Raw genomic sequence first — 238,709 nt, forward strand, 5'->3', positions numbered from 1 at the left:
GTTCCAGCCATAGGGCATAAGTGCTAAAATGGAAAAGAGTTGTATTTGTTGATTAAGGATATGAAAAATGTGTTCCAGTGATGAGCACACATTATGCCAGAAGCATTGAGGCTATAAGAAGACTTCTGAAAGGCAGTACCGTAAAATTTAAAAAGGGGGAGGTATGCCGGGCGGTGGTGGGACGCGCCTTTAATCCCAGCACTTGGGAGGCAAAGGTAGGTGGATTTCTGAGTTCGAGGCCAGCCTGGTCTACAAAGTTCCAGGACAGCCAGGGCTACACAGAGAAACCCTATCTCGAAAACCAAAAAATTTAAAAAAAAAAATTTTTAAAGGGGGCGGTATTAAGGCACAAATTATGGGATGTGTTCCCAAGATGGAACACAGTAGTAAAGTCACCAGCACAGCCAAATACGGTGACATGCACCTCTAACTTAATTCCAGCACTAGGTCCCTGAGATACTAGAGAAACTCTGTTAACGAGGAGGAGGAGGAGGAGGAAGGCCAAAGGCCGTGTTGGCGCACGCCTTTAATCTCAGCATTTGGGAGGCAGAGGCAGGCGGATTTCTGAGTTCGAGGCCAGCCTGATCTACAGAATGAGTTCCAGGACAGAGAAATCCTATCTTGAAAAACAACAAAAACAAAAGAAATAAAGAAGACAGCCGGGCGGTGTCTTTAATCCCAGAGAAACCCTGTCTCAGAAAAAAAAAAAAAAAAAAAAAAAAACACCAAAAAGAAAAAGAGAGAGAGATTGAGAGAGAGAGATTGAGAGAAAGATTGAGAGAGAGAGAGAGAGATTGAGAGATTGAGAGAGAGAGATTGAGAGAGAGAAATTGAGAGAGAGAGAGAGAGTGAGAGAGAGATTGAGAGAGAGAGAGATTGAGAGAGAGAGATTGAGAGAGAGTGAGAGAGAGTGAGAGAGGGGAGAGAGAGGAGAGAGGGGAGAGACAGGAGAGGAGAGGTGGCAAGTGATAAAAAGGGATAAATCCGCCGGGCGTGGTGGCACACGCCTTTAATCCCAGAGAAACCCTGTCTCGGGGAAAAAAAAAAAAGACCAAAAAGAAAAAGAGAGAGAGAGAGGAGAGAGAGAGAGGAGAGGAGAGAGAGAGGTGGCAAGTGATAAAAAGGGATAAATCCGCCGGGTGTGGTGGCGCACGCCTTTAATCCCAGCACTCCGGAGGCAGAGACAGGCAGATTTCTGAGTTCGAGGCCAGCCTGGTCTACAAAGTGAGTTCCAGGACAGCTAGGACTACACAGAGAAACCCTGTCTCGAAAAACCAAAAAAAAGGGGGGTAAGCCCAAGACTTATCATGCTTGTTTGGTTTTGGTTTTTTGAGTCCTGGAACTCACTCTGTAGACCAGGCTGGCCTCAAACTCAGAAATCTGCCTGACTCTGCTTCCCAAATGCTGGGATTAAAGGCGTGTGCCACCACTGCCCATCTCAGCTAGCATTCTTACATTGAACTAAAACTTCAATTCTTTCCTTTTTTTTTTCTTTCTTTCCAACAGGACTTAAGTGAGGCTGGCCTTGATGCTATCCTTCTATCTCAACCTCTCTTGTTACTAGGATTACAGCCCTCACCATTAGAGCTGATTTAAATTTTCTATTTATTTCAGGATTTTTGTCTTGCTTTATTCATTTTTAACGATTTATTTTTATGTATATTGGTGTTTGTCTACATTTATGTTTGTGTGAGGGTGTCAGGTCCCCTGGAACTGGAGTTACAGATAGTTGTGGGCTGCCATGTCAGTGCTGGGAATTGAATCTGGTCCTCTGGAAGAGCAGTCAGTGCTCTTAACAGAGAGCCATCTTTACAGCCCCCATTTGTAGCCCAGTCTGCCCTTGAACTTGAGCCTCTGCCTCCTTCAGCAAATCCTACTAGCAAGCACCACTATGGACAGCTTATTTTATTTTTGAAGCAGGGTCTCACTACATAAAATGGATGGCCTCAAACTTCCAATGTTCCTCTTGCCTCCTGAAGAAATACAGATATGCCCCCACCACACCTAGCATAGCTAAACATTTTATAAAATTAAATTTTTCACCTGTACAGTCTAAAAAATTATTTTCTGCTACAACACTACAATGAATTAAAAATATAAAGACAGGATTTTCAATTACAATGTTCTTTTCTCCAAAAGTTTTGCATGGGTGGGGGGTTACTTCTACTATTGGGCATCCTTACCCACTTGTATCATCTGCTAAGTACTAACCAGTGTCCCAGTGCCTAAGCCGTTCATCTTTTGCCATCACTTCACTTTGTCATTGTAGCATCTCCAGTCCCCGTAAAGAGGGATAAGAACAAAATAGAAGCCAGATGTGGTGGGACACGCCTTTAATCCCAGCACTTGGGAGGCAGAGGCAGGCAGATTTCTGAGTTTGAAAAAAAACAAACAAACAAAAAGAACAAAACAGCAAGATCTTTTGGAAGTGAGACCACATTCATGTAATTTTGTTACAATTAGTTTCATACTTAATACACTGTGTTATTAGTGGCACTAAACTCTTCCTGTGTTGAATTTATGAACTTTTATCACACCTATAAATAAAAACAAAATATATACAGAATTCCATGCTATGTGCAGTTTTGGACATCTACAGGGGGGTCTCAGAACATACTCCTTGCAGATGAGGAGACATTACTGTATAGTCTTGTTCTAAATTGGTTTCTGGTAGACTGGTCAGAGAAGCCTGCCTTGTGCAACCAACACAAGACCTTTAGTGTTTTGGTTTCAGACAGGGTTTCTCTGTGCAGCTCCAGCTATCTGGAACTCCATCTGTCCACCAGGCTGGCCTTGAACTCAGATATCTACCTGGCTCTGCCTTCCAAGTCCTGGGATTAAAGGTGTGCACCACCAGTACCTTGCTATGGCTTTGAGTCTTAACCTCCAATCACAGATGCATTTTTATTTCCTTGGTTTTGCCAAAAAGCAGATACTGTGAGCTGTATCCTGGATGCCTCAGTAATGGGCCTAGGGACATGGACTTTGCTCTGCTTGTGTGGTACACCTGGTAAAGGATGGTGCTCTAACATGAGGAAGGACCTGGATGGAAAGCATCCCTAGTTAGGAGGAATGTCACAGTTGGAAGGAGGGATCCTAGTAAGGGGCATGTCCCAACTTTGTAGGGAACATTCTGTTTAGGAAAAAAATTTGTCTACAGGTTTGAGAGGGTACACATTCCATTGGGAGGATGATCCAAAGGAAGAAAAGTAATTTCCTGAATAGCATATCTGTGCCCACAAGAGGGGGCTCTTCCAACATGGAGAAATGTCCTAGCTGGCCAGTTCCTCACCACCCTCTTACCCCTATTAATAAGAATACAAACCAACCGGATGCTCTGGATAGGAGAGTTTGTCTGACTGGAATTTGTGCACTGATAAGAAAGCTAACCCTGGGACTGGAGAGGTGGCTCAGTGGTTAAGAACACCAACTGTTCTTCCGAAGGTCCTGAGTTCAAATTTCAGCAACCACATGGTGGCTCACAACCATCTGTAATGAAATCTGACCCCCCTCCTCTGGTGTGTGTAAAGACAGCTACAGTATATTCATATACATAATAAATACATCTTTTTTAAAAATTAAAGAAGTCTTGAGTTTTGACAACCAGTCTAGACTCAGTATCACAAGGAGACAGACCGAAAAATGGCTCTGCTAAGCTAGCCACTATGGGTTCTTAGACACACAGGGGAGGAAATGAACAGCCCCACTGGAGCCAAGGATTTCTTAAGACAACTGAACTGTTATTAAGCTTTATGATGGACGGACAAACAGCCTTTCTGGAGATCATGGGAAATGGCCAAGCAGTCTTCTGCATACCAAGCCCAAACAGAACCATCTTCCCCCAACCCACGTCTCTGCATCTCTTCCCTAAGACCTTTGTTTCAGCTATCTACATAGCTCCTTTCCTAGCCTTTGTGCCCCAGAAAAGCCTTCCACATCCTATCCATCTTCATTCATTATCCTTGATGTCTTTTTCTCTGCTGTCTCTTTAATTTTAGGTGTTTTGGAGTTTTTTTGTTGTTGTTTTTTTTTGTTTGGTTGGTTTTTTGAGACAGGGTTTCTCTGTGTAGCCCTGGCTGTCCTGGAACTCACTCTGTAGACCAGGCTGGCCTCAAACTCAGAAATTTGCCTGCCTCTGCCTCTTGAGTGCTGGGATTAAAGACATGCGCCACCACACCTGTAGTCTTTCATTCTTATTCTGGGGCCCTAGATCATGGTCCCAAGGTCTTGTGTGTACAATGGTAAATAAGGAGAGGCACAATGTTCAGAGCTGACGGTGACCTCATGCCTAAGAGTAGAAGATTCTACTATGTGGGTTCCAAAGAATGCCGAGAACATCCTTAAGCATTCTTCGAAAAGAGGACAGGAGTGGGCAGCGCAGTACTATCCAGGTGGCATTCTCAGGGAATATAGAGGAGCCCAGAGGTGTACCAGTGAAGTGAGGAATAGGTTTGAAGTAGAGTTTGAGGTAGGACTGGGCAAGGCCAGGGGAAAAGCCTAAGGATGCATCCTACTGGATGTGGTAAGGGGAAGAGCTCTAAGGAAGAGGGGCTCTTTCAGAGGTGGGGGTCAAAGCCAGGCGTGGTGGCACATGTCTTTAATCCTAGCACTCGGGAGGCAGAGGCAGGTGGATTTCTGAGTTCGAGGCCAGCCTGGTCTACAAAGTGAGTTCCAGGACAGCCAGGGCTATACAGAGAAACCCTGTCTCAAAAAACAAAAAACAAAGAAAAAAGAGGTGGGGGTTCAAATGAGGAGCTTGCAGGGGTTCAGTCTTCAGGGTGGAGCTTGTACAGTGGGCCACCTTGAGGCTAGACTGTAGGGTGAGAAGGCCAGCCACTCGCCCAGCTCTACAAATAAAGCGCTTTATTTATACAGTCTCTCCAGGCCCAGATCTCTGCCGCCCTACCCCAACCTCTTAAGAGGAGGACTGAGTAATTCCAGAGGAGCCAGGAGTGGCTGGTCCACAAGGGGTCATCCCGACAGCTGCAGGTCCTGAGTAGCTGAGCCAGGTAGAGAGCAAAGGCACGAGGCCCTGGACATTCCATGCCAAGGCAAAGGCCAGAACCACCGAACAAGGTGGTATGGGTTAGCACACCAGGGTCAGCTTCCTGGGATCAGGCCAAGGTCTGTACCAGCAGCACCACAGCTCTGCTCATAGGACGGCGGGGCCTCTGTGGGGAGAAAGAAGGATCTACAAGGGGCTTAGGGCATCCTCATTTTCTCATCCCAGTCCCTGTCAGTTCCACTCACCATAGGGGTAGCCCCATGAACTGTACTCTGGAGGGAGGATCAAGGCGCTGGTGGTGGGTACTGGGCCCGCAGAGCCTTCTGCAAAGTAGGGGACAGTGGCACCTATAGAGATGCACAAGGGAGGGTGCAGAGAATGTCTAGCAGGGCTTCCAACCTGAACCCAGGGCTCAGTGGTGGTGACAGACACAGAACCCAAGGGAGCCGACAGTGGCTGCTGCTGAGAGTGGCTCTTGGTGGAGAGAGAAACTGGGTCTGAGAAGTGAGGGCCACTAGCCACTGCCTCAGCCTCTTCCTGGGGTGGTGCAGAGGGCACCACTAGGGATAGGGTCCCAGGAGAAGACTCTCGGCCTGGACAGGGACTCAGTGGAGTTTGGTTCACAGCAATATTGCCAACAAATAGTGGGAGAGTCACGGTGGCCTCAGGTGCCTTCATGGAGACCTGGAAAAATGTAGGTATTGAGGAGTCAGGCCAAGGCCACCTAGCCTCAGGCCACCCAGCCCTGGGCAACACCAAACCTGAAGGTAATAGTCGATATGGATAAGGCTGCAGCCAGGCAGGGCTGACTGGGGCAGGGCAGGCACCAGGATCTGTTCTTGCCACTGAGCACGCCTCCAGGCCTTGACACCTGTACCCTCCACCTCTGCAATGGTCCGCACATCATAGATCCAGCGCTTGGCCTTATAGGATACCTTCTGAGGAAAGACTTGACTGTGAGCTTGGGCAGGCCAGCACCCACCCCTTCTGTTTCATGGGAAAGGGACAGGCTCAGGAAGCCAGATGGCTCTGACCTGTAGCAAGCTGGCCACCACAGGGCTGGTGTCCTTGCCTGACTGGTTCTCAATGTCAGCCTGCAGCCGCAGCACCTGTCCCACCACATAGCCACGAAGGTCAGTGCTAGCTGTGAGAACCACATTGCCAGTCTTCACCAGCTTATAGGAGAACTTCTTGGTAGTGGAGGCCACATTGGGTTGCTTGAAGAGAAAAGGGGAAAGAGTTTATCAAACGAGCACAGACAAGACTCAGGCTGCTCTAGACAGCAGCAAGCAGCTTAAGACAGGGCTTGGTTGCCTGGTCCAAGAAGGTTGAAGGCAACCGAGGAAGCCTCTCTGTTCCATCCTTACCTCAATATCTGGGATGCTGTTCAGGTTCAAGGGGCTCAGGATGTAGAACACGAGGCTACATTTGTGATCCTTGGAAAAACGTGGAGTGTCGATGGACGCCCTCACCTGGTGTACAATCTTCCCAAAGGGTCCCTCAAAAGATGTGGGTGCTGTGGCTACAGAGATAATAGGGCTTGGCTGTCACCCAGCACCTCCCACCGTGGGTCTCACCATTTCAAGGCTGCTGTCCCCACAAGCTTTCCACTCACCAGGAAGCAGGAACTGAAAAGGGAAGTTGTGCTCTCCAGCCGGCAGACTTCCTACAGAGACAAAAAGGAGGTGGGAGCAAACCAGAGGAAATCCATAGCGGCCACAGTGCCAGACCAGAAGTAAACAGTGCAGCCCACCAGTCCACACTACCTGTCTCCAGCACTATAGCAGCATGACCATAGCAGGAGCTACAGGCTACGTACAAGGGCTTGTTTTAAACGAAAGTGTGGGGCTGGAAATGTAGTTAGTAGAGTGTTTGCTTAGCACACACAAAGATTTAGTTCAATTCCAAGGACTATGCAAACCACATATGGTAGCACACCCCTGGGAGGTGGAAGGAGGAAATCAGAACTTTAAGGGCATCCTCTGTTAAATAGCAAGTTCAAGGCCAGCCTGGCTGCATGAAACCTTGTCTCAAAAGTGAATAAATACAAATTTTAAAATAAAATAAAAAACAGGGATGACAGTCATAACTAAGCATCAGAGTCCACCCAGACCCAGAAAGTGGGAATCCAAGAGACGGTTGCAGGGAGGGGAAAGGACAGGCTGACCCCCTCCAGTCAAGGGCTGCCCCTGTGATCACTGCTGGCTCTCACACTCACCCTTGTCAGCCAGTGACAGGGAGCTGTTGAAGTAGCTCTCCTCCACCACCCATGCCCCATCGTTGGCCTTGGTGGAGACCCCACAGGAACCCATGCAGGTCACCCGGATAGCTGTAAGGGGAAGGGTGCCATAAGCTTATGCCAGCTGATGGCATGGCTCTTCCCTGTCCCCAGCACAGGATCTCATGTAGGTCTGAAAGTGCCCACAGGTCAAGCAGCCTCCATGGCCGAAGGCCAAGCAGCCGGGTCATCTTCCCAAGAGTACCTCCTGGCCATCCCCAGTCTTGGTGTTCTGCCAGGGCACCAGGCTGGTAAGGAAACTGATAGGCAGTGTTTCATCCTCCCTGCAGACACGGTGGGAAGCCTGTATTCTCCTAGATAATCCCTGAGTTACCCTCAAATTGGTTAAATCAGCCTCTAGCCAGACCTATAAAAACCCAGCCACCCTTTTTTCATGATGCAAATCAGTTTGGTCTGGAGATGCCCCTTCAGTCTCTTGAAAGCTAATGCCAGCCCTGTCCCTGCAGGAATGCAGTCAGACCTGTCTGAGTGAGTCAACAATCCAGCCCTGGAAGGCAAATCCTGATTTCCTTCCTGAACAGTAGTGCCTAGGAGGCTGAGGTTCTGCACCATGAGGTAGTTGGTCCTCCCCCATCTGTGGGAGTATCCCAGAGCAGGAACCACTAGAGACAAGAGCTCACTTTCCTGTTTAACAAATACAACCTGGCCCTACTGTGCTCAGGTAGCTGCAGCTGAGTGAGAGAGCACAGCTAAAACTGGTCACAGGCGAGGCAGCTCAAGCAAGATATAGGTGGGAGCCAAGAGCGGCACCCTGAAGTAACACCCTGCTTCCTGCAGAGTTGGGTCATGGTTTCAGCCCTCTTCCCAGACTTACTTGACAGGGTCACAGGAGGGGAGGATTATTCAAACTCTTCATCTTTGTGACAAAGCCGCTAAGCAAGAACAAAGAAATCCAACCACCTAGAAGTTGATCGCACCTGCCTCACGGATAGTCTCCCTCTATTATGGTCCGGGCATCCTGTTGGTCACCCCATAAACTTTATCCTCTAAATCTTTGGCTCATTCTCAAACCCACACAGCTCTCCACAGGTGCACTCTGATATGTTTTGTAAAGTGTGGCAGTATGGTACCGATTGGAGAAGGTGCCTCAGCGGGCCCATACTGAGGCACCCCTCCCCCTGAGGTACCTGCCATGGGATGGGTCTAGTATAGAATAGGGGTTGAGAAGGGAGTAGAGGCAGAGAAGTGGAGGGGGAGGGAGGGAGGGAGGGAGAGGGAGAGAAAGGGGGAGAGAGAGAGAGGGGGGGGACACCAGCTGTAAACAGGTGGAAGAGGAAGGGAGAAAGGGGTCAGAGAGAGAAGAGAGGCCAAACAGTCCTTTTTATAGCAAGCCAGGCCTACCTGGCTGTTGCTAGGTAACTGTTGGGTGGAGCCTAGAGCAAATGCTAACTTGCAAACACACTCCCTCACCTGATGGCTGCCAATGCCTGTTCCTACTCTTGAGACTTCCTGCATTCCTGCTGTGCTACTCTATGTCCTTGGAAGTGCCAATGTCTGTCTGTCACCCTCCATTTCAGCCCAACCTCACAACTCTAACCTCCAACCTGGTTTGAAATACACACACGCCTGCCATGACCTCTGACGACAAATCCTCAAGTTGTCTCACCCTGGAATCTGAACACTAGTGGCACCTATAGGCCAGGAAATAGTTCTTGAGATGACAGGGTAAGCAGAGGTTCAAAGATCTGCTAGAGGGTTCAAGATGCTTCACAATGGAAACATGTCCAAAAGGCTGATCGGCCCCACATTAGATACAAAAAAAGTCTGGGGGTCTCAGTTTAGGCCAGATGCTGCCATAGTGCTATGAGGGTGCCTACAGTGAATGGCACAGTGCTATTCAAATTCTTCATTCTCAATGTAGGAGCAATAGCAAACTGGTTGCTTTCGCTGTTTAGTTCAGGGGCGGTTTGTTATTTGAATGACCTTTTGTAGCACTAGACAACTGGAACCAATACCCAGCCACACTAGAAATCAGGGGAAACCCAGGTGACGTACATGTTTACTACTCAGAATGACAACCGATAAGTGCTTTGATCGGTGTTGGGGAGGGAGATGGAGAAGTCACACAGTGACACAAGGCCAGCTTCTTCTGTTTGCACCTGTACATGCCAGGACACCTATCAGGTCTCCAGTCCTACACTGCTTCATCAGGAGTCTCTCACAGCACTGCTCAGAATAACAATCAAGCACCCAGTCTGGACCTTCTACAGTTCAGGAAAAGAAGTATGAGACCACCAGATTCCAGGAAAACAAGCCGCATCCAAACTGGAAGTAGGGGGATCGCCCTCTGATCTTCCCAATGCCAGGCATTTCCCATACTACATGGCTTTTAGGAACACCCTGCCAGTGTGGCCATCCTCCAGCCCCTGAGCTGAACACATCCTGTGTCACTTACTCTCTAGTGAGAAATGACTGTGGAAAAGGGCTTGCAAACACCAAGTGTTCTGCTTCCCCCAAGAAAACATTTGGGGCTTCTCCTTTGCCTCAGTAGTGTCACAATCCAAGTGTAAAAATTTCTCCAGAAAATTCCTCCAAGAACCATGTACACTGGCCAAGGACAATGCCAGCAGCCAAGTATGTACCTTCTCAAATCACTGGAGCAGGAAAAACAATGTACTACTACATAAGCTACATAAATCGTGGAAATGAGGGAGTTCTGAGCATACTAGATGGGCTCTCTGCTGCTGCTGCTGGCCACTAGACATGGCTCTTTTTAAATAATGTTATGCTGCTTCTCAGTACTATCTCCACTGTCCTACCTCTCCACTCTCATGCAAAGGTATCTGGGAAGCAACCACGGCCCTCTCAGGCTCATACCCTGCAGCATAGCCAGGAAAGCAGGCTAAGTGTATTCTACCAAATCCTCCACTACAGAGCACCACGATACAGCCTACAGAACAACCTATACCTAAAGGTGCCATCTAAGTATAAAAAACGTTTCCTAACAGTGTTCCTAACTATAATAAAAGGCAGTCACCACTCACTGAATTGACTAGGGACCACCGAACTAGCAGGTGTTCACCACTAGAGACTGGAGGCTGCTTTTTTTTTCCTTTTTTTTTTTTTTCTATTTTGTTTTGTTTTGTTTTGTTTTTGAGACAGGGTTTCTCTGTGTAGCACTAGCTATTCTGGAACTCACTCTGTACACCAGGCTGGCCTTGAACTCACAGAGATCCACCTGCCTCTATTCCCCAAAGTGCTGGGAAGGCGTGCTCCATCTCGTAGCAGCTCTGCTTTGCTTTTCTTTTCTTTTCTTTTCTTTTTCTTTTTTTATTTTCTTTGTCTTTAAGGTTTTTTGTTGTTGTTGTTGTTTTTGGTTTTTCTCCCCCCCCCCCTTTTCTTTTTCTTTTGGTTTTTCGAGATAGGGTTTCTCTGTGTAGCCGTGGCTGTCCTGGAACTCACTCTGTAGACCAGGCTGGCCTCGAACTCAGAAATCCACCTGCCTTTGCCTCCCGGGTGCTGGGATTAAAGGCATGCACCACCACGCCCGGCTCTAGCTCTGGTTTTCTAAAGAAAATCATGGTGTGTGTTTTGTTCCACAGAGATGTCTGGCACTTTCTTCCCTCATGGATGCTTCTACCTTCCAGCAGTTCCTTACCATGCACCATGATAATGAAGACATTTCCATTCTTCTTCTGGTTCCAAAGATCTTGAACCTGACCATCCCCACCAGCTAACACACCCTGTCATTAAATCTGTGCTTGTTTTGCTTCCAATTGTACCATAAACCAACAAGGGTTGCTACCTCTGGGGTCCTGTGAAACCACAGCTATTCTATGAAAAACAGAGCCAAACTGGAGAGAGCTTAGGAGTATTTTTGGGGTTGTTTTTAAAGATTATTTGTTGTATGTACATGAGTACACTGTAGCTGTCTTCAAACACCAGAAGAGGGCATCAGATCCATTACAAATGGTTGTGAGCCACCATGTATTTGCTGGGAATTGAACTCGGGACCTCTGGAAGGGCAGACAGTGCCCTTAACCACTGAGCCATCTTCCCAGCCCTGAGAGCTTGGGAGTTAAGTGCACTTGTTCCTCTTGCAGAAAACCCAAATTCCATTCCCAGAACCCAGAACCACCTTTAACTCCAGGTCAAGAGTGTTTGATGCCCTCTTCTGTACTCTAGGGCACATAAGCAAGTAGTGTACAGACACATATGCAGACAAAACATATACACACATAAAATAAAATGAATAAGTCTAAAAAAGAAAAACAGAGCTGGAGAGATGGCTTGGTGGTTAAGAACACTGAGTGCTCTTCCAGAGGTCCTAACTTCAATTCCCAGCAATCACATGGTGGCTCACAACCATCTGTAATGGGATCTGATGCCCTCTTCTGGTGTGTCTGAAGACAGCTCCAAGGTACTCACATACATAAAATAAGGAGACCGAGGATTGGAGGTGCATCCATGCATCGACACTCAGAAGCCTGTGTCAGGATTGCAAGTTTGAGATCAGTCTGGGTAGCATAGAAAGATGCTGTGTAAGCCGGGCAGTGGTGGCACACACCTTTAATCCCAGCACTTGGGAGGCAGAAGCAGGCAGATTTCTGAGCCTGGTCTACAGAATGAGTTCCAGGACAGCCAGAGCTACACAGAGAAACCCTGTCTCGAACCCCCCCCAACCCCTGCAAAAAAAAAAAAAAAAAACAACCCACCCCACCCCCAAAAAAGAAGTACCTTTAGCTGGGCGTAGTGACACACGCCTTTAATCCCAGCACTCGGGAGGCAGAGGCAGGTGGATTTCTGAGTTCGAGGCCAGCCTGGTCTACAAAGTGAGCTCCAGGACAGCCAGAGCTATACAGAGAAACACTGTCTCAAAATAAAAAAGAAAGAAAGAAAGAAAGAAAGAAAGAAAGAAAGAAAGAAAGAAAGAAAGAAAGGAAGGAAGGAAGGGCGGGCGGGCCAAAGTAGTGGTGGTGTATGCCTTTAATCCCAGCACTCGGGAGGCAGAGGCAGGCAGATTTCTGAGTTCAAGACCAGCCTGATCTACAGAATGAGTTCTAGGACAGCCAGAGCTACACAGAGAAACCCTGTCTCAAAAAAAAAAAAAAAAAAAACAAAAAACCAAAAACCGGGCTGGAGAGATGGCTCAGTGGTTAAGAGCACTGATTGCTCTTCCAGAGGTCCTGAGTTCAAATCCCAGCAACCACATGGTGGCTCACAACCATCTGTAATGAGATCTGATGCCCTCTTCTGGTGTGTCTAAAGACAGCTAAGGTGTACTCATATATAATAAATAAATAAATCTTTAAAAAAAAAACCCACAAACAAACAAACAAAAAAGAAAGAAAAGAAGAGGGCTGGGAGTTTAGCTCAGTAGTACACTTATTGAGCATGCTCTAAGTTAAATTCCCAGAACCAAGAGTTAGAAGAAGAAAAGCAAGCAGAAAGCATCTATCCAGAATTGGGGTATGGAGAGCCATAAGGAAAATACAGTAGGCCCTACTGCTGTCCTGGGGCAGCTGCAATCCATAGCACCTCTGAGGCGGCTAGTATCCTCTCAGATGGGACTGAACCATTGTCAGTCCTTAGACAAGTACCCCATGACCAAAACTGAAAATCCTAAGGTAGTGAAGGGGTGGGGAGGTGGGGCTCTTCTACTGGGTCTAGCAGAAGTGCAGCAAGTATCCTTTGAATGAAAGAAAATATAAGAACCATGGTTATCTCCATCCCAAGCAGGACTGAGGGAATTTCCAGAGTGGCCTCTACACATACAATCTCAACTGCCAGCAATATAAATCCACCTTCCAGCCCCAGCCCATGATCCTGGGCACTTTCTGCAGTTGGGACCATCATGGGGGCTCTCTTGGCCCCTATCAGGTCAGCTGTCCATTTACTCTCTAACTGCTACAAGCCAGAAGATATCCTTACACTGTATTTGGCAATAGCCTAACCTGTTCACCCCATGTCTTGTCAGGAGAAAATAACAGAAAAGAAAAACTGCATGGCTAGTTCTAAATAGGACCTCTCTCTGTTGTATCACTCAAGCTCACGAGCCTGTGGCCTGTACCATGTTCCCCTCAGCCAATGTACACTTCTTGTACCTTTCTTAGATCCAGGAGGAGCTGACCTATCATGCTGTATGCCTCTACAAAATCAACAGCAGCTTTCACCCAGACTACATACTCTAAATAAAGATAGGTAATGCGATCATGACCAGAAGCCTCGACAAGATCAGGGCTTGACAGGCACATACAATCCAGATTCCTTCTCGACCTGGACAACAAACACCAAGTCCAGGTCCAGGCAGCTGTTCATCTGAGGCCTAGAATGGCTGAGGAGAATAGCTCTCCGTCCTCAGCAGACACCATTAGTGTGTGTGGACAACTGTGGTTTGGCCATGCAGCCACGCAGTTCTCAAAGAAGACAAAAATAAAAGAGCACCAAGCAAAGACATCCATATAATCTTGCAATCGGTGCCAGGTAGAGGCCACAACAGTGCCCACCTGGTCCCAGGGAGTTCAGTCATCAAATCCCACACAGGGCCCTCTATTCGTGGATCCAGCACCAACGAGGCTGCACCTGAGAGTGCCCTGGCAATAGCAAAGCAGCAACCTGATCCCCATCAGCCCTACAGTCTCAGATCTATGCATCAGCAGAGGACTCAGCTCAGCTCCCACAAGGCCTTAGGAAAGGAGCGCGAGGGGATTGCCCGGTGGAACAGGGCCCCTTGCCAGCAATTACAATCTTTAAGCTGAAAGCAAGAAGGTACCCTGTGGATCCTGGTGGGAACCTGCCCACTTGGACCAGAACTGTCTTTGAAGAAGGTCCTGCATAGGAGTCTGGAGACAAGGAAATGAGAGGTCCTAGAGCACATTAGGTTCCAGGTGGGGGCCCAGCAGGTGCACAGTGCAGCGGACCTTGGACAACTGAACAAGGGAAGACTGAAGGCCCGCATGCTTCTACTGCCAGGGTTGCCTGGGCATAGTGAATGAACAAGCACTTAGGCCCTTGCACAGACTCTGGCCTCTTAGGCGGAGAGCACAGGATGGGGCAGATGCGGAAGAACTGGGCCACCGAGCTGCCCGCCCCGCCCTGCCCTCCGTGAGCCTCCCAGAACTGCCTGTTCCTGGTGCCCGCGGTTCCGTCGTAACCCGGGGCTTCCTGGAGACTAAGAACCCAGTCGCAGAGCCCACTGACCGCACAGTTCCCGAGAGCCCCGCCCCACCGCAGGTAAGAACGCGTCTACCCACTTCCCGGAGGGGACCCCGCGCCCACCTCGGAAGGGCAGTGGCGCTCCCAGGCGCAAGTGCACGGTCCCAGCCAGCGGCTCCCCAGGACCGTAGACGACGCGGCCCTGACTCAGGCGGATCTCGAAGAGCTGCACCCTCCCCATACCGCGGTCTCCCGCGCCGCGGTCTGACGCCTGCTAGAGTAGTGGCTTCGAGGCCCGCCCCTCTTCCCCTCCCCGACAGAGGACACGCCCAGGCCGCAGGACCCGCCTGGACCGGAATACTAGCTGCTGCCCCCCCACCCCCCAAGACCCACCTCATCCCAAAGACCCGCCCCTTTCTGATCCAAGGCCGGCCTTCTCCAGGGCTGGTCTTCGACCAGAGGACACGCCCACGGATGAGGACACGCCTCCACGAGGACACGCCCATTTTTCTAGCTTTGCCTCCCTGAGCACGAGCACAAGCACCTGTTCACAACAGGCCAGTCCTGCCTGCTCCTGCCATAGCCTGAGGGGCCGCCCAGATCAGTGGGGTGGGCTATGAAGTGTGCGGCCACTACGCTTTAGTCTAAGACCCTCACGGAATCCTTGAGACCTCTGGTGCTCAGGGGTTAGGACTGTTCACGTGTAAGCGAAAGCGGGTCCCCGGAGACCCATGTTCAACGCTAGGTGGCCACGAGAGGTGCTCGGCACTCAGGCGGTGTGGATCCCCAGCTATGGCCCGCAGCCATCGTGCTTTGTGCACTGCGACCTCCACCAAGCTTCCTGAGGTGTGGTACGCAGTAGTGGTCCAGAACACCGGTGAACAGCCGGTAGGGGAAGCTCAGGGCAGAAACGAGAGATCCCTGCAAAACTTGGGAGGTGGAGCGAGGAGGCGCGGATAGAGGAGGGACTAAATCTGAATCACATTTTTCCTCAAAACAGGGTGGATCCCTGGAACGCGCTCTGTTGACCAGACTGGCCTCGAACTCAAAGAGCTCTGCCCTACCATCTAAGTGCTGGGATAATTGCTTGTATCACGGCTACCGGCCTGAATCACATTTTTGGGGGGGAGGGGGGTTTGAGACTGGGTTTCTCTGTGTAGCCCTGACTATCCTGAAACTCACACTGTAGATCAGGCTGTCCTCGAACTCAGAAATCCACCTGTCTCTGCCTCCCAAGTGCTGGGACTAAAGGCATATGCCACCACTGCCCGGCTGAATCACATTTTTAAAAAGGTCTTGCAGTCGGGGGCAGAGGCAGGCGGATTTCTGAGTTCGAAGCCAGCCTGGTCTATAAAGTGAGTTCCAGGACAGCCAGGGCTATACAGAGAAACCCTGTCTCGAAACACACACACACAAGGTTTTGGTAAGCCGGGCATGGTGACACACGACTTTAATCCCAGCACTCGGGAGGCAGAGGCAGGCAGATTTCTGAGTTCGAGGCCAACCTGGTCTACAAAGTGAGTGCCAGGACAGCCAGGGCTATACAGAGAAACCCTGTCTTGAAAAACCAAAAAAAAGGTCTTGGTGTTGGTTGTTAACTGGAAGAAAGGTCTTAAATTCTTAAGTTCACAACTTATTGTTCCATATTACTATAGTGTGAAAGCCAATTTAAGCAATCCTGGTTTTTCCCGTTTGGTACTTATATTAAATAAACTATATGAGATATTCAGCACTATTACAAGATGGTCATGGTGGAAGGGGTGTGGCTCAGTGGTACAGCACTCGCCTAGCTCAAGCAAGGCTCTGGTCCCCTAAACTATAAGCATGCATATAGCACTTTGTATTAGATAATAGTTACCCATTGTAAATTGATGTGACTGTCCTGAGGCCTTTTTTTTTGTTTTGGTTTTTGTTTTTATGAGACAGGGTTTCTCTGTGTAGCCCTGGCTGTCCTGGCACTCACTCTGTAGACCAGGCTGGCCTCGAACTCAGAAATTCCCCTGCCTCTGCCTCCCAAGTGCTGGGATTAAAGGCATGCGCCACCACTGCCCGGCCCTGAGGCCATTTTTAACATGGGATCTCAACTTACCAATATTTTCTACTTGTCACTTTGTGACTAAGCCTTCAGAAATCAATGGGAATCTATCCCCATGAAAGCAGAGCAACAACGGTAGGGTCATTTTGTGCTTGTCTGGGACAGAGATGCCTCAGAGGCTCTGTTTACTGGTTAAACATGGAGGAAATAAAGTGGACTGGTAGTTACCAGAACAGTTAGCAAAGAGTTCCTCAATGAAAGATACAAATCATTTTGGGGTAGAAGCCATGACATGCAAAACCTGGGTGCCCCAGATAGCCCATGCATTTAGGGGAGTCAAAGGGCTAAAACAAAAAGTAACCCAACCCGTGTGCAAATAACTGAAGTCTGGGCGAGGTGGTGGAGATATGATCCAGAACTTAATCTGATTCTCGTCAACGAAAGGAGAGGGCTAGGTGTGATGGGCTGGGTGTGGTGGTACCCATTAGGTTTCAAACCCAGGTGTCGTGTCTACTTAACATATTAAGGTGGACCTTGCCGCCAGGTTCTCCCAGCATCCCCCAGTCCCTACCTTTTACAGGGTCCTCCTGGCTGGCATTCCCCAGGATCCCTACCCTGAACTTCTCCAGCTCAGGGGCTGGGCTGCCTTTCCCCAGCCATATTGGTTACCCAACTCTCTTTTGGGCCTCCTGGCTGCTGCACCTGGTTCCTCGATCCTCACATGTCTCAGAGTCATATCCACTCTGGATTCTCCCGGATATCTCTGTCTCCCCCCCCCCTTTTTTGTTTTTGTTTGTTTGTTTGTTTTTTGTTTTTCCAGACAGGGTTTCTCTGAATAGGCCTGGCTGTCCTGGAACTAACTCTGTAGACCAGGCTGGCTTCGAACTCAGAAATCCACCTGCCTCTGCCTCCCGAGTGCTGGGATTAAAGGCATGTGCCACCATGCCCGGCTCTGTCTCTGTAATAAACTTTCTCCACCATACCCAGGCACAGTCACATCCGTACCTTTCATTTTTCATTTATCTGGTGCCAAAACCTGGGACCAATCATGTTCCTTTTCTTTTTGTTTCTGTTTTTCATTCATCTGGTGTCAAAGCTAGAGAATGACATAAATGATATGCTACCCCAACAAACCGGCCACTCTGAACCAAGCTGCTGATCCGAATCTCCTAAGGTATAAACGGATCATACCACTCCTCTACCTTGTCTATGGTTAGTTTTAGGTCTGCCAAGGCTGCTAGTGAGGTCCCATCTCAAAGAAAGAATGGAAGGAAAGAGGAAAGAAGAGGGCATCCTGGGGGCTGGAGAGATGGCTTAGCAGTTAAGAGTACTGCCTGCTCTTCCGAAGGTCCTGAGTTCAAATTCCAGCAACCACATGGTGGCTCACAACCATCTGTAATGAGATCTGACACCCTCTTCTGGTGCATCTGAAGACAGCAACATTGTGTACTTAGATATAATAATAAATAAATCTTTAAAAAGAAGGAGAAGGAGAAGGAGAAGGAGAAGGAGAAGGAGAAGGAGAAGAAGAAGAAGAAAGAAGAAGGCATCCTGAGCTCCGATACTGGCCTCCTTGGAATTCTTGTATTTCAAGAAGAGCTTCTATTAGCCCCAGTACTGCAGTACCTGCACAATTAGGCAAACTGAAAGCCTTCAAAATAAGCATTTGGAGAAATTAGTTGGAATGAGTAGGAGAATGAGCAGCCCCAGGGTGACAAACTGACAAAGATATTAAAGTGTTTCAGTAAAGAGACTGATATGGTTTGAAGACCGCTGAGTTAGAACAGGACAGACCTGAGTGGACTTTATTCTAGGCCTCCCAAGCACTTATAACTATTATTCTGATCCTAGTCAATCCATGTCCTTCTGGGATCCATTTCAGCACAACTGCCTGTGTCCAGTCTGTTTTCTGCTCCCATCAGGAGCCTTTCAAATTTTGATGTTGCATTTATTCAATGGCTATAACAGCTGTAACCCTGGACCTCTGCTCAGGACAGGTCCTGGTTGCCATTGGCAACTCCCTGCTTTAATTTTCATGATTTGGAAATACTCATCCACCATTTCTCATGCTCCCTCTGCTAGGTCCTGGCTAGTCTCCTTTTCCTGGTGATTCTGTCCCTAACTCTCCATCATTCTGTGAGATTTCACTATCTGTGAGGCACTCTGACTTCAGCTGAGAGGTTTCCTCTGATCCCCAGACATTTGTGTTCTAGTTTGGTACCCATGGTTCCTAAGAGGCACTGCAAAGACTTGTCAAGAGCAAGGAAGACGGGGCTGGTGAGCTGGCTCAGTGGTTAGGAGCTCTGACTGATCTTCTAAAGGTCCTATGTTCAAATCCCGGCAATCACATGGTGGCTCACAACCATCATATTGTAACGAAATCTGATGCTGTCTTCTGGAGTGCCTGAAGACACACTACAGTGTACTTACATATAATAAATAAATATTTTTAGAAAAAGAGTGAGGAAGAGTATGACCTTTATTGTTTTCCACATAGACGAGAAAAAAAAAATCTGAGCAGGAGAGGCAATGGACACTTAAAACTCCATGGCTGGCCAGGCAGTGGTGGCCACGCCTTTAATCCCAGCACTTGGGAGGCAGAGGCAGGCAGATTTCTGTGTTCGAGGCCAGCCTGGTCTACAGAGTGAGTTCTAGGACTGCACAGAGAAACCCTGTCTCAAAAACCAAACCAAACAAACAAAAAAGACTCCATGGCTGTGCTCCTTAATCTTGACCGTCAACCTGGCTAGATCTAGAATCAACTAAACTGGCAAACTGTTAGGCACTCCTCTAAGGGCTTTCCTAAATTAGATTTGAAGTGGGAAGACTCAACTTAAACGTGAGTGGCATCTTCTGGAAACAGCCCAGGTAAAAGGAGATGAGGCTCTTTTGCTTGTTTACCTCCACTCTCACAGGAAGTGCATCTGTCATCGCTGTATCACATCAGTGACACACTAAGGCAGCCGCTTTCCAAGACTCATCTTCAGCACCCGACTGGGACTGCTCAGACATCCAGCATTTTGGACTGAGCAAATTATTGCATTTTGGCCTCTCCAGTGTGAGACAGCCATTGTGGGACTACCCAGATTATATTGTATAAACCAATCTAAACCTACACACACATCTTTTTTGGGGGAGAGGGGATAAGTCTTACTACGTAGCCCTCCCTGTCTGGCCTGGAACTTCCTATACAAAACAGAACTGCTACTGCCTGCCAAGTGCTGAGATTAAAGGCATGTGCACCACACACACTTCCATACCTTTCCTGGCTGTCCTGGAACTCACTTTGTAGACCAGGCTGGCCTTGAACTCGAAATCCACCTGCCTGCCTCCCGAGTGCTGGTATTAAAGACGTGTGCCACCACCGCCTGGCTTCTTTCAACATTTTGTTTTTTTAAGACTTTATTTATTTGGGCTGGAGAGATGGCTCAGTGGTTAAGAGCACTGACTGCTCATCTTTAAAAAAAAAAGATTTTATTTATTTATATTATATATATGTCAGTACACTGTTGCTGTCTTCAGACACACCAAAGGAGGGCATCAGATCCCATTACAGATGGTGGTGAGCCACTATGTGGTTACTGGGATTTGAACTCAGGAGCTCTGGAAAGGTAGTCAGTGCTCTTAACAATTGAATATGTCTAGTAGCCTATGTATGTGTTTCTATGTAAGGTATAGGTGGTGTTCATGAAGACCGGGTGTTGGATTCTTTAGAGCTGAAATTACAAACCATTGTGAGTTGCCATGTAGATACTAAGAACTGACTCCAGGACCTCTGAAAAAGGAACAAGTGTTCCTAACCACTGAGCCAGCTCTCTGCCCACCTTCCCTTTTTAAATGTAAGATTTTATTTAAAAAAGAAAAAAAACAAAACAAAACAATAAACCGGGTGTGGTGGCGCATGCCTTTAATCCCAGCACTCAGGAGGCAGAGGCAGGCAGATTTCTGAGTTCGAGGTCAATCTGGTCTACAGAGTGAGTTCCAGGACAGCCAAGGCTATACAGAGAAACCCTGTCTCGAAAAAGCAACCTCCAAACTTAGTGACTTTGAATAACTAGCTAATGATTTTGAAATCTAGGTCAACCCAGCCGGTCAGTTCTACTGTTGGGTGGTTAAGTTGTTTCAAATTATCACTATCATTGGGTCTGGAGGGATGGCTCAGTGGTTTAGAGTACTGGCTGCTCTTCCAGAGTTCCTGAGTTCAATTCCCAGCACCCGCATGGTGGCTCACAACCACTACAAGATCTGATGTCTCATAGGATCTGATATCTTCTTCTGGTGTGCAGATGTAACACCTATATACATAAAATGTATAAATAAGTAAAAAGTTAAAGATCAACTCTCTCCCAGCCTCCTGTATTTGCCATGCCTCATATTGATTCTATGACTACTTTCAGGAAATTAATGTGACTCATGTCAGGTGTGGTGGAGCACACCTTTTTTTTTTTTTTTTTGGTTTTTTCGAGACAGGGTTTCTCTGTGTAGCCCCGGCTGTCCTGAAACTTAACTCTGTAGACCAGGCTGGCCTTGAACTCAGAAATCCCCCTCCCCCTGCCTCCCAAGTGCTGGGATTAAAGGTGTGCGTGCGTCACCACGCCCAGCGAGCACACCTTTAATCCCAGCAGTTTCTGAGGTTAAGTTCAGTCTCATCCAAGACAGCCAGAGCTACACAGAATACACACACACACACACACACACACACACACACACACACACACACACACACATGCACACATGCACGCACGCGCGCGCGCACGCACACACACACACATACACACACAGTGTGGGAGGACTAGAAAATTTGGAATGTAATAAACACAGCCTAGCAATAATCATCTGTATTATGAGACCAATGTTCCATGTAGAACCCCAAGTTAGCCACGAAGATGTAACCAGAACTTAGCACAACTGGAAGTACCATTCAAGCCATAAAACTCAGCACATGGACAGTATCACCTGTCAAAATAAAAACAAAGACCTAATCCATCAGAGTCCATAGTCCTGGGAAAATTTCTAAATGGCTTTGCCTTTGACTTCTCTAGTTCTGCTTCTGGCTAATTGTTCTTGTTAACTCAATTATGTCAGCCCAGAATATTTTTTTTTTGTGCATAAAAGCTCATCCTGAGGAAGACTCAGTGCTACACTGGGATCCTGAATACTCAGTGTATTCAGTCTGAGCAGCCTTCTCTAGTGAGTACCCAACATCAAAATAATAAATAAATAAATAGCCACAAAGGAGACATCTGACCCATTCTTAGCAAATACCAGCCAGTATATAATAGCCTCCTGTCTGAGACTAACCGGGTTTTCCAGCTACACAATAAATTGTCATGGCTTGGCACGTGACAACAAATGCTAAGACACCAAGTTACCGTATCTCTGTGCTCATCTGGGTCTATTTGTGGCTCGTGTCTGAGCATTCTCAAGACCTCTGTATTGGGTAATTAGAGAGTTTTATCTTGTAGCTTAGGGTTTATCAAGCTTAACCTGGCACTAGCATGGCATCCTGTTTGCTGCAGTCCTGTGGAAAGTCACCAGATTTAATGCAAGGGGATAGAGTCTACATCTTTTCTTTTTCATCTGGGGAGGCTGAGGATATTGGTTTTAGGCCACTCTAGGCTACAGAACAAAACCCTGACTCAAAAAAGAGCAAAAAAAATGAGAAAGATGACTCAGTGCTTCAAAGAATTTGCTACTCTTACAAAGGACCCAAAGTTGTTTCCTAGCACCCATGTTAGGAGGCACACAGCTAGCTGCAGGGAATTAGACACCCTCTTCTGTCCCCCACATACATAGTTAAAAATAAAATCCTTTTTTAATCCTTTAATCCTAACACTCCAAGGGGAGGGGAGCAGAGGCAGGCAGGTCTCTCTTAATTTAAAGCCTGCCTTGAATATACAGTGAGTTCCAGGAAAGCCAAGGCTACATAGTGAGCACTGTCTCAAACTCTTCCCCCACAAAAGACCCCCTAATGACCTACTTTCTACAACAAGTCCCACCTCCAAGTACCTCTCAAAATTTTCATCAAGCCGGGGCGGTGGTGGTGAATGCCTTTAATCCCAGTACTTGGGAGGCAGAGGCAGGCAGATTTCTGAGTTTGAGGCCAGCCTGGTCTACACAGTGAGTGCCAGGACAGCCAGAGCTACACAGAGAAACCCTGTCTCGGAAAATTTTTTCATCAAATTGAGAATTTACCAATTAGTTTTTATTTATTTATTTATTTATTTATTTACTTTTTTATTATATGTGTGTACACTGTAGCTGTCTTGAGACACTCCAGAGGAGGACATCAGATTTTTCTTATGGATGGTTGTGAGCCACCATGTGGTTGCTGGGATTTGAACTCAGGACCTTTGGAAGAACAGTCGGTGCTCTTAACCACTGAGCCATCTCTCCAGCCCCTACCAATTGTTTAACTCATTGATAAAACTATGATTCAATCACTTGCCAACAATTCTACTCACCAATGGAACACCAAGTCTTTTTTACATTTGAATCTTTTGACACTGTTAGCAAAAGTAGGAATAAACCAGACACAAATGCTGTCATTTGCAAACACCTAAGGAGTTTTGGCTGGCTGGCTTGCTTGCTTGCTTTCTTTCTTTCTTTCTTTCTTTCTTTCTTTCTTTCTTCCTTTTTTTATTTACTTATTTGTTTGTTTGTTTATTTATTTATGTGAGTACACTGTAGCTGTACAGATGGTTGTGAGCCTTCATGTGGTTGTTGGGAATTGTCAGCCCTGCTCGCTGAGTTCTTGCTTGCTCAGGCCAAAAGATTTATTTATTATTATACATAAGTACACTGTAGCTGACTTCAGGTGCACCAGAAGAGGGCGTGAGGTCTTATTTTCATTACCAGTGGTTGTGAACTACCATGTAGTTGCTGGGATTTGAACTCAGGACCCTCAGAAAAAGCAGTCAGTGTTCTTACCCACTGAGCCATCTTGCCAGCCCTGAGTTTTGGTTTTCATTTAGAGAGCCCCTACTTAGTGGAAGCCAAGATTCTTTCCTTTTCTCTTTATCATTTTAATTGTGTGTGCATCTATCTGTGTGTTCTATATGTTGAATGCAAGTGCCTACAGAGGCATGTCTTCTGCCACGGAAGCCATGATTTTTTTTTTTTTTTTGGTTTTTCAAGACAGGGTTTCTCTGTATAGCCCAGGCTGTCCTGGAACTCACTTTGTAGACTAGGCTGGCCTCGAACTTAGAAATCTGCCTGCCTCTGCCTCCCAAATGCTGGGATTAAAGAGCGTGCGCCACCACCGCCTGGCAGCCATGATTTTTTTTGTTTTGTTTTTTTCGCTGGTCAAGACAAGGTTTCTCTGCATTGCAGTGCTTGAATGTCCTTGAACTCACTCTCACTCTGTAGACCAGGCTGACATTTACACACACACACACACACACACACACACACACACACACACACACACAATAAACCTGAGGTTGGAGACATGGCTTAGCAGTTAAGAGCACTGGCTGCTCTTCCAGAGGACCCAAATTGGATTCAGAACACCTACTTGGTGGCTAGTAAGTCTATAACTCATTCCAGTCCCAAGGGATCTGATGCCCTCTTCTGGCCTTTGTAGGCAGCAAGAGACATACATGCAGGCAAAACACCCATACACATAAAATAATTTTTAAGGCGGGGTGTGGTGGCCCATGCCTTTAATCCCAGCACTTGGGAGGCAGAGGCAGGCGGATTTCTGAGTTCTAGGCCAGCCTGGTCTACAGAGTGAGTTCCAGGAAAGCCAGGGCTACACAGAGAAACCCTGTCTCGAAAAATCAAAAAAAAAAAAAATTTTTTTAAACACACACACACACTTTTTTTTTTCTTGAGAGTGTCTATTAATGTAGCCCTGGCTGTTCCTGTACCTCTTACTATATAGATCAGACTTAGTCTTGAGTTAACAGATCCACCTACCTTTGTCCCCCAAATGTTGGGATTAAAGGCAATTAAAGCTCAGCTACAAAAACGATTTAATTTTTTACATTTTAATTTACTTGTTTTTATACCTACCTACCTGTACCTATCAAGACATGGTCTGTTGTGTTTATAAAAAGATAGATAAAGAGAAAGGGAATATGTTTGGTGGATGTGTAGTCAGGTGTGGGGGAAGGGGGTGCCTCCGAGGGCCCATTCTGAGGCATCCCTTCCCCCCCGAGGGACCAGCCACATGACGGTATAGTATAGAATAGAGTTTATTCAGGGCATGGGGAGGGGAGTTGAGAGGGGAGTAGAGACAGAGGAAGGCAGAGAGAAAGAGAGAGAGAGTAGAGGAGTAGAGAAGTAGCGGCAGGCCATGAGCATGTGGGAAGAGAGGGGAGGGGAATGGGGAAAGAAAGGGGAAGGGACAAGGACAAAGCAGGAGCAAGAAGGGAAGAGCAAGAGAGAGCAGAAGGAGGTGAGCATTTTTTATAGTGAGTCAGGAATACCTGGCCATTTCCAGGTAACTGTAGGGTGGAGCTTAGACAAAATGCTAACATGGTCTGTCTATAGAACTTGCTGTGTAGATGAGGGTGGCTTTGAACTCACAGAGATCCTCCACCTCCTTTACCTGTATTAAAGGCATGTACCACCACACCTGGCTTATTTATTTATTTTTAAAGATTTTATTTATTTTATATATATGACAAGTACACTGCAGCTGTCTTCAGACACACCAGAAGAGGGTATCAGATCCCATTACAGATGGTTGTGAGCCACCATGTGGTTGCTGGGAATTGAACTCAGGACCTCTGGAGAAGCAGTCAGTGCTTTTTTGTTTTTTTGTTTTGTTTTGTTTTGTTTTGGTTTGGTTTTTTGAGACAGGGTTTCTCTGTGTAGTCCTGGCTGTCCTGGAACTCATTCTGTAGACCAGGCTGGCCTCGAACTCAGAAATCCGCCTGCCTCTGCCTCCCAAGTGCTGGGATTAAAGGTGTGGGCCACCACTGCCAGGCCTCAGTCAGTGCTCTTAACCACTGAGCCATCTCTCCAGCCGCAGGCTTATTTATTATTGGGAGAAGCATATGCATGCCCCAGCACTGTTGAAGAAGTCAGAGGATAACCTTCTGGAGTCAAAGAATCAGTTCTTCCCTTCTACCGTTTTAAGTCTCAGGGATCAAACTCGGGTCACAAGGTTTGGCAGCGAGCCCTTTTACCCACGGAGCCTTCTCCTCAACCATCCTTCCATAGGCATGTGATTTTTTGTTTTGTATGGTGTGTGCCTTTATCCATTGAACCATCTTGCTAGCCTCATTCCCAGTGAACAAACATATTTCTCTCCTATTTTATAGTATCTCATGACCATCTTCTTCCTAGCTATGTCTATGTCCCTCAAATCTCAGAAGAGCTGTTTCTCATTGTCTCCAATTCTCTCTCCTTTTTTTTTTTTTTTTTTTCCCTTTCTGAGACAGGGTTTCTCTGTGTAGCTCTGGCTGTCCTGGAACTCACTTTGTAGACCAGGCTGGCCTCGAACTCAGAAATCCGCCTGCCTCTGCCTCCCAAGTGCTGGGATTAAAGGCGTGCGCCACCACTGCCCAGCTCCAACCCCTCTCTTCTTGTTTAAAAGGTATCTCATTGTATAGCCCAGATTAGTTTAGAACTTGCTTCAGATCCCATACAATTTACCACAGTTTAGATGGTTTTGAACCTTCCTACTCCTGCCTCAACGTTTCAGATTTCCAGTATGTGCTTCTGCCCTAACTTTCTATTCCTTCTTAACACACTGACACTTACTCCTCAACCCAAACTGAACATTGGAAGGTAGCCAGTAATCCCAGGATGCTAAGTCTATGTTCACTGCCTGTTGTTACCATTCTTGGTCTGCCAGGAACAGTCCTTTTCTGGCTTCTTGGTCACTGCCCGCTCTCTCTGGGTGTCCTTCCTAGCTGACGTCTTAGTTCTCCTTGCTGAGTTGTGCTCTTTCCAGTTCTTTTCACCCTCGATATAAGCATGCCCAAGGTTCATCCTAGTTCTCTTATCATTTTGTCCACAGTGGGCTTACCCAGTTTTAAGCTTCACTGTGTTTTCAATGTTTCGGGTCCTCCAAAACTCATGTTAAGAAGCATTCAGGAGGCAGAACAGGTGGATCTCTGTGAATCTGAAGCCAGCCTGGTTTACAGAATGAGTTATAAGACAGCCAGCGCTACACACAAAGAGATGGCTCAAGGGTCGAGAACACTTGCTGTTCCTGCAGAGGACCTGAGCACCCACATGACAGTTCATAACCATCTGTGACTCCAATTCCAGGGCATCCAATAGTTTCCTCAGGCCTCTTTGGGGCACTGCATGCATATATATGTGTATGTCTGTGTATATATATTCCTATTCATTCACAAAAATAAATAAGTTAAAATTTCATAATATAAAATATAGTAAAATAATTTAAAATAGAAAGCTAGTGCCAGGATCCAGCAGGTAAATATGCCTGCTGTCAAGTCTGATGACCTGAGCTCAACTTCTGAAAATCAAGATGGCAGACAGAACTGAACATCCACAGTTATCTGACTGCAACATGTGCATGCACACACACGCAAGGACAGTCACACACACAGACACACACACATGAATAACTAATAAAAAAATGAAAAGAACTTGAGTATGTTGGTACACATGATAAATCTCCCAGCATTTAGGACAGAAGACTATTTTGAGATGGCTCAATGGTTAAGAGTGCTTGCTGCCAAACTTGACAATCGAAGATTGATCACCAGAACTCTCATCAGAGGAGGACCAACGCCCAAACGTTGTCTGATACATGCACTCACAAAATAAATATGTATAAAAAATTGTGTTCAGCCAGGCAGTGGTGGCACTTGGGAGGCAGAGGCAGGTGCATTTCTGAGTTCAAGGCCAGCCTGGTCTACAGAGTGAGTTCCAGGACAGCCAGGGCTACACAGAGAAACCCTGTCTCGGAAAAAAAAAAAAATTGTGTTCAAATTTAATCTCCAATGAAACAGTACCAAAGGATGATGAGGTAATCAGAGTTCTTCCCTCAGGAATGGGTTAGAATTTTTGGTTGGTTTCTCTGTATAGCCCTGGCTGTCCTGGAACTCATTCCTTAGACCAGGGTGGCCTTAAACTCAGAGATCGGCCTGCCTTTGCCTCCCAAGTGCTGGGGTTGAGGAGTAGGGGTAGGAGGTGGGGAAGAGACATGGACTCGAAGTGCCACCCCTTCGAAAAACAAAACAACAACAAAAATGAAATTATCCAGTCTTAGATATTTTTGCTTTCCCGTCTCACCTGCAACAGATCCATGTAGCTCTGGCTGTCCTGGAACTCACAAAGACCCACCAGCAGACTCCGACTCCCCAGTGCTGGGATTAAAAGCACGCAATACCATGCCTGGTTTCCGGCTGGTGATCTCACTGATGAAGATTGGGTGGAAAGACTCACTAAAACAGACTGTGGGTGATCAGATCCTTTAACGATGCCAGCTACAGAGTGGACAGTTGACTCAATGGTTAAGAGCATTTGCTCCTGGAGCCAGTTCTCAGCACCCACATGGAGGCTCACAATCGTTAACTCTTGTTCCAGGCGACTTGACAGCTTCTTTTGGCCTCCACAGGCACTGCACCCAGGATACACATTCATACATGCAGGCCAAACACTAATACCCATAACCTAAAAAATAATAGTGAGGGAAGCTGAAATATGGTAGTGATCTAGTAGTAACTGAAGAATTAAAGAAAAGTCTATTTGTATCTATTATGTCTTCTTCCCTTAAAGGGAATAGCTTCTGAGCTCAGGGTGTAGCTATTTTTGAGTTTGGCAGATTAGTGAAGGCTAAATAGTTTGTAAAGCCATAATTTAGAATCTAATCTAACCCTACCTTGTGGCTACCTCATACTCATTCATATCAGCTTAAGAAATGTATACAATAGGGCATGAGGTGTGGTTGATTCCCTCTACAAGGGGGATCTCTTTGATCTAACAGGTCTCTCTTCAAGTCATGGGGATGTGTTGAATTAATGTTTTAGAGGAATATGCAATAAGACAAATGGTTTTATCACCAGGGAACGCACTTTGCATCATCCTAAGCATTCCACCTCTTACTAAAAAGCTTTCTCTTAATCATCACAAATCTGAAGCGGGTAATGGAACAGGTGCGTTTGAGCAGCAAAGCACCTGGGGATAATATTATGCACCAAGGGCTGAGAGAAGTTCTAGCTTCACTCGACAATCCTTTGCTCCTGGTAATTTCAAAATGGAACAATGAGAGGTAGAAACGTATGCAGATCCGTTGATGCCTGGGATCATCTTGAAGCAGGTGGAGCCTAGCCCTGAGTTCGAACTCTAGGCCTTGTCAGCTATGTCAGGATTCCAGACTACCAGGTCTCCCTTTTCCAGAGACCGATATCCACCCCAGTCTCCGGCTTCTTCCGGAAGGTCTTAGGAGACCTAAGGTGCATGGGTTCCAGGAAACACCCTGTAGGTACTCGTCGCTGCCCCGCAGGTTGATTCTGGAGACCTGGACCACTCACTCAGCATCCTGCTAACCGGTAACCACCGGGTAAGGACATACGTTCTACACTGTACACAACTCAGAGGCGCGAACGCAAGCAGCTAGTCTCAGGAAGAAGCTGCGACCTACTGCGCTCACTCCCGCGCCTCAGCGGTCTCTGCAGCGCGCACAAAGCTTCCCGCGAAATTGACGTTGCGCCGGCCGCCGCGCAGGCGCCGCCCCCGGCTCGCCCCTCCCCCCGCACTTGGTTCTTTTTCACTGCGCCTGCGTCTGTTTCCTAGTCCCATTGGTCACTTGGCCGCGGCGCGCCACGACCGGCGAAGGGCGCGTCTCGCGATTGGTCGGCCCCCGCCGGTGGGGGGTGTGTCCCGGTCGTGCCCCGCCCTCTGCTTCGCTCGCTGGGGTGCGCACGGTGGTGGCGGCGGCGCGTGGCAGGTCCGGCGGGCGCGAGGCGGCGGCGGTGGCCCGAGCCCGGCCCAGCCTCGTCCGCCCGCGGCCCGCCCGGCCTGACTCCGGCACCGGCCCGACCCGGAGTGCCGCGGCCTCGCTACGGCCCGGTCCGGTCCGGAGCCTCCCGAGGGAGCGGCTCCGCCTGCCGAGAGCGCAGGCCTGGCCATGACCGACTTTAAATTGGGCATCGTGCGGCTCGGCCGGGTGGCCGGGAAGGTGAGCGGTGTGGAGCGGCGGCGAGGCCTGCACGGGCTGGGGCACTAGGGCGAGCAGCTGCGCGGGCCTGCTTGGTCCGGCGCCGCCTTCCTCGCGGGAATCTTCCCCGCGGCCGGGGGCGCGCCCCTCGGCCTCAGGACTCGTGTGGGACTGGCTGGCGCGGAACAGTTCCTTGGGGTTCATCCTGTGCCTCCCTGGGCACCTGCCGCGGCTCCGGCGGCCGGGCTGCACCTGCGGTTTAAACGCGGCGGCCTCCCGCCGTGACGCTCTCGGCCCGAAGCTCTGAGGCGAGCGGAGCGGCCGGTCCGCAGTCCCCTTTGGCGGAGCGTTTTAACGTTGGCCACGTTCGGTCACTCGAGTCGCAGGCTTCCCTAGAGCACAGACGAGGAGCCAGGGTCCTGATCTTGGTAGGCTCCAAGACTCTCAGGTACTCCTCGCCTGGGCCACCACCCACCTCATGAAGCTGGGCTTCTTGGTGCTGTTCAGGAACTGTGGACCTTAAGTCTGTTCCACCAGTGGCGGCGGCTACTAGTGGGAGAGAGGAACAGACAGAAAGTAGAGGCAGGTAACTGAGATCTTAGAAGAGCTTCCAGGAAAGTAAAAGCAACCTGTCTTGAGCTTAGGAAAGGACTTCTGGAACTTTCTATTTCTAACTAGAGAGGGATGGGAGGCTTATGACTTAGAAATTATTTGCAGGAGCCTTGGGCCATTAAAGCTTTTATTAGGAGTATTTGAAATCAGGTGAAGGACTATCCAGTGAGCACGTGCAATATATCCAGCCTATTGAACAAACATCTCACCTGGAACCTGGATGATCTATCTTAATCCCATTCCCTTCCTCCATTCCACTAGACTTGTGTTTGACCGAGTTTCTGGATACCACTTGTCAGGGTCTATCAGGTGTAGATGGGCTCTGAAGCCTAATTACCCACGCTGGTACATGTGGTCATGTTTTGCTTTAATATACTGGATCTACTTTCTTTTTACTATTTTTCCTTTTGGGGGGGGGGTTCGAGACAGGGTTTCTCTGTAGCCCAGGCTGTCCTGGAACTCACTTCTGTAGACCAGGCTGGCCTCGAACTCAGAAATCTGCCTGCCTCTGCCTCCGAGAGCTGGGATTAAAGGTGTGCGCTACCACTGCCTGGCGTTTCTTTCTTTTTTTGAGGCAGGATCTTACTATGTGGTCCTGGCTGTTCGGGAACTCACAGAGTTCTGTCTGCCACTACCTTTGAGTGTTAGGATTAAAGATGCCACCATGCCCAGCTTGGACTGCACTTTGATGTAGGCTGTGCCAAATGAGCCTGAGCAAGGCCCCACTTAACATGTGGCTCCTTTCTTTCTTATTGGACAGTATTATAGATTCCTGATGTTATTGTTTCATAGGTGAATCTCATATGTAATTTTTGAAACATGATTTCTTTTCAGACCAAATACACACTGATCGATGAGCAAGACATACCACTGGTGGAGAGCTACTCCTTTGAGGTAAGCATTGCTGTTTGTTGCCCAGGAAGAATAAGAAATGAGTTTCCTCCCTTGTTCTGGGAGAACAAGAAGATACCCACTGATATTTATTTTATTTTTTATTTTTTTTTAAATATTTATTTATTTATTCATATGTAAGTACACTTTAGCTGTCTTCAGACACTCCAGAAGAGGGAGTCAGATTTCATTACAGATGGTTGTGAGCCACCATGTGGTTGCTGGGATTTGAACTCAGGACCTTTGGAAGAGCAGTCGGCACTCTTAACCACTGAGCCATCTCACCAGCCCTCCCACTGATATTTATGATCTTTAGCTCCAGAGCAGGTTGTGACAACCTGGACATTGCTGGCTGGTAGAGTCCGTTGTGACCTTCTTCACCCTGATTGCTAGTCTTTGAAAGCACACTGCTTTGCTGTGTTGATGATTGTGTGTCTGTTAAATCAAATGAGCACACTTGGGTGTAGCTATCCTCTCGCCTTTGCACTATAACCATGGAGGCCATCCTGCCCTCATTGTTCTTGGTAAAGAACTACCTACCATCTCTGGATGGTGGCCTGGTGGGGCGTGGGGGCAAGGTTTTGCTCCCCCAAGCCAGCTGTGAATATTTAAATCTCCCTGTCTCCATTACCTGAGTGCTAAGATTACAGATGTGGAGCATCACAGCCAACATGGGCATTTTCCCCCTCAATTATTATTTTCCCATGGGTTTATTTATGTGTATTAATGTTTACCTGAATATCCGTGCATGAATCACATGGTTGTGAGCCACCAGGTGGCTGTAGGGAATCAAGCCCAGGGTCCTCTGAAAGAGCAGCTAGTTGTCTTAACTGCTGAGCTCCCCGTCGTCCGTTCTGGACTTTTTTAAGGGTAGGAAAATTTAGTTGGTGTGCACAGTATTTTGCAAGTTGTTGATCAGGATGTGACCCCTGTACTTTTGGGGTCCTAGGAGCAGGATATCATCTGTACTTCTGGCATTTTTCTGAGCTGGATTTGAAATATGCTGAGAGTTAAAGGCTTTCCAACAGATGCACTCTGCTCTGTGCTTCTTCTCAGGCTCGAATGGAAGTAGATGCTGATGGAAATGGTGCTAAGATATTTGCATATGCCTTTGACAAAAACCGAGGAAGGGGCTCTGGCAGGCTTCTACATGAGCTGCTGTGGTAAGTATTTGTAACTGATAAGTCTCTCCACCTAAGCCCCATGTGAGCTGTGATAAGCATAGTATGCCCAAAAGCTAGAGAGCTTTCTACCCAAAGTAGTCAGACTAACGTTATCTTCTTTAAGTCTGGGAGTTTGTGAGCTTTGCCACTAACCCAAAGGAGTGACTAATGTACATATCACTTTAAACAACTAGTGGGATTTTGATGAGATGAGACCCATGGATCCTTCTGGTGAGTCATAGGTTACATCCTTAGAAACGGGGTCATTGATCATAGATGGGTAAGGTGGTTTGAAATGTTGGTATCCAAATGGGAAACTTAACTCTAGATAATTTTGTTGGTTTGAGGGTTCTCTCTATTGTCCTCTGAGGCAAGTTCCCTGTCTGTGTGGGCCATGATGATGTGCTTGGCTTCCTCCTGGTATGCCACTTCAGAATATGGGCCCAGTTCTGACCAGATAACTGGTATTCCTGTGTGGCTGGGTATTGATGCTTGAATAGAGGTGCTTGAGGCCTCACCCTCAAGAAAAATGTCTTTCCCTAGGGAACGACACAGGGGAGGTGTGGCTCCCGGGTTTCAGGTGGTACATCTCAATGCTGTGACTGTGGACAATCGCCTGGACAACCTGCAGCTGGTACCATGGGGCTGGCGACCCAAAGCTGAAGAGACCTCCAGCAAACAAAGGTGGGTCTTCTCTGGTCAGCACCTGATACTTGAAGGGCTGTCCCATGTTTCTGTGTTCCTGTTTTGTGCTTTTACTATGAGTGCTTCGGTACCTTGATACCCAACCCACCACTGGCCATGTGTGAGAATTCTTCTTCATGGGAAAGGGAAGAATCTTTCATTTATGTAGGTAGCCCTTGCTGTTTAGGACTTGCTATGAATACCAGACTTTGAAATCAGCAGTCCTCCTCCTGCCTCCCCTGTGCTAGGATTAAAGATGCATATATACCTCCATGCTTAGCCAGAAGGATTTTTATGATTAATTTTTGGGATTGACCTTGTAGTAATTGACTCTAAGAATATTTTAGCTGATGTGATGGAATGAGACCATGCCCCAGGACCACACTGAGACAGGGTGGGTCTCCTTTGGTGAATAGCTTTCCCTGAGCAGAGGAAGTAGTAGGACAGTGTAGTTTAGGGATGTGACCTCTTGGCTTCTCAGTTCCCTGTGGTCCTGAAAACAGCATTGTACAAGCTTTTCTATCCTGGAGGCCATGTTCCTACTAACCCTCAAACTCACCACAGTGAATTTCAGGAAGCCCTGGAGAGGTGCTGGAGGGACCAGCAGGAAATGATTAGGGAAATTTGACCTCATAGTCCCAAGCCACACAGGTATCATTGTTCTGCTCATAGGCGTCCCCTGAGGGCGCCTGGAAGTATCTGTACAAATAGCTTTTTTTTTTTTTTTTTTTTTTTTTTATTTTGGTTTTTCGAGACAGGGTTTCTCTGTGTAGCCTTGGCTGTCCAGGAACTCACTCTGTAGACCACGCTGGCCTTGAACTCAGAAATCCACCTGCCTCTGCCTCCCAAGTGCTAGGATTAACAGCATGCACCACCACTGCCTGGCTATATACAAGTTCTTTGTTTGCTTGTTTGGTTTTTTTGAGACAGGGTTTTTCTGTATAGCCCTGGCTGTCCTGGAACTCACTCTGTAGACTACGCTGGCCTCGAACTCAGAAATCCACCTGCCTCTGCCTCCCGAGTGCTGGGATTAAAGGCGTGCGCCACCACGCCCAGCTCAGTCGGTGCTCTTAACCACTGAGCCATCTCGCCAGCCCTGTATACAAGTTCTTAAGTCTTTTTTTTTTTTTTTCCTGAGACAGGGTTTTTCTGTATAGCCCTGGCTGTACTCACTTTGTAGACCAGGCTGGCCTCAAACTCAGAAATCCGTCTGCCTCTGCCTTTCGAGCGCTGGGATTAAAGGTGTGCGCCACCACGCCCGTCTAGTTCTTAAGTCTTTAAGCAACCTTCTTTGGCATTTACCACCTCAACGGATACTAATAGTATTGACAAGGTTGTCATTACAGACAGTGGGTAGATGTTTGTAGTGAATGTCTTCAGGTGATGCTAGTGCCCCATGTACTGTAGGGAGGAGATGTGCGAGTATGTGTCTGTACTTGATAGTGCTGGTCTCCAGGTCTTTAGAAGACAGGTGCCAAGCTGCTTTACTCTGGCAGAATGTGAAGGCAGCCCTAGGAGGGTCTCAGACCTCTCATCTCCTTCCTTTGTTGTCTACCTGATGTCAGAGGTTTTGAGTCTTCAGTTCTGTTTTCACCACTCCTGTCTGTCCATCCTTTCTTCCATCTTTCTTTTGAGATTTGTATATCTTGGGCTGACCTCAACTTGCTGTGTAGCTGAGAAACTGAGACTGATGTTGCCCTTCCTCCTGTGAGGCAGACATCCTATTCAGTAGGGTCCTGTGCTGAATGCTCTATTTAGTCTCCTGAACACACCTTATGATCATGATAGGACCACAGTTAAAGCCTATTCAGAAAGGGGCAGTTACAGTTCTAGGGGTAGAGGGCTGAGGTGTTTGGTCAGGTGGCCTGTTGGACCTTTTCTCAGCCAGTTTTCAGAGATAAGTTTGGTGGAGGCTGTGCCCTTCAGGTAGGTAGTAGTACATACCTTTTACTAGCAGAGGCAGGACCAGATTGGACCAGGATCCATGAGCATGTCTGGTATGCCAATGTAAGGGGAAGTAGAAGATGGGGATAATGAATGTGTGTGTTGGGAGGGAAGTGCTTGGTACTGTGGGCATTTGTGTCAGAGGAGGATGGCCAGTACTTGTGAGGGAGAGTGCGTTATTCATAAGGCTCAATTAAGCAGCTCCTGTGGAGAAATCAGCTATGCCTCTCCAAAGTCCCACACAGTCTGCTGCGCTCACCTGTGAGCAACCAGCAGTCAGTTTAGGGCTGTCCTAGTTAGGTTTCTGTTAGTATGATAAAATACCATGACCAAAAGCAATGTCACAATCTATTGTTGAGAGAATTAAGAGCAGAAATTCAAGCAGGAGTCTGGAAGCAGGAACTAAACCAGAGACCACTTGGGAGCACTGTTTATTGGTGTTCTCTCCATTGCTTGCTCAGTTTGCTTTCTTACACAATCCAGACCAACTTGTCTTAAGAGTGGTACTGCCCACAATGATTTGGTCCCTCCTATATTAATCCAGAAAATGCTCCACAGACATACACACAAGCCAGTCCGATGGGGTTAATTTCTCAGTTGATTTTTTTTTTTTTTTTTGTATTGTTTTGTTTTGTTTTTTTTCGAGACAGAGTTTCTCTGTGTAGCCCTGGCTGTCCTGGAACTCACTTTGTAGACCAGGCTGGCCTTGAACTCAGAAGTCCACCTGCTTCTGCCTCCCAAGTGCTGGGAGGAAAGGTGTGTGCCACCACCACCTGGCTTCTTTCAACATTTTGTTTTTAAGAATTTATTTATGAGCCAGGCATGGAGAGATGGCTCAGTGGTTAAGAGCACTGACTGCTCATCTTAAAAAAAAAAAAGGTTTTATTTATTTATATTATATATATATATGTGTGTGTGTGTGTCAGTACACTGTTGCTGTCTTCAGACACACCAAAAGAGGGCATCAGATCCCATTACATACAGATGGTTGTGAGCCACCATGTGGTTGCTGGGAATGAACTCGGGACCTTTGGAAGAACAGTCAGTGCTCTTAACCACTGAGCCTTCTCTCCAGTCCTCACCACTTTCCCCAGAACAGCCCATTAAGCTTGGAGCAAATGGCTTTTCTAGCCCAAAGTTCCAATCCCCAAAACAACCTGGCCAAATCACAGCAGTGTTCTCTCTGTTACTAATTTCTCTATTAGTTATTTTTCTGTGGTTGTGATAAGACACCATAGCAGAAAGCAACTTAAGGAAGAAAGTTCATTTAGGATATAGCTTGAGATGGACAATAATCTGCAATGACCAGAAAGCATGGAGCAAGCAGGAAGCATGACAGCTAGAGTAAAAAGTTAAGCAGAGAGCACAAAGTCTAAGTACCCCTAGGCTAGCCTGCCCATAGTGATGAGCTCCAGCTAGTCTGTACCTCCTAATCCTGAACCAGTGCTACGAACTGGGGACCAAGTGTTAAGATACCGCAGTCTGGCTGTATTTTTCCTTTAGACTGCGGGTGACAGGCACTTCTTCACTTAGCATGAGTCTCAGACTTGTTACAGCATTCAGTTGCTTCAGCCAGTTGTTTTGGCACATGCCTTTGATCCCAGCATTCTTAGATGTAGAGGCAGATGGATCTCAGGCAGCCTGGTCTACAGAATAAGTTTCAAGACAGCCAGGACTACACAGAAAAACTCTGTTTTGAAAAATAAACCAGCCGGGCGGTGTTGGCGCACGCCTTTAATCCTAGCACTTAAGAGGCAGAGGCAGGTGGATTTCTGAGTTTGAGGCCAGCCTGGTCTACAGTGAGTTCCAGGACAGCCAGGGCTATACAGAGAAACCCTGTCTCGAAAAACAAAACAAAAAAGACAGAAAAGTAAAACCAACTAAAACATTCAGTTACTTCTGACTGACTCATTTGTTTAGGAGGGATTTCAGAAAGGCAGGATAGCTGTAACCTCAAAGGGGAAGTAGTAGGCTAACAGGAGTAGTTAGTACTTAGTACTTCTTAGGGTAAAGGGCAGATTGAAGTCTTACTGGCAGCATCTGGTAGCCAAGCTTACCAAACTTGATGCCATGATGCTATGGTTTTGTTGTTGTTGTTGTTGTTGTTGTTGTTGTTTTTCTGAGACAGGATTTCTCTGTGTAGCCCTGGCTGTCCTGGAATTCACTCTGTAGACCAGGCTGGCCCCGAACTCAAATCCTCCTGCCTCTGCCTCCCGAGTGCTGGGGTTAAAGGCGTGAGCCACCATGCTCGGCACTATCTATGTTCTTTACTGGAAGATAGGATTAAAAAAATGTTGGGAGTTGTTGGGGGAGGGGAGGCATTATGTAGCTCTGGCTGTTCTGGAACAGTGTTGACCAGGCTGGCCTTGAACTCAAAAAGATCTACCTGCCTTTGCCTCCCCAGTGCTGGGATCAAAGGTATGTGCGCTACCACACCTGACTAGGCTTCTAAAAAGTTTTGGTTTTTGTTTTTTTGATTTTTTTTAAAAAAAAACAACTTAATTCTGTGTTTGTTTCACATCCTGCACCTCAATCCTGCTTAACTCTACCCCCTAGGATTTAACATTTTTAATATGGAGTACATGCAGTGGTGATGGGCAATCAAAACACAAGTTCTCAAAACTGGGCGGAACTTACTTGTCCTGGGGTCATGTCCTCTCTCCTTGTGCTGACCTAGTCAGGCCAGCGTGCACTGAGGCCTCTGCTTTCTTTCAGGGAGCAAAGCTTATACTGGCTTGCAATCCAGCAGCTTCCCACAGACCCTATAGAAGAACAATTCCCTGTCTTGAATGTGACCCGGTACTATAATGCCAATGGGGATGTGGTGGAAGAAGAAGAAAATTCCTGTACCTACTATGAGTGTCATTATCCTCCTTGTACGGTGATTGAAAAGCAGGTATAGTATGCTACACTGAGCCCTTGGTGTACACCTGAACACCTCTGCCCAGCAGTCTGGATGTGATATGATAGCTTGTCCCTGTAGACTCCTAGGTAGCATTGGGTGAGTCACTAAGGTGGCTGGCTCCTCCTTTTCTGTTGTTCCATCCAGACAGTATTTAATCCCTTCAGCCACAGAACCTGTATAGTTTTTATGTTTGTGTGTGTGACTTTTGAGACTAGATTTTTTTTTTTTTTTTTTTTTTTTTTTTGGTTTTCTGAGACAAGGTTTCTCTGTGTAGCCCTGGCTGTCCTAGAACTCACTCTGTAGACCAGGCTGGCCTCGACCTCAGAAATCTGCCTGCCTCTGCCTCCCAAGTGCTGGGATAAAAGGCGTGCGCCACCACTGCTTGACTTGAGACAAGATCTTAAATCTGTAAACCAGCCTGCGCTGGAACTCACTATATATATATATATAGATTAGACTGAGTCAGATATCACCACAGTCATCACAATCCTTGTGCAGGGATGACCGGAATGACCATGTCTGGCTTTTCTTAGGGAGAACAAGTGCTGGGGCTTTAATCCAGGGCCTTGCATGTAGACCATACACTGAACTTCATTCCTACATAGGGTTTTATCAGGTTCTTCCAGATACTGAGATAGTAGTTTTCATACATTTCATTAGTGTAATATTGAAGCCACTGTGTACTCTTTCAGCTTCGAGAGTTCAACATCTGTGGGCGTTGCCAGGTGGCTCGATACTGTGGCTCTCAGTGCCAGCAGAAGGACTGGCCTGCCCACAAGAAGCACTGTCGGGAGAGGAAGCGTCCCTTCCAGCATGAGCTTGAGCCAGAGCGATGACGGGCTGAAGAGCTGCCACTGCTGCAGGTTCAAAGTTTCCAGCTCCTCATGAGCACAGCGGAAGACAGACTGTCAGTTGAACCTGGAGGTGCCAAAGAAGCCAGCAATGGATCCAGAGCAGCTGCCATAAGACCTCACAGCAACAAGCAGCCTGTGGGGACAGTGCCCCTCCAGTTTTCACCTCCAGCAGAGACAACAGGGAGGCTCCCTAGGACCTTTCTCATTATTTATATGTTAATATGTTTGTAAACTCATGTACAGTTTTTTTGGGGGGGAGGCAAGGGGAGGGTTAGCAACTTCAAATAGAATCATTTGTTGTATTCCTCAAATGGTAAACAGTCACCACTCAGCTAGAGACTGTCGTGTAGTCAAGCTTCTCTCTTGGACAGTGGGGGGTGGGGGGGTTCCCACTGAGAGGCTTGCACAGAGTCATGTCTAAACAGGCAGAGTAAAGGGGTAGAATCATCCTCGTGGCCAGTCTCTGCTCCTCAAACCCCTGTTGTTCAGCCTATTTCTTTTTTTCTGAGATAGGGTCTCTCCTGGAACTTCATATGTAAACCAGGCTAGCCTCGAACTCACAGATCCACCTGCCTCTGCCTCCTGACATGCCTGGTTCAACAATTTTTGAAAGGAACTAATTATAATGAAACTGGTTTTAATGAATGGACTGGAAAGACCTGCCATTATTCCAGGTTGGCCTGTGAGGAGCAGAGAGTGTTAGCAAGGTGTGCAAAGGAGGCTCTGTTCTCTCTGGTAATAGGTGTTCTGGAGTGTTCCAGTAGGTTGGCTACTTGTCTTAGTTTCTATTGCTGTGATAAAGCATGAGCAAAAGCAACTTGGGAAGGAGGGATTATTTCAGCTTACTGTTTCACATCGCAGTCCTCTGAAGGAAGTCAGGACTAGAGCTGATGCAGAGGCCATGGAGGACTGCTTACTGTTTGCTCTTCATATCTTGCTCAGCCTAACTTCTTGTAGTGCCCAGGATTGCCAGCCCAGGGGTAGCATTGCCCAAAGTGAGCTAGGCTCTCCCAAATCAATACTTATGAAAAATCAGGACAGAGTAGTAGGGCCATTTTCATAATTGTCCTCTCAAAATGACTTGTTTGTATTAAGTTCACATAAAACTAGCCAGCAAAGTACTATATATCCCTATGTTGGTAAATTTCAAGCACACGTTCAAGCACAGAGACCCTTGGAGCCAGTAGTAAGCTGCTGCCCCTGTCCCAATTGTGGGTTGGAATAGATAGTGTGATAGACAGCCAAAATGAGGCTTCATTCACTGCTGAGCTGTGGTTCTCAGGATAACTGTTCTTTGGGGGATTCACATGTCTGAGGGCTGTTTTTCATTTGGCATCTTGATCACTGCAGAAGTGAATTCACCATGGCTGGAATCTTACCTATCTCAGGGTATGGCCTCTCTTGTTCAAGCTTTCTACCTGACTGCTGACCTCGGCAGCTCTCTGGCCTGGTTGGTCTGCAGGTGCCTGTTAAACCTTTCCCTATTGCAGCATATCTATCACAGTCTTGATTTTCTGTGAGTTAAACGCTGTCTGGCTCAGCACAGCCCTTTGGTAGCCTTAGACTTGTAAGTTCAGCTTCTATGGCTGTTTTTGCATTTATGCTACACAGTGGCTTAGAAGGGAAGACAGCTGAAACTCAAGATGGCACCATTCCTTGAGTGTTTAAGCTTGGAGTGTTGCTATGATAGACCTGCATCAAGAAACTTCCTCCTTTCAGTTCTGAAGGTTATGGCTTTTTAGTTGGGATCCCTACTCAGACCCCATGTTGAACATCAATCTGATCATTGGGAAGGGGAGAGATATGTATATATTGTAAAGTATTGCTACAGGCAGCAGCTGACTCATGCCTTCAATGTCTCCACTTGGATAAACTACTTTTAAGAGGCCAGAACGGTTGTTGTAAAGGGTCAAGTTTCTTGGGATGAACCATTTAGACTACAAACTTGTAGTGATACTTGCTTGTATCTGAATGACCAGTGTAGCACTTGATCCTGTCGTCCCCTCACCAGCAGAGGGTGCTTTACTGCCAGCTCTGCATCAGAAAATTCCACCTAGAGACTGACCGCACAGGGATGGACAGCTGACCTCCAGGCATTGCTGGTAAAGGTTCTGGTATACCCTGGGCTTGCCTGTGGGTTTTCCCCATCAAATCTGCACATGCTAGCACAGCTGCTGCTGTGCAGTGAGATGGGCTCCATCAGGCCAATCTGTTGATGCTTACTCCCCATATCTGTTACCATCCCATTCTCCCTTCTGATTATCCCTGCCTCTTGTTCTTTGTAGCTGTTCTATGAATGTTCTGGTGGTTCAACGATGGGACCCTTAGTCTTAAAATAGTATGTTGGGCTACTTGGCCTTGGAACAAGCTACTGCTGGAGGGATTGGGGTTTTTTCAGAATTCCTTAGGTGCCACCGCTGCTTCAGCTGCCAACTGGCCTGCAAGCTAGGCTATATAGCCATATTCCTGCTTCAGTTCCAGGGCTGGATACCCAGGTGTCCTATGAATTTGCTTCCTGGAGCTGCTGTAACGAAGTGCCAAAAACTGGATGGACTAAAACGAAATTGTTGTCTGTTGGGTCTGTCTCATGGTTTAATCAAGACATTTGCTACCGCGGCCACTGCAAGTGCTGGGCAAAAGGGTGCTGCAGGTCTGTCTTGTAGCATTCTGGACTCACTTATGCATTCAGTGTCTTAGACTTCAAAGGTACACATTAAGTCCTCTGCATGTTTCCAAAATTTCCTTTACATGAAGGCTATATTGGATCAGAGCTTACCTGGAGCAGTATTTTGCCTCAGCAAAGACCACACATCTAGGGCTGGAGAGATGGCTCAGCAGTTATGAGCACTGACTGCACTTCTAGAGGTCCTGAGTTCAATTCCCAGCAACCACATGGTGGCTCACAACCATCTGTAATGGGTTCTGATGCACTCTTCTGGTGTGTGTCTGAAGACAGCTACAGTGAACTCATAAATAAAAAGTGATTTTTAAAATTATTTTTAGTTTTTCGAGACAGGGTTTCTCTGTATAGCCCTGACTGTCTTGGAACTCACTCAGTAGATCAGGCTGGCCTTGAACTCAAAAATCTGCCTGCCTCTGCCTCCCAACTGCAATTTTTTTTCTAGAAGACCACATATCCAAGGTCACGAGTTACTGGGGGCTGAGTATTTTAGAGACATAGCTGGAAGGCTTCTACATCTTTTTGAGGTCAGGTTTTTCCACTTTCCCTAAACGATTGATTCTTGCTCCCCGCACTTGGCACGACTGTGTATCGTGTTCCTATGGTCCTCCAGCCTGTAGGCGGCGCAGCGTCTCTGTACCGGGAATCTTCGGAGGGTCGGCAGTGACTGAGGGAAGTGGAGAGAGAGTGTGGCGCATGCATCCTTTGGTTCTGGCTCAATGGCGGGTAGCCACGCAGGGACGTTGCGAGTCCTGCAGGCAGTAGACACTGAGCTTACCGCGGACTCGGTGGAATGGTGCCCAGTAGAAGGTTACCAGCATCTGCTGGCCTGCGGAACCTACCAGCTGCGAGCGCCCAGGGACCAGGTGCATGACCGGGAGGGTGAAGCAACAGGGGCAGGAGAAGAGGGACTGCTAACCTCAGGGGCCTAGACTGTGAAAACTAATGGGAAGGGTAAAGTGTATCTTTCGGGACCGTGCCTACTTCCGGGAGGTTTCCTGAGCATCCAAAACAACCACTTAAGAGTAGAATTGCGGCGGTGTACCTGCAGGTAGGTCAGGACTGTCCTGGCTGTATTGGGTCTGGGAGAACGCCCTTGTTCATTGAACACTTGACAGGAAAAGAGATTTTTCTCAGAAATTGAAAGTACCTACCTTATAAGCTATTTTATGCTTTGGCCCTCCTTTTTGCTCCAGTTAGGTTTCCTATTCTTTGTTACCCCAGCATCTGAAATAATCAGAGAATATTCTGTATATTCTGTAGCCTGCACTGGATGGCAGTGAGCCTCAAGTTCGTTTAGGTCGTCTCTACCTGTTCAGCTTCAGTGAGCACAACACGGCTAAACCTCTGCTTGAGGTCCAAAGAAGGGACTCTTCTGCTGTCCTGGACATGAAATGGTAGGGTTTGGGTAACCCCTCCTGTTCTGAGAGCCTGATGCCCTCCAGTGATACAGTGAATAACTGAACTCTGTGTTCTGTCATTTGTGGTCCTTGGAACTTCCCTGGTCAGTTTCCCAGCCCCAGAGTCACGATTAGTCTGGGAAGCACCCTGAGATCAAGTTTGATAACCTGAAAAGCCTTTGTTTGGAGACAACAGTTGGCTCTAGTTTGGTTTTGGAAATGAAATACAGAAAGTCATTGGGATTCAGGAAGCTCTTCCCAGCTGTGAGTGCATACTTTTATCTGTTCTCCCTCAGGTGCCACATCCCAGTCTCTGGCCATGTGCTTTTAGGCTTGGCAAACGCCAGTGGATCCATAGGGCTGCTCCGCCTGATGGAATGTGAGGTCAGTGATAAAAGATGAAGTTTCAGAGGGAAAAGAACCAAGTGGAGACTGCTGAGGAGGAGGCTGTGCTGAGACAGTCATTTTTGTAGAATGATCTCTTCCATGGTAGACTTTGTTGTAAATATTTTAAGAAATCATGGAGTCAGCTGGGCAGTGGTGGCACCTGCTTTTAATCCCAGTACTCTGGTGGCAGAGGCAAGCAGATCTCTTTGAGTTGTAGGCCAACCTAGACTACACAGCACCTTCCAGGACAGCCAGGGCTACACAGTGAAACCTGTCTCAAAAAACCAAAAAGAAAAAAAAATCATGGAGTCTATTTTAAGTTGTACAGGGTTCTTGTGAGATGAGGACACCTGGAATATCCAATAGAAAGGTGTCAGTAGGTCTGGGTCTCTGTAGGGAATGCATTACAAGTCTGTCTTGGGTTTATACCAAGGCTAAGAATACCAGTAAATTTCCCATGTGCACGTGCCGTGCCCACATAGGCCAGAAGAAGGTTCCCTGGAGCTGGAGTTAGAGGTAGTTGTTAGCTGCCTGATATGGATGCTAGGAACTGAACTCTTTGCTAAGGAAGGGTAGGGAGAGCTTTAACTGCTGATCCATCTTTCTAGCTCAGAAATGATAGATCTTATAGGTTTTGGAAGAGCTGAATTCCTAAGTGATCTTTTGCCCATATGTTTCATGGTGATCCTGATTCATGCTTTAGCAAAATGACTCTACCTGATTATTGTGAGGAGGATCTGTGGGGACAATGGGGTACATCATCAACAAGGTGCACATTGCCCTAGTTGGGGGTTGGCGGGGACACACACCAATGACTATTGCTGTGGTGGGGTCAGGGTAAAGATCTAGAAGGTGCTGACTGGTGGTAACCGAGAAGCTGGGTAGGAAGTCTTGCTTTAGGTCTGTACAGTACAGTCTTGTCCTAGAAATGAGGGAAAGAGGACTGGGCCCAAGAGTCAGATTTCAAAGTAGGAGCACAAAATCCAAGAAAGAACTTTGGTATAGCTGCCTGCTGGGGAAGCCAAACACTACTCAGGTAGTTTAGATAATAAAATTCACATAGACCCTAGACAAGAGACGTAACTTCTCTTTAGGTTTTTGTTGTTGTTTTACTGGGGGAGTTCAAGACAGAGTTTCTCTGTGTAGCTTTGTAGACCAGGTTGGCCTTGAATTCACAGGTCTGCCTGCCTCTGCCTCCTGAGTGCTGTGCTGTGATTAAAGGTGTGTGCCACCACCACCTGGCTGAGAAATGATATTTTAGTGGCTGTCCTGGCTTCTGAAATGGAAGCAGTAGATCACTGCTATTTGCCTTGTCTCTGGGAATAGAATGTGCCAGGAAGGCACAATATAGAGTATGGCCCAGTAGTGGTTTGTGGAACCCACAAAGGAGGTTAATGTATCTAGGAGTACACAGAGGCAACACTGAGAAACCTTGTTCCCAAAGCTTATGGATACGGCAAAGTTCTTAAGGTATTAGTTCCCATGTCCTCAGGTCATGCCTTGTGCTCGATAAGTGGCAGGGGCTCACTGGTAGATGAAACATTCACTAGAGCACAGTGGAGACTGCTTGCCTAATATGCATGAGGCATCAAGCAACATCTAGGTATGAAAGCATAAATAACAACAACCAGGAGGTGGTGGTACACGCCTTTAATCCCAGCACTTGGGAGGCAGAGGCAGGCAGATTTCTGAGTTCAAGGCCAGCCTGGTCTACAAAGTGAGTTCCAGGACAGTCAGGGCTACACAGAGAAACCCTGTCTTGAAAAAAATAAATAAATAAATAAATAAATAAATAACAACAGCAAAAACTCAGGCGAGGCAGAGCCCACCTCTATACCAAGTGCTTGGGGAGCTAAAATGAAAGGACTTGAAAGTCCAAGATGAATCTGAGCAACTTAGAGGAGACCCTGTCTGCAGAAACAAACAGAAGTAACTGATGTCCTTTGCTCACATCCGGAGCACCTTAGGGATTGGAGGCTTGTTACACAAGAGTGTCCCTTTTCTCTCCAGTAGAACAACAGTTACACCCTGCAGCCAATATCCAGCCTCGCCCTGGATGAGAATTGTCTGTCCTTGTCAATGGATTGGTCCACTGGGAAATCTGTCAGGTAAGGGCTAGGTTTGGTTGGGTTCTGAGTCTCCTGAAGAATACTCCCTGTATCTATTCTAGAAAGGATTAAAGCTGCCTTCTGCTAGCTTGGTTCCCCAAATCTGTATATCATTGTCAGTCCTAACCTTAAAAATTGAAACTTGGGGCTGGAAAGATGGCTCAGTGGGTAAGAGCCCCTGACTGCTCTTCCGAAGGTCCGGAGTTCAAATCCCAGCAACCACATGGTGGCTCACAACCATCCTTAACGAGATCTGACTCCCTCTTCTGGAGTGTCTGAAGACAGCTACAGTGTACTTACATATAATAAATAAATAAGTCTTTTTTAAAAAAAGTTGAAACTTGTAGCATTTTGGACTGTTAGTGATGGTGAGAAGATGGGATGTTTAGGAGAAGCCAACCATGGTTTCAGTGATGAACTATGTGATAGTTTCATCCTTGGTGAGGTACCCAACAGGCCGTCTTGAGCCTGGTTACATGGCAGGGTCTCCTGGGACATCTGAGAAGCTGGAAGACGATGGTTGTGATGGTTCTTCCTGTAATGCCAGTATTTGGGAAGCTGAGGCAGGTGGATTTCAAGTCTAAGACCACCTGTCTCGCTGGGCAGTGGTGGCGCACGCCTTTAATCCTAGCACTTGGGAGGCAGAGGCAGGCGGATTTCTGAGTTCAAGGCCAGCCTGGTCTACAAAGTGAGTTCCAGGACAGCCAGGGCTACACAGAGAAACCCTGTTTTGGAAAAAAAAAAAAAAAAAAAAAAGACCCACCTGTCTCAAAAACAATTGAACAAAAAACCAGAAAAGGATGCTAACTAGACTTTAACAGCCTCTCTATTGGCTCCTTGTTTGCAGGGCCAGAGAACAGCCCTTGAAGATCATTAGCAGTGATTCTAAGGGGCAGTTGCACCTCCTGATGGTGAATGAGGGCACAGCTGAACTACAGCTAGTAGCATCTTGGCCAGCCCATCACTTTGAGGCCTGGATTGCTGCTTTCAATTACTGGCAGACAGAACTCGTGTATTCAGGTGAGTAACCTTGCACACTAGTACAGTCATCTCTGATGCTGACTTGTGACAGATAGGAAGACGAGGGTGGGGTGAGGCCAAAGCTATGACTGAGAATATGTGAGGCTTTAGGACTGTTTAGAAGGTACATCCTTGGGCCAGCAGCTGAGGCTGGCATCATGTCCCACTTCTCGGGAAGTGTGCACAGTTGGCCTTTGTTGGCTTTACGTGGAGCAGACACACTGCGCAGCTGCCCTGTTTCATGGTGCTCTTCCTATGAAATCTGCTTCCAGCTGCTGGTCATATTCTTTACTTGTTCTCTGTAGACTTTAGCATGCTGACTTCAGGTTTGTCCTTTTCTTTTATTATTATTATTTGGGGGGGGGGGGTTCGAGACAGGGTTTCTCTGTGTAGCCCTGGCTGTCCTGGATCTCACTCTGTAGACCAGGCTGGCAATGAACTCAGAAATCCACCTGCCTCTGCCTTCCAAGTGCTGGGATTAAAGGCGTGCGCTACCACGCCCGGCTTTGGCTCTCTTTTTATCGAGAGGCCTGCACCAACCCACTCCATGTCTTATTTCTCATGGGCCCCAGCACTCACCATGAGTCTTACTCTATGAGGAGTGCTTATTTTAATTTCCCGAGGGTGGGGGTCCTTCTCTGGGTTGCTTGCTTTCATACTGTTGCACGGTTTTTATGAAGTTGGTTAATTCTAGGATTAGTTCTACCACAAAGAAAGCTGATTTAAAGCACAGTTAGAGTGGAGCAGCCTCTGATCCTGCAGGATGAGTTTATTCACTCCACAGATACTCACTGGGTTTTGTCGCAGTGCCTCACGTCTGTAATGCCCATACTGAAGAGGAGTATTGCTGTGAGTCTGATGTCAGGCTGGGCTACATGCATCGCCAGAGTGAAGACAAAGCCAAACACAATAATCTTCATTTTTCTCCAAAAAAAAAAAAAAAAAAAAAAATGGAAACAAACATCCAAAAATCAAAATAACCCACCTCTGGCGCACGCCTTTAATCCCAGCACTTGGGAGGCAGAGACAGGTGGATTTCTGAGTTCGAGGCCAGCCTGGTCTACAAAGTGAGTTCCAGGACAACCAGGGCTATACAGAGAAACCCTGTCTCGAAAAAACAGAAAAAAAACCCTCCAAACTAGAAAACCAAAACCAAACAACGCCACAAACAGAAAATACAAGCACCGTTTATGTAATAGGGATGTCTGGGCTGGAGAGTTTGCTCAGTGGTTAGAACATTGGCTGTTCTTCCAGAGGTCCCGAGTTCAATTCCCAACATCCACATGGTGGCTCATAACTGTCTGTAACTCTAGTTTTAGGGCTTCTAGCACCTGCATACAGACAGATACGCAGACAAGTACTATTGAACATAAAATAAACAATAAAAAATTTTTTTAAAAAATTGGGATGCCTTAGCACATAGGCCATTTTCTCAAAGCTTAAATTGAATGGGGAGAGTGGAAGCCTAACATGTTATGTCACAGGGATTTATACAGTGTGGGAATGCTCTGGAATCAGAATAAAGGGGTGGTGCACATCACTCTGCTGTGAGAGAACAGCAGCCAGCACAGCTAGTGTGAGGATGGAAGGGCTTGAGATGAGAGGCAGCAAGGGCAGGCCGCAGGAGGAAGTGGAGTGACTGCAGAGAAGTGGCGTTTCCTGATTTACAGCTTAATGTTATAGGCTATGAAACAGGAGGGGAGAAAGTTTGGAGCCTACTGACCTGGGGAGAATAAGAGTGGCTTGTACTGGGGTCTGCAGAGATGATTCACTGGTTAAGAGCACTAGCTGCTCTTGCCAGAGGACCTGGGTTCAGTTCCCAGCACACACATGGCAGCTGCAGGGAACCTGATGTCCTCTTCTGGCCTCCATGGACGGGTGGTGGGTGCTGGGTATGTGGGGAATAGATGCATGTAAGATGGCGGATGAGTGATGTGTGGGTGGGAAACTGCTGCCTAGTCCACCTCATTCACTGGCTCCAATTCCCCAGGTCCAACTGACTCTAGAGCAGTAAACAGCATTTTTATCTTTCACCTAGGTTCCCTCAATTAGAATTAGATACAGTGCTTAATGACTGTTTCTGATGTTCTCTTGGGGCTTTCCTAACCAGTGGTACTGTAAAAGCACACAAGAAAGGCATATGCTCTAAGACTTTCTTGCAGATTCCTTATCATTCATATCATTGTAGATGGACTTCTGTCTTCCCACAGGGGGAGATGACTGCCTTCTGAGAGGCTGGGACACTAGGATGCTGGGCACACCTGTCTTCACTAGCAAAAGGTACCTGGAGCCAGGGTGAGAGCTTGGGCGTGGCTCCTCCATGCTCCTGTCTAAGAGATTTCACATGTACCTTGTCTGTTCCCCTTTGCCTGCAGACATTGCATGGGTGTGTGCAGCATCCAGAGCAGCCCCCATCAGGAGCATATACTGGCAACTGGAAGGTGAGTCCCTGCAGCAGGTCTGCTGCTCTGCACTCCTCAGCTCTGCTCCACAAGGACTTCAAAACTCAGTCCATAGCTCTCAGCCACCCCATACATAGTTCAGGCATTTGGGTCCAGAAAGTGGGGTTCACCTTTGTCCTTATAAATGGGACAGGCAGGTTACACTGGGCTTTACCTCCAGCACTAGGAAGGCAGAGACAGGTGGATTTAAGTTTGAGGCCAGTGTGATCTTTACAGAGTTCCAGTGCAGCCAAGGCTATATCATGAGACCCTGTCTCAAAAAAAGGCAGTGGGACAGGACTTGGGAGGTATTTGCTGCTGCCACAAGGTCATGGGGAAGAGGTGAGTGAGCATGGTCTTTCCTGTGTGCCAATGCTTGGATGGTTCCAGCTATGATGAGCATGTTCTGCTGTGGGACACTCGAAACATAAGACAGCCATTGGCGGATGTACCAGTGCAAGGAGGTGTGTGGAGGCTCAAGTGGCACCCAGTTCACCACCATCTACTCCTGGCGGCCTGCATGCACAATGGCTTCAAGATTCTCAACTGCCAGAAGGCCATTGGTAAGTGGGGACATAAAGCTGACTAAAGGGTAGGGACTCAGGTGATTTTTCTCCATGGGCTATATTCAGAACTTATACCTGCCTTGTACCTCAGGTTCAAGAACCCACTTTCATCCTGGCTTCCCATGCCCAGCCTTCTGTATTGTGCAGCTCCCTAACCCCTTCCTGTCTGTCGGGAAGCATTACCACGTGTCAATGGCCACCCTTGCCCTGCCTTCTCTGATGTTTCTGCTTTTGAACAGCGTGGACTCTGGTCACCCCATGATGCACATGCATTGTCTTCCCCCTGGCTCCCTTTCTCCCAGAGCCTGGTGTTAGTTAAGTCCAACTCTACCTATGGCTCTGGGTAGGGAGCGTCACTTGCAGGGCGAGCCGTAGGGAGCTCTTGGATGTGCTTGGGGAACCACAATATGAGCTCACATTATCAGAACTGTTTCTCCCCTCCATTTCTCTTTCCATGCCCTAACTTCTTTCTTCCTCATCCAGAGCACAGTTTTGCTTCTTGCCCCTCTCCCTCTGAAAAGACGCAATCTGAAGACTACTTCAGATTCCCATCGTTACATTGCTGGTCTTTAAGCCATTATTACTCCTTGTATCTCTTTAGTTGTCATTCTCTTTTTAAAAAAGATTTGTTTTTAACGTGTGTGTGTATTGCATACAGGGTCTCATGTAACCAAGCTGGCTTCAGATTTGATATGTATTTGAAGCAGGCCTTGAACTCAATGGCAATGCCCCTGTCTCGGCATCTTGGATACTGGGATTACAGAAACAAGCATATGTGGGATCCCTGCTGGGTTTTGAGGATCATTTTCACCATGATCACCCACCATGCTCCTGACTGAGCCTGCCCTGGCTTAGTCATCTGTCCTTCCTCTTTCTGCAACGTCTCTTCCATGCTGTTGTGGCGCTGTGCTGCTGCTGCTGCTTAGTGGCTTATTTCTGACGCTCTCCTCATCTGCCAAACTATCCAGGGAAGTTACCAGAAAGAAACTGCTTCTGCAGACCTACTCAGGCTGCAACTTTCTAGCCATTGTCCTACAGCCAAAGGCAGCTGCTCACACTTGCTGGAGTCTTCTTGGCCTCTGTGCTGCACTGAGCCCCACATTGGGATATTCTCCCCCCTCTCGCATTCTTAAAGATATATCTATACCTATATAGAGAGAGACAACACTGTAGCTGCCTTCAGACACACCAGAGGAGGGCATCAGATCCCATTACAGATGGTTGTGAGCCACCATATGGTTGCTGGGAATTTAACTCAGGATCTCTGGAAGAGTCAGTGCTCTTAACCGCTGAGCCATCTTTCCAGCCCCCCATTGGTTCTTTTTTAAGATACTTGTTTTATGTAAGTGTGTGCATGGGCACTATATGCATGCATGGTGACTGAGGCAACCAGAAGAGGGCATACAAACCTCTGAACTGGAGTTCCTGGGAGTGCCATGTGAGTCCTCTAAACTGAACCCATGTCTTCTGCAAGAGTTGCAATTGCTCTTTACTGTTGCCATCTCTCTTTCCTCTCATTTGCTGTTTTCCTCTTTCCATCTTACTCCTGTGTTCTTTGAGAATGAATTTTGTCAAATCCTCCAGTTTGGAAGCATGTCCCCTGTTTGTGGGTCTCGTCTAGCCCTGGCTGATCTCAGAGACACAGTGCACATTGCAAAATGCATATTTGTTTTATTTCTGTACCCACCTGTCTACATTTTCATTCTTACACAGATTTTCCAGCTATTCAGTAAATGTGTACTACCTGAATGGCTGCTATTGGTGGAAGTTGATGGGAGTTATAAATGGAAGCTGATTAGCTTTGAGTAATGTTGTTTTTCCTCTTCTGTCTCTTACTACAGAGGAGAAGCAGGACATAACTGTTTTAACATCCCACGAAATGCCTAACTCATTAGTATATGGGGCTGACTGGTCCTGGCTTTTCCATTCCATGAAGCCCACTCCTACCTGGTTCTTTGATCAGAATGACATGGGAGTCAAAGCAGCAGACCACTCTAGCCTAAAGGTCACAGAGGAGCCACCAATACATTCTCAGGAACAAACCATGGATCGCCAAGTGGAAGGCCCCGCTAACGCTCATACCAGAGCTGAACTGAAGGCTTCTCTCCTTCCATTAACAGAGGACATGAAAAACAGCAAAGACTGCTCCTCATCCTCAGTCAAGACTCGTGATCTTAGCCACTGCTCTGGTGGGCAGAGCTTTGACAATAGCCTCCTGGCCACCTGCTCCTTTTATGACCATGTTCTCCACCTTTGGAAGTGGGAGACGAATCAAGCTCGCACTCTTTGCAGTGGCACTGGATGTGATTTGGGGAGTGCTGACCATTGAGAATGGACTCTTGTGTTACTGTTTTGGCAGTGAATTTCCAGCTCTACAACTAAGTGTTCTGGGTATATTTTGACTTTCAGCTCTTCATTTGTATTAAGTCCCTGCTTACATTAAATAACTTTTTTTTTTTTTTTTAATTTTAGAAATCTGTAATTATGTGTATGCATCTGTCTGTGTGTGGTTGCTGGAATCCCCTTCGAGCTAGGGTTACAGGTGGTTGTGAGCCACCATATGGGTTCTAGGAACCATACTTGTGGGTCATAATTGTTTTATGTATATGAGTGTTTTTTTTTTTTAAGATTTATTTTTTATGTGAGTACACTGTCACTGTCTTCAGACACACCAGAAGAGGGCATCAGATCCCTTTACAGATGGTTGTGAGCCACCATATGGTTGCTGGGAATTGAACTCAGGACCTCTGAAAGAGCAGTCAGTGTTTTTAACCACGGAGCCATCTCTCCAGCCTGTGCATGAGTGTTTTATTGTGCCTGGTGCTCCCAGAGGTCAGAAGAGGATATTGGATCACCTGGAAGTAAGAGTTACAGACAGCTGTGTGCCACCTTTGTAAGTGCTAGAAGAGCAGAGAGCACTAGTAACCCCTGACCCACTTCTGGTCTGCAGCCCCTATAGTTTTGATTTTTTGTGATTACACAGATAATATTGTGCACATGTGGAGATCACAGGACATGCAGAAGCTGGATCTCTCATCATGTGGGTCCCAGGGATCCAACTCTGGTGTCAGGCTCTGCAGGAAGTACCACTGAGCCTTCTTGCTAGCCCTACAGCCCCTCTTTTAAAACTCTCACCTTATAAAATTAGTAGAAGTTATTTCCTAAACAGAAGTTTTACCTTTTTTTGGTACTGGAAGTGGCACTATCCAGGAACACAAACTTGAATTACTTGTTATGGTCCATATCACTCATCACTTAATCATAGCATTAATAACTTATTAGTTCTTATGTCTACATAGATGGCTTCTATGGGAACACAGACTATGGAGCTATCAAGAGTCCCATTTTGATTGTCTTATCTGGAGAGAGCATTGGAATGTGTCTAACCCTCAGTATGATACACAAGTGTTCAGAAGAGAAAATGTTATTTTTTTAAATGAAGTTCCATCACATACAGGGACTTACACATGGCAGACAAGTTATGGTTTTCTAGCACTGAACTGTATTCCCAGCTATCTTGTGCTTCCCTGGGCCTATATATTTCAGGCTGATCATAAGCTTACTATGTAGTCTAAGCTGGTTGGGCTTTGAACTTAAGATCCACCTACCTAAGCTTCCCAAATGCTGAGCTCACAGCTCTTTAAGACGGGCTGTGGTGATTGATCCCTTTAATCCCAGCACTCAGGAAGCACATGAAGACGGATCTCTGTCAGGCTGAGGGCGGCCTGGTGATCTACATAGCAAGTTCTAGGACATCAAGACTCTTGTCTCCAATAAAAAAGACCTTACTACATAGCCCAGGCTGGACTGACTTGTAACCCCTTCTTAGTCTCCTAAGTGTCCAATACTACCTTGTTTGCTTCTATGTATACATGAGTGTGGCAGATAGGGGTTAACCTCAGCTGCCATTCACGATAGCCTGTCTTGAGCCACGGTCTCTTGCTGGGATTTGAGGTTAGCTGACTAGTCTAGACTTGGCTGGGCAGCAAGCCCCAGAGATCCTGTTGTCTCCTTCCTATTGCTGAGATTATAAGTATGGGCTTAACTTGGGTCTTCATGAATACATGGTGAGCAATGTTTTTTTTGGTTACCATTAAAGGGATCACTTCTCAACTGCTGGCCCAATTATAAATAAAAGGTGTTAAATATAAGGGTTAGCTAAGTCTTAAATGGGACAAATAATGTCTCAGGGGCTATGATGAATCAGGTAGACTAGACTGGTCATGAAAGCAGGTGACACTAACTGCTCTTGTGACTTCCATCTTAGGGCTCTCCTTGGGGATGGCTACTTTCACCCAACAGGAACTACCCTCACCTTGGAGCCAGAGAAGTGTGCCCCCAGACTTGACTTGGTTGGGATTTGTTATGAACTCTATAGCTACTGCATGGAGTCTGCCCTGCAGCACACTTCAATGACTTGATTCAAAACACATACTGTACGAGACACTAAAGGCATTTAATAGAAGTGCGCTAGGAAGCTGCCCCTACTCTTTGAGACAATAAGAATCCAAGGCTTGGTCAGTACTGTCTCCACTTTGTAGACAAACTTTTGGCCTCTCTCATGGTCTTCTAGCGTGGGAAATTCTTAGGATATAATTGGAACAGCTTGCCTTCCTGTGTGGGCTCGAAGCCGTATTTCTCCAGGTTGTTAGCATCAAATGTCCCTTCTTTAAAGTCTTTTTCGATAGCGGGTGCAACTGTTTCCTGGAAGAGCGCTTTGGCGGTCAGAGGTGTGTCTATGCCTGCAGGAGCTCGGTAATTAACGTAGGGCTTGAGCTTGAAGCCCGTCAAGTCCGGGACGACAAATTCTGGAACCATTTCTTTTATTTGCACAAACTTCCTATCAGAAGTATAGATGCCTGTTTTCTTGGCACCCCGACTCTTAGTGAAGGTGCGTGGTCCCCGCTTGCTTGTCCACTTGCTCATCCTGTCAGCTCCCCGCACCAGGCCTTGAGTCACGGCAGTCAGGAAACCCATGCTGGGCTCTGGATAAATCAGCTCTGAAAGAACAAGGAAGGCAGCTGAGGGAATCAATCAGAGCCAGAGGAACTTACCCAGAACCGGAGAGCCCAAGAGCAAAGATGGCTGTGGTGCCTGTGGGAGCCGAAGATACGAGAAGCCACGGGCGCAGAGGACCGGCCCGGAAAGATCCCGGACCCCGAAGAAGCCCGTGCAGGTGGCGCCAACTGGAAACGCTCATACCGACCTGGGCTGACGGCTCTAGAGCTCGGCCCGCAAGGGAGAAAGGGAGAACCCTTTCGACCTGAGACAGCTCAGACACGGTTTCCCCAGCCTGAGCCGTTTAAAACACCGCCTGACCGGTCACTCCTTCCAAGGCACAGCAAGGTCCTCCCTGCGTTTCCGACCGTAGGCGGGGTCAGACACTCCGTAGCAAGAGCCTCGCCGACTGGTCACCAGGGCGCCCAATGCCCAGCCTCAGCCGAGCGGAGGGGGTGCGGCCCTGGAGGCTAAGCCAATCCGCGCAGTCGCGCAGAGCCGGATGTGGATCGGGCGCGCGCCGCTCTGCTCTGTCGCCTTGAGGCGGGAGGTGGTGGTCGGGCTCTAGCCTATGGAGCGGTCGCTCTTAGCTGTCGTCAGCCCCACGACAGAAGGCTCACAACCGCAGCGCCTTAGTCCGGCCGTGGGACTGGTGCGAGCATCATCCGTGCTGCCCTAGGTGCTGGGAGTAGGGGCTTGCGGACCCTCCGAGTCACTTTCGACCCTTGGTTTCCCGAACTGTCGCGCTATCGAGGACCGGCCAGCGACCGGCGGTCTACCCCACAGTCTGGCGCGTGGCCAAGTCTATGTGGTCCTCTAGTTAATCATCTTTGGTCCCACCACACGCACCGAGCCTGTGATGTCGTCCACACGCTGCCCGCTGTGGCTGGGTCTCTTTTCACCCTTCACCTCTCTCCTTCGATACCCGGTCCTCTAGTCCCTCCCTTGCTCTCCTCGGGGGTAGGGGTGTTACTCCTCGGCTATAACCATCTCCTCTTCCCTCACTCCTCTTGATCGAGACCCCTTCTAGGCTGGGATCTTTTCTGTGCCTCTACACCGCGTTCTTTATCTTACCCCCTTGCCTACATCACTCCGCTCGGGTGAGGCCCACCCTCTAGCTGGTCACATTTCCCTGTCGCTTGCCTCCTTCTTCTCTGTTCTGCTTTGCTCTTGTGCCACTTTCTTAGCTGTCCCACCAGTCTCAGCTGTCCCACCTCCCTGAACTGTCAGCCACTTTACACTTCTGGTCTCCTCCCCTAACTCCACCTCCCAACCCCAGACGGCCGTCCCCACGTGGCCGCTTGATCCCTGACTGTGCTGCTCAACTCCCCACCCCCCACCCCAACCCCGGGCAGCAGTTGTGGGTTCCCCTTAGACCACGTGAGGGCTGTTTACAGGAGACGGAAGCACACAGAGAAAGCAGACGCTTCTGGAAAACAACTTGTTTTGGAGCACAGAGTTCTGAAGTCTCTTCCAATAAGAGCGTTTGTGTGGAAAGGAGCTGGCAAGACTGGAACTACAGCTGTCCTGCTGTAAAGGTTCGGGTACAGCAGTTTGTCTCAGCCTGTCTCCTTTTCGCCCTCCACATTGCTTTGCTTTCAGTCATGCAGAATGAGGAAGATGCCTGCCTTGAGGTAGGTAGACCAGACATGGGCGAGACCAAAACCCTTAAAGTCCCCAGACGGAGCATTTACAGAGATCAGAGGACCCTTTCCCTCAGGTGTCTACCGAGGCTTCCTGAAGATCTAGGGGAATGTGGGAGTGGTGACAGGTATTTCCCTGTCCCGAGCTTGACACTTGTTGCTAGACAATGGTTCTTCACAGTGTGGGCTATGGAACTTGGCTGTTAGATCATCATGAAGCTTTCTTTCCCCCCTCTTGTTTTTGTTTCGAGACAGGGTTTCTCTGTGTAGCCCTGGCTGTCCTGGAACTCACTTTGTAGACCAGGCTGGCCTCGAACTCAGAAATCCGCCTGCCTCTGCCTCCCGAGTGCTGGGATTAAAGGCTTCCTCCACCACGCCTGGCTTTCTTTTCCCCTCTTAAAATCACAGTTGTTACTTCCTGTTTTCTCTTAGGACTTTTGTATTTTAGAGTCTTTTTATCAGTCCAACACTAGCCACATCCCAAAAGCCATTATTATTATTATTACTATTTTGACACAATGTCTCTCTACATCTGTGGAACTCACTCTAGAAAAGAATGACCTTGAACTCGTGTAGAGACCTGCCTGCCTCTGCCTCCCAAGTGCTGGGATTTTTTTTTATAAGCAAGAAAAGTAAATCCATAAGAATAACTGTAAAAAGCTAAACAGGCTGGGATGGTCCACTGCGGCAGACTGTACCTAGGTGCCTTTCCTTAGATAAAGTAAACTCCGAAGAACATAGAGGGCGTGGTTGCTGTGCTCTTGTGCACCCCAGTTGATATGGTCATGAGAGCTGAGCTGGGGCAGTGGAGAAGGGAGGTGAGTGCCTCAGTTTTGAAACCAAAAACATACTGGCTCTATACACTGTACAACAGGGCTCTGGCTGACAATAGACGGTGTGCAATAGTGATCCCACAGATTGTATCAGTTGGTGGGGTAATAGTACCTTGTGACACTCGCACCTTGTGACATTCACACCATGAGGAAGTAGCCTAAGAACAGACTGGGCCAGTCTGTGGTGGCCAATGCCTTTAATTCCAGCACTGCCAAAACAAACAAACAAACAAACAAAGAACATACTGGTTTTGTTTTCGAGACAGGGTTTTTCTGTGTAGCCCTGGCTGTCCTGGAACTCACTTTGTAGACCAGGATCTCCTTGAATTCAGAAAGTTCTCCACCTGCCTCTGCCTTCCCATTGCTGGGATTAAAGACATGCAACACCAACTCCTCTGGAACATACTTAGTGGAACATGTTCGTCCTCATCCTTAAACAATACTCAATTGTTTGCCTCCTGAACTAAGATCACAAGGATGAGTTTTCTAGGCAACCCACTTACTCTGTTAGGATGCAGAACTGTGCCTTTGGAGTTCTTTGTTGTGTGACCTTCAGCTCTCCTTGGGTTTCTGGAGGGATTGCTGAGTCTGAGGCATGCTGTTTATTTTTAAGGCTAGGCTTTGGTAATTAGAAGATAGGTAGAAGCTGCAAAGGATGGGTAAATGGGCCCCTACACTATTCAGTTCCTAACTTTTTGGGAGAAAGGGGTGGCTGGATATTGGAGGACTCAGGGACAGATGCAGGTCTGGTTTTTTTTTTTTTTTTTTGTCTTTAGCTTTTGGGGACAGCGTCTATTGTGGGTCACCCCTCACCCTTACATTCTGAGTTTTTACTTCCCTGCCGCCTTCCCTCCCCTGGATCTGGTCCTTAGACATCTAAAATCCTGTCAATGCCTTCTTGGAGACCACAGGTGGCAGAGACAGGATTCTCTTTGAGAAGTAAACTGACATTGTATGTCTCAATTTCCAGATGGATCTTTCCTTGGGGCTTCTTTTTTGTCCAGCGTCCTTTTTTGCTTTGAAGACTGCATTTCACTGGTTGCTTAGGCCGGGCTTGAACTCCTAGGTGAATATGATCCTCTTGCCTCTTCCTTTCAAGTAGTTCATGGTATACTTTTTTTTTTTTTTTTTGGTTTTTCGAGATAGGATTTCTCTGTATAGACCTGGCTGTCCTGGAACTCACTCTGTAGACCAGGCTGGCCTCGAACTCAGAAATCCACCTGCCTCTGCCTCCCACCAAATGCTGGGATTCAAGGTGTGTGCCACCACTGCTATACTCTTGACGCACTCTCAGGAGTTTCTGAGCATTCATTCTGATTGGCTTTCATGGATTGTGGGGTTTGTGATCCTAGTCCTATTGGCATCCAGAGGAACCAAGACATAGCTTTGACCTGCCCTAGGCTTACTTCTTGAGGACTGGAGAGCCAGAAGTCGGGTTTATTATTTGCCAGTAGCAAAGTGCTACCCATCCCAGTGCCAAAAGAGACAGGGTGCTGCTTTTCTGTCCTTACAGTTGAGCTCAGAGGGTCTCAGCACCCCTGCAAGAATTGATCTTTTTTCTAAAATTAAAAATATAGTTATTTGGGCTGGAGAGATGGCTCAACAGTTAAAAACACTGATTGCTCTTCCAGAGGTACTGAGTTCAATTCCCCAAAACCACATGGCGGCTTATAACCATCTGTAATGGGATCTGATGCCCTCTTCTGGTGTGTATGAGCAACAGTGTATTCATATACTTTAAACAAAAAAACAAACAAACAAATCTTAAGAAAAAAACCAAACAAGCAAAATTTAAAAATATATATATATAGTTATTGGGCTAGAGTGATGGCTCAGAGGTTAAGAACACTAGCTGTCAGAGACAAAGTTTGGAGTTGTGACGAAAGGATGGACCATCTAGAGACTGCCATATCTGGGGATCCATCCCATAATCTGCTTCCACACGCTGACACCATTGCATACACTAACAAGATTTTGCTGAAAGGACCCAGATATAGCTGTCTCTTGTGAGACTATGCCAGGGCCTAGCAAACACAGAAGTGGATGCTCACAGTCAGCATGGATCACATTGGATGGATCACAGGGCCCCCAATGGAGGAGCTAGAGAAAGTACCCAAGGAGCTAAAGAGATCTGCAACCCTATAGGTGGAACAACATTATGAACTAACCAGTACCCCAGAGCTCTTGACTCTAGCTGCATATGTGTCAAAAGATGGCCTAGTCGGCCATCACTGGAAAGAGAAGCCCATTGTACACGCAAACTTTATATGCCCCAGTACAGGGGAACACCAGGGCCAAAAAGTGGGAGTGGGTGGGTAGGGGAGTGGGGGGGAGGGTATGGGGGACTTTTGGGATAGCATTGTAAATGTAAATGAGGAAAATACCTAATAAAAATACTTAAAAAAAAAAGAACACTCTAGCTGTTTTTCCAGAGATTTGGAGTTTAATTCCCAGCAATCACATGGTGGCTCATCACCATCTATAATGAAATTTGGTGCCCTCCTCTGGCATGCAGGCAGAACACTCTACATAAGCAAATGTTTAAAAAAAAGACAAGTATAAATCAAGTTATTACATTTCTTTGTATATGTGTGTAACTTTGAGAAGGTAATAGCATCTACATAGTGTGGAGGTGAGAGAACAGCTTATGGCAGTCTGTTCTGTCTTGGACCGTAGGACTTTCCAGGATAACACTCAGGTCCTCAGGCTTGGCTGCAGATGCCTGGTCTGCTGAGTTGTCTGGTAAGCCCCAGTTCTCAGAAATCTTCAGGGTATTGATTTCCTTCCTAGCTTCTGACTTACTTTTGTTCTCTAATCAAGCTCAGACTGAGAAATTGGGCCCCTTGTCTGTCCAGCCTGACTTCTGTTCTCTCCTCAGGCTGGCTACTGTTTGGGTACCACCCTGAGCTCCTGGAGGCTGCATTTCATGGAGGAGCAGTCCCAGTCCACCATGGTAATCCCTATGGGCTGCCCAGGGGATGGGCCCTGATAGGCCTGCAGCTATGTTCAGCCTTGCTGACCCTCCTGTTATCTCCCATCCTGTGTAGCTGATGGGGATTGGAATTGGCGCCCTCCTTACCCTAGCCTTCGTTGGTATTACCTTCTTTTTTGTATACAGAAGAGTGAGAAGATTACGTGAGTATCTTGGTTTGGACTCTGGCTGAGCTGTGGGGCTTTGGCTGCATTTGTGTCCTATGAGATGTTTAGAGCTTCTTGAAGCTTCTGTTAAAGGCTTATTGGAATGTGCGTGCCTACTGGAGCTCAGGTTGACATTCCCAGTCTGTCCATAGCCTTTTCTGCTCTCTCCAAAGCTAGGATCCAGTAAGAACAGTAGAAACTCTGGATTCTTCTAAGATGAGTCTATGTTACTGCTTTCCCAGCTGTCGGAGCGGTAGCCAAGGACAGGGTAGAACATGGTTTGTCGTCAGCACCTTCACCTTCAGGGCCTTTCTTGCGCTTGTAGTTTATTGTAGTTGCAACCATTTTCAGCATACAGCCATTCAAGGCTAGTCACCCGGACCCCTGCTGTTTCACATGCTCCCGCTTTCCTCTCACAGGACGGGCAGAACCCACTCCTCAGTACAGGTTCCGGAAGAGAGACAAAGTAATGTTTTATGGCCGGAAGATCATGAGGAAGGTAACTTTCATGGAAGCCCTGGGTTGCACAAGATGGTGGTGAGAGTCTCTTCTGAAGAGTCCTTGGTGGAATGGGGATCTGCTGCTAGCTAGCAAGCCCTCAAGGTCCTGATCTCTCTAGCTCCTGATACACGCTGCCATCTGCTCTGCTTAGGAGATGGTTTAAGTCATCCTGAGTATTATCTACCTCCCCGTAAGAACCAACACGTTTGACCTAGAAATACCTCACTTGCCCTGGAGGCAGCCAGAGGGGCATGGTATTGGTGGATGTGGATCTGGCTTGAAACACGTGAACTGCCTTAGCGGACAGGGACACTCGGGCTTTCTGAAGTGCTGGTTTGTGTTAACAAGAAATAGGATAGGAAAGTGCTTTTCAGAAATATTCCTGGGTATAGAATGGACAGGCACAGAGGGCTTGTGTTTGCCCCAAGGTGGGTGGTCACTGCCAGATTGGGAAAGGTGAGCCAAAGGACCCACCTCCCGGGAACGCCGGTAGACCAGTGCCATCCCTAATGACCACAGTTATCCTAAGGTAAAACATTGTGGCTTCTTTTCTATATTTGTGGGAGTTCTCGATCCTAACTCTGTAGTCCTCCTGCACTGAGGGTCAGGGGCTGGTGGCTAGGGATGAGCAGGCTGGCCTGAGTCCTTGTTCACCTTTGATTAGTTGCCACAGCTGGTCCCTTCTGCTTCCTCCCTCTCCCCTCAGGCTTGGCTTGGCAACTTCAGGGCAGTAGGACTATTCTGTGGGGTTTATGGGTCTGTGAGGTGTGCTCTTGTCCAAATGGTATCCCTTTGTCCTGGACTGCTCTATCTCCTTCAAGAAACCCGGCGGGTAGTGGGGGTTGGTGAGAGTAACACCTAGTAACTCAGGTCAGCACGGTAGCAAATCATAGCCAGGTCCAGGGGACAGACAGACTCTGAGGCGGAGGGCTTAGACCTTGCCAGTCAGTGTCAGCACCCTGTCTTTCTCTTGGTTCTGCAGGTGACCACACTCCCCCATACCTTGGTTGGGAATACCTCTGCACCCCGGCAGCGAGTCAGGAAGAGGACCAAAGTGCTGTCTTTAGCCAAGAGGTACTAAGGGATCCCCTCAGGTCCTTCCCCCTGCTGTGGCTCCCCTCATGTCAGGACACGCCAAGGCAGATGCTTCTTCAGGCTTTGAAGTTTGGGTATTGGGTATCCAATAGTATTGGGTTTAGGCTCCATCATCTCTTACTTAAGTGTCTCTGCTTTGCAGGATTCTGCGCTTTAAGAAAGAGTATCCCACTTTGCAGCCAAAAGAGCCTCCGCCCTCCCTGCTTGAGGCTGATCTTACAGAGTTTGATGTGAAGAACTCTCATCTGCCATCAGAAGTCTTGTACATGTTGAAAAATGTTCGGTAAGTCAGTGGATGGGCTGCTGGAGGGCTCTGTCTAGGGCATGTCTCTGGAGGCATCCACTTTCCTTCCTTGGATTGTCTTTGACCTGGCCTTCCTATGTCGGGGGTGTTGGCAAAGTCTGTTTTCTTCCCACCTTGGGACTGCTGCTTCCATGCTTCATGGTAGCAGAAATGTTCAACAGAGTCAGGGTGCTTGGCCTCGGGTGGTCAGCTCGCCGATTAGCTGTTCCTTCCTGTTCTACTCAATAATAGTTGGCAGCACTTTTATTCCCAGTGTCAAACTCAAGAATAAGTGTGAGAAGTTGTGTATGGGTGAGAAACTGCAAGCTGGCTCCCCCACCACACCCTCCCCCAGCACTCTCTCACCTATCCTGGCAGGCTCTTGCTATGTAGCCTAAGCTGGCCTTCAGCTTGCAATCCTGTGCCTCATCCTCCCAAATGCTGACATCCACATACCATTCTGTCAGCTTGCTTTTTTTTAAAGGTACATTATTTTTAACTTTTGAAATATTATTATTTGGGGGGGGGTATGTAAGTGAAGACAGGTACACATGGGCCACAGCATGTGTGTGGAGATTAGAGGATAGTTTTCCCTTTCCATCTTCATGTTGTGTGGTTTGAGGAAGAAAGGCCCCAACAGGCTCATAGATTTGAATTCTTAGTCATAAGGGAGCAGCACTATTTCAGAAGGATTAGGAGGTGTGGTCTTGTTGGAGAAGGCTTGTCATTGGGGATGGACTTTGAGGTTTCAAAAGCCCTCCCTCCCCACCATACATGTCTGTGGATCAGGATGTAGCTCTCAGCTACTGCTCCTGTACCATGCATGCCACCATGCTTTCTACCGTGATCATAATGGCCTGTAAGCACGCCCTCGGATTCTTCTGTAAGAGCTGCAGGGTAGTGGTGTCTCTTCCCAGCCTTAGAACAGTGACTGAGGGGAGAGGGCATAGGGGACTTTCAGAGAGGAAACTAGGAAAGGGGATAGCATTTGAAATATAAATGAAGAAAATATCTAATTTAAAAAAAAAAAAAAGAACAGTGACTGAGGTATGTGGGCTCTGAGGATTGAACCTCATGGCCCACATCACTGGGAGGGGCTTTGCCTTCTGTTCTGTGTTTGACTTACATTACTACTCACAGTGAGAGATATTCGAGCTGATTAGTTATCTTAGAAGTTTAAAATTCTGATTGCCTAGAATGCCAGATGAGCTGAATCAGCCTTATAGAGCTCTGGGCCAGCCCTGGCCTTATTGTTAGTGGGGACAGTGGCCTATATCCCTTACTCTTCCTTGAGAGCATTTGTTCTGTTTGTTGCAGGGTTCTAGGCCACTTTGAGAAGCCACTATTTCTGGAACTTTGCAAACATATGGTCTTTGTGCAGCTACAAGAAGGGGAGCACGTATTCCAACCTGGGGAGCCTGACATCAGCATCTATGTGGTTCAGGACGGACGGCTGGAGGTCTGCATCCAAGACGCTGTGAGTGAGTGGCCAGGGTGGGGTGGGGCAGGGGCCTGAGCTCTTAGCTGTCTATCATTGTAAAGCTTTGAATAGCTGTCCATCAAAAAGTTAGTGTATTGGAATTGGAAAGGTGGCTCAATGGTTAAGAACACTGGCTGTTCTTCAAGAGGACCCTCCCAGCACCTACATGGCAGCTCACAACTGTCTGTAACACCTGTCCCACGGGATCCTACACCGTCACACAGATACACATGCAGTCAAATCACCAATGTACATTAAAAAAAAGTGTAAAAATTTAACCTTAGTTCTTTGGAAAAAATCAACGGTCTTATTCAGTGTTCGAACACAGCTGTTATTTTTATTTTAACAACACAATACACACACATACATACATTGAGACATTTTCATTCAATAGTCCAAGGACAACCTAGAACTCACTATGTAGCCCAGGCTGTCATTGAGTTCATGGCAATCCTCCTACCTTGGCCTCTTGAGTGCTGGGATTATAGTCCTGAGCCAACACACCTGACATATTATCTTTCTTTCTTTGTTTTTTTTTTTAATAAGATTTATTTATTTTTATATATGTGTGTACGTTGTCACTATCTTCATGCATACCCAAAGAGGGTATCTGATCCCATTACAGATGGTTGTGAGCCACTATCTGTTGGCTGGTGGGAATTGAACTCAGGACCTTTGGAAAAGCAGTCAGTGCTCTTAACCGCTGAGCTATCTCTCCAGCCCCTGACACATTATCCTTATCATTAGGCACATACAAGTCTCTCATTCAAAAATATTGTAATTTTTATTGATAATAACTAAATTTGGTTATAGTTTTCTACAGTGGCCTCATTTGTAGTCAGTTTAACTAATTAATTTAAGCTGTGTATTGGGAAGCTGTGGCTGGGTTTGGCAGGATTTTTTTCATTAGTCCTCTACTGTGCATGCAGGTGCATGAGTATATGTGGTAGGCTTCCCATTGCTGTTATAAAACATGACTAAAAGCAACTTGGGGAGGGAACGGTTTATTTCAGCTTATAGTTCCATATCACAGTCTGTCATCAAAGAAAGGCAGGACAGGAACTCAAGACAAAAACGTAGATGTAGGAACTGACAAGCTGTGCTGTGGTAAGCATGCTGCTTACTGCCTTTCCCCTCAGGGCTTGCTCAGCCTTCTGGGATTTTGTTTCTTTGTTTTGTTTTATTTTGTGTTTTTTATAGTACCTCAAACCACCTGCCCAGGGGTGACTGGTGGCTGTGAGCTGGACCCTCTCACATCAATCATCAATGAAGAAAATGCCCCACAGGCATTGCCCACAGGCAATCTGATGGGAGAATTTTTTTCTCAGTTGAGTCTCCTTCTTTCCAAGTGACTCTAGCTTGTATCAAGTTGGCATTTGGATAGCCAACACCATATTTGTGTGTTTATGTGGGTGCGTTGTTTCTCAGAGGCTACCTACCTTTTTCATTTTAGTTCACTTTGAGACAGTATCTCACTATGTAGTCCTGGCTGGCTTGGAACTCACTCTGTAGACCAGGCTGGTCTTGAGCTCACAGAGATCTGGCTGCCTCTGCCTCCCAAGTGCTGGCGTTAAATGCATGTGTCACAATGCCTGGCTACCTTGTTTTTTGGAACAGGGTTTCTGAAATCCCCAAGTGGGCCAGTCTGACTTGTCAGTGAGCACCACTCATCTGACTATTGTCCTGTCCCTAGCACTGGGTCACAGATGCACACCAACAGTCCAGATATTTAACATTTTCAATTACTATTCTCTGTGTGTGCCATGGTGTGCACATGTAAAGGCCAGAGAAAAGCTTTTAAAAATGTGTTCTCTTCTTTTACTGTGGGGCTCCAGGGGTCAGACGCACGCTGTCAGTCTTGCAGGACAGGACCTTTAACTGCTGAGTCATCTCACTGGGCCATACTTGACATTTGAGGGCATTTGGGGCTAGGGGTCTCACTATCTGTGACAATTCAATATTATGAAAATAAGCCGGGTGGTGGTGGTGGTGTCTGTGGCGCACGCCTTTAATCCCAGCACTTGGGAGGCAGAGGCAGGCAGATTTCTGAGTTCAAGGCCAGCCTGGTCTACATAGTGAGTTCCAGGACAGCCAGGGATACACAGAGAAACCCTGTCTCGAAAAACCAAAAAAAAAAAAAAAAAAAGAGGAAAAAAAAGAAAGAAAATAAAGGTTACTTTTAAAGAGACTAGAACTTGTTCTGGACCTCATATCCAGAGTTGATAATATACTGTGAGCTGATATAAGACAATACTGATACCCTGTTTGTTTAGCCTGCCTTTAAGAGAACAATGTTGGGCCGCCGCAGCCATCTTCCAGTAACTCGCCAAAATGACGAACACAAAGGGAAAGAGGAGAGGCACCCGGTACATGTTCTCTAGGCCTTTTAGGAAACATGGCGTTGTTCCTTTGGCCACATACATGCGAATCTACAAGAAGGGTGATATTGTAGACATCAAGGGAATGGGCACTGTTCAAAAAGGAATGCCCCATAAGTGCTACCACGGCAAAACCGGAAGAGTCTACAATGTCACCCAGCATGCCGTGGGCATCATTGTCAACAAGCAGGTTAAGGGCAAAATTCTGGCCAAGAGGATCAATGTGCGGATTGAGCACATCAAGCACTCAAAGAGCAGAGACAGCTTCCTGAAGCGGGTGAAGGAGAACGACCAGAAGAAAAAGGAAGCCAAAGAGAAGGGCACCTGGGTGCAGCTGAAGCGCCAGCCTGCGCCACCCAGAGAAGCACACTTTGTGAGGACTAACGGAAAAGAGCCTGAGCTGTTGGAGCCCATTCCATACGAATTCATGGCCTAATGTACACAAAGAAATAAAATACCAGCACCAGGAAAAAAAAAAAAAAAAAAGAGAACAATGTTAATAGCCACCCTTACTTGCCTTGGATTTCCCACGCATCAACTTTTACAAGCTAAGCTAATGTATAGCTGTAGTTTTACATTATTTATTCTTCCATACCCCTGACCCACAAATAATGCTTGAATGTATATATAAGTAAGTATCATGTGTTCAAGGCAACATGTAACCCTGGCTGGCTTGGAACTCACTATACAGACCAGGCAGGCCTGTAATTCTCAGAGATCTACCTGCCAAGTGCTGGGGTTAAAGGCCACCACCACCCAGCGTTTGGTATATAGGTATGTATTTTAATATTTATCATCTTCTTTCAAGCTTATGAAGTGAGCAAGTGATTGTGAGACCCTGAAGTGGGTGCTGGAACACAACTTCTGTATTCTGTAGAAGCTCAGCCAGTGCTCTACTGTTGAGCTATTTCTGTAGCCATGTTTATGGTGTCTCTTAATCCTGCTGACTCCAGCAAGGCTCGTGTGCTCTTCTCTGATGCCCGCTTTATATCAACTCAAAGATCAGATCTTGTATGCCACCTGTCCTGGGGGCCAGCTGGGCCTCTTTGCCCTGTACTGACACCTGTCAATCTGTTCTCTAAGCACAGGATGGCACCGAAGTGGTGGTCAAAGAGGTCCTGCCAGGGGACAGTGTCCACAGTCTCCTCAGCATTTTGGATGTGATCACCGTGAGTATCCCCCACTGTGTCCCTGCCATAGGTGCTCGGGCATCTCTAGCTAGCCCTCCAGGTCAGTGCTTCCTGTCTTGCTAGACCTCATATGAGTTCTGTTCTGTATCTATACAGGTGAGAGGGGCTGTCTAGGATGAGAAAGGCCCTCACTCTGTAGTTAAGGATATGTCTGTGGGAACAGCTTTGACATTGGGTTTAAGATAGAATATATTTAGTAGGGCTTTGGTGGTCCTTTCTATTTCCTCTTTGTCTGTCTGTCTGTCTGTCTGTCTTTCTCTGTCTGGTTCTAGGCTTGCCTCGAACTCTTGATTCTCCCATCTTTGCCTCCAGAGTCCTGGGATTACAAGTGTCTGCTACTGCCCCCAACATTCTTCACTCTTTCTTTCTTTTTTTTTTTTTAGATTTATTTATTTTATTTTATGAGTACACTGTAGCTGTCTTCAGATACACCAGAAGAGGCTATCAGATCCCATTACACATGGTTGTGAGCCACTATGTGGTTACTGGGAATTGAATTCAGGACCTTGGGAAGAGCTCTTAACCGCTGAGTCATCTCTCCAGCCCCATTCTTCACTCTTTGTGTCTTATTATATCTGTTCATATACAGACATGAACAGAACAATCACAAAAGCAGTATCTCTCTCATCTGCTGGGCTCAAAGGTATGGGCCTCTGTGCCTGGCTGGCTACCTCTCTTGTTGCTAATGACTGAAACACTTGACAGAAGCAATTAAGGAAGGCAGGGCTCTTTTCAGCTCAGCGATTAAAGGTGTGACCCATTGTGATGGAGAAGGAATGACAGCAGGGGTGTGAGACCATACCCCTGACAAAATGCTGCCACATTCAAGGTGGGGCTTCCCTCTAAATTAAAACCTTTCACAGGGCAGTGGTGGTCTTTAATCCCAGCACTTCAGAGGCAGAGGAAGGCGGATTTCTTCCAGGCCAGCCTGGTCTACACAGAGAAACCAAAAACCAAACCAAACCAAACAAACAAAAACAAAAACAACCCAAATGTTTATAGAAACATTCTCTTATATACATGGAGGAGTGTGTTTTGATGGTGATTCCAAATCTAGCCAAGTTCACTATGAAGGTTAACCGTCACACCTCTTTTCTAGATTGTGTTATGCAGAAAAGCTAAGTAGAGCTTTATGTGGGGGTATTCAGACCTGCTGAACCTAGGAGCCCAAGACATTGTACAGGATTACATGAAGAGCCTCAGTGGGACCCACTGATCCATGATCCATAGTTGCCTACATGCAAATATGCTGGGGTATCTTTTGTGTCTACACTGCTGCCTATCAGGCAAAGACTGCTTAGTCTTGTTTGGTGGCCTAGAGGTATGAATGGAACCTCTGTGTCTTACTGTGCCCCACTTGACCTGAGTTGGGGTTGTTGCTTGCCCAAGGAAAAAAGATGTCCATCTTTGAGTGTCTTTGAATTGCTTTCGAAAGACTGATGCTTGGCTGTGAGGAAGCTACTAACATGAGCTCATGTGTGCCTGGTGCTGGAGCTCACTCTGAGGATGCTCCAGATGTGTAGGACTTCAGTCTGTATGGGGTAGGTAGACCAGTTAGCCACTTGATATCTGCATCATTCCTCCATCCTGCTAGCTACCTTTTCTTTTAAGCAAAAAATTTTTATCTAACTATGGCATGGACCTTTCTTTGTACCTCTTTGATCCTGGTCTCGTGGTTTTTAAACTGAATGTCACTTATTCCAGCATATGATGAATATGCTGAGGAAGTAGGTTATGGCTGGGGCCAAGGCCAGGGTTTCTCCTGAATTGACTATCCCACTGTGTACACATCAGGCCCTTCCCAAGAGGAGGAGTCTATCTTCCAAGACTGGACAGGGTAGAAGGGGATGACCCTGGAGAGAAGATGACCACTATATTGTTATTACCTGGTCATTTTTCAGTCTCACAACATGTTTGTAGCTATTAAAATTAAATTAAATTTTTTTGATTTCTTGTTTTGTTTTTGTTTTTTGGACAGCCCTGGCTATCCTGGAACTCACTGGCCTCCAACTCACAGAGTTTTGTCTGCCTTTGTCTCCCAAGAGCTTGTATTAAAGGTATGCACCACACCTGAAAAGAGTTTAGAATTTTTACAAAATAGCATGTACAGACATTTTAGGATGCACTTGCTGTTTCATAAACGACAATCCTCTGTCTGCGCTGCAACCTTCCAACTCTCGGGTTCTTTTAACACGTGTGTTTTATATGTGTTCTGTCTTAGGCACACTGTCTTCTTTTCTGGAGAACGGAGAAGAAACCCTCTTGCCTGCCCATATTGCTCTCACTGCTTCTCCCATCCCCTTGTTTCTAACCACAGGGCTAAAACTAAGACTCCATACATGCCTTTCACAGCTGAGCCACAGAGTTTCCCAGGGAAACTGGTTGCTTGTCAGCTTTTGTTCTCTTGCAGTTAACACTACAGAGTCTGCCCTGGCCTGTGCTCCATGAGGAGCACTTTTCTCTGGGAAACCGTCCTACCTTCCCCATCCTGCCATCTCATGCTACCTGGAATTCCCTGTACTCTGCTGGAAGGATCTCCTATTTCCTCCTCATCATCATCCCCTTTCTCGTTTTGGTGGTGCAAACCCTCTGTTAGCTTCCTGAAGAAGGTGCAGGAGACACATATTTGTGAGATCTTACAAATATAGAACTAGTCTTCCTTATCTTTCTCTTAAACCTACTATTATATGTAATTTACTACATGCAATTTAACTGTAATTTGTGTGTGTGTGTGTGTGTGTGTGTGTGTGTATTTGCATGTATGTGTATGAGACTTAGCCTGGTTTTCTATTGTTTTCCATTGAAGAGCTATTTTTTTTCCCAAGGCAGGGTTGAGATCACATCAGTGGTGGCATGTCACAGGTTTGTGCTAGGTATTGACTCCGGTTGTCACAAGACACTCTGTTTGCTAAAAATCTCCTTCACTCAACTGGTAATTACATGGATTAAATATGAAAAGAAAGAAGGCACTTAAAAACTAGGAATGATAGCACACACCTGTAATCTCAGCAGTCTAGAGGCAGATGAGTCCTTGTGAGTTTGAAGCCAGCCTGGTCTACAGATGCCCGAGATGGGAGACAGAGGCAGGAAGAGAGGACAGAAGCTTGATGGCCAGCTAGTCTGGAGTAAACTGCACAGAAGCAGAAACAAGGCAAGATGTAATGAAAGAGCTGACCACACTCACGCACACAAACACACACGCACACACACATGCACACACACGCACGCACATGCACACACACACACACACACACACACACACACACGCACTGCACTGTGTGTGCTCTTGTGCTTGTATACACGCTCATACATTGAAAAAAAGACAAACATATGTTAATGGTCCAGATTGTCAACTGGGGAATCTATGCAGGAAACAGGACAGTAAACTGAAGGATTTTTCCTTCAGGAGTTGAGAGCCCTAGACATGGATGTCTATAGGCCTTTTGTATGTCTTTGTAGGATCTCGTGGGTAGATGAGGATGAAACTCAGGGTCTTCACATGCCAGACAAGGGCTCTACTGTAGAGACTTATCTCCACACATGCTAGGCAGGGCTCTACTGTAGAGATCTATCTCCAGACTCTGTTTTTTGAGACAATATTGCTCTAAATCCTTCTGCCTCTACTTCCTAAGTACTGAGATGACGGTGTCCACCATACCTGACTGAGATGACGGTGTCCACCATACCTAACTGGATTCCCCCCACCTCTCCAAGACAGGATTTCTCATGCCCAACTCTGGCTTTTGTCATAATCCATGGGATTATGATTATATCTCTTTAGAGAGCAGAGACATCAGAAACAAAAGACCCACCATTTCTGTCCAGAACTTCTTTAAATCTCAGGATAAGCCATAAGCAGCAGAGTAAAGGAAAGAGAATTAGATTAATATCCAGACTTCAGTCTAGATCTCAGCTTAGCTCTTGAGTGATATTTGGTAGCAGAGCAAGACGTGAGGCCTGAGGCTTTGGAAATGAAAGGATTAGAACCCACAGCGCACAAGCACATGGCATGGTGTGGACCCTATCCAGTTTGATATTCTAATACGACAGCTAACAACATATCCTTCTAGAGAAGACCTCCAAGGTCACTCACACCAGTAAGACAGTTATAATGTCCTAGGGACTCTGTGGGGAGGCATGACCAGACATCTTATTAGCTCAGATAGGGTACCAATCATGGACCAAAGTAAATATTCTACCCGTGTGGCTTATTGAACCATTGAGTTTATCTGGCTTATGTATAGGAGCATGGAGCACCCTTCTCTGACAAACAGCTGTACCATAGTTACTTTACTCCCTGTTGTGACACAGTCCTTGACAAGAAACAAGGTTTTTGTTTTGTTTTTTTTTTTCAAGTCAGGGTTTCTCTGTGTAGCCCTGGCTGTCCTGGAACTCACTTTGTAGACCAGGCTGTCCTTGAAATCAGAAATCCGCCTGCCTCTGCCTCCGGAGTGCTAGGATTAAAGGCGTGCGCCACCACCGCCCGGCTCCAATCAGGATTTAGGGATAGGGGATTTCCTTAAGAACATGCCTCTATTGTGCATTTATCCTGTTTCCATTGGTTGGGGTATTCAACTATGGCAGGGGACGTGCCTTGTCTAAAATTCATGTCTTAACTTGCCAGCCAGGGTGTCAGTTACACTTGTTCAGTTAGTTCCCATAGAGGTCTCGGGAACTTAAACTTTGCTCAACTCCTACTCAAAATGGAAGTCATATTCCAAATGGCCTCTTACATTGGTACAGGTGTCTTTCTCATCATGTTAGAGTCCATCCCAGGGGCAGCTTATAAAAGCAAACACCATAAAATCTTACACATAAGAGCAGGAAGTGCTAGATGGTTCTGTTCCAAGCTTATTGTAGCTAACTATACAAAGCAGTTCTAACTGACTTCTGTTGTGATTGGTTTCTAAGAACACCAAAGCGTGAACATAACAGAATCTACAATTTAGAACATGAGAAAGTTTCTTAGTAACAACACATGAGAAAGTTTCCTTATACCATTAGTAACAGCACAAAATGGCAAGTTAGACAGGGTTTCTCTGTGTAGCCCTGGCTGTCCTGGAACTTGCTCTGTAGACCAGACTGGTCTCAAACTCTTCCACCTGCCTCTGCCTCTGCCTCTTAAGTGCTGGGATTAAAGGCATTCACCACCACACCCAGTCTCTTCAGCCTTCCTTAATCTGCCATGAGGTATTTCATTTATTCAGGAACTTCTAAAGGTCTCTAAGCACTAGAGGCCACAACCCGCTGAACTCTGTAATTCTGACAGTAGTAAGTACTGTGAGGACACACTGTAGCAAGGAAGTCACACTCACTACTGGTGGGAATTCAAAGTGGTGCAGCCACTGTGGAAGATAATTTGGTGTGGGTTTTGTTTTTTGTTTGGTAGAAATTTTTTTTTTTTTTTTTTTTTTTGGTTTTTTGATTTTGGTAGAAAAATTTTTTTTCACAAATATGCTATTTTTTATTTCCCAATTCTAATTATCTAAAACACACATTGCAAACATACAAATATCTATTCTCTCCACATGTCAGCGCCCATTCATCATTGTTTTGGAAATGGGGAGAATAGATTCCCCTTAAACTGCAAGTCAGTAGGTGTTTCTTTACAGTTAACTTTAGCAAAATTCATACAAAATAGTAATTAACAATGATCTTCTTCACGTGTTAACTCACAAGGAAACACCTTCGAAACTGCATTTGGTTAAAGTTTCTGTACTAAAATGTAGAAAAACTGAACAACACAAATATTGAAAAGTTAAAAATTCCTTAATTTTTTATTCCTGGTACCATGACCACAATTTACAGGGCAATATACCTGATGTAATGAGAAGAAAAAGAAAAAGACAAAGCTACAACAGATAAAAGACCTCAGGAATGTACATCTAATTGACACTACATTGCATTAATCAATAGCTGCACTTTTTGCAAACTGTGGCTATGACAGTCCTGAACAAGAAGGGTTTCCTGTTTAAGCTGCAGTAACTTTTCTGACTATGGATCATCGTTCCTTCTGTGGCAGATTTTTACAGTTCCTCTAATGCATTTGGGACGACTGTCTCAAAGTAACCTGCAGCTTTCCTGACAACTCCTCGCTCTCTCTCCTGCTAAGAACTGTAGTCGTTTCTGTTTTATTTTAAAACCTTCTGCTACCATATCCACCACTTCCACCTCCAGACCCATAGCCATCACCATAGGGACTGCCTGAGCTTCTTCCACCAAAACTGCCCCCCTTCATGGGTCCATAATTTGATTGTTGCTGTCCACTATAATTTCCAAAATCATTATAGTTTCCACCACCACCATAGTTACTGCCACCAAAATTTCCTCCTTCATTGTAACCATCATATCCCCCTCCTCCACCACCATATCCACCACCTTAGTTTCCATATCCTGGTCCACCACCTCCATAACCTCCTCTACTACTGTAACCAGGACCACCACCATAGTTGCCACCATCACCTCCAAATCCATTATATCCACCATCACCATCTCTATAACTACCTCCGTTGCCACCACCTCCACCACCAAAGTTTCCTCCACGACCCATAAAGCTGCCAGATCCACCTCCACGACCTCTCTGTGATCCAGCAGACTGCATCTCTTGTTTAGAAAGGGCCTTGTTCACTTCACAATTATGCCCATCAATCATGTGGTATTTCTGAACAACAGTTTTGTCAACTGTGTCACGATCATCACAAGTTACAAAAGCAAATCCTCTCTTTTTCCCACTCTGCCTGTCTTCCATAACCTCTGGTTCAGTCTTGCCACACTTTTCAAAGCAGTCTCTCAGGTTATGTTCTTCCGTATCCTCTTTAATACCACCAACAAAAATTTTCTTCACCGTTAAATGGGTGCCAGGCTTTACAGAATCCTCCCTAGAAACAGCTCTCGTTGGTTCCACCACACGCCCATCACCCGTGTGTGGCCGAGCACACAGTGCAGCAGCCACCTCTTCAACACAAGAGTAGGTCACAAAACCAAAGCCTCTGGAACGTTTTGTGTGGGGATCGCTCATTACCACACAGTCTGTGAGTGTGCCCCATTTCTCAGAATGTTCTCTTAAGCTACCATCTGTGGTTTCAAAGCTCAGACCAGCAATGGACAGCTTCCTCAGCTGCTCAGAGCTCAGACCACCAATAAACAGCTTCCTCAGCTGCTCAGAGCTCAGACCAGCAATGGACAGCTTCCTCAACTGCTCTGCTTCCTGTGGATCATGGCTCTCCATTTTGAGACTGGACTCTTGGTAGAAATTTTGTTTGGCTTTGTTTTGATTTTTAGAGTTAAGGATGCAGATACTGTGTGACCTAGGGACCCCCCCCCCCCCGCCGATATTTAGCAAGAAATAGGAACATAGAAACCTATATGTGTTCATTATAGCATCTTTATGTTTGCTGTATTCTGGAAGCAACACAGCCCCTCCTTGGGAATACTGGAACATGCATGGTGGCTCTAGTGAGTGTATGACAACTCTTGCTGGCTATTTGATGGTAATGGTGTCTGCTGTCTGTGACCTTTTCAGAAAGCCTATACATGTGTTGGGTCTTTTGTATCCTTTTGGCAAGAGTTTATAGCCAGGGTTGGATGTTGAAGAGCCAGGCCTGTGACTCTCAGGGGAGAGCATGTAAAAGCATTACCCTGTAAACATGCGGGTCAGTAGGCCTCACCTGCAACTCCTGTCAGCCGAACCTTTGCTATGTTTTGTTTGTTTGTTTGTTTTTGTTTTGTTTTCGAGACAGGGTTTCTCTGTGTAGCCCTGGCTGTCCTGGAACTTACTCTGTAGACCAGACTGGCCTCGAACTCAGAAATCCGCCTGCCTCTGCCTCCCAAGTGCTGGGATTAAAGGTGTGCGCCACCAACGCCCGGCTCCTTCGCTATGTTTTGCTGTGACAAATTTTAGTTTTTATTAAAATTACCAGTGTCCATAGCATGCCTGGTAAGGTCACAGCTATGTGAGTAGAAGCCAGGCAGGGCCTCCAGAAGCCTCTATGGGTTGTGGAAATTCCCCAGGATCTTTCTGGGTCCTTCATGAAGGACTAACAGAGTCATTGTTACAGGGTCACACTGCACCATACAAAACAGTTTCTGCCCGTGCCGCTGTCTCGTCCACCGTGCTCTGGCTTCCTGCAGCAGCTTTTCAAGGAGTGTTTGAGAAATACCCTGAAACTCTGGTCAGGGTTGTGCAGGTAAGTCTCTTTTAGACTGGCTTTGTTGTGTGCCACGGGCATCTCAGGCACTGGAGCTGCACACTGGCATGGACCCCATGAGGACTGAACACAGTCAGCATCAGCATCGTGGGTGAGTCAGAGGATGCGGAACGGGCTTTGCTGGCAGGATTTACTGCTGCGCATGTGGATTCTACGGAGTACTATTTTTAAAAAATTGTAAAAAAGCTGAGTCCATGTTTCCAGCAAAGCTTGTTGGCCTTCTAGCCTAATGTAATGGTGAATTCCAGGTCCCACTGAGAGACCCTGTCATAAAACAAACATAGTGGCTGACTCCTAAGGAGCCATGTGCATGTGCATACATCTGTCTCTTGTTCACACACACACACACACATACACACACACACACACACACACACACACACACACACACACACACACACACACATATACATGTGCATACACACACAGTCACATTAATATGAAAAACTCTACAGATGCCTTTAGACCTCACATTCTCCCAAGAGAGATCTTTAAATTTCTTACTAAATATTTCATTTTAAGTTTAGATTTATAGAAAATTGAAAACACTACTTAATTCCTATGTGTCCCACATTGTTCCTCATGTTAGCCCCCTGCTCCACAAGTGGTTGTTGGGCCCTGAAAAGGGTGAGCTGTGGCCTGTGGCCTGTGCTGTGGGTCTCAGCAGGTAGTCCATGTGGCGCTGCTGGAGCCCAGCCGAGATGTCTTACACCTCAGTGTCTCTTGCAGATCATCATGGTCCGGCTGCAGCGGGTGACTTTCCTGGCTCTGCACAACTACCTGGGGCTGACTACAGAGCTCTTCAACCCTGTGAGTTCAGGCCTCTAGCATAGCCCACTGTCAGGATAATAGATCTCTCACCAGAGCACCTGACTGTGCCGGTCAGCACAGCCTGCAAATGGTCCTAGTTGTGGGACTAGACTTTGTGAAGTGGTGGTGGGCTGGCTTTATGTTCTTGTATTTGTACACTGGTGCACTGGCCGACTCTACAGACAGGATTTGGAGCTCGTAGTTGTCAAACGAGAGATTAGCCTGCTTTGTTGCCTGCCAGTATGTCCTTAAGGCCATAATTCTGGATGAATCTGGTCCCCCAGGTACTGAGACTGTGGGCTGGGTCATCAGTCCTTTCCACATGTCCCTCTTGCCTTGTCCTCTTGTCCTTGGCTCTGTCTGTGTCTGCCCTTGACTTAGCACTGAGCTGAGCTATTACTAAGCTATGACTTGGAAGGGTTGGGGCATTGCCAATGTGCCAAGGCCTTGAATCTCTGATTTTGTACCTCCTGGTAAAATTGCAGCCAGTCATAGCCTGTGAAATGGGGCAAAACTGGTTCTCATCTAGAAGGGCTTAGTAGGAGCAGAGCCAGTGGCTTCATTTACTGCTCTGTTCCGGTACCTAAAGCAAGAGCAGAGGAAGTTACTGTGAAACACACAAGTGAAGCCCCGACAGAACTCCTTCGAGTTGGTAAGAAGTGCTTGGTACCCGTGAGTACCTAGGATGGTTTCTCTAGTTTGGGTGATCTTTTAGAGTTTGTCATGCAAAGTTGCTGGCATTTTAGGGACTATTTTTTCATGTTACATGATTTCCCTGCTAAGAATGAGTTGAGGTTTCTGACTGCATGGGCTGTTACTGTGGCTGTATGAAGAGTTAGGCAGAACCTAAGAGAAGAACACATGGAACCTTAACCAGTTTGTCCTCTCTGAGCTGCCTGGATTCCGAGTGCTTGGCTTTTTCTGATAGCATGCTAATAAGGAACCCGGGGAATTCCTCGAGCAGATCTAATGTTCTTCTCATCCTCCAGGAGAGCCAGGCCATCCCTCTCTTGTCAGTAGCAAGTGTGGCTGGACGAGCCAAGAGACAGATGTCATATGGTCCAGAGGAGCAGCTTGAGAGGTCCCTACGGCCCTCGGAGTTCAGCAGCTCAGGTACTGCTCAGTTCCGAGCCTTCTCACTCCAAGGTCCAGGTCTCCTCACTTGTTCCTAGGGCTTATTACGTGGCCCCAGGTTTTTCTGACCTGAGGCTTCCTCACAGGCTCCTCCCATGGTTACAATTCTTACCTACCCTTAGTTCCCTTTATATATGCCCAGATTTCTTGGTCTAGGATTTTCTTATCCGTTCCTAGCCCCCTGAAGCTTCCCTCAGTCAACCTCCCATACCCTGAGCCATGTTGCACGTGTCCAAGAATCTCACCTCTGTCTTTTGGTACTTCTCAGCAAGTGGTTTGTTCCACAGTATGCTGTTCAGGAGAGCAAGTTCTCAATTTTATCTTCTGATCCACATTGCACCACTCCTAGTTCTTAAGAGCAAGGGGGATGAATTGCCCAGGCATACTTAAGCAACATATATCGCCTACGCTAGATTATTATCACAAAGCTAGTTTGAAAGTAGATATACCTTCAGTGTCTTAATAGTCCATAATAGTCTATGGATTCCAGGTGACTAAAAACAGTTTATGAGGTGAAGTGAAGCAACCTACGGTATGAGGTAGACTGCAACTGTCCATTGGGTCCTGTCTAAGACAAGGCTTTGGGCTTGAGTGACCTTGAAACACATCCCTGGTTGATCTGGTTTTCCCCAGAAATGTACTTTAAAATAGATGTCATTTAAATCTATTTCCTGAGTAGTGCTTTTCTCTCTGAAATTTTGGTCAGCTTAAGGGATGGAACCTCGAGTCTTGTCCTCTTGAAGACAGTTGGTTGAGGGCAGCTCTCCAGTGTTGTCTTCACAGAGATTGGAGTGAGGAGGTCTGTAGATCTCTTTGGAAGCAGACAGTAGCACACAGTGTCCAATGTGGTAGGCTAGGCCGGGGTGCTATGAAGCTCAGATGGAACATTCAAACCAAGTTTTGTCACACATGTGCTAATGGTCATCTCTACAGAGGAAGGCCATGGAAAAGGGGGCAACTGGCAGGTTCCTCTGCTTCAGAACATATGGGTGATTGGAGGGGTAGTCAGTTCAGGAGTCCCATAGAGAACAATGGCCAAGAGGGAGGCAAGGTTGGAGGGCCAGCCTGAGGCTAACATTCTTTGGTTACTCCCCTGGCAAGTGCTAATAGTAAGATTGCTTGAAGTCCCTGTATGAGGGTAAGTTATCTGCAGGTTCACAGGGTACTTGGCCTTGGTCATATGCTGTTTGTGGGGACTCTGTTCTTTGGAACCAGACAGAGCTAGAGTAACTCGTTCCTATCTCCCCCAGATCATGGGAGCAGCTGTGTGACAGTCTCTGGGCCTCTGCTGAAGAGGAGCTGCTCAGTGCCTCTGCCTTCTAACCATGGGGAGGTGGATGAGCTCAGACAGTCCCAGGGAAGTGGCTCTAACACTTCTGCCTTCCAAGGTAAAGGTCTCCTATTGCTGCAGCTTGGCTCTAACAACAGGTTCTGTATGCCATTAGATGAGTTAAGGTGTCCTGTCCCCCAGTGTCAGCTTGTCCTGACCACAGAGGTATGTGTCTTGAACTTGGTACCATTTATGATGGGACAAGAGCCTGTGACTGAGGCACTCCTCTGCCTGAGCCTGAGTCATTGGGGGCAGTCTTGCTGCTTTGTATGTTCTAGTGAACTCTGCACCCGGCCTCCGTCTACCAGCCCTGTACGTGATCCCTCTTCTGCTAAGCCCTGGACCTACCATACCTATTCATGGGTAACTGGTGGCTTTATGACAGCCTGCTTCATGTAAAGGGTGTCAGATTTTCTCTTTTTCAACCTGCTTGATGGCCATTGTGTTCTGCCTGGTTTCTGGCGCATTTTTGTTTTTGTTTTTGTTTTGTTTTGAGGTCTTACAACGTACTTACATGCTGGCCTCAAACTCACAATCTCCTTGTCCCAGTCTCTTTAACCTCAATTGTTGCAAATATTTTCTCCTGTCTCCATCTATCAGAAACTCGGCCCAGGGCCTTTTCATTATCAGGACAACGTTCCTCTACTAAAAACATCATTTGCTGTGCTCAGGGACTCATGCTTCTAATCCCAGCACTTGCGAGGCTGAGGCAAGAGAATTGCCATGAGTTTAAGACCAACCTGGACCACAGAATAAGAGTATGTCCCCAAGGGCCTGGTGAGATGGCTCAGCGGGTAAAAGCTCCGACTGCTCTTCCAAAGTCCTGAGTTCAAATCCTAGCAACCACATGGTAGCTCACAACAGTCTGTAATGAGATCTGACGCCCTCTTCTGGAGTGTCTGAAGACAGCTACAGTGTACTTAGATATAATAATAAGTAAATCTTTAAAAAAAAAGAATCTGTCCCCCAAACCACATTTAGCTGGGTATAGTGGCATGTATCTTTAATGTCAACATACAGGAGACAGAGGCAGGGATCTCTGAATTCAAGGCCAGTCAGGTCTACATAGTGAAACCCTGTCTTGAAAGAAAGAAAGGTAGTCAGAAAAGAGGGAAAGTAGAAAGGGAGGAGAGAGAGAAAAAAGGAGGGAGGGAGAGAGGAAGGGAGGAAGGAAGGAAGGAAGAATAAGACAGAAAGGCAGGCAGGCAGGCAAACACTTCTTGCTCATATATGTATCCTAGATAGTTTTTGTTAGTTTCTATACTGAGGTCTTTCATTCCTCTGTTATTCATTTTTTTCAGCATAAAACAGTGAAATTTACCATGCATAACTCTATATGATAGTCTACTCAATATCATTAATGGAACAGTCTCTGGCTCTTTAAAAAAGTGCCACCTTCATTAGGTATCATGTTCTGAATCTGTTAGTTTTTCACGTTAGCTTTTGTTTTTTTTTTTTCATGAGATGGGGGTGGGGTCTCATTCTGTACCAAAGATAGCCAGTGGGTACCAGGAATCTGCCTGACTGTCTCCCAGCACTGGGATTACGCACATGTGCTATCACAGCTGTGCGCTTTTAGATGGCTGCTAGAGCTCTGAATTCAGGCCCTAATGTTTGCATAGCAAGTACTTTATCCATGTGTACACCTCCCAAGCTTCTTACAGCTGAGTTCCTTTGGTATGGAAAAGGTTATAGCACATATTTTCTCTCTCTCTCTCTCTCTCTCTCTCTCTCTCTCTCTCTCTCTCTCTCTCTCCTCTTCCCCTCCCTCCCTCCCTCCCTCCTTCTCTCTCTCCTCCTCTCCCCCTATTCCCCTCTCCCTCCCTCCCTCCCTCCCCCTCCCCCTCCCCTCCCTCCCTCCCTTCCCCCTCTCCCTCCTCCTCCTCCCCTCCAGTACCCCCCCTCCCTCAGCAGGTTCTTCTTGTGTAGCCCAGCTTGACCTTCTGACTCTAACCTCCTAACTTACTCAGGTTGCAGGTGTTGGTGGCCTGCCTGCCACCTGGACACATGCTGTCTGTCACACTGCATGTGGCTTCTCTCTGTGCTCTTTGCACCTTTCTCTGCTTCTGTCAGTACCCTGTGGCTCCCCAGCCTGGGCTCCTTTCCAATGAAACTTTCTAAAGTTTCTAAAACTGAGCACCGCTATTGCTGGCAGTCTCTGCAGATTAACACCAACCTCAGTGATTACTTACAGCTGCTCTCAAGATTAATTTTCATTTTATTTTTCAAAGTTATCTGTATGTATATGTATATGTGCAGTGTTGGTGTTGATGTTTGTGGAGGTCAGAGACATAAGGTCTGCCTGAACCTTGGGTTACAGGGAGCTGTGAGCCACCTAGTGTGGGTGCTAGGAACTGAACTGTATTCTGCAAGCACAGAGCAGCACTTGCTTGTAGTAGCAAACCATTTCCCCAGCTCCTAGAACTGTTTTAAATCAGTGAATACAGTCTTAAATTTTCCCTTCTGATTGAAAGACTATCTGGACAATCACTGGTCTCGCTCCTCAGGAGCCGTGAGGCAGAGTTTCTCACTGGGACGTCGGGGTTGCCAAGTTGGCAGACTGGCCAATGAGCGAGAGCCAAGGAGCTTCCTGTTTCTACCTTTCATTTGATCATTTATTTATTTAAAAGGACTTCTTGTTTGTTTATTTTTAATTTTTTCATATTTATTTTATTTATATACGTGTTTTGCCTGCATGTATAAATGTGCAGTGCATGTATGCCTGGTACCTGAAAAGGTCAGAAGAAGGTGTTGGGTCGCCGAAACTGGACTTGCAAACAGTTGTGAGATGCCATGTGAGTGCTGGGAATTGAACCCATGTCCCCCTCAAAGGCAGCAAGAGCCCTTTAAGCACTGAGCATCTCTCCAGCCCGTTTATTTTTGTCCTGTGTGTATGATTGTTATGACTGCATGTATGTGAGTGAGCTGCATGAGTGTCTAGCGCTCACAGAGCCAGAAGTGGCGGCTTGTTCCCTTGGAACAAGAACTACTGATTAGCCTATTCAGGCTAATGCCTGGCTTTTAATATGTGTGCTGGGTATAAATTCGTTCCTCATGCTTGTGTAGCAAGTAAGTACTGAATTGACTGAGTTACCTCCCTGTGCAAAGCTGTTTCTTTTAAAATTAAAACAATGTTTAAATTCCACACACAAATAATATACACACAAAATAAATAAATAAAATATGGTAAAACATTTTTAAAAGGCTACATTTGTTTGACTCTTTGTGCATGTAACTGTTTTTCTTTTTCTTTTTTTTGGGGGGGGGGAGGTTTCGAGACAGGGTTTCTCTGGGTAGCCCTGGCTGTCCTGGAACTCACTTTGTAGACCAGGCTGGCCTCGAACTCAGAAATCCACCTGCCTCTGCCTCCCAAGTGCTGGGATTAAAGGCATGTGCCACCACACCCGGCTTGTAACTGTTTTTCTTTCTGCTGTTTTGACTTACCATGACAGAACTTCACTAGAAGCTGACCACCAGATAGGCCTGGACTCCCAGCCTCTGAAACCATGAGCTAAACAGACATCTTTGCTTTTTAGCTTTTTGGCTTTTTGTTTTTTTGGGTTTTGTCTTGTTTTGTTTTGAGACAGGATTTCTTTGTATAGTCTGGCTGTCCTGGAACTAGATTTGTAGACCAGAGCAGCCATGAACTCACGAGATCCACCTGCCTCTGCCCCCCAAGTGCTGGGATTGAAGGTGTGCGTCTTTGGTTTTTGTAGTACCACCTTCAGATGTCCAAATACAAATGGACTAATGACATTTGAACAAAAATGTTAGCAATCCAACCTTGATGTCTAGAGATTTGAGTCTTGTCTACAAGTTTATGCTGTGAGATGCTTGCGCCGCTTGCCCTTTCTGTGCCCGTGCATACAGGCCAGCAGCTGAGCAGGAAACTGAGTCTTCTTTCTGTTTGTAGAAAGCCATGAGGGAGCCACCTCAGACCTGGGGATGGCATACAACCGTGCCAGGATTTTGCCACACTCTGATGAGCAACTTGGGAACTCTTTGGCCAGCAAGGTATATCCATCCATGTTCTCCTTCTTGTCCCCTGTGCTGTGTCTGTTGCCCTGTTTACTAGTGCTGTGGGTGTGGCCCAGGCTGACATCCCCAGCATCAGCAGTAGGTCATGGAGATGCACTTCTTTCCTCATCATACCTCTTTTGATGATGTGTATCTTTGTTCTTTCCAAGTCCAAGAAAAGTGTTGTCGCAGAGACCCCCTCTGCCATCTTCCACTACTCAGAAAATTTCAGGGATGAGACTGGGGCCTGTGGGAAGACAGATGCTATCTTCAGAGCTGCCACAAAGGACCTCCTTACCCTGATGAAGCTAGATGTAAGTGTGTGGGCTCAGAAAGGGGTAGTGACAACTCCTGATCCCCACTCAACCTGCTTCTTTCTTTCTCCCATTTTGGGTAACACATCCTTCTAATGCTTCCTGGGGTATCTGTGACCTGCACTATGGCCCTCTTCTTTATCCAGGCCTGCCAGTAGTGGGGATCCATATCTATAGGTGTAACCTTGGCCTAAATCAGTGCATCTGTGGGCTTTTACAATCACCTGGGCACTTGGAACTTCATCCTCCAACAAGGCCACACCTCCTAATCCCTCTCAAGTAGCAGCACTCTCTGATAACCAAGCTTTCAAATCTGTGAGCCAATGGCGGCCATTCAAATCACCACAATGTACAGAGGCTAAGAGAACAACTCTAGGTGTCATTCTCAGCAACACAGCCACCTCCTTCAAGGCAGGGATCTCTCTGACCTGAAGCCTGCCGGGTTGGCTGACCAGTGAACCTGAAGGACTGGGATGCTAAGTGTATACTGCCATGTGTCCAGCCTTTTTTTTTTTTTTTTTTTTTTTGGTTTTTCAAGACAGGGTTTCTCTGTGTAGCCCTGGCTGTCCTGGAACTCACTTTGTAGACCAGGCTGGCCTCGAACTCAGAAATCCGCCTGCCTCTGCCTCCCGAGTGCTGGGATTAAAGGCGTGCGCCACCACGCCCGGTGGTCCTTGTGCTTCTAAGGCAAGTGTTTTATTGACATAGCCATATTCCTAGCCCCATCTCATGCTTTTAAACAGTATGAAGAGTTTGTGCACAGGCTAGGAAAACACCTGTGTTCACCTTTATGAAGACCCACAAAACCAAATGTATTAGTTTCTTTTGTTGTGATAAAACATCATGGCCAAGACAAGTTATAGAAGGAAGAGTTTATTTGAGGCTCAGCAGGATAGAAGCCCATCACCATCATAGTGGGAAGCATAGCGACTGTCAGGCAAGCAGGATGCTGGAGCAGCCTCTGAGACCTCAAATCCTGATCCACAAACAGGAAGAAAAGAGGCATAATGGTGTGAGTCTTTTGAAATCTCAAAGCCTGCTCCTAGTGACAACCAATCCAACAAGGCTACATCTCTTAATCCTTCTGTTGTGAGTCAGGTTTAGGGATGGAGCCAAGAGCGAAGAGAAAGGGTGCCAGTGACTCAGAGGATCAGGTTATACTAGTGTTTATTTATAAACAACAATGAAACAAATAGAAAGTGAAATGGGATCTCATTCACACACTTACTTCCCTCACCTCCGGTCTGGCATATGCCTAGCCTGGCTCCGATGGCTGCACAAGCAAGGCAAGGCCCACACGGTTCCTACTGTGCTTCAGATCTCCACTGGAGCTTTGGTCCAGAGTTGGGGTGTCTGGAATCAGTGGGCTGGCTATGGGGATTAGGGGATGAGCCGGTCTCAACTTGGAAAGTCTCTGTCGGGTCCGGGGATCTGGGCCAGTTGTAGTTGCCAGATCGGGTTTTTTAAGTCTCTTTCAGCTCAGGCATTCAGCATTACTTTATCTGACACTGGGCCTTATTAACTTCATTCACACACTCCAGGCTTGGGTTCCATGGTAACATTTCATCCAGTCAAAATTAAGGCATTCACTTAGTCAGGGCATTTACCTTATCACATTTCACACACACACACACACCACACACACACACACACACACACCACACACACTGGGCTGGGTTACATTTGTCATTTCTTTTTGTTTTGTTTTGTTTTGTTTTGTTTTGTTTTAAAGATTTATTTATGTATGTGAGTACACTGTAGCTGTCTTCAGACACACCAGAAGAGGGCGTCAGATCTCATTGTAGATGGCTGAGCCACCATGTGGTTGCTGGGAATTGAACTCAGGACCTCTGGAAGAGCATGCAGCCAGTGCTCTTAACTGCTGAGCCATCTCTCCAGCCCCTACATGTATTCTTTATACTTTCCCAAACAGTTCCCCTGAATGGGGACCAAGTATGCACATATATAAGCCTAAACACAGATGCTTCAGTGATTTGAGTAATGGGGGACTGTCCAGGTATCAGCTGTCTCGTTAAGTTTTGGAAGCTATGTTTTATGCTTCCTATATATTCAGGTAGTATTTAATTTGTTCTTGGATTTCTGACAGGGTTGAAGACTAGTTATAGTCTCATAATCAAGTTAAGTTATTTATATTGAGGAAGATGATGTTGATTTGAAAGAATGGCTTTCAGATAATAATACAAGTTAAAACCAAAACATAGGGCTGGTGAGATGGCTCAGTGGGGCAAAGCACCCGACTGCTCTTCCGAAGGTCAGGAGTTCAAATCCCAGCAACCACACGGTGGCTCACAACCATCCATAACGAGATCTGACTCTCTCTTCTGGAGTGTCTCAGGACAGCTACAGTGTACTTACATATAATAAATAAATAAATAAATATTTAAAAAGAAAAGAAAAAAGAAAAAAAAAAACCAAAGGACAGCTACAGTGTACTTACATATAATAAATAAATAAATAAATAAATAAATATTTAAAAAGAAAAGAAAAAAGAAAAAAAAAAACCAAAACATAATTCGGGTATAGAATTGTAAGCTCATTAAGTTAAGATAAATGTTAGAGTAATCTATCTATCTATCTCTATCTATCTATCTATCTATCTATCTATCTATAATGCTATAGTAATAATATATATGGAATAATATATATAATTGATGGACTAGATATTAGTTATATATCATACTTTATAATTTACATAATTGTTACGGTTGTGCTCAATTTATATCTGAGAGAAAAGAGGCTTTTTTATTGGACAAAATGGGTGAGATGTTGAAGATTGAATTTATGCTTAAATGAGAATTCACATGTCCTCTACGGGGTTCCTGGCATCAGTTGGTTTTTCTGACTGCTCAGTAAAGAGCCAGCGGCCAATGGCTAGGCAGGGGGACAGAGGTGGGACTTTGAGGATTCCCAGAAAGGAAACGCAGGACAGGGAGAAGGAGACTCTCCAGGGCAGGAGGAAGGAAGAGGATGTAAACGTGACAGCTGTGGGAGATAGAGACCCAACGATGGAAGAATCAGGAGTATAAGTCAGCTTCAATTAAATGCTTTTATAAGAATTTCCACAGTCATGGCAGAGATAAAGTATAGATTTTTTTTATATATATATAGAATGCTTCACAAATTTGCGTGTCATCCTTGCGCAGGGGCCATGCTAATCTTCTCTGTATCTTTCCAATTTTAGTATATGTGCTGCCAAAGCGAGCACAAAGTATAGATTTTAGAAGGAAATAACTCAAGAATATTGGAGGGGAGTGTGCTAGTCACATGGAGGTTCAGCAGTGACCCAGTCATTGAGCTAGTTAAGGCATATTAAAATATAAAGGCAGTGTGTGTGTGTGTGTGTGTGTGTGTGTGTGTGTGTGTTTCCCTCCCAAGATCCAGAGCATCTGGGACAGATGGCGTGAAGTCTGAGACCACCCACCAGAAGTCAGAGCAGTTTAAAGACTTAATTCTACATACAAGAGTCATTATCTTTGTGTGTGTGTGTGTGTGTGTTTGGTTTTTCGAGACAGGGTTTCTCTGTATAGCCCTGGCTGTCCTGGAACTCACTCTGTAGACCAGGCTGGCCTCGAACTCAAGAGATTCCCCTGGTTCTGCCTCCCGAGTGCTGGCGTGGGTCACTACTGCTGGCATCATTCTCATTCAAACCACCATACCAGCACATGGACAGAATGCAAACTGTAAGCAGCCCTCAAGCCCACTGTGCATGTCTCAGGTCAGCCTTCTTCTCCCCAAATAGGCCCATCTGTACCAGGCTGTACCCCTAGATGCCCTGGTTGATTTCACTTGACCCTATGCTAAGTAATTCATGCCATGTATGCTCTTTGGAGTGACTGTCATATGTTCAGCATGTTGATTGACTCACATAGTGGTCTGTGGTTGGAACTGGGTCTCCATCATCACTGTCCATAGTCCATTCTCTGAGTACATTGACCTTAGTCCTTCAGTCACCCACATTGCTGGTGGATACATGGACTGCCATCAGTTATAGTGACCCAATTGTTTCTAGTCACCATGTGCACCTTGTTCACCCTTGATGAGGACCTGGGCGTGATACTAGGCCATGGACCATCTCTAGTTTACTCCCTCAGAAACTGGGGAGGACTCAAGGCTTAGCCAGTACCAGCTGTTAAGGGTGTCAAAACTTTTCTGGCTCTCTGACTCTTTCTCTCTCAGTCCTTCACCATGAGTGTGGTGTGTGGGTGGGTGGCTTTTTCCTTTTTCTTTTTCTTTGTCGTTATTAGTTTGAAAGGTGAAGGGGAATAATGGCCACATAAACTAGGGAGCACTACTCCTGAGCTGCACTCCAGAGCACTGAGAGCTTTTAAGGAGATTCAGGATTGGGTCTTTGGGAGCCAAACTGTGGGAGTAGAGTCCCAAGGGGAGGCAACTCACCTGTTCTTCTGGCTAGCTTGGCCTATACTTGAACAGAGGATGCCCACCTGAGTTAGGGGCCCAAGTTTGGTCATTTTTTTATGGTTCTATAATTTCTACTTTTTTTTTCTTCTGAGACAGGGTTTCTCTGTGTAGACCTGGCTGTCCTAGAACTCACTCTGTAGACCAGGCTGGCCTCGAACTCAGAAATCCACCTGCCTCTGCCTCTTGAGTGCTGGGATTAAAGGCTGCACCACCACACCCGGCTACTACTTCTTTTTTTGAAGATTTAATTAATTAATTAATCAATTAATTAATGTGAGTACACTGTAGCTGTACAGATGGTTGTGAGCCTTCATGTGGTTGTTGGGAATTGAATTTTTAGGACCTCTGCTCGCTCTGGTCAACCCACCTCACTCCAGTCAACCGCACTTGCTCAGTCCCTGTTTGCTCTGGCCCAAAGATTTATTTATTATACATAAATACACTGTAGTCGACTTCAGACACACCAGAAGAGGGTGTGAGATCTCATTATGAGTGGTTGTAAGCCACCATGTGGTTGCTGGGATTTGAACTTGGGACCTTCAGAAGAGCGTCAATGCTCTTACCTGCTGAGCCATCTTGCCAGCCCTAATTTCTACTTCTTATAGAAATATGCTATCACCATTAAGATGTTTCTAGTTTGGGGCTGGGAAGCCAAATCAGTGGGTAAAGTGCTTGCTTGCTGTTCGAGCCCGAGGACCTTAGTTGGGATTCCCAACATTGACAGTGGGAGTGGTTATCATAGGGTAGGTAGCTGTGTATGTTTGTAACCCCAACCCTAGGACAGTGTGGGAGCAGGGACAGCTGAAACAGGGAGCTCCCTATTTACTGAGAGTCCCAGTTTCAAAAAGTAAGGTGGAGGGACTAGAGAGATGGCTTGGCAAGTAAGAGCTTTTGGTTCTCTTACAGAAGCCTGGGGTTCAATTCCTAGTACTTAAATGCTTGTTTACAACTCTGTATCTTTAGTTCCAGGATATCTGGCACCCTCTTCTGACCTCTGTTGGCACTGCATGCACATGGTACACTTATGTGCATGCAGACAAAACATTCATACACATAAAATAAAAATAAATAATTTTTAAAAATTAATTTATGTGCATTGGTGTATTGCCTGCATGTTTGTCTATATGAGGGTGTCAGGTACCCTAGAACTGGAGTTACAGACAGCTGTGAGCTGCCATGTGGGTGCTGGGAATTTCACCCAAGTCCTCTGGAAGAGCATCTAGTGCTTTTAACCACTGAGCCATCTCTCTAGCCCCAAAGAAATTCAGACAAGCAAACAAAAAGTGGGCTGTGAAGGTAGTTCCTAGATAAAGGCACTTGCCACCAAGCCTGAAGACCTGAGTTCCATCCCTGGGGCCCACATGATGGAAGAAGAAAACCAGCTTGAATAGGTTGTCCTCTGACCTCCACATATGTAATGTTATACATGTGCTGCTGCCTCCCCTGCAGAAAACACATAAATGCAATAAACAGTTGTTTAAAGGAGGAGATTTATAGACATGGCCACCTACTGCCAACCTCTGACTTTCCCATATACAGATATAGGTCCCGTGAAAACACATGCACATGTACACACACACACACACACACACGTTTCTGGGTATTGCTAAATGCCTTAGAGTTTCCTATTTCATCAGTAGTGTTTTGTGTAAGAGGTCTGTCTCTTGGAGCCATGTGGGTCTTGCTCAGGCCATTCCTGCTTCTGTGTATGACATTGGAATATTCACTGTTGGCATCATGGGAACCCTAAGATGAACCTTGTCTCCTTCCTGCAGCAGAGACTGTTTAGCTAGTGTCCAGCTTTCTGGTTATCTCAGCCACTCTGTAAGTGATGACAACATCCATGCTGAGCTAGTTCATGTGTCCCCACAGCTTTTCTCCTTGGTTCCCTCCTGTACTGGCTGGTTTTGTGTGTCACCTTGACACAAGCTGGAGTTATCACAGAGAAAGGAGCCTCCCTTGAGGAAATGCCTCCATGAGATCCAGCTGTGGGGCATTTTCTCAATTAGTGATCAAGAGGGGAGGGCCCAGCCCATCATGGGTGATGCCATCCTTGGGCTGCTAGTATTGGGTTCTATAGGAAAGCAAGCTGAGCAAGCCAGGGGAAGCAAGCCAGTAAGCAGCACCCTCCATAGCCTCTGCATCAGCTCCTGCCTCCAGGTTCCTGCCCTGTGCAATTTTCAGTCCTAACTTCCTTTGGTGATGAACGGCAATGTGGATATGTTGCCTTTCCTCCCCAACTTGCTTCTTGGTCATGATGTTTGTGCAGGAGTAGAAACCCTGATTAAGACATCTTTCCTCTCTGACTTTCTTCTCATGGCCTCTTCTATTGAGCTAGCTTTCTTTCCTTGAGTTTAGTAAAGGTTCAGCGATGGCCTCTGTTGATTGAGCCACCATGTAGGTGCTTAGAACCTGGGTCCTCTGCAAGAGCACCAAATGCTCTTAACTACTGAGCCATCTCTCCAGCCCCTTACTGACATTTTCTCATGGTGACCAGTGACTTTTCTTACCTTTCTTATAGTTTTTATTATCACTAAGAGCTGAGCATTTAAATTTGATTTTTTTCCAGGCCTTTGCAGGTCTCATGCCCATATACATACAGACACTCAGTCTCTAGTCATCCCTACAATCATACAGACATATCCCTAGTCATACAGACAATCCCTAGTCATGCTGGATCCTAGGTTATTCCTGACCTCATGAGGCATGTAGGAAAGCTAGAGGTCAGGTGGGATGGGAGATGGTACCCTAGTTAGATTTATCTAAGTTGGCTTTTTAAAAGAGCAACCCATGTCTCAAGGAGAAAGAGAGGGGGAGAGGGAGAAGGAGAGGGAGAGAGAGAGAGAGAGAGAGAGAGAGAGAGAGAGAAATCACTCATTCTGGACTTGTGAGTTGAAGAGATTGTTGTATCTCAGTCTCCTGTCTTGGGTTGTACTAGTTGTTTTGTTTTTGTAATGAGTATGGAAAAGGTCCCACTTTAACTGCCTTTTCTTACTGAAATACTTCTGCCCTGTCCTGTGTAAATTCATAAGCATATTGCTCTGCATCTCTGTGTTTTCTGCTGTGTTCCACCAATCTTTTGTGCAGAATACGATCTTGTCTGTTAGTGGACAGGCCTCAGAGAAGCACGTGACACAGCCAGACCTGTGTGGCCTTTGTCCTAGCCACTCAGGCCCCATCTTTTGTGCCTTTTCTTAAGTATCTCTTCACATTCCTTCTTGAAATCTGTTCTGTGTTTTAGGACCCATCCCTGTTGGATGGCCGGGTGGCATTTCTTCATGTTCCTGCAGGCACCTTAGTGTCAAAACAGGGAGATCAGGTAAGTTAAGAACCTCAATCCTAAAGGTCATAGGCGCTGCCTATCCCTGCAGCTCAGTCTTGGGTGGAGTGTGGGTGGGGACACAGTGGTTGGAAGTTGTCCTAGTGCTACATTGCTGGGCCTCTGGGCACTCACTGTCTTAGTCTCAGGGCAGCCCAGGGTTTAGGTGCTAGGCTTCTCCATGGTTGTGCCCGATACCCTGGTACCTTTTTCTGGAATCCAAGGGGTTCGGGTGGGAAGATTTGCAATGAGTTCCATAATAGATACAAAGAAGTTGGAATTTGGCCCTGCATGTTTTTGTGGATTTTGGATCAAAATATGTGACTCTTAACGCGTAGCTCTGTAGAGCTTCAAAGGGATGGGCCGCCTCCTTGTTTCTGTGGGGAAATGGGCTGACATTTATGTAGAGCAGTTGAAGGGTGTATGAGCAGGGCACGGGTGTGTGTCTAAGATTGAGAAAGGAAATTCCCTGTAATTGATTAAAAAAAAAAAAGCATAGGTAGTAAATAATAAAGCTACAGGACTGTTACAATGCTTTGAGTGGAGACTTGTCTGCGGCTGGGTTACGTACAACCTAGAGTAGGCAAAGAAGCAGCTGCCTGTACCAGTGTGACTGTGGGGCTCAGGAAACTTCCCTGGGCTCCAGGTCCATGGAGCATTCGGGGCTGCTGTCACATACATTGTACTGAAGGTAGCCTTCTCTGCTTTTCTCAGGATGTCAATATTTTGTTTGTGGTCTCGGGGATGCTGCATGTGTACCAGCAAAAGATTGACAGCTTGGAGGATACTTGCCTGTTCCTCACACATCCCGGGGAGATGGTGGGTCAGCTGGCGGTGCTCACTGGAGAACCCCTAATGTTCACCATCAGAGCCAACCGAGACTGCAGCTTTTTGTCCATCTCGAAGGCCCACTTCTATGAGTGAGTCTCCTCATTCCCTTCTCTGTGCTCCTCTCTGTTCTGCTCCCCTGTCTCCTGGGTCCTCTGTCCCTGAGGGGTCTCAGGGACAGGCCTGCTGCTGGCATGCCCTGGCTCTTTAGCTAGGTAGCTCCATACACTGGTTGGTACCCATACACAGGTTTAGTCATGCCTGCAGAGAGCCTCCATATGGCCTGTGATATCTGACATTGGCTATTTTCTCTGTTACTATATGGCGAGAACACAAGTCACGTCTCATTGTCAGTACATTTTGTGGCCACACATATGGGAGGATAGAGCTGGAATTAGGGTCTGGCTCATTGCTTAGAAGCCTGTTCATAGTAGACTAGGTCTGGCAGGAAAGGCACAATGGTAGCTATGGAGTGACCTCCTCACTCTCCTTCCTTAATGCAGTATACGTATATGTGTGTGTGTTGTTGTTTGTTTGTTTGTTTGTTTGTTTGTTTGTTTGTTTTTAGAGATAGGCTTTCTCTTTGTAGCCCTTATTATCCTGGAATTCATTCTGTAGACCAGGCTGGCCTCAAACTCACAGAGATCCACCTGCATCTGCCTCCTGAGTGCTGGGATTAAAGGCGTGTGCCACCACGGCTCAGTATAGGTTGTTCTATAGAACTGGAAACTTGAATCTACCTATCCACCACATATGTCCTTCACTTCGAGTGATGTCCTTCTCAGCTTGTCAGAGAGGCCACAAGCTGTACCTTCTGCTGGCCAGTGACTTTTCTTACCTTTCTTATAGTTTTTATTATCACTAAGAGCTGTGCATTTAAATTTGATTTTTTTCCAGGCCTTTGCAGGTCTCATGCCCATATACATACAGACACTCAGTCTCTGCAAGCTCCTGTGTGCTCTGACAATCCCTAGTCATGCTGGATCCTAGGTTATTCCTGACCTCATGAGGCATGTAGGAAAGCTAGAGGTCAGGTGGGATGGGAGATGGTACCCTAGTTAGATTTATCTAAGTTGGCTTTTTAAAAGAGCAGCCCATGTCTCAAGGAGAGAGGGGGGGGAGGGAGAGAGAGAAAGAGAGAGAGAGAGAGAGAGAGAGAGAGAGAGAGAGAGAGAGAGAAATCACTCATTCTGGACTTGAACTTGTGAGTTGAAGAGATTGTTGTATCTCAGTCTCCTGTCTTGGGTTGTACTAGTTGTTTTGTTTTTGTAATGAGTATGGAAAAGGTCCCACTTTAACTGCCTTTTCTTACTGAAATACTTCTGCCCTGTCCTGTGTAAATTCATAAGCATATTGCTCTGCATCTCTGTGTTTTCTGCTGTGTTCCACCAATCTTTTGTGCAGAATACGATCTTGTCTGTTAGTGGACAGGCCTCAGAGAACATGTGACACAGCCAGACCCGTGACCTGGGAGTCCCAGAGTGTAAGATTAAAATTTGTCTTAATTTGTTCCTTGCTTTGGGGAGGAGGGTTGTCCAACAAGGTCTACAATTTTTCTGAGTTTAGTTGAGCAACCTCCCCTCACATTCATCTGTGCTAGCCAGTATCCACCTTTGTATCCACATTGCTAAAAGGCCTCTTCTGCATCCATGCTTGATGTCTGCTGTGACCTTGTAGCTCTCCTGCCTGAAAGTTGGGTAGATGCTCAGATAGAGGAGGTCAGGACCCAAAGGTCACAGAAGCATACAGCTTAAAAATCCTTTCAACCAAGGTGCTTTCAAAACAATAGTAGGGGCCAGGGAAGCGAAGACCTCCTCCAGAGGTAGCCTCCCTCTCCTAGAATTTGCCTGAATGCCTCTGGCCTGGTTCCCTGATGCTGTGCCCTTTGATATTTTCAGTATGCTGAGGGTGAGAACCTCATTTCACAGATGGCAGGCATATCAAAGAGGTAGAACTGTGCCTTGGCCCCTCTACCACCATGGGTCCCCAGGATGAAGTTGAATTTGCCTTCCTCTTGAGCTGCATGGATCTTCTCAGAGATACAGAGCATGCTCTCAGTCTGTTGTCCCCAGCCCCTGTCCTGTCCACCTGTACCAAGGCAAAGCTCAAGAAGGCTCATCAGGAGGGTGGACAGGAATCACCTCGTTGTAATGGTTGCCAGGACCCCATAGCCTTGCTATTTTCTCTTCGCTCCTCTGACCTTGTCACAGCCTGCTTCTCCCTGGCCCATGCATATGCGTTTGTCTGTGCTCCTACAAGTCTATGTAGGATGGCTCTTCTTCGTGCTCAGTACATGTCCTTATCCACATGTCTGAGTGCGCTTATATGTTACTGTCTGTGTATCTATGTTCGAGTTTCTCCTCATGTCCTTATTCATGTTTCTCTGTGAGCCTTTGTGTCTATATCTGTCTATATATCCTTGTCTATGTCCACATCTGTATGTATGCACATATATGGATATCCTTGCTTATATATATATACGTTTGTTAATTTTTTTTATTTATGTGACCTTGTTTGTGTGTTTTTATCTGTGTGTGCATGTATTGCATGTCCTTGCCCATATGTATCTCTATGTGTCCTATTCTCTGGGTATACATGCCTTTGAATGTCCTTGTCTGCATGCATGTGGTTGTATGTGCATAAAGGTATTTCTTACTTTATAGATATGATCCAGCAAATGTCATGGGGACTCTTATCCAATCTTGGGGATAAAATTATATCATTGGCCTCTCTGAAGCTGACATCATCTCGTATCTGCCTTACTGTCCTGGGGTGGTGAAGGCGCACTAGATGACAGGAACATTATCTAATGCATGTGGCAATGCTTCGTTTCCCTATTTCTAATAGACTGGCAGTTCCATCTCCTGTTACTGGGCCTAGGCCTGTAGTCCTTATGCCTTGATTCTTTCCTGTCCAGTGCATATAAATAATCCATGAGCTATATGTATCTACGGGGTTCTGGCCCCCAGCCCTGGAGCCACCATGATATCCTTACTGTGCCCTGCCTTCCATAGTTGGTTCACACAATCACCAGAGAGGTGACAATATTCTCGGTCAGAACCCTCAGCATTCTACACCCACCCAGGTAGATTCCATGCATCCAGGTTCAAAGCCCCTGTGCATATACACAGATACAAACGACCCTTCCCGCACTGCACAACTCATTGTACTGCCTGTTACACTCATGAGTCTACACCCCTGCTCCCCAAACCTGGAACTTAGGGGTGTCCTGTGATCAAGGGGCCTTCATGAAGTGGACAGTCATGTGGGTGGTCTTCTGTCCCCCAAATCCATTTTTCCTGTGCAGCTGAGAGCAGATGGCTGCCTAGGCAGCAGCTTGTCTCAGCCCTCAGTGTCTTCTTCCTTCAAAGTAAACAATCAAGAGTCCTGTGGTAGGTGAGGTGGAAAGTTCTGCTGCTCTCCTATGTTACAACTCTTCTTGTGAGGAATAGATCTAGTAAGGATGGATGAAAGGTGGGAGGTGAGAGGAGGCCTCATGGCAATGAAAATGACTTCAGATTACATGACAGGATCATGAGGAAACGGCCGGATGTTGTCCTGGGCGTGGCACACACAGTTGTGAAGAGGATGTCATCCTTTGTACGGCAGATTGATTTTGCTCTAGACTGGATGGAAGTAGAGGCTGGACGTGCCATATACAGGTGAGACTCACAGATGTATAGTGTACAGAGAAAGCCACAGGTAGACAGTATATAAAGGCCCAAAGGTGTACAGTGTACAGATGCCTGAGGAGTGTCCATCACTGCTCGTCCCTGCTGATGGATAGTGTGGTATTGCTAGTACACCAGACCCACACCTGCAAAGGTTGTACAGTGAAGAGGGTGAGTTCCTTATCCACTCCCCACTCCTGGTACTCATGGAAACATTGTTTGACATCATCCTGGGTTCTGTGCATGTATACACAGGCACAAACACACTTGTAGCAGACAGCTTTGCATGTGCATACACATGGACCACATCATCCTATCAGAAGATCCGAGAGCCGTCTGAAGTGGGTTTTCTTTCTTTCTTTCTTTCTTTCTTTCTTTCTTTCTTTCTTTCTTCTTTTTTATTAGGTATTTTTTTTATTTACATTTCTAATGTTATCCCCCTTCCTGGTTTCCCCTCTGAAAATCCCCTATACCCTCCCTGAAGTGGCTTTTCTAAGGAACTACTGTGGTAATTGTTCTCAGGTCTTTTCCTCTGACCCTATCTGGGATGCCTTGCTGGCCTTACCTCTGCTCAGGTCACAGAGAAACCTGGGTTATAGCTGTCAATGCTGGTGCATGCATTTAATCCCAGCACTTGGGAGGCAGGGGCAGGCAGATTTCTGAATTCGAGGCCAACCTGGTCTACAAAGTGAGTTCCAGGACAGCCAGGGCTATACAGAGAAACCCGGTCTCAAAAACCAAAAACAAACAAACAAAATAATAATAATAATAATAATAATAATAATAAGAAGAAGAAGAAGAAGAAGAAGAAGCTAAGGAAAAGTTAAAATACTTATTTGAAGTAGTAGTAAACCCATATGTGCAAGCACAAATATTCTAAAGTAAGAAGTAAATTGCACTTTATATTATTTATTTATTTATTTATTTACTTACTTACTTATTTGAGACAGGGCCTCACTACGCTTGCCTAGTCAAGAATCCACTGTGAGGCCAGGCTGGCCTCTGACTTGGAGAGATTCACCTGCCTCTATCTTCCAAGTACAGGAATTAGAGTGTGTATCACCACACCTGCCCGGCACAGTAACTGCTTTGCCAACCAAAGCATCCCTGAGAAGTCTACACTATTCACTGGTTACATCCTGGGGTGTGGTCAGCTGTCATGGAGCTGGTCCTGTGAGCAAAATAGGCTGCTGAGCTGTCCTTTGTGTCTCTGCAGGCAAGGAGACAAGTCTGACTGCACATACATCGTTCTCAGTGGCAGGCTGCGTTCTGTCATCCGAAAAGATGATGGGAAAAAACGCCTGGCAGGGGAATATGGCCGAGGAGACCTTGTTGGTGTGGTAGGTGCCAGATACCCTCTTTGCCTTCCATGACACTCTGGAACTTGCCTGTCTAGTTATCTGAAGAGGAGGAGAAAGCCTGAGTGACTGCAGGAGCCTAGCTTTCCCCCACCTCTCCCTTCTGGCTCTACCTTTGTCTGGGGCCCCATCTTAGCCTTCTGGGCAAGCCACAATTCTGGTCCCTGGTTTCTAGCTGCTTATTTGCACCCAGGCAGTGCTGAAGCCCTGGTGGATAGTATCCAAAGAACTTGATTGAAGGTAACTAGCAGCTTCCCCTAGCTTCCCCATGCTGCCTGCGTAGGCGGCTTCCTCTGTCCTGATCTGTTAGTGACCAGCTCCAGGACGTCTCAGTGTTGGGCTTGTAGAGCTGGATGAGGACAGAAAGTTCCAGTCTGCACCTCTGGCTTCAGCTGGTTGGTCGGTTGGTTGGTTAGTTGGTTGGTTTTTTCCCTTGAGACAGAGTCTTACCTAACCCAGGTGGGCTTACAACTCACCAATAGACTTGAGCTGGCCTTGTACTTATGCTGATCCTTTTGCATCAGCTTCCTAAAAAACAGTAAACCTGTATGCATTAGAACAGCAACTGTATATCTGTATCTATCTGGATGGATGGATAGATAGATAGATAATGTTTGTTGGGTTTTTTGATTTGTTTTGTTTTATTTTGTTTGTTTTTTGTTTTTTAATGTGTATGACTGTTAACTACAGGTATGTCTGCATGCTCAGAGATGCCAAAAGAGGGCATCAGAAGTTACAGTCGGGGCACATTCTTTTAGTCCCAACACTCTGAAGGCTGAGGCAGGTGCATCTCTGTGACTTCTAGGTCAGCCTAGACTATAAAGAAAAAAAAGAAAGAAAGAAAAGAAGACATCAGATCCTTTGGAACTTGAGTTATAGATAACTCTATAGATAAGTGTGAGCCATTTTGCGGGTACTGGGAATTGAACTTTGTTCCTTTGGAAGGGCAGCCAAAACTCTTGTTTTGTTTGTCTGCTTGCTTTTAGACTTTGTGGGGAGGGATTGGTGGGGTGGTTTTTTGTTTTTGTTTTGAGGTTCCAAGGGTTTCTCTGTGTATCCCTGGATATCCTGATTCTCACTCTATAGACCAGGCTGGCCTTGAACTCACAGAGATCAGCCTGCCTCTGCTTCCTGAGTGCTAGGATTAAAGGTGTGTGCTACCATTGTCTGGCTTGTTCGTTTTTTTAAGCCATGGTCTCACTGTCTATCTTTGGCTGTCCTGGAACTCCTGCTGCGTCCAGTGCTCCTCACCATGGAGGTGTCTGTCTAGCCCAAGCTCAAGTCTTTTTAAAAAATAACTGTAGTTTACAAGCAAACAAACATTACCTAAAAGACTGTATTCTTTACTTTGCCACCCCCTAAAATCTGGGTGGTTCTTGTAACCCCACCACATCCCATCCTGCTCAGTCTGCCACCATATCCCCCCACCCCCTACACCCTGCTTCTTCTTTGAGAAAGGGTCGTGAGAAGGTCGTGTGCATCCCCCCCCACCCCCCAGTTAAGTTTCTAGTGCTGTAGTAAATCACCCTGATCAAAGGCAACCTGTGGAGGAAAGGGATTCTTTCGATTAGGCTTCTAGGCAGCAGTCCATCACTGAGGACAGCTGGAGCAGGCACTGCAGCAGAGGCGCGGAGAAGCACTGCATACTGACTGATCCTCATGGCTTGCTCAGCCTGCTTTCCTACCCAGGACCACGTTCTGCTGCTTTTAAAGAAGTCTTGAATTTTAGGCAGTTTAAAGTCTTTTTGCTGTCTGATAACAGGGTCGTAGCCTTCTGATGTTGCCAAGTGTGTGAGCTAATGGCTGCTTTCCTCCTGCTCCAGCCTCTGTCCCAGGGTTGCTCCCATCATGCTTCTCCTGAGCTCTGCTTCACAGTGGGTCTTCCATGTCACTTTGGGAGTCCCTGGCCTTAGGGTAGCTATGCTGTGTGCAGCTTGTGAATCCAGTCACCAGCTCTTACTTGGAAGTTTGCGTAGCTGGCCAGATGCTGAAGTAGGTGCCTCCATGCTCCAGGCTCCTTTAGGCTCTGAGGGACCTATCTGAGGGAGCCCCTCGTGGATGGTGTGCCTTCTTTAGAGGCATTTGTATCTGAAGGAGTGTTCCATCCCCTGAGAGCCCCTTGCCTGTGTCTGAGAACTATCAGGGTTGCTAGGGGTATCTGTGGCTTCTAGAGCATCCCAGGGGTTTGGACAGCAGACACATGTGAGAGCCCACCAGCTTCGTGCAGAGCAAAGGCTTGCTTAGGTCATTTTGTTCCTTTTCTTGCTTTCTAATCACACAGCTCCTACAGGCTGCTCTTCTGGCTACTTCTATGTCAGATTGACACAAGCTAGAATCATTTTAGAAGAGGGAACCTTAGTTGAGAAAATTCCCCCACCAGATTGTGGGCATTTTCTTGGTTAATGACTGGTGTTAGAGGGTCCAATTCTCTGTGGGTAGTTTAAGAAAGCCAAGCAGAGCAAGTCAGTAAATAACATCTCTCCATGGCCTCTGCTTTAGCTCTTCCTCCAGAGTCTTGTCATGTTTGAGTTCCTGTCTGAATTCCCTCAGTGATGGACTGTGACCTAGAAGTATAAGATGAAGTAAGCTCAAGGTACTTTTGGCCTTTGTGATTTATCACATCAGTAGAGACTCTAAGACAGCTTGTATTCACCTGACCTGCACATGCCTTGGCTGGACTCCAGGCATCCTCAGCCTGGCCCTCCTGGCCCTTGGCTGGTCTTTGAGACCCCTGGATTTGTCTCTTCTTCCTTAGGTGGAGACGCTGACCCACCAGGCCAGAGCAACCACAGTGCATGCTGTCCGGGACTCAGAACTGGCTAAGCTGCCAGCAGGAGCTCTGACGTCTATCAAGCGCAGGTACCCACAGGTGAGGCTGCTACACAGGTGCACAGGTGAGGTGGGGCTGCTGCACAGGTGAGGTGAGGCTGCTGCACAGGTGAGGTGAGGCTGCTGCACAGGTGAGGTGAAACTTCTAGCTGCACTTCTGGCCCGTGTGAGAATTTAGTCAAGTAGACAAAGACACACACTGGAATAGGTAGGTGGAAGGTTGTGAAAGCGGCACATGAGTCGTACTCTCAGACGGGGACTCTTTTACCACTATTGTATGACTATTTCTGAGGACACATGAGCAGAAACCAGACTTACCTCAAATACAGAACTGGTAACAACAGAGGAATTAAGGACACTGCCAAAGTGCTACTTGATAAGCCAGTGATTTCTGTTGGGGCTCCTCTCATGAATATGGCGAGGGGCTACTTACAGGTACAGAAACGACTCAAAGATGCATGCATCATGGAGGCCTACCGAAGCCTGGGTTACAGCTCACAGATCTGGGAACCTGGAGCAACTGCACAGCCTGCAGGAAGCTCAACAGGTTACACAGATTTTCCAGACAGAGCAAATGATCTGAGCTTCTTTCAGGCTGCTTTGCTGGTCTGAGGGTGTCTGTCAGCAGCCTTTACCGCTCATATGCACTTATGTAAAGAAGAGACCTGGTATATGTGGTAGGTTAGGGATGCCCTGAAGCCTTTACATAGTTTATTGCCAGAGCTAGAGGAGCGTCCTGCAGAATAGAGGAAACCTGCTTTAGAATATCCTGTCTTACAGGGCTTCCTTCTGCGATGGAAGGCTTTCTGTAGGAGGAAATGGCTACACTACACCTACTGCTTAGGACAGTAACTTGAAGAGAGCTTTAGTAGCAGCCAGGATTGGGAGAGGAGGGGTACTGAGGTACTGAGCTGTCTTTTCTGGTTGTCCTCCCTGCCTGTGAACGACAAGGCTATCAGAGAGAGAAGGGACTGCCCTATACTCTGGACTAAAACCCTCTCAGCATTCTGCTCTCAGTCTTTTCCGAGACAGGGTTTCTCTGTGTAGCCCTGGCTGTCCTAGAACTCACTTTGTAGACCAGGCTGGCCTCGAACTCAGAAATCCGCCTGCCTCTGCCTCCCAAGTGCTTGGATTAAAGGCGTGCGCCACCACTGCCCGGCTGGTTTGTTTTTAGATGTGCCAATTTTACTTGTTTTTCTGTGGTCCTAGAGATTAAGCTCAGGGCCTGGCATGTACCGTGTAAGCGCCACACCATTAAGCTGCATCCCCAGCGCTTTTCCGTTTGTATTTTGAGACAGGGTGTTGCTAAGTTCCCAGGCTGCCCTCAAAATTCCTTGTAACTCAGTCTCCCACTGCTGGTATGAAAAGTGTGGTTCCTGCTTGGCTGATTATAGGTGTGTGTGTGTGTGTGTGTGTGTGTGTGTGTGTGTGTGTGTGTGTTTTGGCTCTTGGCCTCTAGAGAAACATTCAGATGCTTATAGTAGAATTCTCTGAGTGGTCCCAAGGGGCTGTTTATGAACTAGGACTGTTGAGGTGGGTGACAGTTTCCTTGTCTGACTTACTTTTAGACTTCTCTGCTCAGACTAGTTTTTGTTTTATATCTGAAAATCTGGACAGTTTCATTTAGATCTAATGTGGGCTCTGACCCTACCACCTTAGGCCAAATAAGCAGCCCTAACTTAGCTAGCTAGAGTGGCCCTGGTGTCACCTAACTGACATAAAACACAGCAGGTGTCCCTATCTGAGATGAACTGTCCTCTCAGGTGGCTGTCAGGCTGTCTTTGCCATGCCTAGGGTTATACATGGGACGGCCTCTTAGGTCATTTGCTACCCGGAGTGTGAGGCTCAGGGCCACAGAGTGTGTGCTCTACATCTTTTGTGTTTCCACACTGTACATCCCCCCCCCATTCCCAACCAAACACATTATTCTGCTCTCCCCCAGGCAAGCTCCTTTTCCCTGGTGACTTAAATTTCTTTTCCTTTTGTTGTAATAAAAGTGTTTTCTTTTGCTCTCAGCCTCACATTCCGGTCTGTCATAGGGAAATCACAGTGACAGGAGCTATAGGAAGCATTTGTCACATTATATTCATAATCAAGAGCAGGGAGCAACAAATGCACACATGGTGTGGCTCATCTCCCTTTTCCACTTACAGAACCCAGGTCCAGTCCACAACTGAGATGGGTCTTTTCACACTTAGTGTGATCACGACAATCCCCGTAGGCGTGTCTAGGGGCCCATGTCTCAGATTATGTCTGTGTTTGCCATGTTGGCCATACAGTTTCATCTGGAAACCGGGAGATCGTATGGGCCCTGGTCATCTGCAGCCCGTGTTTATTTCCAGTCACTGACAGGTTTGAAAAGCAAACCCAGCGTGCTGTTTAATGCTATATGACATTTCCCAGTCCCAGCATTTCACCGTTTAAACGTGTGCTTTAGGATTCTCCTCCTCCCTTCTTCCCCAAGGTTGTAACGCGACTGATTCATCTCTTGGGCGAGAAGATCTTAGGCAGTCTCCAGCAGGGATCTGCAACAGGTGAGTCCCAGCTCTGTCTTGGAGCTCTTCCTCAGTCCCACGAATGCACTGCCCCACCCTTCCCCTTGCAGAGCATTGTGGGATACTGTGCTGCATGATTCCTGAGAACATCTGGGAAAGTCTCACCAAGCACAACTCTGATTAAGGAGGGCTTAGATTTTTAACAGTGTCAGCGTATTTTGCCAAGCTATGTCTCAACACAGGCAGCACAGCAGAGAGCTGTGACCTATATCTACCTTGTGTTTAGAAAGAGGAAACAGGATGAGGCCTCTGGAAGAGTGGTACAGTCAGGGCTGCTGTTGTCTGTCACATGCCGCATTTGAAAAAAACGGGAAGAGAACTGTGGGTATCAGGGACTAACACTCTACCCCAGCTTGTATGCTTTCCTCTAGCTCTAAGATGTCCATAATTTGGGAGCCACTGGTCACTCTGTGTTCCAGCACTGCCTTCTTTCCCTGAATCCCACAGATATGAGAGCTCTGATATTGCTCTTACTGTTCTGTGCGCACTTTGCCTATGGCTGTCTCTTCCCTGCCTGGGATACTGGTTTATACTTGTCCGTGCCTGTGGTCCTCCCGACCTGTTCTGCTTATCTTTTGTCTCTTCCACTAGTTCTCAAGGCTAGCTCTTTTGTGGCCTGTCCCTCTGCATATTTACATCTGAGACTGGTGTACTGACCTGAGTGTTTGCTGAAAGGACAGATTCACAGGTGAACATGCTGTTTAACTCTTTACTCTCAGTACACCTGGTCATTTGGGTCTTAACTGATGTATAGATTTTTTTTTTTTTGGTAAAGATTTATTTATTATATAAACAGCATACTGCCTGCATGTACAACTGCATGCCAGAAGAGGGCATCAGATCTTATTATAGATGGTCATGAGCCACCATGTGGTTGCTGGGAACTGAATTCCAGACCTCTGCAAGAGCAGCAAGTGCCCTTAACCTCTGAGCCATCTTTCCAGCCCTACATCTGCACAGCCCTTGAGATGTGCTTTAAGCCATCACTTCTACATGCCTTAGAACCAAAGATTTGCTTTTAAGAACCCGAAACTTCTTGAGTGTTGTTCAGGAGTTCAGCATTCAGAAGTTCTGAATTTAGGAACAGTAGTCTGGAAATGTTCCAAAATCTGAAAATGTCAGAACTCCACCACACTCCGGCAGCACGATTTCAGCCCCATGGCACTCCACAGCAGCACTCCACAGCCTGCCTTTCATCTATCCTCATCTTTACTCTTCAGAGGCTTCATGCCTTTGGGTAGGGTTAGTTCTGCTTTATTCTGTAGCTTTGTATCTTTTAGCAAATTGGGGGAATTGTTAGTCCTTCTTTCAACTGTGTATTCTTTCTTTTCTTCTGGAAACAAAATGTCACAAACATTGGCGCTTTTGTTATGGTCCTAAAGGAATCTGGGGCACTGTTCACTATTTTATCTCCTTGTCCCCATGATGTTCAAATAGAATTTTCACTGTCCTCAATGTCACCTGTTCTTTCCTGCCACCTCGATTCTCCTCTTAGCCCATACAAAGTGGTTTAAAACATTTTTTTTTTATTGTTATTCTTTTGAGACAAGATCTTGCTGTGTATCCCAGACTGGCCTCAGACTCATTGTATAGACCAGACTGACCTAGAACTAGCTGCAGGCTCCCTCTGTAGTCTCAGAATCCCCTGCTGTAGCACGCCAGTGTATGTGGCTGTCACTCCTGTCCTGTCCAGTCGATTTGTCTATCCGTGACTCATGGCTGTTCGTGTCTCCCCTCCCCCTGGAATCCCCTATCCCCTTCCCCACAAAAATTTTCGTTACTGTGTTTTGGCGCTTCTTTGTTTTGCTGAAGTTTTCTGTTTCTGTGTGTTTTAGAAGTATTAATGATTTCTGATTTCATGATTGCTGGCTATAACTAGCTACATTTCATTGTTCCTGGCAAACAACTTTGACCATTGTGTTTTTGTCTGTTGACTGACTTTTTTTTTTAAGTCAAATAATTTATTAGCACATATAATCCCCCAGAAAAATACTGCTTTGTGGTCTGCTGGGAAGGAGCAAGGCAGTGCTCCAGTGTGCACTTGTAATCCCCACCTCATGTGCAGATCTCATTTTCATAGCTGCAGAATATGGTGCTTGGTCAGGTGGGTGGGGCAGCCCTGCTACTCATTTTCAACACTGAAGGACTGACTTTTTTCATTCAAATTAAGATTCTTTGCTCTAGAGCTGGGAGTGGTAGTGCAAACCTTTACAAGCCTTTAATCCCAGCACTAGGGAGGCAGAGGCAGGCGGATTTCTGAGTTCGAGGCCATCCTGGTCTACAAAGTAAGTTCCAGGACAGCCAGGGCTATACAGAGAAACCCTGTCTCAAAAAAAAATTTTTTTTTTCTTTTCTCTAGAGGCACACCCCTTAAACTCAGCACTCGGGAAGCATAGTTCAAGGCCAGCCTGGTCAACTAAGGGAGTTCCAAGACAGCCAGAGACTACACAAGAAAAAAAAATGTTCTAAATGTTCTCTGCCACGAAATGTTCCTGTCTCCAAACAAACAATATTGTTTTTGTTGTTACTGTTTGGGTTTTTTTCCTTTTTCATTTTTGTATACCCTGCTCTTGGTGTACCTAGTAATTTAGTGTATACCATTTTTTTTTCCCAAGACAGGGTTTCTCTGTATAGCTCTGGTTGGTTGTCTTGGAACTCACTTTGTAGACCAGTCTGGCCTCGAACTCAGAAATCCTCCTGCCTCTGCCTCCCAAGGGCTGGGATTAAAGGCATGTGCCACCACTGCCTGGCCAGATTTCTTAATATATTAAATAAAATAAGTATATATATATATATATATATATATATATTTTTTTTTTTTTTTTTGGTTTTTCGAGACAGGGTTTCTCTATAGCCCTGGCTGACCTGGAACTCACTTTGTAGACCAGGCTGGCCTCGAACTCAGAAATCCACCTGCCTCTGCCTCCCAAGTGCTGGGATTAAAGGCGTGCGCCACCACGCCCGGCTAAGTATATATTTTTGAATATTATATTTTATTTAAATCTTCTGTGGCTCTCAGTGTGTGTCTATTCACAGCTCAAGTTCTGCCCTAGTTTTTGCGGCTACGGTAGTTTGGTCAGCCTGTGTGTCCTTGAGCCAGTAAGCTAGTATGGTTGCTAGCACCCTGTACTCCTTTGTTCTGTCTCTCTGTGGGGGCTCTGAAGAATCAGGCACCACAGAGGGCTCATTGTAGGCTTTTCTACCACAGCCTTGAGAGGCAGGCCATTTGCTTCATTCCCACAACTACCTTTTGGAGCTGAGGGGTGTGTGAGCAGGGGGTGGCGCCAGGCAGCAAGTGCTCAGGGCATTGGTCAGAGAAGATCATGTGCCCAGTCCATGACAAATGTCAGGACATGCTGAGCAGGCTTGTCTGTTTATCTGCATTTCTGTTTATTTAGACATACAGGTACTTTGGTTTTAGAAGGTTTGAGATGTTTATTTAATAACAGAATTATTTTTAATAACAACTATAAATAAACTATAGCTATTAACTGTAGCTATTTCATTCAATAGCTTTTCTCACCAATATGTAAAAAATATGGTCTTTCTTTCTTTTTCTTTTTTTCTTTTTTTTTTTTTTGAGACAAGGTTCCTTTGTGTAGCTCTGGCTGCCTTAGAATTCACTCTGTAGACCAGGCTGGGTGTACCACCACCACCAGGCTTAAAGATGTGTTTTATCTTTTGATACCTAAGAGGGTCATTCATTTAGCCATTTCCCACACTACCAAACATCTCTCCCCAGCTCTGTTTTTGTTTTTTGTTATTGTTTGGGTTTCTTTTCTTCTTTCTTTCTTTCTTTCTTTCTTTCTTTCTTTCTTTCTTTCTTTCTTTCTTTTTTGTGTTTTTTTGTTTTGTTTTGGGTTTGTTTTGTTTTGTTTTGTTTTGTTTTTTCAAGACAGGGTTTCTCTGTGTAGCCCTGACTGTCCTGGAACTCACTCTGTAGACCAGGCTGACCTCAAACTTAGAAATTCGCCTGCTGAGTGCTGGGATTGAAGGCATGCGCCTCTACTGCCTGGCGGTTGTTCCTTTTTTTTTTATTAGTTTATTTACTTTGCATCCCAGTTGCAGTTTCCCTCCTCTCTCCCTGCCCTTCCTCCCCACCTCCCCCATCCACTCTTCCTCAGAAAAGGGCAAGTCTCCCATGAATTATCAGCCAAACATGGCATATCAAGTAGCAGTTAGATGAGGCACCTCCCTTAACATCAGACTGGATGAGGCAGCCCAGCATGAGGAAAAGGTCTCAAGTGTAGGCAAAAAGAGACAGACAGCCCCTACTCCTGCCAACCCTGCTCCCGCTGTCAGGAGTTCTGTAAGAAGACCAAGCTACACAATTATAACACATATGCAGGAGGCCTAGGTTAAACCCATGCAGGCCCCTGCTTGTTGGTTGAGTCTCTGTGAGTCCTGGTTAATTGATTCTGTGGAGTTCCTTGATCCCTCTGGCTCCTAGAATCCTTCCTCCCCCTCTTGTACAGGATTCCCTGAGTTCTGCCTACTGTTTGGCTGTGGGGGTCCCTGCATCTGTTCCCATCAGTGGCTGGGTGAAGCCTCTGATGACAGCTGGGCTAGGTAGCAGTCTATGAGTATAGCAGAGTGTCATTGAGAATCACTTTCTATCCTGGGCCTCTGGGTAATCCAGCCTCTGCATCCTGGCCCTCCAGGCAGTGTCAGGGTTGGACTCTCTCCCATGGCTTGGGTCTCAAGCTGGACTAGTCATTGACTGGACACTCCCAGAAGTTCTGCACCATGTTTTTACCCCAGCACGTCTCATAGACAGGACAAATTATAGGTCAAAGGTTTTATGACTGGGTTGGTATCCCTATCCCTCCACTGAGAGTTGCCTGGTTATAGGAGGTGGCCAGTTCAGGCTTCATAACTCCCATTGCTAGGAGGCTGAGCTAAGGTCACCTTTGTCCATTCCTGGGAGTTTCCATTGTACAAAGTTTCTAACTCATCTCTGAGACGTCCCCAATGCAGTTGTCTTTTCCAGTCCCTTCTCCCTTTCTCCAGATCCCTCTTGTCCCCATCCCACCCCCACCTTCATTCTCTATTCCAGTCTCCCTTCCCACCCCCACCCTCGAGCCCTCCTTGTTACTTAGCTTCTCTGTGTCTGTGGATTGAAGCATGGTTGTCCTTTACAGCTAATGTCCACTTATCAGTAGGTGCATACCATGTTTGTCTTTCTAGGTCTAGGTTACCTCACACAGGATGATTTTTTTCTAGTTTTATCTATTTGCCTGCAAATTTCATGATATTACTCTTTTTTAGCAGCTGAGTAATACCCCAAATTTCTTCTGTTTTATTTTTTGAGACAGTATCATTATGTATCCTTGGGTGCTTGGAGCTTATTATGTAGACCAAGCTGGCCCCAAACCCACAAAGATCCTCCTGTTTCTGCCTCCCAAGTTCTGTGATTAAAGGTGTGCTCTACTAACCCTTGCCTTCTCAACTGTTTTAAACAATCCTGCAGCGACTATTTTTATATATGTGTGTATATGAGGTATACATGTGAGGTGTGTGTGTGTGTGTTACACATATGGTACATGTATGTGTTATATGTTTGGTGTATGCATGGTACCTAGGTGATATGTATGGGAGTTGTGTGTGTGTGATGTATATGATGTGTGTGAGAGATATATATGTGAAGTGTATGTAGTGTGTGTGTGTGGTATATGTATGATGTAGGAGGGTATATGTAGTGTGTTGTGCCATATGTATAATGTAGGAAGGTGTGTGTAGTGTGTGTAGTATATGTATAATGCAGGGTGTGTGTGTGTAGTGTGTGGTATATGTATGATGCTGGAGTGTGTGGTATATGTATGATGCAGGAGTGTGTGGTATATGTATGATGCAGGAATGTGTGTGTGTGTGTAGTGTGTGTGGTATATGTATGATACAGGAGGGTATGTAGAGTGTGTGTGGTATATGTATGATACAGGAGGGTGTGGAGTGTGTGTGGTATATGTATGATACAGGAGGGTGTGGAGTGTGTGTGGTATATGTATGATACAGGAGGGTATGTAGAGTGTGTGTGGTATATGTATGATACAGGAGGGTGTGGAGTGTGTGTGGTATATGTATGATACAGGAGGGTGTGGAGTGTGTGTGGTATATGTATGATACAGGAGGGTGTGTGGAGTGTGTGTGGTATATGTATGATACAGGAGGGTGTGGAGTGTGTGTGGTATATGTATGATGCAGAAGCAGACTTGTTTCTGCTTGTCACCACCTAGTAGGCATGTGACATGAAGTGTGGCTTCTCATCTCTCTCCCTGCTCTTAGGTTTGCTTGAAATGGCAAACCCTTCCTCAGCTCTCTTACTGCCCTGTACCTTGTGTCATCTGAAAACATGGTGGCTCTCTTGGCCGTGGCCCAGCTTCATCAGTTGCTGGTTCACTGACCATAGCCCCTGGAGCTCCACCTGGACCTCTACACCTGACTTAAGTCAGTCTCTGTGTAGACACATGTCCATCCTCTTGGAATCCTGTATCTGACAGTCTCTGGAAGCTGCTCCTGGGGTGAGGAGCAGAGATGAAGCCAGCCATTTGGAAACTGCCTTTAAGGGAGATGGGCAGCTCAGATCTGAAGATGGGTCTATGTCTGTGTCAGAGTACAACAGAAGGTCAGTTTTGGGCGGGACATTGTTGGCCAGGGATCCCATAGCATGGCAATGCCACAAGAAACCCTGGTCAAATGGGGATAAGTCTACCAGGTGGTATGAGATGTGCTTAGTCACCTTCATGGAAACAGGAGGGACACACGACAAGAGAAGAACCTGTACCAGGATCTTTTGCTGAAGGGTAGCAAGATAGAAATGTCTTTGGTCTTTCACTTGTGTTAGAGGGGTGGCCTCATCCCCTGCAGCTGAGTAGAGCCCAGGTAGAAGAACTCTGGATATCTAGGTAAGGAACTATGGGACCTATGACTGTCCTGGTCTCACGGAGGCTCTGCCTGCTTTGGTCTCTCCTCTAGATGTTCCTTCTGGTATCACCCAGGGCACACCTGCCCTGCCCCAGAATGACCTTCCTTATTGATTCTCACCTTTCTATGGGTTTGAAAATCCCACATGGATAATAGATAATAAAGGCATGTTTGTTGCTGTTCTAAGCTTACCATTTCTAGGTTAAAAAAAAACAAAACCAAAAAACCATAAAGAGAAACAAGTCCTTCCCGACACAGTAGCATATATACTATTAACACAGGCGGATTTGAGGCCAGCTTAGTCTACATAATGAGGCTGTGGGGGAAGGGGTGCTCTCACCTGGCAGAATGTTTTCCAGGTTTTCTTGCTCCTTGAGTTCCCAGGCTTTGGAGGGTTAACATAGTTTTGGTATTGCTCACAGGACTGCTTTAGTCATTGGGAAACTGAAAGCAGAGCCTGGTCGTACTGGGTGGCACCCTGCCTCATCTGGAACCTTGGAAGCTGTTCTGGTGGCCCAGCCTTCCACGTTGATTCCTGGTTCTATGCCTACAGGTCACCAGCTTGGATTTAACACAGCAAGCAGCAAATGGGACTTGGGGAACCCGCCTGGCAATCTGTCCACAGTGGCAGCACTGCCTGCTTCTGAGGATGTGCCCCTAACCGCCTTTGCTCTGGAGCTCCAACATGCCCTCAGTGCCATCGGTAAGCCACAGACATGTCCTGAAGGTAAAAGTCACCAGTCGCTCTCTACCCTGACAATGGATCTTGAGCCAGGGAGGCTCTACTCAAAGGGCACTCTCTACAAGTGAGGGATTTTGAGGCTCTGAGATCTGCATGGTCACAGAGTATATAGTAGTACATAATGTGCTAGGAATCCTTCAGATGGGGGACCCGAGACTTTGTTAGGAGGGTCTTCCTGCTACAGGACTGTGTTTATAGCACTCTGCTTGCTGGAGTGGTGTCAGAGGCCATGGCCATGGAGCTGTTGAGCATCTGGAAAGTGCCCTTAGCTGCGACCAGGTAACTCTGGTGGGGCAAGGCTTAGAACAAGAGCACTCTCTGGGCCAGCCCCTGGAATAGATTAGTCCTAGGATGAAGCCCAGAGGGATCCCGCATCAGGAAGAAGCTATTACATTTTAGAGCCTAGGGCTGGCAGGATGGCTCAGCAGTTACCTGAGATGCTGAGTTACCTGAGGGGCATAGCCCCTTTAGGGGTTCACATATAAGATAACCTACTTATCAGATATTTACATTACAATTTGTAACAGCAGGAAAATTACAGTTATGAGGTAGCAACAAAATAATTTTATGGTTAGGGTCACCACAACATGAGGAACTGTATTAAAGGGTTGCAGCATGAGGAAGGTCGAGAACACTGATATATAAAACATTAAATAATACAAACCAAAGATCTGTGAAATTGAAAGATAATACAGTATCTATTATTTATAAACTATTTTTTTTTTTTTGTTTTTGTTTTTGTTTTTTCGAGACAGGGTTTCTCTGTATAGCCCAGGCTGTCCTGGAACTCACTTTGTAGACCAGGCTGGCCTTGAACTCAGAAATCTGCCTGCCTCTGCCTCTTGAGTGCTGGGATTAAAGGCGTGTGCCACCATGTCCAGCTTATAAAGTATTCTTAAAATAAAAACTTAATGTATAGTATATATTATATATGGTTTAAATTTTTGTTGGCTTTGTTCCATTTCATTTTTGACACAGTCTTTTCATGTAGTTCTTGCTGTTTTGGAATTCTCTATGTAGACCAGGCTGGCTTTGAACTCACAGAAATCAGTCTGCCCCTGCTTCCACAGTCCTGGAATTAAAGGCATGTGTCCCCCATGCCTGGCTTGTTTGGTATTCTTGAAACATACTACAGGTGTAGAGGAAGTCCCGTTCATTTGAGGTGACACTGGTCGGATAGTTTAAGCAGAGTCCAGTGCAATGTTGGGTTGCTCGATAGAGAAAACTTCTTTATTTTGAGACAATTGTAGGATAACAAGAAATGGCCAATCAATGAGGAAAGGCCCCCATGGCCTTTCCCAGTGTCACCTCTGATGACACTGTATATGAGGCTAAGATCAGCAACATGATATTTTGTATTCTGTAAAGGTTAGCTCCAGATTCATTAGCTGTTTTTGTGTATGTATATACACATGTATGTATGTGAATGCACATGTGCTTCCTCCTTTGACACAGACATAGCTAAGACCACACCAAAGCTGCAACTCTCATTGCTATAGAAACCTTGCAGCTGCCACTTAGAAGCCGCCACATTCTATCAACTCCCTACTGACTGATATCTAAACAGCTGTCCTTGATACTGACTGCTATCCTTCTGATCTGAGAAATTTATACACATAGAATTATAGCATGTGGCCATATGAGATTTCTTTTTTCAAATACGGAGCCCTTCACACACTGGCATGCCATCTTTGTTCAGAGGCCATGCTAATCTTTGTACTTTTTCAGTTTTAGTATATGTGCTGCCAGAGCAAGCATGGCTTGCTTTCTTTACTGCTAGAGTGTATTCACACCACTAAAGGCATGATTCAGTTAACTTAGTTACCCATTATTGAAGGGTGCTTGGATGGTTTCCAGTTTGGGAATATTGTGAATTAAATTGCTGTTATCATTTGTGTAGTAGATGTGTTAGGGTCTAGGAGTTGCCCCACAAACCACATGAACACCAATGTCAGTTAAAAGGGGATGGATGGCTTATTGAATGCACACCCCAAGACTGATCCACCGGGGCAACAGCTCAGGTTCAAGAGCTGAAAGCTGTGCACTGGATATTTCCCAGGGCCCACTTATAAAGGCTAAAAATGCAAAAACCACAATGAGCTCATACTGGTAACAACTGAAAGTGTTACCTGGTGGTCGGCTCTGACTCAAACCATTTTAGACATAACAGTTCATAGTGATCTTTACTTTGTTAAGTCTTACATAAAGCTTGTAGTTTTGGAACATCTTATGATTAACAAAGCTTCTACAGACCATAACAGGATATGTGATCAGCATGACCTTGCTCTGAGTCAAGTTATTTTTCTGTGTCAATGACTGGCAGCCATGTTACAGTCTAGCTGGGGGCCATGGAACAGAATATCTACAGCTATGCTGGGGAGTGGGGAGCAGGCCTCAACAGATGGACTTTTTTCATATACATTTTCATTTTTCTGGAGTCTTAAGAGTATGTTCAGTCTAGTAGGAAACTACTAGGCTTTCTCCACAATATCTAGACCATTTTGTGTTCCCACTAGTGACATATGAAGGGCCCATTTCCTCACATCTTTGCCAATATTCTGTGTCATTAGTATTTTAGTTTTTGTTTGTTTGTTTGTTTGTTTGTTTGTTTGAGACAGGGTTTCTCTGTATAGCCCTGCTGTCCTGGAACTCACTTTGTAGACCAGGCTGGCCTCGAACTCAGAAATCCACCTGCCTCTGCCTTCCGAGTGCTGGAATTAAAGGCATGCACCACCATGCCCGGCTAGTATTTTAGTTTTAACCATTCTGATAGAAGCATGGTGATAGCAGGGTCTAATTTTATGTATTTATTTAATTTTTTATTGTGTTTTATTTTTTTGAGACAGGATCTTACGATGTTGTCTTGGCTGGCCTGAAGATCACTGTATAGACTAGGCTGGCCTTGAACTCACAGAGATCTACCTATCCCTGCCTCCTGAGTGCTAGAATCAAAGGTGTGCGCTACCACCACCCAGCTTCTTTTTCTCATTGTCTGATTGGGCTGTTTATTTTCTTACTGTGGAGGCTGGGGGGGAAGGGGACTCACTTTTTAAAGTCAGGTATGGCAGCACATACCTGTAATCCCAGCACCTGGGAGGCAGAGACAGAGGATTGCTGCAAATGGGAGCCAGCCTGATTCTCATAGTGAGTTGTAAGCCAGTCACAGCTACATAGAAAGATCTTTGACTTACCAAAAAAACCCAAAACAACAAAAACAATAAAAACCCTTGCTTTTGAAGAGTAGTAGAATCAAAGCAAATTGGGAAGAATCCTGGATTGCACAGCCATTCCCTGCCCTTTTCCATGCAGAGCTACCCCACGACTGTCACCCCCTGCAGAGTGGGACTTGTGTCAAGTCTGAATTGCTCAGGGTACAGAGTACACATGAGAGCTCACTCCTGTTGTAGTTCTGTGGGCAGATATGTGTGACAATGAGTGCTCACTACTATAGGATCACGGAAGGTATTTTCTACAGTCCTGAGAGTCCTCTGTGCTCTCTGCAGAGCTTCTCCAGAGCAAACCCTGGTGGCCGCTGGTCTTTTGTTGTTTCCCTAATGTAGCTATTTTTTCAGAGTGACACATGGTTGGGATTCTATATGTGAGTTCCCTCTATGTCTTTTGGTAGGTGATTTGATAACTTCCTGTGTGCTTTGTTTTGCTTTTGTTTTTGTTTTCAAGACAGGATTTCTCTGTGTAGCCCTGGCTGTCCTGGAACTCACTCTGTAGACCAGGCTGGCCTCGAACTCAGAAATCTGCCTGCCTCTGGGCATGCTCCACTACTGCCCAGCTTGATAACTTTTTAAAACAATTTTTATTTTTGTAATGATCTATTTATTTATTATTTATTTGCATTTTATGTGCACTGTCATTTTGCCTGCGTGTATGTGTATGTGAGGGTATCAGATTTCCTCAAATAGACAGTTGTGAGCTGCCATGTGGGTGCTGGGAATTGATCTTGGGTCCTCTGGAAGAGCAGCCAGTGCTTTTAACCACTGAGCCAGCTCTCCCACCCAAAAGTTGTTTTTTTAAAACTTTCCTTTGTTCAGTTAGCTAGCAGTTTACCCACCTCGTGAGGGGAGTGCTGGTGGCTTCCAGTCGTGGCCGTGACGACTATTGGCTTCCATGTGCAGATTTTGTATGAACATGTTTGCAGCTCCTTTGGGTAAACAGCAAGGAACATGATTCCTGGATCATATGGCAAATATATGATGACCGGTGCTGCCCCATTTTAATTATGTTTCCCTTTGATAAGTGATACAAGACATTTCTCATCTGCTCTGCTCATCTGTATGTCACTGACTCAGCTAGGCTAGCTAGTTAGCAGGGTCCTCCTGTTTCTGCCCCACCAGTGCTGAGGTTGCAGGCCAGCCTGGACTTCTTCATGGGCACTAGGGATCTAAGTTCTGGTCCTCAGGTTTATATGGCAAGCACTTTGTCAACTGAGCCATCTCCCCTGGCTCTCCTGGTTGTTTTCATAGTGTTGAAGTTTAAGACTCTTTTGTATATATTTTAGATAACAGTTTTCTATTACACAGTTATTTTTGTGAATATTTTTTCCTGATCTTTCCTATCTTGTCATTTTATTCATTGAACACTCTTTCTTTCTTTCTTTCTTTCTTTCTTTCTTTCTTTCTTTCTTTCTTTCTTTCTTTCTTTCTAAAGAATTATTTATTTTATGTATATGAATACACTGTCACTATCTCCAGACACACCAGGAGAGGACATTGGATCCCATTGCAGATGGTTGTGAACCTCCATGTGCTTGATGGGAATTGAACTCAGGACCTCTGGAAGAGCAGTCAGTGCTCTTAACCACTGAGCCATCTCTCTCCAGCCTGAACACTATCTTTCTTTTTCTTGTTCTTTTTAAAATCTATTTAATTTTATTTTATGTGCATTGGTGTTTTGCCTGCATGTGTAAGGTTATCAGATTCCCTGGAATTGGAATTGCAGACAGTTGTGAGCTGTCATGACAGTCCTGGGAGTTGAACCTCAGTCCTCTGGAAGAGCAACCAGTGCTCTTAACCACTGAGCCATCTCCTCAAGACCCCAACACTGTCTTTCACAGAGCAGGAATTTTTATAGACTGCAAGTATAATTTACCAGTTATTTATTTCATGGGTCACATCTTTGGGTTGGCATCACCAAATTCATCACTAAGCAGCAAGAGAGAATACTCACACACCAGATGTGTGTGACCCTACTCCTGGAGTTACATGACAAGTAGCTGGCCACCCCACCCAGATGGGACCAATGACAAACTAAAGGCCACCAAAGCCTTACATGGTGAACCAGTGAGTTTTACTGGGACTACTTACAGGTGCAAAAGTGACTCAGACACAGCTGTATCACACAGGTGCAGAAGTGACTCAGACACAGCTGCATCACACAGGTGCAGAAGTGACTCAGACACAGATGTACCACACAGGTGCCTAAGTGACTCAGACACATATGTATCATACAGGTGCAGAAGTGACTCAGATACAGCTGTATCACACAGGTGCAGAAGTGACTCAGACACAGCTGTATCACACAGTGCAAAAGTGACGCAGACACAGCTGTATCACACAGGTGCAGAAGTGACTCAGAGACAGCTGCATCACCATGGCCCACCCCAGCATGGTGACAGCCACAACAGCTGAAAACCTAGAGCGAGCAATATGGCATAACGCGTAGGCAGCTCAACATGGTGGAGAGTGTCCTTTCCAGGTAGCTCAGCTGCTCTCTTATTCCTTCAGGCAGTTTGGCTGATCTGCCTCTTCCAAGCCATGCGAATCTCTCAGCAGTCCTTGCTGCATGTGTGCACTTGGGAAGGGAAGAACCTAGTGAGTCTGGTTAGTGTATGAGTTGTTTACTTCCTTAGTTTAACTAGCTTCCCTACAAGATGCAAACTTTCTCTCTCCTTGTAACTTCTTGTATCATTTTTTAAATATTCTGTCTTTTTTAAAAAATATTTATTTACTTATTATATGTAAGTACACTGCAGCTGTCTTCAGACACACCAGAAGAGGGAGTCAGATCTTACGGATGGTTGTGAGCCACCATGTGGTTTCTGGGACTTGAACTCAGGACCTTCAGAAGAGCAGTCGGGTGCTCTTACTCGCTGAGCCATCTCACCAGCCCCCTATTCTGTCTTTTTTGTTTCTTAATGGTTTTTCTAGACAGGGTTTCCTCTGTGTAACATAACCCTGGCTGACCAAGTCCTGGAGTCTTTGTAGACCAGGTTGGCCTTAAATTCACAGAGATCCACACGTCTCTGCTTCCCAAGTGCTGAGATTAAAGGCGTGTACCACCACACCCAGCTAATATCCTGTGTCTTAACTGGCTTCCCACTAAGGAGAAAGCTGCTATGCAAACCCAAAGCAAGTTTATTGGAGTGGGCGGCAAGGAACAACAGGGGTACTGGTCCAGTGTCAGCTGGTCTCTAGGGCTCAGGAAGGCTGCTCAGGAACCTGGAAAGCAGCCTGCCTTGGTTGGGTATTATACCTCATGAGATAGGACCCGCTGGGTCAAGGTCAAGATGTTGGAGAATATCCTGTGTCTAAGAGAGCTGAACCCAGCTCTCTTGACCCCCCCCAGCCCCCACCCCCCAAATCTCGGGAATCAGCACGTCCTGGGGCGATCTTTAGAGCTACAAGTAAGAAAGGGAGAAGTGGCTAGGAAGCCCAAGGCTACCTGGGAAACTGTCCTGTCAGTTGAGTCAGACCCTCGTTTGGGAAGCCACATTGTGTCACCTTTGCCCTGAGTCTGGTGACTGCCTTTGGTAGGTCCTTCGATTTCCAAGGGCGTTACGCTTGTGGAGAATCCACAGATGAAAACAGACGTTTTCTTTTTTCATGGAAGGTGTTGTTCCTTTGTCCTCTAGTTTCCCTGGATCCAGGAATCTAGAAGAGAAGCTGTCAGGCAGCCAGGTGACAGTGTTGTCCCAGCCAGCAGGCACGTGGGATGGCACCTGACGGCCTTTAGGCTATACTCCATAGAGTGAAGAGCGGTAGCATGGGTGAGCCTCCTGACTTTTGAAATACCTGGTTCCAATAAGTCCAGAGGCTGCTCTCACCTAGACTTGCCTACTTTGTGCTCTGTAGGAGGAAGCATCCTGCCTTCCTACACAGAACCAGAGCCTTTGGCAGACAGAGACATGGTCACCATGGGCTTGATGGCAAGATCTGGAAGCTTTGGCTGTGAGAGCCTAGACTATGATCTCTAGACTAGGGAGCTCTACACTTCTTTTATAGAGCTTCCAAGAGCAGCAGGGGAACTTAGACAGCAAAGATACCCTGAAGGCAGGTGGAGTCAGGCGGGGTACTTAGACAGCAGAAGCACCTGGAGGGCCGGCAGACCCAGTGGGGTTAGGCCAGCAGCTAGTTCCCTGTCTTGTTTTTTGTTTTTGTTTGTTTGTTGTATGTGTGTGTGTTGTTTTTAATATTGATTGATTGAATTAATGCTTTGTCTGCATGTACACTTGCATGCCAGAAATGGGCGCCAGATCCATCAGGTCCCAGTATAGATGATCATGAGCCACCATGTGGTTGCTGGGAATTAAACTCAGAACCCCTGGAAGAGCAGCCGCTACTCTTAACCACTGAGCCATCCCTCCAGCCCGCACCTACATGTTTTGTGTTGCAAGATCTCATCTATCTTACGCAGGATGGCCTCTTAACAGGGATGGATATTAAAAATGTGTGGCTACTTGCTACTGTCCAGGTTGAAGCAGTGGCCTCGAGGTGCATATGGACCTGCTGTCCTCTGCTCTTCCTCTGTAGTGGGACAGATTTGCCTGCTTAAAAAGTTTCTACTCCCCCTCATCCCCGAGACAGGGTTTCTCTGTGTAGCCCTGGCTGTCCTGGAACTCAGAATTCACTTACCTCTGCCTCCCCAGTGTTGGGATTAAAGACAAGTGCCACCACAGGGTCTCACGTTGTATCTCTGGCTGGCCTGGAACTCCCAGAGGTCCACCTCCCTCTGCAAGCAGGTGCCACCATGCCTAGCTGCATTTGTACAGTTTAACTTGGAATTGTGATAGTTACATCCTAGTAGTCTTCACGACTGTAAAGATCCCCTTATTCTGTATGCCTCCAAGGAACAGCTGCTAATGAAAATTTGATACTGTTGCCAGATGCAGTGGAGTTTGCTTGTAGTCCCAGCTTCTAAAAGGCAGAGCTGGGTCAACTTCTTGAATTTAGGAGTTCAAGGCCAGCTTGAGACACTGTTTAGAGAAAGGGTGGACTCTTATAAATTCTCTCTTAATTGCACACTCTTAGAAGAGCTTGTTTAGAATGATTTTGTTGTTGTTGTTGTTGTTGTTTGTTTGTTTGTTTGTTTTCAGGGGGTGGGGGTTGAGACAGGGGTTTTCTGTGTAGCCCTGGCTGTCCTGGAACTCACTTTGTAGACCAAGCTGGCCTCGAACTCAGAAATTCGCCTGCCTCTGCCTCCCGAGTGCTGGGATCAAAGGCGTGACCCACCACGCCCTGCCTGTTGTTTTTTTTTTTTTTTTAAGACAATGTCTAACTCTGTAGCTCTAGACTAGCAGATCTGGAAGCATGTAGACCAGGCTAGCCTTGAATTTATAAAGATCCACCTGCCTCTACTTTCTAAGTGCTGGGATTTGAGGCTGGGTCATCATGATTGGCTTGTTAAGAGTGATTTAAGTCCCCTTGTGTATTATTTTTGGCTTTCCCATGGCTAGGCCTTTTTCCACCTACGGCCATGTGAGGCAGTTTCCTGAGGTGCCCAGTGCTCTGCCCTCTGCATTGCTTCTGGGCCACAGGTGACCCTTCCTTAGCTAATTTGAGAAGCATGGTTGTGAAAGCTTGTCACCTGCTTGTGAATGGACTAGATTTAGATCCAGGCCACTTTAGATGTGGCTTTGGGCAATTACAGGATTTCAGGCTTTACTGTGGCATGCTGTGTGTGCTACCACCCTGTGTCCACACACCTGATTGCAGGTAGGATTGTAAGGACTTGGTTCATATGTCCACAGGAGACCCAGATTTGGAGAGGCAGCCTAAAAGCGTGGCTCATCCCGTTGCCAGCAATCCCTCTCAAGGAGCTGGCCCCAGGACAAGGTGTAAACCCTGATCCCTTGCTTTTCCTAAGAGGTGGCTGCTGGGACAGACTTCTGAAATAGGTGGTTGTTTTCAGGTCCTGTCCTGCTGCTGACCAGTGACAACATCAAACAACGCCTGGGTTCCGCTGCTCTAGACAGGTGCGCCCCTGCCCCCGTGTGGTCTCACATGGAGAATTTTAGCCAATTCGAACTTCTTTCTTAGCTGTCCTGGCATGGTCCTAAGATGGGCCTCATTATCCCTGTGCTTGGTGTCTGCACATGACAGCATGTTCCTTGTCCAGCTGTATTCTCTATTCTGTATATGTCCTTGGGTACCACTAGAGGTCCAGGAGACAACAGGCCTCTCTTTAACATATAGGCAGCTTTGCATCTCACTTTCTCTTAAGCCACCAACCTCTAGACCTGGCCACAGCCTCTGTTCAACTGCCCAGTTCCAAGCCTCCTTTGCTGTTCTGTGGGAGGGATGCTAATGAAGAAGGTGAGAGGCCAGCAATCAGGAGGCAGAGGCAGACCAATCTCTGTAAATTCAAGGCTAGTGTAGCCTACAGAGTGAGTTCCAGGCCAGCAGTGCCATATAGTGAGATACTGTTAAATAAAAAAAAAAAAAAAAAAAAAGAAAGAAAAAAAAAGAAAAGAAAAGAAAAAAATTTGGGGGCTGGTGTCTGCTCTATCAGAGGTCCTGAGTTCAGTTCCCAGCAACCACATGGTGGCTCATGACACCTATAAAGGGATCTGTTTCCACCTTCTGGCCTGCAGATATATATGCAGACAGAGCACTCATACATAAATAAAATTTAAAAATTATTTTAAGAAGGTGAGGTGCTGCCCTGTGTCTTGCAGCATCCATGAGTACCGGCTCTCCAGTTGGCTGGGCCAGCAGGAGGACATCCACCGGATTGTGCTGTATCAGGCAGACGGCACACTCACACCGTGGACCCAGCGCTGCATCCGGCAGGCTGACTGCATCCTCATCGTGGGCTTGGGTGAGCAAGAGCCAGCAGTAGGTGAGGTGAGTGCTCAGAGGGACTTCCATCTCCTGAACTATGTCCATCTTTGCTTTGGTTGAAATATTACTCAGAAGAGGACCCACATATCTACCACCCACTCTTTAGACGCTTTGCAGTATTCACTCTTAGAGATTATAGAGAAACAGAGGCCTATTTTATATCATTCTGAAATTTATTTTTGGGTGTTTTGGGACAGGGTTTCACTCTGTATCCCTGACTGTCCTGGAACTCACTATATAGACCAGGCTGGCCTCTGAACTCATAGAGATCCCTCTGCATCTGCCACCCAAGCGCTGGGATCAGAGGTGTGTGCCACCTCCACCCAGCATGAAATTTGCCTTTCCATCAGCAGGTAGGATTTTGATACAGACACCCTCCACCCCCCACCCCAGGTTTGGTCCATTTTGGTGGCTGTTGTTTTTCCGTTGTGAGCACTGCACCATCTGTGCTTGCAGCCTCTGCTGGTTACTTCACAGCACCGAATCCAGTGCCAGTTGTCTTCAGAGGCTTTCAGGCTGTTGACCCCAGAGGGTTTGTTTGCTCTTATTAGATTCGGCCAAGTGCTGAGCGGCTTGTTTTCAGTTTCCCTTTGTGAATGGCTGCAGGTATGGCTGAAAAGCCCCATGTCCTTCCCAGAAATGAAAACTCTGAGGAGCAATAAGTCTTCATTTTGATTAGTGTTCTCGTCTCCTCTCTGGTCTACCTGCTCAGCTCTCATTTCAGGCATCTCCTCTGCCTGTCTAATCTGGGAGCAGCCAAGTTCATCCCCTCTGGCGTGACCCCCCATTGTAGAGAAGCTGTGCTGTTTTGTAAGGGCAGTTCCCCAAAAGGTGTGCGTCATTTGTAAAGGTTGTAGCACACATTCATGAAGTAGTATTTGAGATACAGGACATGCTCCTGTCTCGTACTCCGAGCACCCTCACAGTCATGTTGGCCACCCAGCATTTACAGTTGAGTGGACCATGTGGTCAGAGTATTAGTAACCCCAAGATGGGCCGTCTTTATAGCCTAGCTACTAACTAGACCAATCACACACTGTCTTCTCTGGGGCCAGTCATCAGGGTATTGTTGAGTGTAGATCTTGGGGACAACTCTGTGATGGTCCTTGGTTCTATATATTGTGCTCAGTGCTCAGGCTTGCCTGAACTTGCTGACCAGGCCCTTCTCTTCCCCTAGCTGGAGCAGATGTTGGAGAGCACAGCTGTGCGTGCCCAGAAGCAGCTAATCTTGCTGCACAAAGAGGACGGTCCAGTGCCTTCCCGCACAGTGGAGTGGCTCAACATGCGAAGTTGGTGTTCTGGCCATTTGCACCTCTGCTGCCCACGCCGTGTCTTCTCCAAGAGAAGCTTGCCCAAGCTGGTAAGACCTGGTGGGCTGGCTCAGTGGGACTTGGCCCTGACTACATCATTTCTGGCCTTCAGCTATATATTTAAAACTGTCTTCCTCCCCCTTTATGCAGCATCAGGGCTTGTGGGTTCTGGTTGGGCTTGCCTCTGCCTCTGAACTCTGACTGTGACCTTAACTCTTGTGCTACCTTGCAGATGAAGAAAGGCACAACATGGTGGGAGCACAAGCACAGAGGCCATCAAGACCTGGGAAGGCCAGGAGTCTGTGCTTGACTTAGGTTCAGGGTCCAAGGCTGAGAGCCTCACATTTAGCCAAAGCCCCAGAGAGATCTCATGATCAGGTCCCTACACTATCCCTTCAGGGCAGAAGCAGACACAATCCTGAGACACTTCTTCCTTGGGTCAGCTTTAGTTCTTCGGGCCCAGTGTGAAAACTAGGTGGTGCCCACATGCCATAGCTCATTCAACCCTCACAGCTCAATGGACAGCATCCTGTTAACTGCATCTCTGCTCCTGAGAATACTGTCTACATAGAGGGCCAGTGGAGAGACTCAGGTGGGACATCCTGGGGGGCTCTGTGGTCTTAGGTAGTCTATAAGCTCCCTCCAGGTTTGTTTGTCCTCTGCCAGCACCCACCAGGTAAGCTTGGACCTTTCCGGGCACTTGGGTGCTCATAGGACTGTGTTCTGGAAAGGATAGGATATGAGGCAAATCAAGACATGCAGAGTTAAAAAAACAAAAACAAACAAACAAAAAAACCAAATAGCTGGACGTGGTGGCACATGCCTTTAATCCAGGCAGAGGCAGGCGAATTTCTGAGTTTGAGGCCAGCCTGGTCTACAAAGTGAGTTCCAAGACAGCCAGGGCTATACAGAGAAACCCTGTCTCGAAAGAGCAAAAAGAAAAAAAAAAGACATGCAGAGTTTTAGCTGAAGAAATACACAGACCTCTGTCTTCCTTTGGCTCCTCTCAGGTCGAGATGTACACACGTGTTTTCCAACGACCACCAGACCGTCATTCTGATTTTTCCCGCCTGGCACGGATGCTGACAGGCAATGCCATTGCCTTGGTGCTTGGAGGGGGTGGAGCTAGGTGAGTTCCCATCCAACTGTGTGCTATGTATGTGGGAATGACAGTTATTCCCACCAGCTTTACCCTGACTGAGGAAGATGATAGTGTGGTGCCATAGATGAAGAGACCCTTGGGCCACGCTAGTACCCCAGGAAAGAGTCTGCATGGATGGCAAGGGTGTGGTCTGCATGCCTAAGTATCTGGGTATATGAACGTTTATAGCCCAGATGTTCTGGATTCCACTGATGCCAGTTTGGTAGAAGAAAATGTGTATATTGTCTGAGCATCTATGCTTAGAAGCATTTGTTTGGTTCTAAGCCATGTGTCTCCTCTTTGAATATTGTCTGCTCCTGTCCTATGTTGGTTCCCCATTGGGCTCCCATGAAGTTCTTCCCACTTTAATATACTTTCTGTGGAGGAATGACCTGATGTGCTCATGAACTAGAAAAATGGTCTTTACTTCTTTGGGCTCTGGGTTCTTTAAAGGACTTTTATTTAACCCGTGTAATTCCTGCCCTGAGTTGTCATCTGATCCTTCTGAGCTGAAAGAGGTGGAGGCCCAGGGTATCATGGGGAAGATGAAGTGGTGATCCAGATATTCATGAAGGGTGGCATCAGAGTGCCCCTCTCTCAAGAAGAGGGTGCTCTGGCCTCTGTAAGCTGAGTCCTGGCTCTGCTCAATTTGGTAGTGAAGCGATACGCCACTGTATCCTGAGATCCTGGGGAAAGCTGGCCTAGCGGAGTGGTGTGACAGCCTCCATTGTCAGGTAGTGAGAGGCCCTGGTCCTATCTGTGGCTCTGGGTAGTAGAAGCTTAGAACAGTTAGGTCTAGACCTGGTCCTGGTTTGCAGGTCGATGAATTCTTCACTTTGCTCAAGGGGTACTCAACAGCCATATAGTTCTGTGAGATAAAAGAAGCAGTCATCTGCCTGCCCCTCCCAGAGCCAAGTCTACAAGACTGCCCAGAAGTGACTACGTTCAACCTTCCAACAATGAGCATGCGCTGCTCTCTGTGAACACTCGTGGTCCGTGGCTCTGCCTCTGTCTGTCTCTTGCTCTCATCGTCCTCATGAGGTCCCAGCACTGCGGCAGCCAGCACTGTGACAGCCCGTGCTGTGCTGGCAGTGTGTGTGCGGCATTGTAAGGGTGCAGCTCTTTCAGAGATGAATCCTATCCATGGGACCCTGACATCATTTCCTTCTTAGGAGTTTCTGACTGCTGTGTTTGCTTCAGTTCCATTTGCAGTATTATTGGTGTACTGGCGAACACTCCCAGAGAGAGCACTCACACCCTCTCCATCCAGATCGTCTCCTTTTGAGATTTCTAGGGTTGCGCACCCTCCAGCCCACCAGTCCCTCATCTTTACTGATGTCTTTCCAGCTGACTGTTGGACCTGAAATTTATCTTTGCCACCATCCTAACAAGTGCCTTTGTTTTATTCCCTTGTTTAGCTTCATTTTCTATATCTCCTGTCTTCATCTTTGTAGAAATCTCCTGCAGAGGCTGTGTGGGAGGTCACAGTATTAGCATTGGACCTGTCCACAGGCCTTCTCCTCTGCTCTCAGACTTGAGCGAGGGTTTGGCTAGGCATAGAATTCAGAATGAAAATCATCTCTGAGAATCTGTGCCAGAGTTGTATTGTGTGTGTAGCTTGGGTATTGTCGAGATTACCAATACTGTTTACTCAGTGCTCTGACTTTCCTGTCCCTGGAGCCTTAGGGAGTTCTTTTAATTTTGTTGTTTGGAAGGATGTGCTAGCGGCTCAGTGCTGCTGCTGCTGGTCTCACTTGTGATGCAGTCCCCCGAGACCTTTCACATTTGGAAATCGATGTGGTTGAAACTCTAGGAGATGTTTCAGTTTTAACTATTTGATGTATGTAGGTATTTTATCTGCATGTGCAGCTCATGAATATCTATTGTCTGCAGAGACCTAGAGAGGGTGTCGGATCCTCTAGAACTGTAGTCATAGTTATGAGCTGACATGTAGGTGCTGGGAATTAAACCCAAACCCTCCGGAGGCTCAGTGTGCTCTGAGCCGCTGAACCATCTCTCTAGTCCCAAAGTGTTCCATTTTTAAAAACAGTCTTTGCTTTTCTCTGTTCTCTTTTCCCAGAGCTTAATAGTGGTGTCCTAAGAGACGCCTCTGCTTCTATCTTTTTTTTTTAAAGATTTATTTATTATCATACATAAGTACACTGTAGCTGTCTTCAGACGCGCCAGAAGAGGGCATCAGATCTCATTACGGATGGTTGTGAGCCACCATGTGGTTGCTGGGAATTGAACTCAGGACCTTCGGAAGAGCAGTCAGTGCTCTTACCCGATGAGCCATCTCTCCAGCCCTTTTCATATCTTTTTAAACTCTGTTTTTGTTCTGTTTCCTTAGAGATTTTTTTCAATTGTATCTTTCAACTATAATTTTTCAACTAAAATATTTTAACACTTTCAATTTTATTTTTTCTTTATTTTGTTTTGTTTGAGACAGGTTCTCTTTACCTGATCCAGGCTGGCCTGGAGTTTGAGATTGTCCTGCCAGAGCCTCACAGGTGTTATAAATGTTACCGTCATGTTATAACTTGGGGACGGCCTTTTCCTCCCATAGTGTTGTCTCTTTCCTTAATGTGATTCGAGACCGCCAGTGGCACGTCTTTTATTTATTGCTTTGTTTGCTTGCTCAGAATTTCCCATGCGTGTTCATTGTCTAGGTTTGCCCATCAGAGTGATGACTGACGTTTGTTTGGGTTCTAGTTGGGGGTCCATCATGAGATGCCCTCATCACTGGATTTTTGACAGCCTTCCTTCTGTTTTTGACAGATGTTTGAGCTTTTTGGTCCAGTTATAAGGAGCAAAATTATAATCATTCTTTTTCTTTTAGTGGATATATGTTTTTCTTTCCTTTGGGACAACTATAGGAGTGGAATTACCTGATCATGGGGTCGTGACACCGTTTACAGCCCACCAGCCATTGTGTGAGAGCTCTGCTTTCCTCTTCTACTTTACCCTGGATGTTGTCAGACTTTAGTTTGAAGCCACTCAGGTTCCCCTCTCTCATTGTCTTTGTTGCAAAGCATCCATTTGAAGTCTTCTGCTCCCCCTCCCCCCCCCAGAGAATTTCCAGGTGCATTTATGTCAGTGTTGTCCCTCAGTCTCTGGTTCTCTTTCAGTGGCAGCTTTGAATGAAGGAACTAATTTTTACATCACTCTCTGTCTCTATCTCTCTGCCTCTCTGTGTGTCTCTGCCTCTGTCTGTCTGTCTGTGCATGTATGTGCGTGCCTGTGTGTGTGTGTGTGTGTGTGTGTGTGTGTGTCTGCAGTGGTCCCAGAGGACAACCTCAGGTGTCATTTCTCAGGTATCAGGTACCATCTACCTTGCTTTTTGAGACAGGGTCTTTTAGCATAGAGTTTGCCAAGCAGGCTAGGCTGCTCTCCAGGCCCCTAGCAGCTCAGTAACTATGTAGCTTACTACTAGCCATCTGCAGTGATCTGTTGTCTCTATATTGACTCTTCTTCCAGTAAAGTCTTTTCAATCCTTTTGTAGCTATTCTGTAATACACACACATAGACACACACACACACAGATACAAAGGCACACACATACACACATAGGCATGTACACACAGACATACACACACAGACACATATATACACACACACAGGCATACACACACACACCCAGACACACACACACATGCACACACACAGACACACACATATACATATAGACACACACACATATGTTCAATGTGTGATATGAGAGTTAATTAGTAATTAAGACAGTATGAAAGAGCATGAGACAGCCAGTTATCAAGGGAAATTAGAACTACTTGATAAATTGCTGCCAGTGAACCCGTGGCAGCTTGTGAGTTTATTCTTTATTTAGTAAATTCTTAACATTGGGGAGGAGGAGGATGGTGAATTTGAGGCCAGCACAGGACCTCTCAGAAAATGGACAAGAGCAGATATTAGAAAGTGTCAACAGAGCAAAAGTGTAAGCTTTGAAAGGGCAGTCAGGGAAAAAAAAAGAGTGAGATGGGAGGCCCCACTGTGAAAGTGTCAGGTCGGATGTTACTGCAGCTGTGATTTCAGGACAGCAATATCCATGGTATGCTGGCACAGTAGAGTTATGCCTTCTCTCTCTCGGGCTGTGTCTGCTCTGCTGTTGCACGCATTTGTTGGTTTCGGCATTGCAGTTATGTATTTCATGTCTATAATCTCTACCTGATCCTGTGTATAGTTTCCCATTCTATGTCCGTTACCAATCTTGCCTTAATCTAGTCAACTCTTGTTTTTTGTTGTTTGTTTGGAGTTTGGGCTATTGTTGTTGTTGGGTTTTTTGTTTTTTGTTTTTTGAGAAAAGGTCTCAGTATTTAACCCTGGCTGGCTGGAACTCTCTGTGTAGACCAGTCTGGCTTTCAGCTCACAGAGATTAACCTGCCTCTGCCTCCCAAGTACTAGAATTAAAGGCGTGCACCACCATGCCCAGTTCTCAACCATAGGTTTGGCTTGGTTTGGTCTGGTATTTTTGTTTATGTTTTTGTTTTTGTTTTTGAAGGAAACACAGTCTCTCTGTTCCTGGAACTTACTATGTAAACCAGGCTGTGGGCTACAGAGATAGTTCAATGGTCAAAAGCACTGGCTGCTCTTCCAGAGGACCCTGGTTCAATTCCCAGTACCTACATGGACTTGTATTTTCTAGGTTTTCCTCATTCCCACTTTTTCTAACCATTTTAAGCTAGAAAAAAGCCTGTTTATTTTTCCAGACTCTGGTGCTCTGATGGAATCAGTAGTACATAGAAAAGGCCATCCTGGCTCTCCGTAGTAAAGTCTGTCTTCCCACCTCGGCCCTACAGACACCTGGGTACCTCCAGAAAGAGGGATTCTAAATTATATCAAGACTTCTCTCTCAGCCTTTTGTTTCTTTGCCCCACTGTCTGTGGTCATGCAAACTCCGGGTTCTGAGGAGGGAAGAGTGGCCAGATGATGGGCAGCTGTCTCTCAGGCCTTCCTAGGGCACATAGCTCAGGGCTGGCCTGGGCCTTCCTAGGGCACATAGCTCAGGGCTGGCCTGGGCCTTCCTAGGGCACATAGCTCAGGGCTGGCCTGGGCCTTCCTAGGGCACATAGCTCAGGGCTGGCCTGGGCCTTCCTAGGGCACATAGCTCAGGGCTGGCCTGGGCCTTCCTAGGGCACATAGCTCTGGGCTGGCCTGGGCCTTCCTAGGGCACATAGCTCAGGGCTGGCCTGGGCCTTCCTAGGGCACATAGCTCAGGGCTGGCCTGGGCCTTCCTAGGGCACATAGCTCAGGGCTGGCCTGGGCCTTCCTAGGGCACATAGCTCTGGGCTGGCCTGGGCCTTCCTAGGGCACATAGCTCAAGGCTGGCCTGGCTCTGGTGCTTATTTTCTTTCTCTGTTCTTATTGGTGAAGAGGGTGTGCCCAGGTGGGCATCCTCAGGGCACTAGCAGAGTGTGGCGTCCCCGTGGACATAATCGGAGGCACATCCATCGGGGCTTTCATGGGTGCTCTGTTTGCTGAGGAGCGGAGCTACAGCCAAACACGGATCCGGGCCAAGCAGTGGGCAGAGGTAAGCAAGTGACCCCCCATCATCAGGAAGGCTGGCTGTGTGGCAAAGGGAGAGCAGAGCGCAGTAAAAGGTTGAGCAAGTGGCGGGAGATAGCCAGAAGTAGGTGTCAGGAGGTGACCTGAGAAAGGGGTGTGTGTGTGTGTGTGTGTGTGTGTGTGTGTGTGTGTGTGTGTGTGTGTGTGTGACCCTAAGGCAGGTAACGGGAACTGCTCTGGTTTGTGCTCTAGTCTTTTTTTTTTTTTTTTTTTCTTTCAAGACAGGGTTTCTCTGTGTAGCCCTGGCTGTCCTGGAACTCACTTTGTAGACCAGGCTGGCATTGAACTCAGAAATCCACCTGTCTCTGCCTCCCAAGTGCTGGGATCAAAGGCGTGCGCCACCACTCCCGGCTTGCTCTAGTCTTAACTGGTAGAAGTTTACCTAGTGACAACATGGAGGGCCATGTTGCTGAACAGAGAGCTAGTGGTCCCTATTGTCTCTGGAAATGAGGCACAGCTGCATCAGGACCTACAGTGGGCAGGAAGACAAGAGAGGACAAGAGTCACTTAAGGTCAGGAACCAGTCAGTACAGGCCTCAGATTTCTTTTTGAAAATGTTTTTCTTGAGAATTTTGTATGCATGTATAATAAAATAGGATCATATCTACCTTCCACTTACCCTCCCAACCCCCATAATCTCACAACATATTCTCTTTCCAACTCCATGTCCTTTTTACCTTTTTATTAGTTCTTTGAGAATATATAATATATTTTAATCACATTCCACCCCTTCCCCAGCTTCTCCAATGCCCTCCACCTCTGCAGCCATGCCTTAGGCTTCTGAGGCAAAAGCAAGGCAGGTGTCCAGCTTCAGGTTGGTTAGTATGGATCATTCCAGCATACTGCAGGGACATTCCTTATTGCCTGGTCCCTAGCCCTAGAGGATTTAAGAGAAGGGAGTATGGCCTTATTGTAAGTCAAACAAGGGAGGGGCTGACTATGGGCTGCAGGCTGCACAGGAAGTAGAACTCGTCTCCTGTTGGCCAGCCTTGTCATAAATGGACACCAGCATCAGAATCGAAACATCAAACAGAACCAAAGGAAGCAGAACAGCTTCCTTTAGCTCCTTGCTGCCAGCAGGCAGCTCATAGCCTGCTCAGTGAGGCTGGGCTGCTCCTGTGGAACAAATGGAACCCTGCTGAATCCATGCGTGGGATCAAAAGAGTTTGTGCTCTCCATTTTCAAAGAGAAGAAAGTTGGTCAACCTTCATGCAAAAGTTCAGGAATGGGTTATTTGCTGCAGTGACAAAGGGAAGGGCAACGCCTGAGGCTCTCTGTCCAGAAATATTTCTCCCATGGAATGAGTGGCCATCAGGGGAGAGAGAGAGAGAGACAGACAGACAGACAGACAGACAGACAGACTGACTGACTGACTGACTGACTGACTAGTGACACATCCTGTCCTTAGTGATATGTCAGCAATCCCTGCGGGTGACCACAGGAAAATGTGTTCAGTTGGTGTGGAACAGCTTAGATGTAGTTCTAGTCTGGGGAGCCCAACACAGGACCTGTGAAAATGTTCTCCCTCCCTCCTCCTGCTCATCTACTGCAGCAGTGCAAAGAGTCAGGGAGCTTTGGGCTGGGCCTCCCACCAACTAAGCTGCGGTACCCTGCCAAGGTAGCCACCCTGCAGGAGGCCCCTGCTGGACATGAGGTGGATGGAGTTGGAGCTGTGGTCATATGTACCACAGCCATGCTGGAGAGGTGGATGACATGGGGGCCATTTGTCTAGCACCTTCCCCAGTGCAGGCCGCCTCATGCTGTCTTATTCCTGTGATCTCCGTTACTCACTTGCCTTATGGAAAGGTCCTCACAGAGCTTCTAAGCTGTGAGCTCTGGGCTGTTCCTGCGTTAACCTTCCCAGAGCTGGTGGCTCTACCCATCCTCATCCTCCCTCTACTATATGTAACACAAAGATCTGCTGGAGCCCCCAAGGATCTCAAGGTCTGGCTGGGTGAGGAAAGGGCAGGAAGCATGGAGCTATGTGAGGCTGCGTCTTGGCTTCAAAACCCTGGGAACTTCTGCTGCCCTTTTTGCCTACACTAAGGCTCTGCCCCACAGGGAGGAGTGCTCTCCTAAGGGTTCTTTTGGCACCCTGTGTTCAGAGGCAGAAAGCGTGTGCTGTGCCTGTATCGTGCTTTACTAAGGTCCCACAGGCCAGAGTGTGAGTTCCTTAGTAAAGGTCTCCCATTTCTCTAGGGTATGACATCAATGATGAAGACTATACTGGACCTGACCTACCCAATCACATCCATGTTCTCTGGCACTGGCTTCAATAGCAGCATCAGCAACATCTTCAAAGACCGGCAGATTGAGGTGTGTCCCTAGCATACCTACCTGGCTTGCATTGGCTATCGGTGGCCTTGGTACCGTCTTGCTTTTTCCAAGTTCATTTGTCCCTAGATGGACAGGGAACAGTGTAAGAAGAGGCGTCTTCTGATCCCTGTCCTCCCCACAGGACCTGTGGCTCCCCTACTTTGCCATCACCACCGACATCACGGCCTCTGCCATGCGGGTTCACACAGATGGTGAGAGCCTTCTCCAACCAAAACCACCACAGGGTTAGCTCGGTCAGGTCAGCAGCTCTAGGATCTTAGGCTGGTGTGGGAGCGCGGACAGGTAGTTCCAGGAGATTGTTGTTGAAGGCACTGAGGGTCTTACAGACAAGCAAGAGTCACAGGCACATTTGGGTAAGGTAGGTAGAGGATGTCTCTGCCACAGGAGCACTCAGTGAATTAGGGCCTCAGGAACAAGGATATCCGGTGGGGAAGGGGCCTCTGGGAAAGGAGCAGGAGGAGGGGTCCAGGGGTCTTCACTTGGGCAAAGCGGGGTTTCTGGGGACCACAGAGGAATACTTCAATGCCATCTGTTTTCAAGGCAAAGCCCTTTGAGGGTAAGAGGCCTGGTGGAGGTCTGCTAGGCTTAGTGTTCTCCCTGAAGGTTGGACCTATGAGCTTTGAGACTGACAGAGCTAAGTGCAGCACAAGGCTACAGAGGCAGAGAAAGTATCCCTCCTGGCTGGCCCCTTTCCCACCCGATCTCTTTCATACTCCAGGCTCTCTGTGGAGGTATGTCCGTGCAAGCATGTCCTTGTCAGGCTATATGCCCCCACTCTGCGACCCCAAGGATGGACACCTGCTGATGGATGGTGGTTACATCAACAACCTCCCAGGTACTGCAGAGGACTCGGGAGTGCCCCCATGCTGGTACATAGTTCTTTGGTCATTCTGCCCTGTGGCTGTCTGCCACAACCGCCTCCACACCAGGAAGGCTGGGGTGGTACACGTTTTCCTTGGAGTATGCCAAGAGAAAATGTCAGGTTGGCATCAGTTGCTAGAGAACACATGTGAGTGTGCCCATGCATGCGCATGCGCACAGCATGCCCCTAGCATATGGCTCTGCCTGTTAGCACAGCAGCAACAGAACAAAGGCCAAGGAGACAAACCAGGGGCAATTGATTTCCATCTGTGCCCACAGTTGGAAACTAAGAGCCCGCAGGTGCCACGTGTGCCATGAGGCCATATCTACTACCTGTTGGCTACATGCTCAGAAGGGCTCCAACACAGTTCTTTGCTCATGGCTGTACACAAGCTGAGACATTTGATCCTGCCACCATAGGCCCAGGAAGAATACTAGAGAAGGTCCCCTGGTGGAGCCAGCAAGAGAAACAAAAGCCCTCTTGGTGCTTAGAAAAGCAGGGTCTGCTTCTCATCAGTTTTTCCCATTTCTCCTGGAATGCTGCCCCATGCCCTGGTGCTACATTCTTGACCTGGGGTAACTAGGCTACCTTTTTCTCTGTAGCGGATGTGGCAAGATCCATGGGGGCAAAGGTTGTGATTGCCATCGATGTTGGCAGCCGGGACGAGACAGACCTCACCAACTATGGCGATGCCTTGTCTGGATGGTGGCTGCTTTGGAAACGCTGGAACCCCTTGGCTACAAAAGTCAAGGTAGATTTGGTACCAAACGGACTAGAGAGTCTCCCTGGGGCTTATCTCTCATCCTCTTTGAGCCATCCCTGGCAGTAGGGACGTTCAGAGTCCAGCAGATCTGGGTCACTTGTTTGTACTTTTTCCCAGGCCCTGGGACTAACTCTGGGACAAGACCAAAATGGGGTTTTGTGGCACACTAAGGTCACATCTTTGGGACTCTAGCTCAGAGCCCATCATGTTTCTGGGCCAGGAGGGATGAAGAGGGAAGGCCAGGGTAGGAGGCTCAAGCGTTCTTGGCAGGTGTTGAACATGGCAGAGATTCAGACTCGACTGGCCTATGTGTGCTGCGTCCGGCAGCTGGAGATGGTGAAGAACAGCGACTACTGTGAGTACCTGAGGCCTCCCATCGACAGTTACCGCACCCTGGACTTCGGCAAATTTGATGAGATCTGTGTGAGTATCACCAGCTGGCTAAGAGAAAAGAGGACCTGGGGATCAATTACCTTTCCAGCCTCTTTTCTAAGAGCACTAGGAGGGGCCTCCTCAAGTGCCTGATGGGGCCTCCTATGTACACAGGAAGTTGGGTATCAACATGGGCGGACAGTGTTTGACATCTGGGTCCGGAGTGGTGTCCTAGAGAAGATGTTGCAGGACCAGCAGGGGACAAGCAAGAGGAAGGACTGTGGGGTGAGAGGGCAGGAGGGTCAGGTTGGGCAGGGTAGGGGTCCTCTGTACCAGCAGCATCCCCTGCACCCACTCTGCCTGCCCTCGGGTGTGTAGCCTGAGACAGGTGATGTGCCATGCTTTCTGCCTTTCTCCAGGTGTTCACCTGCCCCAATTCCTCCTTCACGGACCTTGCTGAGATTGTGTCACGGATTGAGCCGGCCAAGGTGGCTGCAGTGGATGGTGAGTAGATGTCTGGAGAGTGGGACAGGAAAGAGGTGGTAGGACTCCACTACACTAGGCCCTCACTCTTGCCCTTGAAGAAGTCACCAACTCTTGAGCTCTACTGGCCAAGAAGCTCAGTACTGCTTCTCCATGTGTCAAGACCCAGAGCCCATCTGTCCAGTTCCCACCACATGGGATTGCCTCCTAGGCCACTCAGGCTTCCCCCTCATCACTCCATAGAGCATCCTAACCACACCACAGACCTTAAGGGGAACCTACTGGCAGAGGAGGCCTTAGGAGGCCCGAGGGCCACATCCAACAACATGGCTCTGATCTACAACCCTGCAATGGGGCCCCCCATCTTGCAACAGAGCAACATGTTCTGCAGAATTCCCTGCTGCATGTACCATCTTAAAGAAGAACTTGAAAGGTGCTCTGGAGTCTTCCCAGGGTGAGAGCCCCAACACTGAGCTGAGTTTGTGCTGGTCTCCTTACACAACTCTGACCCGGCCCCCATGTGTGGTTAGGGAGTAGGTGAGGAGGGTCATGTTTTTGTGAAAAACACACAGGACACATTGTGGCGTGAGATGAACAAAGGCGCCTGTGAAGTGTTGCTGGGTCTGGAGGTTCCTCTGGCAGCCCTGGCACTGGGCAGCTCTCTGGGAACTGTTACAGTGGGGCTGGGCATGGCCATGTTCTGCTTCCCTTTTAGCCTTGCTTGGCACAGCCACTGTCCTTGGAGAGAGGACCAATGGAGCCCTCTCTTCTGCTCTAGATGAGTCTGACTATCAGACCGAGTATGAGGAGGAACTGCCAGCCATCCCCAAGGAAACGTATGCTGACTTCCAGAGCACTGGGATTGAGCTAGACTCTGACTCGGTGAGGTGCTGAACCCTGCCTTGCCTGTGCCGGACTCTGAGGTCCCCAAACAGGGCCTGCCCCTGGTCCCTGACTCTGGGCTAGCTACTGGTTTTCCCACTCCAGGTGATACAGTCTGGGGTCGGGCAAGCCCCCACTTTGCATATCTTGACCATGTCTGATTTGCTTCCAGGAATATGAGCCTTCGATGTTGCAAGGACCCCCCAGCTTGACTTCCCCAGAACAGTCCCAGGACTCCTTCCCTTGGCTCCCTAATCAAGATGACCAGGGGCCAAGACTGGAACATCCTTCCTGACTGGATAAATAAATAAAACACCTGGGCCTCACCCTTAGACTGAGGCTGCACCCATTCCTTAGAGGCTACTTCAGTTGCCTGACAAGATCAAACTGGATGATATAGCCATCTGGCTTCTTCCAGAGACATGGGCTGTGTTATTGGAGTCGTGGGCCTCTTCACTTCCCCGGCACCCTTGTATCCCCACAGCAGTACTGAGGAGCACGGACGCCTCTGTGAGGCATGGGAAGGTGGGATTGTTGAACTAATAAACGTTAATCTGATTGTGTGGCTATTTTACTCTGGTGTAAAGGTTGCAGGGGCAAAGAGCTAAGTGGACCTGAGGTCGGGAAGGTCAGTGGGTGATCTCTTGTTCTTTCAGGACCCTTTTGCTTCCAGGCAGCAACTCTAGGCTGGGCTAGGATGCTCCGGGTCTGAAGGAAACTAGGGTTTCCCCCTAAATCAAGGGTTTCTTTGGGCATACACAGGCCCTGGCCTAAGTGGAAGGGCATCACTTTTATGCCCCCAAGAAGAAAGCCTCCGGGAGGAGCCGCCTTTTAGCCACGCCCTTATCTGTCATCATGGGGGTGGTGCCAACTCAGGCTCAGCGTCAGGAGGCGGAGCACCGCCCCCGGGTCCAGCCGCGCTCTCCTACAGTGGCTGGACGCGCTGGGCGCTGGGTGCGGCCATGCGGGGCCTGGGCCTAAGTCTGACCCTGACCCTGAGGCTGAGACCTAGCGCGACCTCAGGCGCCGTACGGCTCCCCCGGCAGAGGCGGCGGGCGCGAGGCGCGCTCTGAAATCCGGGGGATGCGCGGGCGCCGTGACCATGGGTGCCGCCGCCTCCAGGAGGAGGGCGCTGAGGAGCGAGGCCATGTCCTCGGTAGCGGCCAAAGTAAGGTGAGTGGGCCGGGCTGACCGGCTACTGCTGCCGGCTACCCTCTGTGGTATGTGCTGCTACCCCAATGCCCTGTGATCTTCCTGTTCCGGAGTGGGCATTGGGCCTTAAAACCTGACGCCCACAGGCTGGGCAGATTAGACAGAAAGTAGTAGGAGGTCTCTGACCAGGATGCCCTGGCACTCTGTGGTGGGTGGGAAGAGCCCACCTCTTCTCATGTTGATGTGGAAGGCCTGGGTGGGGGTAAGTATGGTAGGGAGGGTCTTGCCAGTATTGGAGGCTGGTAGCCAGCTTGTACTGACCCGTGTTCCCTCTGCTTACCATGCAGAGCAGCCCGAGCGTTTGGAGAGTACCTGTCCCAGAGTCACCCTGAGAACCGCAACGGTGCAGGTAGGCACACTGGAAACAAAAGGCTGTTCTGGGTGAGTCCTCTGCCCCAGGCCAAGGCCAGGACCAGGACCAGGGCCAGGGCCAGGGCCAGTGGAGTGTGAGCCAGCCCAGGTACCTTGCTGGCCTGTCTACCTCACATCCCTTGCCCTCCAGGGCCCAGAACCCTAGGAGGAGCTCCAGTCACCCATCTCCATGGCGCCCTCCCAGCCTGGGTTGTTGGCATGGCAACAGGCCTCTTGGCACCCCCAGGGCTGGCACCACTGTCTGGGGGCCAGCTGGTGGGGGGAGGGGAGGAATTGGCACCAGGCAAATGGGTGTATCTGCAGGCTCTTGGGGGGATATCGGCCTGTCTATTCTTAACTTCTGATGATTATGCACAGGTAGTGAGGCCTGCCTGCCGCCCCAATCCTCACTCTCACAAGGGCTTCAGGCCCAGATAAGCAGAGAAACAGGCCACCTGGTAGAGCCTTCTCTAGTAACCTCAGCCCCCTCATTAAGGTTGGGGCTTGTTGAGTGTGCCAGAGGACCGGGAGGGTAGACCATCAGGCTGAAGGTTCACCTGATGCCTTTCCCTAGACCACCTGCTGGCTGACGCCTACTCTGGCCACGACGGGTCCCCAGAGATGCAACCTGCACCCCAGAACAAGCGCCGCCTCTCCCTCGTCTCCAATGGCCGATATGAGGGCAGCATCTCAGATGAGGCAGTCAGCGGGAAGCCGGCTATAGAGGGCCCCCAGCCCCACGTGTACACCATCTCTAGAGAGCCCGCCCTGCTACCTGGCTCTGAAGCTGAAGCCATTGAGCTAGCAGTGGTAAAAGGGAGGAGACAGCGGGAACGGCACCCTCACCACCACAGCCAGCCCCTGCGTGCCAGCCCAGGCAGCAGCCGGGAGGACATCAGCAGGCCCTGCCAAAGCTGGGCAGGAAGCCGCCAGGGCTCCAAAGAGTGCCCAGGATGTGCCCAGCTGGTCCCTGGTCCCTCTTCTCGGGCCTTTGGGCTGGAGCAGCCACCTCTACCTGAGGCTCCTGGCCGCCACAAGAAGCTGGAAAGGATGTATAGCGTTGATGGAGTGTCTGGTGAGGGCCTTATCTTTGGGCCTGGGCAGATACCTGCTGGCCTCTAGCAGCAGCAGCCAACACTGCAAAGCTGGGTACCCTGGTGTGATAGCAGTCAGGATGAAGTCCCTTCCATCTGAGCTCACCTCCTCGCCCAAATCCTGTGAACTGTGGACAAACCAACCTACCACAGTTTATCAAGGATACTTCCTGGAGGAGAGGGCCTGGGAGGACCTTGAAGACATAGATCAGGCCATCTTCAGAAGCTACAAGGGAGGGAAGTTTTTTGGGCCCTGAGGTTATTGATGCTGAGCTGGAAGGGAGGGCTGGGATGCCCTGAGGCATGCTGTACTTAGGGACTATCCTTCCCCCGTGCACCATGCCTGGGCTGCAGAGAGTAGCTCTAGGGGACCCCAGGAAATGAACAACTCATCAAGGTGGGCTGCACCCTAAGGACCTCTCACCCCTCTGGTAGGGATGAAAGGAGGGAAATGTCTGGCCAGCTGGCAGCTAAGAAGGGCTACCTTATGTCCAAGGGGGACAAAATATGACAGTGCAGAGACACCTCTGAGAATGTTCCTCACACTGAACCACTAGAGAGAACGTTAAACAGAGACCACCTCAAGCCAAGCGATAGAAAGATAGCTCAGAGACTAAGAACACTCACTACTAGTGCAAGAGGACCCAGTTTTGGTTCTTAGCAACCACATTAAGCAGCTTACAACCACCTCTCTCCTCCTCCATACCCCCTTCTCTAAATAAATAAATAAATAAATAAATAAATAAATAAATAAATAAATAAATAAAATGAGCCACAAGTCAGAGAGGATGGGTGGGAGGTTATGTCCCAGAACTCTGCCCTGGATCAGCTTTTTTCTCTCCTTGAGAGTCATCCTACCCCTGGGCCCAGAGTCTTTTCAAAATAGAGCGAGGACTGGGCTTCAGGACTCCTACCTTGCCAGCCATAGCCTTGCTTTTCTTTCAGATGATGTCCCCATCCGTACCTGGTTCCCCAAGGAAAACCTTTTCAGCTTCCAGACGGCAACCACAACTATGCAAGCGTGAGTTCGGTGTCCACTGCCAAGAGCCCAGGGCTGGGTTGTCTCTTCCTAGGGCTCAGGAAGGACTGACAACTGTTGCCTGGACTCTGGCTCAGCCTAGGGTTTTTGTGAACGGCTGCATGTGCCACATTGTGCAGGGTCTGCGGGTGGGCCAAGCTGAGGCTCTGCACCCCAGCAGGCAGGCTGCCTGCTCCCTCAGGCCTCATCCGACCTCTGCTTCTCCCTACCCCTTTCCTCACTTACATTCCCTCATGGGCATTCCCTGTATTCAGACTACCCACTTAGTTGTGGCCTTTTATCTTTGTTTTTGCCAGAGGACCTGACCCAGAGTTGCAGCTGATAGCACCATCACTAAGTGGTTTTGGGTGGGGGTGGGGGTTCTAGTCCTCATGTGTATCCTGAACTCCACTGTCAGGCTGCTTCTGTGTGACAGGTGACTGTTACCAGGGTCTGCTCTTCTTTACCTGATAGGCATCTAGATTTTCCTCCCTAGGACATGCCTTTGAAGCAGAGTCCCTCACCAGAATAGTCCTCCCCCGGCCGCAACTGCGATGGCAAAAGTGCACAGGGCACAGGCAAGCTTCTGTAGGACCAAACCCCAACCTTGCCTGGCTAAAACTCAGCACCTAGTAGTATGGGCCAGTGCCTCAGCCTCGGTGCCCTTGAGTCCAGTGGACATCCCGATGGGAGGAAACTACCTCCAGGGGATCTGGGGGGCTAAAGGAAGACAGAGATCCACACTCACGGTGTCCTCTTTCTCTTGCTGCCTCTTGACACTGTGGCTTCAGCATCTCGTAAGTATGCCATGCCGTGTGCACTTAGGGGCACAACCATTGTCCTGGGGGCCCTCCCACCCTTGGACAGAATTCTGCAGGTCAGGGATCCTGGGCCTGGGCAGTGAGTAGTGCTAAGCTCCCATTAGTCCAGACTCCTGTGGACAACTAGGCTGCAGCAGGACCTGCTGGGAGCTGGGCCTGGGATGCCCCTCTGGGCCCCCGTGCTTGTGCCTCTGTCTCCACGTCTGTGTCCCTCCTGCCTTCAGCCAAGGGCAGTGCTGACTTGCGGCGGTTTCTCAGGGTATTCAGGGGCTACGCGGAGAGGAAGCGTCGGAAACGGGAGAATGATTCCGCGTCTGTAATCCAGAGGTAGGGCCTGCCAGCCACTCGCCACCAGGGTCTATCTCTAGTCTGCACTGGCCTGGCCAGGGCCCTCCTGGCCCTGGAAGACCTGATGGGGGAAGGGTGGTGGCGACCACTGGTCTGGCCCTGCTCTGGGGACGTGGCAGACAGGAGGCCATGTGGCCAGGCTGCATTTCAGCCCCTGGACCTATACTTTGAGGGTACATTGATAATCATACTGAAGCTAGCTGGCCCATCCAAGTCTGTGTAGCCCTGAAGCCCAGAGCTGTTCATCCAGTGGCACCGCCTACCCTCTCCAACTCCCGCCCACCTCAGAGGTGTGTCTGGGAAGCTGGACGTGGGTCTTGGCAGGGCACAAAATTTAGGAGGAAAAAAAAAAAAAAAAGAACCTGTCTCCCTCGTGGGGAAGGGACATTTTGAAAGCCCCAGAGCAGCTTGTGGGCGTGGGTTCAGGTAGAGGATGTAAGGATGTCTGCAACAGAGGAAATGCCTGCAAGGAGCTTGAGCAGACAACAAAGCTAGGAGGAGAGAGACACCGTGCCTCTGCTCTGAGGTCCTGAACGGGGCTCAGGAGTAGACAGGCCTTGTCTATGAGCCTTGGGGAGATGGTTCAGTGTCCACCCTCAGCGTGGTCAGGGACTAGGTTGGCAGGAGCCAGCATCCACCCTGCTGGGTACCCTCATCACCCCATGCTTTCTCCTTCAGGAACTTCCGCAAACACCTGCGCATGGTTGGCAGTCGGCGGGTGAAGGCCCAGAGTAAGATGGGTCCTGGGAAGGTGGGCACAGCTGTGCTTGGCAGTCTGGGCTTCTTGGCAAGCTGGGCTTTGCATGTTGGCAGTCTACCTCCCTCAGCCTGCTCTGGCCCCACTGGTTGGCCTGTTCTGCCTTCCCCTCAGCTTTTGCCCCCTCTCTTGTGTCGTCGTGTCTGTCTCTGTCTCAGTGCTCTGTCTTGCCCCCAATAGTGTTGGACCTCACCTAGGCCCTACTTGACCAGCCCCTGACCTAGTGTTCTGCCTGCTTAGGCTCTGCCCTGAGCCTACAGTAGGCCCACAGTAGTCCACACTGTGTCCTTTGCTTCCACCCTTGTGTCCTCTAAGTCTAGATTCTGATCCTGGTATCTGTGCCTCTACATGAACCGTACCGTTGGTCTTAGTCCACTATCTGTGACCTCAGGCTGGTCCTTGTCAGCTTCTGCCTCTCCACACACCCCAGCCCCCTTCCCAGAGCCTGAGTCTTCTCTGCTCTCGCCCCCTCTGGCTAATGGGGTTTTGCTCTCACTCACTGCAGCGTTCGCTGAGCGTCGCGAACGGAGCTTCAGCCGGTCCTGGAGCGACCCCACCCCTATGAAAGCCGACACTTCCCACGACTCCCGAGACAGTAGGTGTCCAGGTGCAGGCTGGCCCACTTCCCTGACAAGTTCCCTTAGGCCCCATATCCCTGTCAGGGTCCCATGCCAGTACGGCTAGGCTTCTGCGCTTTTGCTCTCTGAGCCTCAGTTTACCTGTCTATGAGATGGAAGTACTTGGTATCCTATCTCTTAGGCTGGGTTAACTAATGGCTAAGCAGTGCTGACACTGGGCATCTGTAAGGTGGTACCCACTGTCTCTCAGGGCATACTTGGCCACAGGTGACACTTGTGTTGGGTCCCAGCTTCACATGTCTCTCCTCTTCCTATGTGGGGCTGCTTCCCACTGGTATCAGTGGCCTGGCTCTGCAGTTTGACTGTGACTGTGACCTTCATACTTACCCAAAGAACCTCCAGGACATGGTTGGGCTCTATGAGTGGTATGCCACTCTCCTGGTGACCCCTCCTGTCCCCAGGCAGTGACCTACAGAGCTCACACTGCACCCTGGATGAGGCTTGTGAGGACCTGGACTGGGACACAGAGAAAGGTCTGGAGGCCATGGCCTGCAACACCGAGGGCTTCTTGCCACCCAAGGTCATGGTGAGGCCTACCTCTGGGTGTACCCCCATGGCACTTAGATGGAGCTCAGCCTTGTCCTCTAGTCCTCCCTCCTATGCCCACACTCCATCCTTGGCTCAGGGAGGGGTCTCCAAGGTTCTACCTCAGTGGTGCTTCCTGGGGGAGTTTCAGAGATTAGGGTTACAGGAGAGTTGACTGTGAGGTGTACCTCACCGGGCTTTCCCCATCCCCTACAGCTCATCTCCTCCAAGGTGCCAAAGGCCGAGTATATCCCTACTATCATCCGCAGAGATGACCCGTCCATCATTCCCATCCTCTACGTGAGTGTCCTTCCCAACTCTGCATCCATACAACTCCTGGTACACCTCTCCCTCGGGGCCTAGCTACCAGTGCCTGAATGCCCTGGGGGGACCAGCAAGGGCTCTGATGTGTGGCCTATCTGTTCTCAGGACCACGAGCATGCAACCTTCGAGGACATCCTGGGTGTGTATCTTACTCGTTTCATCTGGTGTCTGGCAGGAAGGGTGGACTTGCATGGGGAGGGGCAGTGCTCATAGCCCTCTGTCCACAGAGGAAATAGAGAAGAAATTGAACATCTATCACAAGGGGGCCAAGATCTGGAAGATGCTGATTTTCTGCCAGGTAGAAGCAGCCTTTCCTTTCCTCCCCAGGAAAAGAGGGCAGTGTGGTATGGGTAGGGCCCCAAGATCTTACTCAGTGTGGGCGTGTCCATGTGGTACATTTGTGGACGACATGCACACGCCTCATCCTAGCCTCCCCCTAGCACTCCTGAGGCCTGACCGTGACCTCTTTCAGGGCGGCCCTGGACACCTTTATTTGCTCAAGAACAAGGTGGCCACCTTTGCCAAAGTGGAGAAGGAAGAGGACATGATCCAGTGAGAGCGGAGGGTGCCCTGGGTTGTGGGAGGGAAGTCTAGAACCTGGTACATCCCTTCCAATGCCCTCCCTCCACCGTGCTTCTGGAAGCTCAGTCATGGGGCCATCTGTCACCCCACCAGCTTCTGGAAGAGGCTGAGCCGCCTGATGAGCAAGGTGAACCCCGAGCCGAATGTCATCCACATCATGGGCTGCTACATTCTGGGGAACCCTAACGGGGAGAAGGTAGGGACTCGAGAGGTGCGTGTGGGAAGGGGGGGACCGAAGAGGGCTCTCAGGCCGCTCGAGGGTCCTAAGCAAGGAGGGTGGGTCATGCCCTTAACCCCAGACTCATGGCCTTACCCTTCCTGAAGCTATTCCAGAACCTCAGGACCCTCATGACCCCTTACAAGGTTACCTTTGAGTCGCCTCTCGAGCTGTCTGCCCAAGGTGAGCTATCCCGGCTGCCTGCCTGCTTAGAGGGCTGCTTAGGTTTGACCCTTCTGGCACCTCGTCAGGGCTGAGCCTCTCGGCTCATCTCTCTCCTGCCCAGGGAAGCAGATGATTGAGACCTACTTTGACTTCCGGCTGTACCGCCTGTGGAAGAGCCGCCAGCACTCAAAGCTGCTGGACTTTGATGACGTCCTGTGAGAAGCATGGGTCATGCCCAGGAACCACCAGGCCATTTCCTCTGGGCTGGGGACCTAGAGCTGGGCTGCCTCTTGCACCCGGGACAGTGTGGCCCTGCTCTTGCCCACAGCCACTTCAGGGACCCTCAGACGTTGCTCAGGTTCTCGTAGGGTCTGGTCCTCACTGCACCAGTGGGCCACAGAGGCCACACTCCTGGTGGTCCAGATTAACAATCTCAGCCCATGACCAGTGGCCTCTCAATGGCCAGGGCATTGACCTGTCATGCCTCGCCTGGAGGCAGCAGCATTGGGGATCCCCTCCATGGGGTTCATAGAAATAAGTGCAATTTTTTTACACCCCTGAAACAATTTGAAGGGAAGCAGCATTACTAATTAACTAGTTAAGCACTCTGCTACTAGTTACAGTGTAGACAACCAGCCCAGTGTGTGTTCAGGTCCTCCTGTCCCCCAGCCTCTCAGCCCTGCTGTATTTGATCACCAGCACCAGGATGGCCCATAAGTGTGGGGCTAGCTCTGTCAGGCTGCCTAGCCTGGCCCAGTCTACACTGGCCAAATCTGGCCTGCTTTCACCCTTTTGTCACCCCTGGCTTACTTTGACCTCATCCTGGCAAGGGGTAGGCTGGGCAGTTAGGAGGGAAGAGCCTCACTCACCCTCCCTCTTGTCAGGGGAGCACTGGGTTGCCATCTGTTGCCCACCTCCTCAAGCCAACCCATTTCCCTTTGCTGCTGCTGAACTCGGCTTTTTCTAGCCTTGGTCTGGAAGCCACATCCCAGCACAGTGGCTTAGGGGTGTGGTGGGGACAGCCGGGGCTGGGCCTGGGAAGGCAAGAACCTCACCAGCATTGTGGTGGGGGGCCTAGATCTGTCACCCCAGGCTGGAGAGTCAAGTAGCTGGTGAACTGTGAGGTCCCCATGACTCCCTTCAGTCTTGTCCAGGGTCTAGCAGGGTGGGCTCTCTTGTACATAGTTGGAGCTTGGGGGCAGGCCCCCCTTTTGTAGAGCCTGGGGTCTGGGGACACCTGGCCGTGTCCCTGACCCAGGGGAGTTAGGATTGGGCACTGAACAATGTACGATATCCCTTAGAGTGACCATTAAACTTGACCCTCTGCTGCAGCTGCTGTGTGGGTCTTCTCATTTGGGACTCACTTTCCATGAATATGCCAGCCTGAGGGCCACTGCTGCATGGCTTCCTTCACACCAGGGCCTGGACAGGATAGAGCCATCAGAACAGCCACCTTAAGGATATATACCATGGGAAGATATGATAGGGATCTCCCGGAGTGTCCACCAACCAGCACAGGTAGTAGAGGCACTATCTTCCTGCAGTGGTAAGAATCAGGCAGGGGACTGTGGTTGTGAGCAGAAACAGCCTGCATCCCTGCCCTAGCCCATCAGCATGGAAGAGTGGGTGCTCTCAACCTCTTTCAAGCCACCCTGTTCATGTGGCCAGAACAAGAAGCCAGAAGGTGGCTACAGCCTCAGTTGTGAGCCACATGCCCTCCCTGTCCAGGGTACAACCAGACTTAGCTACTTGATCATTACCGGTCCAGGGGTAGGGACCAGAGCAGCTGGGCAGTTCAAGGGCTAGGGATGGGCTGGTGGTGCAGTATACAGTATGACAAAGCCTGGTGGGTTTGAGGCTAGGTGCTGGGGACCGTCCTTCTGAGGAGCTTGCCACCAGGACACTCAAGGGAGGACCAAGAGGAAGAAGGCATGGTTTGGGTGTCACCATGAACATAGTTTTGGAAGACTGGCCTAGGTTAGTCTGTATTTTTACTCAGCTACCACACTCTCTGAACGTAAACCACATGGTCAAGTGTGTGTGTGTGTGTGTGTGTGTGTGTGTGTGTGTGTGTGTGTGTTTCTAGTCACTGCCACTTTGAGTCTACATGCTGGTGTTACGCAAATGGGATAGTGTTTGTAGTTCAGTCTCCCAACATTGCTGTTTAGAAGGCACATTTAATACCATAATCCTGACCTTAGCCCTAGAGCAGGTAAGCATTTGCTCTGAGCCGCCCTACAGGCTCAGCCTGTAGTCTAGCTGGGGTAGCAGAGGCGCCTGCTTGTAGCCCTGAAAGTTGGCTAGACCAGTGAGCGGGGCTTCTGTAGTCCACAGCCCTAAATGTCCTTGAACTTTTCTGAAGCATCTATGCACTCACTTTCCTCAAGCAAATTAACAGACAACCACGAAAAACAGTTGGGCAGAAATATTTTTTAAAAATACACAAAGTGTTAATATCTTTTTTTTTTAATTCCCTGATAGGGTCTCATTATGTATCCATGAGTGGCCTAGAACTGGCTATTTAGTTCTGGCTCACCTTAAACCCTCCTCACTCTGCCTCCCAAGTGCTGGTATTAGAGGCATTCAGCCCTACACTCAGCAAGACTGTTGTAGTTAGTGTCTTAGTTAGAGTTTTATTGACACCATGACCAAGGCAACTTTTCTTTTTTCTTTTCTTTTTTTTTTTTTTGGTTTTTCGAGACAAGGTTTCTCTGTGTAGCCCTGGCTGTCCTGGAAACTCACTTTGTAGACCAGGCTGGCCTCCAACTCAGAAATCTGCCTGCCTCTGCCTCCCAAGGCAACTTTTATAAAGGAAAAATTTAATCGGGGCTGACTTACAGTTTCAGAGGTTCAGTCCATTATCATAGCAGGAAGCATGGCAGCATGTAGGCAGACATGATGCTGGAGAAGGAGATAAGAGCTCTATATCTTGGTCTGAAGTCAGTCAAAAGGAGACTATCTTCTATAGGCAATGAGGAGGAGGGTCTGGGTCATACTGACCAGACTTATATGAGACCTAAAAGCCCTGCCTCCACAGTAAATAAAGCACTTCCTCTAACAAGGTCACACCTCTTTTTTTTTTTTAAGATTTATTTATTATTACACATAAGTACACTGTAGCTGTCTTCAGACACACCAGAAGAGGGCGTTAGATCTCATTACAGGTAGTTGTGAGCCACCATGTGGTTTCTGGGATTTGAACTCAGGACCTTCGGAAGAGCAGTCAGTGCTCTTACCCACTGAGATATCTCTCCAGCCCAAGGTCACACCTCTTAATAGTACCACTTCCCATGGGCCAAGCATATTTAAACCATCACATTCCACTTCCTGGTACCCATTGACTTGATCAAACAAGTCTATAGCATATACTCTTAGCATATCATAATGCAAAGTACATCTAGCCCAGCTTCAAAAATCCCCAGTCTTATCACGGTCTCAACAATGTTTAGAAGTTCAAAGTTTCTTCTGAGATTCATGCAATCCCTTAATTGTAATCCCCTATAAAATCAAAAGCAAAAAGCAAAACACATACTTCCAACATCACAGGATATACATATTCCAAAACATTACAGTGAGGAAATACTAGACCAAAGCAAGACCAAAACAAGCTGGGCAAACTCCAAACTCTGCATCTCCTTGTCTGATGTCCAACTTTCATCTTTGTTGACAGCAACACAATTTCTCTTGGGCTGGTTCCACTTCTTGTTAGCAGCTTTCCTCAGCAGGTATCCTTTAGCTCTGATGTCTCTAATATCTTGGGGTCTCCAAAGCAACTTCAGCTTCACAGTCTCTTGTTCCACTCTCTGGGGTTCATATGATCTGGGCTCTTCCAAAGGGCTTGTGTCACTTCTCCAGCTCTGCCCTCTGTAGCCCTCTAGGCTTTAGCTGACTCCATTCCACTGCTGCTGCTGCTGTTTTTGGTGATCATCCAATTACTGTCATCTCCAATACACTGATAATGGCTAAACCTCTGAAACTGTAAGCCAGCTCCAATTAAGTGTTTGCCTTTATAAGAGTTGCCTTGGTCATGGTGTTTTTTCATAGTCATAAAACCCTAAACAAAAATTAGTACCAGGAATGGGGTCTCATCTGTACTGGGTAGGGCCTAAGCATGTATATGAAACCTCAAAGCTCTACCTCCACACACTTCCTCTAACAAGGCTATGCCTCTTCTAATAAGGACACACCTCCTAATAGTACCACTTCCCATTGGCAAAGCATATTCAAACCACCAGAGGATGTGGCTATGAGTTTATGGTGCCAAGGGGCTGACTCTAGGGCTTCAGGCATGCTAATGTATGGAATTCTACCACTAAGGTACAGCTCTAGTCTCTACCCCATTTTAAATTTTGTTTTGAGACAGGGTCTCACTAGTCTATGCTGGCTTTGAACTCATTCATTCTATAGCTCAGGCTGATGTTGAATTACAGTCCTACTGGGCAGCTTCTCTAGTGGCTGTTTAGTACAGCTTATTAGCCTCAATATATAAAAAGCCTTTTTAATTAAAAATATTTTATGGTTATGTGTGTATGTGTGGGCACATGCTTATGAGTGCAGGTACTTACAGAATCAGAAGCCATCAAGAAGAGCACTAAGAAGCAATTGTGAACTGCCTAACATAGGTGCTGCCCTAGCTAGTTTTATGTCAACTTGACCCAAGCTAGAGGCATCTGAAAAGAAGGAAGCTCAATTGAGAAAAATGCCTCCATGAGATCCAGATGTAAGGCATTTTCTTAATTTGTGATTGATGGGGGAAGACCCTGCCCATGATAAGTGATGGCATCCCTGGGCTGGTGGTCCTAGGCTCTGTAAGAAGAGCAGACTGAGCAGGCCATGGAGAGCAAGCTAGGAAGCAAGTACCCCTGCATGGCCCCTCCATCAGCTCCTGCCTCCAGGTTCCTGCCCTATTTGAGTTCCTGTCTTGACTTCCTTCAGTGATGAACAACAATGTGGAAGTGTAAGCCAAATAAACCTTTTCCTCCCCAACTTGCTTTTTGGTCATGGTCTTTTGTCATACCAACAGAAAGCATAACTAAGGTGCTAAGAGATAAGGGTCCTCTACAAGAGCTAAGCCACCTCTACAGCCTCTAAAAAAAAAGACACAAAGGTCTATAGAGGAGAATGAGCTACGGCCCGAAGAGACAATACAGGAGAGCTGAGTGGCCAGAACAGTCATAAGGAAAGTCACAGCACCGCCACAGGCAGCAATGGCTCCTCTCATGGAGCCATTTTCTCTGTTGAGCTTCCTTCTTTTCAGATACCTCTAGCTTGTGACAAGTTGACCTAAAACTAGCCAGGGCAGCACCTATGTTAGGCAGTTCAGAATTGATGGTGATTTCTGTAAGTACCTGCACAGTACAGCCACAAACAGCAGTGGCTGGCTCCCTGTTACATTCTCGGAGAATTAATTACTAACAGCTATGTAAATGCAGCTAATAAGCTCTCCATTCTCTTCCTTCTGTGAAGAGGTCACTGTTCCATTGTCCATGCTGTGCCCAGGAAGCAGGGCATTGCCAGGCCATCCAGGTAGTGCCTTGAAGGAAGAACAGACTGATTATTCAAACGATGTTGGGGGGGGGTGGTATTCTGTTTTTTGGTGGTTTTTTTTTTTTTTTTTGAGACAGGGTTTCTCTGTGTAGCTTTGGAACTCTCTCTGTAGACCAGGCTGGCCTCAAACTCGGAGAGATACAGAGATCTGCCTGCCTCTGCTTCCCAAGTGCTGGGATAAAGGTGTGCACCACCACTGCTGGCTATTCGAAGTTCTTACGATTCCAGAAGAAGGATGGCTAGGGCAGCCAGAGCCCTGAATACCTGTTGGAAGTGATTAAATAATACAGAAGGCTGATAATGGTCTCCTGTCCACTAACTTGATGTGTACAGCTCCCTAATTGTCCGAAGGGCTTTTGAACAACAGCACAAGGTCATTCTGCCCTCTCCAGCCTTGTCTGGTGGTGGTCTTCATGCCAGCCTATGCTCTCAAGTATGGACGTCCTGGCCTTTGTGTTCAGGTTTATCTACAGAACTCCAGATGGATACCCCAGGCAGTTCTTTGACCTGATGTGCACCCCTGCAGAGTACCTACCTTAGGAAGAACCAGGCTTGGACTGGGGTTGGAACATTAAGGACCTGCCAAAGTGTTCTTGCTACCAGTGCTGAGAATAAATGCTTAGATAGAAATGCTGCAGGAACCACACCCTCCATTGGGTACCTTGCTTGCTGGGGCAGAACAGGCATGGGACCTGTTTCTTCAGGGGCCCCAGCACCTACAGGAAGGCAGGCTAACTCTTCCACTTGGAGAATCTCCTACTTCTATGTCAGTTGTTACCAACTCCCCCTTTACTTGGGGCTTGGGAAGCAGAAACGGGAACTGCAGAGTTTCAGAAGCAACCCCACCCCACTTCTTTACTTGTGCACAACTTACATGAAATCAGATCTGACCCTGGTGATCCATCTGACCTCCCCAGTCCCTACTGTAGGACCTAATGCTGCCAAACGAGACAGTGCTCTCCACAGGCTGGGAAAGGGCTCTGGGCTTGAGTTCACAGCCTACTGAGGGTGAAACTCAACATCAGAATCTCAAAAGTAAGATTCAAGATGCTCCAAGCAGAATTACTTTGCTACTAAAAAATCATAAAAGACAAACAGAAACACAGGTGTGGGCAGGCAGTAAAGCTATGATCAGAATACTAGAAAGTTCCGGCAAGAAGGAGGAGGGGGAGGAGAAGGAGGACGAACAGGAAGAGGAGGGGGAGGGGGAGCAAAGGAAGGAAAGAAGAGAGGAAGGAAGGAAGGAAGGAAGGAAGGAAGGAAGGAAGGAAGGAAGGAAGGAAGGAAGGAAGGAAGGGAGGGGAGGAGGACAAGGCTGGAAAGATGACTCAGCGATTAAGAGACTGTCTTCTCTTCAGGTTCAATTCCCAGCACACATGGCAGCTAACAACCTTCTGTAACTCCAGTTTCAGGGGATCAGATGCCCTCTTCTGACCAGGCACCAGATACTCATGTGGTGCATAGACACAGGCAAAACCCTTATACACATAAAATAATAAATCTTTTAAAAATAAAAACAAAAACAGACTGGTTTTTTATGGTCCTAGAAGCTAAAGTGAGAAATCCAGGAATTAGGGCCTGGTTCTTCCAGGGTCTCTCCTCTGCTTCCAGATGCAATCTGTTCTGAGTTCTCTCACATGGTCAGTCCTCGTAGAGTGCATGGAAGTCCCTATAGATGACCACATCCAGTCTGGATTCTAGTTCCATGACCCTGAGTTACATTTCCCCATATTTCTGAGTAACTGCCTATAAACCTAGGCCCAGGTTCTCACAAACACTTTCTTAAACTCTTGTGTGTGTGTGTGTGTGTGTGTGTGTCTGTGTGAGTGTGTGAGTGTGTGTGTGTGTCTGTGTGAGTGTTTGTGTCTGTGTGAGTGTGTGAGTGTGTGAGTGTGTGTTTGTGTGTTTGTGTCTGTGTGAGTGTTTGTGTCTGTGTGAGTGTGTGAGTGTGTGTATGTGTGAGTGTATGTGCATGCATGCGCATGTGCACACACCACAGTGTGCATGTGACAGACAACTTGCAGGAGTTGATTCTCTCCTGCGCTCATGGAATCTAGGGGTTGACCTCAGGTCATGCGGCAGTCACCTGATGGAGCCACCAAGGAGCCACCACCCCATTCCCTCTCCTCGGTTTTGTTGTTAGAGTGGCTCACAGAAGCCAGAGAAACATGTTTTCTGGCATATTACAAAAGACGTGACAAAGGATAGGAATGAAGAAATGTATATGACAAAGCTCAAGGAAGAGACACAGAAGTGCCATGAGCTCTTTCATGGAGATTGCCTCCAGGACCCTCCCTCCACGTGTTCAACTTTCCTGAAGCAATCTGCATGCTTTCAAGAAGCAATTCTAATTTCTATGTTGGAGAGAGAATTATAGGAACAATAGATGAAAACCAAAATTACATATAATACCCCAGGCTACCGCTGGCTTGAAAGCCCCAAATCCTCACATCAAAGGGGTGTACAACTCCAAAGAGGCTGGGTCATTAGTAGAATACTATTCAGTTAATAATTAGCCACACCCTTCCTTCGATTAAATATGTCTCCCCAGGCGAGGCCACTGGTGTTTGCAGGTTTGGTTAGATCTTTTCAGGTTCCAGAAACTACAGTTCTCTTGGCAAACAGCGTCACCTCTCCAATCATCTGGTACAACTAAGCACAGACAGCGCTATCTCCTGCTCTGTGCCTCTAAGAACATTATGCAGCTTTTGGCTTCCCTCAATCCTTATCTGTTTATCCATTACTGCTAGCTACTAGTAACCTTTTTTTTGTTTTGTTTTTTTTGTTTTTTTCCAGACAGGGTTTCTCTGTGTAGTCCTGGCTGTCCTGAAACTCACTCTGTAGACCAGGCTGGCCTCAAACTCAGAAATCCACCTGCCTCTGCCTCCCAAGTGCTGGGATTAAAGGCGTGAGCCACCACGCCCGGCTAAAAGGTGATTTTTGTATTAATAAAAGATATGCTGGGCGTGGTGGCGCACACCTTTAATCCCAGCACTTGGGAGGCAGGCGAATTTCTGAGTTCAAGGCCAGCCTGGTCTGCAAAGTGAGTTCCAGGACAGCCAGAACTACACAGAGAAACCCTGTCTCGAAAAACGAAAAACAACAAAAAAAAAAAGTTTAATAAGTTTTCTTGAACAGTCTTTATTTTGCAGATGGGTCCTCAAACTAAGGGCCCTTCCTTGTCCACACCATTGGCCATGGTCCGAGGCTGTAGTTTTATAGTAAGCCAATCCCCTTTGGCTTGTACACTGTTAAACCAAAGACTCAAAACAGAGGGATCTTTGAAATAAAGGGTTTATTGAGTCATTAGAGGTGCCGATCAGAATTCGGCCAGGTTTAAACAGGTTCTGCAACTTCCAGGAGCAGAGCAGGAGCACCATGAGGGGTTCTCTACAGGATCAGTACCGAGAACATTTCTTCCTAGTGAGAATTGGGAAGGGATGCAATAAGTGGGATTACAAAGAGTCTATACTAGTTATCAACTAGAGGATGAGGGAGCAAGAAGAAAGACCCAAAGAGATGCCTCAGTGGTTTGGAGCACTTGTTGCTCATATAGAGGAGCCAGTATTTTATTCAGGGTTACTATTGCTGTGATAAAACATCATGGCTAAAGCAACTTGGGGAGGACAGGGTTGGTTCCATTTACATTTCCATATCATTGTTCATCATTGAAGGAAATCAGGACAGAAATACAAATAGGATGGGACCTGGAGGCAGGAGCTGATGCAGAGAAGCTATGGAGGGTGCTGCTTCCTGGCTTGCTCAACCTGCTTCTTACAGAACCCAGGACCACCAGTCCAGGGATGCACCACCACCCACAATGGGCTAGGCCATCCCTGACCAATCACCAATTAAGAAAATGCCTTACAGCTGGATCTTATGAAGGCATTTTCTCAAGTGAGGTTCCCTCCTTTCCAGTGACTCTAGCTTGTGTCAAGTTGACATAAAACTAGCCAGTACATCCAAGTTCTACATCCAGTTTCTATATGCTACCTTCTCTCACGACCACCTATAACTCCAGTTCCACAGGACCCAACACATTGTGGCCTTCATGGCACCAGGCACACATATGATGCACAGACATACATACAGACAAAAACCCATACACATAAAATAAATACACAACCATTCTCCTCTTCCCAAAAAAGTAAGAGTCTGACATGGTGGTGCATGCCTTTAGTCCTAGAGCTTAGGGAGTGGAGGCAGGCAGATCTCTATGAGTTTGAGGCCTATATAGAGAGTTCCAGGATAGCCAAGGCTATCTAGTGAAACTCTGGCTACAAAAAAAAAAAAAATGTTCGGAGGTAGAATGGCCATCCCAAGAACTGTAGCTCTGGGGTGGGCTGGCTGGGTGGGTTAGTAAGACACCTAGAAGTCTCCAGGAGATGCAACATGCTGGAGCATATGGACAGTCTGTCACTGGCTTTCGCTGACTTGCCTTATTTATTCCCCACCTAGCCTCTGGCCTTTGTAATCTACATTTAAGATGTCTGGGGAGGGGATGATGATGGTGGTGGTGGTAATCAATGCAGAATATAACTACTGCTTCATCTTGGTACAGCACCGCAGGTAGAAACAGGAACCCCTTTCTTGGAAGCTGGCTTCTCAATGATTTCTATTGAGTCTTCCTAGCTGGTGGCTTCCTGGAATAACCTGTGCGTCCTAACTACACTCAGCTTTCTAAGACTGTTCGTGGAAACCTGGGGATCCCAGGTCAACACAAACATGCTATGCAGGTCCCAGAACCTTGTCTAAGTCAGGTACTCTACTGTCCCCTTTAGGGACTGATGGCTTCTTCATACTGACACACCAGATTCTAGTTTCTAGATTTTGCTACCCCCAACCCCCCACCACACACTGGCCACATTCAAGATGATCAAACATCTTCGAGATACTGTCACTTTTCTAGAGGTGGTAGGAGGGACCTGGGAGAATGGAGCCAATAAATGAGGTGAACTACAGTATCACGCAACAGGAGACTTTATTAAGAGCCCCAGACAATTTATACTCTGAGGGTTAAGAATGGTCATAAGAGCAGAGTTCTCAAGAGTCCAGGCTATATGCAATCACAAGGACAAGCCACACATGGCAAAAACCTGTTTTCCCATAGAAGCATATAACATTAACCATTAATTAACTAAACATTAATTAACTAGCTCCAGCAAGCAGTCGTAAGTACTTACCCCCGTGCACTACACCTGGGAGGGGCCTGAAGACACATGCCAAGAATAATTCCATGTTTTGAGGAAGCTGACGTCAAAGACTTGTTTTTTGGAGTTTTCTCACACGTGCTATGACGTCTCAGACAAGTCCATCGATGGGCCATGTGCTGATCAGGTACTTCCTACTGTCCCAGTATAATTTCCTTTTTTTGGGTGGCCTGGAGGTTGGCGTCTTGAGCTCAGACAAGTCTTCTGGTGTGAAGCAGCCCAGAGTCCACCTTTGTGTTCCTGTTCACTTTCCTTTCAACTATGGCAGACACTAGTGACCCAGAGGCCACAAGGGGGCATTGGATCCCTTAGAGCCAAAGTTACAGGTGATTGTATTGTTTTGTTTTTGGTATAGCCCTGGCTGTCCTGGAACTTCCTCTGTAGACCAGGCTGGCCTCCAATCAGAAATCTGCCTGCCTCTGCCTCCTAGGCACTGGGATCAAAGGCGTGCGCCACCACTGCCTGGCTTCCTCCACTTCTTTTTTTTTTTTTTTTTAAGATTTATTTATTATTATATGTAAGTACACTGTAGCTGTCTTCAGACACTCCAGAAGAGGGAGTCAGATCTCATTACAGATGGTTGTGAGCCACCATGTGGTTGCTGGGATTTGAACTCTGGACCTTCAGAAGAGCAGTCGGGTGTTCTTACCCACTGAGCCATCTCACCAGCCTCCCCTCCACTTCTTTTTAAAACAGGATCTCACCATATAGAATTCACAATGCAGATGAGGTTTGTCTGTTTCTCCTGAGTGCTGGGACTAAAGGCGTCTGCCATCATGCCTGGCCCCTGCTTCTACTTCCTGAGTTCAGATATAGTGTTACCAGCTGCCTTGGGTTCCTGGTCCCATGACTTCTCCAACATGAACTATAAACCAAATAAGCCCTGATCCCTTAACTTGCTTTTGTCAAAACAAGGACTAACACTCTGGAAGAAAATACTTTAAAGTCATTTATTCAAGAACCTGTATCAAGACTATGTAGGGTCCTCTAAGCAGAGTATTAAAGTAAGTAGTTGAATTAGAGCTCAAACAAAAGAGGACAGTCGACCAAAGGGTTGTGATGATACAGTAGCCCCATGGACAGATGCTCAGCATCTCAGTCTAAGGAAAGAGGACAGTTAACCAAAGGGTTGCGATGATACAGTAGTCTAAGGACAATGCAATTGAAATCCACATGATGTCTTATGGTCAGATTGGGCAAAAGTAAAAGCTGATATTAGTTTTGAAAACTGGGTCCTTTGTGGTGAATAATTTTACATCAGATAAAACAGATTTTGCCAAGTATGCCACTATCCCGTACTTGGGTGCTTTTAAAAATTGTATGTATGTATGTATGTATGTATGTATGTATGTATGTATGTATGTATAAAATCCAGATCTCTCTACATAGCTCAGGCTGGCCTGGAACTCACAGAGATCTGCCTGCCTCTGCCTCCTGAGACCTGGGATTAAAGGTGTGCCCCGCTGCACCTGGCTTTGGGTGCTCTTAAGTAAATGAAGCTGAAGTTTTCAAAACACTCCTGCAAAGGTGCTTACAGCAGTTTTCGTTTGGGACAGCAAACCGAAGTCCCCCAGCACAAGGAGCATCCTGTGGGCACAAAAAAAGGGACCTTGTGCAGCATGCAGAGGCAAACGTATGGAGTGCGGCAGTGTGGGGGCACAGGAGACCTTGATAATAGTTGTAACAGACTCTTGTAAAAATAAGGAAATTGTACCTTTTAAAATTCATTTGTATGTATACGTGGGGCATATATGTCTGTATTTATGTGTGTACATATGTGAGTATGTATTAATCAAAAATAGATGCTGGGTATCTCTTCTTCTAATACTTTCTGTCTCTGTCTGTCTGTCTGTCTGTCTGTGCAGGGTAGGTTTATATTAACTTTTAAGCTAGAGTTATTTTTGGAAGAAGTCACCTCATTTGAGAAAATATTCCCACCAGATTGTCCTGTGGGCAAGCCTGCCCTGGTTGGCCTGTGGGCAAGCCTGTTCTGCACCTGTTTTTGTGATTGATGAATGATGTGGGAGGGCCCAGCTCACCGTGGGCAGTGCTACCCCTGGACACTATAAGAAGGAAGGCTGAGTAAGTTGTGAGGAACAAGCTAGGTAGGAAACAGCATTCCCCCAAGGCCCCCGCATCTGTCCTGCCTCCAGGTTCCTGCCCTACTTGAGTTCCTTCCCTGACTTCCCCAGCAACAGACTGTTGCTGGAAGTGTGAGTGAAATAAACTCTTTTTTTCCCAAGTTGCTTTTGGTCATTCTGCTGACATGGTCATCACAGCAGCAGAAGCCTTAAGGACCTGAAAGTGGCGTGTGTGGGGGTGGTGCTAAGCATGTGCCTGGGCAGGGGGGGACGGGGGACTGGGACGGGGGTGGGGGCGAGGCTGTGGCGCTGAGCATATGCCTCGGGAGGCCTGTGGTAGCATTTGAACTTTGGGAAGGAAAAACCAATGAGTGCTTATGGCTTAGTGGATTGTTCTTTGTGAGCTTAGAAGATAACAGTGTTGAGAGAAATCTAGACAGTGGAAGCCTGCCATGTCAAATTTCATTGGGAAGTTTGAGAGTCCCTCATAGACTTTATCAGAGCCAATTACATGATTCTTTGAATTAAGAACCACTAAGATGCCTAGTCTACAAAGCAATTTCAGGACAGCCAGAGCTACACAAGGAAACCTTTTGTCAAAAATAAAAAAAATTTTTAAAAAAAGGAAAAAACCCACTAAAGTGAACCCCTTGCTTTGCTGGGACAATGAATGCTGGTCAGCCAGGCAATTAACACTCATTAAGAAGAGACCCAGCAAGATGGGTGGTGGTGGTGGCACATGCCTTTAATCCTAGCACTTTGCAGGTTGATCTCTATGAGTCTGCGGCTAGTCTGATCTACAGAGCAAGTCAGGACAGCTAGGGCTACACAGAGAAACCCTGACTTGTAACTTTAATTTTGTCAAAGCCTCTTTTTAATGATGGTTCTTAGTCGAGTTAACCTCCCTTCTAGCCCACCACCACCAGAGGTGATGGGAAAGAAAGGATATGGGGGAAGTGGATCTGCTTAGAAAGGCTCTTTGGAGCAACTCCCATCTGTGTTGTCAGGAAATCAGCAGTTCAGTTTACAGGTCAGCAGTGGCAGCTCCATCCACTCACATGCAAACCCTTCACAGATCGACTAGCAGTCCAGTTCGATAGAGTCGGGATAGCAGCAGTGGTGGCACTATCTAGCAGGGACAGCCAGGCCTCAGATGAATCACCATGAATCAGTAGGAGGGACGAGGGCCACCAGAAATGCCTGGAGAAGTTCTTGGCTATGCCTCTCTTGACAAAGCAAAGATCAACAAGGACATGAGACCAAAAAGTGTTGCAGAGCTAGCTCTACCAGCAAGCCAAGCCCAGCCTCTGTCACAGTCCGTTGGGTTCTTTTTCTACTCCCTCTAAACATCACGGGTCTTGGCTCAGCTCATGCAACTGTCTCAGTTGACATCACTCTGCCAATTGGCCAGAGTCTGAGGAAGAAGTCTGCAAGAAGCCGCAGCACACCACCAGAAGTTTTTTTGGTATTTTGTTGTAAACCCCAAATTACTGATACTAGAGAGACTTCAGTGTTGTACAGACAGTTTGCCTTTGTGTTTCCCACCAGAGGCTCCCATCCTCCCTCCAGCCTGCAGCAAACAAGATGTGCAGACAGCTGGTTTCTGCGCTGTGTCCTCCTGCAGCAGCCTGGAGTGACTCCCTCCCCCTCCTCTAGTGTTAGAATGGCACTACCCATAGAACTCCCCCTTAATGCGGACATTCTGAGGAGACAGTGTGAGACATTCTCCCCGCTTTTGTGTCTCCAAAAACCAACACTCCTCCTGGTAACTCTCTAGGTGCCTGTCCTTGAGACCTTAGAGAAAAAACAAGCTCAAGGGAGACTATGGAAAAAGTAAAAGGTAAACAGAGGTCAGGTCACAGACAGTTACGAGTGGCCATAAAATTAGTCCTTGAGCAGACAGACACCCATTAACCCACCTCCCGATTCAGTACCATTCCATCCTCTACTCCCCTTTTCTGTAAATATTCACACTATTTCTAACTATACTGTATATAAACCCAATGTTTTCTGGACTCAGGGTCGCTTGCCAGCATTCACACAGTGAGTGCTAGGTGAGCAAACCAGATTCGAACTTGAAACAAAAAAAAAGACTCTTTTGCAAGTTGCAGCGGGCTTTGCAATTTTTGGGCTTGTCTGGGTTTCCCGTGGACTCAGGGCACAACGGTTTCTCTCTATGGAGTCCCAACAAATGGAGATCAACTACAAAATGTAAGTCGGACCAATAGATGTTCGTCGTTAGTAAAGAATCCTTCATCACGTGTCCTTTCACATGCTTGCTTTAGAAGAACATCCTTTCACTTGTGTCTGCTTGAGCAAAATGTTCCTTCATGTGTTTGCCCCAGCAAAACACCATCCAACACCACTGACATTTTAAAGAATTTCCACTTCACTGTCTCAAAACAAACAAACAATAATTTAAAAACCAAACAAACAAAAAGAGACCAGCATCTGGGAAGTGTTTCCTCTGGGTCAGCATAGAGAGGCTGTGGTCCAGAGACAGCCAAGGCTATACCTTCTGCTGGCAGCCAAATATGATATTGTAAAGCCAGACAATGGTGGCACATGCCTTACTAGCACTTGGGAGGCAGAGGCAGGTGGATCTCTGAGTTCCAGGACAGTTGGACTACAAAGAGAAACTCTGTCTCCAAAAACAAAGAAGAAAGAAAGAAAGAAAGAAAGAAAGAAAGAAAGAAAGAAAGAAAGAAAGAAAGAAAGAAAGGAAGAAGGAAGGAAGGAAGGAAGGAAGGAAGGAAGGAAGAAAGAAAGAAAGAAAGAAAGAAAGAAAGAAAGAAAGAAAGAGAGAGAGAGAGAAAGAAAGAAAGGAAAGAAAGAAAGAAAATGGGGTTACAGAGATGGCTCAGCAGTTAAGAGCACTGGCTGCTCTTCCAAAGATCCTGAGTTCAATTCCCTGCTACCACATGGTGGCTCACAACCATATGTAATGAGATCTGATGCCCTCTTCTGGCATGCAAGTGTACACGGAGATAAACACTTCTATACATAAAATAAATATATAATAAAATTATATTATTATATATAATAAGTAACTAATTATTTTATTATAAATAAATACAGTGTTGAGGCCTAGGTAAAAATTAAAGCTTAGATAGGATGTTAAGGCCTAGGTAACTGTTATCTGGCTAGCCTGTCATTTTGTTGTTCCTAATTTTATAAGGAAACCTTCTCATATGTTATTTCTGCTGTTACTAGGAATCTTTCTCACACCCAAGTTGATTACATATTCTGCTGTATTCTGTAGCCTTGGAAACCAATCATGATAGAAGTCAGTAGAACTGCTTTGTACAATTACCCATAATAAGCTTGGACCTGAACCAACCACCCAGCAGCACTTCCTGCACCTGTGTATTAGCTTTTATGGTGTTTGCTTTTATAGGCTGCCCCTGGGATGACCCCACCATAAGAGACACCTGCACCAATATAAGAAACTATTTGGAATAACACTTCTGTTTTGAGTAGTGGTAAAGTTTAAGTTCCCAAGACCTCCCTGGGAACTGACATCCTACTTGGCAGAAAGAGACATGGATGTAGGTAACTGACTTCCTGGTTGACAAGTATGAACGTTAGACAAGGCAAGTCACCAGCTACTTGAATACCCCAACCAATGGGAACAGGAAGAGTGTATAAGAATGGCATGTTCCTAAGGAAATCCCCCTATCCCTAAATCCTGATTGGCGGAATAATTTGGCACAGATGTTTGTAGATCTCTGGTTTAAAAAGCCCTGTTTATAAGTTCTGTTTAAAAAGTCCTTTAACAAAAAAAAAAAAAAAAAAAAAAAAGTCCTTTAACAGCCAGAGCTATACAGAGCTAGCCAGAGCTTTGGTTTTTTGTCTCAAAAAAAACCAAAATTGAAAAAAAAAATAAAAATGTCCTTTAAAAAAGAACTTTAAGCTGGGCGTGGTGGCGCACGCCTTTAATCCCAGCACTTGGTAGGCAGAGGCAGGCGAATTTCTGAGTTTGAGGCCAGCCTGGTCTACAGAGTGAGTTCCAGGACAGCCAGGGCTACACAGAACAACCCTGTCTCAAAAAAACAAAACAAAACAAAAAAACCCAACAACAAAAAAAAACCCTTTAACTCGGGGTCACTGTTCAGTTCCAGCAACTGGATTGTGGCCCTGATCGCTCATGTTCAATGAACTATTCCTGTCTGACGGAAATTAGTCTTCCTGTGGTCTGTGAGGTCATTCTTGGACCCCAACAAAACAAAACAAACAAACAAACAAACAAACAAAAAACTGATATTGTAAAAGTCCTGCAAGTAGTGTTGGTTTTGAAGGCATGAAGGGGTCCTGGAGAGTAGCTGAGACTTGGTGAGACTTGGCACTGAGTGGCAGGGCTGAACTTCTAAAGAGATGTCAGAGGAGGCCATTGGTGAAGGTGAGTGAATCCTCAATTGCATGAACCCGGGATTGAAGGGAGTGCCTTCATTCCTGTGGGGTATGCTACAGGATACAAAGTCACAGAATTTCAGAGTGCTTGGAGGCTCAGGGAACACTCTGGCTTTGACTAGTCCAGAAGGCAGCAACATTCACTGTGAGGTTGCTCTGAAGCAGAGCTAATTGTGCTGGCTAGTTTTTATGTCCATATGATACAAGCCAGAGTCATTTTGAGAGAGGAAACCTCAACTGAGAAAATGTCCCCACCAGACTGGCCTCTAGGCAAGCTTGTAGAACATTTTCTGGATTAATGATTGATGTGGAAGTGCCCAGCTCACTGTGGGCGGTGCCACCCTTGCACTGGTGACCCTGGGTTGTATAAGAAGGCAGGCCAAACAGGGAAGAAAGAGCAAGCCAGTAAGCAGCACTTCTCCACAGCCTCTGCATCAGCTCCTGCCTCCAAGTTCCTGTCCTGCTTGAGTTCTTGCCCTAACTTTCCTCAGTGATGAACTGTTACCTTGAAGTGTAAGCCAAACAAGCCCTTTCTTCCCCAAGTTATTTTTGGTTATGATGTTTTATCACAGCAATAGAAACCCTAAAAGAACACCATCTGTCTGTCTATCTGTCTATATCTATTATCTGTCTTCTATCTATCTATCTATCTATCTATCTATCTATCTATCTATCATCTCTATCATCTCTATCTCTATTTCCTATATATCTATTATCTATCTATCATATATTTATCTTGTCTCTATTATATATTATCTATCATCTGTCTATATCTATCTATTCATCTACCTATCTATCTACTATTTATCCATTTATCTACTATCATCCATCTGAGACTGAGTCTTTCACTGAACCCGAAGCTCTGCAGTTTAGCTAGACTGGTTAGCCAGGAAGATGTCGAAATTCACCAGCTTTTGCCCCCAACCCTGTCCACAACACTGGGATTACAGACATGGGCCACCATACCTAGCTTTTATGTCAGTGTCGTGCCTCTGAACTCAGGACCTCATGCTTGTATGGCAAGCTCTTTGCCCACTGAACTATCATCTCTCCAGCTCCATTTTCTCCATTTTTTTTTTTTTTTTGAGGCTAGGTCTCCCCTACAAGCTGGCTTTGTACTCATAGGATGACCTAAAACATCTGATCCTCCTGCCTCCTGAGTGCTAGGACTTCATCAGGTACCTCCACATCGATTTCCTATGGTGCCGCGGCTTGAACATAGGACTTCCTGCATGCTAGGTAAACAATTCTACCTATATTTAACCGAGCTTTATCCAGTACCTTATGTTTTAAAATCCCAACAGGTCTAAAGAAAAGTGACTTTCTCTGACTCACCTACATTTGCAGCTCTGCAGCTCTGCAGCACCCAGCCCTGTAGCCTCTGGACGCTCAGTCACTTGTTACTTGACTCCATCTGGCCTGGCCCAAGTAAGAAGGGCAGAGGACAAGGTCCACAGTAAGCGGGAGGGTGTCCCTAGTCCTGCCTTCTCTGTCATCCCCAGGTCAGTTCCAAAGTCCGTCCTGACAACTAGGGACGCTGCTCTTCCTCCCTCCACAGGAGCAAGATGTAAGCCTGGAATTAATGAGATAGAGTAAAATTAGTAGATGCCAGAGCAGCAGCTAGAGAGCAGCCTGCTCCTCCCACCACAGCCCCAGGTTCAAGTAGGTGGAGACGGGGTGTGGAGGACAGCAGGTGTGCAGGTCAGAAGCAGAACTTCCTCAAGCTATCCTTGAAAGTTGGCTCCCAGTGCAGGTGAGCGACCTCAGGGGCTGTCCTGGTCTGTGGGCTGGCTTTGGTAGGGGAGTGCCTTTCCTGGGTGAGTGAGGGGACTGCCTGTCCTGGGTGAGGGGAGCCTGCCTTGTGCTTTTTGTATAACAACCCAGTCTCAGGTATGACACCCCTGAGGTGCGGTCTGTGTTTTCTTAGTTACTACCTGTGACCCACTTGTCCCTGTGCTTTGGGGTGCTGGCTGGAGTTACAATTCAGTCTCTGGGCAGGTCATTTGTCCTTTTTCCTCCGTTTCCCTTACTTCAGATGAGCTAGTGCCCCATTTAGCCTGTCCCTAGGAGTCCTAACCTCTGTTTACCATTCTTGAAACACTGGGAGTATTTTCATTCTTGGGGGATATGCCATGAGATACCAAGTCACAGAATTTCGAAGTGCTTGGATTCTCAGGGAACACCCCGGCTTTGCCAAGTTCAGTAGGTAACAACAGCCACTGTGAGGTATGTTCTGAAGCAGAGCTGACCAGGAGCTGCCTAGTGGCTTCTCTGTACATTGGTAGGCTGGGTAGGTCAGGACTCGGAATCCCTGCTGGGCTCCAGAGGAGATACGGGTATAGATGTCTTGAGTACTGTGGAGAATAGCATTCCATGGTCAGCTGCCCAGGTTCATCCGGGGTCAGCTAAAATCTCTCAGATCTCCATTAGAGAAATCCAAGTTTAGGATTTCAAGAAAAATCAGATGTCTTTGTTAAGAAGAATAGAATGCTAGCTGGCCTCTTGAGGGGCCCACACCTGGCCCCTGGATTCCATGTAGCATGGTTCTGAGGCTCCCAGAAAGAAGTCCAGCACTGGGAGACTCTGAAGTCCTGAGTTCAGTCCAGACATGGGACTCTTCATGGGGAATCAAGAGAGCAAGGGTCCAGAGGGAGAGGAAGGGTGATGCCTACGTAGGAGGTCTAGATGGGGCTTCATTAGCCCTTGATAGTGGCACCAGAAATGTCCATCTTGGCTCCACTGGGCTGTACCCTCTGTACTGGCCCCCAGGCTCTGTGACAATACTGGGCTTGCCCAATAAGACTTTGGAAACTGTTCTTGGCCATTTTGTTTGTTTGTTTGTTTGTTTGTTTGTTTGTTTGTGGCTGTCCTGGCTACTGATCTAACCTAGGAGTCCCAGATTTGACATCTGAGGAAGGTTGGAACGTGTTAAGGCCCTTCCTCTAGAAGGCTGGAGTTGGAACAGCAGGAGTCTGAGTGTCCACTGCTGTCCACTTCACCCTTGCAGCTCAGACCCTCTCACCATGGGACTCTCCTGGAAGGAACGGGTCTTCATGGCTCTGTTGGGAGTTGCAGCAGCCTCTGGCCTCACCATGCTCGTCCTCATCCTGGTGAAGGCAATCAATGTTCTCTTGCCTGCAGACACCAAGGTTTGCTCAGGGACCTAACGAGGATGTTGGGCTGGGTGACCAGGATGTTGGCCTCAACACCTTTCTGGTTCCATATTATCCCTAGTTTGGGATTGTGTTTGATGCCGGCTCCTCCCACACATCCCTGTTTGTGTACCAGTGGCCAGCAAACAAGGAGAAGGACACAGGAGTGGTCAGCCAGGCCCTGACTTGCCAGATAGAAGGTCAGTGGACAGTTATGTGGCAGCCACTGCTGCCTGGCTTGGACTCCCAGGAAGCCCAGTGGGAGAGACCACTTGGTGACAAACGGGAGCGACATTTCTAGTTCTCAGGGAAGCACATTCACCTAAAAGAAAAGGCCTTAGAGCACTGAAATAAGACACAGGATCACACACTCGGGCTGGCTCTGATGAGAATTCACAGAGATCTCAGACCCTGTACCTCCCCCCCAGGGACTGGGGCTAACATTCCTTCATCCAGTCCCACATCTGCCCTCTAGCCAGGACCCTCTCTGGCATCCTGAGCTTCCCACTAGGTCTACACTGCACTGATGACAGGGGCCACCAGGTTCATTTCCTGGGGCTCCTTTCAATTCTAGAGACCAAAAGCCTGAGTCCAGGGATGGCAGAGCCACACTCTCCAGAAGCCCCAAAGTGGGAGAAGCTCAGGTTTCCTACCTTTCCCTCTAAGAACTGTCGTCAATACACTTGGGGTCCACTATGCAACCAAACTAGCTTTATCTATAGGTCTCCTTTGTTATTTTAGACAGGGTCTTGCTGTGTATCCCAGATTGACCCTGATCCCTCAATCCCCTGCCTCAACCTCCTGAGCACTGTGATTATAGACAAGCACCATCATGCCCCATTCAAAAATCTTAATTGATTTTGGAAATATTCTTCTTCCAACAAAGGTCACATTCACAGGTTTCAAACATCTCTGGTGGCTGTCATTCAGTCTCAACCTTTAGATTTGGAGCCTTTCCCTAGGGCACTGTGTTTCAGGACCTGGAATCTCTTCCTATACCTCTGACCCGACACAGGCTGGGGAAAGCCTGAAGAGCTGCCTGGAGGAGGCGCTGGCGTTGATCCCACAGGCCCAGCATCCAGAGACGCCCACATTCTTGGGGTCCACAGCAGGAATGAGGCTGCTCAGGTGACACAGTCACAGGCTGCATCTGTTAGGGTCACTCACAAAAGCCAGGCACCCTGGGTTGAACTAACTGCAGTAGAGATTGGGGTGAGGAACCAGAGGTTGGGACGAGGCTTTCCTCTGCTCATGGTCCTTTCTGCCCAGCCAGAAGAACAGCTCTCAGGCAAGAGACATCCTAGCTGCAGTCTCCCAGACACTAAGCAAGTCTCCTGTGGATTTTTGGGGTGCTAAGATCTTGGCTGGGCAGGATGAAGGTGCCTTTGGTTGGATCACCATCAACTATGTCCTGGGAATGCTCCTGAAGGTGCAGGGGTAGCCTAAGGGTGAAGGGTTGGTCTGACAGGCCAGTGCCTATGGGTGGCTGGCCAACGGCTGGGGCCAGTGTGGCTGCCTAGAGAGCTAAGCACTTCATCTGTGGTCAGTATTCCTCTGGACAGTGGATCCTGCCTGAAGAGGGGATGCTAGTTGGTGCTCTGGACCTTGGTGGAGCCTCCACGCAGATCAGCTTCGTGCCTCAGGGCCCCATCCTGGACCAGAGCACCCAAGTCACCTTCCGCCTGTACGGTGCCAACTACAGTGTCTACACTCACAGCTACCTCTGCTTTGGGCGGGACCAGATCCTGAACAGGCTCCTGGCTAAGCTGGCACAGGACAGGTTGGTATGTGAAAGGGTGGAGAGGTGGGATGGTGTGGGTAGAGTGGAGGGGTGGATCAGAGCTTAGAGCTAATGCCTTTTCCTCTCTCTGCAGAGCAGCCAGGTGGCCCCGGTCAGACACCCATGCTACCACAGTGGCTACCAGGCCATACTGCCACTGAGTTCCTTGTATGACTCACCCTGCATCCACACTACAGATTCCCTGAACCACACCCAGAACCTCACAGTTGAAGGGACAGGCGACCCTGGGAACTGTGTGGTAGCTCTCCGAAGTCTCTTCAACTTCTCCAGCTGTAAGGGCCAGAAGGATTGTGCTTTCAATGGCATCTACCAGCCTCCTGTGCACGGCCAGTTCTATGTAAGCATGGCTTCCCAAATCCTGGCTTCTTTCTGGAGCCCCAGAGGCCATAAGGACAGGTTGAACAGGAGGTGCCCTGGCTGGCTCTTAGGGACTTCAGTGCCTATGGGGACACCTGACTGTCATACCGCAGCCCTCCCTCAGGCTTGCACAGCCTTCTCTACTTCCCCAGGCATTTTCCAACTTTTACTACACCTTCCATTTCCTGAACCTCACGTCCAGGCAATCACTGAACACTGTCAACGACACTGTCTGGAAGTTCTGTCAGAAACCCTGGAAACTGGTGGGTGACCTTGGATACCTACCCTAGCCCTGTCTCCATACCATACCTTGGGTAGGCAGGGCCTTTGGGGTCTTGTGGGGTTTTCTTGGACAGAGATTTGTGATAAAGTTCCCTTTAGGAAGCAGAAGTGGGGAGGAAAAGGCCCAGGGCACCGATGTTATCAGCCTCTGGTTGTTATGAGGTTGGCCACCTAGCTGGAGGGTGATTTCCACAGGGATTTGCAAAAGGACTTTCTGAAACACTTAACAGTCTCCCGATGTCTGGAGACTGGATGGATGGAGGTCCCACCATAGCTGGGAGAGGTGCCCCAAGGTCATGGAACCTCACTTTACTGATCAGTTTCTGGAACCCAAGGTGGAAGTCAGCTATCCTGGGCAGGAGCGCTGGTTACGGGACTACTGTGCCTCGGGTCTGTACATCCTCGTATTGCTGCTGGAGGGCTACAAATTCAGTGAGGAGACCTGGCCCAACATCCAGTTCCAGAAGCAGGTGACTGCCCTAAGAATCTAGGCATGTCTGGATCAGGGTGAGAATGGGATAGGGCCCAGGACAGCCACCCAGCAGCCCTGAAGAGCCATGTGTCTCACAGGCAGGTGACACAGACATTGGCTGGACACTGGGCTTCATGCTGAACCTGACAGGCATGATTCCAGCTGAGGCACCGACCCACTGGCGGGCTCAGAGCTACAGCATCTGGACGGCTGGAGTAGTATTCGCAGTGCTGACCCTTGTGGCCATTCTTGGGGCAGCTGCCATCCAGATCTTCTGGACCCAGGACTAGGTAGAAACCAAGCTGAAGTAGATCACAGTCAACAATATCTAAAGCAGAAGTGTTGAGTCAACAGTGACAACACAGCTGTTTGTGTTGTCAACCTTGTGATCCACCATCAACTGTTCTTAGGAAAGAAGGCCTTTGGCACACAGGACCTTCTGAGCAGATCCTAGATGCCTGCCCTTATGAACCCCTGACCTTTAAGGACTCCAGTCCATCAATTGGGCCAGGAGGGCCAATTGCTGATAGTACTGACTCCTTTATGCCCTCAGGATAGCACTGGCTATGGGGACTGATGTTGTCCATAGGATAGAAACAGGAGAGGCAGCTGTTGGAATAGTGCCACCTCAGAAGGCTGTGGCCAGCCCAGCAGAGACTCCCTGCTTCCTCACTATATCAGACTAGACCAGACAGTCAGAGTCCAGCTCTGGGGCCAGCCCAGCTTCTTCACACAAGAGCCTGTGGTTGGATTCTCTTTATCATCAATCCCAGAATATAGATCAAGTTGGGAATGAGGGAATCATTTTTGTTTGCTTGTTTGCTTGTTTAATTAAAGCTGGTTTTGTCATGGTATTTATTGCTAGTTCTGGTCTCCTGGCTGGGGTCCCAGTACAAGCATGGCTTCCACATAGGCGCCAGCTGGGACCACAAAGCACTTAGGGAAAATGCCAACGCAGCCATCTCGGTGTCCCTCCAGCCATGCTTCGTCCACTGTGGAGACATGTTGGGTGCTGTGTATGCTTACAACAAAGACTGAGCCCTAGAGAGCAGAGTCCCCACCAGGCCTGGGCAAGCCAGTAGTGTCGGGCAGGAAAGGGCAGCCTTTTACCTTCACACAGGACATCCACCGTGTCCCCTTGGTGGAAGTCCAAATCCTCCGGTCTTTGGGCACGATAGTTGTACTGAGCTACTACTTGGTAGAGGACTGGCCGGCCCCAGACCCCCTGTAACAGAAGGGTAGGCTTAGGGGCAGCAGAGGGGCTTCTCTTCCAACTGTCTGGGATGCCCACAGCAGGCATCATGGTCTCTCCCCTTGGCTCACCTGGCACTGGAGCTGCAACCCTCCTGGGCCCACGGGCACATTCCTCCATATACTCTGCAGGGACTCCTCCGTGGAGATGGGAATCCAGGATCTCTCCTCTCCTGGGGCTTTGTAACTGCACAGGAAGTCCTGAGGGTGAGCTCCAGTATGTAGGGGGAGTACCTACTACCTGGTCTTTCCCTAAAGGAAACTAACTTCTGTGGCTCTCCACTGTGCCTGGCCTTTACTTCCAGTGGCTGCCTAGATTCTTAGGCCTAGAGCTAAGGGAGCCTTAGCTTTGATCCTGTCCTGGGCCTGAAAAATGACGACTTCAGAGCAAAACAACAACAGAAGTCTTTCTCTTCAGTTCAGAAGAGCCCTCACTTCCTCGTAGCTCAGATCCATCCTTTTGTACCGTAGCTTAGAGTCCCCATGCTCACAGCTTTCTGACTTACCTGAGCTGCCCTGTCTGCGTCTGGTGAAGGAGGGCTTGAGCTAGTAGTGTCTGAAAACTGGACAGGCCAGTTCCTCTTGGGACCTTCAGGGGCACAGTAAAGTGGCACTGCACAGTGACAGTCACCAAGGATTCAGGGTCCTTTGTAGCTGCTCCCTGAGGACAAAAACAGGGCTGCTTAGCCTTTGAAGGAAGGTTTATTCTTGGAGCCAAGGAATCAGAATAGAGGCTGGGCTGAAAGGTCAAAGAGAATCTGAGATATGACCTTCCTTGCTCCAAGTGGCTGATGAGAGGGGACTGGAGAGCAGGATAGCTCTTACCTCAGATCCTGAGGAAACTTCAGAGGGGCCTGGACCAGGCCTTCTGGATGCCAGCAAACTATCATATAGGCCAGGGCTCGTGTGACCACCTTTTCATAAAGGAGACACTTTGAAGTAGCTGGCCCCTACCCCAAACTTTCCTTAAGGGACAAGTGCCCACGCCCCAGCTCTCCTGAAGAGGCTCCTCCTACCCGTAGTGCTCAGGACCCTCTTACACATAGATGAGGATGGCTGGTGGCCAGCATGCTCCGCCTGGGACCTCTGCAAAGGTAGACAGTGGTCAAAGGGATCTCACAAGTGTGGGTCCTCACACATGCCAGCTGCAGCCATGGTAACACATTTTGTTTAGTTAGTTTTGTTACATCTTACATTATACAAAACTATTTGTGTATAAATTGTTTAAAAGTTATTTATGCACAATTTGAACACATACCAGGGCTTTTACTATTTACATTGCCAAGTTTCCTTCAGGTGTGATAGGGGCTACACTCTTCTACTGAAAAGCATGTTTAGCTGGATGTTGAGAGCCTACTCTGTATGTGAAGAGGTTACACGAGCATTTTGTAGGTAAGGGTAAAGTATAGTCCAGGTAAGACACTTGGCCAAGTTTCAATAGAGTTAACCTTTTCTTCAGAAGTTTGCAACTCACACTTCAGCCTTGACACTCAGGAGGGTTTTGCTCCAAGTGTGAGCTCTTGTATTATATCTACATAGATCTGTTCTGTGCCATGAATCAAGTAGAATAAATGTGACTATAGCCTTCCTATCCTTTCCCTTCCAACGAAGTCTTCAGCTCGCACTTGAGTTGGTAACCTGGCTACTCTCTAGTTGTTGAGTTCTGCATCCTTGAGTGCCCTTGTTAAAGGATGCATTTCCATTGTATGCTGGCCTTGCTGGTGTTGTCTGGTAGTGTTTCCTAGATGTTCCTTGGTGGGTTTTTGCCTTTGTTGGGTTTGTATAAACAATTGTGTGTGTGTGTGTGTGTTTGTGTGTGTGTGTGTGTGTGTGTGTGTGTGTGTGTGTGTGTGTGTGTTGCTTGAGGGTGGACCTAGAGTACAAGAGTCTTGAGATGGTGGGTCTGGACTCAGGGCAGAAACTCCCTGGACTCTGTCCTAGCACGGTCAACGGTTAAAGATATAGTCTGGGAGTTTAGCCAGCAGCTAGTAGGAAGTCATTATCCAAACTTCTCTGGGAGTAAATTCATGGTAGGCCCACACCATAGGCATGCCTTGGGATACAATTGAGTCCCCATAGGCCTGGAGTCTACAGATTGCCCTGCATCAGTGGAGAGTCAGTCTACTTCCTAGGTCTTCTATCAATCCTTAAATCTCAATGCTGGCTTCCCCACTGACCCTGAGAGGTCCAGGACAGAGTCTTAGGAGGTGCCCAGCCTAGGGTGCCCTGAGTTGGAGAGGAGGTGGGGACCTCTACCCTCTGTGGGACACTCATGGATGTGGCTTGTGAAATGGTCTTAAAGAGACACTATGGAAATTCACTGTGTGACCCTTATGAAGCTTACAGTTCAGGACAGGGGCTGGCAGATGCAGGTTTAAGTCCTAGGGATTTTGGGTATAATTGTTCAAAAGGACATTGCACTGTTGGATTATAATGAACTAAAGACTGGATCACATGGAACTGACTGTCCTGTGTCCTGCAATAAGCTCATGTCAAGCTTTCTTCAAGTGCTCACCACTGGCTCATGGGCCTGCTCCAGGGAAGCAAGGGTTCCTGCCTAACTCCTCTTCACAAGGGCTTGGAAGGCTTGCAATGGCCAGGAAGGAAGACATTGTTTGGTCCTTCCGACCTATCTTTCCCCAGACTATCAAGTGGTCTGATCACCACACATCCAACAGAGGCTCCAATCTGTTGTTAACAGCCACCATCTGGTCCCTGTGGTGGGTTTCAATGTGTGCCAGTGAGTAGGCCCTACTAGCCCCATCGCCTGGTATGACTGCCTCACCACATCCATGGCCCGGTTGTTGAGGAAGCTTCCTGTTCTCTCAGCTTGGGTGAATAAATGAGAGTGGTCAGTCATCCCAGCCTGGATGTCTCAGGGAGAGGAGGATGTTGTGGGTGCCAACTCTTTGAAGGTTTAGGTTTCAGGTTACAGGAGGATATGTACTCTTATTCTCAAGGCTTTTCCACCATGGGGCTCAAGCCCATCTGACCTAAATCTTGTTTTCTGTAAAACCAGACAAAGTTAGGCCTGGATCTGCTTGCTGCCTACACACCTACCTGCTGAGGCTGGGCGTTGTGGTCATCAGGAATGACAGAAGCCACCACCTAGTGGGGGCAGGAACACAGCTGGATTAGGGCCCCACTGGATCTGCTCCCCCAGGTCCCCAATTCCCGGCACCTCCATGGCTTTATGCTGCGGGGTGTGGGCTACATCTAGCTCAAGCCTGCTGAACCACTGCAGCTAAAACAAAGCAAAGCAGCCCAAAGGTGTGACCAAGAGAAACATTTGTGCTAATAATATCAACTTAATTTTATTATAACTTGTTAACTATTTTTGTTTCTTATAACAGTCTTCTGCTGTGATAAGTGGACTCTGATAGATGCACAAATACAATTTCCTCTCCACCTGTACTGAGTTTGCATCAGGGCAGTTTCACAAGCAGTGTGCACCTCAAGTGGCTGCTCATGGTCACACAGTGTTGGCAGACCCAGCACTAGTGACCACAGGTGTGTGGCCAGCCCAGGGGTCATCACTGCAATGCCAAGAGGACCCTTCTTTGTGACACTGCTAGTAACTGTTTTCCTGAGTTCCTCTTATATTTGGAGGTGGGATACTCCGACATAGCCTGTGGTTTAGGGGGCATGATATGGCCCAGGCTGGCCATCCACTTCTGGCATCTTTGCTGTCTATGGCAGAGGTATGGAAACAGACACATGTGAAGATGCAGACACTGGCAACATCTGGGAGAAGAGTATAGGGTGAGGGAGAGCACCACCAGGGATTCCCATCAAAAGACCTGAGCCCTCCTTTGATGTTGACTTCTGGTAAGTTCTGCCTTCAGTCTACAGCCTCGTGTGAATGAATGCTCACCCCAGCCCTAGGAGCCTTGTGCCCACTTTCTACCTTCTGACTTTCAAATGGCCTAGACTATACCTAACTGTCCTCATAAACATACTAGATGTCCAGTGCAGGGGCCAGCCACACCATTAGCTTGACATAGGCTACATTTTGGCAGCTGAGTCCCTGAGCTGGAAAATACCCTAGCGTTTTACCTTAGCCTTGCCAAGGAAATCCATGGGCTCCAGATGTTTTAGGTATCGCCTGGGAGGCTGGAAGACCTCACCCTTGGGCACTTGCTGTAGCTGTAGGGGTACCTGTTTCTGAGATGGAACATGTAAACTGGGTTAGCCACAGCTGCAAGAGCCCTGAGCCTTGACGCAGAAGGGGCTGCCTGGACTCCATTCATACATGATGATACAGGAAGTATGAGGCACCCAGGCTACCCACCTCTCTCCATGTCTTGTAGTTCGTTTTGAAGGAGTAAGCTAGAGAACCTGACCCCGTACCAATCTGACTGTCACCTGCCCTACTCACCTGCACTTTGTCCATGGCAATGTCCAGGATGTCTTGAGCCCCCTCTGGCCATTTGGAGATTGCCTCCACTAGAGTATTGGCAGCCTTGGTCCAGAGCCCTGCCTGGCACTGTGCTGATGCCATGTTGTATAGGACCTAGGAACAAGGATGGACATGACTGGCACTGTGCTGATGCCATGTTGTATAGGACCTAGGAACAAGGATGGACATGACTGCAGGGGCCAGGACCCCCAGGTAGTCCTCATATGAGTTCCCCAGTTACAGTAGCTGAAGGTTCGACAAGACCACCTGCTGCCTGACTGGCTCAGTTGTCATGCCCCTTATCTGTTTAGTCCTGGAGGGGCCATGTTTTGCTTTGGACTTTTCTGTTTGAAGCAGATTTCCCTTTTAAAGTGTCTTCCTTATGGGGGATGAGGGGGCAGTTGGAGGGATGGCTCAGTGGTTAAGAATACTTGCTGCTCTTCCCAAGTCTTGGGTTAGACTCCCAACTCTCACACAGTGGCTCACAAAGTCTCCCCTTATCTGACACCCTCCCAATTTCTACACCGTGCCACCACCTTTAGCTGACCCTATGCCTCTGAGTCTAGAGTATGTTTAAGGGCTCCCATTGACAATGCAGGGACAATCAGGACCCCACATACAATGGAACACAGCATTCTCGTGGGCAAAGAGGACTGAGGTAAGGCTATCTTAAACCCTCTCTGACAGGCAGATAAACTCACACAATGCTGTGACCCCACTCTTCCTTCATCCTGGAGATGTAAGCACATAGCAGACTTAGCTTTGCTACAAGGAGAGAAACCTACCTTCTCTTCCTACTGCTGTGTTCCAACTGTTTCCTCTGGCTCAGCTATAGGTACTGCTGAGCCAAACCCTTTCCCCCTAAACCGTCTGTCACCTTGTCATGACCTTCAAGTATATTCTTTTTTTATCTGTTTTTGGAGCCCTGGATTTCAGGGATCCAAAAGTCTTTGGCTGGACAGAACGCCTCATTCTGCATGGCTGACCATGACAGCAACACCAACATAAAGGTGACAAGCCCTGGCAGACTCCAGACTTCACCCTAGGACTCCAGTCAGGACCTCAGACTACATTATAGGGCCCTTATTGCAAATCAGGGCCATGGCAGAGCCTTAGACCTTTCATAAACCCCAGACCCACAGAGAGCACCTCTAAGCTCAGTGACACTGCTTGGCATGGGACCTCTGCACAAGCCAATGCTCACTTACCTCCCAGGCTTGCAATTTGAAGTTCAGACCCAGTTGTGTGTAGTCAATGACAGCATTGTCCCTCAGCTGTGCCAGGGCCAACTGGAAGTCAGACACAGCCTCCTGGAACCTGTGGGCATCAGGGGTCTCTCAGTAGCTACAAAGGAGTTGCTGAACCTCTGAAGGGTGTTTTGGGATATTCCACCCATCTTTCTCTCTGTGTCAGCTCTGGGAGACCTGGAGGCAATAGCAGTCACCTTCATGGGTACTCAAGTCCAGAGGAGTGTGCTTAACTGAAGTTTACTGTCTAATTCTGCTTGGCCACTTGAACACCTACTCTCTGCACCTGACAGGGGACCATGCCTATATCCCCAAACCCCTTCTAACTGTTCTGGTCATTTCTTTCCTGCCCCTTAGGCTCTAATCTTATGAGGCCTTCACTAATCTCTGAACTTCCAACTGTGGATGAAATCTCTGTCCCTAACCAGATATTCCACTTTCCCCAGTCACCCTTCCTTGGCACTGGGGCCTGTAACCCTGATTATCTCTCCTCCCTTCCTCCTCTTGGAAGCTGGGTAGCCATGGGTATCTTGGGATAAGCCCTGGTTTTCACATCTGCAAATTGGCTATAAATACAGTGACCTTACTATTACAGACATAGGGAGAGAGCCAGGGATGTTGAGAAAGTACTATAAATTTTGACAGGGACAAGAGGCATGTATGGGGGCCCCAGGCTAACCAGAGCATTCTCACTGAGGCTGGAGGGGATCTAGGTGCAAGCATGGGTTTGCAGAGACAAAGAACCATCCAATAAGGAACAGGGGATACCGCTGTGTTCTCACCTCTGCAGCTGGAAATTGGCCACTCCCCGCTGGAGGAAGCCAACAGCCATGCAGGTGTCCTTAGTCACTGCTTGGTCAAATGCCTAGGGACAAAAATGTGTGTGGAACACTAAACTCAGTAACTGAGGAACCCAAAGCCACAAACATACATGGAAATGTATCAACAGCTGAGGACCACTGTCCAGTTAAAGCCTGGAAAGTGTGTTACTGCATAGATTTCTCAGCTGCCCCAAGCACCTCACAACAGACTCAGGGCACAGCCCCATGGCATAGAAACCCAATTCTTCCACAAGGAGCACAGAGCTAGAAGAAAACGCCCCCCAGTATCAATAAAAGTCATCTCTGGGAGACAGGACTGTGTAAATTTTGGACTTTAAAAAATCTCTTTGCAGGAGCTAGAGAGGGCTGCTCTTCCAGAGGTCCTGAGTTCAATTCCCAGCAAGCTCATGGTGTTTCAGAACCATCTGTAATGGAAGAACTCACATACATAAAATCCATTAATAACTGTTTTTAAATCTCCTTTGGTAGTTCCCACGAAACGGCACACAAGTGTGTGGATTAGAATCAGAACACAGAAGTCTTCTGTACACAGGCACCTGCTGCGGTTTCCTACCACCTTGCCTGGCCAGGCGAGGGCTGACTGTGAGCTGGGTCTGACTTTGAAGCTTTCTCATGTCCAGGAAATGGCATGGCTGCTCACAGATCCATCCAACACTACAGCTTCACACCGACACGTTCAAGTGCAACCTCGTGAGACCTGTACACTTAGATTTCCTTATTGCAGTCAGTTATACCACCCACTTCTCAACGTTTCCAGGTCTGGCCAGTGTGCCTGTGCTTGTACACAAGTAAGTTTTATTGACTCAAGGCAGTGCCTCTTCTTCTTCTTATGATAGAGCATTTCAAACTCTCTAGTTACAGTGTGAGGAGGGGAGCGTGGGACTTACTCACTGTTGAACCAGCTGGTAACAGATCATTACGTTCCCTTTCCTGAACAATAACCTTTTTGTTTTTTGGTTTGGCTTGGTTTTGGTTTTTAAGACTGAATTTCTCTGTGTAGCCCTGGAACTGGAACTTTCCTGGAACTCACTTTGTAGACTAGGCTAGCCTCAAACTCAGAGACCTGTTTGCCTCTGTTGGCTTCAAACTTCAGATGTGCAGAGCCTACCTCTGTCTCCAGAGGGATTAAAGGCAGGCATCACTATTCGTGGCTCAAACAAAACCCTTCTAATGAAGAAACAATAGGTACAGATAAATATGTAAGACGTAATAGAAGAGAGCTGGCAAGATGGCTCAGTGGGTAAGGATACTTGCCACCATGCCTAATGACCTGCGTTTGATCACTAGGTTCCACATGGGAAAGAGAAAACTGACTCCCACAAGTTTCCTCCTGATTTATACACACATGTAAATAAATAAATAATTAAGGCTTCCAGAAAGAAATAATAAAGAGACCATCTCCACACAGCCCAGGTTTCTGCTCTCACCCTTGGTCTTGGGTGTCTTTGCTTTCCATCTGTGGTGTCCAGGTAGGTCTGCGTTGTAGGCAGAGTGCTGAGGGCTTCTATCATACACCCAGGAATGGTGAACATGAAGGGGGGATGCCCTGATGCTCACTCTACAGTGTGCTCCCCTGAGTAGGTCTGCTTTGAGAAGCAGGTGGAGATTCATGTGAGTGCTCACTCAGAACCGGAATGACAGACTGTGTGCCACCATCCCATCACAAGCATCTGCTGAAATGCACACTATCAGAGGACGTGCAGAGCCCCTGACTGCTCTGACCCAGCCACCAGCCTGCCTTCGGGTATGCTCCTTCCTCAGTCCTGAGCACCAGAGAGCCTGGGCAGGCCAGGTCTGGTACAGTTGCCGCATTTGGCTTATATGGCTATAGAGACTGAAGGCGCCCTGCTTCCCATTCTGGTCTCAACAAAAAGAGGGGTCTTCTAACCACAAAGCTCCAACCTGCCTCAGGCAGGCACTAAGAGAGGACATTAGTTGAACAATCTCTACGTAAATGACAGGGTAAAGGGCAGGGATTCCTCCCCTTCTTCTATGTTGACTATAAGGTGCGGAAGAGCGTCTTTTTCCAGGATGCCCATTGGAAGATAAGGTTTTATGTTCGCAGTCACATCTTCATCTGCATTCCCCTAAAGCCTCCACCAGGGATGTGAGAGGGGAATCTGTTATCCAGTCCTGGGGTGCTTACCCGCAGCGCAGCCTCGGGATCCCCTGCCATCAGATGCACACAGCCCCTGTTAAAGTACATCCTAGCCAGCGGCTCTCGGACATCTGAGAAGAAGCACAGCGCAGAGTCCCAGTCTTCGCGTGCCACGGCCAGCACACCCCGGTGCCAGTCCCGTATCTGATCCCCTAGAGAGCTCATGGAGCGGGGACGCCTGCTTTGAGGCGAAGGAAGTTAGCGATTCTAGCTGGAGCGCGTGGGACAGGAGGAGGGTGCCCCACAGAAGCTGGGAGGCCGTAGGCCAGGGCCAAGGGGACCGGGACAGCAATGAGAAGCAGCTGGTAGCAAGACAACTGGAGTTGTGACAGTCGGTCCTTGAAACTGAGTAGATGGCCCAAGGCTTAGGCCCCTCTCTCACGCCCCGCCTAGAACTACTTAAACAAGTCCCTAGCACTGAGGAGAGGGTCTATGATCACATAGCCACACCCCTGCATTCGTCAGGCCTATCTGTCCACTCCCTGGCTTAGCTCAACGCCAATGAAACCACGGTTATCTCAATATGGACACGCCTTCTCCACCTCCTAGTTCTTGCCAGGAAGCAGGTGTGAGCACGCCCCTTACTCAAGCCAAGCCCACACCATCTTTTTTCTGGCAAGTTCAGAACTTCAGTGTGCCCTAGATGGGCCCCCGACGTCTATTATGCAAAACTGCAGAGTGTTTGGGGAAACCCCGGGGAAAGTGCTGCACGACCGGGCCAAGGTTCCGGGGTCAGTATGGACGGTGCATTGCAGAGCTGCTTGCTCAGAGGTCAGCGTGGTCAGGCAAGTGGGCGGCCTAAAGGAGAAACAATCTAAAGGCTGGTAGAGCTCGACCTCCAGACCCGCCTCTTCAGAAGTGACCGGGTGGGCTTGGAGACTCTGGAGCAACAAGATGGGCCGGACTGGATGCCATGTGGCTAGGCCTTAGAAGCCGGATTGGGGCCTCGGAGTCAGGTGTATCGGTCGGTGGTGGGGCAGCCCGCGAGGGCTTTCTCCACTAGTGGGCGCTGGCCTGGCTGCTACTCTCCCTTGCGAGTGTGGCCATTGGGACTGAGTCTTCTACACTGCTCTCCAGGTGGATCACAGCTATCCAGAAAAACTAGCGGTTGGACAGGGATTGTGTCTTGTATAGACAGGTGGGGCAGCCCAATGTAGACTCTGCAGGACACCCAGAAGTTGATGTCCACCTTCATAATCTTGCTCGAATAAGGCCCATCCACAGTATGGGAGTCATGTGCCTTCCCCAAACTGCTGATACCAACATTAATCTCTACTGAAGTTTTCTCCCTGACATTTGGGGCACCATGGCTTGGCAGGGTTGACACATGAAATAACACCACAACACCCAATCCAAGTAGCTAGGCTCAGCTGTATCGTGGGCTCATTACCCTTCCTTGCCTGGTTGTTGATCCCCTGTACTCAGAGTCACAGCTGATTCTCCTTCCTGTGTGACGCAGGACAGCTAACTTTTCATTCCTCCATACGTGTAACAATGGCAGCAATCAATTCTGTCCTACGAAGGCTTTTCTGAGAGCTGAATGAGATCTCATAGTGTCAGCAAACAGTTGGTGCTCAGCAGTGCTTGTCATCCTGAGTTCCCAGGGGCTGTGTCCCTTGGCATTTCTCTATGGGCTGAGTTTCCCTAAACTGCTGCCTGGAGTACGTGGATGTTGCTAACCTGACTTCTTTAAGTCCTAGTGCAGCCATTCTGCCCCAATACCCAGATCTTGTATTGTCTCCGTGCAGGCTGGTCACTTTCCCTTGTTTGGCTCCTCTCCCTCTTGCTACTCACTGCCCCTTCCTGGAAGCCCAGCCTAAACTCTATCCCTGCCTTCCCAGCCCCATCTGCCCATTTTCTTTTCCATAGGTCAGAATTCTTTCTAGAATGTTCCATAGCCCATATGGTGGTTTGAATGAAAATGACCCCCATATTCTCATACATTTGAATGCTTGGTTCCCACTTGGTGGAATTGTTTGGGAAGGGCCCGGAGGTATTTCCTCAGTGGAGGGAGTATGTCCCTGGGGATTGGACTTTGAGGTTTCAAAAAGCCCACACCATTCCCAATTAGCTCTCTTGCTCCCTGTTTCATGCTTGTAGATCAAAACACACACTCTTGGCTACAACTGTAGAGCCACATCTGCCTACCTGCCACCATGCTCCTGCCCTGGTGGACATGGACTCACTCTTAGAACTGTAAGCCCCAGATCAATTTTTTCTTCTCTAAGTTTCCTTAGTCAAGGTGTCTATACAGCTATAGAAAACTAACCAAGACAGCCCATTTTCTTATGTTGCATGGTGTAGAACATGGTCCCAAGTTCTACAAGGAATTCCTCCTGTTCTCTGATGAACCCCAAGTGTCAGCCACAGTGACTTTCCCCTGAGCATATATGATGTGCTCTCCATACATTGGTTTGCATGGATCACCATAATGGCCAGGTAGTTTATGTTTAAGTAGACAGGAACCCTGTTAAGTCTTGGTGTGCGGTCCAGAGGTACGCCAGTTGGACAGACACATGCTTTTGGCTCCATGTAGGTCCATAGCCCTTGTTTGACTGGCATCTGAGTGGCAGGACATCCTCTGGGAATGATTTCAAATTCACTGATGATTCTTAAAGGAAGGTGGATTATAGAAGTTAGATGCTATACAGGCTCTTATCTCCATGTTTGCTGAAGGGTCCAAGGGAACTTCTATACCAGCTTGAAAAGGTCATGTCTGAGGGCCAAGCCTCAATTTCCTTTTAAGAGAGGTCACTCAAGAAAGTGAATTGGACATGGGGTCATTTACCCTCTCCTCCTCTGGCCTTGCAGGATCTAGAGGGGAGGTGGGGTGAGCAATGGAAGGGTACCCGAGGATTCTCCTTTGTGTACATGAGCCAATGCTGTCCCGGGAGCACAGGTGTGGGCCAGACTTTCCACAGAGGGCCAGACAAGTGTGGGTGAAGCTGTCGGAAAGTAAGATCTGTGTACTGCAAATGGAAGCCCAAGATGATACCACCATCGTAGTGAAAGATAGTCTAGTGGTTCCTCAGATAAATAGAAATGTATCCACACAAAGCTGGCAGAGTAGCTGGGTATATTGTTGGCACTGGTTGATGCAGGATAGTGAGTCGACTGGCTTGCCTCAACTAGATAGCAAGGCACTGTCTTAAATAAATAAATAAATAAAAATGTAAAAGGAAGCAAACAAAACATACATACAAGTGTTCCAAGTGACACTATTTATAATAGCAAAAGGAGGTGGGGAGACCAAACCAGATGTCTGATTACTGATACATTCATGCTCCATCCAGGCAATTATTTTTCATTCGGTTATAAAAAGGCATGAGGCTCTGATATAGCTTGGGTATACTTTGAGGAGACATGCCACTTGTAAAAACACAGATATTCTATGATCCTGTTTGTGGAAAATATCCAGAACAAGCAAATTCATAGAGGAGAGGAGGAAGTGTGGGGTGATCTCTGGCAGATAATGAGATGTCCTTTAGTTGAACTGTGCAGAAGGCAAGCTTTATTGTATATGAGTTACGCTGATAAACTGTGGGACATTTCTGAGATGTGTGCAGACTCAGGGTGAGGAGTTGTGAGTAAGTAGTGGTGTTTACAGAGGAGGCCTGAGCCAGCCTGGCTGCAGAGGCCCAGTTATGCCAGCCAGCCTTCTCAATCCCTCCTTTGTCCTGGCTGCCTTGGTGTCTCTGGCATCTGAGGGCTGCTGTGTTCTGTTCCTAGTAGGCTCCAGGTACCAGCTCTGCCCCACTGTGCATCTCTTCCCTCCCCTTGTCTCCCAGGCTATATGGCAAGTCCAGAGTCACGTGTAACCCTCAGCTAGGGCCTGAAGGACCTGGAGACCTACCTTGGAACCTACACGGGACCAGATCCAAGTCGGAACCAGCAAGTCAGAATACAGAGGGAACTGGGAACCCACTCAAAGCCAGTGCTCTAGACTGAGCCAGGAGTCTCCCATCCCTCACCCCACGGTCATTCCCCATGCCAGACCCAGAAAGAGGACAGGAGGGACACACCTTGACCTACCAGTGTTCCCTGGAGCCTGATGCTTCTTCCAGACAGAGCCAGCCCAAGGTGGGCTGGAAGCGAGAAAGAGAAGCAGCAGAGAGACTGGGATGGGCACTGTTCTCAGTGGACCCAGTGAGGCCAGATTCTGCTCCAGTTAGGACAAACAGATGAACTGGGCCCTGGGTGGTTCCCATGCTCTGTTGTATGCTATCACAGTGGCGGCTGAGGGCAGGGCCTGCCTGGTGCAGAGAGTTCCTGGGTGTGCAAGCAGGAAGGTGCTCGGGGGTGGGGTGGGGTGGAGGCACAGTAACTTTCAGCCAGCTGATCTAAGAACAGTGCTGTCCTGCTGATGGAGAGTGACTGGGAAGAGACTGGACTTGGCCAGCAGAGGGGCCCAGAGACCAGTTTCTAGTGGCTATCTGTGGCCTTAGCATAGAAAGCCTGTGTGCTACTTCTTTGGGGCTGTACGACTAGCAGTGAGTTTTCTACGGTAACTTTTGAATCCTCCAGCCCTTGAGAGACCAGAGGCTACATCCCACTTCCCATATGTCCAACATGATCACTGAGGGCATCCCGAGGGAAGTTCAGGATGGCCTTGGCCATCTCTGGAAATCTAACCATACCTGATTAGGTTCCCCTTTACCTAGCCCTGCTACTACCCGATTGCAAGAAAAGTCTGTAGCTCTCTGCTGGGTTTTTTAAAATCTTGTGTGTGCATACGAGTTTTCAATGTGCACATTCATGTGTAAGTATAGAGGCCCCATGTGGAGGTCAGAGGACACCTGTTAACCATCTTCTGTCACCTGGCTTGCTACCGCATACGCCAGGCTATCTGGCCCACAAGCTTTTGGGGACTCCTATCTCTGTCTTCTTTCCATTCATAGGTACAGACTGGCTGTACAGGGACACACACCAGGGTATCTGACTTACAGGAACACACACTAGTGTGTCTGGCTGTACAAGGACATATCAGCGTCCCTGAGCACATTAGCTAGGGAAGTCACTGAACTCCCTCTGCTGTGTCTGTGGAATGGTCTTCCTTGTGCAGAGGTGAGGGGATGGGAGCTGAGGAGAGTGTATCAGTGCAGGGAAGCAGCAGGAAGTGTCTGTGGGCGTGAGCTGTCACCCTGGTTACCTCCTTGCTGCCTGGATTAGTTCATTTGTTTCTTCACTTGTTTGTTCATTAATATTCATCAAACTTGAATATTCATCAAACATCTTAGGCAGTGGCTTTGATGCCAGAATGGAGCATGCAGCTTGGGAATGGTCAATGGAGACTGCTGGGAAGCTGAGTAAGAAGAATATCAGCGTATCTTCCTCTAGGTCATCTTCACAGCCCACTTGGTGCTCTGTTCCTGATGACTTGGTCCCAGGCTTTTCATTTTATTTTTTGCAAGAGGTTTTTTTTTTTTCAGGAAACGTGATGGAGGCTAATCTCAAATTCCTCCTACCTTGGCCTTTTGAGAACTGGAACCATAGGTGTGTGTGCTCTAATGCCAAACTTGCTTGATACTTCTGCCTAGCATCCACATATGGGCATGGAGATTTGTCTGTGAGCAACAGATCCCATTGAGGGAACCCAGGACTCTGATAGGTGGAAGACAAGTTACAGAGCCCCACGGCTGCTGGCATAGGAAAAAGCCACCTTGCTGGGTTAAATTTATCATTTGCTGCCAGGAGTTGTAGCTGCTTCATAGCGGGTCAAAGAAAACTCCTTTTGGGAATGGTCTAGGGACAACCAATAGCAAGGAGTCAAGCACATACTATTTTATGTAGAGGGAGCTGTGTCCATAATAACCTTCTTCTTGTTGAGGCTTCTATTCCTTCCATCACAAGACATAAACAGTATACTGTCAGGAGTCTGGAAACCATGTTTGCTGGGCAATGGACGGTTTCCCTGGCCACTCCTCACTGGATATGGGGAAGACCTGGCTCATAGGTTTCTCCAGCAGCTCTGGATGCTCAGAGATCTTGGTCAGCTTTGCTTGTGAGCACATTCACACTGTGTCTGGAGGTCTTACAAGTTGCAGAGGGGGTTGATATGAATTCAAGACCTGGCCAACTGGTTGTTAGTAGCAGGATCTTGGAGAGGTGTACTCAATGACCATTACCAGAGAGAAAGCTGGGGGGAATGTGCCTTCCACCGGGGGGTGCTGAACATCTAGAGGTCAGCTCTGCTGAACTATAGTGCAGGTAGAGTGGTCAGGGCTAATCGTGACAAGAGATTCATGCTTCCATGTGACAGTGGGCCTGGCCATGACCCCACAATGGAGTCCTTGGTGCTGCCTGTAGATGGAATGACTTCTAACCTGGGGCTTCTAGCCAAAGCAAGGGAAAGCTTGGCATAAGCAGGTAAGATGCTCGAGAGTGTTTCTCATTTGCTGTACTTTCGAACCAAGAGATAACAAAGACCAGGACCTGACAGCCAGGGGATGCTTGATGCCAGTGAAGGAAGTAAGGAGTGAATTTGGGTGCCAGCTGGGGATAGCAGACTAAGGCTGTGGCTGTCCAGGCTGGAATAGGGCAGAGGTGTGCAGCTGTATTACTGTGTTAGGAGAGATGTGGTGCTATCAGAGTACCAAAGGCGAGAGGTGTGCAGACTGATCTTAAGGACACAGCGTCCATCTTTCTGCACTCTCCCTTAGATCTTATGTCTGTTTATCTATGCCCAGATTCACGACTCCGGCCATCTCCAACTTTATGTTAAGCTAGTGCTGAACTTTAACACATTTTTTTAAAAATTGTGGGAGTTTGTGGTGTGTGTGTGTATGTGTAGGGGTGGATGTGTGTATGTTTGTGTATGTGTGCACATGGGTGCATAGAGGTGTATGTGTACATGTTTGTGTGTGCATTTGAAGGCCAATAATCAACTTTAGGTGTCTTTCCTTGAGTGTTCTCTCTCTCTCTCTCTTATTGTGGGGGGGAGAGGGAGAGGGAGAAAGGTGGAGAGGGAGAGAGGAAAAGGGAGGGAGAGAGGAAAAGGGAGGGAGAGGGGGAGTGGGAGAGAGGGGGAAAGGGAGAGGGTACAGGGAGAGGGAGGGAGAGGAGCGGGAGAACAACTTGTATTGATGCATCCTGGAGTCTGGCTCTTAGCTGCTTCTGTGCCACAGGTTTTCTCCATCTGTTCTGGTCACGGGGATGACTATCCAGTCCAGGCTGGCCCTCCCACATCTCAACTGGACATGAGATTTTAGGTCACTGATTTCTGGATAAGAAGTAGTGCCATGCCCAGTCAGTTCTCTCTGCCCACCATATGGGTCTTGGGGACCAAGCTCATAAGGTCAGATTTGTCAGTGAGAGTCCTTACTTGTAAGCTGGGCCATCTCCCTGGCCCTCCAGATTATTGTTTAAGACAGGGTCTCTCACTGAGCCTGGAGCCACTGATTGGCTAGACAGTTGGCTAGCTGGTTCTGGTTCTGCCTGTCTTGGCCCCTTTAGCCCAGGGGCACAGATGCATGAAGTCACACGGAGCTTTTGCATGAATTCTGGGAACCTAACCTCCGGTTCTCCTTGTACAGCACTAAGCTACCTCCCTGGGCCCTGAAATATTTTTTTTGAGAATTCCCATTTAGTTTCTATATAATTTTATATAATTTCCATTACTCCCATTTTGTGCACTGAGACCATGTTTGCCTTTGACTTCTGGACCATGTTTTTTTTCTGTTCCTCTTTAAACACATGTACAGCTGTACTCTGGCCTTTGCTACTTCATGTCAAAGCTTTATTCTGTGATCTATCTTGCCTCTTATGCCCCTGGTTACATGACATATTTTCCTACTTCTTTTTAGATCTCCTGATTTAGTTTGAGCTGATCCATTTTGTTTGGTTTTGTTTTTCAACACTTTTTTTTTTTTAAATAGCTCTGGCTGTCCTGGAACTCACGGTGTAGACCAGGCTGGTCTCGAACTCAGAAATCCACCTGCTCCTGCCCCTCCTGCCCTTGCCCCTGTGTAGACCAAGCTGCTATTGAGCTCACAGAGATCTGCCTGCCTCTGCCTCCCAAGTGCTGTAATTAAAGGTGTGCACACCACATCTGGATAAACTGATCATTTTTAATTAAACCTTACAGACTGTGGGTTCCACTGTTATCCTGTGAAGGACACTGGCTTACCCCTAGAAGATAATTCCCTTTCTAGCTGGCTCTCTGGTCTAGGAGTGTATTGAACATTAATAGCCTCTCGGGACTTTATGTTTTTCTCCCTTTCCTTCATTCTGTGGGGCTATTCTCTATAGAAGCCTTTTGAGAATTTGTGGGGGACTTAGCTTTGGATGGAGCAACTTCATGTTCTTAGTGTGGTCAAAGGCGTGACCATTCTATTACTAGTCAAGAGTCTTCCCTCTTGTCTGAGCTGGATTCTAGGCTTGTCCTACATACATAGTTGCTCCTGGGAGACTTGGAAGTCTTGTATTAAGCCCACTCGGGCTCCCTGTGGCCCTTCCTATGGCCACTGCCCTCAGATGCACTACCTCTTTGCTTCTGCTCAGGGATTCAGGTGGGAGATAGCTCACAAGTGGAGAGGGCATTTATGACCTACCTGAGAGTCAAGAAGCATGGTCCTGCACTGCATCTTCTCCAGAAACCCCCGGCCTAAATTACAATGTCTGGGGAAGGGCCATCCTGGCCAGAGCAGAGATAAAGAGAAACCTGTGCGTTAGCAGCTCAGCTGAGAGCCATGCTCTAGGAGTACTGTGTCATAATGAGTGTTGAGTGACAGCAGATCTTATAGAACCCTTCCAGGCTGTGACTTCAAGTCAGCCAATACAATAGGTGACTTCTCACCTTGTACAGAAAGTAATTGTAACATGTGAGCTAGAAACCCAAGAATAACCTGTGAGTGCATGATTTAGAAACATGAGCATAAGTCCAGCGCCCTTTTATCTCAGGCTCTGCTTCCTGCAGTTTCAATGGATCCCTTGGCCAAAGCATGTGAAAGGAAAATCCCACAAATTAATAGTTCTCAGCTTTTACTTTATATACCATTCTGAGTTAGCTGAGGTAACGCATATCTCCATTTGGTTCCACTGGGGTAGCATCACTCTTTTGTCCAGTGTGTTTTCACTGTGCATGTTATCTGCTGTTGGGTCTCCCTAGCCAGGTGGGTTTTCATTCTGACCATAATTTGCATCCCAATAACCTCTATCTTATGCAATAGATTTTATGCAATAGTGGCCTTAAAGCCTGAGGATGATAATCTGACCTTTCCAAAAGGCTAGAGAATCATAAAGTGCTCCTTTTAAGCAGGAAGGCAGGAAATTTCAGTAAATAAGTCTTAATGGCGAGGGAGTCAAGAGCAGTGTCAACAAGCCACTTTCCATGAAACTGTGAAATAAATCTAAACTAGTTCTGCTGTTGAACTTCACACTGAAAAAATTCCAGCCACAGGGCATAAGTGCTCTGATGGAAAGGAGTTAGATTTGTGGATTGAGCACTGACTCCAGTTTCAGACCACCATGAGGGACTTGGACCATGTCCCCAGGCACCAAAGTGTCTAAGGTTATGGCTGTGGCAATGCTTGCCTCTAGTGGGGACTAGGAGAAGCAGCTCCCTGTTACATAGTCAGGGATCCAGAAGGCCTCAGTCAACTTTGTTAAAGGCAGACTGAAGCTGCATTTAGAGATAGCATCCTTTTTACAGTCTTGTGGAACAGATGGAGAAGTAAAACCGTTTACACCGATCCCATATTCCCTCCCCTGGGAATGCCATGGCTCTTGCCAGCCTGGGTTTAGAGTGGGCCCTTCATGTGTCCCTAGGTCCTAAAGAAACCAAGACTCAAACTCAAAGGTGAAGCCAGCAGTCCAGGACTGGCCAGCTTTGGACAGTAGTGGTTTAGCCTCTTATGGAGGCACTTCTTCCTTGGGGAACAACGTTGCTATAGATGCTGGAGGTTGAGGGTCAGAATGGTTGCTAGCCAGCTTCAGTAACGTAACCAATTTCTCATCCCTGGGACCTTCTCCTAGGCATGGGACACTGTTCACAGAAAGATCAAATCCTTGGTCTGCCCTGTTGCTCCCCTGGGCGCCTGCACTCATGACCTAAATAAGTTCTTGCTTACTTGAGTGCTGTGAACTTCCACAGCCCCCTGCCACCTCCCAAGGTGGAGACATAGACTCCTCAGCCTGTGTGGAGCCAAGGAACTTATTGTCCTTAACTCCTAGTTCCTCATTCCTCCAGCTGTGTACCTCCAACCTTAACCCTTGACCCTGCCAAGATGGACCCAGGAGACCCCACTGCCAGAGAGCCTACTGCTGAAATGCTCACTGCTGCCGGAGAGTCTCCTGCTAATGTCCCCTCTGCTGGCATTAGCATGCTGCTCTACAAGTGAGTCTGTGCCCTAAGATGTCTGAGTCCAGTTGAAGATGTTTAGTAGAGCTGTGTGTGGGTCAGTGGGGTAATGACTTGTCTCTGCACATGGGTAATAAGGGTTTTTCCCTGGGATCCTGCAAGACCTGAGGACCGATCCTAAGGGATCATAGCCTACGCTTCTGTGAGCCTAGGAGGCCACCCAGGACTGGGGTCATCTTGAGCCACAGAACAGACAGATGGCTCTGAGTAGAGACTACAGGAGGGGGCGAAAGGCAGGTCCAGTCAGGGGTGGTCTCTGCAACAGTGTTCAGCTTCTTCTAGATGGGACATAAGGGCTCCTGTTCTCACTGTCCTGCTGTCTCCCGAGACACCCCAGGCAAGGGCTTGAAGCTTGTCTGGGGTCGGGGGAGACGATGTCCACCTCCAGCAGATTCAAGGAGCCCACAAGTTTCTTAGGTATTCCCTGGCATTCTTACAAGTTCCCTGCAGTTTGACAAAAACAGGCCATGCTTTCAGTCCCCCCCACCCCCCATACACACACACACGCTAAAAATCATGCCTGCCACCTCACAGGTGGAGATTGAAATGACAAAAAGACAGTTACTATATTTCTGTGGGTGAAGTCTTGGGAGTCCCAGAGTGCTTAGCAGTCAAGGGCTGGATTCTCCATATCACCAGATGTATTCAGGCTTCCCCCTTCTTCCTAAAGTGTCTCCACTTCAGTTTAAAAAAGAGAACTACATGAGAAGATGCCATCCCCACTGGGACATGTGTGGTTCCATGCTCAAGGCTGTTAGGACCTTGGCTTCATAAAAGATTTGTCTTCCAATCGAGGTCTTTGCAGTTCTTCTGGGGGGTCCTCCCTTCTCTTCACTTCTCTACCTTAAAACCATGCAAGATGAACCTGAGCAGCACTAGCCACTGAACTGAGGGTGGGCGGGGGTGGGGTTTATATGTGCTTGCCTATCTTCAGGTAGACAAGGATTCCAGGCCATGTTCCTGTACATGATATCAACTTATATGAACCTGAGCAGGACTAGCCACTGAACTGAGGGTGGGCGGGGATGGGGGGCAGTGGGGGTGTCCCAGGCATTTCCTCAGCCTGATACTGCTCTCCACAGTGAGTCCTTATCTGTATGGCTCTGACATAACATAAAAGCATTTTATCCATCCTGCCAGAAGGGACAAGAAGGGACTTGGAGACATGCCTGAAAAACAAGAGCCTGGCCAAGATCTGAGTATGGGAATCTAAAACTGGTTCGTTTCCTTGCTCCCATCCTGCCTTGACACCGAGGCACTTCCTGCAATTTCTAGTGCTCTGTTCTCTTGTGGATTGCCTAGGTCCTGAAAGGACCCAGAAACCTGTACCAGGGCTGGGTTTCTAGCCTAGGTGCGGTCTGATCAAGCCAGGAGCTGTCCTCTGCTGTCATCTTGTGTGTTGACTACAGCAGTCCCAGAGTGCCTCTTTCCTTCTGGCAGCCACCCAATACTAATTCTCTTCATGACACTCTCTAAACTAAGTCATTGTATCTGGCCATGAGGCTAGCTCGAGCAAAACCAGTAGAGGAGCCTCAGGCCTTGGGCATCAAAGAGTGAGGAAACGTCCCAGCCTGTGTGTCTGCTACCTGTCCATCTGTCTCATGTGGAGATCTAGCCAGGGCCTATGAATGGCAGGAGCAGGACCTCCCCTGATGTGCTTGCCTATCTTCAGGTAGACAAGGATTCCAGGCCATGTTCCTGTATATGATATCAACTTAATCTACCTGATCTACCCACGTGTCTAGCTCAACAAGAGACCTCCAGCTAGGATGGCCCCTAGCAGACATGTATCAGGGCCTGGCCAGCACGCCCTGTTCTCCCCTCTAAGTGCCTCTTGCTGAGCTCTGTGCTGTCTCATCCCCATACCTGAGTTCCCTTGCAGTCAACTACTCTTAGGTCAGTGTTGGTTTTTCCTCTCTGGCTGCCTGGAATGAGGGTCACATGTACCCTAACACTCCTACCCAGGGCTAGTTGCCAGCTCAGGGAGGTTTTCTGTCTCTGAGGCCATAGGAGAGAGGTTCAACCTGGCTTCCTAATACCATAAGACCAAGCCACAGAGCCTCTGGCTAGCAGAGAGGGCTGGTGGTCCTTGCTGTGTGGCCAAGGGCAAGTTACCTAACACCCCCCTCATTTTATTGTTTTGAACAGTAGTGATAATATCAATATATTGTTCCACTGCTTTGTGAATATCAAGCAAATTATTTTATGTAAAACTAGCCAGCACCAAGTACTGTCTGAGTCGGCCCCACATGGAATTCTTTTTGCTGTGCAATATGAGGTTGGGCTCAGCTCAACTCTTTTTCCCAGACCACTCAGATATCCTGATGATAACCAATGAGGAGTGAGATACCTCCTTCCTGGGCCAATCCCAGCTGTGTCTCAGTCTCTTCTTGGCTCTGCTGTGCCCTTAACAGTCTGTTCCAAGGGCTGTAGACTGGCAACACTAAAAACAGTTTCTTTGCTCTTTGTCTTCTCAGGCCCCTTTCCCCATTAAGCATCAGAGTGAGCCTGTCTGGGTTCACAAAGAGCCTCCTGTCATTTTTACTGAGAATTCCTGTCTGCAGCTTATCTTAGGTGCTCTGATGTTCTCCAGGTGGTTAACACCTTGCCTAGGGTGTAAGTGCCCCAGGTGTCCCTCTGCTGGACAGGATCTGATCCTTTGCATGTCTCAAGACTGTTATAAACAGGGCCCCATGGGATGCCGCAGGTGCTGGAAAAGCCAGAGTGGGTTCATGGCTCCCACCTACCTTCCTCGGGCCTCTCACCTGGGGATACAAGCACCATGCATGAGTTCTATAGACAGACAAGTTTTCAAAGGCTGGACCAGCCTTCCTGGGGTCTTGAGCCCTATCTGGTAAGGGGTCCCTTGACAGGTCTGTAGTCTGAGGATAACAAGTGACCTGTGTGTTCTTAGTACAGCTATCAAAGGGACCCTTGAACAAAGACCCTTGTTTTTCTTTGGTTCTTAGGTGCTATGTGTAACTTTTGATGCTGTGTGTCTTTCTTGTTGCCTTCTTCCAAGTGTCAATGGATTTTCCCCTTGCTACAGTTTTTCCCAGACTACAAATAGACCTGAGGGGTATGTGTGCACACACATGCATAGGGGTGCACGTATGTATGTGTGTGTCTGTATAAAGGCCAGAATTGGATGTTAGATGTCTTCCTCAGTTGTTGTCTGCTTTTGCTTTTGTTTTGTTTAAGATGGGTCTCACTGTGTAACCCTGGCTGTCCTGGGACTCAACTATGTAGACCAAGCTGCCCTTAAACTTACAGAGATCTGCCTGCTTCTGCCTCCCAAAAGCAGGGATTAAAGGTATGTGCCACCACACCTGGCTTCTCCCTTCCTTTTTGAGACAGGATCGTTCTGTAAACCAGGAGCTCAGCAGTTTGGCTGGGCTGAGCAGCAAGCCAAAGGGATCTTCCTTCCACCTCGCCAGTGCTGGGATTATGGGCTTGCTTTACCACATTTAGCTCTGTCCTTAGGCACTAGGAATGGATCTTGGGTCTTTATGTTTGTGTATCTCCCCAACCCTGGTCCTGAGTTTCGGTGTCCCTCTTCTGCTACGCAGAATCTATCCTCATCCCGACAGTTATGGGTTTTCTACTGCGTCTTCTGAGAAATTTGTCTCTTCCCTGGCCTTCAGCCTCATTTTCCTTTTCTCCCTGACTTCGTGAATGGACATGCACCTTTGTAGATTGGTCTGCAAGCAGCAGCAGGCTCAGGTACAGATGGGCTCTGCTTCAGGCTCTTGGTTCCAAGGACAGAGCCAAGCAGCAGCTGTGCAACAAATACTATGACTTCCGCCAGTAGGCATCCAGTGAGTGTTATGTGAACCATAGCCTGTAGTTTAGCAGCAACCTGGGTATGACTGTGGCCAGTGGGTGTGCAATGAGCAGTAAGTGGTCATGGTCAGGACAATGAGTAGTGTAATGACCAGCAAGAATACAGAGAGCTGTGTGTGACTGTGGCCAACAGGTATGTAATGAATGGAAGGTGATCATGGCCAGCAAGTGTACAGTGAGCAATGTATGGCAATGTCTGGTGATGTGCAGTGTTTAGTGTGAGACAGTGCCTGGTGGTGTGCAGTGTGTAGTCTGTGAAAGTGACTGGTGGTGTGCAGTGTATAGTGTCAGACAGTGTCTGGTGGTGTGCAGTGTGTGTGTAAGACTGGCCTGGTGGTGTGCAGTATGTAGTGTGTGACAGACTGTGCCTGGTGGTGTGTAGTGTGTGTGTATGACAGTGCCTGGTGGTGTGCAGTGTGTGTGTATGACAGTGCCTGGTGGTGTGCAGTATGTAGTGTGTGACAGTGCCTGGTGGTGTGCAATGTGTAGTGTCACATAGTACTTGGTGCTATGTAGCATGTAGTGTCAGACAGTGCTTGATGGTGTACAGTGTGTGTGTGTGTGTGTGTGTGTGTGTGTGTGTGTGTGTGACTGTGTCTGTTGGTGTGCAGTGAGTGTGTATGACAGTGTCTGTTGGTGTGCAGTGTGTAGTGTTTGACAGTGTCTGGTGGTGTGCAGTGTGTGTATGACTGTGCCTGGTAGTGTGCAGTATGTAGTGTGTGACAGTGCCTGGTGGTATGCAGTGTGTAGTATGTGACAGTATCTGGTGGTGTGCAGTGTGTAGTGTGTGACAGTGCCTGGTGGTATGCAGTGTGTAGTGTGTGACAGTGACTGGTGATGTGTGCAATGTGTGTGTATGACTGTGCCTGCTGGTGTGCAGTTGTAGTTTGTGACAGTGTCTGTTGGTGTGCAGTGAGTGTTATGAATGGGAGTGTTGAGAATTGAGAATGGCTTCCTGCTCTTAGATGCCATGCTGGGTTCTGGCCTCAGATCAAGCGGCTTCCCTAAAGACACCAGGGTGGGTAATCATATGCTGCTTGCTGCTCTCTTCACAAGCTGCCCTGCCACATGCCTGAGCATGGGGACATTTTTTGGGTCTATTAACACAGCACCGTAGACATGAGACTAAAGAGGGATTGGACTAGAGAGCCCCAGCCTTGGTAGAAAGGCAGGAGGCTGGAAGGTGATGCCATGTGCAGCTCTCTGAGGGGATGGCAGTTCCAGGCATCGTAGGGGTGCTGTGTGTCTCCAGGACCTTATGGCACTGTCCTTTCTCAGGACCTTCTGCAGACTCCCATCAGCTCTGTCATGGGTTGCCCAGTGATCATCAAACAGCCCTGAGAGTGGAACACTGGGTTCAGGTCACTCTGCTATGAGGCAACGTAGCCAGCATACTGCTGTGCTGGTTACAGTTAGTTCAGACCCAATGAGCAGAGTCTGACAAGAGGTGAGCGGAGCTCTGGGTGGCTCTGTGGAGATCATGTGCCAGGGGACCCTTTGAGGCAGTCAGGTGTCCAGTGTAGCATAGCCACACTCAGCCACAGTGCCCAGCCCTCAGAGACAGACTTTCATGGTATCTACCACTAACCCTATGTGGTGATATTGCAGTTGACTTTGGGAATAACTTTTCAACACATGTCCCTACCTGGATTTGTAAAGTACTTAAAGTGTAGGAAGCTGAGTCAGCTCAGAGCTTAATAGATAAAGTGACAACCATGTGTTGCCACCCAATGTCCCTGTGCCTCAGCCCTATCCCTCCATGGTTCATCTGAGAGCCTCTCTTGTGATTCCCAGAGCCATGTTAGCATGAAGACATCTGGGGAGACACCAGTGGTCCAAATGTCCCTAAGTTCCCAAGACCCCTCCCTCCTACAATTCCTCCATGTGGCACTTCTGAAGAATTCATTATTTGTCTGTTCTGACTTTCAGTAAGTCTGCCTCCCTAGGTTGTAGCTTTCCATCCCCCTCCCTGTGTTCCTGAGAAGCAGGGTTTGGGGTCAAGGTTCAAGCTCTGGCCAGAGGCCATCTGTCTTACTGTCCCAGACCTGCTAGCAAGGCCTCCTGCCAGCAAGCCCAGGATGTCCTTATAGCAACAGCTGTCCCAGGTCTGGTGTGGAGAGGGATGTGGCCAGAGCCCATGAGGGAATGTGGATAAACTGAGAGGCAGGAAGGACTGGAGCAGAAGGCTTCAGCAGTCAGCAGTGTTCAGCTGGCTTCCCAGCTCTACAGCTCAGGATCCCTGCCCAGGGAGTACTCCCATAACCACTCTACATAGCTCTACAGCCCGGGAGTGCTCTCCTAACCACCTCCTGGAGCCTACCCTCTTGTGGCTTTGCAGAATGCCACAGAACTTGCTTATCTCATCCATTCAGATGAACGCCTCTCTGCATCCTGTTGTTCTTATGTCATAAGAACAGGATGTAGCAATTGTTTGCAATGTGCGTCAGCATGCCCCTGGACCTGGCCCCATCTCGGTGGTGCCCAGCGCCATAGAGACCCACTCCTGCCCATAGGCGTGACCCACGGCCGATACAGACTCCTAGGGCTCTCCACTGACACATGACTGCCCACAGTGTGCATGAGGGAGACTGATCATTAGGGAGGTTACCATGGAGATGTTTGTCATGCACTGGGCCACATCCTCCAGAAAGACAAGGCTGTTAGTGCCACTGGGCCCCAACACTGGAAAGGACAGTACACAACAGGCCCGTGGGGAACTATGGGAGGAAACTTCTAGCAAGAGGCTGGAAGGTCACAACAAGGGGAGTGCCTTCAGGCTGGAACCCAGAGTGTCTAGTGACAGAATGAAGGAGCTAAAGGATTGAATGTCCTTTAGCTTTGGTGCCAAGTCCACTGGGGAGTTAACAGGCAAAGGCTGCTCTCTGTTTTGTTTTCGTGGAGTTTTCCAAAGATCCCTCAAACCTTTGCTAGGCCAGCCATGGTTGGCAGGGAACGTAGGAAAACAGCAAGGTCCCTTGGAAAGCGAGAGTGCCAGGCATGATGGTGCTCTCCATCTCTTGGGATACCAGCCCTGGGGAGGCAGATGCAGGAGGATCTCTGTGAGTTTGAAGCCAACATGGTCTACACAGTGAGTTCTAACACATCCAGGGCTACTTAGAGAGAAAACTAAGGAAAAAAAAATAAAGCTAGGGAAACCTGATGGGGAGGGGCAAGGCTGCTGAGCAGTCAGAGCGGACAGACACTGAAGTAAGTGGAAACGGGTCGGGAACAGAAATCGCAGTCACTAACCTGGGGACCTATATGGTCAGCTTCAGGTCCACCACCAGCATAGTTGTGCCGATCTATTAAACTTAAAAAAATATGACCCTTTTTATTATTTCTTGGTTACTCTTTATGCATTTAAGATGGGTGTCATTCTATAGTTCTGACCAGAATATAAACCATACTGACCTCAAACTTGTAAGAAATTTATTTCTGCTTACCAAGAGCTGGGAGTATAGGGGTCTGCTATTATTTCCAGCTCCTGGGTGGTTTCTGGGGTTTTCTTTCTCCTAATTTATTTAATGTGTGTGGGTTTTTTGTTGTTGTTGTTGTTTGTGTGTGTGTTGGCTCCACATACTTGCACTACACAAGGAAGCTTGAAGAGGAGGCCATTGAATGCCCTGGGACTGGAGTTACAGATGGCTGCAAGCCACCATGTCAGTGCTGCCAGTTGAACCCAGGTCTTCTGGAAGAGAAGCTGATGGCTCTTCACCACCAAGCTAGCTAGCGCCCAGTTTTTAACTGAGGCAAACAAGACCATCCAACTGCATGTTTGCAGTGTACTCCCTGGGTATAGATGCTAACCTGCTGTCTTCATGCTCTCTGTTCACAGAACTGCTTCACCCTTCAGCCTTGAGGCTGCTTTAAAACTGCCTCAAGGGCTGGAGAGATGGATCAGCGGTTAAGAGCGCCGACTGCTCTTCTGAAGGTCGCAAGTTCAAATCCTAGCAACTACATGATGGCTCACAAACATCCATAATGAGATCTGATGCCCTCTTCTGGGGTATCTGAAGACAGCTACAGTGTACTTACATATAATAAATAAATAAATAAATAAATAAATAAATAAATAAATAAATCTTTTAAAAAAAAAAACCTGCCTCAAGACCTGGCATAGTGGTGGATACCTTTAATTCCGGCACTCAGTAGGTAGAGGCAGGTGGATTTCTGTGAGTTCAAGACCAGATTAGTCTACATAAACAAATCCTGCTCAAAAATAAAAACGAAAAAGAACAAGAACACTGCCTCAAGCCAGTGGCACATGGCTATGAGTCCAGCACTGGAGAGGTTGAGGCAAGAGAGCCACCAGAGCTGAAAGCAGAGTAAAACTTGATGATACATAGTAAGACCTATATATAAAACGTAAGTAGTGCTAGGCTGGAGAGAGGGCTCAGCTGTTAAGAACACTTGCTATTCTTCCAGGGCACCTGTTTTTGATTTTTAGCACCAATGTGGTGGTTCAAACACTATCTGCAACCCTAATTTCAGGGGATTTGAGTCTTCTGGTCACTGCAGACATGAGGTAACACAGACATAATATATACAGGTAAAACACCCAAACACAAAGAAACAATTTTAATTACATTTAAAATAAATTAACTACAAATAAAGAACAGATAAGCAAAAACAAATCCTACCTGTTTTATTTTTTTAAAAGATTTATTTATTTTATTTATATTAGTACACTGTAGCTGTCTTCAGACACACCAGAAGAGGGCATCAGATACCATTAGAGATGGTTGTGAACTACCATGTGGTTGCCGGGAATTGAACTCAGGACCTCTGGAAGAGCAGTCAGTGCTCCTAACCACTGAGCCATTTCTCCAGCCCCCTACCCATTTTATTAAGTACAGAACATTAAACAAAACACCCAGAATCCAACTCAGTGGGTGGCATATGGGTGTATGCCCACAGAACACAGTCCATTCACCCTATCAGTTCCCATCTCAGGAGCCACTGCCCATCCAGCAGCCCAGATACCTTTACACACCATCTACAGCAAACTCTGGGACATCCGTGTGGTGAACAAGCACAGAAGGCTGGGAAATGTCTTTCCTGCTGACCCACAGGTTCTGTAGTAGCATTCTGGGGTCACTGTAGATACAGGTTCTGAAATATTATAAGCCCTCACTGATCACTAGGCCTGAATGCTGGGCCACACATTCACATATGCTAAGTCCATGCTGGTGACAGCGCTTCATGTAATGGGACTGCTTGGCAGTGACACGCCTGTACTTAGCAGCCCTCAAACCATCAGTCTTTCCCCAAAGTATTGGGCCTTCTCTTGAGGTAAGCCTAATTCTTGCCCATCCATTCTTTCTGATTTATAGGAAATCTTCATATTGCTGGTCCTTTAAACTTCTCAACACCCCAGGGCCCCCTAGATATCCCCATTGATATTCGTATAGAGTATGGAGCAGGGTGCAAATTTCAGTAAGGATCCACTTTCCCTGGTCTGTAGAGCCACCCTGAGGTGTATTGATGTCCTATGTGTGGGCAGTCTTAGCTGGGGTGGTCATTTTGTACCACTGTCTGCTTCTCTTGCCACTTCCCCTTCTGTGGCTTGCTGTGAGTTGGGTCTAGGCAGCACAACCCACTTGCAAGTCTGTCTGAGCCTTTTTTCTCTGTGCCCAGAGTCAGAGTGTAAGAAACACATAACAATGTCCCTAAGTACAAAGATGCACACACGTTCACATACACACATAGGTGCAAACACACACACATACATTCAAATTTGTATATATAGACCAGGTATACATATTGCTGTTTTCATGGACATAGTATGTAAGCTATCGATCTCAAAATTAGGAACTTTGTAGATAATATGGTGCACCCTTAACTCTGCCTTTGAAAGAGAGATTGGAAACTGGAGTTTGGAGAATTCCCAGGAGACACTGCCATATAAGGAAAGGACAAACTGACAGGGATGGAGAACCCCATAGCTTTTCTTTCTGAGATAGGGGGTTCGGGGTGTCCACTGGGGTGAGGATCAGGATATTCTGAATGCTTGCGGAAGTGAATGGAGGATTGATCTGGGGTTATGGTAAGGGTCAGTGCTAGGGCATATTATTCTTTTTATTTTTTTAACTTTTTCCAATTTTTTATTAGGTATTTTCTTCATTTACATTTCAAATGCTATCCCGAAAGTTGCCTATACCCTCCCCCCACCCTGCTCCCCAACCCACCCACTTCCACTTCTTGGCTCTGGTGTTCCCCTGTACTGGGGCATATAAAGTTTGCAAGACCAAGGGGCCTCTCTTCCCAATGATGGCTGACTAGGCCATCTTCTGCTACATATGCAGCTAGAGACAAGAGCTCCGGGGTACTGGTTAGTTCACATTGTTGTTCCACCTATAGGGTTGCAGACCCCTTCAGCTCCTTGGGTACTTTCTCTAGCTCCTCCATTGGGGGCCCTGTGTTCCATCCAATAGCTGACTGTGAACATCCCCTTCTGTGTTTGCCAGGGCATATTACATTCTGATGGATCAAGAGGAAGTAGCATTTGGGTGAAGCTGGGCAAAGGAAGTGAAACCTACTGGAAACACAGGGATTTGGTTAGACATGTTTTGGCTGTTGCTATCACCCACCTCACTATGAGACCTGGATGTGCTATCATCTAAGAACACTCAAGCCAGGCTTGTTGGCTGCTGCAGTCAGGAAGATCTTAGTTTTAGCAGGTCCCTGGGGATATCTGATACACTCAACCTCAGGGCCCAGGGCCTCTTAGGAGGCATATGCAAGAGGATTTAGACCACACAGATCTGGCCAGCTGTTTAGCTGCCTGGGGGGAGGGGAGGTTTTCAGATCAGTGGTGTCACTGCTGAATAACAGGCATGGAGTGAGGGCAGGCGTTTGAGTGTAGGTAACTACTCGTGGTCCAAGAGCAAGGGGAGCGGGAGTAGTTGTTTGGGCAAGGCTACAGAGATAGGGTGCAAGGAACTTTCAACACTGCTCTAAAGTGGCCAGGATAAGGACAGAAGCTGAATGGTCCCAGGATATGCAGACCACACTCTGGCGGGTGAGATCCAGGCTGCTACTGGGGTGTTACTGCAGAATGAAGTGGCCAGGAAGGTCTGTGGACACAGGACTTGGGGAGAGGGCTACTGCAGTGGCTTCAGGGGCTAGGGGAGGCAGCTCCCATTAGATTCATTCAAAACAAAGTTATTTAGTGTAAGACCTGAACGATTAGCAGAAAGCACTCAAGGTATTATTATCATGGCAAGCACCTTTTGCAAAGGTCTCCAGCTGCTCAGGGCATGTAGGACTGAATGAGATTAAAAAGCCTCCTCACTGCAAAGGAAACAATAAGACAAAGGGGGAGGGAGACATGAGACATCACACAACCCCCTCATCAGTTACAGAGCACACTGCTCATGCAAGGACCAGGGTTCAGGTCCCAGCACCCACGTCAGGAAGCTCACAACCTCCTGTAACTGCAGGTCCAAAGAATTGAATGTCCTTTTCTGGTCTCCACAGATTTTACATGCTCAACCCCCCCCCCCACACACACACACATACTAACACACATACACTCACATACTCACTCATACACAGACACACAAACTCACACAACCCTCACAGACACACACACTCACACACAATCACATACACTGATGAGGATTAATATCTAGACTCTATAAAGAAATGAAAAAAATTAAACAAAAATCCAATCAAAATAACCAAATTAATTGAACACAGTTCTCAAGAGAAGAGATAAAATGACTAAAAATCCATGTGAAATGTTCAACATCCTTAGATCAGAAATGTATTATCAGGAGTACACCGAGATTCCACCTCCCCCAGCCAGAACAACCAATACCAAGAAAATTACCTCAGGGCTGGAGAGACTCTGTTGCAGTAAATCTCTCCAACCTAATTATGCCCCGGCAATGAAAACACAACACAGTTAATATGAATACATGTTGTGCGTCTAGATTGGGCAGATCTACCGCTACGCTACCATCTTCCACATTTATGAGACCCCTTAGAACTTGCAGTTTCTCCAGGCCATGTGCTTCTGCTCCGCTTTTCTTCTTCTTCCTCCTCCTCTTCCTCCTCTCCCTCTTCCATTTTCTCCTTCTTCTCTCCCCTCTCACTTTCTGCTCCACCTTCCCTTTTATCTGCCCAATCATCAGCTCTCCTTTATTTTACAATTTAAGGCAGGAAGCAGGTTTACAGGAAATCACCTGAGTGCTGACTCATTCCTTGTTCGCAGCCACTCACAAGAGAATGGAATTAACATCCAATACAATTAGCCCCAGGGCTATCCACAACATTTTCCCTCTTTCTGTCCAATTAAAGGACTATTTGATCTCAGATATAATTGAACATAACTATTACTATTTTGTAATTTATAAAGTACAAGAGACCTAATACCCAGTCCTTCATCTTTGTTAATTAAACAGAACCTCTGTCATCTATCCTTACTTAAAAGACTTATAATTCTACATCTGGCTATGGCTTGGCTTTAGATTGAATGCCATCTGAAAACCATCCCCTCAAAACCGTCGTCTCAAAGTAAAAAGCCTAGGTTAGCTAGGAGATTATGGAGTTTTTCAACCCCATCAGAAATCCAGGACCAACTGATATTAACTGAAAATACATAGAAAGCCTAACACAGCTTCCAAAACTTAACCAATCCATAGAGGCCGCTGATCACCTGGACAGTCCCTTACTTCAACACGTTAGAGCATCAGTATTCAGCCTACTGGCCAGGGTCATCTGACAGACTTAGAGAAACAGGAATATTAAGGACTAGCCTACTCTGTCTCTGCAGAATCAAGCTGTCCTAACCTGTAATTGTGTCCTTTCTTTGGGCAATATTATGTCTGTAGATGAAATGATGAAGCCATTCTTGCCTAGTGGCCGTTTTGCCACAACTGGAGTAACTCAAAGATGCTCAGTTTCTTCTTTGAATCCAAGACAGGGAAAGCTGTCAGGAGCAGACTGGTCTCAACAACAAGTGACTAAACAACCTTAAACGTCACATTCTGTGGACTTCTGATGTTTTTGAAAACCAACTATCTATGTGAAGTAATCTTGACTGTTGTCTGTTAACTACTCTCAGCCATTTCTAATTAAAATAACTGAGAATACCCTAACAATAAACTCAGAGCCATGAATTTCCTATTTTTCCCTTAAATCACAGGCTTAAACATCTCAGATCTGTTTATAATAACAGCAATAGAAGGACTGGGTCTAAGCCCTGCACTTCAAAGTTTTTAGTATCAAAGACCACCTATAATAACCACCCCCAGCCCCAAAGCTTAGGGAACTGGGACGACGACTCTTCATAACTTCTTCAAGCTGAATATGGGCGTTGAGATATTTTTGAAGGGAGGGAGAAGTTGGTTGACCTTAAGAAGGCCACACCAATGATTGTATTAAGTCTCTGATGTCTGTGTCCTGACTGGATCCAGATGAAAAAAAAAAAAAAACCAAGACATTAGGGGTCTAGGCAGGTCAGTTCAGCATGTCTGATGATGAAATTCACCAAGGCTGTATATTCTGTAATATATAAATCTCAAAACAAAATATTAGTATCATCAAGATAGCCTTTTTGTTTGATTCTCTGGAATCTAGTTCTCAGGGTGTCTCCCTCTATCAGATCTGATCCATATAACTCTGGAAGGTGTAAATACCTTGATCACCTTTTCCAAAAACACAAATACAAAACCTTTTCGCCAAGTCAGCATAGCCTTCAGCCGGTAACCAGGGAAACCTGTAGCTTGCCCTCTGCCCCAGAGGAACAATAAAACAACCACATTACTCAAAATCACACACATTTTACCCTATTTAGGCCTTTCTAATTTGTCATGTCAGGATTTAAACCCAAAATTCCTGTGGAGCCCATGTTAGACAGAATATGAGTATCCTGTAAGACCTACTAGAGTAATATATCTTTACGTCATTGTTAAGTATCAAAAGGTTATATTTCTCACTTTTTTATCAATGAATTACCTGGTCCGGAGTCCTTTGTACCTTTGTCTTCCAATTCTTTATGGACAGGGAGAAGCTGAGTGTAAAAAGATGCTCATTGTCTGTGTCCCTGTTTGGAGGTGGAGAGCAAAGGATACAGGGAAGCAAATACAGAAAGACTCTCTCGGGCATAGATGCCTCTCTGCCGTTCTCTGTAGGTCCCTCAAACCCAGTCAGCTTTGAATCCATACTGCTACAGCCTAGGTCACTGCCCAAGCCTCATTCAAGGTTTGGGGACTGGGGTGGGCAGCAAATTTTTATCTCAGGTTAGTTAAATTCAAGTCAATACGTTGGGCGCCATTTTGTTGCAGTAAATCTCTCCACCCTAATTATGCCCCGGCAATGAAAACACAACACAGTTAATATGAATACATGCTGTGCGCCTAGATTGGGCAGATCTACTGCTACACTACCATCTTCCCCAGCTATGAGACCCCTTAGAACTTGCAGTTTCTCCAGGCCATGTGCTTCTGCTCCACTTTTCTTCTTCTTCCTCTTCCTCTTCCTCTTCATCCTCTCCCTCTTCCATTTTCTCCTTCTCTCTTTCACTTTCTGCTCCACCTTCCTTTTTATCTGCCAAATCATCAGCTCTCCTTTATTTTACAATTTAAGGTGGGAAGCAGATTTACAGGAAATCACCTGAGCGCTGACTCATTCCTTGTTCGCAGCCACTCACAGGAGAACGGAATTAAGATCAAATATAATTAGCTATCCATAGCAGACTCCTCCCACTGGCTGCTCCTCCATAGGCCCTGGGCTCAATTCCCAGCACCCATGTGGCAGCACACAACTAGACCCACACACAGACACACATGCAGGCAAAACACCAATGCAAATAAAATAAAAATAGGAAGAAAAAAAGGAAGAAAGAATGTGACATCAACAAATATTAGCTAAGATGTAGGGAGAAAGAAGCTATTATGCACTGCTTATAGAGATGTTAACTAAATGCCACTCTAGAAATTAAGTTTTGACATGGGAGAGCAATTAGAAGGGACAGAGTTTTGTTTGGTTAGTTTGGGTTTTTGTTTTTGTTTTGTTTGTTTTGTTTTTTGATGCAGGGTCTCTCTGTGTAGCCCTAGCTGGCTTGGAACTCACTCTGTAGACCAGGCTGGCCTTGAACTCAAAGATCAGCCACCACCTTAGGACAGAGTAGTCTATCAGAAACAACATGATGGGACCTTAAAGGAAGTGGGGGTGGGGTGGGGGGTTGTGGGGGTCGGTCCCTTTAAAACCTGGAGAGAAAGTGGTATGGATGTGGGGGGGGGGGGGAGAGAACTTAGAAGTACTAAAGAGGTGGGAGCCCCCCACCCACACTGAGGAGCCTGGTACAGAGCCTTGCTTTGGCTCAAGGGCAATTTCAGGACAGGCATCGGACCATTTGCCCCTGTGAGCTGAATAGAAGGGACTAGGAAGCACATTTGAGACCCTGCCCCAGTGTAGAAGGATGCCAGGGTGGGGAGGCGGGAGTGGGTGGGCAGGTGGGGGAACACCTTCATAGAAGCAGGGGAAGAGGGCTGGGATAGTGGGGTTCGAGGGGGGACAGGAAAGGGGATAACATTTGAAATGTAAATAAAGAAAATATCCAATAAAAAAAAGTTTAAAAACAAAACAAAGTTCCTGTTCCCTGCAGAAGACAGAGACCAGTTGCTGCAGGGGAAGATGCTGTAGGGGAGTCTGTGGTCCAGCTCTACTACCCCTGGGGTAGACCCAAAGAACAGTAAGTCAGCACACTGTAGACACTTGCTTCTCCATGTTGTTGCAACATCTTCACCATAGCTAAGGGCAGAGCCACCCATTAACAGAAGAACGTATAAGAACGCATGGCACTTATATACAAGGGAGTCTTATTCAGACCACACAGAAGAAATTTTGTTACTTGCAGGAAAATAGGTAGCCATGGAGACTGTCATGTTAAAGCTACCATGGTGAGTTTATGATCAGCCTGAGATACATGAAACTTTGTCTCAAAAACTATATATTTTCATCTTTGCAGAAAGACCGTTTTTCTTGTATTTTTGATATATACATTATTATTTTCAAACATGAAGAATTTTAAAATAGTGGTTCAATAACATTTAGCACAATATCGTGCAAACATAGCCTCTTCTAGTTTCAAAATATGTCACCACCGCCTCCCCCCCAAAAAAACTATTTCCATTAAGAACACCCCACCCCCAGACTCCACAAGTACAAAAATACCTCTTCCTGTAGACTTCCTGGTTCTAGGCAGGCTACCCAGACACAGCTGCACACCAAGAGACCCATGTCTGTCTCCTGTCACTGGACCTCAAGTTCTTAGCTCTCGCCCTTGCAGCGACTAAGTCTTCAGCCCCAGATTGTACTCTGTGGTGTGGACGAACCATGTACTATTAACCCGTTCATCGGCTCCTGGCTCTTTGGGTTGTTTCCCCCTTTTGACAGTTTTAAGCCCCTCTGAACATTCATGCACAGTTACTTGTCTGAGCATAAGGTTTGAATCATCAGGAATACATGAAGTGCTGGAGTTGCTCATGGCTCTGGTCATGGAGCCTCCTTCCTTCCTTCCTTCCTTCCTTCCTTCTTCTATCCCTCCCTCCCTTCTTCTATCCCTCCCTCCCTTCCTTCCTTCCTTCCTTCTATCCCTCCCTCCCTTCCTCCCTCCCTTCTTCCTTCCTTCCTTCCTTCCTTCCTTCCTTCCTTCCTTCCTCCCTTCCTTCTTTCTTTCTTTTTAAAATTTCAGTGATTATTTTTCATATTTAAAGTTCCCTTTAGAAGCTCAGTGATTAAGATCTCCAATGCCTCTTCAAGAGGACCTGAGTTCAATTCCCAGCAGCCATGCTGGCAGCTCACAACTGCATTTAACTCCAGTTCCAGGGGATGTATTACCCTCTCATGGACTCTCAAGAAAACTGCACTCACAGACACACTCCTGCAGACACACATACACACATGTTATTTAAAAGATAATAAAGATCTTTAAGTTCCCTTTAGTTCTTTTGAAGTCAGTCCCGTTTTTGAATATTTTTAGCTATTTTGTTTGTTTGTTTCTGAGACACGGTCTCACTACATAGCCCTTGTTGGCTATGTAGCACCGTGGCCAGCTTGCTTCTTGGTATATAATAATTTCTAATTGACATTTTTCCCTTAGTGGCACAGGCCAGGAAGTCTTTGTCAGTGGGTAAATAACATTTGTGCTTTTACTCTATAAATAATTATCACTAGAGAAGACTTCCAAGACCCCATGTACAAATGGGATTCCTTGTTCCAAGGTGGGATCCATGCCTACTGTGGTTTCCTTTGATTCCTGGAGTCCATGTAAGCAGGCAGACTTCCCTTCTGCCCTCCTGGGTATCCATAGGATGCCTATCCTCATATACTACCCCTGAGAGTTAATGCCTCCCCACAGCCTTGGGGTCTCTTCCATGCTTACATTATCTTGTCAGATTCTCTTTCCTGGTATTCAGCAGCCATTGGTAAGTGTTAATGTTGGAGCACGGGTGTCCCTAAAGTCTGTTTTATTGTCAAGATCGCTGCGATGTTAAAGCTACATTAAAGCCTTATGGGTACTCTTGGAGTTCCTTTGAAAGCATTGTCCCCACCTTGGGCACTGAGGACTACCTTTGCCATAGCAGATATCATGTGGCTTCTGCACTGGTGACAGCTTCCCTGACTTGCCCCTAAGTGTTCAGCTCCAGCTTGTGGACACAATGAGGCTTTTCTTACAGAAGGCATTTCATGGAGGTAGGTGGCATCAGAAATCCAGATGAAGAAATGCTTTTCCAGGTAAGAATTCCAGGCTTTGCCAAGTCCTGAAAGGCAGTCAGAGATCAGAAATGTGAGAGAGGCAGTGAGTGACCCTGGGAAGCTAGACAGTGGCACAAGGCCCGGGTACCATTCAAGGTGTCTCTTTGATATTTATCTCCACCCGGGAGCCCTCTACTGCAATCATTGGCTCAGGGCAAGTTTTTGGCCTAGACTTGGCTGCCAGTGGGGCTCTGGGAAATCCACCAGAGACTATGTAGTGCCTCATTAGAACAGAGTAAGGAGACTTCTGAGCCAGGAGGAGGCATGTGTCCTTCACAGCAGTTTTAGGAACCATGTTAAGCTGTTTCTGTTCTGGGTATTAGAGTGGCCTTTCTCCAGCTTCTCCCCTCCCTGTGTCCTGAGTAACTTACCCATGGGCTAATAGCTCCCCATAGTAGGGATTTACCTTGGCCTGCAGTAGGGATATAGAGACCCCTTGCTCTCTGCAGCCCAGGGCCCTGAATGGCTGTCCCACCATCCTCTAAGGTGGTGTATGGATAAAAGCCCAAGGTACAGCTGAAGGAACAGTTTACCTCTGCATTAGGTAAGACCAAAAACCGTGTGTCTTCTGCAAACTATCCCCTATGTGTAGCTGGGGTTTGAAACGAATTTACCCAGACGTATGCCCAGTGCCTAGGCATGGGCTTTGTTCTTGGTACATTCAGCATCAATGTGTTGGGTGTGCAGGTAGAATTGAACACATATGCAAGGCCAACCTGACAGGCCAGCCCAGAGCAATCTCTCTCTGAGCTTTTCCTTCTCATAAGCAAGAAGGTAGTAGCTGTTGCTTACCTTGCCCCTCGGTCCTCCCTCCCTAGAAGGTGAAGCCACACCCGCTCTGGCAGAGCTGGGTTGCAGCATGCAGGTCCCTGCTGCTGGTCTCAGACCTCAGAACAAGTAGCTGCTGCTCCTGTCTTGGAAGCACTGACACCCTCCCTGGGTCTGACCGGCAAGTTCTGAGGCACTCAGAGACACCCTTCCCTCCTTATATCCTGTGGAGCTGCCTTGGGTTTCTGGTAGGGTGTGGTCAGTTCTGTGTCGGTAAATATGTCTACATCCACATATCTTGCAATTCTGTGGGATGATCTACCAGAAGCTGCCACGGCTCAAAGTAATCTTGGCAGTGGGTGTCCACAGTGATAAAGGTACAACCAAGATGTCTGTACAACACCAGCTGACTACATAGACCCTACTGTATAGGACCACACTGGCAGCTGCTTTACATTGCTGCTTGGTTCTTCTATGCAAATGGAAGCCAGTGGCCTAATTATTCTCAATTCTCAGATCTACAGGTAGGGATTTGGGTCAGTGACAGGCGGTTTCAACTCAGGTTCTGGTAGCTCTGTTTACTCTCCCTTTATCAGTCTGGGTATTGTGGATCCAGGTATGGCTGGCACATAGTGATTTATAACTCTGTGGCTATCTATCACTGCCCCTCAGACAAGTTCAGCCCTTTGTCTACCTTAGACCAAGCTCCTATCTTTATGGGAACAATGTGTGTGAACAATGGCCAGGGCCCAGGACCTTGGGGCTCAGAGGAGCAGCATGAAAAGTCACGGGTGGTGGCTGAATAGTGACAATTACCTTCTGAATAGATAAAGTTTTAAAACCTCTGTGCAGGTGGGGAAGATTGGGAGGGGCCTCTGAGGAGGGGGACAAAGTGACAATCAGGTTTTGTGACTCTTCAGCTCCAGGAGGAAGCCTGGCAGGGTTGGCTACACTGATGAGCCTCTGGCCAGATGGTTGGATATGACTTAGAGTAGGCAGGACTGGTAGCCAGGGGCTCCCTCGAGGCTTCTGTAGCCTGGGAGCCGAAGTGTTGGCTGAAGCCACAGCCACACTTACAGTCAGGACAGGAGGGGAAGTGAGTCACTCCCTTGCCATTCCCTAGTGTTCTGAACCCCTTGCCAGGCTAACCAGCACTCCACTGTCCTCTAAGGTAGACAATACCTACAAGTCCCTCTGCCTGTGAGCTTGACTCTCAGCATCCTGAGGGCTGTGTAGCCTACTTACCTTCCCACATTCTATCTACTGGCCCAGGCCAGAGGATCTGAACCCTCAGCCCAGGCCTGCCCCGAGCTCCAAGCCTCTCCCCGAGCTAAGTCCCACATCCTCATGGGCTCTGGACAGTGTCTCACTGGAAGCTGGGTTTTGGGCAGTCATGCACATCTGCAGACCATGTAGTCAACGTCCTCCCAGAGAGCTCCCCAAGGCTGTTGGGGTCACACTCTGGAGCTCCTGTCAGCCCACCAAGAGGACTCTCCATGCCTCTCATAGCCTTCAGGAAAGGGGGCTGGGACACTTTTTCTGCCTCTTGGTGTGTGTGTTCAGTAGGACAGGCAGAAGCCAGAAAGAGGCTGTTTGTAGTCCCATATAGGGCTGTATGGGGCTGTGGGCCTTCCAGAGTTAGGGCCTCAGAGACTGGGCTCAGAAGCCCCTCATAGTACTTTATCTGAGAAAAGGTATCAAAGTGTAGATCCCACCCCAATGTCACTCCCCAGAACTCTGTTCATTGCATGCCCAGAGGAGCCCTTCTGAGATTGCCTCCTAGCCCCTCTCAGCTCTGGCGGGCCAATCTTGCCGATGAGCTCCAGCAAGACTGTGTAGCACGTGGCAAACATCCCTAAGCTGGCAGGCCACTCTCCTGCCCTTTGTCCATTTGTCAGTTGATCAATCTGTCTGTTTGCTGAGTATGTAGGCAGGCACCCCAGACAGAAACACTTAAATGGCTGAGACCGCTCAGCCTGTGCTGCCCGGATACCCTAGGGCAGGAGTCTCCGGAGGAGAACTTGTGTGCTGTTGGCATTATAGTTTCTGGGTTAACTTTGCTAGCACTGACATCTTTGGTGCAGGCCCAGAAGGTTGTAAGAGTCTAGTCCTAAAGTTCTGTATTCAGAGTCCCAGACCCAGCTAGGAGGCCCAGGCTGTGACCAGATCTGCATGAGGTGCCTGGAGAAGGAGGGGCTTCCAGTCACTGCACAACTAGAGTTCTGTCATGCAGCCTAAGAGATACAGACCCCAGCTCATGGCTAGAGGATGCCTCAAGTGGACTCTGGCCCACACATGCCTGCTGAACTCAATGAGGCCATCACTCATTCCAGCATCATGACTTCCACCCTGTTGCCATTGAGAGTCAAAGATGAGCACTCGTTAGGGACAGAACAGTGCTCTGGAGGCCTCCACTCCTACAGCTGTGATTTAGGTATTTGTCACCAGAAGCCAGCCACCTAAGCCCCGTAGACCTTGGTTGGCCCTGGGAGAAGGCCATGTGTCAGCAGTACCACGACTCACATAGCTTCATTTCCTGTCACACCTGCCTCTCAAAACTATTGAGGGGCACGGAGAAACCAAGATGGCCACACAGCCAGGAACAATGTGGGGTTGGGCATTGACATGCCCCCCCCCACACCCCCCGCCCGTTCTTAAGGCTGAATGGCGGCTGTGCCTGGAGAGAGTGCTGCGAGGCAGAAGGCAAGCTAGTGTTTCAGCGTCTTCTGTTACACTGAAGCTTTTCAAAGAGTGTCTGGGGCTGCTGAATGTGCCTCTCTTGCTCTCCAAGGCAGACATTCTACACAAAGGGGGCTCTTGTCCTGCACAGGCCCCTTCTGGGAAGAAAAGCCATTGTCCAGGACAGGGCCGCCCAGCAGGCGGTGCATGCTCCACTGCCCACCACCGCGCCCGTCCAAAGGGGCCTCATTCAAGCTTGTCTGCCTGGATTAGCAAGGACTCACGACTCAATGTGCTGCGATATTTCATGTCGAGGGCAGCGGCTGGCTCTGGGCAGAATCAATGCCTGCTTTTGTCTGCCGAGTTATTTTATTTACATTTTTAAAACAGCTTATCAAGGTAAAAAGATAGCTTTGCAAAAAAAAAAAAAAAAAAAAAAAAAGTGTTTGGCTTCAGGCCAGCACAGAGGTAGGAGTACGGGCTGGCACTGGGGTCCTAGGCCAGCCATGCAGTCTGGTCCTAAGCCAGCCTGGGCACCTGCCCAGCCCTCCTGCAGTTCAGGGGAGTGGGGGAGCAGGGGAAACTTATACTTCCAGAAGCCACAACCCTAGCCCCTCTGGATTTCTTGATTGTTTTCCTGAGGTTCCCTCCCGGCTACTCTGACCCAGCTGGCTGTACAGCTCTGAGTGTCCCACCTGGGCAGCAGAGGGTCAGGAAAGGGGTCCTATTACCTCCATCTGTTTTCAGCCTAGTCCTGACCTCTCCCTCCTGTGGAACCGTATCCAAGCCTTTGTACTGGACAGGCAGGGATCTTCACTGAGAGCCTGGGCTTGCCAGGTCACCCATGCACTGGTCTATCATGATCTCAGAGAAGATTCAGCAGAAATGGCCAGAGACCCATCCTAGGCTGGTCTGACCAAAATAATAGGCCACAAAGATCCCTGAAGCTCAAGCTAGGCCAAAGCCAGGGCCCTTCCTGGAGGAGGTGGCTCTGGGTTCTGCTGCCTCCCCTCACCCAGCAAGGGCAGCTGACAGTAGCTAAATAGGAGTGGGACGGCGTCTCTCTTGCCCTAGCCCCTGCCCAGGTAGGCTATGAAAATAAAACAAACAAACAAACAAACCTCTTCCAAAACACCCCACTGCCTCTACAGATCCACACTGTGGATAATGGGACTTCGAACCTAGGAGTGCTGGCTGCACACCAGGCCACCTGGCCACTAGAGGGCAGCCTAGGTGCGTGGGGAGAGCCTGCCTGGCATATATAAACTAGCCTAGTGACCCCATATAGAAAGCATAACCGTGCACCTCTAGCTCCCAGAATGCTCCTGGTCAGCCCATCTACCTAACAGATGAGGCTTGAGCCTCCACACTTAAGAAGCACAGCCCACCCTGAGACAAGCCTCCCAGTCAGGGGGTTTGGGTCCCATTAAGAGCCGGGCTTAGGGAAGACTGACCATCTGGAACATCGCTAGGACACTAACAATGCAGTTGAAGTTGTGGGAAGCCCCAGACCCTTCACCCACTGCCCCTCACCATCTCACTCAGACTTCCTTCTCCCCGAGCCACTTGGCAGAGAGTCTGAACCCACAGTCGGAAGAGAATAGCCCAGTCCTTGGCTCCCCTGTCTCTGATGAAGCCAGGTCAGGCCCAGGGGAGGGAGGGGCCTTAGGGGACTCTGAGTGGGCCTGATCCTAACATGATGTGTGTATGGGGTGCTGCACATCCCTAGTTTCCCTGGATCCTGCAGCTTCTGGAGGATCTGTGACCCAGAAGGCCCTTGTGTGAAGCTGTAGGTATCTCCTGGTGATCACGTTCCGTCCTCCTCTAAGCCCTGCATGCAGATCCTAAGACTATCCTCATATTCTGTATTTCTCTTCAAACCATGCATACCTTCCCCCTGCCCTGAGATCATCCCACGCTCTGTGCCCCATGGGACCTGGTGAGGCCAAGCCCCCTGGATAAGAGCCAGCTATGGAGGCATTGGGTCAGCACAGGGAAAGCCCAGCCCGGACCCCTTGGGCTAGATGCCGCCAAGCCTTTCCCAGGCTGCTATTTTGGGCTCTCTGAGACTTGGGGGTGGGGTGCCAGATAGCTTTGCTGCTGCTCATGCTGGTTATTTTTGCTCATAATGGGAGTACGATATATGGAAATTATTAATAGCCTCCCCGGCTACGGTACGTGCTGGTACTCAGGGCCAGCGTGTGCTCTGTCCCGCGGTGGGAAGGTCTCGCTGCACAGCAGGTTTGGGGGAATTGCCTCTCAGCTACACCCAATCCCCATCAAATGCTTCCCAGGCTGCGAGTACCATTACCTACAAAGAAGTTGGTCTGGTTATCTCAAATAACCATGGCAACCTGGGGACAGATCTGACCACAGGTCTTTACATTTGAACTTCCTTCTACTTCCCAACTCCTTGGAGCTGGATGAGAGTCTAAGGGTGCCCAGTCTCTTTAGATAAAGCTCTGAGGGATTACAGGAAGTTGCTGTGGGCCCCCAGATCTCCAAGGCATGCGGTGCACCTTACCCCTCTGCTGCATGCTGGACTGGCTATGTTGACCTTCTAGACCTGTAGAAGCTCCTGCGAGAGATGGGGCCACTGTGCATAGGTCACTGTTGATCTCTTGTCCCAACTGCCTGACCCTTGCAAGCCCTGAGCCGAATTCTGGGGAACTGGGGTAACAGATGAGTTCTCCTGCCATCTCCTCCACCCCTCAGAGACTAGATTATACTGTAAAACATGAATTCCCAGGGTCTCAGCCCAGCAACTACACTGCTGGACATAGGAAGCTCCTGAGTATGTCTGTAGTGACCAGCGACGGTAGAGATGATAGGAGCCTTTCTGTAGCACTGTGCCCCGCTCCCGAGCACGTGCAAGCACTATGTGTTGCCAGGCAATTGTGTAGGGCATGAAGTTGAAGCTGCAGCCCGGGCTGGTTATTGAAAAGGTAAAAATGTCTTTCTCATGCAAATCATTTAGGTTCAAACTTGGATAAAGCTCAGGTCTCCAGAAACAGAGCTTGGTGGGGGGTGGGGAGAGTCTCTCACCACCAAGCTCTAGGCTGCCGCCAAGACCGAGAAACGGGAGGGCAGAGCCCAGGAGGAGGCCGAGAAGTACCAGCCAATGCACTGATCGAGGCCTGCAACATAGTGTGCAGAGGCCACTAAGCTGACTTCCTGTTGTAGGGAAGCCACAACCAGACACAGCAGTGCTGGTCACCTAGAGCCTGAAATTTAGCTGGGCATGGTGATGTACAACTTTAATCCCAGCACTTGGGAGGCAGAGGCAGGTGGGTCTCTGAGTTCAAGGCCAGCCTAGCCTAAAGATCCAGTTCCAGGACAGCCTGGGCTGCACAGAGAAACCCTGTGTGTGTGTGTGCACATGGCTGCTGCTGAGATTTTAAGTGAGGTGGGCTGGGCTTAAGATTGCTCAGTCCAGACCTGCAGACACCTTGGGGCAGATGATGTAGTCTTGAAAGCCATTAGGCCATGCCCACCAGCACACACCCACAGTAGCTCTGAGGGCATGGCAGTGCTATGGGAGGCTGAGGGCATCCAACAGGGCGTATCCAGAATGTGAGATCTAGGCCCGAAGGCTGGGGCTCTGTCCCTTGTGAACTGAGTAGCCTGGCAAATGTATGTGTCACATCTGTGAGGGGAAAGGTGTACTGGCAGTCAAGGAATACCACAAAGTCACACTGCACAACAAACCTCACTCAAGACATTTATTGGGAGGGAAAATAATGGCTGGAGGGTGGCTGCCTCTGCTTGGGTGAGAAGCAGCAGAGACCTGGGCAGAAGACAGGATTTGGGGGCGGGGGGGGGGGTGTTCAGGGTGGAGATTTCTAGGGTGAAGATTGGTGGGATTTCAAGTCCAGAACTTGGGCCGAGACCAGGGATTGGTGGGATTTCAAGTCCAGAACTTGGGCCGAGACCAGGGATTGGTGGGATTTCAAGTCCAGAACTTTGTCTTTTTACTTTCTAGGGTGGAGGCTGAGTCTAGCAGTTAGGCCAGTTAGAGTGTTCTGGAGGTTGGAGATCCTCACGAGAGGAGCCTGCCCACTGATGTGCCTCAAAGGCTTTACACTGTCTCCATGGTCTGAAGGAAGCAAACAGGACCCCTCTGCAGAGCCCATGGAAGGGGTCCACTGAGGTCCTAGTCTTGGGGAATAGCCCAAGGGTCCTTTGGGACTTCTCCAGCAGCCGATGGGTGCACTTCGTCCTCTATACACTTTAAGGAAATGTCTCTTAGCTGCCAGAGCAACTGCTGTGTTGTCCCCACCTCTGCCCAGCTTGGTGAGCAGAGCTGGTAGCACCTGAGGCTCTGAACATCTCCAATTCTTGGTCATGGGATGAGCGGGCTCATAATGACCACAGGGCTCTGAAAGCATCGGCCTGGAGACAAGGCCCACACGTGCAGTTGTGCATGTGCAGGGTCACAGACACTTACTGGCTTCTGCTATGAGGGCAGTGCACAGGTTCTTTCAATTTTCACCATCTGGGTGGGAGGAGGGATGTGGCACTGGCCGTGGCCCTGAGGTTGTGCTTCCCTGCAAATGAGCACCCCACGGCTGCTCCATATTAAGCACTATGCAGCTGTCTTGCCAGAGCTCTGGAGAAAGCTGCTCACCCTCATGGATTCCTGGTGTAGCCTGGCCTTGGCATCATGGGCATTGACAAGTACACCCCATAAATTCTAGCAGCTGATGCTGGGTGGCCTCTTACGAGCTCAAGATGAGGGCAGCAGACATTTGTACACTCTCACCTTGAGCTCCTCATCTCTGTCAGGGCCACAGCAGAGAGCATAGACAAGTAGCTTCTTAGAGGGATGAGTGTGTGTGAAGGAGTCCCCATTCCACCCAGGGCACTGCCAGAGCAGGCTGGCATGTTGATAGCCCTGGCACTTTCTAGTCCTGCCTTCATTCTTGAAGATCAAGTGTTCTCTGATACCCAGTATTTGAAGTCAGTCTAGTTGTTCAGCAAATTGACAGTGTGCCCATAGGTGTGGATTTACTGGAGTTGTATGTGCGTGTGCGTGTGTGTGTGTGTGTGTGTGTGTGTGTGAGAGAGAGAGAGAGAGAGAGAGAGAGAGAGAGAGAGAGAGTATGAGCATGAAGGTGCTGTGTATATGTGCATGCATGAGTCTGAGCATGTTTGTGTGTGGTAGAACAGTATATGTGCCTCTATGTGCTAGTGTGTTAATATGCATGCATCTAGTGTAAATGTGTGTGTCTATGGCCTGCGTACCTGTGTGAATGTGTTTACATGTATGAGGATGTGTCTGTGTGAAGGTGTATGCAGGAGAGGAAGCTGAGGTGCCCCCTGAGGGTTGCTGCATCTGGAGAAGACTATCCCACCGTGTTCTCATTGCTGGCCTAGGTGAGTAGCGCATAGGTCTGAAGTGCCATGACTGTGTGTCAGGCAGCAGTGGCGAGACACCCGTCTCAAGCCTATGCAGCAACTCACTTAAAAGGAAGGAAGTCGGACCCGCGTCAGACTTCCTTAGACCTGTTCTTGATGACCTTCCTCCTTAGGATTGGTGTGCAGTGATGATAGTCACTTCTAAGTTTCTGCATCCTAAGAATGGGGCACTATAGTTGCCTACAGAGTGGCTACGATTGATATGGAGGAGACAAAGCACGCAGGGCCAGCCTGAGGCAGGCAGATAGTCGGCTGCCCTGGCTAACTTACCATATTAAACAAGCCAACAGAAAGTACAAAGCTAGGGAAGGAGCCTGCTGCTGATCAGCTGGAACCAGAGCTTCTGTGGAGAGAGGGGATACAGGTCTGCAAATTGGGCACACGGGGAGATTTAATTATAGATGCTGGTTGCGTTAACGACTTAACATTTTTCCCTAGCTTTGTTCCCCCAGAAGACTAGATACAAGGACATCCCATAGTGACAAGTGGGCCTAGCAACTGATCTGGGTTTCTGAATGCTAGTTACCAGTAAAAGAAACAGGGACTCTGTTGAATAGACTGAATATCAAAGTGATGGTGCTTTGAACATTTAAAACTACATGAATCGATGGTGGTGTGCAAGGGAAATGCAAAGTGCCTTATGACATGTCTCAGATGAATGAAAAGGCATGACCAGGCACTGTGTTCTCTCTGACTCCCAAGGAAGCAATTGATTCAGGAACAAATTGTTAAGGAAAAAAATCCAAATTACTAATACAGGGTTAGAGAAGAGAGGGATGGTGGCTGGAATGATGGTGTGGTCATCCTTTGCTGCTTAATTAAAAAGCATTTGACAGAAGAGATTGAATATTTAAAAGACAGTTGGCCGGGTAAATGTTGAGCAGTTCTGTTTGTTAAATGAATGGAATCTGTATTTTAACCTTTTGTCTGCATCAAAGGGAGACACAGTCTACACTAAGATGGAGTGGATTCTTTCTAATATTTAAAAAGAGAAATCACACCAATTTTAGGTAGGATTTTTAAGAGTTTGAAAGAATACAATTTTACTTTGCTTTATTCAGCCACCAAAACTTCTTAAAGATCAGTTTATTTCATGAATATAAATGCCAAAATACTGACCAAAAGAGCTGGAGCTCATACAGGGCTTTCATGAGGCCCTAAAGCCAAATTCCAGTATTTCTAAGAAAAAAAAATTACAATTGAATAAAAAAATAGCAAACAGGTCAACTAACAACTAACACATTAAAGAGATCAGCACAGAACAAGAAGAGAAACTCACATCTAAAATGTTTGCCAAAGACAGGAGCTAATACAAGACCATCGTTCAAAATATACAAAGATCTCTTACAACCCAACATGACTTAAAGCTGAACAAAAAACAAAGGGCAGTCACCTCACCAAAGCATGATAATAAGATGATAAGCAGGGAAATATAAACATTAGAGAATTACAAATTAAAACAACAAGACAGTACTGCACGTGACTGAATAACAGAAATCATAGGGTTAACCCTGTGTGAATAAGTCAGGGTTCTCTAGCATAGCAGAACTTAGAGAATCTCTCTCTCTCTCTCTCTCTCCCTCTCTCTCTCTCTTTCCTGCTCTAATATATATAAGATTTATTAGAAGGAGTTGCAGACTGACAGGCTGTGGTCCAGCTAATCCAAAAATGGTGCTTATCAATGGAAGGCTCAAGAACCCAGCAGTTGTTCAGTCTGTGAGGCTGGATGTCTCAGCTGGTCTTCGGTATATACCAGAATCCCAGAGAAGTAGGCCCTAATGCCAGGGAAGGAGTGGACTTGCTAGCGAGGCAAGGCCAAAAAGGCAATGGGTGAAGCTTCCTTCTTCCATGTGCTTTGTATAGGCTTCTAGCAGAAGGTGTGGTCCAAATGAGAGGTGGGCCTTCACTGCTCAAAGACCTGGATTATGGGTGAAATCCTCCTACTTCAAATTAAGCGAGAAACCCTCACAGGTGTGTCCCTCCACTTTGGGGTATTAGTTAATTCCAGATGTAGTAAAGTTGACAACCAAGAATAACCATCACATTATGGCTGCCAACAAAAAATGCAACAGCAGGAACTTGCACTCTGTTGGCAGGAAAATAGACTCATACAGTCACTTGGGGAAACACTTCCATTTCCCTGTAACCAACCCAATGTGCTAACTTGCCTTAACCAGAACATTAACTTGGAGCTGCCAAGATGTCCTCTGGTGGAGCATGGTCTATCAGAAGGGTAGACTACTTAGTGGTGAAAAGAAAAGGGAGAAACAGCAAGGCAGTGGTGGCTCACACCTTGAATCCCAGCACTTGGGAGGCAGAGGCAGGCGGATTTCTGAGTTCGAGGCCAGCCTGGTCTACAGAGTGAGTTCCAGGACAGCCAGGGCTACACAGAGAAACCCTGTCTCGGGGGAAAAAAGGGGGGGGGGGGGGAAGGAACTCCAGACAGATGCTGCTACACTTGCTGGTAAGACTTAAGCCCAATAACTCAGGGGCCAGCCTGGGTAACAGAACGGGGCCTGAATCTCATCTTTTAAAGGAGTTATCAAGATCAAAAGCCCCTGAAAGAAACAAGTACATGCTGCTAACTGAAAGAAGCCAATCTGAAAGGCTGAGTGCTTTCTTTATTTTAACCAGGGGACCTTCTGGAAAAAGAAAAGCTAGGGGCAGATAGGAAGGCTAATGGTGGTTTCTTCAAAGCATAAACACCTTATTTATGCTTGTTTCTAGAATTCTGATGGCTTTAGATTTTTCATTTTTAGGTAATTTTCATATTCTGGATGAGGCACGGGTCTGATTGTTCTTATGATGTGTCTCTGATTTCTCTCCCAATGAATTGCTTTTGTGAGACACTAGAGGCCTATGGGTGGATTAATCCATTAATGGGCTCATGACTTGAAGGACTTTTGGAACTGGTGGGAAACTGAAGGACAGGACCCAGCTAAAGGAAATGGGTCCTTGGGACCTAGGTATCTTGTTGTTAGATGGTTCGTTCACTCCCTTTTCTTCTCTGCTAGCCACCATGAAGAACATCTCTGCTACCCATGCCATCCTCATCATAATGTCCTGTGTCTTAGTCAGAGTCTCTGTTCTTGCACAAACATCATGACCAAGAAGCAAGTTGGGGAGGAAAAGGTTTGTTCGGCTTACACTTCTATATTGCTGTTCATCACCAAGGAAGTCAGGACTGGAACTCAGGCAGGTCAGGAAGCAGGAGCTGATGCAGAGGCCATGGAAGGATGTTACTTACTGGCTTGCTCCCCTAGCTTGCTCAGCCTGCTTTCTTATAGAACCCAGGACTACCAGCCCAGAGATGGCACCACCCACAAGGGGCCCTCCCCTCTTGAGCACTAATTGAGAAAACGCCTTATAACTGGATCTCATGGAGGCATTTTCTCAACTGAAGCTCCTTTCTCTGTGATAACTCCAGCTTGTATCAAGTTGACACAAAACCAGCCAGTACACCCTGCCTTTCACAGTTCCACAGCAATGGGTCACACAGCCTCTGACATCATGAGCCAAAGTGAGTCTTTTAAATTGTTAAACCCTTTTAAATTGTTTCACCATAGCCAGAGAAAACTGCCTAGTCAATCCTCAATTTTTAATTTCCTGAGATTGTGTAAAATGTTGTAATTTTAATTACAATGTGCAATTTTTAAAATATTCTGGCTATTCAAGGCTTGCTCGTTTAATCTGGATTGTCAAATTCACTAGGTGTTAAGCTCTTTATAATGCACCTTGGAGTTTTATTTATTTATTTATTTATTTATTTATTTATTTACAGCTGAGTCCTTTCTGGGTAGCCTAGGCTGACCTGAAACTTACTAATCTCCAAGCCCTAGGATTATAGATGTGCACTGGCACACCTGGCCTCCTTGAACCTTCTGTCACCGGCAGGATCTGTACGGATGTCCCTTTCTCACTCCCAGTGTTTGAAATTGGTGTTCATGTGTTGTCACACAATGCTTTGGTTGAGTCATTTCTAGCCCCATTTCTGTGGACTTTCTTTCCCCTTTCTTCACGCCTTATATTTCTACTGGAGGACAGACACCATAAATTTTGCCTTTAGGGCACTTGATATTTTTAAATGTTTATTTATTAAATGTTATGTATGTGCATGCAGCACCCTCAGAGGTCCAGAGTAGTATCAGATCTCTTGGAGCTAGAACTGTGGACAGCGTGAGGCGATGAGAACTGAACCCTGGTTCCCTGCAACAACTCAGCCATCTCTGCAACTGGGGCTTGAGAATTTTGTCTGTTTTGTTTTGTTTTGTTTTTGTTTTGTTTTGTTTTTGAAACAGGGTCTGTCTGTGCAGCCCTGGCCAGCCTGGAACTCATTCTGTAGCTCAGACCAGCCTCAAACTCAATGTGCCTGCCTCTGCCTCCCAAGTGCTAGGATTGAAAGTGTGTGCAAACATACCCAAAAGCTTGAGGGTTTAGCATCATATTTTTATTGATTTATTTTTATTGGGAATCTCACATCATGCACCCAACCATGCTCACCTTCCTGTCCTTCCATCCTTCTCCCTGTGACCTCCCCCCACCAAAATAATAAAAAAAAGAAAGAGGAGGCGGAAGAGGAGAAGGAGGAGAAATGGGAGAAAAGAAGAAACGATTCCATTTTGTGTTGTCTACATGATCACTGGAGCATGCTTAAACTCCCAGTGTCCAGTTCCCTGCTGGGAAGCTGAGTCCTTCTCCACCTGCACCCCTGCCAGACGCCATCAAGTGTGGATAGCCACACCTCAGCATCCCCAACATGATTATTTTTAGTTCTCCTTTGTGGCTTCCTCTCTAGGATGTCAATTTGGGGAGTGGGAGTGAGGGTGGAGGGTTGTCACAGAAGTCTTTTATGTCCCTCTTTTTCAACTGCATCTGCAGTCACTGCTCCCTCACCCTTCACAGTCAGAGGGAACATGAATCCAGGGCTTCTACATGGTTTCCAGCAACAGTACAGACCACAAACATCCACTTAGTCTCCAGCCACAGAACCAAGGACCTCTGCCTGGTCTCCCGTGCAGTATGGCCTGCAGACATCACCATTGCCCTCTGTTGAATCACAGGCCACTGACCTGAGTGGTCTCCGAGAGAAGCACAGACCATGGAGGTCTTCTGAGGAGGTCTAACTCAGCAAATGGACCACTCTTCATCTCAAAACTTCTGCCACCACCGCTCAGAGCCAGGGTGATCTTGGGGCTGAGTCCATGCAGGCTTCAGGTTGCTGCATGTCATCCTACCAACCCCACTGGGCAACGACCTGCCCCCTCCATTAACCCGAGCCCTCTCTCACATCTGCCACAGCTGTCACATCTCTTCTGCACATACACTGTTCTGCTCTTCCATCTTCTCCACCTCTCCATCATATATTCACTTGTTGTAGTCACACTGGAAGCTGTGGTGTGTCACACAGTACACCCTTTTACTCAAACATGCAATGTTCATTGTAAGGAGTTGTTGGTCTGATTTAAGGCCCCTGGCCGCTGCTACACCATACTAGACCCTCGGCGAGACTCCTCTCAGATAGCCTGTCATTGCCCAGAGCCATGGACATCCTACTGCTCTGATTCTACAAGACTGAGCCCCTCGTGTATATCAGCAACTCATAGATGTTAGGGTTGGCAACTCCAAACCCTGGGTCTGGGTCTAGGTGGTAGCTGAGTTGGTCAGCCCAGTGTTACATCAGGGATGGGGGTGGGGGAACTTGAAAGTTTTATTTCTCTAGACACTAACTTTACTTTTCTTCTTTCCTTCCTCCTTCCTTTCCTCCCTTCTTCTCTTTCTTTTTAAAGACATGGTCTCACTGTGTAGCCCTGGCTGGCCTAGAAATAGACATACAGACCAGGCTAGCCTAGAATTAGATATACAGACAAGGCTGGCCTGGAACTCTGAGATCCACCTACTTCTGCCTCTTGAGTTCTAGAATTAAAGATTTACACTGCCATGTCCAGTTAGAAAAACTCATGAGTTTTGAACCTGTGTGTATGTTGCTCAAAGTAGTTCGACTATTCCTTGGCTTTCTGTTGGCTTTATTTGCTATGGGCAGAGCATTGTTGAATAGACCATTTCTGAGTCAAGAGGCTTCTTGGCTCTGTAATCAATGTTCTACGAATTATGAAATTTTTTTCCTAAATACTGGCTCTTAGGGACACAATATTCTAAGTTTGTCTTTGTTTGTTTTGTGTTTGGAAGCTGGTAACTTTCCCTGTGGTCTTCTTTTCTAGCTTTAGAATTTCCTCACATGAATGCACTAGTTGGTATTCAAGTTAATTCTTGAGAGAACCCTCTGCAGATGTTTGGGACATCTCTGGCACTTCGTCCTCCTCTACTCTGAGCAAGAGCTCTGATGAAGGAAGAGGCGGGTGCTACATTGTGGGTGGGGATGAGGCACCACTGTTACAAGCCGCTTGCTGCCCTTATCTGAGGACTGTCTCTGCAAAGCTAGTGGCCATTTTCCAAGTTGTTTCAGGCTAGAGGACACGCTTGGTCCTGATATGCAGGCGTAGCATCTGTGGAAATAAAAAATGATAGCATCTACCCTGACCTTACACAATAATGACTGGGGGCCCGCCCTGGTGCACAAAGCAAAAGAAATTAAAAAAATAAAGATTGGTGAGGGGAAATAGATGTTTTTTCAGAAGGTATGATTTTATATGTAGGGAAGAAAATCTACAGATAATATTTTAGAATTAATAAATAAATCTTCAAGATGACTGGCTGTAAAGCTAATATATAAAAATCAGCTGGCCGTGCTGCTGCACAGCTTTAATCCCAGCACTCCGGAGGCAGAGGTAGGTGGATTTCTGTGAGTTCAAGGCCAGCCTGGTCTACAATATACACATTAGTTGTTTCTTTCCTCGTGGAATATACCTATAATACCAGTACTTAGGAGGCTGAAGCAGGAGGACTGCTGAGCATTTGAGACCAGTTTAGGCTGCACAATGAGTGCTAATAATCCAGCCTGAACTACATAGGAAGATGCTGTGCTGACAAGTTCTATGTCAGCTTGATACAAACTGAAGTCATGTGAGAGGAGGATCCTCAATTAAGAAAATGTATGCTGAGCTGGAGAAATGGCTCAGTGTTTAAGAGCGATGACTGCTCTTCCAGAAGTCCTGAGTTCAATTCCCAGCAACCACATGGTGGCTCACAACCATGGGATCTGATGCCCTCTTCTGGTGTGTCTGAAGACAGTGACAATGTACTCACATACACAAAATAAATACATCTTTAAAATGAAAAAAGAAAAAGAAAATGTAGGCCAGCCTGTAGGGCATTTTTTTAAACTAGTGATTAAGGGGAGAGGGCCCAGCCCATTGTGGGTGTGGCAATCCCTGGGCTGGTGGTCCTGGATTCTATAAGAAAGCAAGCTGAGCAAGTTATGAGGATCAATCCAATAAGCAGCACCCTCTATGGCCTCTGCATGCTCCTGCTCCAGGTTTCTGCCCTGCTTGAGTTTCTGTCCTGACTTCTTTCGATAATGAAGTGATACTGAGCAGAAGCCAATAACCCTTTTCCTTCCTAGGTTGCTTTGGCCATAGTGTTTCATCACGGCAACAGAAATCCTAAAACAGCATGAAGAAGGGCCAGAGAGGTGGCTCATTACTCTCTCAGAGGACCCAGGTTCAAGTCTTAGCACTGTTGTTAGAGGGCTCACAACCAAAGAGCTTGAACTCCACTTCTGTTGGTATTCAATGCCCTCGGCCTCCAGGGCACTTGAACTAACACGCACAAGCCCAGACACAGACACCTACAAGTACAGACAGTTAATAAAAACAGAGCTGGATGTGGTGGTGAATGCCCTTAATCACAGGAGTAGGGATGCAGAGGCAGGTAGATCTCTGGGAGTTCGAGATCAGCCTAGTCTACACACAGAGTTCCAGGATAGGCAGGGCTACATAGAGAGACACTATCTCAAAAAAAAAAAAAAGTAATAAAAACAAATCTTTTTAAAGGCACGAAGAATAACATAAGAGATTGGCAATTTTTATTTTTTTTATTTATTTATTTTACTTTTTTAAGGTAAAGTCTCATTGTGCATCCCTGGCTGGCCTGGAACTCACTATGTTGACCAGCTAGCCTTGAACTCACAAAGATTCTCCTGCTTCTGCCTCCTAAATTCTGGGAGTAAAGGTGGGTGCCACCGCACCCACCTGAAATTGTCAAATTTAACTTCAGTGACAAAAGACTCTCACATGTCCACAGAAATAGGATGGAGGGCTGGAGAGATGGCTCCAGAGGTCCAGCAACCATATGGTGACTCACAACCATCTGTAATGAGATCCGGCGCCCTCTTCTGGTGTGTCTGAAGAGAACAATGGTGGTGTACGCTTATGCATAAAATAAATGATTGAATCTTTTAAGAAAAAAGGGAAGGAAGGATGGAAGAAATAGGATGGTGAGGACACTGCAGTCACAGGGTTATAAAGGACTGAGCATGGTCACTTGTAGTCACAGGATGGATGGCACAGATAAGCGCTGCTTTTGGACATTGGAAATTTTGTGGTGCTGGAATGCTGGGGGGTTGAATAGGCATGGCCCCTGTAGACTCACGTGTTTGAATTCGTGGCCATAGGGAGTGACACTATAAAGAGGTGTGGCCTTGCTGGAGGAAGTGCTTCACTGTGTAGACAAGCTTTGAGATTACATATGCTCAAACTATGCCCAGGGTGGCACACAGTCTCCTTCTGTTGCCTGCAGATCTCAGCTCCTTCTCCAGCACCATGTCTGCCTGTGTGCCCATGCTTCCCACCATGATGATAACAGTGTCAACCTCCAAACTGTAAACTCAATCAAATGTTTGCCTTTATAAGAGTTGCCGTGGTCGTGTCGTCTCTTCACAGCAGTAAAACCCTAACTAGGATCGATGTTCTATATTGAGATAGTAAATTCACAAGTGCATAGACACTTGTATTTTGTGTACCTTACCATGGACCAGTTGTGTCCCAACAGATAATTTATCTTAAAAAATGGTGCTTAAGTCCTAAAGAACTGATTGGAAAACAACATTTATTGCCTCTACTTTAAAGTGAAGAAAAATTCTTTTTTGCTGTTATTGTTTTTGTTTTTTGCTTTTTGTTTTTCAAGACAAGGTTTCTCTCTGTAGCCCTGGCTGTCCTGGAACTCACTCTGTAGACCAGGCTGGCCTTGAACTCAAAAATCCATGGGCCTCTGCCTTCCAAGTGCTAGGATCAAAGGCGTGTACCACCACTGCCCGGGATGAAGAAAAATTCTAAGACGGGAGTGATAGTGACAGCCATTAGGAGGCTGGAGACTTGGAAGCAAGAAGTCTGGCATTGACTTCAAAGACTACATATGCAAGAACATGTCAAGACAGCCATGGGGCCCAGGAGGACTCAGGAACCAGAAGCCAGGTTTAGTTGTTTTCTTTTGGTTTTTTTTTGGGGGGGGGGGGCTGTTATTGTTTGTTTTGTTTTGTTGTTTGGTTTTGGTTTTGGTTTTGAACAACCAGAATGGAAGCAAGATCTTGGGTGAGGTGACAGAAAAGCTAGGGGTGAGGCTGGGCACTTACAAAGAAAAAGAAGTGTCACTCAAGTTAGCGTTGAAGGCTGAAATGACAAGTTCCAGCAGCCCCATTGTTTCTGCACCTCTCTGGGGAGGGAAGGGTTCCTGCAGTCCACATCATAACATCATAGAGAAGCAGACAGGAAAGCACAGGGCCACACACACGGTAGCTGTACTACAACTAACTCCATCCCAGAGACCAAGCCGCACTGTTTTTGAAGATTTATTTATTTTTATGTACGTGTGCTGTCTGCATGTACACCTGCATGCCAGCAGAGGGCATCAGATCACATTACAGATGGTTGTGAGCCATCATGTGGTTGCTGGGAATTTAGGACCTCTGGGAAAACAACCAGTATATCCTTAACTGCTAAGCCATCTCTCCAGCCCCAAGCCCCACCTCTCAACAGTTCCATACCTCAGCAGAGCCACTCCAGAATCTAAGATTCCAGCACACATACCCATCGTCCAAATCCTAGCAGGCTCCATGCTGAAGAGATGCCCAGTCCCCACCCATCCTCCAGGAGGGCAGAAAGCTGACAGACACTGTTGCTCTTGCTGGGCCTTGCCTTGCAGAGCACCAGTTGTCGTGCCTCAGGGTCATAGGCCAACCTTATACGTACTAGCACAGACCGCTCAAACTGGAGCCAGGGAAGCAGAAGAAAACAGAGACACAGGAAATCTCTAAATAAATATTGCTGTCTTTCTCATTGGTATAAAAAAACAAACAAAAAAAAAAAAAAAACAAAACAAAACCCCAAAGGCTTAACAAAATCAACTTAGAAAATCAACTTGAAGATGTCTTCTATAAAGTACTATAAAAGAAAATAAGTAAATTTTTTTAAATTATTATTACAAATTTTGTCAAGAAAGCCAAACATCTAGATAATGATAGCCTTAGGGAAAATGAGCAGAAATCAGTCACAGGAGAAGAGTGAGGATCGTCAGACTGGCCCTGGAGGAGAGGATGCAGTAGCCCAGCAAACAGGCCTGCCTAGGCATGACATCATGAACTGTCTTAACACGATGTGGAGAGCTTCCAAAGTTCCAAAAGAGCAGGTCACACCAGGGGTCAAGTGTAGCAGTGGTTCTCACTCCCTGTCACATGGGAGCCTGTGTCCAGGAGCTGCCCCGCACTCTGGATCTCAGCTCCGTATCCACAGCTCCACTGAGCCCACAGAGCAGCCGGAGAGGGAGCTACACCTTGGATGGACACCACAGCCCAGACACTGCATATAAGATATGTCTAAAGGCTTTGTTTTACCATAACCTGAGAGATGAAGCCGCGTTTGCAGGAAGATGGGCCATTCTTGGTGGACTGAGAAAAACCTCACGTCAGAAATAATTAGCTCGGAGGATGTGGCTGGGTTGTGTGCCACACGTTCGCACTCACAGTGTGATGCTTTAACTTGGACCTCTCCTGCTATTTATTACTTTTGGGCCATTCAAACCTCCTGAGAGTGACCACACTGGGTGCATGCTCTCTCCAAGTTGACCTGCACTGGCTGGGTCTTGGGAAGGGGGAGGGAGTACAGTTCTGTAGAATTCCTGGTCATGAGCGTGACTTTGAGGAAAGTAAAAACCTTAAAATATAGTAACTTGACATCAGCAACAGACAGGCAAGACTCCCTACAGCAGTATCCCAGGATGACCTCTGTGAGACTTGAAAGGCTGAGCCCCAAAGTCCTCATTTGGCATCTACAGCAGCAATGCCACATGGCCCCCCAGTGTTTTCAGGGAAGGGGTTTGGAGGGATGCTGTACTGGCTAGTTTTGTGTCAACTTGATTTATCACAGAGAAAGGAGCTTCAGTTGAGGGAATGCCTCCATGAGATCCAGCTAATAGGCATTTTCTCAATTAGTGATCAAGGGGGAAAGGCCCCTTGTGGGTGGTGCCATCCCTGGGCTGGTTGACTTGGGTTCTATAAGAGAGCAGGCTGAGCAAGCCAGGAAAAGCAAGCCAGTAAAGAACATCCCTCCGTGGCCTCTGCATCAGCTCCTGCTTCCTGCCCTGCTTGAGTTCCAGTCCTGACTTCCTTGGTGATGAACAGCAGTATGGAAGTGTAAGCTGAATAAACCCTTTCCTCCCCAACTTGCTTCTTGGTCATGATGTTTGTGCAGGAATAGAAACCCTGACTAAGACAGATGCCCTCAACCCTGCCCTGCAAAGAGCCCAGGGCACTGGGGCATGCTCTGTATGCCCTGTGCTCCCCAGCCCTGTCGCCACTGTCTGCTTCTGAAGGCCCGAGATTTTCCAGCCAGGCCAGCAGGCTCTGACATCTGCAGAACTGAGTGAATGACCTTAGCTTTGAGTTTTCTCTTCTCCACTGAGTATCTCCTCTCCCCTCCTTCTTCTTTCATACCTCCAGAAGTTGTTGCCAGGTTTTGAGCACCAACTAGAGGTTTGTACCTGACCTAAAGGATCAACCGGCTCTGTGTCCTCAGCCACTGGTAATAGTCTAAAAAGCTGGCACAGTTGTGGGGCTGGGAGGAGGAGGAGGCAGAGACACCTGAGGCTGCTCTAGGGAAATCTAGGCACAGCCTTGCTGTGAACTGCCATCCTGGTACCCACAGCTACCCAATCCCCTCCTGACAGCCTTGCCTCTGGCCCCTTCTCCAAGTAGTGTACATCCTATCAGACCCTCAGACGACATCCTGCAGTCTGGAGTTGGGGGTCGAGGCTGGAAGCAAGGGCAGAATCTTGGGGGGGCCTCTGGGTAAGTGAGTGCCAACCATCGTGTGAAGACAGCTGGCCACAGCACCAAGAGGTAAGGGGTGGGGGTGGCTGGGGGTTGCAATGATGTGCTTGTTCTCCATGCTCTCCCTGAGGAAGACAGGAGTGAGTCAGAGTGAAGCAAGTGTCTATACATAAACATCAGGCCTTGATGTTTGCTCTGAGGCCTGATCCAGGCATAGTAGAAAGTACTCACCCACTGCTGAGTGCTTTCTACGGAGGAATCACTGTTTTATGGGAGAAGGCAGCAAGCAGAAGTCATGCCACAATGTCAGGAAGGCCCTGCCCTGAAAAGAGACATAAAATCCCTTAGCAGGGCTGCTGCCCCCAGGTCACCGTTTGAGAGCTAAAGGAAGGGCCTCTGCTGTGCACATAACACATGGCCTGTCTGAAGGAGAAGCTGGGGTGGGCTTCCGGGAAGGCAAAGCAGGACTCTGCCTCTGAGATTAGTGGGACTGAGCCAGGAGAGAGAGCTTGGAGAGATTGTATAGCCCAGAGTAGACGTTGGAAGACACATGCCTCTGCTGCCCCTCCTGTCTTTGCTCACAGGAGGACAGGGACCTGTTTTGGGTGTCCCAAAGTCCCCTGCCTCTCTTTCCACACTTTGTCCCAATGTCATTTCTCAGCAGTGCCTAGGGGTACCTGTGCTACAAGTAGTTCACAGAGGTGTATGTATTGGTGCCTGGGCTAGTTGGTAATCAGTACGCGGTAGCCTCCACTAGCAGCTGAGCCCTACCACCTCTTATGGCCTCAGGTAGACACCGAGTACCACTGAAGGCCAACACTCATGCACCACCACATGAGGTGCCTGCCTGAGAGAGGCTGCATCTTACCTCACCCATAGGCATCCACTCACGGCAGCCCTAGGCATAGGCTGGACCTGGGCACTTCTGCCCATCTGCTAGGCTGATATCTGCCTGGCCTCCACACCAGGAAGCTGAACCTCTAAGGTCAACATGTTAGCTGCCCATGATGGGCCAGAGGGGCATGTGGGCCACTGTGCCAAAGACATGGTTCTATGTAGGGGACCAGATGCAGGCCTGTGATGAGGGCAGCTCAGCTCACAGCTTCAGAAAAGCATGTGTTAAGATCTGGACTGACCACATGCTGAAGAGTTATCCCAGGTTGTACATACCGCACTGCTTCGAAGCTCTGGCCAATTCCTCTGAGGCCTAGAGCAATCCTGGAGGAGGTGTTTTCCTGTGTGTGCTGTGTGTCTTCCATAAGCATCAGGTGAAGTGCACATGCTGGTCCAGAGAGCTTTCCCGATGCTCACAGTCCAATGGAGACTCTATAGCTGCAGGGCTGGTGTGAAACCATGAAGGGTGCAAAGGAGAGACAGGACAGGTATATGCACACACATCTTCCAAGAGCAGCCGCTTTGTATGGATGTGTCTGTGTTGTAATTTAATCCATTCTTAGGTGTGCAGGTGGTCCTGGAGTCAGATCCCAGAGTTGTCTCACGAGTGCAAAGCTGTCCTTAGTCTCCAGCTACAACATCCTGGGAGAATGGAAGAGTTCTTGAGCTCTTGATGTGACACACACAGGAGGATGGCTGACCAGTGACACTAGCCCTCCACCCCCACCTGGCAGAGGGTGGCATCCAGCCAGGGCAGCAGCAAGCCACTGGGAAGGAGAGACAGTGAATCAACAGAGAGGAATGCACAGCCCTTGGGTGAGGTCCGGAAGGCTAGTCCCCCCCTGGGTGCCAAGGCCGAGCTGGCCGGAAGGGCAGCGGATATCCTGAAGAATGTGGAGGAGTTTCCACATATTGTCGTCCACATGGGAACCCATGGCCAAGGGGAAACAGACACCTCAGGATGCAGGGGGCACTGAAGCCATCTGGGCAGGCAGCCCGGTGGAGGCCAGCATGATCTCCTTGAGGGACATGGAGGTCATGGAGGCCAGAGGTTATGAGGGCAGGGAGTTGTGACTATTGGGGATCCCCACACTTAAGTCATCCTGTGGCTTCATGGACTTGAACTTTTACAGTGTCTGTTCCTTGATGAAACCCATGATGCCCAACTGTACCCTTGTCCTAGATTTCCCAAAGATCTGAGGGGTCCTGCTAGGGTCATAGACACTCCTGTTCCTGTACTGTGCACAAGGTGCTGGAATAGAGTAGCCAAATTGGGAGGACTCAGCTCATGAGGAGAAGGTCACTACTGTGCTGGTGCTGAGTCCTACTCTCTGGCCCAACCACAAGCTACCTGAACACTCTTGGTCTCCCCCTGATCAGAGAGATCACAGAGGATAAAGAAGGGGAAAGTCCAGCATATTGTCTACAGGGCAAGGGTCAGAGAAAAGAAAAGCAGGGGACACCTTGAAAAAAAAAAAAAAACAGGAAACTAGGAAAGTTCTGACCAGACAAAAGGGCTGATGAACATCCCTAGCCACATAGCCGTATAGAGTTACAGCTTAAGAGATGCAGACAGGCCTGGGTAGAGGTGGCTGCATGGCAACCTGGTCTCTCAGGATCTTCGGACAGGAGAGGTCACTGTGGACATGCAAGGCTTAGCCAGAGCTGCTGAGATCAGCTGAGCCCCCCTCTCCCCAGGGCTACGTAATTCCTCATCGATGACCCTCACAGGACCTGGTAAAGCAGAGACTCTGGCTTCCCAGTGCGCCCAGGATTTCTCACTACCCAAACAGTAGCTGCCAGTTGTGGTATCTGAGAAACTGAACCAACTCAGGCTCCAAGGGAGGTGAGCACCTTGCCTCAGGGTGAAGTTCTGCTTGGGGTGGTGACAACAAATGGCACAATCTGCCACCTATCTGGATAGGATGTGTCCTATGGTCAGATCCATGGCCAGGCTGGGACCTACCCCAGAGCATTAGATGTCTCATAGTCATAGATGGCCAACTGTGCTCCCCACTACCAGCCCTAAGGAGAAGCCCAAGAAGACAGACCTTGTGAGTCCCCTCTGTCAACAAGCCAAAAGCATGCCACTGTCCCAGGACACGTGGGAGACATGACACATGTTAAGGTACAGGACAAGAATGTCCCCAGTCCTGCTCCTTTTAGGGTAACCCAAACTGATTCAAACCTGAAGAAGCTGCAGAATATGAAGAAGGGTTACTAGCAGCTGCCCATCTAGCATCTACTTCCTGGCCCCCTGGGAGGGCGTGGCCAAGCGTCAGGCTACACTGCTACAGATGGGTACCTTGGTTAGGACTGTGGACATGCTACCCACTAGCAACTCTGTCTTAGCGGGTGGTATTTGTAGACCAGGCCAGACCTCTATACCATGCACAGCATACCTCACTCTCTGACCTCTACCTCCAGACCCCCTGTGAGGGTGACATGTTCCCTATGACAATAATAGAGACCCTCTGAGGCTGACAAGGCACCTGGACTTCTTGAGTACCAGTGCTTATAAACCATTATGACAGACTGCAAAAGGTGCCTGTATTAGTCTTTTTATTGATGGGACCAAATACCTGACAAGTGCAACTTAAGGAGAGAAAGGCTCATTTTAGCTCACAGACAGAGGGTACAGTTCATTATGCCAGCAAAGACATGACAGGCAGAGTATGGGGAGAACGGCCAACGCATCCACAATCAGGAAGCAGAGAGGTGGGCGCTGGTGCTCAGGCTCACTCTTTTTTCCCTCAGTCCAGGACCTCTGCTCATGGGGCGATGCCACACACAGTCAGGATGAGTCTCCCATTGCAGTTAGCCTAGTCTAAAAACTATCTCATAGACATGCCTAGAGGTTTGTACCCTAGTGATGCATGATCGCGAGAAGGTGACTGTATCAGTCATCACAGTGCCCAACGCCTCCTTGCTCCCCTGCTGGGGCCTGAGATGCCTATGGACAGACAGACAAGCACCTCCTACATTCTGGCCACACAGCTAGGAAGGCTGCCTCTTCCAGGGCCTTGATCCCTCTGGCTGCTCTGGGTCATAGTCCTTGCTGATCAGTGCTACCCCTGGCCATAATGTCTGCCATTCTCTCTCCATTATAGCCCGACAGGATTGGTGTGGACTGGAGTGGAAGGGATCTCCATTTGCTGTGCTGGGCCAGCCTTATGCATCCTTTCTGTAAGCAGCCAATGTGTTCTGTTGGGTGTGCCTGAACTCTCTCCGACCTGGAGGGCAGAACACAGGCTTTCTCTAGGCTACAGCTTCTCTCAGACTACTGTATCACCAAACTAGGTGAGAGCAGCTCCTCAGACCCTGCCCAGCTCACACCTCTACACCACACCCTGCCCAGCTCACACCTCTACACCACACCCTGCCCAGCTCACACCTCTACACCACACCCTGCCCAGCTCACACCTCTACACCACACCCTTCCGCTCCACATGCACTTAGGAAGCACCAGGCAAGCTCATCTGAATGCCAGATTCCCTCAGGCAGATCTGAAGAGACTGGGCAATGTCAGCCCTGCCCTGGCCGGCACAGAACAGCAGACCCGGGCAGTGTAGACCCGCTGCTGGTGCACAAGTAGGAAAGCATCCATGCTTGCCTAACCCTGAAACCGTCTCCTTGCTGCCAAGTGTCCCAGAAAGCAACTGGCCAAGTGGGCTCTGTAGGATGATCTGTTTGACCCTTCTTCCTTGGCTGGATTACCATCAAGTTGGCCCCCCAAGGGGCAGGGCAAAATCCACAGAATTTAAGGAAGAGGTCCCTGCTGCCTGCACAACACCCTCAACCCTCCTGATGTGAGGCACTCTCTTGGCTGTGTGCTCTGAACAGGAGCCCTAGTAGGCCAGGTATCTTCCCTGAAGGGCCTAGGAAGCTGGTGACTGGTGGCTGCAGCCTGTGGCTTACACACAGCCATCCTCAGTGTCCCCGGCACCTCCTTCTGCAATGGCAGGGTGAAGGAGATAGGGGGTTCACTGGCACAGGAATAGGATGACACAGGCTGGTGTGGCAAGCCATCATCCTTCAGGGCCAGTGTCTTACCCCAACAGGGTTTCTTTGACAGATGGGGCACAACATTGTCTGTGGATAATGGAGACTGGAGAGCCATGAGGCCTGAACCTCCTGGTATAACAAGAACGGGGCAAGCCCTTGAGCAAAGCACAGCAGCTCTCCACTTGTGAGGAGGAGCTTGTCTATACGGGTGTAGTATGGCGGAGCAGGGCTGTAACCACACACACGCACACACACGCACACACACCCCTCCTTACCTTCTTCACAGGCTAGTTGTATGTCAACTTGACACAGACTAGAGTCATCTGAGAAGAGGGAGTCCCAATTGAGAAATGATTCCATAAGACTAGGCTGTAGGCAAGCCTGTAGAACATTTTCTTAATTAGCGATTGATAGGGGTGACACCCCTGAGGTCAGGAGTTCTATAAAAAAGAAGCTGAGCGAGCCAATAAGCAGCACCTCTCCATGGCCTCTACATCCACTCCTGCCTCCAGGTTCCTGCCCTGTTTGAGTTCCTATCCTGGTTTCCTCTGATGGTGATGACACTGCTGTAGTGTGAGCCAGATAAGCCTTTCCTCCCCAAGTCGCTTTGGTCATGGTGCTTCATCAGAGCAATAGTGACCTTAACTAAGGCACCTCTCCATACGCTGCAACTAAAGCTGTCTCTGCCCACTTGGCTGCAGATGCCTCCTGCTCAGTGAAGGTGCACCCAGCCCTGTGCAGAAAGCCTGACCACTTCTGCCACTCATGGGACCTGGGCAGGAGACACAGGGAGAGACCAGCATCACAGGATCCCACACCACAGGTGGCCGCAACCCTCCCCAGGAAGGCAGGTACTTGAGGCTCCTTACTCAGGACTCTTGGGGAAAGGAGTCAGAGTCTAAGCCTGGGACACACAGACATGAGGCAGCAGCTTTTACCCTAGATCATGGTAGGTCTTTCCTGAAGGCAGCCGTTGAATTTCTCCCTCCCCTCCATTACTTCCCACTCTGTGCACCTACCCAAGGTCCTCTGTGGAGCATTGTTTGTTTGGCCTGTGTTTCTGAATTCTGGAGTTCATAAAGCTGGTGACACTCTTATGTAAACAGAGCTGACCTTTCACTACACAGGTGACTCATGGCTGGGACTTTTTGCAGATGCCTGTGGCCACCAGGGAAGTTGCTATGTCCAAGGTCCCTGCCAGGGCCTTCCATGTAATATGTGACAGCATGCTCTAGGGACTTGCACAGAGCCTTGCTGTCTTGATGCAAACGTAGATCTGTTTGCTGGACAACAGTAAGGTGCACCACAGGGCAGCTGAAGTGAGTGTTGAGAGGGGTCCTGGGTCATTACGATATATGCCTGCAGCCAGCACTACACCTCCTGCTCGTCCACAGATCATCCACAGTAAGGGGCTGCGAATGAAGTACCAGTGGGGAACCACTGACCAGGGAGAGGCTTTCCACCTGAAATCCAGAAGACGCAGAGGGGGCTGTCACTGATGGCCTGTGAACAACAACCATAGCAGACATCACAGTGCTGGGCCTGGGCTGCTATAACAAACTTCTGGGCAGTACTCTAGCTCACCCCTTAGCTCTGTAGCCCAGGGCCCAAGGTCAGCTTCTCAGCAGCACAGTCCCTATGTCCCAGGGATGACCTAGAAGACAGCTGAGGAGCCTCTTTCTTCTTGCCTGTTGACCTTGCCTCGGTGGGCACCCATGTTCCTTACTCCCAGGTTCCTCCTCCAAGTATCACTCCATGTACCTGTCCCCGCTCTGGACAGTCAAAGGCCTCGTGTTTGCTCCGATGAAGGCCTCGTGCAATACCAAGCCAAGCACATTTCTTGGTGAGCACAAGAAATGATCACATGGCAAAAACTCCAGGGCAGCCCGCTCTTCCCCAGTAACCTGCTCTTGAAGAAGCTAATGGGTTCCATGGGAACTACACCAGTCCCTTCCGTAGCTGGTTCTCTCACATCTGACTGCCTCCAGCAGGCTCTCCTCTCAAGCCCAGAACTTTAGCATTGCCACATTAGGGACCAAGCTTCCAGCTAATAGATCTTTGGGAGCGTAGACGTCATATGTAGCTTTCTGCCAAAATCAGGCGTCAAAGCAATAAGAGCCTTTTCCAGAGGCAGAGAGGCTAGCGGGCTATGGTGTAGTGTGGTGTAGTTGCTATTCCTGGTTGTCAACTTGACTATATCTGGAATGAACTACAATCCAGAATTGGAAGGCTCACCAGTGATCCTAATCTGAAGGCTGGGAGATAGAAGTTTTCTGACCTGGATCTTGGCATGGAGATCTTGAGACATAGTGGCTATGAATTCCAGATTAAGAAAGGGAGATCTCTGAGTTCAAGGTCATCTGGGGTTAAAGGTGTGGTGGCACACACCTTTAATCTGGGTACACCTTCTGCTGGAGACCTTCATAAGGACATTGGAAGAAGAAAGATTTACTCTCTCCTTTTCCTGCTTGCCTTGTGGGACTGAGCAACTGCTCGATCCTTGGACTTCCATTCACAGCTGCTGCTGACCTTGTTGGGAGTTGGACTGCAGACTGTAAGTCATCAACAGGTTCCTTATTAGAGACTACCCATAAGTTCTGTGACTCTAGAGAACCCTGACTAATACATGTGGTGAGGTGTACATTGATCAAACTTGGTTGATCAATAATCTCCAGTGGGTGCAGGACATGGTGGTGCACGGCTTTAATCCCAGCACTTTGGAGGCAGAAGCAGATGGGTCCCCATGGGTTTCAGGCCAGCGTGGTCTACAGAGAAAATTCCAAGCCAGCTTGAGCTACACAGTGAGACCCTGTCTGAAAGGAAAAAAAAAAAAAAAAAAAAAAAAAAAAAGAAAAACAAAGGGAAAGGAAAAACCCCACCCAGTGGGTATCAAAGAAGCAGCCTTGGATGTTTAAGTACCTGCTCCTGCAGACGCTCTCGTGGGAATGACAAGCTTAGATCTTGAGTGTGCCATCCTAGCCCTAACTCCACATGAAGGAACTGGCCTTGAAGTTACCTTACCTCAGCCAAGCATGGTGACAAATAAATGTGAATCTGAAACCAGTCTGTGACCTGAGACTCTGTCTCAAAATTTTCCAGCTGGGCATTTTAGCACATGTCTGTAATCTTAGCTCTGGGGAGTTTAGAGACAAGATCAGGAGCTCAGGGTCAGCACTAGGTAAATATGAAGTTCAAGGCCAGCCTGGTCTACATGAGACCTGTCTCAATAAACAAACCAAAAGTAACTTTTCCTTTTTGTAGTGCTGGGAATCAAACCCAGGGTCTCATACCTGCTTGCAAACACTGAGCTACATCCCAGGCCTTCAGAGTAATTTCTCTTAAGTGCTGTGACAGTATGCTTGTCTCTAGTGCCTCTAGTCTTGGTCCTCATCAGGGGATGACAGGGCTCAATTTTAAAAGAGAGAGAGGAAAGTCCTTTGTCACTTACAGCCATTCCTGGCTAGTGTAGAACAGAAATTAAGTTCATAGTTGGCATTAGTAAACTGTGTTCCCAGGCATGCTGGTTTTATTTTACTGCATGTTGTTGTGTCTTTCCTTGTTTTTGACTTTGTTTGTCAATTGTGACATTTCAGTGTCTTCCTGACCACACATGAACCCAAAGGTTAGCCTGAGGGCCTTCAACGATTGTCTGTGAGAGCCACGGGCACAAGTTGACAGTGTGAGTCCCTCATCTTGGCGACACACAGGTTTGGGCAGAGAACACACTCTCCCTAAAGCTGGGGACAGCTGTTGAGACTGTACAAAGTGGCTCTGGAAGTCACCTCCGGGAGAAGCAATGTTCTCATGAACTGAGTATTTTCAGTCTCTACTCTGATGCCATCCAAACACATTTAGTAATCTCTGAAAGACTGTGTTCCATTTGTTGAGATTTTTCTCCCAAGAACTTTATTTTCCAGTGCTTTTACATGCACTCCACTGTTCTTGTTTTCTGCTCATTGCAGAGCTGTGGCTATCTCCTCTGTGACCCACTCATGCCCACTGGCTTCAGGGAAAGTTCCCTAGCTCATTGGAGTACCTCCATGAAGAGGTATTATCTACAAAGTTAGGCTTTTTCCTTTTTGTCCAGTCCTATCTTCTACTGTTTTTCTTATCTCGCAACATTGGTGAAGATCTCAGCAGGGCTGACGGTGCTGTCTCTTCACTCCTGATTAGGAAAAAATATTTTTTGGAGGCCTGGCGATGGCAAATGCTCTGGGCTTGGTGTTGGTGTCGAGTAACAGGTACTCAGCTCTCTGCCCCTTGCGAGTCACTGTTGTCAATTTATAATCTTCCTGGAAGATGTCAGTCATGTCACACCCAGAGGGACAGGGTCACTGAGCTTGTTGGCCCTGCTTCAGGATCTGTAGCACTTCACGGGTCCTCTTTTCTCGTTCTTGCTCTTGCTTACCTCTCCTCTTTTTTTTTTTAATCCAAAGAAGGATCATTTAAACACCTTGTTTGTTTGTTTGTTTGTTTGAGACAGGGTTTCTCTGTATAGCTCTGGCTGTCCTGGAACTCACTTTGTAGACCAGACTGGCCTCGAACTCAGAAATCCACCTGCCTCTGCCTTCCGAGTGCTGGGGATTAAAGGTGTGGCGCACCACTGCCCGGCTTTTTTTTTTCCCCCTATTTTCTGCACATTCCAGTTTTGGCTTTTATTTAACATTGACTATTCAAAACTCTGGAACTACCACATGTTTATAATCCAGAAGATGTACTTTTACATTAGTGTCTGGTAAAGAGAGATTTAAAATGTGTATTTTAACACAGCATTGAGCAGAGAGCATTTTATGTAATGTGCTGGGGCTTACCTACGTACTTCCAATGACCTCTCAATTCCCAGCCACTTTAAACTCAGCTAGAAACCAACCAAGAGAAGGGAAGAACTGAGTGAAGCAGATGCTGCCTAGAGATCTGTTTCTCTTGCAAGGCGTTCTTTCCGTGGCCAGACCACCCAGTGCAAAGTAGTAACTTACATGATGTCAGCATACACATTTAGAAACACCTTCCCTTTTACAAAATAATTTATGCCAACATGACATAAGATAGCCCCCCGTACTATGAACACAAAGGATAATACTAAATTATCTCACTGTAGTGTTGAAAACGCACAATTTAAAATCCCTTAACAGCAGACCTGTGGTTCTGGCTCTCTGGTCCAGAAGTTGACCATTCCAAGATAAAGGTATAAAAGCTTAAAATGTGCAATATTAAACCCAGCCTTCTTCCTTTTCCTATACAGTAAGGCAAGAATGCAGCCTATAACACAAAATGTTTACAAAAAGAAAAGCAGGTGAGCGCGTTGATTACACAAGAACAGTTAAGAAAATCAGCAGGTATGCCACAGTGCAAAGATGGAACAGAATCCGCTAGTGTTTCAATTAAACGTCTTAACAGGTTCTTCTTACCCTCTTTCTTGCCTCTTGCCCCCTTATTCCCAATTCCCTTCGCCCCCACCCCCCGCCACGTGGCCATGGCCGGTCCCCATTTCTCTCCTCTCTCCTCTCTGCCTTTCTCTGCCTCTGCTACCCTCTTAACTCCCCTCCCCATGCTCTGGATAAACTCTATTCTATATTAAAAACCAAACCAAAACAAACCAAAACAAAAACCACATCATAAGAGATGGCCTATACTCTGTTAGTTTTTTTCTGTCAGAATTTCAAACCAAACCTAAGGCTAAGGCTCAAACAAAAGTGCTCCATCACTGACTGCCAGCCCAGTCCCTGTCCTGTTCATTTCTGTTCTTGCCTTTATGGTCTCCTCACTCTGCTTTCTTGGGGGTTGGCCCAAACAGAACACCTAAGGCTTCAGTGGTAAGCCTCCCTCACTTTGTGATTGGCACTCACCAGTTTCCCTGAAACCCTGTCTTCACAGCACACCAGCAGCTATGACGTATCATCTTTCATTACAGTTCAGGCTCTAATCATTTGTGACTGTCCATCATAGCTGCCCTTTCAAGAAAGGCTTCTTGTTTGTTTGTGTTTTGAGTCAGGGTTTCTCTGTGTAGCCCTAGCTGTCCTGGAACTTGCTCTGTAGACCAGGCTGGCCTTGAACTCACAGAGATTTATCTGTTCCTCTGCCTCCCAGCACTGGGATTACAAGTGTGTGCCACCTGCCCTAAGGCTTCACTTTTTTTTTTTTTTTTGGGTTTTTTTTTTTTTTTTTTTTTTTGGGTTTTTGAGACAGGGTTTCTCTGTATAGCCCTGGCTGTCCTGGAGCTCACTTTGTAGACCAGGCTGGCCTCAAACTCAGAAATCTGCCTGCCTCTGCCTCCCGAGTGCTGGGATTAAAGACGCGTGCCACCACGCCCGGCTTTTTACTTTTTTAATTTCAAGTCTTGACAGTAGTTTCTTTTCAACAGATTAGTTTAAAAGCTCTACTTATTACAATAACTGATGGAAATTGGAATTTGTGTCTCAATTTATGCTCTTTTATTTGTTTATTTGTTTGTTTTTGAGACGAGGTCTCACTATGTAGCCTTGGATGGCCTAGAATTCACTATGTAGACCACGTTGGCCTCAAACTCAAGAGTTCAAACTCACAGCCTGCCTCTGCTAGGATAGAAGAGTGTACTACCACACCCAGCCTTCAATTCATGCCTTTTGATTACTTTTCACCCTTATGGCTAAGAGCGATTATAATATTTTCTGTTCTCCTTTCCTTCTTCATGATAGTCGTTTAGCTTTTACACTAATTCTGATTTCCCTGTTAGTCTGCAATTCATAAATTGTGTTTCTGTTCTTTGGGAACTACACCAGAAATGCTCTGGTTTACTTGAACTATATTTAAAGTCTGGCTGCAGACATGGCTCACTTGTTAGAGGGCTTGCCTAGCATGCATGAGGCCCTGGGTTTAATCACCAACAGTGCATAAACCAGGCATGGGGCTACAAGCCTGTAATCCCAGCATTTAGGAGTAGGAGGCAAGATGATCATAAATTCAAGATCACCCTCTACATACTGGAGGTTACCTTGGGCTGCCCGAGACCCTGTCTCAAAAACTTAAAATAAGGCCCGGTGTGGCACACACCTTTGATCACAGCACTGGGAGGCCGAGTCAGGCAGATCTGTGAGTTCATGGCTTGCCTGGTTCACATAGTGAGACCCATTTCAAAGAATTAAAATAAAGTCAGTACTTTCAACTATAGCACGATTCAGCTTTCAACTTAACTGATGTTATTTTCTAGCATTTAAATGCTCTGATTGTGTGTGTGTGTGTGTGTGTGTGTGTGTGTGTGTGTGTGTGTGTGTGACATCTACAAATCAGACATCACCATACCTAATTTTATGCATTTGGTGTCATTTAGAGCTAGTGGTTCTCTGGGGACTGCACTGCTGTCCTCTAAGCAGCAAATGTCTTCCTGTGTCTCCTGCTTGAACTAGGCTGACTTTCCCTCAGTCTCTGCTTGCTGTCCTAGAAGACTATATACACAGCGCCTTGAAAAGACCCTCTGTTCCTGCCTTCATTTGCCCTTCAGATCAAGGTGTCGCCACCTCTGTGGGCAGGCTGGCAGAAGCTGTAGAGTTTTTGTTTTTATATTTTTATATTTTTGTTTCTTTTGTGTGCATGTGCCCTGATGACCAGGTGGAAACTGTAGAACAACCTGAATAAATCAGTTCTCTCCTTCCACCTGTGTGTCCCAGACACAGAGCAAAGGTCTCTTCCACCTGTATGTCCCGGACACAGAGCAAAGGTCTCTTCCACCTGTGTGTCCCAGACACAGAGCAAAGGTCTCCAGCTGTGGCACCAGGTGCCATTACTTACCGAGCCATGCCCTTGGTCCAAGTTTGTTTTCATTTTTGTTTTTAATTCATCATATAAGTGTATTTTTCATTTTTGAGATAGGGTCTCACTCTGTAGACCAGGCTGGCTTTGAGCTCACAGAGATCTGCCTTCCTCTGCCTCAAGAGTGCTAGGACTAAAGGTGTGTGCCACCATGCCTAGAATATGTATTTCTTTTTTTTTTTTTCTTTTGTTTTTTTGAGACAAGGTTTCTCTGTGTAGCCCTGGCTGTCCTGAAGCTCACTCTGTAGACCAGGCTGGCCTCGAACTCAGAAATCCTCCTGCCTCTGCCTCCCGAGTGCTGGCATTAAAGGCGTGCGCCACCACTGCCCAGCTAGGATATGTATTTCTAATACCACAGAGTATCTGTTTATTTTCCTGGCAAAATATACATCCATAAAGTTTCCAGCCAGGCATGGTGGCACACACTGTTTGTCCCAGCACTCCAGGGACAGAGGCAAGTGGATCTCTATGAGTTGGAGGCCAGCCTGGTCTACATAAAGAGTTCCAGGGTGGCCAAAGCTACATAGATGAGACCCTGTTTCAAAAGGTCGACATCATCATCATCATCGAGATTTGGGGGCTGGAGAGATAGCTCAGAGGTTAACAGCATTGTCTGCTCTTTGAAAGGTCCTAAGTTCAATTCCCAGAAACCATATGGTGTCTCACAACCATCTATAATGACATCTGGTGCCCTCTTCTGGCTGCAGGCATACATGCAGGTAGAACTCTGTATACATAGTAAATAAAAAAATAAATAATAATAAAGACTCCCATTCTAACCACTTGTAGGTATCTGATTCAATGGCATGAAACAACCAACACAGTTCACTACTCCATCATCTTAGACAGAAACAAAGTAGCCAGTGAGAAGTTGTGCTGCTCAGTGCTATGGATTCTGCTATCCAAGGATCTTGCATAAGTGAAGCCATGTTGTATTTGCCCTTGTATGTATTGGTCCCAAGACTCCTTGCAGATGCCATAATCTGCAGTCACTAGAGACCCTTGTATAAATGGTAGTCTGACACATCGTATCTCTAGATGACTTACAGAGCAGAAACACTATACTATGTTATTAGGAAATCATGGTGGTACACATAGATGACCACAACTATGCAGCTCAGTAGATATGGGTAGAGCCCACACAATATTCATCAGAGGGCTTGATGCACCTGTTTTGATTTCTGCAGCCCTCTGAAATTTTTAAAGAGCACTTTCAGTATGTATTTGGTTGAACCTACAATGCAGGGCCTGTGGATGTGGGGAGATTATAATTGTATACAGCACATTTCCAGGATTCGTCCACATCCTGTCATATGACAAGACCTCCTTCCTTGGCATATTTAGGCCATTTTCTGTGTTTATTGCTGTTGATGAACACTTGTGTCAGCTCCCTCTTATGGCTACTGTGGGTACTGCTGCTGTTAATAAGAGTTGTACACATGTCTGCTTTTGATTCCCTGGGGCACACACTGGGACCCTTTAATAGGTAGGTCCCACAATTCTGTGTTTACCTTCTTGAAGAATGATCATACTTCGTCCAGTGACCCCACTGCCTGTTCCCTGGTTTGTTTGTTTGTTTGATATATGTGAGTACACTGTAGCTGCCTTCAGCCACACCAGAAGAGGGCATCAGATCCCATTACAGATGGTTGTGAGCCACCATGTGGTTGCTGGGAATTGAACTCAAGACCTCTGGAAGAGCAGTCAGTGCTTTTAACCGCTGAGCCATCTCTCTAGCCCTGTTCCCTGGTTCTTAAACACTGTCTTTGTTTATTTTGCAGCCCAGACTGGTCTCCAACTCATATCAATCCTCTTACCTCAGCTTCCCAAAGCTGGCAATGCAGGTATAGGCCACCACATGATGTTGAGTGTATTTTTGTTTATGTGGCCATTTGTATGTCTTCCTTGGGCAAATATCCTCTTAGGCCCTTTGTCCTTTTTAAATTGGGCACTTTCTTCTTTCACTGTTGAAGTTCCTTTTATATTCTGGATGTCACTGCTGGATCAGATGTTCAATCTGCAAGTTGCAATCTGCACTGTGTGTGTGTGTGTGTGTGTGTGAGAGAGAGAGAGAGAGAGAGAGAGAGAGAGAGAGAGAGAAACTGTGTGTACATGTGTCAGTGTGTGTGCGTGTGTGTGTGTGAGAGAGAGAGACTGTGTGTACATGTGTCAGTGTGTGTGCATGTATGCATATGATGTGTGTGTGTGTGTGTGAGAGAGAGAGAGAGACTGTGTGTACATGTGTCAGTGTGTGTGCATGTATGCATATGATGTGTGTGTGTGTGAGAGAGAGAGAAAGAGAGAGAGAGACTGTGTGTACATGTGTCAGTGTGTGTACATGTATGCATATGATGTGTGTGTGAGAGAGAGAGACTGTGTGTACATGTGTCAGTGTGTGTACATGTATGCATATGATGTGTGTGTGTGAGAGAGAGAGACTGTGTGTACATGTGTCAGTGTGTGTACATGTATGCATATGATGTGTGTGTGTGTGAGAGAGAGAGAGAAACTGTGTATACATGTGTCAGTGTGTGTGCATGTATGCATATGATGTGTGTGTGTGTGAGAGAGAGAGACTGTGTGTACATGTGTCAGTGTGTGTACATGTATGCATATGATGTGTGTGTGTGTGTGTGTGTGTGTGTGAATATGGGCATGAGTGTTTGTGAATGAGAGTGCACACGTGCCTGTGTCTGGGAGGAGGCTGAGATGAGTCTGGGTC

At 47.7% G+C, this 238,709-nt stretch overlaps 8 protein-coding genes, 2 long non-coding RNA genes, 2 other non-coding genes and 3 pseudogenes across 77 annotated transcripts, besides 1 other annotated feature; 7 read left to right on the top strand and 8 right to left on the bottom strand.

Annotated features, from left to right (window-relative positions):
* Positions 1-4,846: 4,846 nt before the first annotated feature.
* Arrdc1 (arrestin domain containing 1) lies at positions 4,847-14,830 on the bottom strand. 12 transcript variants are annotated; one of them, XR_003952025.1, is made up of 8 exons: positions 14,523-14,797; positions 7,224-7,334; positions 6,621-6,671; positions 6,373-6,527; positions 6,078-6,222; positions 5,767-5,943; positions 5,251-5,689; positions 4,847-5,171 (listed from the first exon to the last, which is right to left on the bottom strand). XR_003952025.1 is itself a non-coding variant. In XM_006497841.1 (8 exons), exons 2-8 carry the CDS (start codon positions 7,315-7,317, stop codon positions 5,115-5,117), a joined length of 1,176 nt encoding a protein of 391 aa, XP_006497904.1. In that variant the 5' UTR covers positions 7,318-7,334; positions 14,793-14,830; the 3' UTR covers positions 4,847-5,114. The 12 variants fall into 12 exon arrangements, 9 of the variants coding, with proteins under 9 accessions (XP_006497904.1, XP_006497902.1, XP_006497901.1 ...); XM_006497841.1 differs by having other exon boundaries at positions 4,847-5,191; positions 6,040-6,222; positions 14,793-14,830; XM_006497839.2 differs by having other exon boundaries at positions 4,847-5,191; positions 5,767-5,940; positions 6,040-6,222.
* Positions 14,831-29,271: 14,441 nt separating this feature from the next.
* On the top strand, positions 29,272-40,365 carry Zmynd19 (zinc finger, MYND domain containing 19). Of its 2 annotated transcripts, none has more exons than NM_026021.4 (6): positions 29,272-29,542; positions 30,968-31,027; positions 32,081-32,187; positions 32,731-32,871; positions 37,531-37,711; positions 38,413-40,365. In NM_026021.4, the coding sequence occupies exons 1-6, from the start codon at positions 29,492-29,494 to the stop codon at positions 38,554-38,556; spliced, it is 684 nt and encodes a 227-aa protein (NP_080297.1). In that variant the 5' UTR covers positions 29,272-29,491; the 3' UTR covers positions 38,557-40,365. The 2 variants fall into 2 exon arrangements, with proteins under 2 accessions (NP_080297.1, NP_671708.1); NM_147179.1 differs by lacking the exon at positions 29,272-29,542 and adding an exon at positions 29,653-29,969.
* A 1,300-nt stretch (positions 40,366-41,665) lies between these two features.
* Positions 41,666-51,681, top strand: Dph7 (diphthamine biosynethesis 7). Of its 17 annotated transcripts, none has more exons than XM_006498242.4 (9): positions 41,669-42,305; positions 42,518-42,651; positions 42,951-43,038; positions 45,055-45,149; positions 45,997-46,169; positions 48,380-48,449; positions 48,545-48,610; positions 49,001-49,173; positions 51,018-51,658. In XM_006498242.4, exons 2-9 carry the CDS (start codon positions 42,644-42,646, stop codon positions 51,503-51,505), a joined length of 1,161 nt encoding a protein of 386 aa, XP_006498305.1. In that variant the 5' UTR covers positions 41,669-42,305; positions 42,518-42,643; the 3' UTR covers positions 51,506-51,658. The 17 variants fall into 17 exon arrangements, with proteins under 17 accessions (XP_006498304.1, XP_006498305.1, XP_006498308.1 ...); XM_030251985.1 differs by having other exon boundaries at positions 41,671-42,120; positions 45,052-45,149; positions 48,358-48,449; NM_001355556.1 differs by having other exon boundaries at positions 41,917-42,305; positions 45,052-45,149; positions 51,018-51,681.
* A 283-nt stretch (positions 51,682-51,964) lies between these two features.
* Positions 51,965-54,593, bottom strand: Mrpl41 (mitochondrial ribosomal protein L41). Its single transcript, NM_001031808.2, has 2 exons — positions 54,383-54,593; positions 51,965-54,176 (listed from the first exon to the last, which is right to left on the bottom strand). Exon 2 carries the CDS (start codon positions 54,151-54,153, stop codon positions 53,746-53,748), a length of 408 nt encoding a protein of 135 aa, NP_001026978.2. The 5' UTR covers positions 54,154-54,176; positions 54,383-54,593; the 3' UTR covers positions 51,965-53,745.
* An 891-nt stretch (positions 54,594-55,484) lies between these two features.
* On the top strand, positions 55,485-133,567 carry Pnpla7 (patatin-like phospholipase domain containing 7). 19 transcript variants are annotated; one of them, XM_006498017.4, is made up of 36 exons: positions 55,485-55,808; positions 57,621-57,716; positions 59,529-59,603; positions 59,698-59,785; positions 60,208-60,287; positions 61,272-61,363; positions 61,527-61,667; positions 62,985-63,148; positions 66,609-66,694; positions 74,773-74,901; positions 75,652-75,732; positions 76,722-76,845; positions 78,117-78,254; positions 82,110-82,210; positions 82,384-82,527; positions 90,209-90,286; positions 91,001-91,206; positions 94,645-94,776; positions 96,002-96,125; positions 98,899-99,012; positions 101,437-101,506; positions 109,002-109,151; positions 118,332-118,395; positions 119,098-119,266; positions 120,441-120,623; positions 121,584-121,702; positions 127,103-127,259; positions 129,494-129,610; positions 129,753-129,822; positions 130,350-130,466; positions 131,096-131,244; positions 131,527-131,679; positions 131,803-131,913; positions 132,048-132,132; positions 132,827-132,993; positions 133,166-133,552. In XM_006498017.4, exons 3-36 carry the CDS (start codon positions 59,577-59,579, stop codon positions 133,286-133,288), a joined length of 4,053 nt encoding a protein of 1,350 aa, XP_006498080.1. In that variant the 5' UTR covers positions 55,485-55,808; positions 57,621-57,716; positions 59,529-59,576; the 3' UTR covers positions 133,289-133,552. The 19 variants fall into 19 exon arrangements, 17 of the variants coding, with proteins under 17 accessions (XP_006498080.1, XP_030106826.1, XP_017173518.1 ...); XM_030250966.1 differs by having other exon boundaries at positions 62,985-63,144; positions 66,614-66,694; XM_017318029.2 differs by having other exon boundaries at positions 62,985-63,144; positions 66,614-66,694; positions 132,890-132,993.
* On the top strand, positions 65,442-65,994 carry Gm13370 (predicted gene 13370; annotated as a pseudogene).
* Gm13369 lies at positions 72,183-73,748 on the bottom strand (annotated as a pseudogene).
* Gm25518 lies at positions 85,647-85,753 on the bottom strand. Its single transcript, XR_003954260.1, has one exon. It is a non-coding gene; the product is annotated as a U6 spliceosomal RNA (small nuclear RNA).
* On the bottom strand, positions 110,845-110,944 carry Gm24875 (annotated as a pseudogene).
* Positions 133,568-133,855: 288 nt separating the features above from the next.
* On the top strand, positions 133,856-142,376 carry Nsmf (NMDA receptor synaptonuclear signaling and neuronal migration factor). 13 transcript variants are annotated; one of them, NM_001039386.1, is made up of 16 exons: positions 133,874-134,166; positions 134,493-134,554; positions 135,131-135,631; positions 136,596-136,671; positions 137,460-137,465; positions 137,748-137,816; positions 138,516-138,568; positions 139,100-139,189; positions 139,634-139,758; positions 139,974-140,057; positions 140,187-140,220; positions 140,309-140,379; positions 140,554-140,633; positions 140,757-140,859; positions 140,988-141,063; positions 141,167-142,376. In NM_001039386.1, exons 1-16 carry the CDS (start codon positions 134,096-134,098, stop codon positions 141,262-141,264), a joined length of 1,599 nt encoding a protein of 532 aa, NP_001034475.1. In that variant the 5' UTR covers positions 133,874-134,095; the 3' UTR covers positions 141,265-142,376. The 13 variants fall into 13 exon arrangements, with proteins under 13 accessions (XP_006498264.1, XP_006498265.1, XP_006498263.1 ...); XM_006498201.2 differs by lacking the exon at positions 139,100-139,189 and having other exon boundaries at positions 133,856-134,166; XM_030251903.1 differs by lacking the exon at positions 135,131-135,631 and having other exon boundaries at positions 133,866-134,166.
* On the top strand, positions 139,306-139,368 carry Mir7664 (microRNA 7664). The gene has a single exon (NR_106124.1). It is a non-coding gene; the product is annotated as a microRNA 7664 (primary transcript).
* Positions 142,377-149,870: 7,494 nt separating the features above from the next.
* On the bottom strand, positions 149,871-152,168 carry Gm39770. The gene is made up of 2 exons (XR_866037.1): positions 151,776-152,168; positions 149,871-150,012 (listed from the first exon to the last, which is right to left on the bottom strand). It is a non-coding gene; the product is annotated as a predicted gene, 39770 (long non-coding RNA).
* A 6,622-nt stretch (positions 152,169-158,790) lies between these two features.
* Entpd8 (ectonucleoside triphosphate diphosphohydrolase 8) lies at positions 158,791-165,214 on the top strand. Of its 5 annotated transcripts, XM_011239191.2 has the most exons (13): positions 158,791-158,806; positions 159,387-159,532; positions 159,641-159,721; positions 159,852-160,046; positions 161,301-161,442; positions 161,528-161,645; positions 162,423-162,573; positions 162,715-162,874; positions 162,993-163,229; positions 163,320-163,583; positions 163,806-163,866; positions 164,221-164,355; positions 164,456-165,211. In XM_011239191.2, exons 5-12 carry the CDS (start codon positions 161,317-161,319, stop codon positions 164,319-164,321), a joined length of 1,218 nt encoding a protein of 405 aa, XP_011237493.1. In that variant the 5' UTR covers positions 158,791-158,806; positions 159,387-159,532; positions 159,641-159,721; positions 159,852-160,046; positions 161,301-161,316; the 3' UTR covers positions 164,322-164,355; positions 164,456-165,211. The 5 variants fall into 5 exon arrangements, with proteins under 5 accessions (XP_011237493.1, NP_082369.1, XP_030107962.1 ...); NM_028093.1 differs by lacking the exons at positions 158,791-158,806; positions 159,387-159,532; positions 159,641-159,721 and having other exon boundaries at positions 159,818-160,046; positions 163,756-163,866; positions 164,456-165,214; XM_030252102.1 differs by lacking the exons at positions 158,791-158,806; positions 159,387-159,532; positions 159,641-159,721; positions 161,301-161,442; positions 161,528-161,645 and having other exon boundaries at positions 159,940-160,046; positions 163,756-163,866.
* Noxa1 (NADPH oxidase activator 1) lies at positions 165,162-174,700 on the bottom strand. 2 transcript variants are annotated; one of them, NM_001163626.1, is made up of 12 exons: positions 174,243-174,700; positions 172,037-172,119; positions 171,216-171,324; positions 169,987-170,121; positions 169,665-169,772; positions 168,669-168,716; positions 166,649-166,694; positions 166,434-166,522; positions 166,115-166,269; positions 165,681-165,795; positions 165,468-165,582; positions 165,162-165,349 (listed from the first exon to the last, which is right to left on the bottom strand). In NM_001163626.1, exons 1-12 carry the CDS (start codon positions 174,417-174,419, stop codon positions 165,219-165,221), a joined length of 1,311 nt encoding a protein of 436 aa, NP_001157098.1. In that variant the 5' UTR covers positions 174,420-174,700; the 3' UTR covers positions 165,162-165,218. The 2 variants fall into 2 exon arrangements, with proteins under 2 accessions (NP_001157098.1, NP_757341.3); NM_172204.4 differs by having other exon boundaries at positions 166,625-166,694.
* A 27,215-nt stretch (positions 174,701-201,915) lies between these two features.
* Positions 201,916-224,982, bottom strand: Gm13387 (predicted gene 13387). Of its 3 annotated transcripts, none has more exons than NR_166479.1 (3): positions 224,474-224,982; positions 223,535-223,625; positions 201,916-202,226 (listed from the first exon to the last, which is right to left on the bottom strand). It is a non-coding gene; the product is annotated as a predicted gene 13387 (long non-coding RNA). The 3 variants fall into 3 exon arrangements; NR_166478.1 differs by lacking the exon at positions 201,916-202,226 and adding an exon at positions 215,529-217,589; NR_166477.1 differs by lacking the exon at positions 201,916-202,226 and adding an exon at positions 220,816-223,428.
* Positions 204,340-207,585: an enhancer, noted in NCBI's record as "VISTA enhancer mm1454". NCBI's record gives its function as "enhancer in: neural tube[4/4] | hindbrain (rhombencephalon)[3/4] | midbrain (mesencephalon)[3/4] | forebrain[3/4] | eye[3/4]" and the evidence as "EXISTENCE:transgenic organism evidence [ECO:0001131][PMID:17130149]".
* Positions 224,983-238,709: the final 13,727 nt, after the last annotated feature.

Source organism: Mus musculus, chromosome 2 (genome assembly GCF_000001635.26).
Source record: "Mus musculus strain C57BL/6J chromosome 2, GRCm38.p6 C57BL/6J".
Taxonomy (NCBI): domain Eukaryota; kingdom Metazoa; phylum Chordata; class Mammalia; order Rodentia; family Muridae; genus Mus; species Mus musculus.

Coding starts and splice junctions, on each gene's coding strand:
- Entpd8 (NM_028093.1), top strand. CDS start 161,317: ATGGGACTCTCCTGGAAGGAACGGGTCTTCATGGCTCTGTTGGGAGTT. Junction 162,875..162,992: donor TCCTGGGAATGCTCCTGAAG/GTGCAGGGGTAG, acceptor ATCTGTGGTCAG/TATTCCTCTGGACAGTGGAT. Junction 163,584..163,755: donor CTGTGCACGGCCAGTTCTAT/GTAAGCATGGCT, acceptor CTACTTCCCCAG/GCATTTTCCAACTTTTACTA.
- Nsmf (NM_001039386.1), top strand. CDS start 134,096: ATGGGTGCCGCCGCCTCCAGGAGGAGGGCGCTGAGGAGCGAGGCCATG. Junction 134,167..134,492: donor TCGGTAGCGGCCAAAGTAAG/GTGAGTGGGCCG, acceptor CTTACCATGCAG/AGCAGCCCGAGCGTTTGGAG. Junction 140,860..140,987: donor GGAACCCTAACGGGGAGAAG/GTAGGGACTCGA, acceptor CCCTTCCTGAAG/CTATTCCAGAACCTCAGGAC.
- Noxa1 (NM_172204.4), bottom strand. CDS start 174,419: ATGAGCTCTCTAGGGGATCAGATACGGGACTGGCACCGGGGTGTGCTG. Junction 168,717..169,664: donor ATTTCCTTGGCAAGGCTAAG/GTAAAACGCTAG, acceptor TGCCCCCACTAG/GTGGTGGCTTCTGTCATTCC. Junction 165,350..165,467: donor GGTGGATGTCCTGTGTGAAG/GTAAAAGGCTGC, acceptor ATGTCTCCACAG/TGGACGAAGCATGGCTGGAG.
- Dph7 (NM_026044.4), top strand. CDS start 41,974: ATGGCGGGTAGCCACGCAGGGACGTTGCGAGTCCTGCAGGCAGTAGAC. Junction 42,652..42,950: donor GCTGTCCTGGACATGAAATG/GTAGGGTTTGGG, acceptor GTTCTCCCTCAG/GTGCCACATCCCAGTCTCTG. Junction 45,150..45,996: donor TCCACTGGGAAATCTGTCAG/GTAAGGGCTAGG, acceptor CCTTGTTTGCAG/GGCCAGAGAACAGCCCTTGA.
- Mrpl41 (NM_001031808.2), bottom strand. CDS start 54,153: ATGGGTTTCCTGACTGCCGTGACTCAAGGCCTGGTGCGGGGAGCTGAC.
- Zmynd19 (NM_026021.4), top strand. CDS start 29,492: ATGACCGACTTTAAATTGGGCATCGTGCGGCTCGGCCGGGTGGCCGGG. Junction 31,028..32,080: donor TGGAGAGCTACTCCTTTGAG/GTAAGCATTGCT, acceptor GCTTCTTCTCAG/GCTCGAATGGAAGTAGATGC. Junction 32,188..32,730: donor CTTCTACATGAGCTGCTGTG/GTAAGTATTTGT, acceptor GTCTTTCCCTAG/GGAACGACACAGGGGAGGTG.
- Arrdc1 (XM_006497838.2), bottom strand. CDS start 14,640: ATGGGGAGGGTGCAGCTCTTCGAGATCCGCCTGAGTCAGGGCCGCGTC. Junction 7,335..14,522: donor AGCGCCACTGCCCTTCCGAG/GTGGGCGCGGGG, acceptor TTCCCCTTACAG/CTATCCGGGTGACCTGCATG. Junction 6,223..6,372: donor ACAGCATCCCAGATATTGAG/GTAAGGATGGAA, acceptor TTTCTCTTCAAG/CAACCCAATGTGGCCTCCAC.
- Pnpla7 (XM_006498014.4), top strand. CDS start 55,779: ATGCAGAATGAGGAAGATGCCTGCCTTGAG. Junction 120,624..121,583: donor AGAGAAGCTTGCCCAAGCTG/GTAAGACCTGGT, acceptor GGCTCCTCTCAG/GTCGAGATGTACACACGTGT. Junction 132,133..132,826: donor CAAGGTGGCTGCAGTGGATG/GTGAGTAGATGT, acceptor CTTCCCTTTTAG/CCTTGCTTGGCACAGCCACT.